Source organism: Bufo bufo, chromosome 1 (genome assembly GCF_905171765.1).
Source record: "Bufo bufo chromosome 1, aBufBuf1.1, whole genome shotgun sequence".
Lineage (NCBI taxonomy): Eukaryota > Metazoa > Chordata > Amphibia > Anura > Bufonidae > Bufo > Bufo bufo.
Window position 1 is genome coordinate 28,944,286 of NC_053389.1, and position 286,818 is coordinate 29,231,103.

Below are 286,818 nucleotides of genomic sequence, written 5' to 3' on the forward strand. Positions count from 1 at the left end.
AATCGGCTTACTCGGCAGTCCCATAGGAATGAATAGAGGGCGGCATGGGCCCTCCATCACTTTATGGGCTCTGTTCTAAAGATAGTTGTGGGTCTGTAGCACTTTACAGACATTAGCCTCAAGCTGTCCCCAACGGGGCTCACAATCCAAGTCCCCTATCAGCATGTCTTTGGAGTGTGGGAGGAAACCGGAGTACTCGGAGGAAACCCACTCAAATACAGGGAGGACATATAAACTCCATGCAGATGTTGTCATTGGTTGGATTCAAACCTAGAACCCCAGCGGCAAGGTACCAATGCTAAACCACAGAGCCACCGTGCTAAATGTAAATTATACCCTACGATGAACGCTGATTAGTTGCCACTGAAAAAAATTAATGAGGGTGGGTTCAAACTAGCGTTAGGGATTCCGTTATGGCTTTCCGTTATAACATGGTTATAACGGAAAATAACGGAATCCATAAGACGGAAGGACGGACTTTTATTATGACAGAATAATGGTCTATGGTAATCAAAACGGATCCGTCTGGGTCCCGTTATGCAAGACGGAAAACAAAGTCCTGTCGACAGGACTTTGTTTTCCATCTTGCATAACGGGAACCAGACGGATCCATTATGCTTTCCCATAGACTTCTATTAGGACTCAAAACAAACGGAATGCCTTTTAAAGGCTTCCGTTTTGTATTCTGTCTGGGCATTCCGTTATTTTCCGTTATAACCAAGTGTGAACCCACCCTAATAAGTGATCAAAAAGCGTCATTTACTCAAAAATGATACTAACGAAAACAATAAGTCGTCCCGCAAAAATCAAGCCCTCACACATCTCCACAGATAGAAAAATAAAAAAATTATGGGTCTTGGGAAGGGGCGATGCAAAAAGATTTTATTCTTTTTAAAAAAGGGGTTTTATTGGACAAAATTCGTAAACAGAAAAAAAAACTATTTGTATTTGGTATCGCTGTAATCGTACTGACTGAAATAATAAAGATATTATGTTATTTATACCGAAAAATGAACGACGTAAAGTTTATAACATAAAAACTCATGATATGATATTTCAACATGGTGGCTCACCTCCCTTCTCCACTATGTACAATGCTCAAAAAAATAAAGGGAACACAAAAATAACACATCCTAGATCTGAATTAATTGAATATTCTTCTGAAATACTTTGTTCTTTACATAGTTGAATGTGCTGACAACAAAATCACACAAAAATTTAAAAATGGAAATCAAATTTTTCAACCCATGAAGGTCTGGATTTGGAGTCACACTCAAAATTAAAGTGGAAAAACACACTACAGGCTGATCCAACTTTGATGTAATGTCCTTAAAACAAGTCAAAATGAGGCTCAGTAGTGTGTGTGGTCTCCACGTGCCTGTATGACCTCCCTACAACGCCTGTGCATGCTCCTGATGAGGTGGCGGATGGTCTCCAGAGGGATCTCCTCCCAGACCTGGACTAAAGCATCTGCCAACTCCTGGACAGTCTGTGGTGCAACGTGACGTTGGTGGATAGAGCGAGACATGATGTCCCAGATGTGCTCAATTGGATTCAGGTCTGGGGAACGGACGGGCTAGTCCATACCATCAATGCCTTCGTCTTGCAGGAACTGCTGACACACTCCAGCCACATGAGGTCTAGCATTGTCTTGCATTAGGAGGAACCCAGGGCCAATCGCACCAGCATATGGTCTCACAAGGGGTCTGAGGATCTCATCTCAGTACCTAATGGCAGTCAGGCTACCTCTGGGAGCACATGGAGGGCTGTGCGGCCCGCCAAAGAAATGCCACCCCACACCATTACTGACCCAATGCCAAACCGGTCATGCTGGAGGATGTTGCAGGCAGCAGAACAATCTCCACGGCGTCTCCAGACTCTGTCACATCTGTCACATGTGCTCAGTGTGAACCTGCTTTCATTTGTGAAGAGCACAGGGCGCCAGTGGCGAATTTGCCAATCTTGGTGTTCTCTGGCAAATGCCAAACATCCTGCACGGTGTTGGGCTTTAAGCACAACCCCCACTTGTGGACGTCGGGCCCTCATATCACCCTCGTGGAGTCTGTTTCTGACCGTTTGAGCAGACACATGCACATTTGTGGCCTGCTGGAGGTCATTTTGCAGGGCTCTGGCAGTGCTCCTCCTGTTCCTCCATGCACAAAGGCGGAGGTAGTAGTCCTGCTGCTGGGTTGTTGCCCTCCTACGGCCTCCTCCACGTCTCCTGATGTACTGGCCTGTCACCTGGTAGCGCCTCCATGCTCTGGACACTACGCTGACAGACACAGCAAACCTTCTTGCCACAGCTCGCATTGATGTGCCATCCTGGATAAGCTGCACTACCTGAGCCACTTATGTGGGTTGTAGACTCCGTCTCATGCTACCACTAGAATGAAAGCACCGCCAGCATTCAAAAGTGACCAAAACATCAGCCAGGAAGCATAGGAACTGAGAAGTGGTCTGTGGTCACCACCTGCAGAACCACTCCTTTATTGGGGGTGTCTTGCTAATTGCCTATAATTTCCACCTGTTGTATATCCCATTTGCACAACAGCATGAGAAATTGATTGTCACTCAGCTTCCTAAGTGGACAGTTTGATTTCACAGAAGTGTGATTGACTTGGAGTTACATTGTGTTGTTTAAGTCTTCCCTTTATTTTTTTGAGCAGTGTATAAGGTGCTCTGACTGTATGGTTCACCCCATTCACATAATATCAAATTGATTTATAACAGTAGACAGGCACACTTCATTTGGAGGAATACTTATGCATGTCACTCAAATATTTCATTTATTAATTAATCATATGTCTAAAATATATATAAAAAAAATATACACAGATAATATATAAAAAATAAGTTGTTGTGTAAAATATATGAATTGCAATTTATAAATTATATTATACAGAGAGAGGCTACTTATTTCTCTTCACTTTCCTCTGTATGTCAAATTGTTGAAGGGAATAACTGAAGGACATAAGTAGAAGCAACCTGGAGTATTTGTGTTCTTGTGATGGGCATATATTTTTTTTTATCAATTATTACCCATATACAGTAAAAGTTACTTTTATTCAACCAGCAAGTAATTTTTTGATGGGAAATGGGGAGACGATGTACAAGAGGCATTATTGTGGAAAAAAAAACATTTCTCGGCTTTTATTTACATTTGAGAAAAAAGTGTCCAGTCCAAAATTATTCATACCCTTCTCAATAATCAATAGAAAAGCCTTTATTGGCTATTACAGCAATCAAACGCTTCCTATAATTGCAGACCAGCTTTTTGCATGTCTCCACAGGTATTTTTGCCCATTCATCTTAAGCAATGAGCTCCAAATCTTTCAGGTTGGAGGGTCTTCTTGCCATTACCCTGATCTTTAGCTTCCTCCACAGATTTTCAATTGGATTCAAGTCTGGACTCTGGCTGGGCCACTCCAAAACGTTAATGTTGTTGTCTGCTAACCATTTCTTCACCACTTTTGCTGTGTGTTTTGGGTCATTGTCATGCTGAAATGTCCACTGGTGCCCAAGGCCAAGTTTCTCTGCAGACTGCCTGATGTCGTTGAGAATCCTCATGTATTGCTCTTTTTTACTTACTGTGATTAGGTTCCCTGGTCCATTGGCTTAAAAACACCCCCAAAGCATTAGGTTCCCACCACCATGTTTGACAGTGGGGATGGTGTTCTTTGAGTTGAAGGCTTCTCCTTTTTTACGCCAAATGAAGGAAACATCATTGTGACCAAACAATTAAATTTTTGTTTCATCTGACCATAACACAGAAGACCAGAAGTCTTCTTCTTTGTCCAGATGAGCTTTTGCAAAGGCCAAGCGAGCTTTTCTGTGCCTTATCTGGAGAAGTGGCGTCCTCCTTGGTTTGCATTGTGCAGTGTCCGTTGGATTGTCTGCCTTGAGACATTGCCACCAGCAGAGCCCAGATTCACCAGGATGGCCTTGGCGGTGATCCTTGGATTCTTTTTCACCTCTCTAACTATCCTCCTGGCCAGCACAGGTGTCACTTTTGGCTTCCGACCACGTCCTCTGAGATTTCCACAGTGCGGAACATCTTGTATTTTTTGTTAAAATGTAAATAAAAGCTGAGAAATGTTTTTTTTTCCCCACAATAATGCCTCTTGTACATCGTCTTATTATCTTTTGGGAGACACCTATGTCATTTCCCATCAAAAAATTACTTGCTGGTTGAATAAAAGTAAATTTAAGTCAAAATTTGCCTGGGGTATGAATAATTATGGGCAGCACTGTACATTCATGTATCAACCTTGTGTCTTTATATTTTGCTCCGATATATTAAGCTCCTGTATCAATTCATGATTAAGCAAACAGTTCTCTTAGGGTACTTTCACACTTGCGTTTTTCTTTTCCGGCATAGAGTTCCGTCCTAGGGGCTCAATACCGGAAAAGAACTTATCAGTTTTATCCCCATGCAATCTGAATGGAGAGCAATCAGTTCAGGATGCATCAGGATTAGAGTTGAGCGAACACCTGGATGTTTGGGTTCGAGAAGTTCGGCCGAACTTCCCGGAAATGTTCGGGTTCGGGATCCGAACTCGACCCGAACTTCGCCCCGAACCCCATTGAAGACAATGGGGACTCGAACTTTTCAGCACTAAAAAGGCTGTAAAACAGCCCAGGAAAGGGCTACAGGGCTGCAAAAGGCAGCAAAATGTAGGTAAATCCCCTGCAAACAAATGTGGATAGGGAAATTAACCACCTCCGGACCGCCTAACGCAGGATTGCGTTCCGGAGGTGGCAGCGCTGCGCAGAGTCACGCATATACGCGTCATCTCGCGAGACGCGAGATTTCGCTCAAAGCCGGCCCGCGCATGCGCATCGCGGGCCGGCAAAATTAAAAGAAGTATTTCGTCACCAGCCTGCCAGCAACGATCATTGGCTGGCAGGCTGGCGATTTTCAAAAAATCCAATCCAAAGTCATATAACAGATCATATTAGTAAATATGATCTGTTATATGGCTTGTCTGCTCCTGTGCTGGTCCTTTTCGTCGGTTGGATCCAGCACAGGAGCAGACTGAACTGTGAGTAGCACCAACACTACACCTTAGCCCCAGATCACCCACCTGCACCCCAATAAACCCTTTGATCACCCCTTTGATCGCCCCTGTCAATCACTAGTGAAAGGAAAAAAAGTGATCAGTGTAAACTGTCACTTTTTTTTTTTCACTGGTATTGGCTGTTAGGTTTTAGGGATAGTTTAGGCCCCTTGGTTAGGTAGTTAGCGTCAGTTAGCGCCCACCCCACCGCACCGTAGTCACTTTTATTCGCTGTTTAGCGTATCGCTAATCAGCATTTGTACTTTTATAGTATCTGTAAGTGATCAAAACTGATCACGGTCAGATCTATAATAGTATTAGTGTCACTTTAGTTCGCCCTCCACCCAAAACGCAGTGTTTGCCCGATCAGGCCTGATCGGTCGCCCACACGTGCGTTCACCCACGCCCGCCCCACCGCAGTGACAAAAAAAATATATTTTTTGATCACTGCACATTCATTTTACACGCACTGCGGCGATAAAAAAATCAGTTTTGATATTTTTTATCAACCGCAGCGGCCTCCGGTACTTCGCTAGCCTCCCCTTTGTAAGACAGGTTTGCTTTTTTTCTTGGGTAGTCTCAGGGAATACCCCTAAATTTAGTAGTCCAAAATGTCAAACAGGGGGTATTCTTCTGAAGAGGCCTACAGGATTCTGACCCAGTCGGATGAGGAGTGGGAACCCTCATCTGACGAATCTAGCGGGTCAGAATATGAACCTGTGGAAAGCAGTGGCTCTCTGACCCAAAGTTCGGACGAGGAGGTGGAGGTCCCTGGAAGCACCAGGCGTACCCGGCCCCATGTCACTAGACCACAGGTTACGCAGGATCCGCTTCAAGAGCAGCAGAGTGGGGCTGTCGCTGCCGGATCACGTGGTGAGGCATACACCAGCAGCGCAGCCCTTCCTGGACCTAGTACCAGCACTGCCGTACAACCTGGTGAAGTAGCGAGCACCAGAAGGGCAGTTGAAGCTGGTACGGTGGCACGTGCAATAGTTACCCCGTCGCAGCCACCGCACAGACAGGCCCGTAGAGCCCCTAGAGTCCCTGAGGTGCTGGCAAATCCTGATTGGCAGTCACCAACTTCAGCCGCACCAGTAGTTCCCCCTTTCACCGCCCAGTCTGGAGTTCGGGTTGAGACGGCTCAAATCGGTTCGGCCCTGGGATTTTTTGAGCTGTTCTTGACTGCGGAGCTCTTGGACTTAGTCGTGGCAGAGACCAACCAGTATGCCACACAATTTATAACCGCTAACCCGGGAAGCTATTATGCCCAGCCTTTCCGGTGGAAACCAGTCCAAGTTTCCGAACTTAAATTTTTTTTTGGCCTTCTCCTCAACATGGGCCTGACAAAAAAGCATGAATTGCGGTCATATTGGTCAACGCACCCAATTCATCACATGCCCATGTTCTCTGCTGCTATGTCCAGGACACGATTTGAGACCATCCTGCGTTTCCTGCACTTTAGCGACAACACCACCTCCCGTCCCAGAGGCCACCCTGCTTTTGACCGGCTCCACAAAATTCGGCCCCTCATAGACCATTTCAACCTGAAATTTGCAGATTTGTATACCCCTGAGCAAAACATCTGCGTAGACGAGTCCCTAATACATTTTACCGGGCGCCTTGGCTTCAAACAATACATCCCAAGCAAGCGTGCCCGGTATGGGGTCAAATTGTATAAGCTCTGTGAAAGGGCCACAGGCTATACCCACAAATTTCGGATCTATGAGGGAAAAGATCAGACCCTGGAGCCGGTCGGTTGCCCTGACTACCTGGGGAGCAGTGGGAAGACAGTCTGGGACTTGGTGTCACCCTTATTCGGCAAGGGGTACCATCTTTATGTGGACAATTTCTACACAAGTGTGGCCCTCTTTAGGCATTTGTTTCTAGAACGGATTTGCGCCTGTGGCACCGCGCGAACTAGTCGCGTGGGCTTCCCCCAACGGCTTGTAACCACCCGTCTTGCAAGGGGGCAGAGGGCTGCCTTGTGTAACGAAGAACTGCTCGCGGTGAAATGGAGAGACAAGCGTGACGTTTACATGCTCTCCTCCATTCACGCAGACACGACAATCCAAATTGAGCGAGCAACCCGTGTCATTGAAAAGCCCCTCTGTGTCCACGACTATAATGCGCTCATGGGAGGGGTGGACTTCAATGACCAGATGTTGTCTCCGTATTTAGTTTCCCGCAGAACCAGACGCTGGTATAAGAAGGTGTCTGTATATTTAATTCAATTGGCGCTCTACAATAGTTTTGTTCTCTACAGTAAGGCTGGGAGAACAGGATCCTTCCTCAAATTCCAGGAAGAGATCATGGAGAACCTCCTTTACCCAGGAGGTTCCGTGGCCCCATCCACCAGTGTAGTTAGCCGTCTACACGAGCGACATTTCCCCAGTGTCGTTCCTGGTACCTCAACCCAACCGTCACCCCGAAAAAGATGTCGTGTCTGTAGCAGGAGTGGAATAAGGCATGACACCCGCTATTTCTGTCCTGACTGTGCTGACCACCCTGCCCTATGCTATGGAGAGTGTTTCCGGAAGTACCACACACAGGTACACCTAGCATAGGGATCACATCTCACCAGGACAGGCACACAGGGCTATTAGGGCCCATTCACTCACAGCTGCTGCAAACCTCTCCTTTCACCTGGGATAAAGTGCATAACGTACTTCGCCACATCTTTGGGCGATTTGCGCTTTGCACATTGTCCCATGGGGAAGGAGAGGTTTGTTCTATAAAGGTAAAAAAAACTAAACAAAAAAAAAAATACCAATAAGTAAAAAAGTTAAACGTTCAGTTAAAAAAGTTTAAAAAAAGTTTCTATGTTCTGTTCAACAGTTAATAAAGTTATTGCTTTGCGGCCTGGTTTTTTCTTTTTTGTTTTGTTTTTTTTACCTTTCAGGTGGACCAACCGATCGACCAGCTGCAGCACTGATGTGCATTCGGACAGAAGCATTGCGCTGCTGTCAGATTACACGCAAGTCGGTGTATGCGGCGCTGCAAGACGAGATTTCTCCTCTGCAGTAAAAGATACGTTTGCCGAGGCATATGAGCTGAGGAGGTGGCGGTGTTCATATACTTTGGCAAACACTTTGTATATATAAAAAAAAAAATCCCGGCAATGATTTATTCATCCACATCGATTGATGTGAATGGAGAAATCTGGTTTGCCAGGGCATACGAGCTGAAGTGGGTATGGATGTTGGGCGGAGCTCCTATGTCCTGGCAGACGCCTTTCCCCTCCTTTTTCTTTTTTTGGCAGAGATTTTTTCATCCACATTGATCGATGCGAATGAAGAAATCTGTGCCGTTCATTTTTTTCTTTCAGCCCAGAGGCTGAACGGAAAAAAAAAATCTCATTACCCGTATGCTCAATATAAGGAGAATAGCAGAAACTCCTAATGCTGGGCATACATGTAATGATTGCGGAGACCCTCAAATGCCAGGGCAGTACAAACACCCCACAAATAACACCATTTTGGAAAGAAGACACCCCAAGGTATTCGCTGAGGGGCTTATTGAGTCCATGAAAGATTGAAATTTTTGTCCCAAGTTAGCGGAAAGGGAGACTTTGTGAGAAAAAAATCAAAAAAATCAATTTCCGCTAACTTGTGCCAAAAATTTTTTTTTTCAATGAACTCGCCATGCCCCTCATTGAATACCTTGGGGTGTCTTCTTTCCAAAATGGGGTCACATGTGGGGTATTTATACTGCCCTGGCATTTTAGGGGCCCCAAAGCGTGAGAAGAAGTCTGGTATCCAAATGTCTAAAAATGCCCTCCTAAAAGGAATTTGGGCACCTTTGCCCACCTAGGCTGCAAAAAAGTGTCACACATGTGGTATCTCCGTATTCAGCAGAAGTTGGGGAATATGTTTTGGGGTGTCATTTTACATATACCCATGCTGGGTGAGATAAATATCTTGGTCAAATGCCAACTTAGTATAAAAAAAATGGGAAAAGTTGTCTTTTGCCAAGATATTTCTCTCACCCAGCATGGGTATATGTAAAATGACACCCCAAAACACATTCCCCACCTTCTCCTGAGTACGGAGATACCAGATGTGTGACACTTTTTTGCAGCCTAGGTGGGCAAAGGGGCCCACATTCCAAAGAGCACCTTTCGGATTTCACAGGTCATTTACCTACTTACCAGACATTAGGGCCCCTGGAAAATGCCAGGGCAGTATAACTACCCCACAAGTGACCCCATTTTGGAAAGAAGACACCCCAAGGTATTCCGTGAGGGGCATGGCGAGTTCCTCGAATTTTTTATTTTTTGTCACAAGTTAGTGGAAAATGATGATTTTTTTTTTTTTTTTTTCATACAAAGTCTCATATTCCACTAACTTGTGACAAAAAATTAAAATTTCCATGAACTCACTATGCCCATCAGCGAATACCTTGGGGTCTCTTCTTTCCAAAATGGGGTCACTTGTGGGGTAGTTATACTGCCCTGGCATTCTAGGGGCCCAAATGTGTGGTAAGGAGTTTGAAATCAAATTCTGTAAAAAATGACCTGTGAAATCCGAAAGGTGCTCTTTGGAATATGGGCCCCTTTGCCCACCTAGGCTGCAAAAAAGTGTCACACATCTGGTATCTCCGTACTCAGGAGAAGGTGGGGAATGTGTTTTGGGGTGTCATTTTACATATACCCATGCTGGGTGAGAGAAATATCTTGGCAAAAGACAACTTTTCCAATTTTTTTATACAAAGTTGGCATTTGACCAAGATATTTCTCTCACCCAGCATGGGTATATGTAAAAAGACACCCCAAAACACATTCCTCAACTTCTCCTGAGTACGGGGATACCAGATGTGTGACACTTTTTTGCAGCCTAGGTGGGCAAAGGGGCCCACATTCCAAAGAGCACCTTTCGGATTTCACAGGTCATTTTTTACTGAATTTGATTTCAAACTCCTTACCACACATTTGGGCTCCTAGAATGCCAGGGCAGTATAACTACCCCACAAGTGACCCCATTTTGGAAAGAAGAGACCCCAAGGTATTCGCTGATGGGCATAGTGAGTTCATGGAAGTTTTTATTTTTTGTCACAAGTTAGTGGAATATGAGACTTTGTAAGAAAAAAAAAAAAAAAAATCATCATTTTCCGCTAACTTGTGACAAAAAATAAAAAGTTCTATGAACTCACTATGCCCATCAGCGAATACCTTAGGGTGTGTACTTTCCGAAATGGGGTCATTTGTGGGGTGTTTGTACTGTCTGGGCATTGTAGAACCTCAGGAAACATGACAGGTGCTCAGAAAGTCAGAGCTGCTTCAAAAAGCGGAAATTCACATTTTTGTACCATAGTTTGTAAACGCTATAACTTTTACCCAAACCATTTTTTTTTTACCCAAACATTTTTTTTTTATCAAAGACATGTAGAACAATAAATTTAGAGCAAAATTTATATATGGATGTAGTTTTTTTTGCAAAATTTGACAACTGAAAGTGAAAAATGTCATTTTTTTGCAAAAAAATCGTTAAATTTCGATTAATAACAAAAAAAGTAAAAATGTCAGCAGCAAAGAAATACCACCAAATGAAAGCTCTATTAGTGAGAAGAAAAGGAGGTAAAATTCATTTGGGTGGTAAGTTGTATGACCGAGCAATAAACGGTGAAAGTAGTGTAGTGCAGAAGTGTAAAAAGTGGCCTGGTCTTTCAGGGTGTTTAAGCTAGGGGGGCTGAAGTGGTTAATTAAAATAAAAATAAAATAAATAAAAATTAACCAATATCAATTGGAGAGAGGTCCCATAGCAGAGAATCACGCTTCATGTCATAGCAGAGAATCAGGCTTCATGTCATAGCAGAGAATCAGGCTTCACGTCACCCAACACTGGAACAGTCCATTGTCAGATATTTAGGCCCCGGCACCCAGACAGAGGAGAGAGGTCCCATAACAGAGATTCAGGCTTCATGTCATATCAGAGAATCAGGCTTCATGTCATAGCAGAGAATCAGGCTTCACGTCACCCACCACTGGAACAGGCCACTGTCAGATATTTTTAGGCCCCGGCACCCAGACAGAGGAGAGGGGTCCCATAACAGAGATTCAGGCTTCATGTCATAGCAGAGAATCAGGCTTCACGTCACCCACCACTGGAACAGGCCACTGTCAGATATTTTTAGGCCCCGACACCCAGACAGAGGAGAGGTTCATTCAACTTTGGGTTGTCCCGCAATATAATGGTAAAATGAAAATAAAAATAGGATTGAATGAGGAAGTGCCCTGGAGTACAATAATATATGGTTAAGGGGAGGTAGTTAATGTCTAAACTGCACAAGGGATGGACAGGTCCTGTGGGATCCATGCCTGGTTCATTTTTATGAACGTCAGCTTGTCCACATTGGCTGTAGACAGGCGGCTGCGTTTGTCTGTAATGACGCCCCCTGCCGTGCTGAATACACGTTCAGACAAAACGCTGGCCGCCGGGCAGGCCAGCACCTCCAAGGCATAAAAGGCTAGCTCTGGCCACGTGGACAATTTGGAGACCCAGAAGTTGAATGGGACCGAACCATCAGTCAGTACGTGGAGGGGTGTGCACACGTACTGTTCCACCATGTTAGTGAAATGCTGCCTCCTGCTAACACGTTCCGTATCAGGTGGTGGTGCAGTTAGCTGTGGCGTGGTGACAAAAATTTTCCACATCTCTGCCATGCTAACCCTGCCCTCAGATGAGCTGGCCGTGACACAGCTGCGTTGGCGACCTCTTGCTACTCCTCTGCCTTCGCCTTGGGCTTCCACTTTTTCCCCTGTGACATTTGGGAATGCTCTCAGTAGCGCGTCTACCAACGTGCGCTTGTACTCGCGCATCTTCCTATCACGCTCCAGTGCAGGAAGTAAGGTGGGCACATTGTCTTTGTACCGGGGATCCAGCAGGGTGGCAACCCAGTAGTCCGCACACGTTAAAATGTGGGCAACTCGGGGGGCGGAGCCTACACCAGAGTCGGATGGTTGTATGGAGTGCAGCTCTCCTGCTAGCTTATCCCTCACAGCTCCTTATCATCAGCGAACTGGATTGCAAGATGGTCAAAATAGGTGGCCAAAAGCCTGCTGACCAGACAGGTCACATCAGATCTCTGAGCCAAACCGATAGAGAAATTCATGAAAAAGGCGGCGGTGGCGGCTGTTAACAGAGAACCCAAGATGGCGCCCGGAACACCTCGCTCCAGCCACAAGCAAGCTGCAGCTGCAGGCTCCGATAAGGTAGGGAAAGATCCCAGTGATATAGACTGCCTACCTATCTCCAGGGCTTTTCTCAAGGAAGCCCTGGCAGACGCCCTGGGTCCCCTTAGCTTGGATCTCTCCTCAATAAAAGAGGATGTACGCCACATAGGCCGGAGGGTTGAAGTGTTAGAAGACACCCAGGCCGCAATACTCCATCATCAGAACAGGGTGTCCGCCAGCCTGTCTCTAGCCCAAAGTCACATTAACTCCTTATATACCGCTATGGAGGACCAGGAGAATAGGAGTAGGCTGTTGAGGAAGGGTTGAGACGCATGCATATATATATACATACATGCATGCAAACACGTGTGTGCATGTATGATATATATGCATGCATTAATCACGTTATAGGAGGATGTGCGCGGATGTTCCCAGCATCTGCGCACATCTGCCCTTAGTGGCCCACAGGGGCTCATGAAGGCCCCTGTGCGATATCTGTGATCCCTTTTAATATATGTAGGGGCTTGTGCCCCCTTATGATGTAGGGGCTTGTGCCCCCTTATGATGTAGGGGCTTGTGCCCCCTGATAATGTAGGGGCTTGTGATGTGCCCCTTATTATCTGTGCCCCCTTATATATATATTAATGTGGTCCCTTATATAATCCCCCTTAAAATGTATGATTAATGTATACATGTGTATGGATGTGCCCCAAGCATCAATACACATGTATATTCATATAATGCCCCTTGTCATATCCCCATACCATATAAATCCCCCCCCCCTACATGGACACAGATGCATCAATGTAAATGTGCCCCAAGCATTTACATTGATGTAATCTGGGTGAAGGCGCCAGAATGACCGGACAAGGTCCGGTCATTCTGGTGAACTCAAAAGGATTCAAATTCAATAGAATTTGAATCCTTTTGTTCTAATTATCTGCAGTCCTGCTGGAGATAATTAAGCATAATAGAGAGAGAGGAGATACCTCCGCTCACTCTATTATGCGCATTCTGGCATCGCAATTACCCTTGCGATGTCCGGAATGCTGGGAGCTACAGGCAGGAGATCAAAGGATCTCCCGCCTGTCAGCAAGTGCACGCGGCCCTGCGGCGCGCGTGCAGGGACGCGCGGGCAGGCGCGGTGACGTCATCTCATCGCGCCGGCCCACGTGTCCTGTGGTGTGTGTGTGTGTGCGCGCGCGCGCCCCCTGGTGGCGCGGGAGTGCGGGCCGCCGGGGGGATAAATATCCGGCGGCCCTGGCACTCTGAAGTTGGGAGAGGGCCCCCACCTGGAGAAGCGCATCGGCGCTTAGGACGCATCCCCCACTCCGGCTCCATGACCGGACCCAGCCGCATCTACCCCCACTGATCCCACCAACGATACCTGGAGAGGAGAGCGCACCCTGTGCTCAGGCCGTGTCCGGACCCCCCACCTCCTGAAGGACCCCAACCGGCCCCTCTGAAGAAGAGTGCAATCGGCGCTCAGGAGCGACCCCCCCTGGACGCGAGCATAAACATTAAGTATCACCGCTGATGCCCTATTCCCCTGGTTCCTATCCTCTATATACCCCCCCCCCTGCTACCCTAAGTAGCATTACCCTATATACCCCCCCTGTTACCCTAAGTATACCCCCCTGATATATATCCCCCTGCTCTTGGTCCCTGCTATACACCCCCCTGTTACTCCCCTGCCCTGGTAACCCTATAACCCTGGCAGTCTGTTCCCCTGTTGTACCCCTGATCCTGTGGACACTACTAACCCTTAAGTCCCCCTATTTGTACCCCTGATAACCCCCACTCCCTGCTGTGTCCCTGATCCCTGCTGTACCCCTGGTAAACCTCAGCACTCACTTGCAAGTAACCCTTGCAGTGCTGAATCTATAGTGTCTGTGGCCTGCACTCCCTTGCAGTGCCACCGTTAACCCCGTAGGGACAGTGAGTACAGACGGGTGGGATTGTTAATATAACTTGTATGTGTGAACTGTGTAGTAATAAATACCGTTATATTTGTACCCTTTTGTGTAGCGTGTACTTGTTAGCGGTAGCGAGTTAGTAAGGCGCATGCAGTTAGAATAGCGCCTAGTGTAAAGCATAGCGAAAGTATTGTTGTTAATATATAAAGGCATAAATAGGCGGAGTTATCACTAGACGGCTCCTCCTATTTATGAATATTAATTATCGATATTTGCAAAATATTGGTGATTAATATTCCCCCTTTACATTGGCAAGCCAGGCCCACTGCGTGGATTTTGCGTTTGTTTTTGGTCTTAAGGCTGAGGGTCGCTGGTACTGTGAATTAGCGGGCAGGAGAGACGCGGTCAGCGGAGTGTCTGAGCGTCTAGGACCCGATAATTCGTACAGGAGAAGCGATACTTCCCTTAGAGTACCAGAAATAAAACAAAATCTTTTGCAGAGAATCTAGAATCTATCTGTGTACTAATATTTTTGTATTTGCTTTACACGGTCACCCTCGCTGGGGTAAGAGAAGAAGAGACGGAAAAGTCAGCACCAACAAGAAGATGGAGGCTCAGAAAAATGTCACTGCATCGCTCAAGTGAATGCAAGGGAGAAGAAGACACGTCAGTGAAGGAGATCCATCTTCGTGGGAGCGGCGTACAAGTCAGGCTGGTCGGGAAGAGGCGATCCGGGAAAATGGACATCTTCCAAGCAGCTGCGAAGTACGGCGCCAAGGAGAAGATGGACACTCATCAAACGGTGAGTATGGACTTCCCCACACTGCAACACTTGAGCAAACACAGCACATTTAACCCCATCCTCCCCACCACATACAAGTCAGCAGAAATGCTGTGGTCCGATTTGTTGGCACAGGCTTGTAGTTATGACAAGCTGTCACGGAACCATGAACCAGACGTACAACAAAGGATAAGTGAAAATAAGAAGGCTTTATTGAAAATAAAGCTGTAAAGCAAAAGTCCAAACGGATGGCGAAACCGAAGCAGAGTCTTTGCGAAGCCAGAGGTCAGGAACCAGAAGGGTAGTCAGACGAAGCCAGGATCAGGAACCAGCAGGGTAGTCAGACGAAGCCAGGATCAGGAACCAGCAGGGTAGTCGGACGAAACCAGTATCAGGAACCAGAAGCAGCAGCAGTCTAGAAGCATGTGAACACAGGAGGACCAAGCAAGGAACTGAAGCCACAGACCTCCTATATATATGAGCTAGGCATCCAGCTCCTCCCAGTGGGAAGGAGGAGCCGCAGGGTGGGAGGCTACAAGAAACCCAGAAACCAAGATGGCCGCCAGCACATGTCAAACGAAGGAGAACAGCAAGAAGGTAAGACCATGACAGTACCTCCCCCTCAAGGGCCCCTCCTCCGCGGAGTAAAGAACGGTTTCTGAGGGAAGCGTGCGTGGAAGGCTCGGAGCAAGGCAGGAGCATGGACATCTGCGGAGGGAACCCAGGAACGCTCCTCTGGACCATAACCACGCCAATGGACCAAAAACTGCACCCGACCGCGGACCAGGCGTGAGTCCAGGATATTGCTCACCTCATACTCCTCACGATTACCCACTTGGACCGGACGAGGCCGAGGAACCGAGGAAGTGAAACGATTACACACCAGTGGCTTCAACAGGGAGACATTAAACACGTTGGAGATCCGCATGCCAGGAGGAAGCGCAAGGGCATAGGCTACCGGGTTTACCCTGCGAAGCACTCGGAAGGGACCAACAAAGCGAGGCGCCAGCTTGGGAGTGGGCACTCGAAGGTTGAGGTTGCGGGTGGACAACCATACACGGTCTCCGACCTGGTAGGAAGGAGCAGGCGCTCGTCTGCGATCAGCCTGGAATCTCTGGCGCTGCGCAGAGACCTCAAGGGACTTCTGGATCAGTACCCAAGAAGCACGTAGGACGGAAAGGTGATCCTCCACAGCCGGAATATCCTGGGGAGAGAATACCTCCGGTAACACGGCAGGTTGGAACCCATAATTGGCCATGAAGGGAGACGTCCCAGAGGAAGAGTTCACCGCCGTGTTCCTGGCAAACTCAGCCCAAGGCAGGAGGTCAACCCAATTGTCTTGGTGATCGGAGACATAGCACCGAAGGAATTGCTCCAAGGCCTGATTGGATCGTTCTGCGGCCCCATTGGACTGAGGGTGGTAGGCCGAGGAGAAGGAGAGATGAATCCCCAACTGGGAGCAAAAGGCGCGCCAGAACCTGGACACAAACTGACTCCCCCGATCCGACACAATCTCCTTGGGCAAACCGTGCAACCGGAAGACCTCCCTGGCAAAAATCGTGGCCAACTCTTGTGCAGAGGGTAACTTCTTGAGAGGAACACAGTGGCACATTTTGGAAAACCGATCCACAATCATGAGAATGACCGTATGGCCTTGGGATGCAGGGAGGTCCACAATGAAATCCATCCCCAGGTGTGACCATGGGCGCTCCCCGGTGGCTATGGGTTGCAGAAGGCCCAACGGAAGGTGCCGAGGGGACTTACTCTGGGCACAAACGGAGCATGCCGCTACATATGCGGCGATGTCGGAACGTAGGGAAGGCCACCAGAACAGACGTGAAACAGCCCAGGACAGCTGATTCTTTCCAGGATGCCCCGCGGTCTTGGAGTTATGGTAGGTTCGCAACAACCGAGTGCGCAACTCGTCAGGCACAAAACATCTGCCGTTGGGTCTCCCAGAGGGAGCACCAGATTGAGCCGCCAAAATCTGCTCACCCAGGGGAGAGGTCAGGCTGGTGCGAATGGCGGCCAAGATCTGATTCGGAGGTATGACCGAAGTCGGAATCGACTACTCCCTGGACAGCTCGGAGTACTGCCGTGATAAGGCATCCGCCCTGATGTTCTTGGAACCGGGTAGGTAGGAGACCACGTAATTAAAACGTGACAAGAACAGAGCCCATCTGGCCTGACGTGGTGACAATCTCTTGGCCTCAGAAAGGTAGGTCAGATTCTTGTGGTCCGTCAGGATGAGGACCGGAACCACCGAACCCTCGAGCAAGTGCCTCCATTCTTTAAGGGCCTGCACGATGGCCAATAACTCCCTGTCACCAATCTGATAGTTGCACTCCGCGGAAGACAGTTTCCGGGAGTAAAACCCACAAGGAAGCAGAGGACCCTCTGGTGTTCTACGCTGAGACAGAAGGGCGCCTACTCCCGTCTCAGACGCGTCCACCTCGAGGACAAAGGGCAACCCAGGGTTGGGATGCGACAGAATCGGAGCCGACACAAAGGCGGACTTTAGAGCCTCAAAAGCTCGGATGGCCTCGAGCGGCCAGACCTGGGAATTACTGCCCTTCCTGGTCAGATCCGTGAGAGGCTTGGCTAGCATGGAAAAGTCCCTGATGAACTTCCGATAATAATTGGCGAAGCCCAAAAAGCGCTGCAGGGAACGAAGACCACTGGGCTGGGGCCACTGTAAGACAGCCGAAACCTTCTCAGGATCCATGGAGAACCCCTCAGCGGAAATGATGTAACCTAAGAAGGTTACCTGGGATCGGTGAAATTCGCATTTCTCAAGCTTACCGAACAGCTTGTTCTCTCGTAACCGTTGCAACACTCGTCCGACATCCAGAATGTGGGCCTCCATGGATTCAGAATATACCAAGATGTCATCCAAATAGACCACCACACACTGCTGCAACAGGTCACGGAAAACATCGTTGATGAATTCCTGAAAGACTGCGGGCGCATTGCACAACCCAAAGGGCATAACCAAGGATTCATAATGACCGGTCCTGGTGTTAAACGCGGTCTTCCACTCATCGCCCGCCTTGATCCTTACCAGGTTATATGCCGTCCTCAGGTCGAGTTTGGTAAAGACCGTGGCCCCTTTAAGGCGATCGAACAGCTCGGAAATCAAGGGTATCGGGTAAGCGTTCTTGATCGTGATGCGATTGAGACCCCTGTAATCGATGCAAGGCCTCAACTCACCGCCCTTCTTTTTCACAAAGAAAAATCCAGCCCCTGCCGGGGACGAGGATTTGCGAATGTGTCCGCGTGAAAGCGCCTCCCTCACGTACTCCTCCATGGCCACATTCTCCGCTACCGACAGTGGATAGACTTTGCCACGAGGAGGAACGGCACCAGATTGTAACTCTATGGCACAATCGTATGGGCGGTGCGGAGGTAGGGCAACCGCGCGCACCTTATCGAATACATCCCGGTACTCCTCGTATTCAGGAGGCAACAGAGAGTCCGAGGAAGTACACAGCAACTTGACAGACCCATGGATGCAACTAGCCCCACACTGCGGTGACCACGAGAGGATCTCGGCCGATCTCCAATCGAAAGTCGGATTATGCTTCCGGAGCCAGGGGTACCCCAAGACCACCGAGTAGTGTGGAGACGAAATAACCTGGAGGCAGACCGACTCTCTGTGAACGGCACCAATGGCTATCCCCACTGGAAGGGTCTCATGAGTCACGTGTGGCGGCAGAAGGGGTCTGCCGTCTATCGCCTCAAGAGCCAGTGGGGAACCTCGAGCCTGCAGAGGAATGGAATTGGCGGCAGCGAATACATTATCAATGAACAAACCACCGGCACCAGAGTCCACCAACGCCTGGGTCGTCACCGAGCCCCCGACCCAGGAGAGGACAACAGTGATCAGTGGTTTGTCAACACGGGAAACCGGGGACGAGGAGACTCCACCCAAGATCTGCCCCCGACAGGATCTCAGGTGCGAGCGTTTCCCGGACGGTTCGGACATGCCAACCGAAAATGCCCACCGAGACCACAGTACATGCATCGGCCCTCGCGTCTCCGGAGTACCCTCTCCCCCTCGGACAGGCGAGCAAACCCCAGCTGCATGGGTTCACCCCCAGACAAGTCATCCCCAGGAGGCGTGGGAGGAGAGGGAGGCACGGGTGGGACAACAAACGTAGGCGCCAATCTGTTAGAAAACCTCCGCAGGCTCTCCTTAAAGGAAGGTCTCTCCCTGAGTCTGGTGTCAATCAAAATCAGGAAAGAAATAAGAGACTCGAGCTCCACTTAGGTCCTTAGCTGCAACCTCATCCTTCAAGGCATCCGAGAGACCATGAGAGAAAGCAGCGACCAGAGCCTCATTATTCCAGCCCACCTCTGCTGCCAGGGTACGAAACTCAATGGCGTATTCAGCTACGGATCGTAAACCCTGTCTGATGGACATAAGGAGCTTCGCAGCAGAGGCAGCACGAGCCGGCACATCGAATACCTTCCGAAGAGAAGCAACAAAACCGGAAAACTCGGCAACCACCGGATTGTTGTTCTCCCATAAAGGGCTGGCCCAGGCCAAGGCCTTGTCCGAGAGCAGCGAGATCAAGAAGCCAACCTTTGATCTCTCAGTGGGAAAGGCATGTGGCAGCAACTCGAAATAAATGCCCACCTGGTTAAGGAAACCTCGGCACTGAGTTGGCTCTCCCCCAAAGCGCTGTGGAAGAGGGGCAGAACCGGTCATACCCCGAAACACCGCAGGTGCAACAACAGGTGTCGGGGTAGACTCTGGCGCAACAACCGGAGCGGCAGTAGGAGCGGGCCCAGGAGCGACAACCGACCCATCGGCAACGGGAGCGAAATGAGCCGTGCGTTCAAGCAGGGTTTGCAACGCCACAGCGAACCGACCCAACAGGTGATCCTGCTGATCAAGTCTGGCAACCAGCGTGGGTAGCGAGGATGGCCCTGTACCGTCAGAATTCATGGCTTGGTCCTAATGTCACGGAACCATGAACCAGACGTACAACAAGGGATAAGTGAAAATAAGAAGGCTTTATTGAAAATAAAGCTGTAAAGCAAAAGTCCAAACGGATGGCGAAACCGAAGCAGAGTCTTTGCGAAGCCAGAGGTCAGGAACCAGAAGGGTAGTCAGACGAAGCCAGGATCAGGAACCAGCAGGGTAGTCAGACAAAGCCAGGATCAGGAGCCAGCAGGGTAGTCGGACGAAACCAGGATCAGGAACCAGCAGGGTAGTCGGACGAAACCAGTATCAGGAACCAGAAGCAGCAGCAGTCTAGAAGCATGTGAACACAGGAGGACCAAGCAAGGAACTGAAGCCACAGACCTCCTATATATATGAGCTAGGCATCCAGCTCCTCCCAGTGGGAAGGAGGAGCCGCAGGGTGGGAGGCTACAAGAAACCCAGAAACCAAGATTGCCGCCAGCACATGTCAAACGAAGGAGAACAGCAAGAAGGTAAGACCATGACACAAGCTTTGTGTTAACAAACGGACGGTGTTGAACAAGGCCACCAAACGGCTTCGGATGCTAGCCAAACTCGTTCATACGTTTGAGGCTAGCATCTGTAAGCCAAAGGAAGTGGCGCTGGTGTCTCAGTCAACGGAGACAATTCCTCCGGCCATTCACTGCCAGTGCTGTACCAGTAATTCGGACCAGGTTTCGGCATTGCGGGCACAGCTGGCAGAGAATGTGCAGTCTACTGTTGACCGAGATGCGCAGGTGGCTAGGATAGAGTCACAGTTAGTAGAGCTGCAGAGGCAGAAGGAGGAAATTGAGGCTAAGTTGACTCAGTCTTATACTGAGGTCAAGGCCTTCAAGGAGCGGACTGCCTCTACTGACGTGACGGTAGCCAAATTGAAGGCTGAGGTTGCTGTAAGGTCCCAGCTAATGTCTGGCATGCAACAGGTTATCACCAAAAAAAGAACTGTGGTGAAGAGTGCGTCCCTGAGGATGGAACAATTCAGGAGAAGGGAGCACGGCTGCAGTGTAGATGGACCTGGGCCATGCAAAGCAAGCATCAGATGTTTTGCATGTGGTGGCCTAGGTCACATAGCGAGACACTGCAAAACAGATAGGAACATAACACACAGGACAGGAAACCAAGTCACGTGTTTCAGGTGTGGGAACAAAGGACACATTGCAAGGAATTGCCCTTGTGTAAGTAATTGCAATGTGTCCAACAGTATCAGCCAGGTAACAAATTGTGCAGTGGGGTCTAGTCAGCCTGGCCATAATGGGGTTACCTCTCGGCAGCATCACCAGCTGCTGAGGGGTCAGAGTGGCCAAGCTAGGCTAGGCAACATTTGACACCCCTGTACTATTTGTTACACCGTTTGTTCCCTGTGTATGTCCATGTTGTGTGTTTTTGGTTATCTGTTTGTAAGTTCTTCTTGATGTTGATGGTGGTAGTCCTTGTCTACGGATGTGTTCTACCATGCTGATTTATGTAGTGTGTAAGTCCCGTCTGCTGTCTTTGTCTCATTCTGTGTCCCCTTGGAGTGGAACAGTGTTATACTGTGGATCGAGAACGTATAGGTTCGCAGATAATATCACCAGCCGCATCTACCCCCACTGATCCCACCAACGATACCTGGAGAGGAGAGCGCACCCTGCGCTCAGGCCGTGTCCGGACCCCCCACCTCCTGAAGGACCCCGACCGGCCCCTCTGAAGAAGAGTGCAATCGGCCCCCCCTGGACGCGAGCATAAACATTAAGTATCACCCCTGATGCCCTATTCCCCTGGTTCCTATCCTCTATATACCCCCCCCCCCTGCTACCCTAAGTAGCATTACCCTATATACCCCCCCTGTTACCCTAAGTGTACCCCCCTGATATATATCCCCCTGCTCTTGGTCCCTGCTATATACCCCCTTGTTACTCCCCTGCCCTGGTAACCCTATAACCCTGGCAGTCTGTTCCCCTGTTGTACCCCTGATCCTGTGGACACTACTAACCCTTAAGTCCCCCTATTTGTACCCCTGATAACCCCCACTCCCTGCTGTGTCCCTGATCCCTGCTGTACCCCTGGTAAACCTCAGCACTCACTTGCAAGTAACCCATGCAGTGCTGAATCTATAGTGTCTGTGGCCTGCACTCCCTTGCAGTGCCACCGTTAACCCCGTAGGGACAGTGAGTACAGACGGGTGGGATTGTTAATATAACTTGTATGTGTGAACTGTGTAGTAATAAATACCATTATATTTGTACCCTTTTGTGTAGCGTGTACTTGTTAGCGGTAGCGAGTTAGTAAGTCGCATGCAGTTAGAATAGCGCCTAGTGTAAAGCATAGCGAAAGTATTGTTGTTAATATATAAAGCCATAAATAGGCGGAGTTATTACTAGACGGCTCCTCCTATTTATGAATATTAATTATCGATATTTGCATAAATATTGGTGATTAATATTCCCCCTTTACATAGGCGGAACAACCTCCGCTTCAGAGGCATCCCTGAATCGATTGTGGCTGTGGATATTCCAAAAACAGTTGTCCAGATCTGCCTCAAACTGCTGGGCCCGGACTCTGTGCATGAAGTCTTAATAGAAAGGGCGCATAGAGCGCTTCGCCCTAAACCGCAGGCCAACGAATCCCCCAGAGATGTGATATGCAAATTTTTACACTTTCCGGTGAAAGAAGCCATATTGGCTAGCTCCAGGAATTCTAATGCTGTGGAATGGGAGGGCAATTCCATCACCATTTACCAGGACTTAGCCCAATCAACCCTCAGGAAAAGGAAGGCGATGAGTGGTGACATAGGTTTTCACACCTTCTTTACACTTTATTGTGCCCCTTCTCCACTCAGTATTGGAGGACGAGACAGTAGGGATTTTCTTCCCATCTGTTTGTAGGCTAAATTGGTTTTATATCTTAATAGTAGTCTATGTAATACTTATGATACTGCCCATATCCTGATTCCCTCCTCTCTACCCCCCCCCCCCCCCGTCTCATCCCTTCCCCTCTAGTCTACGCTATTACAGTTCTAAATAAGTAACTGTCCACTGATCTAATACAATCCCCAGGGCTCACTATTACTACTAACACCCTCCAGTAATATTCACTCCTTAGAGGGAGTTGCTATTCCTAGGTATTTTTACCTCTCCCCCCTCTTATGCCACCCACTCAGGGTACTACAATTATTAAGTCCCCTCATACATGGCGACTAAATATTTGCTTATTGTTATTGTTTATTGTTATGTTCTATTTGTCTTATCTTTATTGTTTTGACAGGTACTCACAATCCTCTTGGGTAACTTTCCAGAAGTTCTGGGATGGTCTGGGGAAATGGTCTATGGAATACTCTCCTCGAGGTGGCACCCTTCTTTTCCTCCTTATGCCGGTTGGTCAGTACCCTTTTAGCATGATATTTAGAGACCCTGATTCTCCCTCTCACATAACTAACTATGTCTGATCTCAAATTGGTATCTTATAATGTTAAGGGATTAAGATCCCCCTCTAAAAGATGCCAGATTTTTTCCATGTTAAATAAAGAGAAATGCTCAGTGGTTTTCCTCCAAGAAACCCACTTCAATCATGATAAATATCCTAATCTCACTCACTCTAAATTTCCCAGCTGGTATTATTGTGGAGCTGGGGGTGCTGCCTCGAGAGGCGTTAGTATAGGCTTCCACAGGAGTCTTCCCTTCCAATATATATCCCATATACAGGATCCAGATGGTAGATACCTCATTCTCAAGGGCCAAGTGGGACAATCCCTATACACATTTGTGAACGTCTATGCCCCCAACACAGACCAAGTTAACTGGCTTATTAATGTCTTTTCCCTAATTGAAACCCATAGGGAAGGTTTCCTGATCTTAGCGGGAGACTTTAACTTGGCTTTCAACCCACTTATTGACACTTCATCTAGGAAATCTCCTATATTAATGAGAGCCCTTAAATTGTTCCATACTAAGCTCTATAACCTGGGTATGGTAGACATATGGCGTTGCCTTAATCCTGAGACAATAGACTACTCCTTCTTTTCCCCAGCAAATACCTCTTATAGTAGGATAGACTATATTTTATTACCAAAAGAAAAGATACAACTCTGTTCGTCCTCCCATATAGGAGACATTACCTTATCCGATCACTCCCCCATATACTGTATCATACGCCCAGATTACAAATCTAACAGACACTCAATTTGGAGGTTTAATGAGTCTCTGCTGGGCAATGCTAAACATAAATCACAAATAGCTTCCTTTCTAGAGGAGTATTTTTCAATCAACAATACCCCTGAGATATCCCCCCAGATTCTCTGGGATGCTCATAAACCATACATTAGAGGCAGACTGATTGGTCTCTGTTCCTTCCTAAAGAAAGAATCAGAAAAAAAGCTTGCTGCATTATTAACTAAAATCCATGTGGCGGAAAGGGCCCATAAGCAGTCCTTACTCGCCCCATCAATTATTGGAACTCTCTTCTCTAAGAACTCAATTAAAAAACTTATTGAACGAGCGTTCAGCCAAGTTTTTTCTATCTGCTCAACAAAAAACCTTCGCTCATGGTAATAAAGCCTCAAAATACATGATGCGTAGGATAAAACAGAGAAGAGACTCCCGATATGTACAAAGCTTTAAATCCCCCCAGGGCACTCAACTTTTCAAAGCAGAGGAGATTGCAGAACAATTTAGGCTGTTCTATGAGTCCCTATATAACCTTCCACCCTCTGTTCTTCCAAACCCTCTCTTGGGAAGAGAAGCCAATATCAAATCCTTCTTAGACACCCTCAACCTTCCGTCCCTAACTTCATCACAACAGGAATCTTTGTCCAAACCATTTACCTCCCTAGAATTAACAACTGCCATTAAATCAACCCCTAAAGGGAAAAGCCCCGGACCTGACGGCCTTCCTTTAACTTATTATTCGGCCTTTCGGCCTTTGGAGAACTATTACTACCATTTATGCTCCCTATTTGTAATCGTGCATTAACCGGTCATTCGCTTTCCTCAGATATGACAAAAGCTACGATCACAATTATTCCTAAAGAGGGAAAAGACCTTTCATCCTGTTCCAACTACCGTCCCATATCCTTGCTCAATGTGGAGTGGACCTTAAACTTTTAGCAAAAATGTTGGCCACAAGATTGCAAAACCTACTTCCCGACTTGGTCCACCCTGATCAAGTGGGTTTTGTTAAGGGGCGTGAGGGGAAAGACAATACTACTAAGATATTGGATGCTCTATACTACGCGTCCCATAAAGCCACCCCCCTAGTCATGATTGGCACGGATGCTGAAAAAGGTTATATATTAGGCAGGTCCTCTCTAAATTCCAGCTTCCTGAACAGTTCATTAACGCAATGTTTTCTATGTATACACATTCTTCAGCATCCATGTCGGTCAATGGCCTTATGTCCTCCCACTTCCCAATAAGAAATGGTACGAGGCAAGGCTGCCCGCTATCACCCCTTATATTTGTCTTAGTGATGGAGTCCCTGTTGCAGTCTCTTAGGCAAGACAGGGAGATTGGTGGATTGATGGTCGAGGGTCATGAATTTAAACTGGCGGCTTTTGCAGACGATCTACTGATCCTGACTACCAACCCCCTTAAATCCATACCCAAAATAGTTTCAAAGCTTAATCTATTTGGTTCTCTATCCAATTTTAAAGTTAACCCTTCAAAGTCCCAAATCCTACATGTTGGTCTCTCTCCTACAAGTCTCACTTCCCTCCAAACAAACTCCCCATTTAATTGGCAAACCCAACAATTAACATACCTAGGGGTTAAGATCTCCCCTCACTTACCAGATTTATTTAGACTGAACTATAAACCCCTTCTAACATCCATACAGACCCAGTTGGACTCATTAGATTTCCCATACCTTTCCTGGTTTGGGAGAAAAAACATACTTATGTCTCTAATCCTTCCCAGACTCACTTACTTGATGCAGGTGCTCCCCATTGAAATCCCTAAATCCTACTTCATTTCCCTGAATAAACTAATATGCAAATTTATCTGGCAGGGCAAACATCCTCGCATCTCATTTAGCACTCTGGCTAGACCTAAAGCTAAATGGGGAATTGGGCTTCCTGACCCAGAGACGTATTTAAAGGCCATACAACTCTCTAGAATTGTAGACTGGATTAGGAACCCATCCCATAAATCCTGGCTTGTAATAGAAAATGCCTTTTTGCCCTCCTCTACCAGGGCCCTCCTGCTGGCTGACAGACCACCTCCTGTACCAAGCTCTACCCTTAACCCCCTCATTCGAAACACTTTAAAGGTCTGGGGGTGGTTCTCATCCAGCTCCCGGGCTCTGGCTCTGCTTTCTCCTCTACTGCGGATAAAAGATGTGATTAATTTGGCTCCCAGAGATTTGAGAGATAGTTGTCCTATCGCTTTGAGGTCCTCTGAGACCGCTATTTCGCAGATCCTAGATCAAGATGGTTGTTTACTCCCTGACATTGAAATCTGCAAAATACTTGACACACAGACTCTTAATCCTATCCTCTTGCGTTTCATTAAAACAGAATCCCTCCTTCTCATAAAGAAAACTTCTAAATGGTGTGTGCAAAACCTGTGTACTTGGATGAACACAATATGTAACCACTAAATGCAGTGGTCCATGGTCATCCCAGTATCACATATAAAAATATTTTAAGTGCACGGCGGCACTGAGTTGGTAACCAGTGTGTCCTACCGGTACCCAGGGAAGGTCGTCTGTTGCTTCACCATACGATGTTGTAGTAGTAGTTGTTCATCCTATATGGATGGTCGGATGAATCGCAGGGGGAGAAAACCAAATAGCTGACAGTCAGACACATGCGTGTAGGGTCCCTAGGGTGATCCCTATAGCTATCTAACCGTATACCCTGATACTATAAGTATGGTAGCAACCTGACCACAGGGCACTCGTCCTTAGAAGGACGACCCCGTCCGGAACCTGTCCCTGACTCTGGGATACTGTATGTCCCTAAATATGCATAGGCATAATCCCTACATGCATGTTTTGCTGCCAGGACATGGGGCAGTTCATCAGGGGAGATGATGAAAAATCAGGCAAGTCGATCCTGGATGAAGCGGTCAAGCCTGCAGACCAAAGATGACACGATCAGTCATATGGTCATGAGGTGCACGAGGATAGTCGGCCCCTACGTGGGCTACCTCATAGATAAGAGGTTAAAGGGTAATGTAGTATACAAATGAGAGTGACTGCATATGGGACGCCAACTAACCTGGTGTGCCCTCCCTGTTTAAATACACCTCGGTTCCCGCCGCTGCCGTCAGTGAAAGAGGCCAATGAGCGCGCCTGCGCGCCTGCACGTCAGCGCGGCGCATGCGCTCATCACGGAATGGGAACGAGGCCTGCAGCGCAGGGAAAGTGCCTAATACGAAACGCACTCCTGCGCATGCGCGAACTCGCATTAGATGTCGCGAGATCGCGCAGGCTGTGCAGAACAGCAAGAAAGATAAGAAGCAACTAAGGTATCGATTGCTTCATAATATTCGGCAGAGTACAAACGATCGGACATACGAGACTACAGCCGAATATGCTGAACCACGATCGGTTCTAATTTAGAGATATTTTGGCCTATTAATCCTATGTTGGATAGGTACAGCTAAAGCATAGTGAAACAATCAAGAAGGCAGGTCAAAGTAGGTGCTCATGAGAGATAATTTAATGTCTCATGTAGGGTCTTGGTCAGTGTTAATTATTGACCCAAAAACTGACAATGCAGAATTATGAAAATAATATCAAAAACATGTTCATACTACACGTAGGCGTACTTAATCAATTACTGGTATCAGAAAAGTAATGATTACTACAGAAAGGTGACAAAAGGGTATTCTACAAAAAACTGCTGTAATTCAGCTGCTCATTAAGACCATTTGGTGTAACAGTCTTCAAAAGAAATATCCACCGTGACTCGCGTTGTAAAAGGATCTTGTCCCAATCCCGCCTCTTTTGGGGGGGCTGACAGCTTCAATGCCCATGACTCTGATGACCCTGGGGTTACCTTGGTGGAGGTCACAGACATGGCGGGCCACTGGGGTATCGCGACGCTTATCAATGTCCAAGAGGTGTTCTCCTATGCGTCTTCGCAGCTCGCGCTTGGTCTTGCCAATGTATTCTTTTTGGCAAATACATGTGATTTTATATATCACCCCAACAGTTCTGCATGAAATGAAATCTTTAATATGAAAATTACGTTTTAGATTAGTGCTGTGAAAGATTTTTCCTTGGTCAATATTGCTACAGGCAACACAGTCACTACATCTGAAGCAACCCACAGGGCGACGACTCAGCCACGTACCAGGTCTGGCTGCCGGTGCAAGATGACTATGCACCAACAAGTCCTTAAGACTTTGGCCTCTTCTGAACGTCACCTGTGGGTGTTCATGCAGGACTTCTCGGACATCTGGATCCATAAGTAGGATAGGCCAGTGTCGTGCCAAAATCTCTCTAGATTATTTGGCAGAGCTGTCAAAAGTGGTGATAAATCTCACCTTCCTGTCACCCTCCTGTCTAGTTTTGGGAGTAAGTAAGGTCTCTCTAGCAGTGTTGGCTGCTCTCTGGAAGGCCCCTCTCAGTACCTTATCGGGGTAACCCCTAGCCCTAAACCTTTGTCGAAGGTCGGCTGCCTGATTTAAGAATTCTTGCTCATCCGAACAGTTCCTGCGTAAACGCAGGTACTGTCCGTAGGGTATACCTCTCTTTAGTGGCAGGGGGTGGCTACTCTGCCAATGCAGGACTGAGTTGGTGGCCGTGGTCTTACGAAAGACAGTTGTAGAGAGCTCACCTCCAGGTTTCTTGGAAATGCGGACATCTAAAAAAGGAAGGGAACTATCGTTAGCCTCATGGGTGAAACGGAGGCCAATAGTGTTTACGTTAAGAAAGTCCACAAACTTTTTGAATTCCAGAATGCCCGCATTCCAGACAATGGGGATGTCATCGATGTACCGGGCCCATAGGGTGATGGGCCCGGTCATCGGTTTGCCCTCTCCAAAAACGACGGTGGCCTCCCACCAGCCCAGGAGCAGGTTGACATAGGACGGCGCACAGGAGCAACCCATGGCCGTACCCCTGAGCTGGTGGTAGAGGCGACCGTCAAAAGTGAAAAAGTTATGCGTCAGCAAGAATCTAAGCAGCTGTAAAACAAAAGCATTGTGCGCCTTATACTGCTGCCCCCGCATGCTGAGATAGTAACTGACTGCCAACAAACCAGCCTCGTGTGGTATGGAGGAGTATAACGCCTCCACATCAACACTGGCTAGCAGGGAGTGGTCCTCGATGCATATCCCTTCCACCCTCTTTAAAAGATCCATCGTATCGCGGGTGTAAGAAGGGAGTGCTACGACAAATGGCATCATCTCCCCTGATGAACTGCCCCATGTCCTGGCAGCGAAACATGCATGTAGGGATTATGCCTATGCATATTTAGGGACATACAGTATCCCAGAGTCAGGGACAGGTTCCGGACGGGGTAGTCCTTCTAAGGACGAGTGCCCTGTGGTCAGGTTGCTACCATACTTATAGTATCAGGGTATACGGTTAGATAGCTATAGGGATCACCCTAGGGACCCTACACGCATGTGTCTGACTGTCAGCTATTTGGTTTTCTCCCCCTGCGATTCATCCGACCATCCATATAGGATGAACAACTACTACTACAACATCGTATGGTGAAGCAACAGACGACCTTCCCTGGGTACCGGTAGGACACACTGGTTACCAACTCAGTGCCACCGTGCACCTAAAATATTTTTATATGTGATACTGGGATGACCATGGACCACTGCATTTAGTGGTTACATATTGTGTTCATCCAAGTACACAGGTTTTGCACACACCATTTAGGATTTTATTAGCATAAACTATTAAATGTTATGTTTTAGGATTACTCTTTCAGAATTCTGCATATATACCAGATAATCCAGAGCGCAGACACACCCAGATCTGACTTCTCTATTTCACTTCTTGATTTTTAAAGAAAACTTCCCCTACTAATGTTACTAGCTGGTTTGAAGAGTTGTTAAGCAGCAAGAAATATCCTCATAAAACCATCTCCATAATATATAAACATCTGATAGCCCCCTCTTTAACTCTCAAACCTGCAATAATCGCTCTATGGGAAAAAGACCTCCAACGAACCCTGACACCTCTTGAAATAGCTAAAACGTTGATCTCCCCACATAAGATTTCTAGGTGTGTACGTATTCAAGAAAATAGTTACAAGGTCCTTATGAGATGGTACAGAACCCCGGATAAGACGTGTCTATACTATCCCAATGCCCTTGATACCTGCTGGAGATGTAATAAGGCCAAAGGCTCCTTCTTACACATCTGGTGGTCTTGTGAACTAATCAACCCCTGGTGGCATAACATAATCAATATGAGCAATCAGATCTGCCAGACCTCCTTCCCTTGCTCCCCTGATCTAATTTTGCTATCACTAGGCATGGGTGGAGTATCCCCCTTTAAGTCCTCGCTCTTCTCTCTCTTACTAGCAGCAGCTAGATTACTCCTTCCGACTCACTAGCTATCCCCCGAGGTCCCTAGTACTGAACACTGGATTAACAGAGTTGACCAGATATATAGAATGGAGGAGATCTCACATTGGGAGTTGCGCTCCAGATCCACTTTCCTTCAAATCTGGTCCCCCTGGAAAACTTTCAGAAACTTTTCTTAACTTCCTCCCCTCAACATCCGCTGATTAGCTCCCAGAATATAGGACTTTCCTACACTAGTTACTTTTCATCTCATGTCATAACATTCTCACTTCAGTATACCTGTCATACTGTTTACTCAATTGAGTGTTTATGTTCACTTTTTCTGGACACCTGTCTTATTGAGGCCTTGTAGGCCTTCTTTTACATTTTCAATTGCTCTTTGTACTTACGTATGTTACTCTCAGGCATTTATTGTGTAAAAGTTTATATACTATGTATCTGACAATGCTTGATCTAATGAATATGAAAAACAATAAAAATTGTCAATATAAAAATAAAAAAAAATGTGGGCAACTCTGCTGTTGTTGCGCAGGCACTGCAGCATGTAGTCGCTCATGTGTGCCAGGCTGCCCAGAGGTAAGGACAAGCTGTCCTCTGTGGGAGGCGTATCGTCCTGCGTTTCCCCCCAGCCACGCACCAGTGATGGGCCCGAGCTACGTTGGGTGCCACCCCGCTGTGAACATGCTTCATCCTCATCCTGCTCCACCTCCTCCTCATCCTCGTCCTCCTCGTCCTCCAGTAGTGGGCCCTGGCTGGCCACATTTGTACCTGGCCTCTGCTGTTGCAAAAAACCTCCCTCTGAGTCACTTCTAAGAGACTGGCCTGGAAGTGCTAAAAATGACCCCTATTCCTCCTCCTCCTGGGCCACCTCCTCTTCCATCATCGCCCTAAGTGTTTTCTCAAGGAGACATAGAAGTGGTATTGTAACGCTGATAACGGCGTCATCGCCACTGGCCATGTTGGTGGAGTACTCGAAACAGCGCAACAGGGCACACAGGTCTCGCATGGAGGCCCAGTTATTGGTGGTGAAGTGGTGCTGTTCCGCAGTGCGACTGACCCGTGCGTGCTGCAGCTGAAACTCCACTATGGCCTGCTGCTGCTCGCACAGTCTGTCCAGCATATGCAAGGTGGAGTTCCACCTGGTGGGCACGTCGCATATGAGGCGGTGAGCGGGAAGGCCGAAGTTACACTGTAGCGCAGACAGGCGAGCAGCAGCAGGATGTGAACGCCGGAAGCGCGCACAGACGGACCGCACTTTATGCAGCAGCTCTGACATGTCGGGGTAGTTGTGAATGAACCACCAAATTCAGCACATGCGACAGGCAAGGGATGTGCGTCAAACCTGCTAGTCCCAGAGCTGCAACGAGATTTTGCCCATTATCGCACACCACCAGGCCGGGCTTGATGCTCACCGGCAGCAACCACTCATCGGTCTGTTGTTCAATACCTCGCCACAACTTCTGCGCGGTGTGGGGCCTGTCCCCCAAACATATGAGTTTCAGAATGGCCTGCTGACGTTTACCCCGGACTGTGCTGAAGTTGATGGTGAAGGTGTGTGGCTGACTGGATGAGCAGGTGGAAGAAGAGGAGGAGGAAGCCGAGTAGGAGGAGGAGGCAACAGGAGGCAAAGAATGTTGCCCTGCGATCCTTGGCGGTGGAAGGACGTGCACCAAAGAGCTCTCCGCCTGGGGCCCAGCCGCCACTACATTTACCCAGTGTGCAGTTAGGGAGATATAGCGTCCCTGGCCGTGCTTACTGGTCCACGTATCTGTGGTTAGGTGGACCTTGCCACAGATGGCGTTGCGCAGTGCACACTTGATTTTATCGGATACTTGGTTGTGCAGGGAAGGCACGGCTCTCTTGGAGAAGTAGTGGCGGCTGGGAACAACAAACTGTGGGACAGCAAGCGACATGAGCTGTTTGAAGCTGTCTGTCTCCACCAGTCTGAATGACAGCATTTCATAGGCCAGTAGTTTAGAAATGCTGGCATTCAGGGCCAGGGATCGAGGGTGGCTAGGTGGGAATTTACGCTTTCTCTCAAATGTTTGTGAGATGGAGAGCTGAACGCTGCCGTGTGACATGGTTGAGATGCTTGGTGATGGAGGTGGTGGTGTTGGTGTTACAATCTCTGTTTGCTGGGCGGCAGGTGCCAACGTTCCTCCAGAGGCGGAGGAAGAGGCCGAGGCAGCTGCAGAAGAGGGAGCAGGGGGAGCCTGAGTGACTTCCTTGTTTTTAAGGTGTTTACTCCACTGCAGTTCATGCTTTGCATGTAGATGCCTGGTCATGCAGGTTGTGCTAAGGTTCAGAACGTTAATGCCTCGCTTCAGGCTCTGATGGCACAGCGTGCAAACCACTCGGGTCTTGTCGTCAGCCCATTGTTTGAAGAACTTCCATGCCAGGGAACTCCTTGAAGCTGCCTTTGGGGTGCTCGGTCCCAGATGGCGGTGGCCAGTAGCAGGCGGACTCTCTTGGCGGCGGGTGTTCTGCTTTTGCCCACTGCTCCCTCTTTTGCTACGCTGTTGGCTCGGTCTCACCACTGTAAAAAGACAGGTGTGGGGGGGCACACTACAAAAGGGAACACCAAACAACAAATTAATAGTACACTTTATTCCACTGAATTGTGGTATAATCCTAAAAACATACCCCTAAAATACAAATAAAATATAGACCATATACAAATCTATAAAAATGCACACAAGGGAATGACACGGTTAAATACCCAAATAGCAGCTAATGAACTTGAGCGGCACACCAATATTGTCCACAATCGCAGAATGTCCCATAGGTATCCAAATCTAGTGGATTAGTGTAACACAGTTCTTACTGGGTTACCCCCAATTCAAGCCTGTGGGGCCCAATAGTTTGCTGGGTATGGCCTATGATAAACGGCTCACTACCGCTGCCACATTACCTGCACGTGCTGTCTCTGCTCAGACTCAGCTCGGTCTTACCGGTCTTCACTGCTAATCCTGCAGCGGTGGTATGGAAGGCCGCACACCCGCAGCGTCCCACGAGGTGTGCTTCCGCCTGCACGTATCGTCCCACGTGACCGGGTATCCAAGGAGACCGGATGCTTTGCTGTTGTGACGTCAGTATTGTGCGACAGCTTTCACAGCGGCGCTGTTCAGTTCACTTTATCTTCTTTTCTTTGCCGGCTTTATTTTCTTTGGTATGCGGTGGATCAACGCTCACTCTAACTACCGCCAGACGCGTTTCGGGGTCCCTCGCCCCTTCCTCAGTGGCCACTGAGGAAGGGGCGAGGGACCCCGAAACGCGTCTGGCGGTAGTTAGAGTGAGCGTTGATCCACCGCATACCAAAGAAAATAAAGCCGGCAAAGAAAAGAAGATAAAGTGAACTGAACAGCGCCGCTGTGAAAGCTGTCGCACAATACTGACGTCACAACAGCAAAGCATCCGGTCTCCTTGGATACCCGGTCACGTGGGACGATACGTGCAGGCGGAAGCACACCTCGTGGGACGCTGCGGGTGTGCGGCCTTCCATACCACCGCTGCAGGATTAGCAGTGAAGACCGGTAAGACCGAGCTGAGTCTGAGCAGAGACAGCACGTGCAGGTATTGTGGCAGCGGTAGTGAGCCGTTTATCATAGGCCATACCCAGCAAACTATTGGGCCCCACAGGCTTGAATTGGGGGTAACCCAGTAAGAACTGTGTTACACTAATCCACTAGATTTGGATACCTATGGGACATTCTGCGATTGTGGACAATATTGGTGTGCCGCTCAAGTTCATTAGCTGCTATTTGGGTATTTAACCGTGTCATTCCCTTGTGTGCATTTTTATAGATTTGTATATGGTCTATATTTTATTTGTATTTTAGGGGTATGTTTTTAGGATTATACCACAATTCAGTGGAATAAAGTGTACTATTAATTTGTTGTTTGGTGTTCCCTTTTGTAGTGTGCCCCCCCACACCTGTCTTTTTACATTCAATTTCTCACTCGGTCCTGAGGGTGGGACCTGGGGGTGAGCACCTTTTCCATATACTGAGCAGGTGAGCCGCTGTACTTCTTCTATATATTTTCGGTCTCACCACTGCCTCTTCCTCCGAACTCTGAAAGTCAGTGGCACGACCTTCATTCCATGTGGGGTCTAGGACCTCATCGTCCCCTGCATCGTCTTCCACCCAGTCTTCCTCCCTGACCTCCTGTTCAGTCTGCACACTGCAGAAAGACGCAGCAGTTGGCACCTGTGTTTCATCATCAGAGACGTGCTGAGGTGGTATTCCCATGTCCTCATCATCAGGAAACATAAGTAGTTGTGCGTTAGTGCATTCTATGTCTTCCACCGCTGGGGAAGGGCTAGGTGGATGCCCTTGGGAAACCCTGCCAGCAGAGTCTTCAAACAGCATAAGAGACTGCTGCATAAGTTGAGGCTCAGACAGTTTCCCTGATATGCATGGGGGTGATGTGACAGACTGATGGGCTTGGTTTTCAGGCGCCATCTGTGCGCTTTCTGCAGAAGACTGGGTGGGAGATAATGTGAACGTGCTGGATCCACTGTGGGCCACCCAATTGACTAATGCCTGTACCTGCTCAGGCCTTACCATCCTTAGAACGGCATTGGGCCCCACCAAATATCGCTGTAAATTCTGGCGGCTACTGGGACCTGAGGTAGTTGGTTCACTAGGACGTATGGCTGTGGCAGAATGGCCACGTCCTCTCCCAGCACCAGAGGGTCCACTAACACCACCACGACCATGTCCGCATCCGCTTCCCTTACTAGATGTTTTCCTCATTGTTACCGTTCACCACGATAAGAAAAAAATTATTTGGCCCAATGTATTGAATTCAAATTCAGGCCTTTTTTACAGGCACCTAACACTATCTGGCTATCTACTTAGGTACCATATTACACTAATACAGGCACAGCAGTAACGACAGATTTAGCTGAGTATAAATTGTAGGCAGTGTCGGACTGGGGTGCCTAGGGCCCACCAGTGGAATTGATTTTGGGGGCCCACCCTAGAGCTGGAGATATAACTTGTTCATTTTTCAGTCTCGCACACATGAATGTATGCATTTTAGCACACAATACAGTAACAGTATGCTAAACAGAACAGTATTGTGCACTGCACTATATCAAATAGTTTCTCTTTAAAGGGAGTCTGTCATCACAGTTTCACCTTTTTAACCCTTCCCATAGCTTTCTAGCAGCATTACAGTTGATAAAAACGTTACCTTTATAAGCAATCGTGGACTTATAAAACTGGCAAAAATCATCTTAGTAGGATGTGCAAATGAGGGCTCGCAAGTGCCCAGGGGCCGCGTCAACCTCGTAGGTGCCCAGGCAGCTCTGCCTTATCATCGCTTCCCTCCGCCCAGTCTTTCCCTCTGCCCGCCCATCTTCTTACTTCTTCTTTCGACGAGATCCTGCGCACTGAGTCCGTTAGCCGGCGCATGCGCATTAATTACTGTGATGCCATACCAGGAATGGAATGCGCCGGCCGATGGATATCAGACCCCCACCAATCAGATACTGATGACCTATCCACAGTCATATGTGACTGATATCAGCCGCTCCTCTTATAACGCTCCAGCACTGATATAACCTCCAGAGACATTACATCACATGTGACTGATATCAGCCGCTCCTCTTATAACGCTCCAGCACTGATATAACCTCCAGAGACATTACATCACATGTGACTGATATCAGCCGCTCCTCTTATAACGCTCCAGCACTGATATAACCTCCAGAGACATTACATCATATGTGACTGATATCAGCCGCTCCTCTTATAACGTTCCAGCACTGATATAACCTCCAGAGACATTACATCACATGTGACTGATATCAGCCGCTCCTCTTATAACGCTCCAGCACTGATATAACCTCCAGAGACATTACATCACATGTGACTGATATCAGCCGCTCCTCTTATAACGCTCTAGTACTGCTATAACCTCCAGAGACATTACATCACATGTGACTGATATCAGCCGCTCCTCTTATAACGTTCCAGCACTGATATAACCTCCAGAGACATTACATCACATGTGACTGATATCAGCCGCTCCTCTTATAACGCTCTAGTACTGATATAACCTCCAGAGACAATACATCCTATGTGACTGATATCAGCCGCTCCTCTTATAACGCTCCAGCACTGATATAACCTCCAGAGACATTACATCCTATGTGACTGATATCAGCCGCTCCTCTTATAACACTCTAGTACTGATATACCGTATTTTTCGCCCTATAAGATGCACCGGGGTTTTTGGGGAGGAAAATAAGAAAAAAAAATATTTTTAACCAAAAGGTGTGCTTTTGGTGGGTTTGGAACTAATGGTGGTCTGTGGATGGCACTATTACTGGGGATCTGTGAAGGACACTGTTATGGGGGGGATCTGTGAAGGACACTGTTATGGGGGGGGATCTGGGGATGGCACTGTTATGGGGGGGGGATCTGGGGATGGCGCACTGTTATGGGGGATCTGTGGATGACGCACTGTTAGGCCTCATGCACACGACTGTTTTATTCCATGTCCGTTGTTCCGTTTTCGTGATTTTCTGCGGACCCATTGACTTTTAATGGGTTTGTTGAAAACTCGGCTAATGCACCGTTTGTCATCCGCGTCCGTGATCCCTGGTTCCAGTCCGTCAAAAAAATATAACCTGTCCTATTTTTTCCACGGAAAACGGTTTGCGGATCCATTCAAGTCAATGGGACCGTGAAAAAACGCGGAGGCACACAAGATTGTCATCCGTGTCCGCGTCAGTTTTTTCCCTATCATTTGCATGGCAAACTTGACTTAGATTTTTTTTTAACTTTCCTTCATGTCTGGTGATCCTCCAAAAATAAATGAAGACACACGGAAACAAAAACGGAAACGGATCACGGAACAATGGAACCCCATTTTGCGGAACGGAACACAACAACGGTCGTGTGCATGAGGCCTTATGGGGGATCTGTGGATGACGCACTGTTATGGGGGGGATCTGTGGATGACGCACTGTTATGGGGGGGATCTGTGGATGACGCACTGTTATGGGGGGGATCTGTGGATGACGCACTGTTATGGGGGTATCTGTGACGGACACTGTTATTGGGGGGTATCTGTGGATGGCACTGTTATGGAGGGGGATCTGTGGATGGCACTGTTATGGAGGGGGATCTGTGGATGGCACTGTTATGGAGGGGGATCTGTGGATGGCACTGTTATGGAGGGGGATCTGTGGATGGCACTGTTATGGAGGGGGATCTGTGGATGGCACTGTTATGGAGGGGGATCTGTGGATGGCACTGTTGTGGAGGGGGATCTGTGGGATGGCACTGTTGTGGAGGGGGATCTGTGGATGGCACTGTTATGGAGGGGGATCTGTGGATGGCACTGTTATGGAGGGGGATCTGTGGATGGCACTGTTATGGAGGGGGATCTGTGGGTGGCACTGTTATGGAGGGGGATCTGTGGGTGGCACTGTTATGGAGGGGGATCTGCGGGTGGCACTGTTATGGAGGGGGATCTGCGGGTGGCACTGTTATGGAGCGGGATCTGTGGGTGGCACTGTTATGGAGGGGGATCTGTGGGTGGCACTGTTATGGAGGGGGATCTGTGGATGGCACTGTTATTGAGGGGGATCTGCGGATGGCACTGTTATGGAGGGGGATCTGCGGGTGGCACTGTTATGGAGGGGGATCTGCGGGTGGCACTGTTATGGGGGGATCTGTGGATGACGCACTGTTATGGAGGGGGATCTATGACGGACACTGTTATGGAGAGGGGGATCTGTGGATGGCACTGTTATGGAGGGGATCTGCGGGTGGCACTGTTATGGAGGGGGATCTGTGGGTGGCACTGTTATGGAGGGGGATCTGCGGGTGGCACTGTTATGGAGGGGGATCTGCGGGTGGCACTGTTATGGAGGGGGATCTGCGGGTGGCACAGTTATGGAGGGGGATCTGCGGGTGGCACAGTTATGGAGGGGGACCTGTGGGTGGCACTGTTATATATGTGCCATCACAGACCCCCCACCCCATAACAGTGCCATCCACAGACCCCCCCACCCCTTAACAGTGCCACCCACAGATGTCCCTCATAAAACTGTCATCCACAGATCCCCCCCCCACCGCTCCAGTATACAAATATAAAATGTCTGATTGAATTAAAAGTTATTACACATTCCCCCTCACTCCTAATATTACTGTACACCCTAACAGCTTCTGTACAACGCAGGCAGGCCGGGCGGTCAGCGCGTCACTCACTGACGTCACGTGCCTGCGCCGCCTGCTTGATTCATAAAGTAGGCGGCGCAGGCACGTGACATCGGGGAGTTATGCTGCTGTTAGGGTGTATGGTAATATTAAAAGTGGGGGGGGGGGGCATGTTTAATCACTTTTAATTGAATGAGACATTTTATATTTGAATATTGCAGCACCGGAGCGGCGGGGCCGGAGTACAGTGACTGCACCCAGTCCCTCCCCGCTCTCGTATACATCGCAGCCTGTAAAAATGTCAGCATTCACCCCATAAGACGCAGGGGCATTTTCCCATTTTTTGGGGGAAAAAAGTGCGTTTTATAGGGCGAAAAATACGGTAACCTCCAGAGACATTACATCATATGTGACTGATATCAGCCGCTCCTCTTATAACGCTCCAACGCTGATATAACCTTCAGAGACATTACATCCTATGTGACTGATATCAGCTGCTCCTCTTATATCGCTCCAGTACTGATATAACCTCCAGAGACATTACATCCTATGTGACTGATATCAGCCGCTCCTCTTATATCGCTCCAGCACTGATATAACCTCCAGAGACATTACATCCTATGTGACTGATATCAGCCGCTCCTCTTATATCGCTCCAGCACTGAGATAACCTCCAGAGCAGGGGCGTACATACAGGGGTCGCGGCTGGGCCCGGCACTCCAGGGGGCCCGGCCGCCTGTGGACTCCTGGCCCCGCCCTGCAGTAGTGCTGTGCCTGCCTGTATAAAGGCTGTTTCACACGAGCGAGTCGATTGCGGGAATCACGCTCCGTGTGTGAGTGTGAACCTCCGCTCTGCTCATAGTGACATAAAGCGGTCAGTATGATTCTGTGGAAAAAAGGCCATGCAGAGACACATAGTATTATAAATCATGATGATGCCGTGCGCTCCTGCAATCCAGAGCGGAGGTTCACACTCACACACGGAGCGCGATTCCCGCAATGGACTCGCTCGTGTGAAACAGCCTTAATCCGGGCGGCCAACCCGGGGCCCGCCGCCCAGTGTTGCGTTTCTGCGCTGCAGTGCCAGGCCAGGCCAGCCCTACCCTCCTTGAGTGAGAGTCTCCTCCCCCTGATTCTCCTCCCCGTGCAGGTGCGGCGTGCCTAGTCATTTCCTGTTGGGCGGCCGCACCGGACACAACGTTTCCCTAGGCTGCGCAGGCGCACAACAACGCCGAGACGCAGCAGGAAGAAGGCACCGGAGAGCGTGAAGAAGCCGGTGCCGGTTCAGAAGTGAAGATAAGATTTGTAAAAAAAAAAAAAAAAAAAAGGTCTTCATAATTGCTCACCTCATTTATGGTGAGTGAGTTCAGAGTAGACTCAGAGTAGGGTCTGATGGGGTCTGGCTTTATAACTAGCTCTGCTATATTTCTGTAGCCTGCAACCTCTGACTGCCCAGTTGGGCTGAAACTACTACACCCAGCATGTTCTGGCAGTAATAGTAAATGGATATTGGTGCAATTCTGAGCTACTAGTCTATATAATATTATATAGTAGCTCAGAATTGCACCAATATCCATTTACTATTACTGCCAGAATATGCTGGGTGTAGTAGTTTCAGCCCAACTGGGCAGTCAGAGGTTGCAGGCTACAGAAATATAGCAGAGTTAGGCTACTTTCACACTGGTGTTTCTGGGTCCGCCTGTGAGATCCGTTTCAGGGCTCTCACAAGCGACCCAAAACGGATCAGTTCAGCCCCAATGCATTCTGAATGGATGCGGATCCGCTCAGAATGCATCAGTTTGCCTCCGTTCAGCCTCCATTCCGCTCTGGAGGCGGACACCAAAACGCTGCTTGCAGCCAAACGGATCTGTTCTGAACGGATACAAGCATTTGCATTATAGGTGCGGATCCGTCTGTGCAGATTTGTTTTGGTGTCCGCCTGGCGATGCGGAGCCAAACGGATCCGTCCTGACTTACAATGTAAGTCAATGAGGACGGATCCGTTTTCACTGACACAATATGGTGCAATTGAAAACGGATCCGCCTCCCATTGACTTTCAGTGTAAGTCAAAATGGATCCGTTTGCATTATCTTTTTTTTTTTGTTCATGGTAATGCAAACAGATGCCTTCTGAACGGATACAAGCATTTGCATTATCGGTGCGGATCCGTCTGTGCAGATACCAGACGGATCCGCACCTAACGCAGGTGTGAAAGTAGCCTAAGGCTGCATTCACACGTCTGTGGTGTGTTGCGGACCCGAATCCGCAACACACCAGCCCGGCGCCCCCATAGAAATGCCTATTCTTGTCCGCAAGCTGCGGACAAGAATAGGACATGCTCTATCTTCTTGTGGAGCTGCGGACCCAAAATCAGGGCCGCACTCCGCAATTGCGGCTGCAGACAGCACACTGTGTGCTGTCCGCATCCATTCCGTCCCCATAGAGAATGAATGGGTCCGCACCTATTCCGCAAAATTGCGGAAAGGATGCGGACCCATTTTGTGGACGTGTAAATGGAGCCTAACTCTGCTGCTGGTGGAGGGAGGTTGGGGGGGGGGGGGGGGGGGCGGCGACGGGAAGGGGGCCCCATGGTTCAGTTTTACACCGGGGCCCCATGGATTGTGTGCTCCAGAGACATTACATATTATGTGACATTACATATTATGTGGGGGTGAGGGGCTGGGAAAGTGTGAAATGCCACTGATGAGAGGGAAGAGGGGGACACTGGGAGACATGACTTCTTGCTCTGTATAAAGTATAGGTGAGATAGTTGGTGGGAAAGGTCTGTGAGGGGCTGGAACAACAGGGACACAAGATGTGCAGGGGCAGCAGCTTCAGGACTCTCTTCCCAGTTCCCTCCCACAGTAACTTACCCCAGTGCTGCTGTGTGGAGTAGTGGGACCAGTGAGAGAAGAGAACTTTATACTGGAGGGAGGCAGAGTGACTCAGAGAGAGCAGCGTCTCCATCTCCTGCTGCTGCCTCGGCTGTCGGCTCCTCTGGCTCCGCCCCCTCCTCACACATGATGGAATCTCACACTGCAGAGAGGAGGGGGGGCCGTCTGCTCATGTCGGGTCGGTGAAGTTTACTTTGGAGAAAGGAACAAGCGCTGCAAGGTACTGTGCTGTCCCTTTCACCAAAGTAAAATGATATGTGTGCCAGTGCTGCAGTCCAGCCCCTGATAACATAGTAACTGCCCTGCCCCTGCTGGTGGCTCTGGCTGCAGTATAAGCAGACAGGCAAGGGGCCCACCGGGCATTTCACCGGCTTCCCGGTGAGCCAGTCCGAGCCTGATTGTAGGCCTATTATTTAGGCGGTGGATGACAGGTATACGTTTACGGACAGAATTAGACTTGGAGATGCACGGTAGCGTTTGAAGATATTGAGAATGACCCTATCCGCACCTTCAATGTAATATACCCTTTTATGGATAGATTTAAACTTTGCCTGCTACAGCAGAAACCACTGATTTAGGGAATTGCTAAGTTGGGAATTGTATTTCAACCCAGAAAAAAATATATCCTTTGCCAGACAGCAGACAGTATTACAATTGGCTAGCCACAGCTGAAACACCAGATTTAGGGTACTGCTATTTTGGCAATTGTATTTCACCCCTCAATAAAATAGCAAGCACAGCCAAGCCCCTGATGTAGGATATAGCAAAAAAAAAACACACTATTGATGGTTAAATGGATTTGGTGGCAGCTTGTGCTGGCGCACCACAAGACACAAAATGGCCGCCGATCACCCCAGAAAAAAGTGACAGAAAAACGCTCTGGGCAGCCTAAAAACAGTGAGCAATTAAATAGCAGAGGTTGAATGATACACAGCTGTACATCGATCACTTCAGTAAGTGTTTTTGAAGAGTAAATCCCTGCCTAATCTCGCCCTAACGTCGCAGCTGCATCCTCTCCCTACACGGATCAGAGCAGAGTGACGTGCGGCGCTACGTGACTCCAGCTTAAATAGAGGCTGGGTCAGATGCTGCACTGGCCAATCGCAGCCATGCCAATAGTAGGCATGGCTGTGATGGCCTCTTGTGGCAAGTAGTACGACGCTTGTTGATTGGCTGCTTTGCAGCCTTTCAAAAAGCGCCAAGAAAGCGCCGAACACCGAACCCGAACTTTTACGAAAATGTTCGGGTTCGGGTCTGTGTCACGAACACCCCAAAATTCGGTACGAACCCGAACTATACAGTTCGGGTTCGCTCATCCCTAATCAGGATGTCTTCAGTTCAGTCTATTTGACTGTTAAGGACGGAGATAATACTGCAGCATGCTATGGTTTTATCTCCGTCCAGTGGCGTAACTACCAGGGAAGCAGGGGAAGCGGCTGCTTCGGGGCCCGGGCTGACAAGGGGCCCGGCCCCCGGCAGCGTGCCCTGTCTATCCCTGCAGAGCTAAACATATGGGGATCCCTCAGCTCCGCGCCCCCCCTCCCAGTATACCAGACATAGGGGCTCTGCGCCCTGCAGCTCAGTGTAGATGCCAGATCCTTCTAAGCTACAGGACCTTTGATGATGTCATGACCATGTGACCGGTCATGTGGGTGGGAGGAGCCAGGCTGTGGACTGGTAGCGCCTTTATGATCCTCATCTGCTCCTGACTTTGGCTTGAACTGTTGAACATATGAGGTTAGCACCCTAGCACTTACAATTCCGGGTACTTAGGGGTTAATGCAGGGATGATGTGTATGGCCTCATTCACACATTGCAGATTTAGTCAAATCTGCCAACAAGATGTACAGCGAGCTTGTAGCAGCATAGCTGTGTGTGTCTTCCTACCCAGAGCAGCTGTGTGTGGGGTGCATGCAGCAGAGCTGAGGGTGCTTCATGTGTATAATGCAGCAAAGATAGGTGTATAGTGTGAATCCAGAACAGTAGTGTGTGTGTGGTGTATGTAGCAGAGCTGTGTGTGTCTGCCTACCCAGAGCAGCTGTGTGTGGGGTGCATGTAGCAGAGCTGAGGGTGCTTCATGTGTATAATGCAGCAAAGATAGGTGTATAGTGTGAATCCAGCACAGTAGTGTGTGTGGTGTATGTAGCAGAGCTGTATGAGACAGAGGAATGTATAATGTGCACAGCGGAGCTGTGTATGTAAAATGTGCAACACAGTGATATATAATGTGCCACCCAGAGCTGTGTGTGTGTGCGCATGTAGCAGAGCTGTGTATGTAAAATGTGCAAAAACCCTGATGCTCTCAAAAAGAGCAAGCAATATAAAACATTGTAGTTTGATACCTTTTACCCCTTAAAGACCGCCCCCATTTTCATTTGTACATTAGCCATAACCTTTTTATTTTTCCATTCACAGTTATATGAGGGCTTATTTTGTGTGGGACAAGATGCATTTTTTAAATGCCGCCAATTAGTTTACCATGTCTTGTATCAGAAAGCAGGAAAAAAATATATTTGTGGGTTAAAAAAACAAAACAAAAAAAAAACACACACAATTCCACCAAGATTTTTGAGGTTTTCACATCACAGCGTTCACTAAAAATGCCGTCTTTATTCTGCGGCTCAATACGATACTAAACTTGTATGGTTTTTATTTGGTTTAATTACTTAAAAAAATTACTTTTCTATATTTCGGTCTATGTGAGGGCTTGTTTTTGTTTAACGATCAGTAGTTTTCTGGGGGAAGGGGGGGGCCCATACAAAAACTTGCTGTGGGGCCCAGTCACTTCTAGTTACGCCCCTGTCTCCGTCCAAAAAAACTGAACACTTGCCTGAATGACGGATCCGGCATTTTTATCCATAGGATTGTATTAGTGCCGGATTCGGCATTCAAAATACCGGAATGCCGGATCCATCCTTTCAGACCGAGAAAAAGGTTAAAAAGATAAAATCCGGATGACACCGGAACGACAGATCCGGCATTTCAATGCATTTGTAAGAAGGATCAGGATCCTATTCAGTCTTACAAATGCCATCAGTTGGCATACGTTTTGACGGATCCGGCAGGTAGATCCGGCGACGGAACTGCTTGACGGATCACTCTGCCGCAAGTGTGAAAGTAGCCTTAGTTGGTTTGTAACAGTTTGTGTCGATCTGCTTACAATATCATATTGCAATAATGACGCTCAGTAGTTTTTACTCACTGTTAGCCGATCAGTGGGCTGTCAGAAAAAAACGCATCAGAAACGCACTGAAATCGCAATGCGTTTTTTGGAAGTAAAACTGAAGCAATGCCATCTGGATAAACTATTGAGGCTGGGAACAGGATTGGAGAAAGACTATTTTTTTGAAATCTCCTTCTAAATACAGGGATTTTATATCTAACATGACGAAGTGGAGATCCAGTGTGCGTTTTGGTGGGAACTGGAAGAGTGGGTATAAAAGTGGGAAGGGTCCCAATGTATTCATGGCCACTGAGGAAGGAGTCCATAGAACTCCGAAATGCGTTTGGTACAAAAGATACATGGAACCCAGAACCCACCATAAAGAACCCACTGGATCTAAGGATGAAACTAGATCCACTTTTTTATGAAGCGCTTCATATGAGAGAACTATCCTCGGAACCCAGTATATCCCAATACACATGCTGATCGAGATTCCACTAACACGTGGAACGCTGATTCTCGCCGCAGCTTATGCAAAGACTGTTTGTTCACGGCAGCAATAACGGCAGCTGCCACTTCTGAGGGGACCGTTGCTTCTACTTATGTCCTTCAGTTATTCCCTGTAACAATTTGACATACAGTTAGGTCCATATATATTTGGACAGAGACAACATTTTTCTAATTTTTGTTCTGTACATTACCACAATGGATTTTGAACAAAACAATCAGATGAAGTTCAAACTTTCACTTTTAATTCAGTGGGTTGAACAAAATGATTGCATAAAAATGTGAGGAACTAAAGCATTTTTTAAACTCAATCCCTTCATTGCAGGGGCTCAAAAGTAATTGGACAAATTAAATAATTGTAAATAACATTTTAATTTCTAATACTTGGTTGAAAACCCATTGTTGGCAATGACTGCCTGAAGTCATGAACTCAGGGACATCACCAGACGCTGCGTTTCCTCCTTTTTATTGCTCGACCATGGCCTTTACTGCTGCGGTTTTCAGTTGCTGTTTGTTTCTGGGCCTTTCTGTCTGAAGTTTAGTCTTTAACAAGTGAAATGCTCTATTGGGTCCAGATCCGGTGACTTGGCCATTCAAGAATATTCCACTTCTTTGCTTTAATAAGCTCCTGGGTTGCTTTGGCTTTATGTTTTGGGTCATTGTCTATCTGTATTATGAAACGCCGAACAATCAGTTTGGGTGAATTTGGCTGGATTTGAGCGCACAGTATGTCTCTGAAAACCCCAGAATTCATCCAGCTGCTTCTGGCCTGTGTCACATCATCAATAAACACTAGGGACCCAGTGCCATTGGCAGCCATGCATGCCCAAGCCATCACACCACCTCCGCCATGTTTTACAGATGATGCGGTATGCTTTGGATCATGAACTGGTAGAGGTAGAGTTTGATCTTGGTTTCATCTGTCCAAAGAATGTTCTTTCAGAAGTGTGCTGGTCTTTTAAGATTTTAGTTTTTTAACAAAGTCCAATCTAGCCTTCTTATTCTTGAGGCTGATGAGTGGTTTGCACCTTGCAGTGAACCCTCTGTACTTACTTTCATGCAGTCTTCTGTTTATGGTAGATTTGGATATTGATACGCCTACATCCTGGAGAGTGTGGTTCACTTGGTTGGCTGTTGTGAAGGGGTTTCTCTTCACTATGGTAATTATTCTGCCATCATCCACCACTGTTGACTTCCGTGGGCATCCAGGTCTTTTTGCATTGCTGAGGTCACCATTGCTTTCTTTCTCAGGATGCACCAAACTGTAGATTTTGCAACTCATAATAGTGCAGCAATTTCTTGGATGGGTTTTTTCTGTTTTCGCAGATGAAGGATGGCTTGTTTCACCTGCGTGGAGAGCTCCTCTGACTGCATGTTTACTTCTCAGCAAAATCTTCAAAATGCAAGCACCACACCTCAAATCAACTCCAGGCCTTTTATGTGCTTAATTGAGAATGAAATAATGAAAGAATTGCCCACACCTGCCCATTAAACAGCCTTTGAGTCAAATGTCCAATTACTTTTGGTCCCTTTAAAAACAGGGTCCCACATGTAAAGGAGCTGAAACCCTCAAATGAAAGCTAAAAGTCTAGACTTTTATAGGTCATGTTCATTATATAACTATAACTTGAAATATGTTTTAGAAAAACAGGTATTAAAAACAAAATTTGTGTCAGTTTCCAAATATATATGGACCTAACTGTACAGAGGGAAGTGAAGAGAAATAAGTAGCCTTTCTCTGTATAATATAATTTCTGAATTGCAATTCATATATTTTACACAACTTGTTTTTTATATATTATCTGTGTATATTTTTTATATTTTTCTTTTTTCCCCCTTCTTTTATATATTTTATACATATGACTAATTAATAAATGAAATATTTGAATGACAAGGATAAGGTCTCTCTGGATTCCTGCAAATGAAGTGTGCCTATCTACAGTTATAAAAACGTAAAAACTCAGTGGCAGTATTGCTGTTTTTCTCCATCTCCCTCCCAGAAAGAGTTAATAAAACGTAATCAGAAAGTTATGTGTACCCCAAAATAGCGCCATTAAAAACTACAATTTGTCCCGCATAAAAACAAGCCCTCATAAAGCTATATAGACAGAAACATAAAGAAGTTATAGCTCTCGGAATGCGACGATGAAAGAGGAAGAAAAACTCTTGGTCAGTAAGTCCCAAAATAGGCCGGTCACTAAGGGGTTAATGGGTGGGAAAATCCTCATGGGTCCATGGCTGATTCATATTGACAAAAGTGATGTTTCTTACAATGACAGAGGATACCTTTGTCTATTTGTGTGAGACGACGCCACCTAGATGATACTGGAGGCTGGACAAGACAGCATAGCGAGGGCAAACTGGGCCAGTCCTAGCCACTGTTCCAATCTGCCTCCCCAAAAGTCCATGGGGTCAGGGAACACAGTGTGTGCCGGGGAAAGGCCATATTTAGAAAACTAGACAATTTTAAACCATTTTTTTTTATTATACAAGAAAAGGGTAGCGGGGCAGAAGTACAACTATCACACAACAAATTACATTTTGGTGAAGGTGCAGAACTGCTCCACGTTTTAATAATGACAATGACAATTTTACAGTCTGGCAAAAAGTACAACTGATGGCATAAGAAGAATTACATTTTTGAAAATAATTACATTTTGTTGAAGGTGCAGAAGTGCCCCACTATGGACACCTGGCCAAAAGTCCAATGGATGGGATATGACAAAAACTGAGGCTGAGGGCATACAGAAGAATTACATTTTTGAAAAGAATTCAGCTTTGGTGAAGCAGTGGAACTGCATCAAAACTTACACAACTAAGTGGTACAGCAACAACTGCACCACCAGCAGCTTGGCCAAGAGGCAGTTCAGCATGCTTATATGAAAGAAATTAAGCTGTTAATAAACATGAATTGTGCTAATTGTACTTCATTGTCAAGTATTCTCCCTTCTCTTGGGCTAATATAACTATGAAGAGCATGAATTTTTAAGTTGAATTAAGAAATATAGGGGGTCATTTACTTTTCTGAAATACTCCTAAATTAGACCTATCTCACCCAGCTCACTCCAGGTCTAAAATTGTGGGAGTGGCGTGGCATGGAAGGGGAAGGGCCGGTAGGCCCGTCTCATTCACCATTTTCTACACCTGTTTTAGGCATGGAAAAAGGTCATAATGTAAGACAGCTCGGAAGCTGTCTTAGATTTAGAACTGGCGCTGGATGAGCCAAAGTTATGAAGCCTCTGTAACGTGACAAATGTAAGGTTATGCACATGGGTAGTAATAATTAGAGATGTCCCGAACTATTCGCCGGCGAATAGTTCCCGGCGAACATAGCTTGTTCGCGTTCGCCGCGGCGGGCGAACATATGCAATGTTCGGTCCGCCCCCTATACGTCATCATTGAGCAAACTTTGACCCTGTACCTCACAGTCAGCAGACACATTCCAGCCAATCAGCATCATACCCTCCCTCCCACCTCCTATCAAATAGCAAGGACAGCATCCATTTTAGGGACAGCATCCATCTTAGATTCATTCTGAAGCTGCAGTGTCACAAATTTGACTAAGTTGTAATCGCAATGCGATTAATACGGGTTATATTAATCGCATTGCGAATTCAACTTAGAGCTGGGTTCCTAATGGTTGTATTGCTAGAATATAACGAAGATTGAGAATATAGTGCTATATCCGTTATATTAGTCAATTCTAGCAATACAACCATTAGGAACTCAGATCTAAGTTGTAATCGCAATGCGATTAATACAGGTTATATTTAGAGTTGAGCGAACACCTGGATGTTCAGGTTCGAGAAGTTCGGCCGAACTTCCCGGAAATGTTCGGGTTCGGGATCCGAACCCGACCCGAACTTCGTCCCGAACCCGAACCCCATTGAAGTCAATGGGGACCCGAACTTTTCGGCGCTAAAAAGGCTGTAAAACAGCCCAGGAAAGAGCTAGAGGGCTGCAAAAGGCAGCAACATGTAGGTAAATCCCATGCAAACAAATGTGGATAGGGAAATGAATTAAAATAAAAATAAAATATATAAAAATAAACCAATATCAATTGGAGAGAGGTCCCATAGCAGAGAATCTGGCTTCACGTCAGCAGAGAATCAGTCTTCATGCCATAGCAGAGAATCTGGCTTCACATCACCCACCACTGTAACAGTCCATTGTCATATATTTAGGCCCCAGCACCCAGGCAGAGGAGAGAGGTCCCGTAACAGAGAATCTGGCTTCATGTCAGCAGAGAATCAGTCTGCATGTCATAGCAGAGAATCAGGCTTTACGTCACCCACCACTGGAACAGGCCACTGTCAGATATTTAGGCCCAGGCAGAGGAGAGAGGTCCCCTAACAGAGAATCTGGCTTCATGTCAGCAGAGAATCAGTCTGCATGTCATAGCAGAGAATCCGGCTTCACGTCACCCACCACTGGAACAGGCCACTGTCACATATTTAGGCCCAGGCACCCAGGCAGAGGAGAGAGGTCCCATAACAGAGATTCAGGCTTCATGTCAGCAGAGAATCAGTCTTCATGTCATAGCAGAGAATCAGGCTTAACGTCACCCACCACTGGAACAGGCCACTGTCACATATTTAGGCCCCGGCACCCAGACAGAGGAGAGAGGTCCCGTAACAGAGAATCTGGCTTCATGTCAGCACAGAATCAGTCTTCATGTCATAGCAGAGAATCAGGCTTCACGTCACCCACCACTGGAACAGGCCACTGTCACATATTTAGGCCCTGGCACCCAGGCACAGGAGAGAGGTCCTGTAACAGAGAATCTGGCTTCATGTCAGCACAGAATCAGTCTTCATGTCATAGCAGAGAATCAGGCTTCACGTCACCCACCACTGGAACAGGCCACTGTCACATATTTAGGCCCCGGCACCCAGACAGAGGAGAGGTTCATTCAACTTTGGGTTGCCCCGCAATATAATGGTAAAATGAAAATAAAAATAGGATTGAATGAGGAAGTGCCCTGGAGTAGAATAATATATTGTTAAGGGGAGGTAGTTAATATCTAATCTGCACAAGGGATGGCCAGGTCCTGTGGGATCCATGCCTGGTTCATTTTTATGAACTTCAGCTTGTCCACATTGGCTGTAGACAGGCGGCTGCGTTTGTCTGTAATGACGCCCCCTGCCATGCTGAATACACGTTCAGACAAAACGCTGGCCGCCGGGCTGGCCAGCACCTCCAAGGCATAAAAGGCTAGCTCTGGCCACGTGGACAATTTGGAGACCCAGAAGTTGAATGGGGCCAAACCATCAGTCAGTACGTGGAGGGGTGTGCACAGGTACTGTTCCACCATGTTAGTGAAATGTTGCCTCCTGCTAACACGTTCCGTATCAGGTGGTGGTGCAGTTAGCTGTGGCGTGGTGACAAAACTTTTCCACATCTCTGCCATGCTAACCCTGCCCTCAGAGGAGCTGGCCGTGACACAGCTGCGTTGGCGACCTCTTGCTCCTCCTCTGCCTTCGCCTTGGGCTTCCACTGGTTCCCCTGTGACATTTGGGAATGCTCTCAGTAGCGCGTCTACCAACGTGCGCTTGTACTCGCGCATCTTCCTATCACGCTCCAGTGTAGGAAGTAAGGTGGGAACATTGTCTTTGTACCGGGGATCCAGCAGGGTGGCAACCCAGTAGTCCGCACACGTTAAAATGTGGGCAACTCTGCTGTCGTTGCGCAGGCACTGCAGCATGTAGTCGCTCATGTGTGCCAGGCTGCCCAGAGGTAAGGACAAGCTGTCCTCTGTGGGAGGCGTATCGTCATCGTCCTGCGTTTCCCCCCAGCCACGCACCAGTGATGGGCCCGAGCTGCTTTGGGTGCCACCCCGCTGTGAACATGCTTCATCCTCATCCTCCTCCACCTCCTCCTCATCCTCGTCCTCCTCGTCCTCCAGTAGTGGGCCCTGTCTGGCCACATTTGTACCTGGCCTCTGCTGTTGCAAAAAACCTCCCTCTGAGTCACTTCGAAGAGACTGGCCTCAAAGTGCTAAAAATGACCCCTCTTCCTCCTCTTCCTCCTGGGCCACGTCCTCTTCCATCATCGCCCTAAGTGTTTTCTCAAGGAGACATAGAAGTGGTATTGTAACGCTGATAGCGGCGTCATCGCCACTGGCCATGTTGGTGGAGTACTCGAAACAGCGCAACAGGGCACACAGGTCTCGCATTGAGGCCCAGTCATTGGTGGTGAAGTGTGTCTGAACCGCAGTGCGACTGACCCGTGCGTGCTGCAGCTGAAACTCCACTATGGCCTGCTGCTGCTCGCACAGTCTCTCCAGCATGTGCAAGGTGGAGTTCCACCTGGTCGGCACGTCGCATATGAGGCGGTGAGCAAGAAGGCCGAAGTTGGCGAGCAGTGGCAGGGTGTGAACGCCAGGAGGGGGGAACAGACGGCCCGCACTTTATGCAGCAGCTCTGACATGTCGGGGTAGTTGCGAATGAACTTCTGCACCACCAAATTCAGCACATGCGCCAGGCAAGGGATGTGCGTCAAACCGGCTAGTCCCAGAGCTGCAACGAGATTTCGCCCATTATCGCACACCACCAGGCCGGGCTTGAGGCTCACCGGCAGCAACCACTCGTCGGTCTGTTGTTCTATACCCCGCCACAACTCCTGTGCGGTGTGGGGCCTGTCCCCCAAACATATGAGTTTCAGAACGGCCTGCTGACGTTTGCCCCGGGCTGTGCTGAAGTTGGTGGTGAAGGTGTGTGGCTGACTGGATGAGCAGGTGGAAGAAGAGGAGGAGGAAGCTGAGTAGGAGGAGGAGGAGACAGGAGGCAAAGAATGTTGCCCTGCGATCCTTGGCGGCGGAAGGACGTGCGCCAAATAGCTCTCCGCCTGGGGCCCAGCCGCCACTACATTTACCCAGTTAGGGAGATATAGCGTCCCTGGCCGTGCTTACTGGTCCACGTATCTGTGGTTAGGTGGACCTTGCCACATATGGCGTTGCGCAGTGCACACTTGATTTTATCGGATACTTGGTTGTGCAGGGAAGGCACGGCTCTCTTGGAGAAGTAGTGCCGGCTGGGAACAACATACTGTGGGACAGCAAGTGACATAAGCTGTTTGAAGCTGTCTGTGTCCACCAGCCTAAATGACAGCATTTCATAGGCCAGTAGTTTAGAAATGCTGGCATTCAGGGCCATGGATCGAGGGCGGCTAGGTGGGAATTTTCGCTTTCTCTCAAATGTTTGTGAGATGGAGAGCTGAACGCTGCCGTGTGACATGGTTGAGATGCTTGGTGACGCAGGTGGTGGTGTTGGTGGTACATCCCATGTTTGCTGGGCGGCAGGTGCCAACGTTCCTCCAGAGGTGGAGGAAGAGGCCGAGGCTGCAGCAGCAGAAGAGGCCGAGGCGGCAGCAGCAGAAGAGGTAGCAGGGGGAGCCTGAGTGACTTCTTTGTTTTTAAGGTGTTTACTCCACTGCAGTTCATGCTTTGCATGCAGGTGCTTGGTCATGCAGGTTGTGCTAAGGTTCAGAACGTTAATGCCTCGCTTCAGGCTCTGATAGCACAGCGTGCAAACCACTCGGGTCTTGTCGTCAGCACATTGTTTAAAGAAGTGCCATGCCAGGGAACTCCTTGAAGCTGCCTTTGGGGTGCTCGGTCCCAGATGGCGGCGGTCAGTAGCAGGCGGAGTCTCTTGGCGGCGGGTGTTCTGATTTTGCCCACTGCTCCCTCTTTGTCTTTTGCTACGCTGTTGGCTCGGTCTCACCACTGCCTTTTCCTCCGAACTGTAAAAGTCAGTGGCACGACCTTCATTCCATGTGGGGTCTAGGACCTCATCGTCCCCTGCATCGTCTTCCACCCAGTCTTGATCCCTGACCTCCTGTTCAGTCTGCACACTGCAGAAAGACGCAGCAGTTGGCACCTGTGTTTCGTCATCATCAGAGACGTGCTGAGGTGGTATTCCCATGTCCTCATCATCAGGAAACATAAGTGGTTGTGCGTCAGTGCATGCTATGTCTTTCACCCCTGGGGAAGGGCTAAGTGGATGCCCTTGGGAAACCCTGGCAGCAGAGTCTTCAAACAGCATAAGAGACTGCTGCATAACTTGAGGCTCAGACAGTTTCCCTGATATGCATGGTGGTGATGTGACAGACTGATGGGCTTGGTTTTCATGCGCCATCTGTGCGCTTTCTGCAGAAGACTGGGTGGGAGATAATGTGAACGTGCTGGATGCACTGTCGGCCACCCAATTGACTAATGCCTGTACCTGCTCAGGCCTTACCATCCTTAGAACGGCATTGGGCCCCACCAAATATCCCTGTAAATTCTGGCGGCTACTGGGACCTGAGGTAGATGGTACACTAGGACGTGTGGCTGTGGCAGAACGGCCACGTCCTCTCCCAGCACCAGAGGGTCCACTAACACCACCACGACCATGTCCACGTCCGCGTCCCTTACTAGTTGTTTTCCTCATTGTTACCGTTCACCACAATAAGAAAAATATTATTCGGGCCAATGTATTGAATTAAAATTCAGGCCTTTTTTTACAGACACCTAACACTATCTGGCTATCTATTTAGGTACCGTATTACACTAATACAGGCACACAAGTAATGACAGATTTGGTTGAATATAAATGTGAGGCCTATTTTTTACGCGCTGTGTGACAGATATACCTTTAATCACAGAATTAGACTTGTATCTGCACGGTAGCGTGTGTGTTAAGTTTTTCAGAATGACACTATCAGCACCTTGAATCTAAGATATCCTTTTTGGGATAGATTTAAAGTAGGCCTGATATAGCAGAAACTACTTATTTATGAGAATGGCAAATTTGGGAATAGTTTTTCAACCCAGAACAAAAACTGTGCTTTTACGGTCACTAAAAATAACTTGACCAGCTAAAACTGTACTGATTTGGAGGAATAGAAATGTCAGGCCTATTTTTTAGGCGCTGGGTGACAGGCTCAACTTGCCCCTGATGTAGTATATGGCCAAAAAATAACCAGACTGTTGATGGTTAAATGCACTTGGGTGACACAGGCTCAGCCTGCACCTGATGTAGGATATAGCAAAAAATAACCAGACTGTTGATGGTTAAATGCACTTGGGTGACACAGGCTCAGCCTGCACCTGATGTAGTATATGGCCAAAAAATAACCAGACTGTTGATGGTTAAATACACTTGGTGATAGCTTGTGCTGGCGCACCACAAGCCACAAAATGGCCGCCGATCACCCCAGAAAAAAGTGATATAAAAACGCTCTGGGCAGCCTAAAAACAGTGAGCAATTCAATATCAGCACTTCAATGATCCACAGCTGGAGATCGATCACTGAATTAAGTCTTTTGGAGGAGTTAATCTGCCTAATCTCGCCCTAACGTCTCAGCAGCATCCTCTCCCTACACTTGTATCAGCAGAGTGACGTGCAGCGCTAAGTGACCCAAGCTTATATAGAGGCTGGGTCAAATGCTGCACTGGCCAATCACAGGCATGCCAATAGTAGGCATGGCTGTGATGGCCTCTTGGGGCAAGTAGTTTGATGCTTGTTGATTGGCTGCTTTGCAGCCTTTCAAAAAGCGCCAAGAAAGCGCCGAACACCGAACCCGAACCCGGACTTTTACGAAAATGTTCGGGTTCGGGTCCGTGTCACGGACACCCCAAAATTCGGTACGAACCCGAACTGTACAGTTCGGGTTCCCTCATCCCTAGTTATATTAATCGCATTGCGAATTCAACTTAGAGCTGGGTTCCTAATGGTTACAGTGGCGTTGCTATGGCTGGTGTCACCCGGTGCGGTAGAAAATGGTGTCACCCCTGCCCCCCTCCCCCCCCGAAGCCATAACAAAGAGATAAAGAGAGAAAAAAAGAAGTCACTAAGTCAGCTCCAATCAGATATCTGCATAGACCCAGAGTCTTGGTCTACGTGCAGATATCTGATTGGAGCTGACTTCTTATTTTCTCTTTTGCACATAAACGTTTAAACTATATTCCTTAGTAAAAATGACCAGTCCACATCATGTGGGTCTATATTTATGAGGGCCCCCCTGAGCAAAGATTAGTAAATGTGGCCGGTGGCCCCAGCCCACAGTTCAACCCAACCCCTTATGTCTCCTGGCCTGGGGCCGTCTCTATAATAATCTACCAGTAATTTATGAATGGGGTTAGGTTATTAACTTATTATTATTGGGGTATTATGAAAATAATTTGCTCTATAAAGTCAGAGCCGCTCTACCTACCTCCTCCTCCCGGCACCAGAGACTCCTGCAGGGCAGCTGCCGCGGCGCCCCACCGCTCACCAGGCTGCAGTGAGTCACCCCCCCCGTCCCCCTTTACCACGTGACGACGCGACCAATACAACCATTTATGAACTCAGACCTAAGTTGTAATCGCAATGCGATTAATACAGGTTATATTAATCACATTGTGAATTCAACTTAGAGCTGGGTTCCTAATGGTTGTATTGCTAGAATATAACGAAGATTGAGAATATAGTGCTATATCCGTTATATTCGTCAATTCTAGCAATACAACCATTAGGATCTCAGATCTAAGTTGTAATCGCATTGCGAATTCAACTTACCACACGCTGCGTCAACTACGTAATTTTCCATGGGAGTTTTGCCATGGATCCCCCTCCGGCATGCCACAGTCCAGGTGTTAGTCCCCTTGAAACAACTTTTCCATCACTGTTGTGGCCAGAAAGAGTCCCTGTGGGTTTTAAAATTCGCCTGTCTATTGAAGTCTATGGCGGTTCGCCCGTTCGCGAACATTTGCGGAAATTCGCGTTCGCCGTTCGCAAACGGAAAATTTTATGTTCGCGACATCTCTAGTAATAATGCAAGTCACCAGTACATACTAAATGGTAAAACACTGGGTAACACTGACATGGAAAAGGACCTAGTCATCTCTGTGCATGAAAAACATTAAACTACTTGTATTTCTTTGATTTCCTCTTTTGATTGTAAGAAGACTTACACGCATGCACAGAGTCATTTTGGAAAACCAACGCCCTGGCTTTAGAAAAAAAAAAAAAAACAGTCTTCTGCTGTAGGTCTTGCAGTTGTTCTCATATAATCCTTCTGGAATCATGGACAACACTGTGCTCCTGCTGTCCCTCATCCTGTCCAGCCTGGTAGCTACAAGTAAGTTCTTCTTTCTACAAGTTACCGTTTGAAATTTTTATATTTGTTTATCCCTAATTTAAAAAAGAAACATGGTAGTAAAAATAAAATGTGCAATCTAAATATAAATGACATTTTATTACCGATTTCATATAAATCCATTTGCTTTTAGCTTCCTGCACATGCTGTAGCGATAAAGTTGCTTTTGAGGAAAAGTTTGTTTCTAATTAACAGCTTGGAAGAAAAGCTATATGGAAAAAAACAAAGCAATATGTTTTAATTTACTTCATAAAATACTAACAACAACAAAAAAAATCTGTATTTATTTTAAAGACCCCCGATTACATTAACTTCTATGCTAGTTTTAGGCACATTTCTGAAATGTAACTGTTCTTGGATCCTTGCAGCTATAAAGTTCTGCTACCTAAGAAAAAAAGAAAGATCTCCGCTCCATTTTTGTCTATGTGTTGGCAGAAATTCTAGGAAAATCTGACACATTAGGATGCTCTCGGTTCTGCAGAGTTTCTTACTAGTTAACTCTTAGTGCTGCTCCCCCTTGTTCATGTTAAGTGGAGAGTGGAATGAATTTAGAAACCCTGGAAAGTAATTTTAGTAAGGAATGCTATCCCCGCCACTGCCAGGACCCTATTTACAGTGCAGAGCAATCCGTTACTACATGTCGTTAGAGTGTGTCTAGTGTGTGTACTTCTGTGTGTGGTGTACATACGTATGTATGTGTGTGTAATGTGTATGTATGTGTGTATGTATGTGTCGTGTAAGTATGCTCCCTAGGCCTGGTGCAGTGAAAGAAGGCTTCACCCTTTGTTCCCTCGGGCACACCCTGATGTTGGGTCTCCTGCCTGATAGTAGTCGGGGTGCCCTTGATGTTAGGTCCTTGTATGGGAGCAAAGTACAGTAGGGCGTGTAGAGTGCAATGGCCAACACATGGTGTACTGTAGGAGGCGGTAACCAGGCCAGACATAGTAAAATAAACATCTCTTTACTGAAATAAAAAATAGGAGTTGTAGTGCATCCAATGATTAGTGATGAGCGGCAGGGGCAATATTCGAATTCGTGATATTTAGCGAATATTTGGCCAAATATTCGCCATATATTTGCGAATTCGAGAATGCGTTATCTCCAGTCATTATTTTCTTGATTGCGGAAGTCGGCAATTGAAAAATTTGCGATTAAAAATTTGCATTACGAAAATTCGCAATCAACACTACTCCTAAAGTCAAACATATTGCAGCCTTCTCATTGGCCCACAAGCTAGAAGCAAATTTTTATTGCGAATATCGGCACTTCGAGAATTCACGAATATTTAGAATATAGTGATATATATTTGTAATTTCGAATATTTGAGATTTTTTTTTAATCAGTACACATGATCCCTCCGATCATGTGTACTGATTAAAAAAAAATTCGAATATTCGAAATTACGAATATATATCACTATATTCTAAATATTCCCAAATTCTCTAAATATTCCCAAGTGCCGATATTCGCGATAAAAATTTGCAATTCGAATATTCGTGATCAACACTACCAATGATAGCAAAACACAGTTTCAACTATACATAGTGCAATTTCTCCCTGATAGCGATGTATGGATTTAGGTAAGGATGGGAGTTCTGGCCCTCTTCCCTCTCTGTCCCAAGTCTCTTCCTCCAGAATTTATGGTGGGCAATACTACTTTTATAAGTGTAGCTGTAATGTCTACTGAGGCATATAGGGCTTTTTTTGATATGACTGGCCAGATCCAGGTGTGAAAGGTGTCTTAACAGTATCCCTCACAGCAGCAAAGTCTGAATGGTTGAAGTAGCAGGTTACCTTACTTTCTCCACTTTGTCTTTCTATCTCTGTCTGAAGATGATGCAGAGATCTGTGAGCCTCTGTAGTGTGAGGTCTCGTACTAAGGAGTGGAGCACAAGGACTTTGCTTCTTCTCTCCTTCACTGCTAAAACTAGACTCCTGGTTAGGGGTGGGAGCAGCCCACATAGAACCTTCTACAAGGGTTAAGCCAGGATTGTTAACTTTGGCTGTTCCATCGATACATAGCCATGATGGGTGCAAACATAGCTTACCTTGGGGAATACTATCTCTTGTTACAGAGAGAGCACCCTGAGCGGCATGAGGAGACTCATAGGACATACAGGTTCCTCTGGAATTCTGGGAAGAAAAGGATGCAAATGACCTCTTAGCAAGTCTCCCTCCAATGTCACCAGATGTAAGGTAGCTTTCATATAAGTCAATGTTCAACCCTTTAAATAGGCCTTGAGATATGACTCGAATATTAAATAAGCCAGCACCTCATCTGCAGACAGCTATTTCGGGGTGATTGCCCCTTATCAGTGCAGAGCAAATAGTACTGACTTAACTGGGTGCTGGCTTATTTATTATCCAAGACATGTCTGAAGGCCTGTTTAAGTGACTTATAGGACAGCTACGTACCTTACATCTGGTGGCGTTGGAGGCAAAGCTCTACAGAACATAACATTACATCACATAAAGAAACAATTTGCAGATACTCCCTTATTCTGGGGTACTGCAAATGCAGAGCATTGGATGTGCGCTCTATGTTTTCAATGTTTTCTGTATTGGACTAAATTTCCCCCTAGAAGCACCAAACCAAGTGCTTAAAAAACAATATACACAAACAAATAAAAATACATTGGTAATGAATGAATTTCCCAAAATTAGTTTCACGTCTAATTTGAAAATAACGAACATCAGATTCATTTGTGGTCTGAATAAATTTGACTGAATATAAAGTATCCCACTGAAAAGTCATGTATGACACACTGGGGTCTCCTAGGACTGTATCCAACCCCTGTCAAACTCCTTAAGGAAAGAGAACCATCCCTTTTTCCCTTGTCGTATTTTGACTCATAGGGAGCCACTTCCACAAAGTATTGCTAGCGAGATGGTATCTCCTAAGGAAAGAGGACCCATGGAGCATTGCCTATAAGTCTTCATAGACACCTATTTATTTTATGGAGACCTAGAACATTGTCCAAGCTGCATCCAAGGAATCCTACTCAGCACTGATGAGAGACAACACCCCAAAACATCTATGGATGCATAATTGGTTTGGCTATTTTTAATTATCGTGTCCCAAGGCTTAATGGGAGCTGCTTCCAGAAGGTGGCGCTAGTGAGATGGCTCTCTTTCCTTGGGAGATACCTCTTTGCATATTATTTTTCCATGGAACATTGAATATAAATCTTTACATACAGCTGGACTCTTTTAGGAGACCTAGCACACTGCCTAATCTCTTTAACACCAACTCAGCATTAGTAATGTCAGAGTGAGAGTAACAAACAGCCTGTTTAATAACACTGTGCCGTCTGTTTTTTTTTAATAAAAAAAATGTTCCAAAATGTATTCCTTTTTTAGATGTCTCCAGTGTCTATACAAACAGGAAACTTGTTATTGCAATGAATAGCCGTACAGGCAGCCGGCAGGCACCTGCTCAACGACAGCTGCAGCAGGCTGAGCTCAGACCGTATCCTGGTAATATACGAGCTTCGTCTTACATTCAGAAACAGGAAAACACTCCCCTATTTTGGTTTTATAGGGAGGGTCTAAAAGCATGACTATCCAGTAGTCATCACTTGATAGTAACTGTCACTGCAATGTAGGACAAGTCCCAAACTATGGGACTACACCTCGCTTGTCTGTGGGATTCAAATTGGTTAATACATTTTCCCCATGTGCCAGGGCCATGTGGTCGACCTAAGAATCAAAGACCCAGACACTTTGCTGGTTAAAGGATTCTCTGCCGGGCAACACCCGTAGAGCCAATTTTATTAGTTGTACATTGTGGGTCTAACCAACCCCCCATTAGCCATCAATTTTAATATCTCAAGTAGTTATTAAAGCAACCGATCAGAAGCATAATGGTATGGAAAAATAACTGTGCACATACAGACATCACTCGGAATACTGCAACAACAAAAAAAAGAGTCCCTGGATATATATCTCCAATATATTCGCGATTGCGCTAATCGGCAGTGATTAGAATATTTTAATCGCACTAGGTGCAACTTCACATTTTAGCAGGTCTGACTACAGATTACTGATTGGTGCACTAAGAATTTTTGTGAACTTGACTTGCTTCCTTCTCATTGGCCCACAAGCAAGAAGCAGAGAGGAAACGTGTTCAGATGGAAATAAAATGCAGAATATTCAATATAACGAATACATAGCACTATATTCTAAATATTCATGAATTCTCGAAGTGGCGACATCCGCGATAAAAATGTGCAATTGGCTATAAAAATTCGCTATCGATTGACAGGACCAGGCATCGTTGGTCTCCTCCAGCCCTGTAAATCCCGCGGCTGCGCCGTCCCGTTTAGTATTCGGCGCAGGCGCAGTGAGTGAGGGACGCTCGCTGCGCCTGCGCCGAATACGTCACAGTGCTCCCCAGAAGTGAAGACAGCTGGCAGCAGGCGAGCATCCTTCACTCACTGCACCTGCGCCGAATACTAAACGGGACTGCGCAGGCGCGGGATTTACAGGGCTGGAGGAGACCAACGATGCCTGGTCCTGTCAATCAACTTTAGCAGGGCGTGTCAAGAGGTGAGAGAACGGAGCCTCTAGGGGCAGGGGCAGGAGCAACGCCCCCCCCCCCCCCCCCCTGCTCCTAGAGGCTCGTTTGCATATTATAAAAGTACTTATTTATTAATAACTGCGCCACGCAGGGACATGTCACTAATACAGTTATGTTCAGCTGACATTAGCACATCACTAATGTCAGCAAGCTTAATAAGGATGGGGGGGGGGGGAGAAGGCTTGCTCTACACTCAGTTCTTCCATGACTACTGGAGCCACTTCTCCAGTAAAATAAGTTCCCCTACTGCCTTAAACAGTTTCTAGGACCAAACCCCACATCTACTTACTACCTCAGTCAGTATCTTCTTTTACTCTTGCTTTTACTACAGGCAAGGCATTTCCTGAAAAGAGAAAAGAACATATTCATACTGCCCTTCCTTGGGTAACCCATGTAGGCCATCTGCAGTCTCTGAAATGGGTAAGATGGCCTGGGCATATGCCTTCCTGGAACTCTCACAGTTCTCCCAACATTATTGCAGGCCCATATAATGTAATCTTAGACAACCCTGGGGTTTCCACCACATTTTCTCTAGACACATTGATCTACCCATGTGCTGAGTTCATCAACAGCCCTCGAAAAGGCACTATTTTATCTATCCTCCAGAGCTTGTCTTCACTCATTGCTTTTACTTTGGAGGTCTTCTCGCTCTGGGCTGGTTGAATCACATAAACCTTAAGTTGGCTTCAGGTAACGGCAGGAGGTCTGCAGCTCGTGCAGCTTAATCTATCCAAAGTCATCATGTCTAGGCTTCCATAATTCTCAGTTGGATCATCTGAATCATCAGACTTAGTGCTTGTAGGACGCATAGGTATATATTGCTCTCATGTAGCTTCTCCATAATTCACATTCAGTATACAGTAGTTTTGTGATGATAACATCTTCATCTTGATGGCCTTACTACCAATTTAATCCGAAATGATACTTTTAGAATTGCCACAATTATCTCAATCCTTTTATAACAATAACATCAATGACCAACCCACTATTTTATATCACTAAACCCATTAACTGCGTTTAACCAACACGGCAAAGTAGCTTAGTCGGGAGGCCATTCTTCCTTAGAATTAGCGGCTCTATAATTTTCCTTTAACCCCTTAGCATGTTCCATATCAGCAACCACCCAAACCATACCATCCTCATCAACATCCCACGGCATGTGCACCAAATATTTGGCCTTCTTTTTTTCTCTTTCCCAGCAAAATCTGTTTCGGTACCTGCTGTAATGAAACACCTTTTTGTTCTCAGACTCAAGCCCCTTGGATGATTAGCTAGAGCGCAGACTCCTGGGTGGTGAGGTGGCAGCCATCTATATGCATTTGTAAAACATACTATATACACATTATGGTGAAAGACATTTCCTGACTGTTTAACACTCCAGTTAAAGGGGTTGTCCAAGTTATATTTATTGATGACCTATCCTCAGGATAGGTCATCAATATCAGATCGGCTGGGGTCCGACACCCCGCCGATCAGCTGTTTGAAGAGAAGGCGCGCGCCGTGCCAGCGCTGCCTCCTCTTCATTGTTTACCTGATCGCCGTTGCATCTTCAGAAGTGAGCAGGTGTAATTACACCCAAGCCGCCCCATTCATTTCAATGGTACAGTTTGCTCCTATACAAGTGTATACACTTGTATAGGAGTGATCCGTACCATTGAAATGAATAGGACGGCTTGGGTGTAATTACACCTGCTCACTTCTGAAGATGCAACGGCGATCAGGTAAACAATGAAGAGGAGGCAGCGCTGGCACGGCGCGCGCCTTCTCTTCAAACAGCTGATCAGCGGGGGTGTCGGACCCCAGCCGATCTGATATTGATGACCTATCCTGAGGATAGGTCATCAATAAATATAACTTGGACAACCCCTTTAAGTAGGCTGCCACCAGTACTTCTTTCAGTATACTATAGCATAGCCAGTCAGCATTGGGTCTGTTTAAGACACTATTAATGAAATTGGGGACACAACTTACAACATAATGAACATAATGCCCAAACTCTACCCAATGATTTAATCCTGATGAAACAACATCCAAGTGGGACCAGACCACCTTTGCTGACCCTCTCATAGTGTGGATTATTTGCTAATTCTGTAATCTCCCTCATTACTCTGCAAATATCATATGTTAAAAGCATCAAATATATTATACCATCAAATCTGGGATGCAGACTTTTCCTTGTGCCTCTTAACATATGACCAATCACCATGTTTGAGGAACTAGGTACTAGACTTTGAGTCTAGATCTGGAAGGGAATCACACACATGTTTGTGTTCAATAGTCAACTAATTTGTAAGAGCTCCCACATAGGCAGTACCATGAAAATACAATAATTAGGGTTGTTGGGGAAAGTAAAGACCTGTCCTAAGAACCTGGCCAATGAGCATCTCAGAGGGTGGCAAAGAGGTGTTCTTATGATGTTTACAAACAAATTCTACCTTTCCAACACTTTAAGGATTGGGGGGTGGGGGGGAGAAGGCTTGGTCTACACTCAGTTATTCCATGACTACTGGGGCCACTTCTCCAGTGAAAGAAGTTCCCCTATTGCCTTAAACAGTTTCTAGGACCAGACCCTACATCTTCTTACTACCTCAGCCAACATCTTCTTTTACTCTTGCTTTTACTACAGGCCAGGCATTTCCTAAAAAGAGAAAATAACATATTCATACTGACCTTCCTTTGGTAACTAAATGTAGCCCATCTGCAGTATCTGAAATGGGTAAGATGGCCTGGGCATATGCCTTCCAGGAACTTTCACGGTTCTCCCAACATTATTACAGGCACATATCATGTAACCTTAGACAAACCTGGTGGCAGCGTTGTTGAACCCTGGGGTTCCCACAACATTTTCTCTAGACTCATTGATCAACCCATGGGCAGAGTGCCCTTGAAAAGGCACCATTTTTCCTACCCTCCAGAGCTTGTCTTCACGCATTGCTTTTACTTTGGAGGTCTTCTGGCTCTGGACTGGCTGAATCACATACACCTTAAGTTGGCTTCAGGTAACGTCAGGAGGTCTGCAGTTCGAGCAGCTTAATCTACCAACCTATTGCCTCTTTCCTCAGGATAGCATCAGGGTATTGAACAACTCTCACACACACTCAGCATTCATAATGGGTTTGACATGGATCCAACAAAACATCCACTCCTCCAGATTGGACCATAATGTGCACTGATATTGCTGGAGGAAGTGGTGCTTACTTGACAACATCATTTTAGGCACTGACAGCATATCCTGTCTTGTGGGCTCTGAGCTGGTGATATCTGGAACCATCTAAACCATCTATAAGAAGAAGAAAAAACTGTATATTTGATACAGTTATCAATTGAATCTAAATGTACTTGCTCCACAGTTTGTATGACTAAACAATCATGAACCTTCAAATAGTCTGGTAACCCAACCTCCTATCAAAATGCAGAAAATCTTCTGCAGACTCAAAGCAACTTTTCCTTTCTGACCAGTTCCAACTAGATGTCTTAGCATACAACGTGTAACAAATATGCACTGCAGCTCCAATAAAAACTAAAAAATATATATATGCGTCATCATTTTCCCCTTAAAAACATTCTCTAAATTTAACGGAAACGTTTCCAGCACAGAATCAAAATTGTATGCTGTCTTATGTCTTTCTTCACTCGTGAAAAACAGATAAGTCCCAGTCCCCACCAAGTTAAACATTTGGGGAAAAGTAAATTGACAAAAACATCCAGGCTTTCTTGACGTCTTTTAAGTAGAGCTATAAAACAAAACCCATAAAACCTTTAGTTTTGCAACATCTTTTACCATGTGGATTTTCTTTAACCCAATTCAAAGGATATCATTACCAACATGTGGCATGTATTAGAAAACTTTAAGTACTTAAATTCTCCTTCACAAAGGAAACATACACAGCACATATTCCATACATTCCTCGTTTACAATACACATCTATAACATCAGCATAGCAACATCAGAGCTCCTCGGACAGAACACAAACATGCTAATTTATATAATCAAAAATCTATAAACTTTACTTTATCACTGTGTGTAACTGTAAAGATTTTCTGGTAAAAAAAACTATCACTGGAGGCACTGATAAATCACCAAATGGCAGCAGTACACACTGACACATCGACTTTTGGACACTGCTACTTGAGTAGATGTCTGCAGTATGTTCTTGGTGAAGCATGTAAGCAATGAAGCATGTAGCATGATTGCTGAGAATCCAATTGTTTAGTCTCCATCCCACTCTGCTGTCATTATCATCATCATCATCAGTGTGCCTGCCATGACCGCCAAATTGGGTGCATCACATATAGGCAATAGCACACGCAATACTTATTAAACTTACTAGGTTTTACTAAAGCTGTGGCGCAACTGAAAAAAAACAAGCGGATACGCCATGTGGGATTTAAACTGGCCACAGCTTTATTGAACAATAACAACACATAACACGATATTATAAGCCAACTTCCAAGAGTATCCAACCGAGAGATGAACCCGTGGGGTACCACGTTTCAGTATTAACTCCCCAAACTCCACAAGTTCTGGCCTCACAACCCCACCAACGTCTTGAAGGTTAAACCTAACCTGAAAGACGGCCTCACGAGGCTAGAACCCAGTCAATCCCATTCTGAAAATCCATATTCCATATATCTAGGCCTATTGGGTTTAAATGGACACCATCCTGTCTTTTAAGGGAATTAACACCACTCTCAATCTCCCTATGTAACATAGTAACATAGTACATAAGGCCGAAAAAAGACATTTGTCCATCCAGTTCGGCCTGTTATCCTGCAAGTTGATCCAGAGGAAGGAAAAAAAAAACCTGTGAGGTAGAAGCCAATTTTCCCCACTTTAGGGCAATAAAAAATTCCTCCCGACTCCAATCAGGCAATCAGAATAACTCCCTGGATCATCGACCCCTCTCTAGTAGCTATAGCCTGTAATATTATTACACTCCAGAAATACATCCAGGCCCCTCTTGAATTCCTTTATTGTACTCACCATCACCACCTCCTCAGGCAGAGAGTTCCATAGTCTCACTGCTCTTACCGTAATGAATCCTTTTCTATGTTTGTGTACAAACCTTCTTTCCTCCAGACGCAGAGGATGTCCCCTCGTCACAGTCCTGGGGATAAATAGATGATGGGAGAGATCTCTGTACTGACCCCTGATATATTTATACATATTAATTAGATCTCCCCTCAGTCGTCTTTTTTCTAACGTGAATAACCCTAATTTTGATAATCTTTCAGGGTACTGTAGTTGCCCCATTCCAGTTATTACTTTAGTTGCCCTCCTCTGGACCCTCTCCAGCTCTGCTATGTCTGCCTTGTTCACTGGAGCCCAGAACTGTACACAGTACTCCATGTGTGGTCTGACTAATGATTTGTAAAGTAGTAGGAATATGTTCTCATCACGGCATCTATGCCCCTTCTGATGCAACCCATTATCTTATTGGCCTTGGCAGCAGCTGCCTGACACAGTTTTTTGCAGCTTAGTTTGCTGTTTATTAAAATTCCTAGATCCTTTTCCATGTCAGTGTTACCGAGTATTTTACCATTTAGTATGTACGGATGACTTGCATTATTCCTTCCCATGTGCATAACTTTACATTTGTCAGTGTTAAACCTCATCTGCCACTTATCTGTCCAAGCCTCCAATCTATCCAGATCCCTCTGTAGTAGTATACTACATGTCTAATGGAAAAAAATGCCTATGCGGCGGATAAATGCTGAGACTGTCATTTTTTACAGCACCTCTCAATGGTGGAATAGTAATTAGTCACAGACCAGGAAGATCTGGAAACTATTTCTGACCAAACCAGTGAAACACCGTTGACTAGGGCACAACATCTGGCTAAATCAGCTTTTTTTAGTGTGTATCATTTGGACATTCTTTTGAGAGCCCAGGTCATTCCCCAGGCATGTATAATGAGAATAATGGGATAATGGCAGAGATTCCATATGTGAGCTACTTCTAAATAAATCTGGGACCAATGAAGCCCCGTGGTGACCCTCTATCTGAACTGTACCTACGACAGAGAAAATCCTAAGTTGCAGTCGGGAGGACTCACGGTTGCTCGTTTGCTGGCCAGTACACAAAAGAATGTGTTCCTGAAATTACAAAAGGTTGGGACGAACATAGTATTTGTATCCGTTAGGTTTCCCACCACCTATATATATATTTTTTATCTCTACTTCAGACAAACTGTATAGAAAAGCCGTGGTGGCAGCTTCTATCCGAATGTGGCGGAATCGATATAACAAAAGAGTTGAGCGCACAACGTACAACAGGACAATACAGCCATTTCCCTGCTGATCCGTTTTGGATTTTGGCAGCCAAGCAAGAATGGAATCTGGAAATAGAAGGACATCATCTTTTTGTAGACCACCTTGTAAGTTGGTCTGTTGTGATATTAATTCGCTAATACAAAAAGCGCCAAAAAGTAAAAGGTAAATGCTGAACGGAAAGGGAATGTTTTGAAAGAATCAGGACACACACCTGGAAGAGCCAGTAGTAGCTGTTTCAAAATTGCAGGGGAAATTTTCTTAACCAGGAAATGGAAATGCACTCCCTCCCATTCCATTAATTGACACAGGTAAGCTAGTGCGGATAGAGTCTTAGCGGCTGCCACGCTAGAGGATCCTTGAGATGGCCTCTAATAGAGATAGAGTGGCGATGACTCTGCTATGATGATCCCCTATCCCCCATCCCTTGCTTGTGACATCGACCCATTGGAGCCAGGTGCTGTAATAGGATCAGAAGGTAGAGCTATGGATTGCTTCACCAGGTTCAACAATTCTCTGAAACAACGTCCCATTAGCAGGGTGGCACTGCAGTTACTGACTGCTCCGTTTGTGGAGCCAGACTGTGAAACTTGGTCATCTGGAAGTGGGACAGAGAGTCTGCTATATCATTGGGTACCCCGAGAACTTGTTTTGCCTTCAACCAGAGATTTAACTCTAGGCAATGAAGGACAAAATGACACCGTAGGGCGAGGACTGGGAGAGAGGATGAGGTAGACCTATTCAGGACGTATACCATGCTAATATTGTCTGTCCAGAATACGCTGCATCTATTACACATCTCCTCTCCCCAAACCTTGACTGCTCTAACTATGGGATAGAGCTCCAGACATGTCAGTTTATGGGGCAACAGTGACCCTTCCCACGACTGTGGCCATGCTGTAACGAACCATTTACCCTGAAAGTAGCACCCCATGTCCATGCTGCCCGCTGAATCTGTAAAGAGTTCAAAATGTCAGGCTTCTGCCAGCAAGAGGAGCCATTAAATTCTGACAGAAAGCCGGCGGCAAAATGCTCTGCCCATAGGAAGAACCCTGCTGGCAAATGTGAGATGCCCTAGTTGAGACTGAACCCGTCTAAGGGTAGCCATTTTGGAAGACAGGACTTGGGACAGGAGGCCTTTTAAGTTGGCCAATTTTTGCTGGGGTAACGGAATACCATCCTATCTGCAATAAATTGTGATGCCTAAAAACATAGGACAGATAGTGGACCCTCTGTTTTTTCTTCAGCAATGGGGACCCCAAAATAACTGAGAATGCGAAGGAAGGTGTTTTACAAATGTAACGTTACATCTGTACCTGCTGGGCCTATGAAATGAAAATCGTCTAAATAATGAGGTAAAGATGGGCATCCTGACTCCTCAGATACCACCCACTGTAAGAAAGAGCTAAATATTTCAAAGTAGCAAGAGGATATGGAGCACCCCATTGGTAGGCTCATATCCTAGAAGTAGTGTCCCTGGAAAAAAACAACCTAGGAGGTGTATCATTCATGGTGAACCAGCACGAGACAGAAAGCCGATTCAATGACCGATTTTGCCATCAATGCTCCTTGACCAGCTTGCCTCAATAGGAGTAGCGCCGTAGTGAAGGAAGCGTAATAAACTGTTGACTCATCTTTATCTATGCCATCATTAACTGATGTCCCTTTTGGGAAAGATAAGTGGTGTATAAGACAGAACTTTTTGGGTTCTTTTTTCAGGACAATGCCCAATGGGGGTACTCTGAGGTTATGGAAGGAGGGATCCAAAAAAGTTCCCGCCATTCTACCCTGATCAATTTCCAATAGCAATTTTTTTTTTCGACCACCTCTGGATGATCTTTGGCTGAATTCACATTGTCGGGAAAAGATCGGTCGGCGAGCTGTGTCTACCTCTGAGTCACCTCAATGTTTAAATGGTGGGACTAGAGAAGAAACATCTACATACTGTTGGGCCCAGATTTTTATGTTTTACTTTGTCAGTCAGGTGCCAGCTCAGGGGCGACACTGAACAAGCAGGGGGTCCCTGAAGTAGTGGAAGACTGGCTCCCTGTCTGCCAACTGCTCTTGCACCTGGGTAGCAAATGAAGAGTTGGAATTACCAGAAGGGGTGGTAGTTATGAATTAAGTGTGTGAGAATGTGTATAATGTTCGGTGTACTATTGGTAACAGTCCCCTCCACGCCGAGTCCCAGTTGCACTCACCTAGTGGACGCTCTGGAGTCTGGACCATAGCCTGCTGGAGGAATACCTGCTGAACTGCAGTCGGGATGTCTGTGATGTCCCTTGCCATGGCAGCGAGATTCTGGGGAAGGCTCCAGCAAATGAGCTGATAGCCGCTGTTATACGGAATGGTAAGAAAATGAAGCGTTGCTGCGGAGGCTGGACACTGGTGAGTAAAGATGAGGTTGATGTCTAGGGGAGCGGTGGGGAGAAGAGCTGCGACAGCGGGAGCCATCTGTGGTTGATCCTCTTGCTGATGATACAGGTGGAGGGATAGTGGTTTTGAAGGTGTAGCCTCAAGGCTCACAGACTCAGGGGACATACTGTTAACAGTGCTGAGATGCACATGTGATGGGCTAACATGGGGATCAGTATACAGAGGGGACTGGTGACATGTGTGACATCTGTCAGCCCCACTTCTGTCCCTTGGGGCAGGACTTCAATAGAAGAGGCTGCTGCCCCAGGTCTATTGCTGGCAGTGCTTGGGTTAATGAGGACAGGACTGTGCACGAGGGCACAGTTTGCAGGAGGTGGGGAAGCATCTGGACAGCCGTGGGCTGGCTGGTGTGCGACCCTGCACATGTGAACGCTGGCCACAAGAGGAAAGCTCTGGGCGGGGGGGGGGGGGGAGTGACCTGTGATGGAGGATGTTTGCTGTGAGGAGCAGGCTCTGTCTGCTGGGCTCTATAAGTGTGAAGAATGTCTGCAACTAGTCAAAAACTCTCACCATCCCTTGGGGACTGGTGGAGGGGGGGGGGGGGTACTAGACCTGATGTGGAAGAGAGGAGGAGAAGTTCTCTGTTGTCTCCCTTCTTGTGCTTGTCTTGAAGGTCATTTATCTCTTCTAGAAGGCTTCTTGCCTCTTGAACTCTGAGCCCTATGTACTGGGCTGGGGCTCAGGCGTTGAAGAGGATGGGAGTGCCGGGACCTTGTTGGTGACAAAGGTGGTGGGGATGATGCAGGGAGTGCCGAGGGTGTCATGTGCCATGTCTTCATAGTTCTTGTCACCTTGAAAGGCTCAAGCTGCAATGCATGTTGTGCTGAAGAAAAAAAGGGGGGCTCACCAATAAGGAGTGTGAAATAAAAACTATCTTTTGACTGGAATATGTGACCCAGACCCCTGCCTTGCTGGATGCTAGGGCTAGTCATGACCTCTGTGGCCTCCATACAGAGGCCCCAAAAGTCACTTAATGAGTCTCAGCCTCGTCCTCTAGCTGTGCCTTGCTGTGCCTCGTACAGATGCTCCTGCTTATTTATTTATTTATTAAAGCGGCATTCATTCCATAGCGCTGTACATACGAAAAGGGGTGCACATACATAATGCAGACAATTGCACTAAGCATTAGTGTTGAGCGCGAACATTCGAATTACAAATTTTAATCACGAATATCGTCACTTCGAGAATTCGCGAATATTTTGAATATAGTGCTATATATTCGTTTTTCGAATATTCGTCATTTTTTCCATCTGAACACATGATTCCTCCCTGCTTCTTGCTTGTGGGCCAATGAGTCATTGGCCCACAAGCAACTTAAGCAGGGAGGAATCATGACTTCAGATGGAAAAAAATTAAGAATATTCCAAAAAACTAATATATAGCACTATATTCCACAGTGCTATATATTCATTTTTGACCCACGCCTCTATTGATCACGATCATGATCATATTACGAGATCATTACCTTACCAATTTTCGAGTCAAAAAAAGAATGTAGAATATAACGAATATTCGAATTCGCGAATATTCGACGAATATTCTACAAAATATTCGCGAAATATCACGAATTCGAATATGACCCCTGCCGCTCATCACTACTACGCATGAACAAGACGAGTTACAAACTGGTACAGAAGGAGAGAGGGCTCTGCAAGGTGGAATTCCAGTGAATTGGAACTTTGCGGATCAAGCGGCATAAAGGCAGAACGTTCTTCTATAGCTGCAAGTCCAGGAGGACATTTGTAGCCATATACAGTACAGACCAAAAGTTTGGACACACCTTCTCATTCAAAGAGTTTTCTTTATTTTCATGACTATGAGAATTGTAGATTCACACTGAAGGCATCAAAACTATGAATTAACACATGTGGAATTATATACATAACAAACAAGTGTGAAACAACTGAAAATATGTCATATTCTAGGTTCTTCAAAGTAGCCACCTTTTGCTTTGATTACTGCTTTGTACACTCTTGGCATTCTCTTGATGAGCTTCAAGAGGTAGTCCCCTGAAATGGTTTTCACTTCACAGGTGTGCCCTGTCAGGTTTAATAAGTGGGATTTCTTGCCTTATAAATGGGGTTCGGACCATCAGTGGCGTTGAGGAGAAGTCAGGTGGATACACAGCTGATAGTCCTAGTGAATAGACTGTTAGAATTTGTATTATGGCAAGAAAAAAGCAGCTAAGTAAAGAAAAACGAGTGGCCATCATTACTTTAAGAAATGAAGGTCAGTCAGTCAGCTGAAAAATTGGGAAAACTATGAAAGTAAGGGCTATTTGACCATGAAGGAGAGTGATGGGTTGCTGCGCCAGATGACCTGGCCTCCACAGTCACCGGACCTGAACCCAATCAAGATGGTTTGGGGTGAGCTGGACCGCAGAGTGAAGGCAAAAGGGCCAACAAGTGCTAAGCATCTCTGGGAACTCCTTCAAGACTGTTGGAAGACCATTTCAGGGGACTACCTCTTGAAGCTCATCAAGAGTATGCCAAGAGTGTGCAAAGCAGTAATCAAAGCAAAAGGTGGCTACTTTGAAGAACCTAGAATATGACATATTTTCAGTTGTTTCACACTTGTTTGTTATGTATATAATTCCACGTGTTAATTCATAGTTTTGATGCCTTCATAGTCATGAAAATAAAGAAAACTCTTTGAATGAGAAGGTGTGTCCAAACTTTTGGTCTGTACTGTATATATATATGTCTGAAATGTCGAGGTACTGTCCTGGACATGGCCAGCAACTTCTGCAAGCCCCAATATGTTTTTAAAAAGAGTTAGGCCACCAAATTGAAGGCGTGCACCATGCAGGGAATATGTGTTAGATCTTCCAAATGCAGCACAGCCATGATGTTCCTGCCATTGTCAGTGACTAAGCTGCCCAGCTGCACATGGCGGGGAGACACCCAGTGGTAAATTTGATGCATATTAACGACTGATCTGCCGTGTGGCTTCTCTCATCAGTTTTAAGATGGCACGACAACACTTCAGTTTACACATATGAAAGGAGAGAGAGGAATGGCAGCAAAGTCCTCACTAGTCATCATCGTCATCATCCTCAGAACTTTCTCAGGCCGTGATATGTCTTGTCACCTCTGTATTTGCTACCACCAAGGCTACATATGTTCCTACCACCACCTCTACAAGTGCCACTACCACCACCACCATTGTAGCTATGCATTTCAGTTATCATGTCCTCCACTTCTGCCTGAAACTCTTTCTCTTGACATACCAAATGCTGACTGTTCTCATACAACTCATCATCAGGAATATTACCTTCAATATCTTTTATAACACAAAGGGTGTTATCTTTATTAGAAAAGAAGTCACTCCACTAGGAGGGGCAGAAAAAAACAGAGATGATTCAAGTGAAAGACTTCTATGGGGCTGCAAGGAGGAGGAGCAAGAGCCATGCCCTGACCTCTGGCTTGAAAGCAGGATGTCAGACTCAGAGGTGACCTCCACGTCATCCTGATGTGACTGAGAAGAGGAGTGAGCCATCTAATCCACATTCTCATCAGCTTCCGCTGATAATAATCAGCATCGGACTGGCTTACCGGAGCACCGGAGGATTTTATGGTGGGCCCTCTGACAAAATCACATGACTGCTCCCCAGTCCCAGAACTTCTTAGGTCCTTCAGAAACTCTGCCTGTCTCTCTCTGTTTGTGAGGGGCAGAGCAGAGACAAAGCTAACCTCGGAAAAAAAGGTTGTAGACCCACAGGAATAATTTTGCACACAAGCAGCCCACAATTGTGAGGGAGTCACTTTGGGTCCACTAAGAGGTGGGTCACACAGCTCTACAACTTTCAGCTGTAACTGCTTAAAGTTGTGGACTAACAGGGAAGGCATAGGTGGAATGATAATGATAGTAGGTTCCAGGCAGCAGAAGCATCAGGCCTCCTCCCTCCTTCAATGAGGTCCCCATCAGCTCGTGTGAAGCTGCAGCTGGAGCTCCGGCCCCAGTTACAGGTGGCCCTGACCCCTCAGTAAGTCTTCAGCCAGGCAGGTGATATCTATATTACGTGTATTCTGTGGTATTGTCTAGGACTGCAGGCGACATCTACTATACTATTTGTACTCAAAGAGTTATCACTATGTTATCTGTGGTGTTACACAGGACTGCAGGAAAGATCTACTACATTATTTCTACTCAGATCAGTGTGTCATTTGAGGTGTTGCACAGGACTGCAGGTGAAACCTACTACATTATTTGGACACAGATCACTGTCTGAGTTGTTTCATAGGACTGCAGGTGACATCTACTACATTATCTGTACCCAGAGAGTTATCACTGTGTTATCTGAGGTGTTACATAGGACTGCAGGTGACATCTACTACATTATCTGTACCCAGAGAGTTATCACTGTGCTATCTGAGGTGTTACATAGGACTGCAGGTGACATCTACTACATTATCCGTACCCAGAGAGTTATCACTGTGTTATCTGAGGTGTTACATAGGACTGCAGGTGAAATCTACTACATTATCTGTACCCAGAGAGTTATCACTGTGTTATCTGAGGTGTTACATAGGACTGCAGGTGACATCGACTACATTATCTGTACCCAGAGAGTTATCACTGTGTTATCTGAGGTGTTACATAGGACTGCAGGTGACATTGACTACATTATCTGTACCCAGAGAGTTATCACTGTGTTATCTGAGGTGTTACATAGGACTGCAGGTGACATCTACTACATTATCTGTACCCAGAGAGTTATCACTGTGTTATCTGAGGTGTTACATAGGACTGCAGGTAACATCTACTACATTATCTGTACCAGAGAGTTATCACTGTGTTATCTGAGGTGTTACATAGGACTGCAGGTGACATCGACTACATTATCTGTACCCAGAGAGTTATCACTGTGTTATCTGAGGTGTTACATAGGACTGCAGGTGACATCTACTACATTATCTGTACCCAGAGAGTTATCACTGTGTTATCTGAGGTGTTACATAGGACTGCAGGTGACATCTACTACATTATCTGTACCCAGAGAGTTATCACTGTGTTATCTGAGGTGTTACATAGGACTGCAGGTGACATCTACTACATTATCTGTACCCAGAGAGTTATCACTGTGTTATCTGAGGTGTTACATAGGACTGCAGGTGACATCTACTACATTATCTGTACTCAGAGAGTTATCATTGTGTTATCTGAGGTGTTACATAGGACTGCAGGTGACATCTACTACATTATCTGTACCCAGAGAGTTATCACTGTGTTATCTGAGGTGTTACATAGGACTGCAGGTGACATCTACTACATTATCTGTACCCAGAAAGTTATCACTGTTATAACTGATTTAGTGAAAAGATTATTGGAGTCCAGTACACTATACTACAACTGTGAGGCAGAAAATGGCATTAGACAATAAACTATCAGCACCGGGATCAATATTTTAAAAGATCTGTGTCTATGATTGGGAATTAAGGGATGTAGATTGGGTGGGATACAAATTGATAAAAATTGAGTTGCATAGCTTTAAATGTTGATACAGCATTCATGAGTACACTGTGACACACTACACTGACTCTTTTCCTGTCTCTATAACCTATCTCTGTCAATTAGTTAAATGTAACTTACTATTAACTAGCTGTAATTGGTGTTTACAGTTAAGATCTCTTTTCTTTCTGTCCCCCTATACCAGCAATGTACAAGCTCAGAAAAAACACACATGTCCTGGTTGAGGTCTTATATAGTGCCCCCTACACGTGTCCGTATAAATAATTGGTTGAGGTTGACTGCAAGGCATCATAGGCAAGCCCACTGGCCAGTCATGTGTTCCCACTTCTTCATCTGCCCTGCTGTCTTCTGAAGTTCTGAATGATCTGTAAAACGGTAGATGCCAATTTACAGAGTATTTGATTCGTCAAAAATAAGTCCCAAAAGTTTCATATTCGTCAAAAATAAGTCCCAAAAGTTTTTTTTAGGAAATTCAGAATGAATTTGAATAGTTTAGAATCAATTCACTCATTTCTAAAAGACATCCGTTGCATTATAAATGATGGAGGAGGGTCGAAATACAGTAGCTGCTGGGTAACAAATTCAAAACTGCCACAGGGGTGAGTAGGGCATGTTTTAAGTGAGAGTGTTCAGTCCATGTGATGGCCACATTTTCTTGTACCAACCACAGTTTGCCTGACCTTAACTCTCTGTATCATAGTGATCTACGATGCTGTGAGTTCCAACCTGACCAAAGGTCTACTTTTCCGTTCTCCCAGCATCATGTGAATACAAGACAGTAGACTCACGGTGAGGCTGAAACTCAGAAAGAGCTCAGTAAGATACAGTGAGTTCAAGTCAGCTAAGCCAAGGTCCCTCAGGGAAATGTGGCCATCACATGAACTGTGTTTAATTAACACACTCGTCTGAAATCTGCCTAAGCAGGGCCGTCTTTAATATTGATTGGACCCTGGGCAAGAATTTACTTGGGCCCCCTGGACCCCCCCCCCCCCCCCCCCACTTTGCTGTACTTGCTATACAGCAGCACTTACCTGTCACGTCCAGGGCCTCCAGGTGACGTCTACTCTCTGTCATCATCTTCTCTGTAGATCTTCTCTCTCATCATCTTCTCCACTCAGTCTGGACAACTTCTCTCAGCCGCCTCGTCTCTGCAGAGTGTGACACACAGACATCTTAGCTTCCTCACATTCTATCATTATCCCCCAACTGGAGTCCCCACAGTGTTATCCTGCTGCTTGCTGTGCCCCCCCCCCCCCCCCCCAGGGGTGTAGCTATAGGGGGTGCAGAGGTAGCAGTCGCTACCGGGCCCAGGAGCATGAAGGGGCCCAAAGACCCTTGTGCCACATAAGACACACAAAGCACTGAGGGAAGGGGGGCCCAAGCTGAACTCTTGCACCGGGGCCCATGAGCCTTTAGTTACCCCCCCCCCCCCCCCCCAATACCCCCAAATACTATTCTGAAGAAACATTACTGCCCCCCATAGTAATAGTGCTCCTCATAGTCCCACCAATAGTAATTCCCTTCTAGAATGCCCTCGTAACACTGCCCCAACCGTGATAATGCTCCTCAACAATGCCCCCATTATTAGAAGAGCGCTCCCATATTAATAATACCCTCACAGAGTCCCCAGTAGAAATAAGGCCCCCTATTGTTCCCCCAGTGGTAATAAAGCTCCCTACAGACCCCTCAGTAGTAATAAGGCCCCCATAGTGCGCTTAGTAGAAATAAGGCGGATCTATAAGACCCTCCTATAGAGCCCCCAGTAGTAATAAGACCGCCTATAATGTCCCCTGGATCTGCAGTGCCCCCTGCAGTTATAATCCTCCCTCCACCATACAGTCCCATGTAAATAACATCACCTCCTCCCCAGCCGCCTCCAACGCACAGTCCCATGTAAACATCACCCCCTAAGGTTACTTTCACACTTGCGTTCGTGCGGATCTGTCCTGTACTTGTACAGGACGGATCCGCACCGATAATACAAACTAATGCATCCGTTCAGGACCGATTTGTTTGTATTAGATTTGAATTTCTAAGTCCCAATACGGATCCGTCCTGACTTACATTGAAAGTCAATGGGGGACGGATACGTTTACAATTGCACCATTTTGTGTCAATGCAAAGGGATCCGTCCCCATTTACTTACATTGTAAGTCAGGACGGATCCGTTTGGCTCCGCAAGGCCATGCGGACACAAAAACGCTGCTTGCAGCATTTTGGGGTCCGCCTCCAAAACGGAACGGGGGGCCGTACGGAGCCGAACGAATGCATTCTGAATGGATCCACATCCATTCAGAATGCATTGGGGTTAAACTGATGCATTTGGGGCTGCTTGTGAGAGCCTTGAAACGGATCTCACAAGCGGATCCCCAAACGCAATTGTGAACGTAGCCTAAACATTAAGTCCCATGTACATAAACATCATCCCCCCCCACCATCCACTTTCAACATACAGTCCCATGTAAATAACATCAGTCCCTCCCCCAGCCACCTCAAGCACACAGTTCCATGTCAATAACATCCCTCCCTTCAGCCCTAACATGCAGCCTAGTTAAATAACTACAACCCCCAGCATTGCTCTGCCTCTCCCTTAACTTACCTCTCCTCATGTACAGACATCACCATTAGGCTCCTTCTCCTTTTCACTCCGGTCCAATCCTGCACTGGTCACATGATGGTGACATCATCCAGGTCATCCTACCACAGCCTATTTTGCTGATCACATGACCTGTGATGTCACCACAGGTCCTTCACCTCTTCCCAGTGTATTAGATTCAATTGTATTGCCGTTCTGTGTACGGCAATACAGTTGTATCTAGCAGGCAGGCAGGACATTTGGGGCCTGGGACAAAACATCAGGGGCCCAGGCCCCGAATGTTTTAACCTAGCGACGCAGTCACTAGTGAATGGGAGTCGGGAAACGGAGCTCCCTTGGGCCCCCAGGAGCAACTGGGCCCGGGGCAGCTGCCCCTTTTGCCCTGGGGCAAAGACGGCCCTGTGCCTAAGGTAAGGACTACCTCATCAGTACAAGAGGGAGATCCTGCCCACCAGCATGGGCCTTTAATAGAGCTGACTGGTTTATATAAAATGCAGTTATACAGAAGACCAGGGCTGTTGGGTGTATCTTTTGTACTGCTGCTGACCCCTCATGTTAGGCTACTTTCACACTTGCGGCAGAGAGATCCGGCAAGCTGTTCCGTCGCCGGAACTGCCTGCCGGATCAGGCAAAATGTATGCTAACTGATGGCATTAGTAAGACTGATCAGGATCCTGATCAGTCTTAAAAATGCCTGATCAGTCGAAAAAATGCATTGAAATGCCGGATCCATCTTTCCGGTGTCATCCGGCAAAAACGGATCCGGCATTTATTTTTTCACCTTTTTTTCAGTCTGCGCATGCGCATACCGGAAGGACGGATCCGGCATTCCGGTATTCTGAATGCCGGATCCGGCACTAATACATTCCTATGGGAAAAAATGCCTGATCCGGCATTCAGGCAAGTCTTCAGTTTTTTTAGCCGGAGATAAAACCGTAGCATGCTACGGTTTTCTCTTTTGCCTGATCAGTCAAAACGACTGAACTGAAGACATCCTGATGCAAACTGAACGGATTACTCTCCATTCAGAATGCATAGGGACATACCTGATCAGTTATTTTCCGGTATAGAGCCCCTGTGACGGAACTCTATGCCGGAAAAGAACAACGCAAGTGTGAAAGTAGCCTTACTAATACCTTTGGGCAGTAATTGTATAGGACAGGGCAAACTGGGCGAGCAAAGGAGGGCCTGGCCACCAGGGTAAAAGGCTGTGGGCGAATGCTTAAGCAGCATTGTTGATGGGTGGGGAGTCTCACTGGAGATGTGAGACCAAACAGGTGATCCATCAGCTCCTGGAAGGCCAGCCTGCTAGATTGCACTGTCAGCAAATTAGTTAAATGAGCACCATGTCATACCATATTTTTCCTCTAGTGGCCACTGCAGAAGAAATGTGAGCCCACTAGAAAATGTCCCCAAGTCGTAAAAGCTGAAAAATGGAGTAAGCTTCCGAATCCTATCCACCAATTGACAGTGAGTCCTTACGTAGCCCCTTACAGACACACCCTAATTTGGTACTTAATAACACAGTGGCTTTGATTCGTTTTTTTACTGTAACAACGACCTACCGTTTAAGAGCTTGTTTTTGTGGGACGAGCTGTACATTTATTGGCACTATTTTGGGCTACATATAATGCATTGTTTTGGAACAGAATTGCTGTTAGGGTTTCTTTTTATTTACAGCCTTCACCGTGTGGTATAAATGATGTTAACTTATTCTGATGGTCATTACAATTGCAGACTTACAGATGTAGTAGAGTTAACACTCATGATTCAGGCTACTTTCACACTAGCGTTGTTTTAATCCTGCCCGCCGGATCCGGAAAAACGTGTGAAAACGTATTACATTTGAATCCTGATCAGGATCGGGTTGACAGATTACTGGGAGGGGCTGGAGACGATCCAGCGGTCATGGTCCATATCGGAACCAATGACAAAGTTAGAGGTAGGTGGAGAGTCCTTAAAAATGATTTCAGGGATTTAGGTCAAAAGCTAAGGGCAAGGACCTCAAAGGTAGTATTTTCCGAAATACTGCCTGTACCACGAGCCACACAAGAAAGGCAATGGGAGATTAGGGAGATTAACAAGTGGCTCAAGAACTGGTGTAGGAAGGAGGGGTTTGGGTTCCTGGAGAACTGGGCCGACTTTTCTATCAGCTACAGGCTCTATCGTAGGGACGGGCTGCACCTCAATGGGGAAGGGGCAGCTGTGCTGGGGAGAAAGATGGCTAGAAGGTTGGAGGAGTGTTTAAACTAGGGACTGGTGGGAGGGAAATTACACTATAGGAGGGGAAGATAGTGCAGATAGAGACCGGGGGCGAGGAAGTGGGACTGGGGGAGGAATGGAAGGAGGGACTAGAATAGTTCAGAAGGAAAGGTGTAGGGTAAAAAATATACATAAACCTCTCAAATGTATGTATACTAATGCCAGAAGCCTGACTAATAAAACTGGTGAACTGGAATTAGTGATGTGTGAGGAGGACTATGACATAGTGGGAATAACTGAGACATGGCTGGATGATAGCTATGACTGGGCGGTTAATGTACAAGGTTACAGTCTGTTTAGAAAGGATCGTCAAAACTGGAGAGGGGGAGGGGTCTGCCTTTATGTAAAGTCCTGTCTAAAGCCCACACTCCGGGAAGATATAAGTGAGGGACATGAACATGTGGAGTCACTATGGGTGGAGATACATGGAGCTAAAAACAACAATAAATTACTAATAGGAGTTTATTATAAACCACCTAATATACCAGAGTCCACAGAAAATCTACTACTAAACGAGATAGACGAGGCGGCAAATCATAATGAGGTGGTTATTATGGGGGACTTCAACTACCCAGATATAGACTGGGAAACTGAAACTTGTACATCTCATAAGGGAAACAGGTTCTTGGCAATAACCAAAGACAATTACCTTTCCCAACTGGTTCAGGACCCGACTAGAGGGACGGCCATACTGGACTTAGTATTAACCAATAGGCCCAACAGAACAACAGATGTGCAGGTTGGGGGACACCTGGGAAATAGTGACCATAAAGTAATAACCTTCCAATTATCTTTTAAAAGAGCGTTTCTACAGGGAGGAACAAAAATACCAAAACTTCAAAAAAGCTAAATTTAGCCAACTAAGAGAGGCCATAGGCCTAACTAACTGGGACAAAGTCCTCACAAATACAGACACAAAATGGGATATCTTTAAAAACATCCTAAAATCTGTGGTAAATGAAACAGGCCTGCCGGCCCGCCCCTTTCCCCGCCCATGACATGCCCACTTTTGTAGACCTGGTGTGAGCAGGGAGAAGTCAGATCCTTTGCGCCGCAATCTGCGCCAGAGCTATGCCAAATTTAGGAGTATTTCTATTTAGTAATTGACCCTCATAGTTTATTTTTTGTGCCACTCTTTCCAAGGCCCATACCATTTTTCTTTTTACTGTATGTTGACGAAGGACTTTTTTTTGAGGGATGACTTTAAGTTTTCATTGATCATTTGGGATTCATAGGACTTGTTGATGACTTGTTATTCCATTTTTTTTAAGGGCGGAATGAACAAAAATAAGACATTTTTGCTTTTTTTTCATCATGTTTGATAATGAGTTCATATTCCATAGGGGACTTCAGTATTCAGTCTCCTGATCGATAGTATATTAATGCATAATGGTATATAGGACAGGGTGTAATCTTTACCAATTACCTTCACTTGTAGATCACAAATCCCCTTGCCAGTTCAAGGGCTGCAGTTTGAGAGCGCCAAGTCTTGGACATTTAAACCAGCTTTGATCTCTGAATTTCTATTGTGGTAATTGTCTTCATTTATACCTTTCAGGCTCTTCTCTAACGTGTGTGGAATGTAATGTGGAAGGTGAGAAATCTTGCCAAGGAAACAAAGTCACTTGTCCTCCTGAAGACGATGTTTGTGTTACAACCTTAGAAAGTGACACCAAAGGTGAGCCATGAAACATAAATTGGCAAGATATGATATTCAGCAGCTCAAAAAACAATATTGATATCGGCCCATGAAAGTAAAGGGGTTGTCCAGTCGGGTGGGGAAGGTTGAGAAGTCTTTAGCAATGACAATGAGTGGGATAAAAAAATAAAATACATGAAAGGAAGCGAAAACTGTACAACACGTGTTCTACCATCAGTATAGCATATAGAATACCTGATCAAGTAATCTCACATACTTAATTTTTTTAGTTTTTAGTTTTAAGTTTAAAAAACCCTACAAATTAGTGATTGATAACATAATATTAGGGCTAAATCCGTTCTATACACAGTTCCCGATATTTTTTAATTTTTTTGGGGGGGAAGGGTATTGAATTTAATTAAACCAACATATAAGTAATCAGTACACCAATACACAGGATAGTGCACTAATTTACCTGTGAATGATAATGTGATATTAAGCGTCAGGCCTCAATCGTCTGTTTCCATTTATTGTATTTCCACAGGGTTGGAACTTTATTTTTTTGAGGGGTCGTTCAATTTAATTAAACCAGCATATAGCTAACCAGTACACCAACACACAGGATACTGCACCAAATTATCGTTGAGTGATAACGAATGTGGGTTGAAATCCATTTCCCTTAATTTCTATCTTCACACGGTGTAAATTTTTTGGGGGTTGTTAAATATATTCAAACCAGCATATACATGATTACTACACAACTACATAGGGTAGCGCACAGGGCCGGCGTCATAACCCGGCAAACCCGGGCAAGTTTCGGGGCTCAATGCTCCTGGGGGGGCCCACTGAGCTGCTATGAGCACTTCCATCAATATAGATGGAAGCTCTCATTGCTGTCATTTCACTTACGCAGTACCCCTTTGGTGGGCCTTCTGAGTCACATGAGGCCGGCTGCTGCAGAGACTCAGACACGCCCCATCTACACAGGACATGCTGCCTGAGGAGAGAGACCGGCAGGGCTGGAGCGGAAGTGTGAACACAGGTTGTCAGTGAGTCTGCACTGTGACTGTCTCTTCTCTGTGGGACAGGAAGGGGGGGGGGACTCTTCGATCTGCTGCTGGATGCTGCTTCATTCTATTTAGTTGTTTTACTGTTCTATTAAGCAGTTTGCCTCCATGACACCTGCCCCTCCCCCCCATATCCTGTCCTATCTCATCCTCATGGAGCCCCTGCTGTCTACTTTCCTTCCTCATGTATCCAGAGCTCCTGTTCCACCCTCCTATCTCCTATTGCTGCCCTGCACAGACCTCCTGCCACTACTTGTTGTATGAATCCCCCTTCCACTTACTTGCTGTGTAGGGTTGCCACCTGTACGGGAATGACCCAGACAGTCTGGGTTTGTAATCCTGTGCCCCGGGTACAAGCCTTTCTCAGACCCAGGCACAAGATTCATTTCAAACTGCAGTGCAGACGGTCCTGACTGCTGGCAGTGAGTGAGCGGCGGCAAGCTGTGAGCGGCCGGCACTCCGGGATCGGCTCGAACCTTAATAGGTCGAGGCCGCCGGTCAGCATGGATTGGAAGCTGGGAGCTGCGGGTGGTCAGGAGCAGGAGCATGAAGACGCTGCTGAAGGAGAGCAGCAAACCCTCGCTCCACAGCAAGGCAGCCGCGCCGGGACTGAGCCGCTCTCACTCCCAGATCAGGCCGGATAACAATGAGATGAGCCGCGGGCCTGCGCTCCTCCCGTCCCTGGCTCTTCTGCTGCGCTCCTTTCTTATCACCTCCCCTCTCCCCCGGTCTCCGTTACCGGGCCCAGGAAAGCTGCCGGACTCTCACACAACACTCTACAGTCAGTGTGTCGGCCCCAAATGACAGTTCTCGGGGGATGAGGGCCACATTACTCTAATTGGGGGGTCACTAATAGGGGCATTATTCTTGATGGGTGGCACTAATAGGGTCATTACTCTTACTGGGGGCATTTTTCTTACTGGGGGGCACTAATAGGGGGCATTATACATTCTAGGTCACACTAATAGGGCCATTACTCTTACTGGGGCACACTAATGGGGGCATTACTATTACTGAGGGGACACTAATGGGACATTACTATTACTGGGTGCATTACTATTACTGGGGGCGCTGAAGGGGGCTTTAATACTCCTGGGGAGCCACAGTATGACAGCGACTTCACACCCGTGTTAAGCCACGACCCCACAACCACACACCCTTTGGTTGTGGCTTAACTTGCCCGGTATTTTTTGTTGGGAAAGGTGGCAACCCTATTGCTGTGTCCACCCCTCCTGTCCATCCAGGGCCCCTGTCTCACTCTTCTGCCTCTCATTATGGTGGCATCTGAACCGCATTCACCATAAGGACCTTCTAACGTCACAGGGTCATGTGACTGTGACCCCCACCCTGTTCTGTGTCTTCCACCAAGTACTGTGCCCCTCACCTCGTACTGTGCCCCTTTGTACCCTGCATTGGGCCCTCTTACCACACCCTGTACAGTGCCCCTAGTCAGTCCCTGTACTGTGCCCTCTTATACCCTTTTATCCGGTCACTGTATGGTTGTTTTATCATTGTATGGCGGTGTTATCACTGTATAGCGGTGGTATCCAATATCTGGATAGCCATAACTGTATCCCTTTCCCTGCCCACGCCACTTTTTTTAGACCTGGCATGAGCGGGAAAAGATACAGATTGCGGTGCTAAGGACCTTTGCGCCACAATCTGTGTCAGAAATACTTCTAATATAGACGTATTTCTATATAATAAATGTCCCCCTAATTGTATTAATATTGGGGGGTAGGGCTAATATCTTTATATTATATAGATTCTAGTGTATTATACTGTGCCCTGTATTTCCCAATAGATAAATGATCCTTTTGAAACACAGTCCTCACCCCTGACCACCAGGACCAGGTAGCGCTCTGTCAGTACATGGTGGCCTCCCCTCTCCGCCACGCTGCTCCGCTGTGTACTGGTGCTTATTCTAACACTAGGGCTGGGTTCATATTCTATTTGTGCCATGCATTTAATGCATACCAAAATTGTATGCGTTAACAGATGCCTCAAACTGATGCCGTACAGGGGCATCCGTTCACCATACAGTCCCATGGTAGGAAAAAACATATACGTTAACGTATGCATTTTTTACTGGACTCTGCAGGATACAAAAACCTGGAGTGCTGCACATTTGTATAAATCAAGCAGCGTTTTGGTGTCCGCCTCCAAAGCGGAATGGAGACGGAACGGAGGCAAACTGATGCATTCTGAGCGGATCCTTTTCCATTCAGAATGCATTAGGGCTAAACTGATCCGTTTTGGACCAAATGTGAGAGCCCTGAATGGATCTCCCAAACAGAAAGCCAAAACACCAGTGTGAAAGTAGCCTTATACGTGATTACTACACCAATACATGGGGTATTGCACAATATTATCCGAGAGGGTAACCCAAATATGTCTGGACTACAGAAGGGTTCCATACAAAAGACCCAGAGCTAGAATGTGAGTAGTAGCAGCACCAACTATCCAAGTAGTAGTAGTAGTAGTAGTAGTAGGCGTAGTAGTAGGCGTAGTAGTAGGCGTAGTAGTAGGCGTAGTAGTAGGCCACAGTTGTCCCTGCTAGCTTCAGAAAGAGCGCAACATTATCGTTGAGGAGAAAGAGGATGAGATTGTAGATTGGATGGCTCACTCCTCCTCTCGGTTGAAGCAGGATGACGTGGAGGTGACTTTGGAGTCACTGTGCCTTGGAGCCAGAGGTCACAGCGTTCCTGCTGCTCCACCTCCTTGCAGCCTCAGAGAAATCTTTCAGTGGAGTCCTCTCAGTCTTCACCGCCCGTTCCTAGAGGGGCACCTTTCTTTTTCCCAAGAAGTGGCAAGAAAACCCAACCAAGCCCTACGGCAAATAGGCAAGAGAGTCTCCCTGTTTACAACTTGTGTGGAAGCAGTCAGCGTTTGCCTTGAGGAGAGGGTTGATGATACAATTTCATACTGTGGAGCTGGTAGTATTTTGTGCTGCACTGTAGAGTCACCCCCCTCCCGCCACCACCACCAGCAGCAGCCATTTCAGTCACCTCAACATGATGGAGCAGTTTTTCCATGTGCCCGGGAGAGGCCGACAGCTCCCACCTCAATGTCCAGGTTCAGGCCTACCTAAACTCTAGACAGTCTCTGTCACATACCCTGTTCCCTGACCACATGGATTTCTGGGCAAGCAGACTGGAACAGTGGCCCAAACTGGCACAGCGCACGCTCTATTTCTTCTTCTCTCTTCCCCTACTATCACCACTATTAACACCTCTACTACCTCTACCCATAGACAACCTTGTATGTTTCATGCTGTGCTACTTTTGCTGTCGCTACTATTGCGGTCGCATATCACTATATCCATCCCCTTTCTGACTTAAGGTCAAGGTATGATTTTTGGACGCTTGGACAACCAAGCCACTTTTTTTTATTTTTTTATCCCATAACACAGTGTGTGTTTAAACATCACCTGTCCCAAATAAGCAATCATTTTTTAAAGCTTTGGAAGATGAAAAAGCATGAGACATGTGCCAGCGCAGGGTATTATTAAACATGCAGTATGTTTACACCGTCAAATGTGCGTTTACACATAGCTATGTATGTCACTGTCACTCAGACATCATTTACTATTGCTGTCATTGCTTTCCAGAGCTTGGGGGGGGGGGGGGATGGGAGTATAAAGGGTGTTATATACCAATTTTCAAGGCAATTGGAGCAACTTCGGTTCGGCCTGTTTCAGGTCCGAACCAAACTTTTTAAAAAATTCTGTGAACCTGAGCCGAACCGATTCTCGAGTCTACTGCTAGCTACCAATTCTTTAGCTTAATTTAGAATAGGGAAGGTATCAAAGGGGTCTTCCACTTGGGATGTCCTCTATCATGCATACTAATTTACATAAGCTCCCACACTTGAGGGTTCAATTTACAAGGTTTCCCTTTCAATTTTACAGGCATCGTGTTGTGTTTCTCATACAGCTGCAAGGAAAATATGAGACCTGACCAAAGTTCCTCCAGCAATAATTATCGTAGCCAAGAGAGCAGCTCAAATCCAGGGTCATAGGCTCATTTGGCCAATGGCTGTGGTCAACCACCAAATATATAGTCTAATGTACTGTCTACACGCTAGTATGGCTTAAAGGGATTGTCCAACCTTTTGGGCTTTCTTTAGCTTTCACTAGGAGAGTGTTATGCCTCCCTAGAGGTTTACCAGTTCCTATTCTGTAAACTTCTGTATGGGCTCAGTTGGTGAAGTATCCCCAAGAAATTTGTGACCTAGCAGTGGTCACAGCTAAGGCCAGTCCTTGGCTGCAGCGGCACATACTGTTTGAGCCTGTCCGTCCCAAAGTTTACAGTACAGAGACTAGAAGGCAACTGAACGGAGAAGATGAATATGATTTTTTTAATCAGTTACAACACACTTCTAATTGTAGTTAAAAAATTCCAAAAAGCTGGACAACCCCTTGAACAGTAAAAACAAGCATTTTACTTACCCATATAGGGCTCAAGCACAATCTGACCAGAGCCTTATGGCCATATTATAGTGTTGGTGAGATATTATGTAGCACCTAGCTACTGGACTGTCTCAGGCACCTTGGCAAAGATGTCGTAGTAACCTCGCAGCTCCTCAAGGGCTTGGCTATAGGCGGGACTGAGTCATATAAGCTTCTTTTGCTACACTACAAAGAAGATGGGGTATCTGGTAAAGATTTCATAATGGGGCCCAGGGGCATCAGGTTACACCTCTGCAATATCTGTACCTCTGCAGCATGGTTGAAGTGTTTTTTCTTCTAGGTTACATGTTCTTCTATTTGTAGATGGAAAAGAAATGGTGACGTTCAGACGGCATTGTGGGCAAAGGAGAATGTGTGGTTACTCTGACAGCCTGACCACAGCCTTCAGTAAAAAGAAGCTCAGTAGTACTTGCTGCTTCACCAGTGACTGTTCTCCTCCATCGCCAACATGTAAGTACCTCTTAAAGGAACAATACATCGAGACATCCTGAAAGGAAATCTTTTTGGAATCTTGCAAAGGGTTAATTTTAGAGGGCTCATGGTGGAGTTTCAAATAGCTTGAGTTCACACTTCAGTTATTTGGTCAGTTTTTTCCATCAGTTATTGTGAGCCAAAACCAGGTGCAGGTCAAAAACACAGAATGGGTGCAGATTACATTACACCTGATCTCTGAGTAGGCCTTACTACTGGTTTTGGCTCACTTTCACATCTGCGTTTTTCACTTAAGCTCTCACAGGATCTCAATACCATAGGAAAACGCTTCAGTTATGTCCCCATTCATCATCAATGGGGACAAAACTGAACCGAATGGAACGGAATGCTCCAGAATGCATTCCATTCCATTTGGTTGTGTTCACATCGCGGGCAGAAAATTGCTGCAAGCTGGGTTTTTCTGTCCGGCATGGGATGCGGAGCAAGGGGCATGACACACAATTAAAGTCATTGGTGCCGGATCCGTTTTCTCAGACACAAAAGAAAACTGATCGGTCCCCCATTGACTTACAATGGTTTTAGTGTCGGATCCGTCATGGCTATTTTAGAGATCATACAACCGGATCCATTCATAACGGATGCAAACGGTTGTATTATTATTTTGACGGAAGCATTTTTGCTGATCCATGACGGATCTGCAAAAAACGCTGATGTGAAAGTAGCCTTAGATGTACACTGAACAAAAATATAAACACTTTTGGTTTTGCTTCCATTTTGCAAGAGCTGAACTCAAAGATCTGAAACATTTTCTACATACACAAAAGACCCATTACTCTCAAATATTGTTCACAAATCTGTCTAAATCTGTGTTAGTGAGCACTTCTCCTTTGCCGAGATAATCCATCCCACCTCACAGGTGTGGCATATCAAGGTGCTGATTAGACAGCATGAATATTGCACAGCTGTGCCTTAGACAGCCCACAATGAAAGGCCACTCTGAAATGTGCCGTTTGATCACACAGCACAATGCCACAGATGTCGCAACGTTTGAGGGAGCGTGCAATTGGCATGCTGACTGCAGGAATGTCTACCAGAGCTGTTGTCCGTGCAATGAATGTTCATTTCTCTACCATAAGCCGTCTCCAAAGACGTTTCAGAGAATTTGGCAGTACATCCAACCGGCCTCAAAACCGCAGACCACGTGTAACCAGCCCAGGTCCTCCACGTCCAGCATGTTCACATCCATGATCGTCTGAGACCAGCCACCCGGACAGCTGCAGCAACAATCGGTTTGCACAACCAAAGAATTTCTGCACAAACTGTCAGAAACCGTCTCAGGGAAGCTCATCTGCATGCTCGTCGTCCTCATCGGGGTCTGGACCTGACTGCAGTTTGTCGTCATAACCGACTTGAGTGGGCAAATGCTCACATTTGATGGCGTCTGGCGTTCTGTTCACGGATGAGTCACGGTTTTCACTGCTCAGGGCAGATGGCAGACAGCGTGTGTGGCGACGTGTGGGTGAGCGGTTTGCTGATGTCAACGTTGTGGATTGAGTGGCTCATGGTGGCAGTGGGGTCATGGTATGGGCAGGCGTATGTTATGGACAATAAACACAGGTGCCTTTTATTGATGGCATTTTGAATGCACAGAGATACCGTGACGAGATCCTGAGGATTATTGTTGTGCCATTCGTCCACGACCATCACCTCATGTTGCAGCATGATAATGCACGGCCCCATATTGTAAGGATCTGTACAGAATTCCTGGAAGCTGAAAACATCCCAGTTCTTGCATGGCCAGCATACTCACCGGACATGTCACCCATTGAGCCTTTTTGGGATGCTCTGGATCGGCGTATACGACAGCGTGTTCCAGTTCCTGCCAATATTCTGTAACTTCGCACAGCTATTGAAGAACAGTGGACCAACATCCACAGGCCACAATCAACAACCTGATCAACTCTATGTGACGGAGAGGTGTTGCACTGCGTGAGACAAATGGTGACCACACCAGATACTGACTGGGTTTCTGAACCCCCCCAGTAAGTCAAAACGGTGCACATTTCAGAGTGGCCTTTTATAGTGGGCAGTGTAAGGCACACCTGTGCAATATTCATGCTGTCTAATCAGCACCTTGATATGCCACACCTGTGAGGTGGGATGGATTATCTCGGCAAAGGAGAAGTGCTCACTAACACAGATTTCGACAGATTTGTGAACAATATTTGAGAGTAATGGGTCTTTTGTGTATGTAGAAAATGCTTCAGATCTTTGAGTTCAGCTCAAGCAAAATGGGAACAAAACTGAAAGTGTTGCGTTTATATTTTTGTTCAGTGTATATGCACCTCCATTACATCAGTTGATATCCATGGCTATATATTATTGCCTTTGAAAGGAATGGGTGAGCAAAAAATCATATCTCCCAAATGTTCCTGTTTTTGTAGGATTGTCCCATGAACCAACCTCCAAGTGTGGGTGTTATTGAGAAGTAGTAGCATTCAAGGCTCCTGCCAATGTACAATGCATTCAGAAAGCATTCAGATTGTTTCACTCTTCATATTTTGTTATGTTGTGGCCTTGTGCTAAAATAAAATAAAAACGTTCAAATTTCTCTGGGAGGAACTGGGGGGGGGGGGGGGGGCTTGGTAAAGAATAAAAAAAACAACAACAACTCTGTAGGATACTAGTGACTTTAATCGGGGAAAGCTTGAGGGAGTGAGAGGCTGGGGCTGAGTACTTAATATTACAGCTGCAGAACCTCATTCAAGCAGTTCTCCAGGGCCAGATTGGCCACAGACCTTACAGGGAAATATCCTGGTGGGCTGAAGCCTCCTCACGGCCGGATGGTGGAAGTTTTATGGACTGTGGTATTTGGCTCTTTTGGGGTGGTATAATGTGCCACAATATTGTACTGCTGGCACCGCCTACTTGTGTTGGCCCTGCCTTCCATCAATTTGGACCTGACTAGAAAACAAGGCAACTCTTAGTATTTTTTCCAGGGCCACTTTCAGTTCCCTGTCCGCCCTTGCAGTTCTCCGTTACAAAACCAGTGACCTGTAAAAAATGTTTTTGCTTTTTTGACAGAGAGACAGCTATTTTTTCTTCAAAACCTCTAGTTTCTACTTAGACTTATTACCGGCACACCATCCCAATAGTATTCTGCTACTCAGCAATTGCACATTTTTTTTCAAACACATTTTATTTTTGTAAATGGGTTGCATTGTAACAAAACACCATTTTTATACCAGAGAAATTAAACGCAAATTACAACGCAAATTACCCCGTGAACCAAATTACACCGTAGACAGAAATCTTACCTCCTTTTCTGCATCGTTATATTGGGGGTGGGACGAAATGATCACATTAAAAGTTTGCGACTTGTAGACGCAGCCTACTGGTCAATGTCAGTAAAGCACTGACATTAAAATGCAATGCATTATAGCAGGGTTTCTCAACTCCGCTCCGGTCAAGATTTGAGAATATCCCACAGAATGAATACCTGTGGTAAGTCCTGATGCACTGACACCATCTATATCACCTGCTCAATACTAAGGAAATCCTGAAAACATGAGCAGCAGGTGGGACCTGAGGACCGGAGTTGAGAAACCCTGCACTATAGGAATAGTATTTTAAAAGCAATCGGAATATTATTTGTTATAGTCCCCTTGTAGGAATATTAAGTGGTAAAAAAAACATTTATTAATTAAATAAATTCCATTAAAAAATACGCTTTTTTTTCCATTGAAAATACATTTTTCAATGAAAAAAATTGAAAAAAACCTCCCCCATATGTTTGGTATTGTTGCGTCCATAACGACCCGGACTACATAAACATAATGTAAATTATCCCCTACGGTGAATGCTGTAAAAAAAAAAAAAAAAAAATACAGAATTGATAATTAATTCTTAGTTGCTACCAAAAAAACTCAATAACAAACCATTAAAAAAATAATTTACTCCAAAATGATACCAATGAAAACTACAAGGCGTCCCGCAAAAATCAAGCCCTCACACAATTCCATAGGAAGAAAAATAAAAAGGTTATGAGTCTTTGGAAGCGGCGATGCAAAAAGATTTTTGTTCCTTTTGAAAAAAGGGGTTTTATTGCACAAAAGTAGTAAAACGTAAAATAACTGTATGTATTTGGTATCGCTGTAATCGTACTAACCCATAGCATAAAGTTATTATGTTATTTATACTGAAAAATGAACGACGTAAAATTTATAACGTAAAAACTCTGGGACATAATTGCTGTTTTTCCCATCTCCCTCCAAGAAAATAATTAAAAAACAAAATCAGAAAGTTATGTGTACCTCAAAATGGCGCCAATAAAAACTACAACTTGTCCCGCGAAAAACAAGCCCTCATACAGCTATATAGACGGAAAAATAAAAAAAAAGTTATAGCTCTTGGAAGGCGAAGATGAAAAACGCTTCGACAGTAAAGCCCAAAACAGGCTGGTCACTAAGGGGTTAATGGGGAAATCTACTATTTTAGCGCCAGGCTGTAACATAACAAAATGTGAAAAAGCGAAAGGGTCTGAAGACTTTCCGAATGCACTGGACTTACCAATATCTACAAAGCAAATTGAAGAGCGTTTTAAACCCTGTTCCCTTCCTATTAAAAACCCCCAAAACACAGAACTGCCCCTCTTGGGGACAACGTTGCATAAACTCTGCTGGTTTGTTTCTAGTTCTCAGGACTGTGCTATAATAACAGGGCGCTAATGTCATACAAGGTCTACATTTTCAGATTTTTTTAGGTTTTTGGTGTTCTTTTCTACCATTTTGGGGTAATTAAGCCGGTGAGGGTTAACACAGGACAATGGCCGCAGGGTTGGGACTAGGGAAAAGCTTAAAGTGATGAGGAGCTTCTCGATTTTATCGGTCGGGCGCGTCAGCATGAAGCGCAGGACAGTTAATGACTTAATTCTAAATCTTATAGGGGGAGATTTATCAAACTGGTGTAAAGGAAAACTGGCTTAGTTGCCCATAGCAACCAATCAGATTCCACCTTTCATTTTTCAGAGATCTTTATCAAAATGAAAGGAGGAACCTGATTGGCTGCTATGGGAAACTAAGACAGTTCTCCTTTACACCAGTTTGATAAATGACCCCCATATTCTTCTTTAAGTCCCAGCAGGAAAAACGGACAAAAATGGAGTTTTCTGTAAATCCTGTGACACTGAGAGGAGATTGTCTTGTGAATTAAGCTCCACCATGGAATGCACCGGGAACGAGAACAAGTGTATCCTAATGACCAACGTGATGACAGAAGGTACAAATCCTCAGCACTTTGTATCAGACAAAACTAATTTCATAAACCATAAATGATTTAAATCCCGGGTCCAAGGGTCCCTGAAGGGATATTATAAAATAACACACACCTCAGCTGCTGCAGAACCTCATAACACACACATCAGCTGCTGCAGAACATCATAATACACACCTCAGCTGCTGCAGAACCCCATAATACACACCTCAGCTGCTGCAGAACCTCATAATACACACCTCAGCTGCTGCAGAACCTCATAATACACACCTCAGCTGCTGCAGAACATCATAATACACACCTCAGCTGCTGCAGAACCTCATAATACACACCTCAGCTGCTGCAGAACCTCATAATACACACCTCAGCTGCTGCAGAACATCATAATACACACCTGAGCTGCTGCAGAACCTCATAATACACACCTCAGCTGCTGCAGCACCTCCTAACACACACCTCAGCTGCTGCAGCACCTCATAATACACACCTCAGCTGCTGCAGAACCTCATAATACACACCTCAGCTGCTGCAGAACATCATTATTCACACCTCAGCTGCTGCAGAACCTCATAATACACACCTGAGCTGCTGCAGCACCTCATAATACACACCACAGCTACTGCAGAACCTCATAATACACACCACAGCTACTGCAGAACCTCATTATACACACCTCAGCTGCTGCAGCACCTCATAATACACACCTCAGCTGCTGCAGCACCTCATAATACACACCTCAGCTGCTGCAGCACCTCATAATACACACCTCAGCTGCTGCAGCACCTCATAATACACACCTCAGCTGCTGCAGAACACCATAATACACATCTCAGCTGCTGCAGAACATCATTATTCACACCTCAGCTGCTGCAGAACCTCATAATACACACCTCAGCTGCTGCAGAACCTCATAATACACACCTGAGCTGCTGCAGAACCTCATAATACACACCTGAGCTGCTGCAGAACCTCATAATACACACCTCAGCTGCTGCAGAACCTCATAATACACACCTCAGCTGCTGCAGAACCTCATAATACACACCTGAGCTGCTGCAGAACCTCCTAACACACACCTCAGCTGCTGCAGAACCTCATAATACACACCTGAGCTGCTGCAGAACCTCCTAACACACACCACAGCTACTGCAGAACCTCATTATACACACCTCAGCTGCTGCAGCACCTCATAATACACACCTCAGCTGCTGCAGAACCTCATAATACACACCTCAGCTGCTGCAGAACATCATAATACACACCTGAGCTGCTGCAGAACCTCATAATACACACCTCAGCTGCTGCAGCACCTCCTAACACACACCTCAGCTGCTGCAGCACCTCATAATACACACCTCAGCTGCTGCAGAACCTCATAATACACACCTCAGCTGCTGCAGAACATCATTATTCACACCTCAGCTGCTGCAGAACCTCATAATACACACCTGAGCTGCTGCAGCACCTCATAATACACACCACAGCTACTGCAGAACCTCATAATACACACCACAGCTACTGCAGAACCTCATTATACACACCTCAGCTGCTGCAGCACCTCATAATACACACCTCAGCTGCTGCAGCACCTCATAATACACACCTCAGCTGCTGCAGCACCTCATAATACACACCTCAGCTGCTGCAGCACCTCATAATACACACCTCAGCTGCTGCAGAACATCATTATTCACACCTCAGCTGCTGCAGAACCTCATAATACACACCTCAGCTGCTGCAGAACCTCATAATACACACCTGAGCTGCTGCAGAACCTCATAATACACACCTGAGCTGCTGCAGAACCTCATAATACACACCTCAGCTGCTGCAGAACCTCATAATACACACCTCAGCTGCTGCAGAACCTCATAATACACACCTGAGCTGCTGCAGAACCTCCTAACACACACCTCAGCTGCTGCAGAACCTCATAATACACACCTGAGCTGCTGCAGAACCTCCTAACACACACCACAGCTACTGCAGAACCTCATAATACACACCTCAGCTGCTGCAGAACATCATAATACACACCTCAGCTGCTGCAGCACCTCATAATACACACCTCAGCTGCTGCAGAACATCATAATACACACCTCAGCTGCTGCAGAACATCATAATACACACCTCAGCTGCTGCAGAACATCATAATACACACCTCAGCTGCTGCAGAACCTCATAATTCATACCTTAGTTGCTGCAGAACATCATAACACACACCTGAGCTGTTGCAGAACCTCCTAACACACACCTCAGCTGCTGCAGAACCTCATAATACACACCTCAGCTGCTGCAGCACCTCATAATAAACACCTCAGCAGCTGCAGAACCTCATAATACACACCTCAGCTGCTGCAGAACATCATAATACACACCTCAGCTGCTGCAGAACATCATAATACACACCTCAGCTGCTGCAGAACCTCATAATACACACCTCAGCTGCTGCAGAACATCATAATACACACCTCAGCTGCTGCAGAACCTCATAATACACACCTCAGCTGCTGCAGAACCTCATAATTCATACCTTAGTTGCTGCAGAACATCATAACACACACCTGAGCTGTTGCAGAACCTCCTAACACACACCTCAGCTGCTGAAGGACCTCATAATACACACCTCAGCTGCTGCAGAACCTCATTATACACACCTCAGCTGCTGCAGCACCTCATAATACACATCTCAGCTGCTGCAGCACCTCATAATACGCACCTCAGCTGCTGAAGAACCTCATAATACACACCTGAGCTGCTGCAGAACCTCATAATACACACCTGAGCTGCTGCAGAACCTCATAATACACATAAACATTCTGATGAGGAACATGAAGTCTATTAGAATATTGTGGGGGCAAGAATTTAGTTTTTCTTTCTTTCTTTCTCCACCTTCAAAGACTAATAACTTGGTTATTTTTCCATGGACACAGCCGTGTAGGACAAGTTGTGTTTTTTTAACTTAAAGGGGTTTTCCAAGTGTTTAGTACTGATGATGATGATCATAAAGTGCTGATCGTTGAGGGTCCGACTCTCGACACCCCTGCGATCTCTAAGCACCGCAACCTCTTCACAGGACACTGTTGTCTCAGTAATCAGTCAGATGAAGCGAACTGAGCTGCAATGCACAACTAGTAAGCAAAGCACAGTGCTGTGCACCGGATCCTGTTCAAACAGGTAATCGGCAGTAGCGCCAGGCGTCGGACCCCCAACGATCACATACTGATCACCTATCCTGGTTCCTGTGGATAGGTCTTCAGGATTAAACACCCAGAGAACCCCTTTAAAAGTTTATACAATGCATTAAACTGTTTATCTGGGAAATAATATTGATCACCTATAATAATAATATCAATATCACCTCGGGGAAGGGGGGGGGGTCCGATGCCTTGGACCCCAGCCAATCAGCTGTTTTGAGAAGTTGCAGAGCTCACCGAAGCTCTGGTTAGTGGGGCAGTCTCCCAGGTGCTTATGAACCCCAGCTCTGTAGTGTGCTTGGTGTTGAAGATCAGCCCTATTTAGGGGCGAATTTTTGCGGGACAATCTGTAGTTTTTATTGATACCATTTTGTGCATGACTTTTTGGGTACATGTTTTTGGGTAAGAAAAACAATGAAAAAATTGCAAATCAGCCATTTTGACCCATTTTTCCGTTACGCCATTTTCCGTATTGTAATTTATTTTGAATATTTTAATAGTATGGGCGTTTTCGGTCGCGGTGATACCTATGATGTTTATATTTATCGCTGTTTAGGTATTTATTTTTATTTTTTTTGTGATGATTTTGAAGCTTATATATGAGCCTATAAATTATGTTTCTTAATTTTTCATTACATACGATCAAGGATTTTTAAAATGGGATTTGGATTGAAATTTGCTCATTTCTTATCCTGGCCTGCCATCTGGTGGTCAAAATAAAAATTGCAGCATGAACAATAACATCCTCGTCAGTGAGGCTGATAGTGTTCAGCGCAACTACCAATGCCCCCATTGGCCGCACAGGGCATTAGTAGGAAGCCCGGAAACGCGAGCTTCCAGGTTTTTGGGCATTTAGATGGCATCTAAAGCCTTTAATTACCGAGTGCCTGCTGTCTGAAACAGCAGAGACCTGCTGGCCATGGCACCCACTGCATGTGCGAGCAGGCGGGCACTATGTCCACACATTACTCTAGCACTGTACATGTATGATGCTAGTAGCAAAAAGGTTAAAGAGGACTTTTCATGTTTTTTTTTTATTCTAGATAAATACCTTTACTTGCGGAGTACTGATGCTGCCACCCAGCCTGTTTTTTAACAATATTGCTTCTACGCTCCGCTGTGCCCCCGTATAGTTTTCCCGCTCAGTATGTTAATACTGAGTATTGGTACAGGGAGGAGGAGACGCCAGGGTTTCTCAATGGGCGTTTCCTTCTCCCTGGCTGTGCCGCGATCCTCTGTGATTGGATCGCGGCACAGCTAGAAGGAAGGAAACGCCCATTGAGAAACCCTGGTGTCTGCTCCTCCCTGTAACAGATGCTCAGTATTAACATACTGAGCAGGGGCGTGCATAGAAATCACTGGGCCCCATAGCAAGAATCTGAATTGGGCCCCCTGACCCCGCCCACTATCCACCCCTGGCCCATCCCACCTCCTGTCCTGGCTCCTCCCCTGCCCCAACCCCATTTGCCAATAAAGAAATGTATACATGACCTACTGAAACCGTTAGGGATAAATCTTTTTTTTTTTATTAATCAACTAAAGCAGTAACTAAAAAACTATTTGGACATAAAAAACTATACATATGGGGTATCATTGTAATCGTACTGACCCAGAGAATAAAGGACATGGGTCAGTTTTGCCGCAAAGGAAATGCCGTAGGAACAAAACCCGTAAAACGTTGGAAAAATTGAGGGGTTTATTTCAAACTCCACTCCATTTGGAATTTGTTTGCCCACTCCCCATTACATTGTATGCCATATTAAAGTACAACTTCTCCCGCAAAAAATAAGCCCTCATACATCTATGTGAATGGAAAAATAAAAAAGTTATGGCTGAAGTAAGATAGGGAAGAAAAAAGAAAATGCAAAAACTAAAAAAACTCCAGTATCCTAAGAGTTAAAAGGGCTATCTAACCCCTATTATTCCCCCCAAAATGCTCAGGCACCGCATATAGTGCCCAGGCATTTTGGGGGCATTATAGGGGTTGGTTGGATAACCCCTTTAACTCCTTATTGCTGCTGATACTGAGTGTGCACATAGCTCCCCCACCCACCCCCGCAAGGTGACTGATGTGCTGGGGGGGCCCTGTAGGCTAATAGAGGACTCAGGAGTACAGTGTTCTTTCCCCTCTCCCCCTGGAGGCTGGAGGGGGGGGGGGAGGAGTAGGAGGAAAGCACACTGTCGTTCTGAGTCCTCTATGAGCCTACCCCCCCAAAACCCCACTGTTTGCTCAGCTGCTGCCCTCTACTGCTGACGCTCTACTGTGGCACACTACCTGAGAAAGTGTGTTTAATCTGTCCCAGTTCGGAGCGGTCCTTCAGTCTGGGCCAGGAAGGGGGGGGGGTCTGCGCTCACTCACTATCACTGGCTGAGTGATGACTTGAGGGCCGAGGGCCCGAAGCAGATGGCGAGCAGCACACACTGAGGGCAGAGAGAGGATAACTACTGCCACGCTGGGTGCGCGCCTCTGTGTGTGCTTCACAGTGCTTGAGCCTGCGCTGCTCCTGCTGCCTGCCAGCCATACTTTGGCCAATCAGCAGCAGGATCTTTGCGCTGCTAAATGCTGATTGGCCAGTGTGAAATGCAGCAGAGAGCAGACACACTGCCTGGGAGCCCGCAGCCCGGATCATATGGAGGTCAGACAGGGGGAGGGATCGCAATCGCATGATCGCTGGGGAGGGAGAGGGGGGGCCCGCTGGGAGAAAACAAGTGGTTGGGCCACGGGCCGCCTCATACCTCAGCCAGTAAACTGTGTCTTGTGCAGAGTAGACTTAGGGGGCGGGGCCTTCCTTGTGCTCCGGGCCCCCCTGTGCCAAGGGCCCCATAGCAACAGCGTGGTCTGCCTATATTAGCAGTACGCCACTGATACTGAGCGGGAAAACTACAGGGGGGCACAGTGGGGCGTAGGAGCGATATTTAAAAAAACAGGCAGGGTGGCAGCATCAGCGGGTACCCCGCAAGAAAAGGTACAGGTATTTATCTAGAATTAAAAAAAAACATGAAAGGTCCTCTTTAATAATCATAAATCACTGACCATAACACACAACCGACAACAACACAAAACTATTCACCAATAGCTAGCAGATACAATCAGCATACCTTACTATGGCAGCTTGGTGCATAATAAGACATACAAGATCAGCTCTCTTCATTTGTTATTATAAAACTAGAAAAACTTACATTACAATCAGCAAATTAGAGAAATCAATAAGCATACTTGGCTCAAAATATATATCCTATCTATTCGATCTCAAAAATACAATCTATAATATTATTATCAAAAAGAAACTTTCTATACTATAACTAAACTAAATTGATCCACATATATATGTTCCATAGTGTGGCAGCCGTTCTTCCCATCTTCTTCCGGTCCTGCAAATAATATACGTACATTTCGCTCAAGGCCAGATTCAGAGTCCTTCTCCTCAATAAGATCTCTTCTGAAGAGCAAGATGTTGTGCACCTTCCAGATTCCATTTTTAATGCAATTGAGCATAATCCACATTATTCTCTTTTTTTCTGGCCTTACTGTATTTTCTAAGTATTACAGTACTAGTTCATGATCTAGTCTCTGAAGGTCGCACGTATGGTTCAGGATTACCCCAACTCTTCTCCATACATTTTGAGCGAAAGTACAGTTCCAAAACACAGTCATCGTGGTTTCATCACTTAAACAGTTCCTTCTGGGACACTTGGGAGTTTCACTTAATCTCCTCCGATACTGAAAGTCTCTAGTTGGAACACACTCATGCATTATCATCCATGCAAGGTCTTTCAAATTATTGGACATATAAGACATATTACACATTTTCCAGCAATCGAGGTCTTTATTTGGAGGATAATTTGCCACCGTTTCAGCTTGCTGTTCATTGTCCAGAATAGCTCTTACTTTCTTTGGATTATTACGGATATTGCTTTAATATTTTTCAAGTGAGTATAGTCTTATTATTTTCTCTATTATTACATATTGTTTTGGTGGCACTAATAACACTGGGGTTGTCAATGGTAACTGAATCCATTTCGTTTTCCGAAACAGGTGACCAGCTGCCAATGTCATAAAAAACACCACGTAGACTCCGTATGAATCACTTTTGAACATAGAGAAAAAAAATTGTAAATGCTGGAACTGTTTGAGGTTCAGTATTTCTTTACCTCCCTATTATGGATGAGCGAACCCGAACTGTATAGTTCGGGTTCGTACCGAATTTTGGGGTATCCGTGACACGGACCCGAACCCGAACATTTTTGTAAAAGTCCGGGTTCGGGTTCGGTGTTCGGCGCTTTCTTGGCGCTTTTTGAAAGGCTGCAAAGCAGCCAATCAACAAGCGTCATACTACTTGCCCCAAGAGGCCATCACAGCCTTGCCTACTATTGGCATGGCTGTGATTGGCCAGTGCACCATGTGACCCAGCCTCTATATAAGCTTGGGTCACGTAGCGCTGCACGTCACTCTGCTGATACAAGTGTAGGGAGAGGTTGCAGCTGCGACGTTAGGGCGAGATTAGGCAGATTAACTCCTCCAAAAGACTTCATTCAGTGATCGATCTCCAGCTGTGGATCATTGAAGTGCTATTATCGACTTGCTCACTTTTTTTAGGCTGCCCAGAGCGTTTTTATATCACTTTTATCCGGGGTGATCGGCGGCCATTTTGTGGCTTGTGGTGCGCCAGCACAAGCTATCACCAAGTGTATTTAACCATCAATAGTGTGGTTATTTTTTGCTATATCCTACATCAGGGGCAAGTTGAGCCTGTCACCAAGCGCCTAAAAAATAGACCTGACATTTCTATTCAACCAAATCTGTACTGTTTTAGCTGGTCAAGTTATTTGTAGTGACCGTAAAAGCACAGTTTTTGTTCTGGGTTGAAAAACTATTCCCAAATTTGCCATTCTCAAAATTGTGATGAACGGGAACAATGAGGAAAACATCTAATAAGGGACGCGGACGTGGACATGGTCGTGGTGGTGTTAGTGGACCCTCTGGTGCTGGGAGAGGACGTGGCCGTTCTGCCACAGCCACACGTCCTAGTAAACCAACTACCTCAGGTCCCAGTAGCCAGCAGAATTTACAGCGATATTTGGTGGGGCCCAATGCCGTTCTAAGGATGGTAAGGCCTGAGCAGGTGCAGGCATTAGTCAATTGGGTGGCCGACAGTGGATCCAGCACGTTCACATTATCTCCCACCCAGTCTTCTGCAGAAAGCGCACAGATGGCGCATGAAAACCAAGCCCATCGGTCTGTCACATCACCCCCATGCATATCAGGGAAACTGTCTGAGCCTCAAGTTATGCAGCAGTCTCTTATGCTGTTTGAAGACTCTGATGCCAGGGTTTCCCAAGGGCATCCACCTAGCCCTTCCCCAGGGGTGGAAGAGATAGAATGCACTAACGCACAACCACTTATGTTTACTGATGATGAGGACATGGGAATACCACCTCAGCACGTCTCTGATGATGACAAAACACAGGTGCCAACTGCTGCGTCTTTCTGCAGTGTGCAGACTGAACAGGAGGTCAGGGATCAAGACTGGGTGGAAGACGATGCAGGGGACGATGAGGTCCTAGACCCCACATGGAATGAAGGTCGTGCCACTGACTTTCAGAGTTCGGAGGAAGAGGCAGTGGTGAGACCGAGCCAACAGCGTAGCAAAAGAGGGAGCAGTGGGCAAAATCAGAACACCCGCCGCCAAGAGACTCCGCCTGCTACTGACCGCCGCCATCTGGGACCGAGCACCCCAAAGGCAGCTTCAAGGAGTTCCCTGGCATGGCACTTCTTCAAACAATGTGCTGACGACAAGACCCGAGTGGTTTGCACGCTGTGCCATCAGAGCCTGAAGCAAGGCATTAACGTTCTGAACCTTAGCACAACCTGCATGACCAGGCACCTGCATGCAAAGCATGAACTGCAGTGGAGTAAACACCTTAAAAACAAGGAAGTCACTCAGGCTCCCCCTGCTACCTCTTCTGTTGCTGCCGCCTTGGCCTCTTCTGCTGCTGCCGCCGCCTCGGCCTCTTCCTCCGCCTCTGGAGGAACGTTGGCACCTGCCGCCCAGCAAACATGGGATGTACCACCAACACCACCACCTGCGTCACCAAGCATCTCAACCATGTCACACGGCAGCGTTCAGCTCTCCATCTCACAAACATTTGAGAGAAAGCGTAAATTCCCACCTAGCCACCCTCGATCCCTGGCCCTGAATGCCAGCATTTCTAAACTACTGGCCTATGAAATGCTGTCATTTAGGCTGGTGGACACACACAGCTTCAAACAGCTCATGTCGCTTGCTGTCCCACAGTATGTTGTTCCCAGCCGGCACTACTTCTCCAAGAGAGCCGTGCCTTCCCTGCACAACCAAGTGTCCGATAAAATCAAGTGTGCACTGCGCAACGCCATCTGTGGCAAGGTCCACCTAACCACAGATACGTGGACCAGTAAGCACGGCCAGGGACGCTATATCTCCCTAACTGCACACTGGGTAAATGTAGTGGCGGCTGGGCCCCAGGCGGAGAGCTGTTTGGCGCACGTCCTTCCGCCGCCAAGGATCGCAGTGCAACATTCTTTGCCTCCTGTCTCCTCCTCCTCCTACTCAGCTTCCTCCTCCTCTTCTTCCACCTGCTCATCCAGTCAGCCACATACCTTCACCACCAACTTCAGCACAGCCCGGGGTAAACGTCAGCAGGCCGTTCTGAAACTCATATGTTTGGGGGACAGGCCCCACACCGCGCAGGAGTTGTGGCGGGGTATAGAACAACAGACCGACGAGTGGTTGCTGCCGGTGAGCCTCAAGCCCGGCCTGGTGGTGTGCGATAATGGGCGAAATCTCGTTGCAGCTCTGGGACTAGCCGATTTGACGCACATCCCTTGCCTGGCGCATGTGCTGAATTTGGTGGTGCAGAAGTTCATTCGCAACTACCCCGACATGTCAGAGCTGCTGCATAAAGTGGGGGCCGTCTGTTCGCGCTTCCGGGGTTCACACCCTGCCGCTGCTCGCCTGTCTGCGCTACAGCGTAACTTCGGCCTTCCCGCTCACCGCCTCATATGCGACGTGCCCACCAGGTGGAACTCCACCTTTCACATGCTGGACAGACTGTGCGAGCAGCAGCAGGCCATAGTGGAGTTTCAGCTGCAGCACGCACGGGTCAGTCGCACTGCGGATCAGACCCACTTCACCACCAATGACTGGGCCTCCATGCGAGACCTGTGTGCCCTGTTGCGCTGTTTCGAGTACTCCACCAACATGGCCAGTGGCGATGACGCCGTTATCAGCGTTACAATACCACTTCTATGTCTCCTTGAGAAAACACTTAGGGCGATGATGGAAGAGGAGGTGGCCCAGGAGGAAGAGGAGGAAGAGGGGTCATTTTTAGCACTTTCAGGCCAGTCTCTTCGAAGTGACTCAGAGGGAGGTTTTTTGCAACACCAGAGGCCAGGTATAAATGTGGCCAGACAGGGCCCACTACTGGAGGACGAGGAGGACGAGGATGAGGAGGAGGTGGAGGAGGATGAGGATGAAGCATGTTCACAGCGGGGTGGCACCCAAAGCAGCTCGGGCCCATCACTGGTGCGTGGCTGGGGGGAAACACAGGACGATGACGATACTCCTCCCACAGAGGACAGCTTGTCCTTACCTCTGGGCAGCCTGGCACACATGAGCGACTACATGCTGCAGTGCCTGCGCAACGACAGCAGGGTTGCCCACATTTTAACGTGTGCGGACTACTGGGTTGCCACCCTGCTGGATCCCCGGTACAAAGACAATGTGCCCACCTTACTTCCTACACTGGAGCGTGATAGGAAGATGCGCGAGTACAAGTGCACATTGGTAGACGCGCTACTGAGAGCATTCCCAAATGTCACAGGGGAACCAGTGGAAGCCCAAGGCGAAGGCAGAGGAGGAGCAAGAGGTCGCCAACGCAGCTGTGTCACGGCCAGCTCCTCTGAGGGCAGGGTTAGCATGGCAGAGATGTGGAAAAGTTTTGTCACCACGCCACAGCTAACTGCACCACCACCTGATACGGAACGTGTTAGCAGGAGGCAACATTTCACTAACATGGTGGAACAGTACCTGTGCACACTCCTCCACGTACTGACTGATGGTTCGGCCCCATTCAACTTCTGGGTCTCCAAATTGTCCACGTGGCCAGAGCTAACCTTTTATGCCTTGGAGGTGCTGGCCTGCCCGGCGGCCAGCGTTTTGTCTGAACGTATATTCAGCACGGCAGGGGGCGTCATTACAGACAAATGCAGCCGCCTGTCTACAGCCAATGTGGACAAGCTGACGTTCATAAAAATGAACCAGGCATGGATCCCACAGGACCTGTCCATCCCTTGTGCAGATTAGATATTAACTACCTCCCCTTAACAATATATTATTCTACTCCAGGGCACTTCCTCATTCAATCCTATTTTTATTTTCATTTTACCATTATATTGCGGGGCAACCCAAAGTTGAATGAACCTCTCCTCTGTCTGGGTGCCGGGGCCTAAATGTGTGACAGTGGCCTGTTCCAGTGGTGGGTGACGTGAAGCCTGATTCTCTGCTATGACATGAAGACTGATTCTGTTCTGACATAAGGCCAGATTCTCTGTTACGGGACCTCTCTCCTCTGTCTGGGTGCCGGGGCCTAAATATGTGACAGTGGCCTGTTCCAGTGGTGGGTGACGTGAAGCCTGATTCTCTGCTATGACATGAAGACTGATTCTGCGCTGACATAAGGCCAGATTCTCTGTTACGGGACCTCTCTCCTCTGCTTGGGTGCCGGGGCCTAAATGTGTGACAGTGGCCTGTTCCAGTGGTGGGTGACGTGAAGCCTGATTCTCTGCTATGACATGAAGACAGATTCTGTGCTGACATAAGGCCAGATTCTCTGTTACGGGACCTCTCTCCTCTGCCTGGGTGCCTGGGCCTAAATATGTGACAGTGGCCTGTTCCAGTGGTGGGTGACGTGAAGCCTGATTCTCTGCTATGACATGAAGACTGATTCTGCGCTGACATAAGGCCAGATTCTCTGTTACGGGACCTCTCTCCTCTGCCTGGGTGCCTGGGCCTAAATATGTGACAGTGGCCTGTTCCAGTGGTGGGTGACGTGAAGCCTGATTCTCTGCTATGACATGAAGACAGATTCTGTGCTGACATAAGGCCAGATTCTCTGTTACGGGACCTCTCTCCTCTGCCTGGGTGCCGGGGCCTAAATGTGTGACAGTGGCCTGTTCCAGTGGTGGGTGACGTGAAGCCTGATTCTCTGCTATGGCATGAAGACTGATTCTGTGCTGACATAAGGCCAGACTCTCTGTTACGGGACCTCTCTCCTCTGCCTGGGTGCCTGGGCCTAAATATGTGACAGTGGCCTGTTCCAGTGGTGGGTGACGTGAAGCCTGATTCTCTGCTATGACATGAAGACTGATTCTGCGCTGACATGAAGCCAGATTCTCTGCTATGGCATGAAGAGACTGATTCTCTGCTGACATGAAGCCAGATTCTTTGCTATGGCATGAAGAGACTGATTCTCTGCTGACGTGAATCCAGAGTCTCTGCTATGGGACCTCTGTCCAATTGATATTGGTTAATTTTTATTTTTTTAATTTTAATTTTAATTCATTTACCTATCCACATTTGTTTGCAGGGGATTTACCTACATGTTGCTGCCTTTTGCAGCCCTCTAGCTCTTTCCTGGGCTGTTTTACAGCCTTTTTAGTGCCGAAAAGTTCGGGTCCCCATTGACTTCAATGGGGTTCGGGTTCGGGACGAAGTTCGGGTCGGGTTCGGATCCCGAACCCGAACATTTCCGGGACGTTCGGCCGAACTTCTCGAACCCGAACATCCAGGTGTTTGCTCAACTCTACTCCCTATTTTTTTAACTTGTACATAACTTCCCTCTCTAATTTTTCATTCTTTGAACTCCAGATGAAATGAAAGCAGCTTCTCTGTAGTTGTTTTGTACAGTTCTCATCTGGTGGGAATACTTGTGACAGGTACAGCAATTGGTATTAGTAGTGCTTTTATTATTAGATTTTTTTCCTTTCAATTGTCAGTTGTCTTAGTCTCCAAATTTTTCCTGTATTCTCTTTTTTATAGCAACCCAGCTTTTCCTCCCCTTATTTTCTATATCAAAGTATTTTTATCTCTTCTGACCGGATCTTGATATCGTGTAAGTGTCGTCTGACCAATCTCCAATCACAAAACAGTCACACTTTTGTCTAATTAATTTGAAACCCGAAGCTTGACAAAAATAAAATCTGTAACTTGGAGGGCTCTTCTGAGTGATGGTGAATTAGTACAGAATATTGATACATCATCCATATATGCGTTGGTTTTAACAGATAGACCACTACCTCCAGGGATTGGTACCCTTCTGATGACTTTGTCTCTTCTCAGTGATGCTAATAGTGGCTCCAGTATGCAGATAAACAGTATTGGCGACAGGGGGCAACCTTGTTTCACTCCGGTTTTAAGTTACACTTTTTCTGACATAAACCCATTAATAGATACTTGGCTGTATTCCTCATTGTACAGTGCTGAAATCTGTTTCATCATATTTGTCGGGAAAGTCATATGTTCTAAGACTTTCCACAAGAACTCATGAGATATACGGTCATATGCTTTAAGGAAGTCCAGTGATAAGATCGCCAGCTCTTCTTTTCTTTCATTCTGATACCATATGCAGTCTTTAATAATATTGAGATTTTCACTTAAACTCCTTTCTGGAATTCCACATGTTTGATCTTTGTGAATTACTTTCCCGAGAACTTTATTGATTCTGTTAACCATGATTTTGGCTAAGATTTTATACTCAACATTTAGCAAAGTTATGGGTCTCCAGTTTTCTAGATTTTCTCTGTCTCCTTTTTTATTCAGCAAAGTGACTATGCCTCTCCTCCAAGATTTAGGTAAGGTATCACAGAGTAGAGCTTCTTTAAACACTTGCAAAAAAAATCTTCTTTCGTGATATTCCAGAAGATACTGTAGAACTCAATAGGTAGACCATCCAAACCTGTTGCCTTGCCTTTGCCAAAACTCTTAATTGTTTCTTGTAGCTCCTCTATCGATAGCTGTATATTGAGTTGTTCTTGGTCTTTTTGTCCAAATTTGCCTTCCAGGGCCTTTAAAGCATCCATTACAAAGGAATTTAAAAAAAAATTCTTATCGAACAGTCTTTGGTAGAACATTTGAGCCTCTTTAAGCATATCTTCTTTTTCAGTTTTGTCAGCTTTTTTTGCGATCACACTTTTCGGTTTCATTACTCTTTTAAAGACAAAAGCGTGAACACTTTTCATTCTCCTCTAATTGTTTGATTTTGCCGTTAAAACGATCTCTTTCCTTTTATTATAAATTGCCTTTTTGATGTTTTGATGTTCGCTTTTTTTTTTTTATTAATACAGATACATCCACACCGGCTTTCCCCAACTTTAGGTAAATCGGTAATTTTGTTTTTAAATCCTTAAACAATTGCTTCTTTTTCTTAGCCTTTATTATTCCAGCTTTAAAGAAGAAATCTTAGATTTTTGTTTTTACGTACTCCCACCATTTTAACATTGCAATTTTTTTTTGTAGCTGACCCACTTTTTATAATTGTAAACAAAATCATCCTTTATTTTTTGGTCTTCCAGCAAGTCCACATTTAATCTCCATGTGCCTTTGCATTTTTCGCCACCGGACACTTCTATTTGTGCTTGAATCATCTTATGATCAGAAAAGATGTTTTCCTCCAAACGCATATTTCTTGGCTTGAAGACTTTAGAAATAAAAAAAGAATCCAGCCTGGATTGTACAACAGAATTGCTCCATGTATACCCTGGGTCGACAGGGCTGCTCTTCTAGTTGCTCTCTTAAAGCTTTTGACATTAAGAGAAGACACCTTTAATATTCCCGACATCATTTATTTATTTAAGAAAAAACTGAAAAAGCAGCTCTCTCCAAGAACTCTTTGCATATTTTCTCTTTAGAGGTGACATTCTGATTCAGGTTATTTCATCACTGGATACACTTGATGACATAAATCCTACCGTAGTAGGACTCTTGAACTGTTTAATCCGGGCTGGATTTGACCAAGAGACACTAGGTCTCAGCCCACTATCTATCTTATGCAAGAAGGTCTTTTTACTCTAAGAATCTCTTCTTCCTGTTTGTCTACTTTCCTTTTTGTATCTTTTGCTTCCAGGTCCATGGCTTCTTCCCCCGCAGACTTCTCCTTTACCCCTGCTCCGGTGATAGGTTTCCCTCTTGCAGGGGCCGCTGTTCTAGGAGGAATCTTCCCAGGGTCCACCTCTTTCGGTCTTCTGGATGTACCAGGTTCAGATACGATTGCAGGTAAGCTTGTAGTCACAGGTTCTTTGCCTCCAGGCTTCCCCGAACTAGGTTCACCCACAGCAGATACTCCCGAAGCATAATCCGCTGAAGTCCCCCTTTCATCCAGTTTCTTTGTTCCCTCCGGCTTCCTTGCAGGACCCGCGGCAGCCTCCGCATATGATCTATTTGACTGCCTAGGGCACTTTTTGTAGGCATGACCTTCTGCTCTGCATAGATTGCAAACAATCACATTTGGACAGTCCACACACAATATCACCTCCTCTTTGCATTCTGTTTGTATATGTACGAAGCTTTTGCACTTTTGGCAATACTGTGGCATCCCTGGATAATATAGATATCCCCTATCTCTTCCAATGACAAAGATAGATGGGGGGCGACTCAATCGTCCAATTCCTCCTGGATCCTCTCTAAAGGTCACATGAAATTGATATTTCCCTGTCCACAAATCTGCCTCATTCATTAGCTTGTGACAAGACTTCATGGTCAGACAATACATTGATAAGAAAAACTCAGGCAACAAAAGGGGTATACATGTGTATTACTAACGGTATTTCCCCCTTTGCATAAAGTAAAATGAATTTAAGTCCTTTTAGAATTGGGTCAGCATGATGGATTTTAATTTTTTTTATCATTTATCGCCAAGATGTTTTCCTTTCTTAAGCTACTTTCACACTCACATTTGGTGCGGATCCATCATGGATGTGCACAGACGGATCCATTCAGATAATACAAACGTCTGCATCCGTTCAGAACGGATCCGTTTGTATTAACTTTAACATAGCCAAGACGGATCCGTCTTGAACACCACTGAAAGTCAATGGAGGACGGATCCGTTTTCCGTTGTGCCAGATTGTGTCATAGAAAATGGATCCATCCCCATTGACTTACATTGTGTGCCAGGACAGATCCGTTTGGCTCAGTTACGTCAGACGGACACCAAAACACTGCAAGCGGAATGGAGACGGAACGGAGGCAAACTGATGCATCTGATCCTTTTCCATTCAGAAGGCATTAGGGCATTAGCCCTGAACGGATCTCACAAACGGAAAGCCAAAATGCCAGTGTGAAAGTAGCCTTACTTGTAGGGTTTTGATAAGTATTTTGTCCACAAGATAAAGCAATTTGACTTTTTCTCTTTCTTCCTCTGATACTTCAATGGAAACAGAATTCCGGATCCAAAATTCGCTCTGGTCGGCAAATCAAACAATTTTAATGTAGATCGCAATCCCGTACTTCTGGAATCGCTCTCCGTGTCTTTGTTTAAGGCCTCTTTCACACTGACGTGTGTGATCCGTGGCCGTATTGCGGCCCGCAAACCGCATCACGGAAGCGGACCCAATCACTTCAATGGGTCTGCAAATCCGGAATCGCGGAACGGCCGCACGGGACGGGACCCCTGGAAGCACTACGGAGTGCTTCCGTGGGGTTACGTCCCGTACTTCCGTTCCGCAAAAAGATAGAACATGTCCTATCTTTTAGCGGAACGGGCGGATCGCGGACCCATTAAAGTGAATGGGTCCGCGATCCGATGCGGCTGACCTACGGCCGGCGATCGTGCATTGCGGCCCGCTATTTGCGGGCCGCAGCACAGGCACGAGTCACACACGTCAGTGTGAAAGAGGCCTTAAGCTTAGACAGCCTTTTGACTGCGTCCTGGCAGGCCAGATGTTGCAGCTGCAAGCCAAAAAGCCTGATGCATTCTGAGCGGATCCTTTTCCTGTTTAAGCTTACAAAGGACGTGGAGAGCCATTCCAGAAGTACGGGATGGTGATCTACACGAAAAATGTCTAATTTGCCGACCAGGGCGAATTAAGGATCCGGAATTCTGTTTCCATTGAAGTATTGGAGGAAAAAAGAGAAAAGGTCAAATTGCTTTATCTTGTGGATGAAATCCTTATCAAAACCCTACAAGTAAGAAAGGAAAACATCTTGGCGTTAAATGACTCCAAACAGGTACCTACATTCTTACATTTGATAATATTTCTGACTGCCATAATTTTTATGAACAATTGAAAATCCATCATGCTGACCAAATTCTAAAAGGACTTCAATTCATTTTACTTTATTCAACGGGGGAAATACCGTTAGTAATACACATGTATAACCCTTTTGTTGCCTTGGGAGACATTGAGTTTTTCTTATCAATGTATTGTCTGACCATGAAGTCTTGTCACAAGCTAATGAATGAGGCAGATTTGTGGACAGGGAAATATCAATTTCATGTGACCTTTAGAGAGGATCCAGGAGGGATTGGGGGATTGAGTCGCCCCCCATCTAACTTTGTCATTGGAAGAGATAGGGGATATCTATATTATCCAGGGATGCCACAGTATTGCTAAAAGTGCAAAAGCTTCGTACATATACAAACAGAATGCAAAGAGGAGGTGATATTCTGTGGAAGATGTAAAAAAAACAGGCCAGAACAGTGTGGATTGTCCAAATGTGATTGTTTGCAATCTATGCAGAGCAGAAGGTCATGCCTACAAAGAGTGCCCTAGGCGGTTAAATAGATCATATGCGGAGGCTGCCGCGGGTCCTACAAGGAAGTCGGAGGGAACAAAGAAACTGGATGAAAGGGGGACTTCAGCGGATTCTGCTTCGGGAGTGTCTGCTGTGGGTGAACCTAGTTCGGGGAAGCCTGGAGGCAAAGAACCTGTGACCACAAGCCTACCTGTAATCGTATCTGAACCTGGTACATCCAAAAGACTGAAAGAGGTGGACCCTGGGAAGATTCCTCCTAGAACAGCGGCCCCTGCAAGAGGGAAACCTATCACCAGAGCAGGGGTGAAGGAGAAGTCTGCGGGGGAAGAAGCCATGGACCTGGAAGAAAAAGATACAAAAAGGAAAGTAGACAAACAGAAAGAAGAGATTCTTAGAGTAAAAAGACCTTCTTGCATAAGTATGGATGAGAGCGATAGTGGGCTGAGACCTAGTGTCTCTTGGTCAAATCCAGCCCGGATTAAACAGTTCGAGAGTCCTACTACTCCGGTAGGATTTATGTCATCAAGTGTATCCAGTGATTAAATGACCTGAATCAGAATGTCACCTCTAAAGAGAAAATGCAAAGAGATCTTGGAGAGAGCTGCTTTTTCAGTTTTTTTCTTAAAGGAAACCTGTCACCGGGATTTGGGGTATAGAGCTGAGGACATGGGTTGCTAGATGGCCGCTAGCACATCCGCAATACCCAGTCCCCATAGCTCTGTGTGCTTTTATTGTGTAAAAAAACGATTTGATAGATATGCAAATTAACCTGAGATGAGTCCTGTCCCTAAGATGAGTCCAGCGTAAAGGAGCCCAGCACCACCCCGCATCCTCCGAAACCCCTCCTTTCTCCCCGACATCACAAAGCTAGGTAGCGCATGCACAGTGTCAGCATAGTGTTCGTTCCCTGTGCTGGCATCAGCCTCAGGGAACGAACTGCGCATGCGCTAGCTCACGCATCACGAGATTACGGCGCTCTATTTTTGTGACATCAGGGAGCAAGGAGGAGATTCTGAGGCTGGGTCACGTAGCGCTGCACGTCACTCTGCTATGATCAGTATAGGGAGAGGTTGCAGCTGCGACGTTAGGGCGAGATTAGGCAGATTAACTCCTCCAAAAGACTTCATTCTGTGATCGATCTGCAGCTGTGGATCATTGAAGTGCTATTATTGACTTGCTCACTTTTTTGAGGCTGCCCAGAGCGTTTTTAGATCACTTTTTTTCTGGGGTGATCGGCGGCCATTTTGTGACTTGTGGTGCGCCAGCACAAGCTATCACCAAGTGTATTTAACCATCGATAGTGTGGTTATTTTGTGCTATATACTACATCAGCTGCAGGCTGAGCCTGTGTCACCGAAGTGCATTTAACCATCAACAGTCTGGTTATTTTTTGGCCATATACTACATCAGCTGCAGGCTGAGCCTGTGTCACCGAAGTGCATTTAACCATCGACAGTCTGATTATTTTTTGGCCATATACTACATCTGGTGCAGGCTGAGCCTGTGTCACCCAAGTGCATTTAACCATCAACAGTGTGGTTATTTTTTGGCCATATATTACATCAGGGGCAAGTTGAGCCTGTCACCCAGCGCCTAAAAAATAGACCTGACATTTCTATTCAACCAAATCTGTACTGTTTTAGCTGGTCAAGTTATTTGTAGTGACCGTAAAAGCACACTTTTTTTTCTGGGTTGAAAAACCATTCCCAAATTTGCCATTCTAAAAATAACTAGTTTCTGGTATTTGAGGCCTACTTGAAATCTATCCCAAAAAGAATATCTTACATTGAAGCTAGTGATAGTGTCATTCAGAAAAACCTAAGACACACGCTAGCGTGCTGATAGAAATCTGATTCTGTGATTAAACCTATACCTGTCACACAGCGCAAAAAAAAACAGGCCTCACATCTCTATTTAACCAAATCTCTAGTGTTTTAGCTGGTCAAGTTATTTGTAGTGACCGTAAAAGCACACTTTTTTTTCTGGGTTGAAAAACCATTCCCAAATTTGCCATTCTCAAAATAACTAGTTTCTGGTATTTGAGGCCTACTTGAAATCTATCCCAAAAAGAATATCTTACATTGAAGCTAGTGATAGTGTCATTCAGAAAAACCTAAGACACACGCTAGCGTGCTGATAGAAATCTGATTCTGTGATCAAACCTATACCTGTCACACAGCGCAAAAAAAAAACAGGCCTCACATCTCTATTTAACCAAATCTCTAGTGTTTTAGCTGGTCAAGTTATTTGTAGTGACGTAAAAGCACACTTTTTTTCTGGGTTGAAAAACCATTCCCAAATTTGTCATTCTCAAAATTGTGGTGAACGGGAACAATGAGGAAAACATCTAATAAGGGACGCGGACGTGGACATGGTCGTGGTGGTGTTAGTGGACCCTCTGGTGCTGGGAGAGGACGTGGCCGTTCTGCCACAGCCACACGTCCTAGTGAACCAACTACCTCAGGTCCCAGTAGCCAGCAGAATTTACAGCGATATTTGGTGGGGCCCAATGCCGTTCTAAGGATGGTAAGGCCTGAGCAGGTGCAGGCATTAGTCAATTGGGTGGCCGACAGTGGATCCAGCACGTTCACATTATCTCCCACCCAGTCTTCTGCAGAAAGCGCACAGATGGCGCATGAAAACCAAGCCCATCGGTCTGTCACATCACCCCCATGCATATCAGGGAAACTGTCTGAGCCTCAAGTTATGCAGCAGTCTCTTATGCTGTTTGAAGACTCTGCTGCCAGGGTTTCCCAAGGGCATCCACCTAGCCCTTCCCCAGGGGTGGAAGAGATAGAATGCACTAACGCACAACCACTTATTTTTCCTGATGATGAGGACATGGGAATACCACCTCAGCACGTCTCTGATGATGACGAAACACAGGTGCCAACTGCTGCGTCTTTCTGCAGTGTGCAGACTGAACAGGAGGTCAGGGATCAAGACTGGGTGGAAGACGATGCAGGGGACGATGAGGTCCTAGACCCCACATGGAATGAAGGTCGTGCCACTGACTTTCACAGTTCGGAGGAAGAGGCAGTGGTGAGACCGAGCCAACAGCGTAGCAAAAGAGGGAGCAGTGGGCAAAATCAGAACACCCGCAGCCAAGAGACTCCGCCTGCTACTGACCGCCGCCATCTGGGACCGAGCACCCCAAAGGCAGCTTCAAGGAGTTCCCTGGCATGGCACTTCTTCAAACAATGTGCTGACGACAAGACCCGAGTGGTTTGCACGCTGTGCCATCAGAGCCTGAAGCGAGGCATTAACGTTCTGAACCTTAGCACAACCTGCATGACCAGGCACCTGCATGCAAAGCATGAACTGCAGTGGAGTAAACACCTTAAAAACAAAGAAGTCACTCAGGCTTCCCCTGCTACCTCTTCTGCTGCTGCTGCCTCGGCCTCTTCTGCTGCTGCCGCCGCCTCGGCCTCTTCCTCCGCCTCTGGAGGAACGTTGGCACCTGCCGCCCAGCAAACATGGGATGTACCACCAACACCACCACCTGCGTCACCAAGCATCTCAACCATGTCACACGGCAGCGTTCAGCTCTCCATCTCACAAACATTTGAGAGAAAGCGTAAATTCCCACCTAGCCACCCTCGATCCCTGGCCCTCAATGCCAGCATTTCTAAACTACTGGCCTATGAAATGCTGTCATTTAGGCTGGTGGACACACACAGCTTCAAACAGCTCATGTCACTTGCTGTCCCACAGTATGTTGTTCCCAGCCGCCACTACTTCTCCAAGAGAGCCGTGCCTTCCCTGCACAAACAAGTGTCCGATAAAATCAAGTGTGCACTGAGCAACGCCATCTGTGGCAAGGTCCACCTAACCACAGATACGTGGACCAGTAAGCACGGCCAGGGATGCTATATCTCCCTAACTGCACACTGGGTAAATGTAGTGGCGGCTGGGCCCCAGGCGGAGAGCTGTTTGGCGCACGTCCTTCCGCCGCCAAGGATCGCAGGGCAACATTCTTTGCCTCCTGTCTCCTCCTCCTCCTACTCACCTTCCTCCTCCTCTTCTTCCACCTGCTCATCCAGTCAGCCACACACCTTCACCACCAACTTCAGCACAGCACGGGGTAAACGTCAGCAGGCCATTCTGAAACTCATATGTTTGGGGGACAGGCCCCATACCGCACAGGAGTTGTGGCGGGGTATAGAACAACAGACCGACGAGTGGTTGCTGCCGGTGTGCCTCAAGCCCGGCCTGGTGGTATGCGATAATGGGCGAAATCTCGTTGCAGCTCTGGGACTAGCCGGTTTGACGCACATCCCTTGCCTGGCGCATGTGCTGAATTTGGTGGTGCAGAAGTTCATTCGCAACTACCCCGACATGTCAGAGCTGCTGCATAAAGTGCGGGCCGTCTGTTCACGCTTCCGGCGTTCACACCCTGTCGCGCTTGCCTGTCTGCGCTACAGCGTAACTTCGGCCTTCCCGCTCACCGCCTCATATGCAACGTACCCACCAGGTGGAACTCCACCTTGCATATGCTGGACAGACTGTGCGAGCAGCAGCAGGCCATAGTGGAGTTTCAGCTGCAGCACGCACGGGTCAGTCGCACTGCGGATCAGACCCACTTCACCACCAATGACTGGGCCTCCATGCGAGACCTGTGTGCCCTGTTGCGCTGTTTCGAGTACTCCACCAACATGGCCAGTGGCGATGACGCCGTTATCAGCGTTACAATACCACTTCTATGTCTCCTTGAGAAAACACTTAGGGCGATGATGGAAGAGGAGGTGGCCCAGGAGGAAGAGGAGGAAGAGGGGTCATTTTTAGCACTTTCAGGCCAGTCTCTTCAAAGTGACTCAGAGGGAGGTTTTTTGCAACACCAGAGGCCAGGTACAAATGTGGCCAGACAGGGCCCACTACTGGAGGACGAGGAGGACGAGGATGAGGAGGAGGTGGAGGAGGATGAGGATGAAGCATGTTCACAGCGGGGTGGCACCCAAAGCAGCTCGGGCCCATCACGTGCGTGGCTGGGGGGAAACACAGGATGATGACGATACGCCTCCCACAGAGGACAGCTTGTCCTTACCTCTGGGCAGCCTGGCACACATGAGCGACTACATGCTGCAGTGCCTGCGCAACGACAGCAGAGTTGCCTACATTTTAACGTGTGCGGAATACTGGGTTGCCACCCTGCTGGATCCCCGGTACAAAGACAATGTGCCCACCTTACTTCCTACACTGGAGCGTGATAGGAAGATGCGCGAGTACAAGCGCACGTTGGTAGACGCGCTACTGAGAGCATTCCCAAATGTCACAGGGGAACCAGTGGAAGCCCAAGGCAAAGGCAGAGGAGGAGCAAGAGGTCGCCAACGCAGCTGTGTCACGGCCAGCTCCTCTGAGGGCAGGGTTAGCATGGCAGAGATGTGGAAAAGTTTTGTCACCACGCCACAGCTAACTGCACCACCACCTGATACGGAACGTGTTAGCAGGAGGCAACATTTCACTAACATGGTGGAACAGTACCTGTGCACACTCCTCCACGTACTGACTGATGGTTCGGCCCCATTCAACTTCTGGGTCTCCAAATTGTCCACGTGGCCAGAGCTAACCTTTTATGCCTTGGAGGTGCTGGCCTGCCCGGCGGCCAGCGTTTTGTCTGAACGTGTATTCAGCACGGCAGGGGGCGTCATTACAGACAAACGCAGCCGCCTGTCTACAGCCAATGTGGACAAGCTGACGTTCATAAAAATGAACCAGGCATGGATCCCACAGGACTTGTCCATCCCTTGTGCAGATTAGATATCTCTGTTACGGGACCTCTCTCCTCTGCCTGGGTGCCTGGGCCTAAATGTGTGACAGTGGCCTGTTCCAGTGGTGGGTGACGTGAAGACTGATTCTCTGCTATGACATGAAGACAGATTCTACGCTGACATAAGGCCAGATTCTCTGTTACGGGACCGCTCTCCTCTGTCTGGGTGCCGGGGCCTAAATGTGTGACAGTGGCCTGTTCCAGTGGTGGGTGACGTGAAGCCTGATTCTCTGCTATGACATGAATACAGATTCTGCGCTGACATAAGGCCAGATTCTCTGTTACGGGACCTCTCTCCTCTGTCTGGGTGCCTGGGCCTAAATGTGTGACAGTGGCCTGTTCCAGTGGTGGGTGACGTGAAGCCTGATTCTCTGCTGTGACATGAATACAGATTCTGCGCTGACATAAGGCCAGATTCTCTGTTACGGGACCTCTCTCCTCTGCCTGGGTGCCTGGGCCTAAATGTGTGACAGTGGCCTGTTCCAGTGGTGGGTGACGTGAAGCCTGATTCTCTGCTATGACATGAAGACAGATTCTGCGCTGACATAAGGCCAGATTCTCTGTTACGGGACCGCTCTCCTCTGTCTGGGTGCCGGGGCCTAAATGTGTGACAGTGGCCTGTTCCAGTGGTGAGTGACGTGAAGCCTGATTCTCTGCTATGACATGAAGACAGTTTCTGTGCTGACATCAGGCCAGATTCTCTGTTACGGGACCTCTCTCCTCTGCCTGGGTGCCGGGGCCTAAATGTGTGACAGTGGCCTGTTCCAGTGGTGGGTGACGTTAAGCCTAATTCTCTGCTATGACATGAAGACTGATTCTGCGCTGACATGAAGCCAGAATCTCTGCTATGGCATGAAGAGACTGATTCTCTGCTAACATGAAGCCAGATTCATTGCTATGGCATGAAGAGACTGATTCTCTGCTGACGTGAAGCCAGATTCTCTGCTATGGGACCTCTGTCCAATTGATATTGGTTCATTTTTTTTTTTTTTTTTTTTATTTTAATTCATTTCCCTATCCACATTTGTTTGCAGGGGATTTACCTACATGTTGCTGCCTTTTGCAGCCCTCTAGCTCTTTCCTGGGCTGTTTTACAGCCTTTTTAGTGCCCAAAAGTTCGGGTCCCCATTGACTTCAATGGGGTTCGGGTTCGGGACGAAGTTCGGATCGGGTTCGGATCCCGAACCCGAACATTTCCGGGAAGTTTGGCCGAACTTCTCGAACCCGAACATCCAGGTGTTTGCTCAACTCTTGTCAGGAGCATTAAGGGAGCAACTAGAAGAGCAGCCCTGTTTTCATATTTAGAGACATTTGACAGTGACATTATTTTCTTACAAGAATGTGGCATAGAATATTCTCTGAATTATGCAGAATTAAGAAGAGATTGGACGCAAGGACCCTCACTGTGGTCCGGTGACAACAGGAATAAAGCCTCTGGAGTCGGGATATTATTTAAAGAAAACAATTCCCAATATATGTCATACATGCAACTTATTCCGGGAAGGGCCTTGCTGGCTAACATAAAATATAACAACAAAGAAATAAAGTTACTGAATGCATACGCCTCACCTGAGATCCACAAGAGAGCCGAATTGCTGGAGGATGTGCAACCCTTCTTAACAGGTCAGACACCTATGATCATAGGCAGAGACTTCAATTGTGCACTGAGAAAGATAGAACCGGTGAACAACCAAGACGGTTTGATAAAACAGTAAAGCAGTTGAATAATCAAATTATGCTATTGAACCTAATAGATGTCTGGTCAAATATCAATGACAAAGACCCAGGGTATACATGGAGCAATTCTGTTGTACAATCCAGGCTGGATTCTTTTTTTATTTCTAAAGTCTTCAAGCCAAGAAATATGCATTTGGAGGAAAACATCTTTTCTGATCATAAGATGATTCAAGCGCAAATAGAAGTGTCCGGTGGCGAAAAAGCCAAAGGCACATGGAGATTAAATGTGGATTTGCTAGAAGACAAAAAAAGAAAGGATAATTTTGTTCACAATTATAAAAAGTGAGTCAGCTACAAAAAAAAATTGCGACAATGTTATAATGGTGGGAGTACGTGAAAACAAAAATCAAAGATTTCTTTTTTAAAGCTGGAATAAAAAAGGCCAAGGAAAAGAAGCAATGGTTTAAGGTCTTAAACACAAAATTACAGACTTACCTGAAGCTGGGAAAAGCCGGTGTGGAGGTATCTGTATTAATCAAAAAAACTAAAGAAAACATCAAAAAGGCAATTTATAATAAAGGGAAAGAGATCATTTTAACAGCAAAATCAAACAATTAGAGGAGAATGAAAAGTGTCCACGCTTCTTCTTTAAAAAAGTAATGAAACAGAAACGTGTGATCGAAAAAATAGCTGACAAAACTGGAAAAGAAGATATGCTTAAAGAGGCTCAAATGTTCTACCAAAGACTGTTCGATAAGAAATAAATAAATAAAATCCTTTGTAATGGATGCTTTAAAGGCCCTGGAAGGCAAATTCAGACAAAAAGACCAAGAGCAACTCAATATACAGCTATCGATAGAGGAGCTACAAGAAACAATTAAGAGTTTTGGCAAAGGCAAGGCACCAGGTTCGGATGGCCTTCCTCTTGAGTTCTACAGTATTTTCTGGACTATCATGAAAGAAAATCTATTGCAAGTGTTTAAAGAAGCTCTACTCTGTGATACCTTACCCTAATCTTGGAGGAGAGGCATAGTCACTTTGCTGTATATAAAAGAAGACAGAGAAAATCTAAAAAACTGGAGACCCATAACTTTGCTAAATGTTGAGTATAAAATCTTAGCCAAAATCATGGTTAACAGAATTAATAAAGTTCTCGGGAAAGTAATTCACAAAGATCAAACATGTGGAATTCCAGAAAGGAGTTTAAGTGAAAATCTCAATATTATTAAAGACTGAATATGGTATCAGAATGAAGGAAAAGAAGAGCTGGCGATCTTATCACTGGACTTCCTTAAAGCATATGACCGTATATCTCATGAGTTCTTGTGGAAAGTCTTAGAACATATGAATTTCCCAACAAATATGATGAAACAGATTTCAGCACTGTACAATGAGGAATACAGCCAAGTATCTATTAATGGGTTTATGTCAGAAAAAGTGTACCTTAAATCCGGAGTGAAACAAGGTTGCCCCCTGTCGCCAATACTGTTTATCTGCATACTGGAGCCACTATTAGCATCACTGAGAAGAGACAAAGTCATCAGAAGGGTACCAATCCCTGGAGGTAGTGGTCTATCTGTTAAAACCAACGCATATATGGATGATGTATCAATATTCTGTACTAATTCACCATCACTCAGAAGAGCCCTCCAAGTTACAGATTTTATTTTTGTCAAGCTTCGGGTTTCAAATTAATTAGACAAAAGTGTGACTGTTTTGTGATTGGAGATTGGTCAGACGACACTTACACGATATCAAGATCCGGTCAGAAGAGATAAAAATACTTTGATATAGAAAATAAGGGGAGGAAAAGCTGGGTTGTTATAAAAAAGAGAATACAGGAAAAAATTGGAGTTTTGGAGACTAAGACAACTGACAATTGAAAGGAAAAAATCTAATAATAAAAGCACTACTAATACCAATTGCTGTACCTGTTACAAGTATTCCCACCAGATGAGAACTGTACAAAACAACTACAGAGAAGCTGCTTTCATTTAATCTGGAGTTCAAAGAATTAAAATTAGAGAGGGAAGTTATGTACAAGTTAAAAAAATATGGAGGTGAAGAAATACAAAACCTCAAACGGTTCTTGCATTGACAGTTTTTTTCTCTGTGTTCGAAAGTGATTCATACGGAGTCTATGTGGTCTTTTTTAGGACATTGGCAGCTGGTCACCTGTTTCGGAAAAGGAAATGGATTCAGTTACCATTGACAACCCCAGTGTTATTAGTGCCACCAAAACAATATGTAATATTTGAGAAAATAATAAGACTATACTTACTTGAAAAATATGAAAGCAATATCCGTAATAATCCAAAGAAAGTAAGAGCTATTCTGGACAATGAACAGCAAGCTGAAACGGTGGCAAATTATCCTCCAAATAAAGACCTCGATTGCTGGAAAATGTGTAATATGTCTTATATGTCCAATAATTTGAAAGACCTAGCATGGATGATAATGCATGAGTGTGTTCCAACTAGAGACTTTCAGTATCGGAGGAGATTAAGTGAAACTCCCAAGTGTCCCAGAAGGAACTGTTTAAAGAGGACCTTTCACCGATTCTTACCCTATGAACTAAGTATACAGATAGGTAGAGCGGCACCCGGGGATCTCTCTGCACTTACTATTATCCCCGGGCGCCGCTCCGTTCTCCTGCTATGCCCTCCGGTATCTCCGTTCCCTAAGTTATGGTAGGCGGAGTCTGCCCTAGCGCTGGCCAATCGCACTGCAGAGCTCACAGCCTGGGAGAAAATAACCTCCCAGGCTGTGAGCTCTGCGCTGCGATTGGCCAGCGCTAGGGCAGACTCCGCCTACCATAACTTAGGGACTGGTATCTCCGCCTACTATACTTAGTGAGCGGAGATACCGGAGGGCATAGCGGGAGAACGGAGCGGCGCCCGGGGATAATAGTAAGTGCAGTGAGATCCCCGGGTGCCGCTCTACCTATCTGTATAGTTAGTTCATAGGGTAAGAATCGGTGAAAGGTCCTCTTTAAGTGATGAAACCACGATGACTGTGTTTTGGAACTGTACTTTCGCTCAAAATGTATGGAGAAGAGTTGGGGTAATCCTGAACCATACGTGCGACCTTCAGAGACTAGATCATGAACTAGTACTATATGGCTTAGAAAAAAAAAGAATAATGTGGATAATGCTCAATTGTGTTAAAAATGCAATCTGGAAGGTGCACAACATCTTGTTCTTCAGAAGAGATCTTATTGAGCAAAAGGACTGCGGGAATCTGGCCTTGAGCGAAATGTACGTATATTATTTGCAGAACCGGAAGAAGATGGGAAGAACAGCTGCCACACTATGGAACATATATATGTGGATCAATTTAGTTTAGTTATAGTATAGAAAGTTTATTTTTGATAAAATAGATTGTATGTTTGAGATCGAATAGATAGGATATATATTTTGAGCCAAGTATGCTTATTGATTTCTCTAATTTGCTGATTGTAATGTAAGTTTTTCTAGTTTTATAATAACAAATGAAGAGAGCTGATCTTGTATGTCTTATTATGCATAAGGCTGTTATCGTAAGAACACCCGCAGCCAAGAGACTCCGCCTGCTACTGACCGCCGCCATCTGGGACCGAGCACCCCAAAGGCAGCTTCAAGGAGTTCCCTGGCATGGCACTTCTTCAAACAATGTGCTGACGACAAGACCCGAGTGGTTTGCACGCTGTGCCATCAGAGCCTGAAGCGAGGCATTAACGTTCTGAACCTTAGCACAACCTGCATGACCAGGCACCTGCATGCAAAGCATGAACTGCAGTGGAGTAAACACCTTAAAAACAAAGAAGTCACTCAGGCTTCCCCTGCTACCTCTTCTGCTGCTGCTGCCTCGGCCTCTTCTGCTGCTGCCGCCGCCTCGGCCTCTTCCTCCGCCTCTGGAGGAACGTTGGCACCTGCCGCCCAGCAAACATGGGATGTACCACCAACACCACCACCTGCGTCACCAAGCATCTCAACCATGTCACACGGCAGCGTTCAGCTCTCCATCTCACAAACATTTGAGAGAAAGCGTAAATTCCCACCTAGCCACCCTCGATCCCTGGCCCTCAATGCCAGCATTTCTAAACTACTGGCCTATGAAATGCTGTCATTTAGGCTGGTGGACACACACAGCTTCAAACAGCTCATGTCACTTGCTGTCCCACAGTATGTTGTTCCCAGCCGCCACTGCCTTCCCTGCACAAACAAGTGTCCGATAAAATCAAGTGTGCACTGAGCAACGCCATCTGTGGCAAGGTCCACCTAACCACAGATACGTGGACCAGTAAGCACGGCCAGGGATGCTATATCTCCCTAACTGCACACTGGGTAAATGTAGTGGCGGCTGGGCCCCAGGCGGAGAGCTGTTTGGCGCACGTCCTTCCGCCGCCAAGGATCGCAGGGCAACATTCTTTGCCTCCTGTCTCCTCCTCCTCCTACTCACCTTCCTCCTCCTCTTCTTCCACCTGCTCATCCAGTCAGCCACACACCTTCACCACCAACTTCAGCACAGCACGGGGTAAACGTCAGCAGGCCATTCTGAAACTCATATGTTTGGGGGACAGGCCCCATACCGCACAGGAGTTGTGGCGGGGTATAGAACAACAGACCGACGAGTGGTTGCTGCCGGTGTGCCTCAAGCCCGGCCTGGTGGTATGCGATAATGGGCGAAATCTCGTTGCAGCTCTGGGACTAGCCGGTTTGACGCACATCCCTTGCCTGGCGCATGTGCTGAATTTGGTGGTGCAGAAGTTCATTCGCAACTACCCCGACATGTCAGAGCTGCTGCATAAAGTGCGGGCCGTCTGTTCACGCTTCCGGCGTTCACACCCTGTCGCGCTTGCCTGTCTGCGCTACAGCGTAACTTCGGCCTTCCCGCTCACCGCCTCATATGCAACGTACCCACCAGGTGGAACTCCACCTTGCATATGCTTGACAGACTGTGCGAGCAGCAGCAGGCCATAGTGGAGTTTCAGCTGCAGCACGCACGGGTCAGTCGCACTGCGGATCAGACCCACTTCACCACCAATGACTGGGCCTCCATGCGAGACCTGTGTGCCCTGTTGCGCTGTTTCGAGTACTCCACCAACATGGCCAGTGGCGATGACGCCGTTATCAGCGTTACAATACCACTTCTATGTCTCCTTGAGAAAACACTTAGGGCGATGATGGAAGAGGAGGTGGCCCAGGAGGCAGAGGAGGAAGAGGGGTCATTTTTAGCACTTTCAGGCCAGTCTCTTCAAAGTGACTCAGAGGGAGGTTTTTTGCAACACCAGAGGCCAGGTACAAATGTGGCCAGACAGGGCCCACTACTGGAGGACGAGGAGGACGAGGATGAGGAGGAGGTGGAGGGGGATGAGGATGAAGCATGTTCACAGCGGGGTGGCACCCAAAGCAGCTCGGGCCCATCACGTGCGTGGCTGGGGGGAAACACAGGATGATGACGATACGCCTCCCACAGAGGACAGCTTGTCCTTACCTCTGGGCAGCCTGGCACACATGAGCGACTACATGCTGCAGTGCCTGCGCAACGACAGCAGAGTTGCCTACATTTTAACGTGTGCGGAATACTGGGTTGCCACCCTGCTGGATCCCCGGTACAAAGACAATGTGCCCACCTTACTTCCTACACTGGAGCGTGATAGGAAGATGCGCGAGTACAAGCGCACGTTGGTAGACGCGCTACTGAGAGCATTCCCAAATGTCACAGGGGAACCAGTGGAAGCCCAAGGCAAAGGCAGAGGAGGAGCAAGAGGTCGCCAACGCAGCTGTGTCACGGCCAGCTCTTCTGAGGGCAGGGTTAGCATGGCAGAGATGTGGAAAAGTTTTGTCACCACGCCACAGCTAACTGCACCACCACCTGATACGGAACGTGTTAGCAGGAGGCAACATTTCACTAACATGGTGGAACAGTACCTGTGCACACTCCTCCACGTACTGACTGATGGTTCGGCCCCATTCAACTTCTGGGTCTCCAAATTGTCCACGTGGCCAGAGCTAACCTTTTATGCCTTGGAGGTGCTGGCCTGCCCGGCGGCCAGCGTTTTGTCTGAACGTGTATTCAGCACGGCAGGGGGCGTCATTACAGACAAACGCAGCCGCCTGTCTACAGCCAATGTGGACAAGCTGACGTTCATAAAAATGAACCAGGCATGGATCCCACAGGACTTGTCCATCCCTTGTGCAGATTAGATATCTCTGTTACGGGACCTCTCTCCTCTGCCTGGGTGCCTGGGCCTAAATGTGTGACAGTGGCCTGTTCCAGTGGTGGGTGACGTGAAGACTGATTCTCTGCTATGACATGAAGACAGATTCTACGCTGACATAAGGCCAGATTCTCTGTTACGGGACCGCTCTCCTCTGTCTGGGTGCCGGGGCCTAAATGTGTGACAGTGGCCTGTTCCAGTGGTGGGTGACGTGAAGCCTGATTCTCTGCTATGACATGAATACAGATTCTGCGCTGACATAAGGCCAGATTCTCTGTTACGGGACCTCTCTCCTCTGTCTGGGTGCCTGGGCCTAAATGTGTGACAGTGGCCTGTTCCAGTGGTGGGTGACGTGAAGCCTGATTCTCTGCTGTGACATGAATACAGATTCTGCGCTGACATAAGGCCAGATTCTCTGTTACGGGACCTCTCTCCTCTGCCTGGGTGCCTGGGCCTAAATGTGTGACAGTGGCCTGTTCCAGTGGTGGGTGACGTGAAGCCTGATTCTCTGCTATGACATGAAGACAGATTCTGCGCTGACATAAGGCCAGATTCTCTGTTACGGGACCGCTCTCCTCTGTCTGGGTGCCGGGGCCTAAATGTGTGACAGTGGCCTGTTCCAGTGGTGAGTGACGTGAAGCCTGATTCTCTGCTATGACATGAAGACAGTTTCTGTGCTGACATCAGGCCAGATTCTCTGTTACGGGACCTCTCTCCTCTGCCTGGGTGCCGGGGCCTAAATGTGTGACAGTGGCCTGTTCCAGTGGTGGGTGACGTTAAGCCTAATTCTCTGCTATGACATGAAGACTGATTCTGCGCTGACATGAAGCCAGATTCTCTGCTATGGCATGAAGAGACTGATTCTCTGCTAACATGAAGCCAGATTCATTGCTATGGCATGAAGAGACTGATTCTCTGCTGACGTGAAGCCAGATTCTCTGCTATGGGACCTCTGTCCAATTGATATTGGTTCATTCTTATTTTTTTTATTTTTATTTTAATTCATTTCCCTATCCACATTTGTTTGCAGGGGATTTACCTACATGTTGCTGCCTTTTGCAGCCCTCTAGCTCTTTCCTGGGCTGTTTTACAGCCTTTTTAGTGCCCAAAAGTTCGGGTCCCCATTGACTTCAATGGGGTTCGGGTTCGGGACGAAGTTCGGATCGGGTTCGGATCCCGAACCCGAACATTTCCGGGAAGTTCGGCCGAACTTCTCGAACCCGAACATCCAGGTGTTCGCTCAACTCTAGTCAGGAGCATTAAGGGAGCAACTAGAAGAGCAGCCCTGTTTTCATATTTAGAGACATTTGACAGTGACATTATTTTCTTACAAGAATGTGGCATAGAATATTCTCTGAATTATGCAGAATTAAGAAGAGATTGGACGCAAGGACCCTCACTGTGGTCCGGTGACAACAGGAATAAAGCCTCTGGAGTCGGGATATTATTTAAAGAAAACAATTCCCAATATATGTCATACATGCAACTTATTCCGGGAAGGGCCTTGCTGGCTAACATAAAATATAACAACAAAGAAATAAAGTTACTGAATGCATACGCCTCACCTGAGATCCACAAGAGAGCCGAATTGCTGGAGGATGTGCAACCCTTCTTAACAGGTCAGACACCTATGATCATAGGCAGAGACTTCAATTGTGCACTGAGAAAGATAGAACCGGTGAACAACCAAGACGGTTTGATAAAACAGTAAAGCAGTTGAATAATCAAATTATGCTATTGAACCTAATAGATGTCTGGTCAAATATCAATGACAAAGACCCAGGGTATACATGGAGCAATTCTGTTGTACAATCCAGGCTGGATTCTTTTTTTATTTCTAAAGTCTTCAAGCCAAGAAATATGCATTTGGAGGAAAACATCTTTTCTGATCATAAGATGATTCAAGCGCAAATAGAAGTGTCCGGTGGCGAAAAAGCCAAAGGCACATGGAGATTAAATGTGGATTTGCTAGAAGACAAAAAAAGAAAGGATAATTTTGTTCACAATTATAAAAAGTGAGTCAGCTACAAAAAAAATTTGCGACAATGTTATAATGGTGGGAGTACGTGAAAACAAAAATCAAAGATTTCTTTTTTAAAGCTGGAATAAAAAAGGCCAAGGAAAAGAAGCAATGGTTTAAGGTCTTAAACACAAAATTACAGACTTACCTGAAGCTGGGAAAAGCCGGTGTGGAGGTATCTGTATTAATCAAAAAAACTAAAGAAAACATCAAAAAGGCAATTTATAATAAAGGGAAAGAGATCATTTTAACAGCAAAATCAAACAATTAGAGGAGAATGAAAAGTGTCCACGCTTCTTCTTTAAAAAAGTAATGAAACAGAAACGTGTGATCGAAAAAATAGCTGACAAAACTGGAAAAGAAGATATGCTTAAAGAGGCTCAAATGTTCTACCAAAGACTGTTCGATAAGAAATAAATAAATAAAATCCTTTGTAATGGATGCTTTAAAGGCCCTGGAAGGCAAATTCAGACAAAAAGACCAAGAGCAACTCAATATACAGCTATCGATAGAGGAGCTACAAGAAACAATTAAGAGTTTTGGCAAAGGCAAGGCACCAGGTTCGGATGGCCTTCCTCTTGAGTTCTACAGTATTTTCTGGACTATCATGAAAGAAAATCTATTGCAAGTGTTTAAAGAAGCTCTACTCTGTGATACCTTACCTGAATCTTGGAGGAGAGGCATAGTCACTTTGCTGTATATAAAAGAAGACAGAGAAAATCTAAAAAACTGGAGACCCATAACTTTGCTAAATGTTGAGTATAAAATCTTAGCCAAAATCATGGTTAACAGAATCAATAAAGTTCTCGGGAAAGTAATTCACAAAGATCAAACATGTGGAATTCCAGAAAGGAGTTTAAGTGAAAATCTCAATATTATTAAAGACTGAATATGGTATCAGAATGAAGGAAAAGAAGAGCTGGCGATCTTATCACTGGACTTCCTTAAAGCATATGACCGTATATCTCATGAGTTCTTGTGGAAAGTCTTAGAACATATGAATTTCCCAACAAATATGATGAAACAGATTTCAGCACTGTACAATGAGGAATACAGCCAAGTATCTATTAATGGGTTTATGTCAGAAAAAGTGTACCTTAAATCCGGAGTGAAACAAGGTTGCCCCCTGTCGCCAATACTGTTTATCTGCATACTGGAGCCACTATTAGCATCACTGAGAAGAGACAAAGTCATCAGAAGGGTACCAATCCCTGGAGGTAGTGGTCTATCTGTTAAAACCAACGCATATATGGATGATGTATCAATATTCTGTACTAATTCACCATCACTCAGAAGAGCCCTCCAAGTTACAGATTTTATTTTTGTCAAGCTTCGGGTTTCAAATTAATTAGACAAAAGTGTGACTGTTTTGTGATTGGAGATTGGTCAGACGACACTTACACGATATCAAGATCCGGTCAGAAGAGATAAAAATACTTTGATATAGAAAATAAGGGGAGGAAAAGCTGGGTTGTTATAAAAAAGAGAATACAGGAAAAAATTGGAGTTTTGGAGACTAAGACAACTGACAATTGAAAGGAAAAAATCTAATAATAAAAGCACTACTAATACCAATTGCTGTACCTGTTACAAGTATTCCCACCAGATGAGAACTGTACAAAACAACTACAGAGAAGCTGCTTTCATTTAATCTGGAGTTCAAAGAATTAAAATTAGAGAGGGAAGTTATGTACAAGTTAAAAAAATATGGAGGTGAAGAAATACAAAACCTCAAACGGTTCTTGCATTGACAGTTTTTTTCTCTGTGTTCGAAAGTGATTCATACGGAGTCTATGTGGTCTTTTTTAGGACATTGGCAGCTGGTCACCTGTTTCGGAAAAGGAAATGGATTCAGTTACCATTGACAACCCCAGTGTTATTAGTGCCACCAAAACAATATGTAATATTTGAGAAAATAATAAGACTATACTTACTTGAAAAATATGAAAGCAATATCCGTAATAATCCAAAGAAAGTAAGAGCTATTCTGGACAATGAACAGCAAGCTGAAACGGTGGCAAATTATCCTCCAAATAAAGACCTCGATTGCTGGAAAATGTGTAATATGTCTTATATGTCCAATAATTTGAAAGACCTAGCATGGATGATAATGCATGAGTGTGTTCCAACTAGAGACTTTCAGTATCGGAGGAGATTAAGTGAAACTCCCAAGTGTCCCAGAAGGAACTGTTTAAAGAGGACCTTTCACCGATTCTTACCCTATGAACTAAGTATACAGATAGGTAGAGCGGCACCCGGGGATCTCTCTGCACTTACTATTATCCCCGGGCGCCGCTCCGTTCTCCTGCTATGCCCTCCGGTATCTCCGTTCCCTAAGTTATGGTAGGCGGAGTCTGCCCTAGCGCTGGCCAATCGCACTGCAGAGCTCACAGCCTGGGAGAAAATAACCTCCCAGGCTGTGAGCTCTGCGCTGCGATTGGCCAGCGCTAGGGCAGACTCCGCCTACCATAACTTAGGGACTGGTATCTCCGCCTACTATACTTAGTGAGCGGAGATACCGGAGGGCATAGCGGGAGAACGGAGCGGCGCCCGGGGATAATAGTAAGTGCAGTGAGATCCCCGGGTGCCGCTCTACCTATCTGTATAGTTAGTTCATAGGGTAAGAATCGGTGAAAGGTCCTCTTTAAGTGATGAAACCACGATGACTGTGTTTTGGAACTGTACTTTCGCTCAAAATGTATGGAGAAGAGTTGGGGTAATCCTGAACCATACGTGCGACCTTCAGAGACTAGATCATGAACTAGTACTATATGGCTTAGAAAAAAAAAGAATAATGTGGATAATGCTCAATTGTGTTAAAAATGCAATCTGGAAGGTGCACAACATCTTGTTCTTCAGAAGAGATCTTATTGAGCAAAAGGACTGCGGGAATCTGGCCTTGAGCGAAATGTACGTATATTATTTGCAGAACCGGAAGAAGATGGGAAGAACAGCTGCCACACTATGGAACATATATATGTGGATCAATTTAGTTTAGTTATAGTATAGAAAGTTTATTTTTGATAAAATAGATTGTATGTTTGAGATCGAATAGATAGGATATATATTTTGAGCCAAGTATGCTTATTGATTTCTCTAATTTGCTGATTGTAATGTAAGTTTTTCTAGTTTTATAATAACAAATGAAGAGAGCTGATCTTGTATGTCTTATTATGCATAAGGCTGTTATCGTAAGAACACCCGCAGCCAAGAGACTCCGCCTGCTACTGACCGCCGCCATCTGGGACCGAGCACCCCAAAGGCAGCTTCAAGGAGTTCCCTGGCATGGCACTTCTTCAAACAATGTGCTGACGACAAGACCCGAGTGGTTTGCACGCTGTGCCATCAGAGCCTGAAGCGAGGCATTAACGTTCTGAACCTTAGCACAACCTGCATGACCAGGCACCTGCATGCAAAGCATGAACTGCAGTGGAGTAAACACCTTAAAAACAAAGAAGTCACTCAGGCTTCCCCTGCTACCTCTTCTGCTGCTGCTGCCTCGGCCTCTTCTGCTGCTGCCGCCGCCTCGGCCTCTTCCTCCGCCTCTGGAGGAACGTTGGCACCTGCCGCCCAGCAAACATGGGATGTACCACCAACACCACCACCTGCGTCACCAAGCATCTCAACCATGTCACACGGCAGCGTTCAGCTCTCCATCTCACAAACATTTGAGAGAAAGCGTAAATTCCCACCTAGCCACCCTCGATCCCTGGCCCTCAATGCCAGCATTTCTAAACTACTGGCCTATGAAATGCTGTCATTTAGGCTGGTGGACACACACAGCTTCAAACAGCTCATGTCACTTGCTGTCCCACAGTATGTTGTTCCCAGCCGCCACTGCCTTCCCTGCACAAACAAGTGTCCGATAAAATCAAGTGTGCACTGAGCAACGCCATCTGTGGCAAGGTCCACCTAACCACAGATACGTGGACCAGTAAGCACGGCCAGGGATGCTATATCTCCCTAACTGCACACTGGGTAAATGTAGTGGCGGCTGGGCCCCAGGCGGAGAGCTGTTTGGCGCACGTCCTTCCGCCGCCAAGGATCGCAGGGCAACATTCTTTGCCTCCTGTCTCCTCCTCCTCCTACTCACCTTCCTCCTCTCTTCTTCCACCTGCTCATCCAGTCAGCCACACACCTTCACCACCAACTTCAGCACAGCACGGGGTAAACGTCAGCAGGCCATTCTGAAACTCATATGTTTGGGGGACAGGCCCCATACCGCACAGGAGTTGTGGCGGGGTATAGAACAACAGACCGACGAGTGGTTGCTGCCGGTGTGCCTCAAGCCCGGCCTGGTGGTATGCGATAATGGGCGAAATCTCGTTGCAGCTCTGGGACTAGCCGGTTTGACGCACATCCCTTGCCTGGCGCATGTGCTGAATTTGGTGGTGCAGAAGTTCATTCGCAACTACCCCGACATGTCAGAGCTGCTGCATAAAGTGCGGGCCGTCTGTTCACGCTTCCGGCGTTCACACCCTGTCGCGCTTGCCTGTCTGCGCTACAGCGTAACTTCGGCCTTCCCGCTCACCGCCTCATATGCAACGTACCCACCAGGTGGAACTCCACCTTGCATATGCTTGACAGACTGTGCGAGCAGCAGCAGGCCATAGTGGAGTTTCAGCTGCAGCACGCACGGGTCAGTCGCACTGCGGATCAGACCCACTTCACCACCAATGACTGGGCCTCCATGCGAGACCTGTGTGCCCTGTTGCGCTGTTTCGAGTACTCCACCAACATGGCCAGTGGCGATGACGCCGTTATCAGCGTTACAATACCACTTCTATGTCTCCTTGAGAAAACACTTAGGGCGATGATGGAAGAGGAGGTGGCCCAGGAGGAAGAGGAGGAAGAGGGGTCATTTTTAGCACTTTCAGGCCAGTCTCTTCAAAGTGACTCAGAGGGAGGTTTTTTGCAACACCAGAGGCCAGGTACAAATGTGGCCAGACAGGGCCCACTACTGGAGGACGAGGAGGACGAGGATGAGGAGGAGGTGGAGGAGGATGAGGATGAAGCATGTTCACAGCGGGGTGGCACCCAAAGCAGCTCGGGCCCATCACGTGCGTGGCTGGGGGGAAACACAGGATGATGACGATACGCCTCCCACAGAGGACAGCTTGTCCTTACCTCTGGGCAGCCTGGCACACATGAGCGACTACATGCTGCAGTGCCTGCGCAACGACAGCAGAGTTGCCTACATTTTAACGTGTGCGGAATACTGGGTTGCCACCCTGCTGGATCCCCGGTACAAAGACAATGTGCCCACCTTACTTCCTACACTGGAGCGTGATAGGAAGATGCGCGAGTACAAGCGCACGTTGGTAGACGCGCTACTGAGAGCATTCCCAAATGTCACAGGGGAACCAGTGGAAGCCCAAGGCAAAGGCAGAGGAGGAGCAAGAGGTCGCCAACGCAGCTGTGTCACGGCCAGCTCCTCTGAGGGCAGGGTTAGCATGGCAGAGATGTGGAAAAGTTTTGTCACCACGCCACAGCTAACTGCACCACCACCTGATACGGAACGTGTTAGCAGGAGGCAACATTTCACTAACATGGTGGAACAGTACCTGTGCACACTCCTCCACGTACTGACTGATGGTTCGGCCCCATTCAACTTCTGGGTCTCCAAATTGTCCACGTGGCCAGAGCTAACCTTTTATGCCTTGGAGGTGCTGGCCTGCCCGGCGGCCAGCGTTTTGTCTGAACGTGTATTCAGCACGGCAGGGGGCGTCATTACAGACAAACGCAGCCGCCTGTCTACAGCCAATGTGGACAAGCTGACGTTCATAAAAATGAACCAGGCATGGATCCCACAGGACTTGTCCATCCCTTGTGCAGATTAGATATCTCTGTTACGGGACCTCTCTCCTCTGCCTGGGTGCCTGGGCCTAAATGTGTGACAGTGGCCTGTTCCAGTGGTGGGTGACGTGAAGACTGATTCTCTGCTATGACATGAAGACAGATTCTACGCTGACATAAGGCCAGATTCTCTGTTACGGGACCGCTCTCCTCTGTCTGGGTGCCGGGGCCTAAATGTGTGACAGTGGCCTGTTCCAGTGGTGGGTGACGTGAAGCCTGATTCTCTGCTATGACATGAATACAGATTCTGCGCTGACATAAGGCCAGATTCTCTGTTACGGGACCTCTCTCCTCTGTCTGGGTGCCTGGGCCTAAATGTGTGACAGTGGCCTGTTCCAGTGGTGGGTGACGTGAAGCCTGATTCTCTGCTGTGACATGAATACAGATTCTGCGCTGACATAAGGCCAGATTCTCTGTTACGGGACCTCTCTCCTCTGCCTGGGTGCCTGGGCCTAAATGTGTGACAGTGGCCTGTTCCAGTGGTGGGTGACGTGAAGCCTGATTCTCTGCTATGACATGAAGACAGATTCTGCGCTGACATAAGGCCAGATTCTCTGTTACGGGACCGCTCTCCTCTGTCTGGGTGCCGGGGCCTAAATGTGTGACAGTGGCCTGTTCCAGTGGTGAGTGACGTGAAGCCTGATTCTCTGCTATGACATGAAGACAGTTTCTGTGCTGACATCAGGCCAGATTCTCTGTTACGGGACCTCTCTCCTCTGCCTGGGTGCCGGGGCCTAAATGTGTGACAGTGGCCTGTTCCAGTGGTGGGTGACGTTAAGCCTAATTCTCTGCTATGACATGAAGACTGATTCTGCGCTGACATGAAGCCAGATTCTCTGCTATGGCATGAAGAGACTGATTCTCTGCTAACATGAAGCCAGATTCATTGCTATGGCATGAAGAGACTGATTCTCTGCTGACGTGAAGCCAGATTCTCTGCTATGGGACCTCTGTCCAATTGATATTGGTTCATTCTTATTTTTTTTATTTTTATTTTAATTCATTTCCCTATCCACATTTGTTTGCAGGGGATTTACCTACATGTTGCTGCCTTTTGCAGCCCTCTAGCTCTTTCCTGGGCTGTTTTACAGCCTTTTTAGTGCCCAAAAGTTCGGGTCCCCATTGACTTCAATGGGGTTCGGGTTCGGGACGAAGTTCGGATCGGGTTCGGATCCCGAACCCGAACATTTCCGGGAAGTTCGGCCGAACTTCTCGAACCCGAACATCCAGGTGTTCGCTCAACTCTAGTCAGAAGCATTAAGGGAGCAACTAGAAGAGCAGCCCTGTTTTCATATTTAGAGACATTTGACAGTGACATTATTTTCTTACAAGAATGTGGCATAGAATATTCTCTGAATTATGCAGAATTAAGAAGAGATTGGACGCAAGGACCCTCACTGTGGTCCGGTGACAACAGGAATAAAGCCTCTGGAGTCGGGATATTATTTAAAGAAAACAATTCCCAATATATGTCATACATGCAACTTATTCCGGGAAGGGCCTTGCTGGCTAACATAAAATATAACAACAAAGAAATAAAGTTACTGAATGCATACGCCTCACCTGAGATCCACAAGAGAGCCGAATTGCTGGAGGATGTGCAACCCTTCTTAACAGGTCAGACACCTATGATCATAGGCAGAGACTTCAATTGTGCACTGAGAAAGATAGAACCGGTGAACAACCAAGACGGTTTGATAAAACAGTAAAGCAGTTGAATAATCAAATTATGCTATTGAACCTAATAGATGTCTGGTCAAATATCAATGACAAAGACCCAGGGTATACATGGAGCAATTCTGTTGTACAATCCAGGCTGGATTCTTTTTTTATTTCTAAAGTCTTCAAGCCAAGAAATATGCATTTGGAGGAAAACATCTTTTCTGATCATAAGATGATTCAAGCGCAAATAGAAGTGTCCGGTGGCGAAAAAGCCAAAGGCACATGGAGATTAAATGTGGATTTGCTAGAAGACAAAAAAAGAAAGGATAATTTTGTTCACAATTATAAAAAGTGAGTCAGCTACAAAAAAAAATTGCGACAATGTTATAATGGTGGGAGTACGTGAAAACAAAAATCAAAGATTTCTTTTTTAAAGCTGGAATAAAAAAGGCCAAGGAAAAGAAGCAATGGTTTAAGGTCTTAAACACAAAATTACAGACTTACCTGAAGCTGGGAAAAGCCGGTGTGGAGGTATCTGTATTAATCAAAAAAACTAAAGAAAACATCAAAAAGGCAATTTATAATAAAGGGAAAGAGATCATTTTAACAGCAAAATCAAACAATTAGAGGAGAATGAAAAGTGTCCACGCTTCTTCTTTAAAAAAGTAATGAAACAGAAACGTGTGATCGAAAAAATAGCTGACAAAACTGGAAAAGAAGATATGCTTAAAGAGGCTCAAATGTTCTACCAAAGACTGTTCGATAAGAAATAAATAAATAAAATCCTTTGTAATGGATGCTTTAAAGGCCCTGGAAGGCAAATTCAGACAAAAAGACCAAGAGCAACTCAATATACAGCTATCGATAGAGGAGCTACAAGAAACAATTAAGAGTTTTGGCAAAGGCAAGGCACCAGGTTCGGATGGCCTTCCTCTTGAGTTCTACAGTATTTTCTGGACTATCATGAAAGAAAATCTATTGCAAGTGTTTAAAGAAGCTCTACTCTGTGATACCTTACCTGAATCTTGGAGGAGAGGCATAGTCACTTTGCTGTATATAAAAGAAGACAGAGAAAATCTAAAAAACTGGAGACCCATAACTTTGCTAAATGTTGAGTATAAAATCTTAGCCAAAATCATGGTTAACAGAATCAATAAAGTTCTCGGGAAAGTAATTCACAAAGATCAAACATGTGGAATTCCAGAAAGGAGTTTAAGTGAAAATCTCAATATTATTAAAGACTGAATATGGTATCAGAATGAAAGAAAAGAAGAGCTGGCGATCTTATCACTGGACTTCCTTAAAGCATATGACCGTATATCTCATGAGTTCTTGTGGAAAGTCTTAGAACATATGAATTTCCCAACAAATATGATGAAACAGATTTCAGCACTGTACAATGAGGAATACAGCCAAGTATCTATTAATGGGTTTATGTCAGAAAAAGTGTACCTTAAATCCGGAGTGAAACAAGGTTGCCCCCTGTCGCCAATACTGTTTATCTGCATACTGGAGCCACTATTAGCATCACTGAGAAGAGACAAAGTCATCAGAAGGGTGCCAATCCCTGGAGGTAGTGGTCTATCTGTTAAAACCAACGCATATATGGATGATGTATCAATATTCTGTACTAATTCACCATCACTCAGAAGAGCCCTCCAAGTTACAGATTTTATTTTTGTCAAGCTTCGGGTTTCAAATTAATTAGACAAAAGTGTGACTGTTTTGTGATTGGAGATTGGTCAGACGACACTTACACGATATTAAGATCCAGTCAGAAGAGATAAAAATACTTTGATATAGAAAATAAGGGGAGGAAAAGCTGGGTTGTTATAAAAAAGAGAATACAGGAAAAAATTTGAGTTTTGGAGACTAAGACAACTGACAATTGAAAGGAAAAAATCTAATAATAAAAGCACTACTAATACCAATTGCTGTACCTGTCACAAGTATTCCCACCAGATGAGAACTGTACAAAACAACTACAGAGAAGCTGCTTTCATTTAATCTGGAGTTCAAAGAATTAAAATTAGAGAGGGAAGTTATGTACAAGTTAAAAAAATATGGAGGTGAAGAAATACAAAACCTCAAACGGTTCTTGCATTGACAGTTTTTTTCTCTGTGTTCGAAAGTGATTCATACGGAGTCTATGTGGTCTTTTTTAGGACATTGGCAGCTGGTCACCTGTTTCGGAAAAGGAAATGGATTCAGTTACCATTGACAACCCCAGTGTTATTAGTGCCACCAAAACAATATGTAATATTTGAGAAAATAATAAGACTATACTTACTTGAAAAATATGAAAGCAATATCCGTAATAATCCAAAGAAAGTAAGAGCTATTCTGGACAATGAACAGCAAGCTGAAACGGTGGCAAATTATCCTCCAAATAAAGACCTCGATTGCTGGAAAATGTGTAATATGTCTTATATGTCCAATAATTTGAAAGACCTAGCATGGATGATAATGCATGAGTGTGTTCCAACTAGAGACTTTCAGTATCGGAGGAGATTAAGTGAAACTCCCAAGTGTCCCAGAAGGAACTGTTTAAAGAGGACCTTTCACCGATTCTTACCCTATGAACTAAGTATACAGATAGGTAGAGCGGCACCCGGGGATCTCTCTGCACTTACTATTATCCCCGGGCGCCGCTCCGTTCTCCTGCTATGCCCTCCGGTATCTCCGTTCCCTAAGTTATGGTAGGCGGAGTCTGCCCTAGCGCTGGCCAATCGCACTGCAGAGCTCACAGCCTGGGAGAAAATAACCTCCCAGGCTGTGAGCTCTGCGCTGCGATTGGCCAGCGCTAGGGCAGACTCCGCCTACCATAACTTAGGGACTGGTATCTCCGCCTACTATAACTTAGTGAGCGGAGATACCGGAGGGCATAGCGGGAGAACGGAGCGGCGCCCGGGGATAATAGTAAGTGCAGTGAGATCCCCGGGTGCCGCTCTACCTATCTGTATAGTTAGTTCATAGGGTAAGAATCGGTGAAAGGTCCTCTTTAAGTGATGAAACCACGATGACTGTGTTTTGGAACTGTACTTTCGCTCAAAATGTATGGAGAAGAGTTGGGGTAATCCTGAACCATACGTGCGACCTTCAGAGACTAGATCATGAACTAGTACTATATGGCTTAGAAAAAAAAAGAATAATGTGGATTATGCTCAATTGTGTTAAAAATGCAATCTGGAAGGTGCACAACATCTTGTTCTTCAGAAGAGATCTTATTGAGCAAAAGGACTGCGGGAATCTGGCCTTGAGCGAAATGTACGTATATTATTTGCAGAACCGGAAGAAGATGGGAAGAACAGCTGCCACACTATGGAACATATATATGTGGATCAATTTAGTTTAGTTATAGTATAGAAAGTTTATTTTTGATAAAATAGATTGTATGTTTGAGATCGAATAGATAGGATATATATTTTGAGCCAAGTATGCTTATTGATTTCTCTAATTTGCTGATTGTAATGTAAGTTTTTCTAGTTTTATAATGAAAAATGGAGAGAGCTGATCTTGTATGTCTTATTATGCATAAGGCTGTTATCGTAAGTTATGCTGATTATAACTGTTTTATGAATAGGTTGTTGGCTTGCATACCTGGCTTCTGGTTGGTTTATTCTGTATTTTAGGTAAGGATTTATGATTATTAATAGGTAGGACAGTAGCTATAGGGAGGAATAATTGATAATAGGTTGCATAACAGCTGTCATGAAAAGTTATTGATAATGGAGAAGAATATAGAAGTAAAACATGGTTAGCAAAGGAAAAGTGTATATAGAAAACATTGATTAAGATTTGTTGAAGGGTAATATAATAAACTAGTAAGGTAAGAGTAATAGTAAGGTAAGGAGAGAAAGGGGATGTTTAAATAGATTAAAGAGGACCTTTCACAACTGTACAAAATAAAAACTAACTAGATAAGTGGGCAGAGCGGCGCCCAGGGGTCCCCCTGCACTTACTAGTATGTCTTGGCGCCGCTCCGTTCGCCCGGTATAGGCTCCGGTGTCTGCGCTCCCTCTGACTGATTTCTTGTATGAGGCGTGTCTTGCTGCAGCGCTGGCCAATCGCAGTGCACAGCTCATAGCCTGGCTATGAGCTGTGCGCTGCGATTGGCCAGCGCTGCAGCAAGGGACACGCCTCATACAAGAAATCAGTCAGAGGGAGCGCAGACACCGGAGCCTATACCGGGCGAACGGAGCGGCGCCCAGACATACTAGTAAGTGCAGGGGGACCTCTGGGCGCCGCTCTGCCCACTGATCTAGTTAGTTTTTATTTTGTACAGTAGTGAAAGGTCCTCTTTAAGGTAGATAATTAGCTCAATATAGCTTAACCAAATGTATTTTAAGAAGTTTGAGCAGTGATTAATTAGGTAATTGAGCTAATTGTTACAAAGTAACTCTTTCCTTGAATTTTAGTAAACAGAGGTGTGTCTCATAAAATGACGTTATTATTTGGTACAGTAACTATTTTGCTATTTACTACTTTAACCCCTTCAGGACCCTGCCATTTTTCACCTTAAGGACCAGGCCGTTTTTTTGGAAATTTGACATTTGTCACTTTATGTGGTAATAACTTTGGAACACTTTTACTTATCCAAGCCATTCTGAGATTGTTTTCTCGTGACACATTGTACTTCTTGATAGTCGTAAACTTCAGTCAATATTTTTAATTTTTCTTTAAAAAAAATCCCAAATTTACAAAAAAATAAAAAATGTGCAACTTTCTAAATTTCTATTTCTCTGATTTTAAAACAGAAAGTGATACCTCATATAATAGTTATTACTTTACATTTCCCATATGTCTACTTTATGTTTGGACCATTTTGTGAATGCCATTTTATTTTTTAGGGACGTTAGAAGGCTTCGAAGTTTAGAATCAAATCTTAAAATTTTTCAGAAAATTTCCAAAACCCACTTTTTTAACGACCAGTTCAGGTCTGAAGTCACTTTGTGATGCTTACATAATGGAAACCCCCCATAAATGACCATATTTTAGAAACTGCACCCCTCAAGGTATTCAAAACTGATTTACAAACTTTGTTAACCCTTTAGGTGTTCCACAAGAATTAAAGGAAAATGTAGATGAAATTTCAGAATTTAACTTTTTTTGGCAGATTTTCCATTTTAATCCATTTCCAGTAACAAAGCAAGGGTTAACAGCCAAGCAAAACTCAATATTTATTACTCTGATTCTGTAGTTTACAGAAACACTTCATATGTGATCGTAATCTGCTGTATGGGCACACTGCAGGGAGCAGAAGGGAAGAAACGCCATATGGTTTTTGGAGGGCAGATTTCACTGGGATAATTTTAAGTTGTCATGTCCCATTTGAAGCCCCCCTGATGCACCCGTAGAGTAGAAACTGCAAAAAAGTGACCCCATTTTGGAAACTACGGGATAAGGTGGCAGTTTTGTTGGTACTATTTTAGGGTACATATGATTTTTGGTTGCTCTATATTACACCTTTTGTGAGGCAGGGTAACAAAAAATAGCTGTTTTGGCACCGTTTTTATTTTTTATTATTTACAATGTTTATCTGACAGGTTAGATCATCTGGTATTTTTATAGAGCAGGTTGTTACGGATGCGACAATACCAAATATGACTACTTTTTTGGTTGTTTGTTTCAGTTTTACATAATAAAGCATTTGTTGAAAAAAAAAGATTTTTAGTGTCTCCATATTCTGAAAGCCACGGTTTGATTGGTACTATTTTGGGGTGTGTATAACTTTGATCACTTGCTATTACACTTTTTGTAATGTAAGGTGACAAAAAATTGCTTTTTTGACACTGTTATTTTTTATTTTTTTACGGTGTTCAGCTGAGGGGTTAGTTCATGTGATATTTTTATACAGCAGGTTGTTATGGATGCGGCGATACCTAACATCTCTACTTTTTAATTTTTTTACTTTTAACACAATAAAAGCATTTTTGAAACAAAGAAAAAACATGTTTTAATGTCTCCATATTCTGAGAGCCATAGTTTTTTTATTTTTTTGCCCGATTGTTTTATGTAGAGTCTCATTTTTCACGATATTTTTTCTACGCCATTCAGGTGAAGGGGTGGATTATGTTATATTTATATAGAGCCGGTCATTATGGACGCGGCAATACCCAATAAGTCTGTTTTTCTTTTTTTTTCTTTTTTTTGACCATTTTCCGTGTTTTATTTTGGGAAAGGGGCTTTTTTGTACTTGAAACTTTATTTTTTGTATTATGAAAAATACTTTTTTTTTCCCCTTATTTTTTTTGTCCCACTCTGGAACTTCTGGGGTCTGATCCCCTCTGCAATGTATTACAATACAGCCTGTATTGTAATGCATGCCTGTCAGCCTTTACACTGACAGCCTGCCTGTGAGACCCAGCCTAAGGCGATTGATCTCACAGGCTTCTGTAGAAGGCAAGCCCCGATGGCAGTGCAGCGCAGGGACCCGATGGAGATGGCTTTGACGGCGGCATACAAGGGGTTAATACTCCAGCATTGGTGTTTTCACCAATGCCGGCGTATGCAGCTGTGGCCAGCGATGCAGCTCCTGCAACTGCCCCATCAGCCCACCGTACATGTACGGCGCTGGTCTTTAAGTCACATCCACCAGCGCCGTACATGTACGGTGGGGTCCTTAAGGGGTTAAAAAATGTAAACCCTCCTTTGTGTCCCATATTCTGGCACTAATAACATTATTTTCAGGGCGAGCTGTCGTTTTTATGATACCAGTTTTGCTTACATTTGAAGCCCCCCTGATGCACCCGTAGAGTAGAAACTGCAAAAAAGTGACCCCATTTTGGAAACTACGGGATAAGGTGGCAGTTTTGTTGGTACTATTTTAGGGTACATATGATTTTTGGTTGCTCTATATTACACCTTTTGTGAGGCAGGGTAACAAAAAATAGCTGTTTTGGCACCGTTTTTATTTTTTATTATTTACAATGTTTATCTGACAGGTTAGATCATCTGGTATTTTTATAGAGCAGGTTGTTACGGATGCGACAATACCAAATATGACTACTTTTTTGGTTGTTTGTTTCAGTTTTACATAATAAAGCATTTGTTGAAAAAAAAAGATTTTTAGTGTCTCCATATTCTGAAAGCCACGGTTTGATTGGTACTATTTTGGGGTGTGTATAACTTTGATCACTTGCTATTACACTTTTTGTAATGTAAGGTGACAAAAAATTGCTTTTTTGACACTGTTATTTTTTATTTTTTTACGGTGTTCAGCTGAGGGGTTAGTTCATGTGATATTTTTATACAGCAGGTTGTTATGGATGCGGCGATACCTAACATCTCTACTTTTAATTTTTTTACTTTTAACACAATAAAAGCATTTTTGAAACAAAGAAAAAACATGTTTTAATGTCTCCATATTCTGAGAGCCATAGTTTTTTTATTTTTTTGCCCGATTGTTTTATGTAGAGTCTCATTTTTCACGATATTTTTTCTACGCCATTCAGGTGAAGGGGTGGATTATGTTATATTTATATAGAGCCGGTCATTATGGACGCGGCAATACCCAATAAGTCTGTTTTTCTTTTTTTTTTCTTTTTTTTGACCATTTTCCGTGTTTTATTTTGGGAAAGGGGCTTTTTTGTACTTGAAACTTTATTTTTTGTATTATGAAAAATACTTTTTTTTTCCCCTTATTTTTTTTGTCCCACTCTGGAACTTCTGGGGTCTGATCCCCTCTGCAATGTATTACAATACAGCCTGTATTGTAATGCATGCCTGTCAGCCTTTACACTGACAGCCTGCCTGTGAGACCCAGCCTAAGGCGATTGATCTCACAGGCTTCTGTAGAAGGCAAGCCCCGATGGCAGTGCAGCGCAGGGACCCGATGGAGATGGCTTTGACGGCGGCATACAAGGGGTTAATACTCCAGCATTGGTGTTTTCACCAATGCCGGCGTATGCAGCTGTGGCCAGCGATGCAGCTCCTGCAACTGCCCCATCAGCCCACCGTACATGTACGGCGCTGGTCTTTAAGTCACATCCACCAGCGCCGTACATGTACGGTGGGGTCCTTAAGGGGTTAAAAAATGTAAACCCTCCTTTGTGTCCCATATTCTGGCACTAATAACATTATTTTCAGGGCGAGCTGTCGTTTTTATGATACCAGTTTTGCTTACATATGACCTTTTGGACATTTTTTATTCGGTTTGGAGATTAGTCCTAGGGGAGCCAAATCGGAAGATCGAGGGAACGATCGTTATTAACCATGGAATCTTAGGAGTTAAACAGCTGGGATGGTAGTTATTTCCGATCCTGGCCTGGGACATCTGGTACCTATCATGTAATGTAGAGGGCTCAGCTTGTGAACCTGCTCTGTACATTCCTAACCAAATAATTATGTACATGATCATTATGACCATTGGTCACTAAGAGGTTAAACTTTATCTATACAAAATGGAACACCCCTTTAAGTACCTGACTTGACTTCAATGTGATTTGATATTAACTTTTTTTTTTTTTAACAGGAGGAAAATCATTAACTTACTATGTAGGCGGCTGCGGTACGCCAGGATGGTGCAAACTTGAGGAACCATTCTTTTCATATCCAGGAAAGTCTTATACCTGCTCCACGGGGAATGTCGTCAAACCTACAGTGGGGGGGAATGACGTCGACCCTGCAGCCGGGGGGAGTGATGCCCGACTTCCAGGCCTGCTCCTCATGCTGCTAGCTGCTCTCTTTATCATGAAAATAATTTCTTAGAGCTGCAGATGTGTCGCTGTTGCAGCAAGTACCAAAACTCCTGTTTCATTTATAATTGTTGTCTTCTACAATTCTACAATTTTTTGTGATAGTTTTTGGCAAAGGATTCAGGAGTCATTTAAAAAAAATTTTTTTTTTACAGTTTGAGCATTACTCACCTTGCTGATCCCCACTAGTCTCTACTTCCTGATCCCGGCACAACACACAAAGGAAATGCCAGGAGATACTCCCTGAGCTGATCCCTGAGCTCAGCAGCGACCCCCTTCAGCCACTGATTGGCTATGCGGGCACTTCCTACGTGTTGTGCTGGGAACAGGAAGGAAAGACCAGCATGGACTGGGCAAGTGTAGTACTGTGGGATCAGTGAGGTGAGTATTTTTTTATTTTATTTTTTTTACTTTTTTTATTTTTTTTTATACTATGCCAAATTTTTTCCCTCGTTTGACCGGACACTTAATTCCAGTAAATTTAAAGGTGAAATTTGTCCTGTTCATCACACACTCAGCTGTACAACTCATTAAAAGACATTACAAGATACAGCTCTGATAACTGTACTGTACCGAGCCCTGCACCTATGTGCCCATCACATGAACAGGACAGGAAACTGCAAAGTAGTAAACTGTATAATTTTTCAAAAAATAAAACATTTATTTGCGATAATCAAAATAAATACATTAAAGGGGTTGGCCTATGTGGGGCATTGATCGACCAGGATAGGCCATCAATGTCATATAGAAATGGATCCCAGAGGTAGGACCTGCACCTACACTATCTCCAGAACGATTCCCCAGAAGTGAACATAGACTAGCTGCGCATGGGGAGAGACGCTGGTCCCACAATGGTGAATGGAGTGATGGCCACTCTTGTGCAGGGCATTGCTCTCCAGTCACTGCTATGAGACTTCCAAAAATAACCAATATTGCTTGCTCAGCTATTTTCAGAACTCCCATAGTGATGCGTAACGTTCTCTTCATTTCAAGGGCTCCGTTCTGTAGGATTGCCCTATGTGGGACAATGATGGCATATAGCCACCTCTGGGACAAGCTCCTATCTCCAGAATGGGGCTCCAGAAGTGAACAGAGAGCATCTGCGCATGTGCAGCCACCCTCCCTTTCACCACTATAGGAGTTCTGGACTTCCGGTCCCATAGCGGCGAATGGAACGATGGCCACGCTTGCACTCTTGTTGCACTGCTAAGTGTGTTCGCTCGGCTATTTTCAGAACTCTCGTAATGTTTCATAGAGGGACAGGAAATGCTGACATGGGGCAAGGGCTGAAAACCTCTTCTTGGGCCATAACTTTTGCAATGCACATTTAACGGGACTTTGCCAGACCGCTGTATATCCTGGTTAATCCTGGCTGATGTTAATATTTTGCTTACCGGCTTATTACAAAGGCTTTGTTCCAACTGGATTCACTACTATTATATATCATAGAACCTGGTGACTTTTATCTCTAGGACTCCATCTTTAACGCCATAGACAGTACCACATGATCCTGTTCAGCCAATTAGTGGCGCTAGGCAGAGATCATGTGATACCTGCTGTGTCCGGTCAAGAGACCACAGGTCCTTTAGCAGCCTCGGCCTACATCTCCACTAGGTTATAACTGCCCAGAAACAGGAAGGGCTTGTGTTTTTGGGAAATTCTGGGGGGTCTGTTAAGTGCAAGAATGTAGCTATGGGGTTACAGAGGAAGCAATTGCACTCAGGCCTCAGTTCGTATGGGGGCCCAAAGGCCATTCTGCCAAAAATGGCACCAGTATTATAAATGGTAGATGGGAGATTTATTATAACAGGGCCCAGAAGTTAAAGGGAACCTGTCACCTCCAAAACATATATAAAACCGACATCATTACCTTACAGTAGCCCCCAGTGTGTTCATAATCATGTGTTTCATTCCTCCATCGGTTGCTGCATACTTTATAAAAACTCTGTTTGAAACTTGAAGTCAAGGGGGCAGCGGCTTCCTTGCTTCAAGTCAAGCTAAGCCCGCCCCTTACCTGTCCTCTCTTCACTTTGAGTGACATCCTGCCGTGCGCTCCTTGTTACTGCGCGATCCCGTCTCCGGCTGCGGCAGTCAGCCGGCTGCGATCGTCTCACTGCGCATGCGCCGGCCATTTCCATCGTGCACATTTGCCCAGCAGTGTCAGCATGATCACTGGCTTCAGGCACGCGCGCATGATGGAAATGGCCGGCGCATGCGCAGTGAGACGATAGCAGCCAGCTGACTTCTGGAGATGGGATCACGCAGTAACAAGGGGCGGGCTCGGCTTGACTTGAAGCAAGGAGGCCGCTGTCCCCTTGACTTCAAGCTGGCTCTGAAAATAGCGCGAATGGAGATTAAAACTGCGTTTTTATAAAGTATGCAGCAACCGATGGAGGAATGAAACACATGATTATGAACACACTGGGGGCTACTGTAAGGTAATGATGTTGGTTTTATATGTGTTTTGGAGGTGACAGGTTCCCTTTAAGCCTCTGCTTTAGTAATTGCCGATGTTAGTATACGTTTATTAGGAGACCACTCTAATGTCCTTCTAGTAGGTCTCCCAAAAATTCCATTAGTCCCATCAAACAACCAATAAATGTTATAATGTACAGAAACAAAGAACTGAATGTCCTCAATGTCCATGTGATTTAATAAAATCTCTTTCCACCTTCTGTTCTGAAACATTATTTTGGCTACAAAGTGTCGACTCTTATGGGGTAATTTTGTGCTGCACTATGGTATTTGGTTCAGCTGGGGTGGTATATTGCTCAACACTATAGTATTGCTGGCCCTGCCAAATTATGTTGCCCTACCTTCTGTCAATTTGAACCCGCTTGCAACATGGGGCCATTTTTACCTTTTAATTCTAGGGCCACTTTTAGTTTCCAGTCCGCCCCTGGACGTATCAAACGCCACATTTTGCTTCTGAAATTTGAGCCTTACACTATTATCTAGACACTACTCTATGCCAACCCCCTAACTTAAGTGAGCTTTGGACAATTTTTTTTAAACGTTACAGTAATAAACCTGGAGTGGAACTAATTACCATAGAAAACCATTCACATATTCCAACCCAATTCAAAAATGGCAAGAGCAGCTTAAAACAACAGAAAGTCACAAATCTTGGCATACAATGGGACTTTTTCTATGCCAGAAAACGTATTGCATGAACCAATTTCCATCATGGGCGGGATGAATGAGGTCTAAATTTGAATACCATGTTTGCATAATAATAGCAACTACGGACGAGCAAATTGATTTGTACGAATTGATTCAATACTGTGAGTCAGTATGACATGCAGATGACAGGCGTCGCTCTTAGAATCACTGCACACTTCACTTATTTGGGCAGTTACGGGGCCAAAACTAACCAAATAACTCAAGTGTGAACTGCCATACAGGTCAATGTTAGCGCCAGGTATAAAGAAATGTGCAGAGGCCCAAGATCCTACTATAACGTGAAAGAGCGCACTCCTTTTACACCAATTCACTGATTCCACATAGATTTCAGTGTGGAGGAGGCAGCAGCATCAGAAGGCCACAGAGTGGCACAATGACAGAGTGTGGAAGTGGCGGTGGCAGCAACATCAGGAGGCCACAGAGTGGCACAATGACAGAGTGTGGTGGCAGCAGCATCAGATGGAGGCCACAGAGTGGCACAATGACAGTTTGGAGGTGGCAGCAGCATCAGGAGGCCACAGAGTGGCACAATGACAAAGTGTGGAGGTGGCGTCAGCAGCATAAGGAGGAGGCCACAGGGGGGCACAATGACAGTGTGGTGGTGGCAGCAGCAGCATCAGGAGGCCACACAGTGGCACAATGACATAGTGTGGAGGTGGCAGCAGCAGCATCAGGATGATGCCACAGGGTGGCACAATGACAGTGTGGATGTGGCAGCAGCATCAGGAGGCCACAGAGTGGCACAATGAGATAGTGTGGAGGTGGCAGTGGCAGCAGCATCAGCAGGCCACAGGGTGGCACAATGACAGAGTGGGGTGGCAGCAGCAGCATCATTAGGAGGCCACAGGGTGTCACAATGACAGTGTGGAGGTGGCAGCAGCATCAGTAGGCCACAGAGTGGCACAATGACAGAGTGCGGAGGTGGCAGCAGCATCAGAAGGAGGCCACAGGATGGCACAATGACAGTGTGGAGGTGGCAGCAGTATCAGGAGGCCACAGAGTGGCACAATGACAAAGCGTGGAGGTGGCGGCAGCAGCATCAGGAGGAGGCCACAAGGTGGCACAATGACAGTGTGATGGTGGCAGCAGCATCAGGAGGCCACACAGTGGCACAATGACATAGTGTGGAGGTGGCAGCAGCATCTGGAAGAGGCCACAGGGTGGAACAATGACTGTGTGGAGGTGGCAGCAGCATCAGGAGGTCACAGAGTGGCACAATGACAGAGTGTGGAGGTGGCAGCAGCAGCATCAGGAGGAGGCCACAAGGTGGCACAATGACAGTGTGGAGGTGGGGGCAGCAGCAGCATCAGGAGGAGGCCACAGGATTGCAAAATGACAGTGTGGAGGTGGCAGCAGCAGCAACAGGAGGAGGCCACAGGATGGCACAATGACAGAGTGTGGAGGTGGCAGCAGCATCATCAGGAGGCCACATAGTGGCAAGTAGACATAGTGTGGAGGTGGCAGCAGCATCAGGAGACCACAGAGTGGCAAGGTGAAATAGTGTGGAGGTGGCAGCAGCATCAGGAGACCACAGAGTGGCAAGGTGACATCGTTTGGAGGTAGCAGCAGCATCAGAAGACCACAGAGTGGCAAGTTGACATAGTGTGGAGGTGGCAGCAGCATCAGGAGATCACAGAGTGGCAAGGTGACATAGTGTGGAGGTGGCAGCAGCATCAGGAGACCACAGAGTGACCCGGTGACAGAGTGGGGAGGTGGGTGGCAATACCAGTACCAGGTGAAGATGGTGGGTGAAAGAAGGAGCACTTGGCATCAGATGTGTGGCATCAGGCGTGTGGCAGCATCAGAATAGTAGCTGAGGCAGGTAACCAGAAGAAACCAGTCTCTTTTGTCAAAGTGTTGGTGTGGCACCATGGATGATCTAGTCTGATGCATCAGGTATTGGTGTGTGGAAATGCTGGCTGATCCACGCTTGATTCACCTTGACAAAGGTCAGTTTCTCCACATTTTGGGTGGACAGGCGAGTTCTTCTTGGGGTAACTATAGCCCCCGCCGCACTAAACACCCGCTCTGATGCCACATTACTGGCCTGGCAGGACAGTTTTTCCAGGGCAAACTTTGCAGTTGCGGCCCACAAATCCAGTTTGGCTACCCAGCAGTCCAGCGGATCTTCAATGTGGGGTGGCAGGGTGATCTCCAAGTGTGCCACCACATGCTGGTTCAGGTCCTGCTCCAGGTCGAGCTGCTGCTGCTGGTGAGTAGTTTCTTCAGTAGGTGGGTAAAGAAAGCTGCTCATCAGCGACTCTAGACTCAAGTTGCTGCTGATGGAGGTGGAACTGCTCCTATTCCCCCACTCTGCCACAGCAGCCATGGCAGAGGACTGTGAGCGCAGAGGGCCTCCTGGTCAGACCTGCGAGAGGATGGACGATGGCACAGATAGTCTTTATAGTAGTTCAGTTTGTCCTCCCTCTTAGCAGGTGTTAAAAAAAGCCCCCATTTGGGTCGGTAGAGAGGGTCCAACAAGTTGGAGAGCCAGAAGTCATCCCTCTGCCGAATGCTGACATTTCGGCTGCCACTAGGCAAGCAAGTGAGCATGCATCGGGCCATTTGTGCAAGCAACTTGGAGGGACTCTCTGCTCCCTCTCCACTGCTACTGCCACGGTGTGTCTGGGTCCTCTGCCTCGTCTTCCTCATTGCCTTGTAGCTCCTCTGGCTGCTCCTGCTCCTCCTCTCCTGTCAACTGTGTAGAAAAACCACATTGCTTGTGCTCCAATTTCCTCCTCTCCAGTTCAGCCCCCACAGTGCTCATGTGGCCATGAGATCTAGGCGCCACGTCTCCAGTCCCTGACCAGCCAGATTTACCAGAATGACAATGTTCATCTGTTGTCCTGGCGATTGACAAATAATGTGGCCTCCTCAAAGGGCCTGAGCAAATGGCAGTGGCACGCATGAGTTGCCACTGGCTTACATCGAAGTTACACAGGGGAGTACTCCTGTCCGCTTGGATCATCAAGAAATAGTTTATGGCCTTTCTCTGTTGGTATAGTCGGTCCAACATAAGGAGGGTGGAATTCTAACGGGGTGGAAACGTCGCATATGAGCCTATGTTGGGGATGCCGTTCTGCCACTGCAGCTCAAGGAGGGTGTGCTTTGCGGTGGTACGAGTGGCTGAAGTGCATACAAAATTTCCTGGCCATTTTAGGATGTCTTGCAGATGGGTGGAAGACTTCAGGAACCACTTGACAACCAGATTGAACACGTGTGCCATGCAGTGCGCATGCTCAGCCTTCCTTGACGCAGCGCCATCGGTCACCATGGTTCCTATTTTGAGTTGTCGCAGAGAAAGCCAGGATTCGATTTCTTGATGAAGGATACGGAGCTATCGCTGCTGCTTCCATGAACCCCTAAACCACTACTTTTCGGGCAGGTAGGCTCCTGCAAAGCGGGGGGGTCTACCCTGGGCACATTTGGCTCCCAATCTCCCACTGCTGCCATCCTGATGACTCCCGGCCACATTAGCGACTTGCTGGCTCCACCGCTGCCTCATGGGCAAGCTGCCACCCTCTTCTCCCTATGATGATGAAGCCCATAATTTACCCGGCTCCCAAGTGCAATCAGCTACATCCAGCGGTGTATCTTGGTTTTGTGCTGCGCTAGGCGAGACTAAACTCGGGCACCCCCCTAATATAAATTTGACCCACCCCTTCTTGTCAAGGCAAAACCCCTTCCTATGTAAACCCCACCCATTCCTCTTTAGGCTCCACCCTTTCCTGTTAGAGCTTCACATCTTCCTTTCTGTAAAAGAATCATCACAAATGTATGTATGAAATAAAATAAAATGTCTATCATCTAAAAGTTATTTTAAAAAAACAAACGATGCACATTCCTAGTTTGACACAAATATTTTGTATTTTGCAGATGTATGAAAAATATATAAAAATCTGTAAAATACAAAGTATGTGTGTCAGAAGTTGCGGTTTTTTCAATTTTTAGAATAATGATACAGGCAGCCATTTTATTTAATACATTTGTGCTAATTTCTGTGTTGGTTGGAGGGGGGTGAGGGGCAGTATTATACAATCTGTATATGTATAAAAAAATATATAAAGATTGTGTAATACTGCCCCTCACCCCCCCTCCAACAGCACAGAAATTATCACAAATACATGAAATAAAATGGCTGTATCATTATTCTAAAAATTTAAAAAGCACGACTTCTAACACAAATGTATTTTACAGATTACTTTTTTTTTTTTTTTAAAACAATGTGCAGCTAGAGATATTAACCCCTCCCTAATTCTCCCCCCTCTAACTACCCAACGGGTCCCAACCCCCTTACCCCATAAAACAACAAAGTAATGGATTTTTTGTGAATTACTGTAATTTAACCACCTCCGGACCGCCTAACGCAGGATCGCGTTCCGGAGGCGGCTCACTCAGGCAGAGTCACGCATATACGCGTCATCTCGCAAAACGCAAGCGAGTGGATCTACAGCCTGCCAGCGGCGATCGTTCGCTGGCAGGCTGTAGATGTGATTTTTTTAACCCCTAACAGGTATATTAGACGCTGTTTTGATAACAGCGTCTAATATACCTGCTACCTGGTCCTCTGGTGGTCCCTTTTGCTTGGATCGACCACCAGAGGACACAGGCAGCTCTGTAATAAGTAGCACCAAGCACCACACTACACTACCCCCCCTGTCACTTATTAACCCCCTTATTAACCCCTGATCACCCCATATAGACTCCCTGATCACCCCCCCTTTCATTGATCATCCCCTGTCATGGCTGAGGATGGGGAAAACCCTCAGCCGTGCGGTATCAGGAGATGGAAAGTCGCTACTTGGCCAATAACACAGAATTATGGAGCAGGTCACCTCTAGAGCTTCCCTAATCTGACCCTGACTCCTAGCTGCATGAGCCGCCCTTGAAGGTAGGAGGGCTCATGCTCAGGAACCTTGGATCCCTTCTGACCTCCGTCGATCCCTGAACTAGGAGCTGGGTAGACAGCCCGTTCCTCCTGGACACGGAGGAACAGGAGTCTAAAGTGGCCAAGCTACAAAGGGGAACAGAAACAGCGATATGGCAATGACAGGTAAGTGAGACTAGTACCACACGTACCTGCCACAGACACACAACCTGGAACCCACGTGCAAGTGCTGCTGTCCACAAACAACATAAAGGACACCGCACACACAGACATCACACGGGAAACCCAGGGAAACCATCTTCTGCAATAAATAAAGACCACACAAACATCTTCTAAACCCCATGCATAAACCTATGACCACAAGGTCCCCACTGGCAGATGGAATACACAGGAGGCTGCTCCAGCTAACCATGGCTGAAGTACCCCTCAGACAAGTGATATTCACTGAGGCTTTATAGGCCCAAGTAGCCACACCCACACAGACACACCCAGTGTTCACTGCTGCAATAACAGATAAACCATAAACTAGCCTTCGAAAGAGGTGCAGCATGCAGCGCCATCTGCCTTTGGCCTGCATGCGCGTTCTCCGGAGGGAGAGCGTTTCGGGGATCACCGTTTACGGCGCGGTTGGTGGCATATTCCCCGCCACCTTACCTTCCGTGTCCGTGCTGGTGATCCCTCGTCCCTCTCTATGTTCCTATCTCTGGTCGTCTGCTGGCAGCATTCCTTTAGTGTTCCGGCTGTGTGCTGGGTAGGAGTGTCTGTTGGCAGTGACTGGAGTGGGGACGTTAATAGAGAGCGGACGCAGTGTCAGTGCGGTCTCCTCGGGCTGTTTCTTTGCTGGTCTCTGGTTCCTGTATGTTGTTCCAGAGGCTGGCAGTCGGATCCTGGTTCCTGTGTGTTGTTCCAGGGTCCGGCAGCAGTCCTGGGGAGACTCGCAGGTACTGACACTGACACTGTCTACCCAGCTCCTAGTTCCGGGATTGACGCAGGGTCAGAAGGGATCCAAGGTTCCTGATCATGAGCCCTCCTACCTTAAAGGGCGGCTCATGCAGCTAGGAGTCAGGGTCAGATTAGGGAAGCTGTAGGAGGTGACCTGCTCTCTAATTCTGTGTTACTGGCCAAGTAGCGACCTTCCATCTCCTGATACCGCACGGCTGAGGGTTTTCCCCATCCTCAGCGGTGACAGTATGACACTCCGTGCACACCAATAAAACGCACACCTATAAAGAGAGGTTGCCAGGGGCAACCGCATGCCTATTGCAGCAAGCTGCCTAGCACCGCTCAGGCTGCTCTGCTGCCACATACACAATGTTGCCAGCGGCAACCACAGGTGAGGCAACATACTATAGCCCTCACCTGTGATTGACAACAACACCAAGACCGCAGGCAACTGCATGTGGTTACAGGAGTCACAACCATGACCATGGCCGTGACACCCCCCTGTCATTGATCACCCCCCTGTAAGGCTCCATTCAGACGTCCAAATGTGTTTTACAGATCCCCGGATCCATGGATCGGATCTGCAAAACACATACGGACATCTGAATGGAGCCTTACAGGGGGTGATCACCCCATATAGACTCCCTGATCACCCCCCTGTCATTGATAACCCCCCTGTCATTGATCACCCCCTGTAAGGCTCCATTCAGACGTCCGTATGTGTTTTACAGATCCACGGATCCATGGATCGGATCTGCAAAACACATACGGACGTCTGAATGGAGCCTTACAGGGGGTGATCAATGACAGGGGGGTGATCACCCCACATAGACTCCCTGATCACCCCCTGTCATTGATCACCCCCCCTGTCATTGATCACCCCCCTGTAAGGCTCCATTCAGACGTCCGTATGTGTTTTACGGATCCACGGATCCATGGATCGGATCGAAAAACACATACGGATGTCTGAATGGAGCCTTACAGGGGGGTGATCAATGACAGGGGGGTGATCACCCCCATATAGACTCCCTGATCACCCCCCTGCCATTGATCACCCCCCCTGTAAGGCTGCATTCAGACGTCTATATGGTTTTACGGATCTACGGATCCATGGATCGGATCCGCAAAACACATACGGACGTCTGAATGGAGCCTTACAGTGGGGTGATCAATGACAGGGGGGTGATCACCCCATATAGAGTCTCCCTGATCACCCCCCTGTCATTGATCACCCCCTGTCATTGATCACCCCCCTGTAAGGCTGCATTCGACGTCTGTATATGTTTTTACGGATCCACAGATCCAGGATCGGATCCGCAAAACACGTACAGACGTCTGAATGGAGCCTTACAGGGGGGTGATCAATGACAGGGGGGTGATCACCCCATATAGACTCCCTGATCACCACCCTGTGATTGATCACCCCCCTGTAAGGCTCCATTCAGAGTCCATATGTATTTTGCGGATCGATCCATGGATCCGTGGATCCGTTGAAAACACATCCGGACGTCTGAATGGAGCTTACAGGGGGGTGATCAATGACAGGGGGTGATCACCCCATATAGACTCCCTGATCACCCCCCTGTGATTGATCACCCCCCTGTAAGGCTCCATTCAGACGTCCGATGTGTTTTGCGGATCCGATCCATGGATCGTGGATCCGTAAAACACATACGGACGTCTGAATGGAGCCTTACAGGGTGGTGATTACCCCATATAGACTCCCCGATCACCCCCCTGTCATTGATCACCCCCTGTAAGGCTCCATTCAGACATTTTTTTGGCACAAGTTAGTGGAAATAGATATATTTTTTTTTTTCTTACAAAGTCTCATATTACACTAACTTGTGACAAAAAATAAAATCTCACATGAACTCACCATACCCCTCACGGAATCCAAATGCATAAAAAATTTTAGACATTTATATTCCAGACTTCTTCTCCCGCTTTAGGGCCCTAAAATGCCAGGGCAGTATAAATAACCCACATGTGACCCCATTTCGGAAAGAAGACACCCCAAGGTATTCGCTGAGGGGCATATTGAGTCCATGAAAGATTGAACTTTTTTGTCCCAAGTTAGCGGAAGTGAGACTTTGTGAGAAAAAATAAATAAATCAATTTCCGCTAACTTGTGACAAAAAAAAATCTTCTATGAACTCGCCATGCCCCTCATTGAATACCTTGGGGTGTCTTCTTTCCGAAATGGGGGTCACATGTGGGGTATTTATACTGCCCTGGCATTTTAGGGGCCCTAAAGCGTGAGAAGAAGTCTGGGATCCAAATGTCTAAAAATGCCCTCCTAAAAGGAATTTGGGCCCCTATGCGCATCTAGGCTGCAAAAAGTGTCACACATGTGGTATCGCTGTACTCAGGGAGAAGTTGGGCAATGTGTTTTGGGGTGTCATTTTACATATACCCATGCTGGGTGATATAAATATCTCGGTCAAATTCCAACTTTGTATAAAAAAATGGGAAAAGTTGTATTTTAGAGAGATATTTCTCTCACCCAGCATGGGTATATGTAAAAAGACACCCCAAAACACATTGCCCACTCCTCTGAGTACGGCGATACCACATGTGTGACACTTTTTTGCAGCCTAGGTGGGCAAAGGGGCCCACATTCCAAAGAGCACCTTTAGGATTTCACAGGGCATTATTTACACATTTTGATTTCAAACTACTTCTCACGCATTAGGTCCCCTAAAATTCCAGGGCAGTATAAATACCCCACAAGTGACCCCATTTTGGAAAGAAGACACCCAAGGTATTCGTGAGTGGCATGGCGAGTTCCTAGAATTTTTTATTTTTTGTCACAAGTTAGTGGAAAATGATGATTTTTTTTCTTTTTCTCTTATTCCACTAACTTGTGACAAAAAAATACAAACTTCCATGAACTCACTATGCCCATCATGAAATACCTTGGGGTGTCTTCTTTCCAAAATGGGGTCACTTGTGGGGTAGTTATACTGCCCTGGCATTTTAGGGGCCTAATGCGTGAGAAGTAGTTTGAAATCAAAATGTGCAAAAAATGCCCTGTGAAATCCTAAAGGTGCTCTTTGGAATGTGGGCCCCTTTGCCCACTTAGGCTGCAAAAAAGTGTCACACATGTGGTATCGCCGTACTCAGGAGAAGTTGGGCAATGTGTTTTGGGATGTCTTTTTACATATACCCATGCTGGGTGAGAGAAATATCTCTCTAAAAGACAACTTTTCCCATTTTTTTATACAAAGTTAATATATTTATCTCACCCAGCATTGGCATGTGTAAAAAGACACCCCAAAACACATTGCCCAACTTCTCCTGAGTACGGCGATACCACATGTGTGAAACTTTTTTGCAGCCTAGGTGGGCAAAGGGGCCCTTATTCCAAAGAGTACCTTTAGGATTTTACAGGGCATTTTTTACACATTTTGATTTTAAACTACTTCTCACGCATTAGGGCCCCTAAAATTCCAGGGCAGTATAACTACCCCACAAGTGACCCTATTTTGGAAAGAAGACACCCCAAGGTATTTCGTGATGGCATAGTGAGTTCATGGAAGTTTTTATTTTTTTGTCCTAAGTTAGTGGAATATGAGACTTTGTAAGGAAAAAAATAAATAAAAAAAATCATCATTTTCCGCTAATTTGTGACAAAAAATAAAAAGTTCTATGAACTCACTATGCCCATCAGCGAATACCTTAGGGTGTCTACTTTCCGAAATGGGGTCATTTGTGGGGTGTTTTTACTGACTAGGCATTGTAGAACCTCAGGAAACATGACAGGTGCTCAGAAAGTCAGAACTGCTACAAAAAGCGGAAATTCACATTTTTGTACCATAGTTTGTAAACGCTATAATTTTTTACCCAAACCCTTTTTTTTTTACCAAACATTTTTTTTATCAACGGCACTGAAAGTGAAAAATTAAATTTTTTTGCAAAAATTTCGGGAAAATTTTGATTAATAAAACAAAAAAGTAAAAATGTCAGCAGCAATGAAATACCACCAAATGAAAGGTCTATTAGTGAGAAGAAAAGGAGGTAAAATTCATTTGGGTGGTAAGTTGCATGACCGAGCAATAAACCGTGAAAGTAGAGTAGTGCAGAATTGTAAAAAGTGGTCTGGTCATTAAGGGTGTTTAAGCTAGGGGAGCTGAGGTGGTTAAGTACTTACAGTTTTCGAAGACAGCCAGCTCAGGGATCAGTGCATTGGTGGCCGGGGCCTGGCCTCACGACTTGTTTATGGTGACCGTGTGCAGGATCCATTCTGCACTTGGAGGAGATAAGGCTCACCCTAGCATTGCTGGCCCATGACTCCACCTCCGTGTGACGTCACAACGGCAACGCGCGGACGCAAAAGGCAGGGGAGGTCGGGAGGAAGTCAGGAGCAGAAGGAAGTACCGTATTTTCCGGCGTATAAGACGACCGGGCGTATAAGCCGACCCCAAACTTTTCCATTTAAAATAAAGGTTTTGGGCTATTCTCGCTGTATAATACTACCCCTGAATGCCTAGCCCTCCCTGTCTTCAAGACGATCTTCTCCAGTCCAGGGAACTGACTGGGATCTGTGATGTCACTGTTATGAGGAGGGGGATCTGTGAATGGCACTGTTATGGGGAGTAGGATCTGTGGATGGCATAGTTATGGGAGCGGAATCTGTGGATGACACTGCTATGGGAGGGGGATCAGTGGATGACACTGCTATTGGGGGGAGCTATGGATGACACTATATAGCATCTTATGCTATATGTGTCATCCACAGATCACCCCATGACAGTGTCATCCACAGATCCCCCTCCCTAACAGTGCCATCCACAGATACCCCCTAAACAGTGCCATGCTGGAAGTGGTCAGGAAACTATATGTGTGTGGGCCATCCCCTACTCTCGAAGAGAGTGTTTCCTTCAACAGGCCAATCAGTATTTGATGAGCAGATCCAAGCCCTGCTCTGCCAGATCTCAGGAGCATTACTTCTCATAGCTGGCCCAAATCCAACCCAAATCGTCCTCGCTGCTTTCTAATCCATGACAGGTGTGGCTGAATAATATTCACTGACTGATCATGGAGAAGATCTCTGAGTTCCTCCAGTTCATGACCTGGTCCCCACAAGGGGGTTCTTGCTGTTTTACAAGTCCCATAGGCCTATGGAAAACCACGAAAAATGCAGTTTTCATAGCATGCTACGTTTAAAAAAACAAAATATGCCACTAACCCAATAAAAAAAAAAAAATGCCAAAACTCGACAAACCGAAATGTTCTGTTTTCATTTGCACCAAGATTTCTGCTATTTTCAAGCCTTCTAAAACTACATCATTTTAGGCAAAACATCCACTTTTTCACAATTTTTAAATTTGGAAGGGCTTAATAGTTATAACCTGCTTAGTAAAATTTTTATTCTAATTTCAACTTTTTGATTGTTTATACATTTTTGAAAGCTTGTTGGCTCCTGAGAGGTTAATTCAAAATATATAAACAAGCAAACCCTTAGCTGTGTAATGGAAACATGTCATCTCCTCGGATTACACTCCCCCCCCCCCCCCCCCATGTCATCTGCCAAGTTTTGGCAACACCCATGGATGAATTCTAACGCAACACAGGCAGCTGAGATTAAAGGTCTGTTCCTATAATGGTCCTGGAAGCTGCAATGACAATGCGCTCCTGTCTGATGGTCACCTGCCTCCTGTCTGCTATTGCAGCTAAAGGTAAGGACACTTTTTTTTCCAAAGAAATATATGTAGAGACGATGGCTGTAATATGAACACCGACCTGCTATGAGTGTATATAAATAGCAGGGGACATCGGACTGCTCATGCATGCTCATGTTTTCAAGTGTGAGGAAGTTGTAATAAAATACATAGGTTGAGTTCTAAGGCCAAAACTACATTAAACATCATCAAGATTCCATAAACCATTAGGTCACTTATAGAAAAATGACAAATTCAGCTCTGCCACATTTGTATGTTGTCCCCTGAATTTGTGGCCCCCATTATAATAATATAAATTTCTAGAGTTCTTAAAAAGTTAGATTTTTATTCTTTTTCAGAACTTTGTTAACTTTAGATAGCGTCATCATCATCACTGAAGTCCACGCTGTTCTGTTAACAATCTATAGCTCTATAAGTTTCACTGTAGTTATTATAACATACAAATCTAAATTATAAAAATAAGATATGAATAGATTGTCTATGTCAGTTCCTGCATTTCTGGAGTTGATCATGAAAATTAATGTTAGTTAGATTATTGTAAGTAAAATGTATGTTTGTTATGAAACTGAGTGGGCTGATAATGTGTCCTGAGGAGTGACATATCATGTTGATCATGAAGAGATAGACAAGTGGTGTCAGCTGTTACAAGGAAAGCATCTGTACCCCAAGCCTCATTTACTACGGAAAACAAGAAGTTACAAGACAAATGATGAATTGTTAAGTTTAAAGCTTATTTGTGGCAGTCTTGTAACACTTTTAGAAGCATAGTCAGAAACCAGCCAGCAACAAGTAGTCAGAAATGTCAAGGGTACATGAGAGAGCACGGTCTAGAATGAAGCCAAGTTTAAACATGTAGAACAACAACTATCAAATGAGAATCCAAGGGAAAACTCAAGCATAAAGTCAGTAATCAAGATAGAAGGTGCAAAATGCTAGACAACAAAGCCTGCTAAGTTTCAAATGAAGTCCAGGAGAAATGGGACTACTTAAAAGTGGCACTATTAAAGGCAACAGAAAATTGCATTAGGCTAGTAAGTTAAAGCAAAAAAAAGAAAGAGACCACTGTGGTACCCAGCAGAAGTGGCCAAAATCATTAAAAACAAAAATATAGCATTTAGTAATTATAAAAAAAAAAAAGACGAGGATGACAGGCAAATTTATAAGATTAGGCAGAGAGAGGCCAAACAAGTTATAAGAGCTTCTAAAGCACAGGCAGAAGAGAAATTAGCTCAGTCAGTGAAAAAAAGGCGATAAGACCTTCTTCAAATACATAAATGAAAAAATGAAACTAAAACAAGGAATTACCAAATTAAAAACAAAAGAAAGAAGGTATATGGAAGAAGATAAAGAACCTAACTGACTGCCTCAATGAATACTTCTGTTCAGTTTTTACAAAGGAAAATGAAGGAAAAGGACCTCAGTTAGGAAGGAAGACTAATGAATCTTTTGATGCATGTGTCTTTACAGAGGAAGAGGTTCTAAGTCAGCTGTCTAAAATTAATTCAAATAAGTCACAGGGGCCTGATGGGATACACCCAAAGCTATTAAAAGAGCTCAGCGGTGAACTAGCAAAGCCATTAACAGATTTATTTAACCAATCACTGGTAACAGGAGTCGTCCCAGAAGATTGGAAATTAGCAAATGTTGTGCCAATTCACAAGAAATGTAGTAGGGAGGAATCGGGCAACTATAGGCCAGTAAGCCTGACATCAATAGTGGGGAAATTAGTGGAAACCATACTCAAGGAGAGGATTGTGGAACATCTACAATCCCATGGATTGAAAGATGAAAAACAGCATGGGTTTACTTCAGGGAGATCATGTCAAACTAATCTTATTGATTTTTTTGATTGGGTGACTAAAATAATAGATGGCGGAGGTGCAGTAGACATCGCTTATCTAGACTTTAGTAAGGCTTTTGATACTGTCCCACATAGAAGGCTTATCAATAAATTAAAGTCTTTGGGCTTGGACTCCCATATTGTTGAATGGATTAGGCAGTGGCTGAGGGACAGGCAACAGAGGGTTGTAGTCAATGGAGTATATTTAGATCATGGTCTTGTTACCAGTGGGGTACCTCAGGGATCTATTCTGGGACCCATATTGTTTAATATCTTTATCAGCGAAATTGCAGAAGTCCTCGATGGTAAGGTGTGTCTTTTTGCTGATGACACAAAAATTTGTAACAGGGTTGATGTTCCTGGAGGGATACACCAAATGGAAAAGGATTTAGGAAAACTAGAGGAATGGTCAAAAATCTGGCAACTAAAATCTAATGTTGATAAGTGCAAGATAATGCACATGGGGGTAAAAACCCAAGAGCAGAATATAAAATCAGTGATACAGTCCTAACCTCAGTATCTGAGGATAGGCAGACAATGTCATAGAGCAGCAGGAAATGCTAGCAGAATGCTTGGGTGTATAGGGAGAGGCATTACCAGTAGACAGAGGGAGGCGCTCATGCCGCTCTACAGAGCACTAGTGAGACCTCATCTGGAGTATTGTGCTCAGTACTGGAGACCATATCTCCAGAAGGATATTGATGCTTTGGAGAGAGTTCAGAGAAGAGCTACTAATCTAGTACATGGATTGCAGGATAAAACTTACCAGGAAAGATTAAAGGACCTTAACATGTATAGCTTGGAAGAAAGACGAGACAGAGGGGATATGAGAGAAACTTTTAAATACATAAAGGGAATCAACAAGGTAAAAGAGGAGAGAATATTTAAAAGAAGAAAAACTGCTACAATAGGACATAGTTTTAAATTAGAGGGGCAAAGGTTTAAAAGTAATATCAGGAAGTATTACTTTACTGAGAGAGTAGTGGATGCATGGAATAGCCTTCCTGCAGAAGTGGTAGCTGCAAATACAGTGAAGGAGTTTAAAGGGATTCTGTCATGACATTTTAGGCGTATAACCTAAACATATGGCCAGGTCCGTCCAAATAGCATGAATCCAAAACTGTACTTATTAAATCTGCCTGAGGCTCTATTAGCACATAAAACAGGTTTTTATAACCTGTCATTCACCTACCTAAGGTGCCCAAGGGGACGTCGCTTCATACAGTGTGCCCGGCTGCAGCCATCTCCGTCTGGTGCCCAACGCCGCTTTTCCACTAGAAATCGCCACCCTCCCTGTCTATAGTGCCGCCTTCCTCCTCACCTCAGCGCCACCTCCACAATCGTCCAGTCCCTCAGGTTATACCTAGTGCGCACGCGCGGGATCTGGCAGAGGGACCGGACGATTGCGGAGGCAGCTCTGAGGTGAGGAGGAAGGCGGCACTATAGACAGGGAGGGCGTCGATTTCAAGTGGGAAGGCGACGTTGGGCACCAGATGGAGATGGCTGCAGCCGGGCACACTGTATGAAGCGACATCCCCTTGGGCACCTTAGGTAGGTGAATGACAGGTTATAAAAACCTGTTTTATGTGCTAATAGAGCCACAGGCACATTTAATATGGACAGTTTTGATTCATGCATTTGGACGACCTGGCCATATGTTTGGGTTATAGTTATAGGGCCTAAAATGTCATACAGAATCCCTTTAAGCATGCATGGGATAGCATAAGGCCATCCATCATATAAGATAGGGCCGGGGGCTATCCATAGTATTCAGTATATTGGGGCAGACTAGATGGGCCAAATGGTTCTTATCTGCCGACACATTCTATGTTCTATGTTTCTATATCACTGGGTGGCATTCAGAAGCAGTAGCGCAGTTTAGATCGCTTGTTTGGAAATTCAACCTCTGGTGCCGGTTGCCCCAGACACTCCAATACCACTAGGAGGGGAGGTGATCGCTGGTGGCTGCTCACCTACTTCCCATCGGAGTCAGGGTGATGGAACTGGAACAAGTGAGAAATATTCCCTCTCTACCAAGATACCATTGTTTTGACAGTCTTGTGATGGTCATTGTAAAACCATGTGATCTCAATGTTTTCTTCATACAGAAAGTTCATTGGCAAAGTTGAGATTAGTGAGAGACTGACATAAAACACATAGAAACAATGGGGATAGGTCGGCTAAGAGTCCACATGGTGAAAGAGGAGGTGCATAGCTCTTTTGATGATCAGTGGGGAGGGGGGGGGGCAATTTGATTTTATAAATGCGGAGCTCATTCTTCTTAGTTGACAACCCTGTGGAGAGCATTCATACACTGTACAAGCTATTGTCTCTTTTATAGGGACTATTTAAATAATAGTTATTGTAGAATGCCCAGTCTGTCTCATCTACTTAAATATCTTATACAGACCTTCAAGGAACATTCAGGTAATTCTAGCAGCTCCATATCCCCCTTCTCCCTATGGAATAAAAATACATGTTCAACCACAAGATCACTTCACAGATGTGCAGGGCAGGTAGGCCCAGGTGCTAGTTTTATATAGCCCACCGCCTCTGTATTTCTGCTCATTTCCTATTCTCTGAACTTGTAAAATTGAAGGGCATTGTACTCACACTTATCTGGAGGACTTTCTTTCCTTTCTGTGGGTGGACAGCAGCTCAAATGAGGCAATCAAGCACCTGCATCTCCCAGGATGCATTGTGTTAGTTCTTGTTAAACCCTTCCTTCCCTGCATAGAAAATAGTCCCTCAAATTCAAAATCACTGAAAAAAAATATATAAAACATCCTGCACGATATGATAATGAATGTTGCGGATGTACATGGCTAACATTTATAGCAATCACAGAAAATAAATGCACTTAATAATAGATGCAAACATAACATATGACTAAGCCCTCACTCTATTGATAAAATCTGAGACACTTGGTCAATACATTTTGATCAAAACACATCTGTGCCCACCTACCAAGCGACAAGGTGTCTCAGTTCAGCGGTCCTACACTAAACCTGCCTATGCCGTTATGCAGTTATGTTCAAGAGCGCAGACACACCGCACACATAGGATGGTTGCTCCTAGTTACCTGCTTGTGCCACAGCAACCGGTGGGAGGAGAGCACACACACCTATATGTACCACCTTAACACTGTATGGTGTGGGGTTTGCGCTCCTGAACATAAATGCATAACGCATAGGCAAGTTTAGCGTAGGACCCGCCTGAACTGAGACCCACCTTGTCGCTTGGTAGGTGGGGTAGATCTGTTTTCATTAAAAATTATTGACCAAGTGTCTCAGATTTTATCAATAGAGTGAGGGCTTATTCCCTTAAATTCAGCCTCAAATATACACATGGTATGTCATGCCTCCACAACTTCCTTCCTTCCTTCCACTGTCCTAGAGGCAGATACAGCTATATACAGTCCTGATCAAAAGTTTAAGAACCATAAAATGCAAAAAATCATATTTTACATGGCTGGATCTTAACAAGGTTCCAAGTAGAGCTTCAACATGCAACAAGAAGAAATCGGAGTGAGCCAAAACATTTTTGAGCATTCCATTTAATGAAAACAACGAAAAAAAACTCAAACAGGCTGTTTTTCAGCTGATCAAAAGTTTAGGACCACATGCCTTTAAAAGGCCAAATCTTGCAAAGATGTGGATTCATTTCATTTTTTGTCAGGTAGTCACACGTTTGTGATGCAAAGGCAAAAAACTCTCCCTTTTTGAACGTGGTCGGGTTGTTGAACTGCATAAGCAGGGGTCTCTCACAGCGCGCATCGCTGCTGAGGTGGGACGCAGTAAGACAGTCATTTGGAATTTCTTAAATGATCCTGAGGGTTATGAAACAAAAAAGTCAAGTGGAGAGACCCAAAAAAAATTCACCAGCACTGAGCCGAGATCCAATTGGCTGTCCGTCAAAACACTGGACGATCCTCGACCCAAATTAAGGCCCTTACTGGTGCTGACTGCAGCCCCATAACCATCAGACGGCATCTGAGACGGAAGGGCTTCAAAAACTTAAAACGTCTTCAAAGACCTCGTCTCCTTGAACTCCACAGAACTGCTCGTTTGGACTTTGCAAGAGAGAACCAAACATGGGACATTCAAAGGTGAAGAAAGTTGTATTCTCTGATGAGAAAAAATTTTAACCTTGATGGTCCTGATGGTTTCCAACGTTACTGGCATGACAAGCAGATCCCACCTGAGATGTTTTCTAACGCGCCACAGTGGAGGGGGGCGCCATAATGGTCTGGGGGTGCTTTTTCTTCAGTGGAACAATGGAGCTTCAGGAAGTGCAGGGGCGTCAAAACGGGCCGCTGCTATGTCAAGAGTTGCAGAGAGCATTTCCTCATGACTAAGGGCCCTCATCTGTGTAGTACGACTGGGTTTTCAACAGACAACGCTACAGCACAATGCCCGCAGGACAAGGGACTTCTTCCAGGAGAATAACATCACTCTTTTGGCCCATCCTGCGTGTTCCCCTGATTTAAATCCAATGAGAACCTTTGGGGATGGATGGCAAGTTACAAAAATGGACAACAGTTCCAGACAGTAGATGGCCTTCGTGCGGTCGTCTTCACCACTTGGAGAAATGTTCCCACTCACCTCATGGAAACGCTTGCATCAAGCATGCCGAAACAAATTTTTGAAGTGATCAACAATAACGTGGAGCTACTCATACTGAGTTCTTGTTTTGGAAGTTGGATTTCTGTTTTGGGGGGTTTATTTTATTTTTATTTTTTTTGTGGTCCTAAACTTTGATCAGCTGAAAAACAGCCTATTTTTCATTAAATTGAATGCTCAAATTTTTTTTGTCTTACTTCCCATTTCTTCTTGTTGCATGTTGAAGCGCTACTTGGAACCTTGTTAAGATCCAGCCATGCCAATATGATTTATTTCCATTTTTCAAGTGTCTTAAACTTTTGATCAGGACTGTACTTCTGTGAATTTAGAAGAAAGAATGGATGAAGAAACGTGTCTGGGCCGCTTCACTTGGGATCACTACACCAGCACTGAGGGAGGGGGCAGGGAAGCTACTGAGCATGTCTGTCCACCACTGGATGCAGGACAGAATAAACAGCAGGGGGCGCTACCAGAGAGGAAAATGTAATGAACAAAAAATTTAACAATATTTTGATTGCGTGTATATTGCAGAAATACTTCATTTGAAATGCACTATTCATTGCATAGTCATACATTTTGTGAGATAACCCCTTTATTAATAAAAACCCATTCCCAGAAATTTTACCCTTTCTTTTTGTTTCTGTTTTGAGCTGGAAACAAGATGTGAATCATTTGATAGTGCCGCTCGTCTAAGTAGGGACAGCAGAGAGACGACACAGGACCGCTGCCAGCAGAATGTTGGGTCATGGCCAACATATCAGATTTTACAGTACCCACCCAGTGTAATTCTGTTTGACATCATGTGTGTGATGTGAGATCAGTGAGTGATGCATCTCATCCATGCAAGGCAACGGTTAATTACACAACCCCCCACCCCCATTCTCATTCACTATAACCCATCCATAAAAGAAATATAAAAGATGAGATATTAGATGACTATACGCAAACAAGGTATAATACAATTCATAGATAACAAGGCTTCATCCTCTGTTCACGATGGGAGGTGTAGTGCTTGATGTATAATACATTGTATTCTGGTCATGTTCAGTGAGTGAGCCACATTAGGGGTTGTTGTGCTCTAGGTATTGACTATAATAGAATTGTATTATGTAATGCCATGATCGGGTCATGTTGGGAGGTGTGCACAATATAACAGTACTATGACCATGTCGTGAAGCACAGATCTGATCTATCTATCATTAAAGGGGTTGGATCATCTCAAACACTGATGGCATAGTGCTAGGATATATCATAAATGTTTGATAGGTGCGGGTCACACCTCTGAGACCCAATCCTATCTCCAGAAGGGGGCCTCTGAAGTGAAGGAGAGCAACGCCACACATGCACAGCGTGCTCTCCATTCATCACCATGGGATCTCCGAAAATAGCCCAGAGAGCATGCTCAGCTAATTTCAGTGGTCCCATAGCAGTGAATAGATAGAGCACCGTTCAAGTGTGTCCACCGCTATGAACTGCCAGAAATAGCCAAACCAGCTCTCATCCATTTTTGGAACTTCCATAGCGGTGACGGAGGGGCGGCCGTGCATGCGGAGCTGCTCTCTGTTCACTTTAGGGTCCCCATTCTAGAGATTGGAGCATATTCTAGAGGTGGACCCGCACCTATCTAATATTGATGGCATATCCTAGTATGTTACAAGTACAGCATCATAGCGCCGGATGTCTGCTGCTTCTTACAGCAGACACCTGCAGCAAATGTCCACGACCGGCATTACCACCAGTTGCAGACTTTTAACCCTTCAGATCCCATGGTCAAATGTGCTCTGCTCCCCATGCTCCCGGAAGTGCTCTGGCTTCCCAGCGAGGATCGGGGGTAGCCGGATGCATTGTATGGCAGCTATAGTCCTCCGGAATGAACCAAAGCTGCCGCACATTAGTCCTATGGAGCCCCTGCCTGTGAAAGGGCTCCATAGGAATACAGTGTATTTGTCATACACTCTAATGCTAATGCGAAACAAAAAATAAAAAGTCATGGCCCCAGAAAGGCAGGGAGTGAAACGAAAACAAGGCTGAACGGGTTAAATATTTAATATGTTAAAGAGACACCATCAAGTTTTTTTCCTCACATATTAACAGCCTATATGTAACTATTCTATTTACTTTTCTTTAAATAAAAACAACTAGGGAGGAGAGTTTTCCCGAATATATTTTTGAAGTTACTCCATGCATAAACTTCCTCTTGTTCGGACTTTTAAAGGATTACCCTTCATAACACATTCATATCAAAGGCAGCATTAAAGGAGTTTTCCAGGATTTAATACTGATGAAAGTATCAGGATAGTTATTAGTATCTGATTGTGGGGGCCGACACCTGGGACCCCATTAATATGCAGTTTGAGAAGGCAGCAGTGCTCCTGTGTGTGCTGCGGCCTGTCTCTCTGCTTTTCCTAGGCCATGACGTCATGTTCATCATTCACGTGCCTAGGAGCAGCTCAGCCACATTCAAGTGATGAGGCTGAGCTGTGATACCAAGTACAGCCATCTATACAATGTACGGCGCTTGCTTGGTAAGCATGGAGAAGGCCATGGTGCTCACAGGAGCACCGATGCCTTCTCAAACAACTAAATCTGTGGGGTCCCGGGTATCTGACCCCCACCGATCAGATACTGATGACCTATCCTGAGGATAGTTATCAGTTATAAAGATAAACATTAAAAAAAATGTGTTTTATTTAAATATAGAGTTGAGCGAACCTGAACTGTAAAGTTCGGTTCGTACCAAACTTTAGCTTTTCAGCACCCGGACCCGAAACATTTACGTAAAAGTCTGGGTTCGGGTTCGGTGTTCGGCGCTTTATTGGCGCTTTTTGAAAGCTGCAAAGCAGCCAATCAACAAGCTTCATACTATCTTGCCCCAAAAGGCCATCACAGCCATGACTACTATTGGCATGGCTGTGATTGGCCAACTGCAGCATGTGACCCAGCCTCTATTTAAGCTGGAGTCACTTAGCACCGCCCGTCACTCTGCTCGATTAGTGTAGGCAGAGGCTGCAGCTGCTGTGAGGGAGAGATCAGGGAGAAATCTTATGAAGAACTGGTTTATGTACTCAGCGATCTACAGCAAATGTGTTTTGTGGGTGCAGTGCACTATTGTTTTAAGCCTGCCCTGAGCCAACTACTACTGAAAACGAACTTTTTTTTTCCTTCAGTTAGTCAATATATAATCGGCAGCCTTTTATGCAACGATAGTGCACCACACAGGATATCTGCATGTCTGCAAGTCCAGAAATACAGCTTTGAGACACTGGGGTTAAAAAAAAACTTTGTTCATATAGTGCACATCTAGGATTAGACGTGCATAAGTAGTGTCACATTTAGGCCAGAAATACAGCTTTTGCTTACTGGGTGAAAAAAAAACATCTGTTTCATATAGTGCACATCTAGGATTAGACGTGCATAAGTGACTGTGAAATTTAGGCCACAAATACCGCTGTCATATAGAGTAAAAAATAAAAATTTGAGTGCAATACCCTACATCAGGGTTTTATTGGCGGTTAATTATTTTTAACCACTTTTAACTTTTCTTGGTGAATGCTAACTATGAGGCAAACATCTAATAAGGACGCGGTCATGGTCGTGGTGGTGGTGTTGGTGGAGCCTCTGGTGCAGGGAGAGGACGTGGCCATTCTGCCACAGCTACACGTCCTACTAAACCTACTACCATCAGGTCCCAGGATCGCCAAATCTACAGCGATATTTGGTTGGGCCTAATGCCGTTCTAAGGATGGTAAGGCCTGAGCAAGTACAGGGCGCTAGTCAGAGTGGGTGGCCGACAGGGATCCAGCACGTTCACATTATCTCCCACCCAGTCTTCTGCAGAAAGCGCACAGGTGGCGCCTGAAACCCATGCCTATCATCTGTCACATCACCCCCGTGCATATCGGGGAACCTGTCTGAGCCTCAAGTCATGCAGTAGTCTCTTATGCTGTTTGAAGACTCTGCTGGCAGGGTTTCCCAAGGCATCCACCTAGCCCTTCCCCAGGGGTGGAAGACATAGAATGCACTGACGCACAACCACTTATGTTTCCTGATGAGGACATGGGAATACCACCTCAGCACACGTCTCTGATGATGACGAAACACAGGTGCCAACTGCTGCGTCCTTTCTGCAGTGTGCAGACCGAAAAGGAGGTCAGGGAGGAAGACTGGGTGGAAGACGATGCAGGGGACGATGAGGTCCTAGATCCCACATGGAATGAAGGTCGTGCCACTGACTTTTCAGAGTTCGGAGGAAAAGGGCAGTGGTGAGACCGAGCCAACAGCGTAGCAAAAGAGGGAGCCGGGTGCAAAAGCAGAGCAGCCATCGCCAAAACAGTTCGCCTGCTACTGCCCAACCGTCACCAGGGACCGAGCACACCAAAGGCAGCTTCAAGGAGTTCCCTGGCATGGCACTTCTTCACACAATGTGCTGACGACACAGAACCCGAGTGGTTTGCACACTGTGCCATCAGAGCCTGAAGCGAGGCATTAACGTTCTGAACCTTAGTACAACCTGCATGACCAGGCATCTACATGCGAGACAACGGGCTGCAGTGGAGTAAGCACCTTCAAAACCAAGAAAGGGCTCAGGCCCCTCCTGCTTCCATCTTCTGCTGCTGCCTCGGCCTCTTCCTCCGCCTCTGAGGAACGTTGGCACCTGCCGCCCAGCAAACAGAGATGTGCCACCAACATTACCACCTCCATCACCAAGCATCTCCACCATGTCACATGGAAGCGTTTCAGCTCTCCATCTCACAAACCTTTGAGAGAAAGCGTAAAATCCCCACCTAGCCACCTCAATCCCTGGCACTGAATGCCAGCATTTCTAAACTACTGGCCTTTGAAATGCTGTCATTCAGGCTGGTGGAGACGGACAGCTTCAAACAGCTCATGACGCTTGCTGTCCCACATACGTCGTTTCCCAGCCGCCACTACTTCTCCAGGAGAGCCGTGCCTTCCCTGCACAACCAAGTATCGGATAAAATCAAGTGTGCACTGCGCAACGCCATCTGTGGCAAGTCCCCCTAACCACAGATACGTGGACCAGTAAGCACGGCCAGGGGACGCTATATCTCCTAACTGCACACTGGGTAAATGTAGTGGCGGCTGGGACCCAGGCGGAGAGCTGTTTGGCGCACGTCCTCTTCCGCCGCCAAGGATCGCAGGGCATCATTCTTTGCCTCCTGTTGCCTCCTCTTCCTACTCGCTTCCTCCTCCTCTTCTTCCACCTCCTCTCCGGTCAGCGACAGACCTTCACCACCAACTTCAGCACAGCCAGGGGTAAACGTCAGCAGGCCATTCTGAAACTGATGTGTTTGGGGGACAGGCCCCACACCGCGCAGGAGTTGTGGCGGGGTATAGAACAACAGACCGACGAGTGGTTGCTGCCAGTGAGCCTCAAGCCCGGCCTGGTGGTGTGCAATAATGGGCGAAATCTTGTTGCAGCTCTGGGACTAGCCGATTTGACGCACATCCCTTGCCTGACGCATGTGCTGAATTTGGTGGTGCAGAAATTCATTCATAACTACCCCAACATGTCAGAGCTGCTGCAAAAAGTGCGGTCCGTCTGTGCGCGCTTCCGGCGTTCTCATCCTGCCGCCGCTCAGCTGTCTGCTCTACAGCGTAACTTCGGCCTTACCGCTCATCGCCTCATATGCGACGTGCCCACCAGGTGGAACTCCACCTTGCACATGCTGGACAGACTGTGCGAGCAGCAGCAGGCCATAGTGGAGTTTCAGCTGCAGCACGCACGGGTCAGTCGCACTGCGGAACAGCACCACTTCACCACCAATGACTGGCCCCCAATGCGAGACCTGTGTGCCCTGTTGCACTGTTTCGAGTACTTCACCAACATGGCCAGTGGCGATGACGCCGTTATCAGCGTTACAATACCACTTCTATGTCTCCTTGAGAAAACACTTAGGGGGCGATGATGGAAGAGGAAGGTGGCCCAGGAGGAAGAGGAGGAATAGGGGGTCATCTCTAACACTTTCAGGACAGTCTTTTAGAATGGCTCAGAAAGAGGATTTTTGCAACACCAAGGGCCAGGTACAAATTTGGCCACCAGGGCCCACTACTGGAGGACGAGAGGAGGAGGATGAGAGGAGGTGGAGGAGGATGGGGATGAGCATGTTCACAGCGGGTGGCATCCAACGCAGCTCGGGCCCATCACTGGTGCGTGGCTGGGGGGATACGGAGGACGCGGACGATACGCCTCCCACAGAGGACAGCTTGTCCTCACCTCTGGGCAGCCTGGCACACATGAGCGCCTACATGCTGCAGTGCCTGCGCAACGACAGCAGAGTTGCCCACATTTTAGCGTGTGCTGACTACTGGGTGGCCACCCTGCTGGATCCACATTACAAAGACAATGTGCCGTCCTTAATTCCCTCACTGGAGCGTGATCGGAAGATGCGCGACTACAGGCGCACGCTGGTAGACTCGCTCCTGAGAACATTCCGGACTGACGCTGGGGGACAAGTGAAAGCACAAGGCGAAGGCAGGGGAGGAGGAAGAGGTCGCCAACGCAGCTGTGTCAGCGCCAGCACCTCAGAAGGCAGGGTTAGCATGGCCGACATGTGGAAAAGCTTTGTCACCTCGCCGCAACAACTGGCCCCAACTGCTGATATGGAGCGTGTTAGCAGGAGGCAGCATTTGAACAACATGGTGGAACAGTACCTGTGCACACGCCTACACGTACTGACTGATGGTTCTGCCCCATTCAACTTCTGGGTCTCCAAATTGTCCACGTGGCCAGAGCTTTCCCTGTATGCCTTGGAGGTGCTGGCCTGCCCTGCAGCCAGTGTACTCTCTGAACGTGTATTTAGCACGGCAGGAGGCGTCATTACAGACAGACGCAGACGCCTGTCCACAGCCAACGTGGACAAGCTCACGTTCATTAAAAGAACCAGGCTTGGATCCCACAAGACTTGTCTGTACCTTGTTGCAGAATAGACAGTTCTAAACAGCCTCAACCATCCATCCTTGTACTCAAGTGCACTTATTCCTTTTATTTTTTTATATGTCCCAATATTTGGGGGATCCCTCTATGTAAAAATGCAAAATAACACACATCTGTGTTGGCTACCTATTCCTCCTTCGCCGCGCGCTTCCACCTAGACCGCCATGTGAGCCTACACAGCCACATCCACCCATTCACCGCCTCCTCAACCTCTTCCTCCTACATCATTCAAATATATATATTTTTAAGGTCTTTTATGTTTTTTTAATTCATTTCCCTATCCACATTTGTTTTTTGCCATGCTCTTAAGCACATTTTGCTGCCTTTTGCAGCCCTCTAGCTCTTTCCATGGGCTATTTTAGAGCCATTTTAGTGCCAAAAGTTGGGTCCCCATTGACTTTAAGGGGGTTCAGGGTCCAAAGTTCGGGTCAAGTTCGGGTCCCGAACCCGAACTTTTTTTTCAAGTTCGGGGCCGAACCCGAACATCCAGGTGTCCGCTCAACTCTATTTAAATACAGTTAAAAATAAAGAAAAAAAAACACTTCTGATGGAAGTGTCCATTTTACTCACAGTACGAATTCCGTGATACGCTGTATAACATAAACATCTCCTGACAAAGTATGCAAGATCATGTTTTTTGGTTTTTTGTTGTTGTTTTTTTCAGCTGGTTATGCCACACACCTTCTGATATTTCTTGATATGGCAGGATGGACACATGTCCTGCTGTCCAGTTAGCATTACTTTCTTTCTTGCCTCATTTAGTTATAGCTAGAATGGTCATGTCCAATGGTCAGATGTTGTGGTTGTAGTATTCTATGTATAGACTGTAATAGTTGTAATGTTCTATATATAAATAACAATAGAATTGTATTATGGTCAAGTCCAGGGGTTGGGGTCATGTTGGGGGTTGTAGTTTTCCTGCATATAGATTGTAATAGAATTGAATTATTGTCCATGTCCAGGGTTGGAACTTGTTCTTTATGAGGATTTTTAGCTATGGTAGGACTCTTTTCCCGCCCAGCTGTCATGAAGACATTGCTTGTTTTCGGCTGCTCCACCCTCCTTGTTATGAACTTGTGCACTTGCTTGTGTTGTGGAATGCATCTTTTGACCTTTCAACAAGTAGAGAAGTTCATGTCCTCCTGCTATATTAAAAGCTTGTCCCATTTGTGTGACCTGTACATTTCTTCTGCCCTGGGCCAGGAGTCCGCTGAGACTTGGAAACGAGAGCCTGGAATTCTTCTAGAGAGCACCAGAAACACATTTCTTCTAAGAAGCTTAGACCAGGAAAATTTCAACGGGAGCTGAAAAATAATGTAAAACTGTGTGGCCTATCATAAGCTGTGATTATCCACGAAACCTCATAAACCAGGATTAGGAGAGCTCTAATAATGTTCTCTAGGGCTATAAAGCCATACCCGCAAGTATTCATTCTGCCCCTCCATTAAAGAGGTTGGTAATAAAGACGAGCCCTTTGCATGAGTCCTATTAGGTTATATGGACATCAAAGATGAGAATTCCCATGGTCATGTCCCCTGTCTATGAGCAGAGAGAAACGGGTGGTCCAGGCTACAGATATTAAAGACCTATCCTCAGGATAGGTAATCAATATCGGATCAGTGGGTGTGGACACCTTGCATCCCAATCAGCTGATTCAGACTATACAGTGTATAGAGCTGGAACCAGAAGGCTTCTTACACTGAGTAGTGGCCATGCAGGGTACTAAGCACTCAACTACAACAGTAAACAAAGCTTTCTGCAGCACTCAACTACACAGTCGACAGAGCTTTCTTCCTCAACTCTGTACACTGTGTAGTTTACGGGAACTGAGATGTCTGAAACAGACGATTGGTGAGGGTGCCAGGTGTCGATCCCCACCAATCTGATATTGATGACATCTTCTGAGGGTAGGTCATCAATATCTGTAGCCTAGAGAACTCCTTTGATTTGCTCTGATAGACCAGGCTTGTCTATATATAGTGCGAATGCTTGGCTCTTCATTTGAATGGACTGAGTGTAATGTTGCATTTCCCCTGTAGTGGCCGCCACTTCTCCCACTGAAAACAACTAATTGCTAGAGGTTTATGGAACTGGAGCTGCAACTTTACTCCATTTACTACAATGCCTTAAAAAATGTTTAATGTTGGAGTTGTCTTACTTACAGTATGAGATGTGAGACAACCAGTTCAAGACCACTTACACCCACTTCCTGGACCAGACACTTTTATTTTTTAGCACATTAGGCGTTAAAAGTCGTAACCTTTTTGATCTGTTATTTAAACGACCTTTGTGTCCTTTATTCTGTGAAACATGTGATTTTATTTTTGCCATTTTTATTATAGTATTTTGTTTCTTTTTTCATACGCAGAATATGTTTAAAAAAAAACGGGGGGGAAAAGTCTGTTATGATTCCTTTGATGCATGGGCAGCACGTGGCTCAGTGGTTAGCACCGTGAGCAGCATGGTGGTTCAGTGTTAGCACTGGTGCCTTGCATAGCTGGGGGTCCTAGGTTTGAATGGGGACCAAGGACAACGTCTGCATGGATCCTGTATGTCTCCCAATGTTGCGTGGGTTTCTTCCGTGTCTCTGGTTTCCTCCCACAGTCCAAAGACATACTGATGGGAACTTATTTGTGAGCCCCCTTGGGAACAGCTTGATACTAATGTCTCTAAAGTGTTTTAGCAAGGCAGTGGTCGTATTGGAGGTGTGTTTGGGGTTGTTATCATGTTGGAATACAGCCCTGCGGCCCAGTTTCCGAAAGAAGGGGATCATGCTCTGCTTCAGTATGTCACAGTACATGTTGGCATTCATGGTTACCCACAGCCGCAGCACTCATGCAGCCCCAAACCAGACACCCCCACCACCATGCTTGACTGTATGCAGGACACACTTGTCTTTGTACTCCTCACCTGGTTGCCACCACACACTTGTCACCATCTGAACCAAATAAGTTTATCTTGGTCTCCTCAGATCCCAGGATGGTTCCAGTAATCCATGTCCTTAGTCTGCTTGTCTTCAGCAAACTGTTTGCAGACTTTCTTGTGCATCATTTTTATGGAGAGGCTTCCTTCTGGGACACAGCCATGCAGACCAATGTGAGTAGTGTGCGGCGTATGTCTGAGCACTGACAGGAAGACCCCCACCCCTGTAACCTCTGCAGCAATGCTGGCAGCACTCATACAACCTCTGGATATGATGACAAACACTGAGTAGGAAGACCCCCCAACCCTGTAACCTCTGCAGCAATGCTGGCAGCAGTCATACAACCCTGGATATGACGCTGAGCACTGACAGGCGGACCCACCCACCCCATTAACCTCTGCAGCAATGCTGGCAGCACTCATACAACCTCTGGATATGACTCTGAGTACGTGCACTCAACTTCCTTGGTCGACCATGGAGAGTCCTGTCTGAGTGGAAACCTGTCTTGTTAAACCGCTGTATGGTCTTGGACACTGTGCTGCAGCTCATTGTCAGGGTATCGGCAATCTTCCTATAGCCTTGGCCATCTTTATGTAGAGCAACAATTCGTTTATCAGATCCTCAGAGAGTTCTTTGCCATTAGGAGCCATGTAAACTTCCAGTGACCGTATGAGAGAGTGTGAGAACGATAACAGCAAATGTAACACACCTGCTCCCGATTCACACCTGAGACCTAGTAACACTAACGAGTCACATGACACATCACACATACCCTATATCAAAATCCCATCAGGTGACATTATTGAAAAAAGTTGCAGTTTGGGCTAATTTCAAAAAAAAGTAACAAAAATGTTTCACCTTTATTTACATTTTTCTCCCGATATATAAAAAAAAAAAAGACAAAAATAAAAGCCCCATGTATCATGAACAAATTATTTACTTCATTCCTGACCAGAGCAGGAAGAGTGTTAGAGGTGAGTGATCCCTTTAACAGTGGTGTACCTCCAATGGAGGAACACCACGTATCGGCTATGGGTCCTCTAGAGGCGGAGGGTTGGGAGTGTGGACGAAAGGTCTCACTCCCCAATTGCATTCAAAACAAGCTTCAGTTCAGAGCCTATCTCATAAGTGCTGTCCGGAGGATTTGTAAACAAAAGGACCCGTGATGACGTCATCACAGGTCCTGCAACATCTAGTAAAGGAACTGCACAAAGAATTGTGTAGTTTCCCAAATACAAGGGTATATTAGATGCAGTTAGTACAGATATATAGTATATACAGCAGTATACTGATATATGAGGTACGAGGTATAATGGATGCAGTGTGTAAAGGTATATAGTATATACAGCAGTGTACTGATATGTGAGTTTAACAGTGATCTTTACAGCACCTTCCCATTAACACGGACCATAGGTTTCAGTCCCCTTAACATAGACCTCCACCATTCCCGCCCCTTAACATAGACCTCCACAGTGACTGCCCCTTTAACAGTGACTGCACTGTAACCCCGCTTTCTTAACAGTGACCTCCACAGTACCCCGCTCACTTAACAGTGGACATCACAGCACCCCACTGCCCATTTAATAGTGACTTCCACAGTCGCCACCTCCCTTAACAGTGACCTCCACAAGCCGCCCCTTTACAGTGACTTCCACAGCGGTCTTCCCCCTAAACAGTAACATCCACAGCGCTCATCCCTTTTAACAGTGACCTCCACAGTGGCCACCCCTTTATTAGTGACCTCCACAGTACCTCCCGTCTCATTAACATTGATTTCCTCACAACAATCTGACCCTTTAACACTCCACAGAAATCCGTTCCCTTAAAATGTGACTTCCACAACACCCACCCCCCCTTAATAGTGACCTCTACAGCACCCTGCCCCTCAACACTGACCTCCATAGCGGACCGTCTCCTTAACTGTGACCTCCACCGTTCCCTCCACCGTCTTTCCTTAACAGAAATCTCCACAGTCACAGTGCCGCCCCTTTAACAGTGACCTCTACAGCATCCGCCCCTTTATTAGTGATCTCCACAGTACCCCATCTCCTTAACAGTGATTTCCACAACACCCCGCCCCCTTAACAGTGGCCTCTACAGCAGCCTGCCCCTAGGGTGGCCAGAGGTCTAGTTTTAGGCTGGACAGTCCGCTTTCAGACTCTCTGTCCTCCGTCTGACAAAGGGCCTGGATGGACACTGGTATGTCCTTTTGAACAGCTCACTCTCAGACAGCAGAACTGCTGCAGGGAGAAAGTCCCCCCCCCCCACCCCTGCAGCAGACAGAAGTCGATTTTTATCATAATTTTCTCAATCCCTGAGTGCGGGAGTGCCCCCTTAACTGTGAACTCCAGAGCACTCCACTTCCTTAACGGTGTCATCCAGAGCACCCTGCCCCTTTAAAGCTGACCTACAGCAGTGAAGAAAAATGACTAGGTTGTTATGGAAACCTGGTGTAAAACTGTGGAGACTAAGGGCCTACGAGCTTCTATTGGCTGATAAGGGACATGTGACCGTGTGTATGGCAGTTGGGATATGAAGAGAAAGACCTGCAGGCTTCTATTGGCTATTGTAGGTCATAGTGATGTGCCATATTTGCATTTTTGGGGGAATATCTCAGGAACGTACGTGCTAGAGAGCTGATACCCAGTCTAAAACCTTACCGGACACACTGATGTACCTGTTGCCAAATTTCGTGATTGTAAATGTTAGGGTGCGGATTTCTTTTAGCGACATGCACACATACACTCAGCTTTATATATTAGATACAGCAGTGTACTGACATGTGAGGTAGGAGTATAATAGATGCAGTGTGTATGAATTATATGTGTTTATAGCAGGGTACTAATTAGTGATGGACGAACATCGGCAGGGACGGTTCGCGAACGCGCGTTCGCGGTGGGCCACAATGACTTTAATGGCCGGCGAACCTGAAAAACCTTCAGGTCATATTTGCAGCCACCAAATACTTACAAGAAGTGCACAAATAGTCCCACAACATGGACAGTGACATAACAGAGGCGGATCAATGGCAAAAATTCCCACAAAAAATATGTATTTTAATCAAGGGCCATTTTTATGCGTCTTAAAGTGAAACTCTCAAAAATGTGCCCTGCTGGAGACTAGAAATTTTTTATTTTAGGCCACGGGAGTAGAGGCCCCAAAAATTAGGCATTAACCTGACAGAAAAGAACTTGTGATTATGTGGCTGGAGGTATATTAGGCAGTCACTGGCTAAAATTTTTACTGTAGGCCAGTACAGGCCCCAAAAATTAGTCATTCACCTGACAGAAAAGAACTGGTGATGATGTGATTGGAGGTACATTACATGGTCACCGGATAAAAATGTAACTGTAGGCCACTGGAGTACAGGCCCCAAAAATTAGGCATTCACCTGACAGAAAAGAACTTCTGATGATGTGGCTGGAGGTACATTAGGCAGTCACTGGATAAAAATTTTACTGTAGGCCAGTACAGACCCCAAAAATTCGGCATTCACCTGACAAAAGAACTTGTGATTATGTGGCTGGAGATATATTAGGCGGTCACTGAATAACAATTTAACTGTAGGCCAGTACAGGCCCCAAAAAGTAGGCATTCACCTGACAGAAAAGAACTTGTGATTATGTGGCTGGAGGTACATTAGGCAGTCACTGGCTAAAAATTTTACTGTAGGCTATTACAGGCCCCAAAAATTAGCAGGTATATCGCAGGTATATCGCAGCCCTCAATCAGTATTTTGTGGAAGCAGAGCTCTCGCAGGCCTCAATCAATATATGGTGGAAGCAGGTATATCAATCCCCTTAATCAGTATTTTGTGGAAGCAGGTATATCGCAGCCCTCAATCAGTATTTTGTAGAAGCAGGTATATCAAATCCCTTAATCATTTTTTTGTGGAAGCAGGTATATCGCAGCCCTCAATCAATATTTGGTGGAAAAAGATATATCAAACCACGTAATCATTATCTTGTGGAAGCAGGTATATCGTAGGCCTAAATCAATATTTGGTGGAAACAGGTATATCAAACCCCTTAATCAGTATTTTGTGGAAGCAGCTATATTGCAGGCCTCAATCAATATTTGGTGGAAACAGGTATATCAATCCCGATAATCAGTATTTTATGGAAGCAGGTATATCGCAGGCCTCAATCAATATTTGGTGGAAACAGATATATAAAACACCTTAATCAGTATTTTGTGGAAGCAGGTATATCACAGGCCTCAATCAATATTTGGTGGAAACAGGTATATCGAACCCCTTAATCAGCATTTTTTGGAAGCAGGTATATCAAACCCGTTAATCAGTATTTTGTGGAAGCAGGTATATTGCAGGTCTCAGTCAATATTTGGTGGAAGCAGGTATATCAATCGCCTTAATCAGAATTTTGTGGAAGCAGGTATATTGCAGGCCTCAATCAATATTTGGTGGAAACAGGTATATTAAACCCCTTAATCAGTATTTTGTGGATGCCGGTATATTGCAGGCCTCAATCAGTATTTGGTGGAAACAGGTATATAAAACCCCTTAATCAGTATTTTGTGGAAGCAGGTATATCGCAGCCCTTAATCAGTATTTTGTGGAAGCAGGTATATCAAACCTCTTAACCAGTATTTTGTGTAAGCAGGTATATCTCAGGCCTCAATCAATATTTGGTGGAAACAGGTATATCGAACCCCTTAATTAGTATTTTGTTGAAGCAGGTATATCGCAGCCCTCAATCAGCATTTTGTGGAAGCAGGTATATTAAACCCCTTAATCAGTATTTTGTGGAAGCAGGTATATCGCAAGTCTCAATCAGTATTATATGGAAGCAGGTATATCAATCCTCTTAATCATTATTTTGTGGAAGCAGGTATATCGCAGCCCTCAATCAATATTTGGTGGAAATAGGTATAACAAACCACTTAATCAGTATTTTGTGGAAGCAGGTATCTTACAGGCCTCAATCAATATTTGGGGAAGCAGGTATATCAATCCTCTTAATCATTATTTTGTGGAAGCAGGTATATCGCAGCCCTCAATCAATATTTGGTGGAAATAGGTATATCAAACCACTTAATCAGTATTTTGTGGAAGCAGGTATCTCACAGGCCTCAATCATATTTGGTGGAAGCAGGTATTTCAAACCGCTTAATCAGTATTTTGTGGAAGCAGATATATCGTAGCCCTAAATCAGTATTTGTGGAAGCAGGTATATCAAACCCCTTAATCAGTATTTGTTAAAGCAGTTATATCACAACCCTTCAATCAGTTTTTTTTTGTGGCAACAGGTATATCACACCCGTTTCAAATAGTTGTTCCAATAGCGCTTGTCCCTCTATATAGCTGCAGTATTGCAGCAGAACCACACACAACTGCTGCACAATACAAATGCACTATAATATACTTTCTATGTTAGTTAAGTACATCACACCCCTCAGTATATCACACCTATCGATAGCACACCTATACCAGTCCTTAAAAGGACTTTTGTGGCGCTATTAGCTAGTATTTGTTTGGTGTCCCTAACGGCCTGTCCCTGCTCCACAAAGTAACCTCTCCCTACACTGGCAAAAAACAGAAAGTAAATTGGCTGCCAGATCGGGTTTTGTTATAGGTTGGGGGTGTGTCCATGTGCTGAAACGTCTCAATTGGCTGTCCTGTCCCACCTTATGGATGTGTCATGGGTCAAAGTTTGGCACAATGCAAAAAAATATGGCTCCGGCGGACAAAGCAAGACGCCGCAAAACGACCTCCAGGAGAAACGCAAGGCCATCTCTAGTACTGATATGTGAGGTACCATGTATAATTTATAATTTATACCTCCCATATAAGTACACTGCTGTATATACTACAGTATATATCTGTACAAACTGCTTCTATACTTGAATATGCAATCTTCTGATTGCTTTTGTCATAGACTGCAATGGAATAGTATTGCAGTTGATAGTATTCTGACAGGCTACCTGCTGGACCATGCCTCAGACACAGCTTAGCAGGAATTTTCCTATGGCGAGCCTGGGAACCTTCACAAGGCCCCAGACTGTTATAGCAACAGATCAAAGTCCTGCGATTTTGCTGTGGGGGCTGCAATTTGTGGACAAAGGAAACCACCTCCAACTGTCTCACCCCACAGATGGCGGGGTCGCTATTGACAGTGACAACTGAGAGTTAAAAGGCTGGGATCGGAGTCTTCTCCTTGGGGTAGGTTCACACAAAGTATTTTGGAGGAGGTTTTAAGCCAGAATTTCCTGCAGATTTTTCAGCCAAGGCCAGAAGTGGATTTAAAGGAAGGACCTATATACCGCAGTGTACTGATATGTGAGGTATAATAGATGCAGTGTGTATAGTTATTTAGTGTATACAGCAGGGTACTGATATGTGAGGTACCAAGTGTAATTTACAATTTGTACCTCCCATATCAGTACACTGCTGTATATACTATATATCTGTACACAAGGCATCTATTTTACCTTGTACCTCACATATCAGTACACTGCTGAACATACTATATATCTGTACACACTGCATCTATACTTGAATATGCAGTCTTCTGAATTCTTGTGCCATAGAATGCAATTGAATAGTATTGCAGTTGATAGTATTCTGACAAGCTACCTGCTGGACCGTGCCTCAGACACAGCTTAGCAAGCAGTTTCCTACGGCGAACCTGGGAACCTTCACAAGGCATTTTCCTGCAGGTTTTTCAGCCAAGGCCAGAAGTGGATTTGAAGGAAGGACTTATACTTCTCCTACCTGCCTCTACCTGAGCAATGCACAATGAGGAGCTGAATTTCGCTTTACTTGGTCATGCCCCTATGTAAACCATATCAATACAAGAAAGGAAATAAAGGTGGAACACAAAAATGCCTCATCACGTGGTCAGGGATATACTTTATCCCCCCCCCCCCCCCCCCCCAAAAGCTACACATACCATTATAAAGCTCAAAATTCCTCCCCAGCGGCGTCTGATACTACTATGCAGACCGAAATACTTCCGAGCAGCATCTCATACCAGTGTGCATTCCAAAATACCTCTGAGCAGCATCTGATACCAGCGTGCATCCCAAAATATGTCCGAGCACCATCTGATACTAGCATGCATTCCAACATACCTCCTTAACTTCTCCATATAAATACAGCATTGCATCACAAGATATCTCCCCAACAGCGTCAAATAAATACCACCATAAAGTACCTAATATCCAGAATTATTGTCCCTGACAACTCCTCCCCTACTGGCAGCAGCATTGTCCCCATTTAAATGTCTCTGGAGTAAGGCTGGAGTTGGAGGGAGAGAGCTTCCTCGTAGAAGATAGAATGGAGTGGGTAAAAAGAGGTGTCACAGGTCACATGGTAAGAGGTATAATAGACGCAGTGTGTACTGATATATAGTATATACAGCAGTATACTGATATATCAGATACAAGGTATAATAGATGCAGTGGTGTAGCTAGAAATGACTGGGCCCCACAGCAAATTTTTGAACGGGGCCCCCCTAGCAACTTCTTTACACCCCCCTACTCCCATGCTACCCCCACTCCTATGACTAGTCAAGATCACTCTCTCAGACCAGGTCTGGTAGCTGCTCCGTCTATTGCCTATATGTATATATTATATATAATGTCATTGCATAATACTGTTGAGGGATCCCTGACAATAAAATCTTTTAGTCCTCCTCCTGTATAGGCCCCTTCTAAGGCCCCGAAGCAGCTGCTTCACCTGCTTCCCCTATAGTTACGCCCCTGTCAAGTCCCCTAATGGGACAAAAATGAAAGTTAAAAAAATAATAAAAAAAACCTTAAAAATTCTAATCACCCTTTTTCTAAGGGTACTTTCACACTAGCGTCACTGGATTCCAGCAGGCAGTTCCATCGCCTGAACTGCCTGCCGGATCCGGCAATCTGTATGCAAACGGATACCATTTGTAGACGGATCCGGATCCGTCTCACAAATGTATTGCAATACCGGATCCGTCTCTCCGGTTGTCATCCGGAAAAACGGAAAATGAAAAAACGGATCCGGTATTTATCTTTTTCACATTGTTAAAGGTCTGCGCATGCGAAGACTGCAAAAGCGAATCAGTTTTTCCGGAACACTTAGGGCCGGATCCGGCATTAATGCATTTCAATGTATTTCAATGCATTTCAATGTAAAATAATGCCGCATGCGGCATTCCGGCAAGTGTTCCGGAATTTTGAACGGAGAAAATACCGCAGCATGCCGTACAGTGACTGAACTGAAGACATCCTGATGCATACTGAACGGATTGCTCTCCATTCAGAATGCATTAGGATAAAACTGATCAATTTATTTCCGGTATTGAGCCCCTAGGACGGAACTCAATACCGGAAAAGAAAAACGCTAGTGTGAAAGTACCCTAATTTTACATATAAAAATAATCATTAAAAAAATAAGCATAACATCACCGTATCCGAAAATGTCCAAAGTATTAGAATTATTAGAATATACCAATATTTATTGTGTGCGGTGAATGCTGTAATGGAAAAAAAGTTTTGACTGTCTGAATATGGTAATGCAAAGGACAAATTTCTTAAAGTTGTTTAATTTTTTAAGTAGCAAAACATAAATCAAAATAATATCAAATTTGGAATCATCATAATCATATTATTTTTTTATGTGTCATGTGAGCATTTGGAATTTCTTTTTTTATTTTAATTTTTTCAATTTTACCCTATAAAGAATTTGGTGGCATTAAATAATACAACTTGTCCAAAAAAAAAAATCACGGAAAAAAGATACAAAACATATATAATATGTTATGCGGATGTACTAGGCTACATTTATAAAGTCAAAGAAAATAATGCACTATAGCAATAGATGCAAACATAACATATGGACTTAGCCCTCACTCTAATGATAATATCTGAGACTCTTAGCCAATATATTTTGATTAGTGTTGATCGAGCACCAAAGTGCTCGGATGCTCGTGGGCTTAGGCCGAACCCATTGGGATGCTCGGGTGCTCTACCGAGCACCCGAGCACAATGGAAGTCAATAGGAGAACTCGAGCATTAAACCAGGCACCCCCTGCTCTGAAGAGGGGAGGGTGTCTGGTTCATATGAATAGGTCATAAATTTATGGAAACACCACTGAAATGGTTTGGGAACATCATGGGAAGGATGTCTGGATGCATCTTGGACTTCCAGGTTGCTGCTGGGAACGATGCTGCCGAGTAGTACGCCACTTTTACAGACTGACAATAATATGCACAAAACCAAAGATAAAATTGATTTTAATGGAAAGATTTTTAGGAAACATTCTATCCTGTATATTTACTTGTATATAAAGTGCTGCCAAAACTTACAAGGAACCGGCACTCCAACACACCCTTTGTTACACATAAAGGAGGGCATCATACACAGCCTTGAAAAATTATGATTGATGGCCTGCTGGTGACCCTCAAAAACATTTGGAGCAAGGGCCTGCTGATCTGATCATCTAAAACATTATAAGTGAGGGCCTGCTGCCGATTTGGTGACTCTAGATAACCTGGGGCCGATCGCACGTCCCCTTGACGGCGACGATAAATTCGGATGTTTGCCCTATCAAATTTCGATGTTATTTTCAGCGCAAACCATGGTGACCACGGGTAACGGGGAATCATGGTTCGATTTCGGAGAGGGAGCCTGCAGGTGAGCTTACCCTGTAAAAGATTTTAGGTGTGGGCCTGTAGGTGAGCTGACCCTGTAAAAGATTTTAGGTGCGCGCCTGCTGGTGAGCTGACCCTGTAAAACATTATATGCGAGAGCCTGCTGGTGAGCTGATCCTGTTAAACATTGTAGGTGAGGGCCTGCTGGTATGCTGACCCTCTAAAGAATTATATGCAAGGACCTGCAGGTGAGCTGACCCAATAAAAGATTGTAGGTGAAGGCCTGCTGGGGAGCTTAACCTTTAAAAAATTATATGCCAGTGCCTGCTGGTGAGCTAACCCTGTAAAACATTGTAGGTGAGGGTCTGCAGTTGAGCTGACCCTGTATAATATTATATGCAAAGGGCATATGCAACACCCAGGCCACAGGGGTATAACTTGTGAGCTGACAGTGGACCGAGGAATAATAAACAGTTAGTTCTTTATTCACAGTTTTGACGCTCCCTAGGCCGGGCTGCAGTGAAGGAGAGAACAGCACCAAATTCTCCGGGGCAAGCTCTATTACAGGGGACACCGGCTAGGGAGTGATCGAGGTGCCCTTGATGGTTTCATAGTGCTTGTGCAGATGGGTTCCTGAATTAGGTAATGTCGTGATGCCAGCACCTTGGTGGTGCAAAATGATTAGAGTGATCTTAGTGTGGAGATGGAAGAATGAGACAGAGTTCAAATCCAACATGGAACTTTACTGTAAGCAGGGTCTTGACAGCAATTTACATCCAGATATAAACAGTCTCTTATGAATATGGAGGTTAGATGTGGTAAATCCAGGTAACCGGCTGTATATGTGGCTATATCTCAGGCTATAGTAGGAAATTGTGTACTCACAAGTATTTAGTCCTGAATCTGGTCCTGGTCTCAGTGACGGTGGTTTTAGGATCCTAATCTTCTACTTCAGTGTTGCTACAGATGGACTTTCTGTACTTGTAATAATCAACGGTGAGGCTGCCGGAAGCAAATGGATCCTTCACCTGAATCCTAGTAAAATGGCTATTGTCCTCCCTTGTCTTTATATAGAAAATAATCTTTCACTGGCACCCCAGAAGGGTGTACCGTAGAAGCAAGGTCCCACCTTTTGCCTATTCCTTGGCTTTGATAACTGAGATAGGTCTGGGCTACTCTGGGCCGTGGAGCTCCAGAGAGCTGAGAGGAGGGGGTCCTCTCCTTCCCCCTGCTCCTCACTACTCCTTCTACTACATCTGACCAACTCCAACTACTCTAACTAGGCCTGAACTGAGGTATATACTGTGGTGCTATCCCCATCTAGTGGTGGAATAGGTGTAATGCACCTAACAGCCTGTTAACAGGGATCTTTATACAAAAGTGTAATTCAACATGGTACAACATACAATATAACAAGACTTGCAATGCCCACGTACACGAGTGGCCAATTTGGAGCTGCAGCCTATTTCGGTAGCATGTTGCAATATTGTATTTTATTTATATTTAATTTGTTTCATGAGAAACTGGAGTCCTTAACCAAATTTGTTTTAGGTATGGACAATAGCCTACTGTACTATAGGGAACTCTCCTGGGAGGTGTCTGCAACAATAAGGAGACTTTAAGCACAGCCTGAAGTCCAGAAATTGTTAAAACATTGGAAAATATTTTGGAAGGTGAAGCTACAATCTCAAACCAAGAGGAGCTCCCTTGTCCCGAGGAATTAAGGTGCAGTGTGTACCTTGGCTGGATCTAGACATTTTCTGAGGAAGGGGAATTTCTGACTTCTGTTTATGGGTGAAGGAAAGGACAAGACTGATGATGTCTTAAACAACTGACTACAATGGTCCTCACAGTCCCCTGATCGGAACATCCCCCTGAGGAAGCTGACGCTATCCTGAAGGTCATCAATAGAAGAAAGCGGTCAACCGTTTTAACTGTTCACAGTAACTTGACTAGGGGTGCTCAAACTTTTTAATGCCACTGTATAATATAAACTCGGTGGGCACCAAATCTGTCCTTCAAATAGAGTCAACCAGAGCAAATGATGCCATTCTGCAAAGCCCCAGTTCACACAGTAAAACATTTTGGGACATGACAATGCCTATGATCTTTATTGTTTATTGTTATCTTAAGTATGGGGAAGGGAGGTAATTTTAATTTGTATATATTTTAATTTTTTTTATATTTTGAAAACTTTTTTATTTTTTTTCCACTTTTTTTTAAGTTCCCCTAGGAGACCCGAACATGAAATTGTTTGATCTCTTCTCCCATAGACTGCAATGATTTAACATTGAAGACTAGGGAAGATTCTTTCTGTTTCTGTGGAGCCCTGCCATAGATCTTTTAGAGGGCCCCAGGCTGACACAGCAACCGAACAGCTCCCTCATTCTTATCACTTGCTTCTGAGGTTTCACATCTAAGATGCTGTGGTCACAATTGGCCACAGCATCTGGAGGTAAAATGTCCATGATTGGCATTATCGCCGATTATGGATATTGCCTTCTGGTGTCTGCTTTGTAAAACAGTAGGCACTCAGTGGCTACGGCTTCTGAGCAGGCACCATTTTTAAAGATCGGACTTCTGCTGTACTTTTTGGGGGGAGGTCAGGAAGGGGGTTAATCCAGGGGTGTAGCTGTTTACATCTATGGGTTTAAAATAATTGTGGGTGAACAATTTGTTTCCTCTCTTTAATATTTCAAGATCAAGAAAATGGATGTTTTTTATTTCTTTCATGGGTGAACCACAAGTTATACTCATTTAAATTCATGAATTCCAGAAACGTATTTAACCCATTTTCACCACCCAATAAGCCAAAATGTTAAAATATTTTTTAAAAAACTTTAAAAACTGGTTCCCCTCAGAAGGTGGACATTCTCTTACTCACTTATCCACGTATAGATTGGCCACTGTAGTGTATAGATAGAATAGGACGAAAGAGACTATTCTAGAAGCAAAGAGCACAAAACCATCTTCCAATCAGAGGAACGTCAAATCAAGAGAAGAAGGGTTAAACAGGACCTTGGATCTTCATGCGGCAACAATTCGGGAATGGTTTCAAAAAGTAATCACAATCATGCACCTCAAACCAGGCACCATAAACAAGGACACAGATATATGCCAAAACAAGAACGACGACGATTTTCTTCCAAAATGTATTTTCGGCCTAGAAATCCTAACTCTTCTGATTAGCATGTTACAAGAAGGGGAGGATCTGAGGAAAGAGACAGAGGAGAGATGAAAAGCCTGAGCACAAATCTCAAAAATTTTCCATATCAGAAGACTAGGGATGGGTGTTATCTGGGATGGGCACCCCTTGAAAACATCTAAAAGAAAAGTTAGACAAGATAGTAAGAAAAATTTAGTAAAATGTGACCAGCCAAAATAGCAGGACACCTAAATCATTGTAGGCAGGTAGTTTTTTTGACCACCAGTATGTGCTTACAACGCAATGTGTTTAACTATCTGCCTCTTGCTTTGTAGAAATATTTATGTCTGCCATTACAAGTCTTAGCCACCAGGCGTCCCCCTTATCTTTTAAATGCATTCTGTGGATTTTAATCTTGTCTTGAATTTTTGTTGATATTTAATCCAATGATATATTTTTATTTTATCTCTGTTTGGCATGGATGTTAAATTTGATGTCTGGTATTGCAACCAAGGGCTCATGCACTCGACCGTACTGGCTCAGTGCCCATGCTGTGGACCGCAAATAGCGGTCTGCAATTCATGGGCATCGGCCATGTACATTTTGTATTGATTTGAATAGGTCCCTGATCCGCAAGATAAAAACTTTAAAAACTGGTTCCCCTCAGAAGGTGGACATTCTCTTTCTCACTTATCCACGTATAGATTGGCCACTGTAGTATATAGATAGAATAGGACGAAAGAGACTATTCTAGAAGCAAAGAGCACAAAACCATCTTCCAATCAGAGGAACATCAAATCGCTAGAAGAAGGGTTAAACAGGACCTTGGATCTTCATGCGGCAACAATTCGGGAATGGTTTCAAATCGTAACCACAATCATGATCCTCAAACCACGCACCATAAAGAAGCACACAGATATATGCCAAAACAAGAACGACGCCGATTTCCTTCCCAAAAAATTTTTCGGCCTAGAAATCCTAACTCTTCTGATTAGCATGTTACAAGAAGGGGAGGATCTGAGGAAAGAGACAGAGGAGAGATGAAAAGCCTGAGCACAAATCTCCAAAATTTTCCATATCAGAAGACTAGGGATGGGTGTTATCTGGGATGGGCACCCCTTGAAAACATCTAAAAGAAAAGTATTGATTTGAATAGGTCCCTGATCCGCAAGATAAGGCCAAAGATAGAACTTCTATGGGCTTCTGATTTGTGCCTCCGCTCTGCAAAAGATAGGTGAAGTCCTATCTTCGGTCGTATCTTGCGGATCGCACATGCATTCAAGTTAATGGGTCCACATCCACAGCACGGAGCGCACACAGCCAGCGCCTGTATATTAGATCACCGCTGTTTACGGTCTTCAATATGGGCTCTGAGCCAGTACGGTTGTTTACATGAGCCCTAAGCCTTATTCAAGCTGTAATACCACCTATGGACAGGAGTGGTGCTGTTTCTGAAAAAACATAAAAACAATTCTTTCATTCACGGCTTATACACACGTGTGAGTGTGTGCCCCGTGCCAGTATTGCAGACCGCAAACAGCGGGTCTGCAATATATGGCCACCGGCTGTTTGCACTGCATATCACAAATGCGGACCCATTGATTTGAATAAGCGGTGTGGAACGGAGGCATGAATCAGAATCCCACAGAAGCACTATGAAGCGATTCAGTGGGAATTTGGTCTGTGCTTTCACATCGCAAAAAAATAAAACATGTTCTATTGCAACATGCCGCCCCCCGGGGGCGATCGTGTCCCAGGTCTATAGGAATGCTGAGGGTGTGGTGCAGCCTTAATAGTCTCTGTGTGTCACGGTGCTCCTACCTGGATACCGTTGCATCCCAGGGTTCGACTCCAAAGCAATAAAGGGGAGAGTAATGGTGAAGGTAGAGAATAAGTCAAGTCTAGACTTTATGACATTCAACAGCTTTACTTGAATAAACTTGCATCCAGACTCTCTCTTGGTTCCAGCAGGTTTCGACATAAACTGGCAGGCAAACTGGAGAATTCTGTTTTATCTCTCTCTCTGCTGTGCTAAACTCGACTTTAGTCTGGCAGCTGTACTTTATGACTATTCTGGTACCTCTGTAGTGGGGTGTCTTTGGCTGTTGACCCCCTCGCAATATTTTGTCTGTAAATTGATAAAGAGTCAGGCCGTGTCACGACTGTGACTGATCCAGACAGGTCTGGGAGGAGAAGGTCGCAGCGACTTGCTACTCGCGATAGCTTGTGAGTTTGCTCCGTGGTTCAGGGTATGTCATCCGGGTTTTGCCTTGTGAACCTTTTTGTCCTGACTGGGAGTTTGTAGGCATCCTTCTCAGGTATGTCCTGTCTGCCACTTCCAGCTACTATATTAGTTTCAGTTTCACTTGCAGTCATTGCCAGATATAGTCCTTACTTCCAGTGCTATTCTGACCTTTGAAGGAGATCGTTTGACGGTATTGCTGTGGAGCTCTTGTCTGGCATGGACTGTCGTGATTGGGATCGCCTTCTCTGCTCGTGACTGGATAAGTCTATCTCTGCTGTTTGATTGTTTGTTTGTTGCTGTCTTCCCCTGTTGATATCCTAGACGCGAGTGATGGTGACTAGTGCTCCCATCGGCCGTTCCCCAGTCTAGTCTTGTTAGGGTGACTGAGGGTTTAGGCATCCTGCTCGCCGCACGGGTTCACACCCCGTCTAGGGTATCAGGGCAGACAGGTGCCAGCTTAAGGTTAGTCAGGGGTGGCCATTCTATTTCCCATCCGTAGATAAGGGTCCCCCTTCACCTCCGTCTGGTGCGACACGACTGCTGCTGGGATATCGGTCGTGACAGGGGATCAACAAGGTAAAAGAGGAAAGAATATTTAAAAGAAGAAAAACTGCTACAAGAGGACATAGTTTTAAATTAGAGGGGCAAAGGTTTAAAAGTAATATCAGGAAGTATTACTTTACTGAGAGAGTAGTGGATGCATGGAATAGCCTTCCTGCAGAAGTGGCAGCTGCAAATACAGTGGAGGAGTTTAAGCATGCATGGGATAGACATAAGTCCATCCTTCATATAAGATAAAGCCAGGGGCTATCCATAGTATTTAGTATATTGGGCAGACTAGATGGGCCAAATGGTTCTTATCTGCCGACACATTCTATGTTTCTATGTTTCTATGCTTCCCTCTGGTGGGACTCCTCACTGCTACATGTTCACACATCTGCATCCAACACTAGAATGCCTGACTAGACACTTCCTGCTGCCCCTCCCTTGGTAGGAAGTGGGACTAGCCCACTTCTACCCAGCAGGTGGGAGAATGGAATAGTAAGTTCTATTCTATCTAAAGATCTGTCTGCCATATCTGCTGCCACCTGCTGGTGAAACAGGCACATGACATGTAATACAACAAATAACAATTACATAGCAATGGTTAGGAATGCACAATGTAGGAGGACCTGGAATGAATACTGTTTTTTTTTTTTGCGGTGTGGACCGTCTCTTGTGCATTGTGGACCCTTTTAAGTCAATAGTTCCACATTCACAAATGGTGTGCACACAGTGCCCATGCATTGTGGACCGCTATAAGAGGTGTGTAGGGTAGAAGCATCGGGCTCAGGTATAAAACTGTTGAGAGTATAGTAAAGAGGTATTCTGGTTTTAATTATTACAATTACTTATGTAGAGAACAGGATGTTGAACACATTTCTAATACACATTTATTTAAAATTTTGCTCACAGACCTATATTATACTACTCACATAAAGTTAGGGATATTTGGATATCGGGTGAAATTTATGGAAATGTAAAAAGTTCTGGCACCAGTTATATTATATCATGAAACAAAGACATTTAAGTAGAAGCAGAAATTGTGATTTCCTCATCTCAAACAATTTATTGAAACAAATATATGCCCCCACAAAAATGTCAGTGTCTAAATAACTTGTCATGTGGCCTTGAGCATCAATTACAGCTTGACAACGTCTCCTGCTGTTCACTCAGGTCATTGAGCTTCTGGGGTACAGAGGTATGAGCCTTTCTACATGGCGACTCAGCTGATCCCATAGGTTTTCAATGGGATTAAGGTCTGGAGTAAGTGAAGGCCACTGCATTTGAGGTACCCCAGTCTCCAGTAGCCATTCCATAATGATGCGACCTTGATAAGCTGGTATATTGTCACCATGAAGATGAAATTAGGCCTGTGTTGTTCATGTAGAGGCACAATGACTGGATTAATGCTGTTATTCAAGTAGTATGGGCTTGTCACTGGACCATTCACAAAGTGTAGGGCAGTTCTGTATTGACTAGACACACCTGCCCACCCTGTAACACCACCACCACCAAAGGCAAACAGTGGCTGATGCATAGAGCTGTCCTTGACGTCGCCAACATCGTTGGCGGACATCATTTCTGCTCAGCGTGAATCGACTTTCATTAGTGAACAACACTGAGGCCCACTGGTCCCTTCTCCAGCTTAGATGCTCCCTGGCCCATGTAAGACGATGACGCCTGTGCCCGGTGGTTTGATCAGGTACCCTTGCAGGTCGTCTAGCACACAGACCACGCTGACGTAAATGGTTTTGAATGTTCTGACATGACACTTGGGTGCCTCTCACCTCCCTTAAATGTGCCTGGAGTTGTGTGGCATTCATCATCCTGTTCCACAGGTCATTGTTCACAATGAAACGGTCATCAGTGTGAGATGTGGCCAAAGGACATCCACTTCTTCGCCTTTCTGTGACTCTTCCAGTCTCTCTGTGTCTCTGACTCTGGGACACTCTAAGCTCAGTGGCCACTTCCATCTGAGAACATCCTGCTTGAAGCCTCACAATGGCGAGGAACTGTTGATCAATTGTTAGGCGTCGTCTTGGTCTCATGATGTCAAAATGTGAACAGCATGATGAGGAGGACTGTTTAAATACCAATTCTAATTGAACCAGGAAATGTATTGGGCGATTCATGGATCAAACACCTGTTGTGAATTTTGCCATTAAGCTTCTTGTTAGAGAACAGCAAGTTGTGCAAAATGTACTTAAACACTGAACAGTTGGACATGTGCAAAGTTTAGAGAAGGTCACATTAAGTTCACCTGTAAAGGTTAGAGTGCATTTTAGGTTCACCCTGGAATTTCACTTTTTGTGAGTTGTGTATATCCACCTACGTAGCAGCCTCTCCCTAAAGAACAAATAAATCCTGCGGCCCATTTTGGTCCCGTGAAATTCATCTAGAGGAGAGCTGGATAGGCCTAAACATGGTGTCAGTCATATGACCCTCAGAAGTATCATGTGACCTGGCTTTCCGTTAACTTCTCAGGTAACCAACAGGTGAATACTTGTTACTGGGAAACAGAACATACATAGTATATAGAGTATTACTACCTTCAGGAGCACCTCATCATGCCTGTCAGTGTCTGTGTAGAGGCAGATCTCTGTGTGTTTTTTTAACATTAAACTTTGTTAACAACATGGCAACACCACCTAGAGACAGGCAGCCATTGTAAATCACTAGCAGACAAGCAGTCATACGAATACACACAGTGATGTAGTTACTGTAATAACCACAAGAAAAATCATGATTCCGCTACTTCTCCTATATACTTTTCACATGGGTGTGTCCTGTGTGTCCGGCCCTCCATATAAAATATGTCATGTAACACTGTTGCTTACTGAATGACAGGGATTGTATGATGTGTAGGGTGTCACATGACTAATGTCATGTTTCAGTTAGGCCATGGGTATATTACACAGGACTGATACATGGGCTATATCATTCTACTGCACATAGGGGTCAACTGCCTAATATGAGAAAGGTACGTATGTAGAATTTTAAATACATGCATATTAGAAAATTGTATGTTTTTCTATTAAATACAAACTAAAAACTGGAATGCCCTGTAGGAATCAGTAGCTTCTGCATGTCTCTTTTTTATCCTCCAGATTGGCCTGCAAAAACAGCTTCATTGTTTCCTCCATTGTATTCGATGGGCCTTGCAAAACCACAGCAGCTTCCACCCATGAAATAAGGGTTACCAAAAAACTGTCATGCCGTTGCCCTTAGCAACTTGTTGCCCAAATCCTCCACCAAATGTAGGGATCTGCACAGCCAGTGGGGTTGGCAATGACAGATTTTTCAAGGAAGCAACAGGTTACAAAGTCCAAACGGTACTTTATTTGGTCAGTTCAGCAATACAAGTTATCATCCCAGTTATAGTGTTACTGGGTGAGGTTCTAGCACCAGCACAACAAAGCATAAAACAAAAATGAACACCTGCCCGCCTGGGCTCTAACTAATACAACGGATGACCCCTCTCTCACCTACAACGTCCTGTTCACGTCAGGGGAGATCAGGCTTTACATCAGCTCTCCAGGCATCTTTTCCCCCATACTGATAGTCTGGGATTACTTTTATTGCCCATTAATGATCCCAGAACCCTACACCTGGGATCCCTCAGGGTATGGGGAATATCCGTAGTGGGAGGATGTGGACTGGGAGGTAACATAGTATATAAGGGTCCATTCACACGTCCGCAATTTCGTTCCGCATTTTGCGGAACGGAATTGGGGACCCAATCATTTCTATGGGGCAGCACGATGTGCTGCCCGGACACGGAATTGCAGACCCGTAATTCCGTTCCCGAAAAAAATAGAACATGTCCTATTTTTGTCCGCAATTGCGGACAAGAATAGGCATATATTCTATTAGTGCCGGCAATGATTCGTGGATCCGCAAAACACGTTGCGGACGTGTGACTGGACCCTAAGGCTGAAAAAAGACATTTGTCCATCCAGTTCGGCCTGTTATCCTGCAAGTTGATCCAGAGGAAGGCAAAAAATAACCTGTGAGGTAGAAGCCAATTTTCCCCACTTAAGGGGGAAAAAATTCCTTCCCGACTCCATTTAGGCAATCAGATAACTCCCTGGATCAACGACCCCTCTCTAGTAGCTATAGCCTGTAATATTATTACACTCCAGAAATACATCCAGGCCCCTCTTGAATTCCTTTATTGTACTCACCATCACCACCTCCTCAGGCAGAGAGTTCCATAGTCTCACTGCTCTTACCGTAAAGAATCCTCTTCTATGTTTGTGTACAAACCTTCTTTCCTCCAGACGCAGAGGATGTCCCCTCGTCACAGTCACAGTCCTGGGGATAAATAGATGATGGGAGAGATCTCTGTACTGACCCCTGATATATTTATACATAGTAATTAGATCTCCCCTCAGTCGTCTTTTTTCTAAAGTGAATAACCCTAATGTTGATAATCTTTCAGGGTACTGTATTTGCCCCATTCCAGTTATTACTTTAGTTTCCCTCTTCTGGACCCTCTCCAGCTCTGCTATGTCTGCCTTGTTCACAGGAGCCCAGAACTGTACACAGTCCTCCATGTGTGGTCTGACTAGTGATTTGTAAAGTGGTAGGACTATGTTCTCATAATGGGCATCTATGCCTCTTTAAGGGCATCCACTATCTTATTGGCCTTGGCAGCAGCTGCCTGACACTGGTTTTTGCAGCTTAGTTTGCTGTTTATTAAAATTCCTAAATCCTTTTCCATGTCAGTGTTACCGAGTGTTTTACCATTTAGTATGTACGGGTGACTTGCATTATTCCTTCCCATGTGCATAACTTTACATTTGTCAGTGTTAAACCTCATCTGACATTTCTCTGCCCAAGCCTGCAATCTATCCAGATCCCTCTGTAGTAGTATACTGTCCTCTTCAGTGTTAATTACTTTACACAGTTTAGTGTCATCTGTGAAAAATTTTATTTTACTGTGCAAGCCTTCTACAAGATCATTAATAAATATATTGAAAAGAATAGGGCCCAATCCTGACCCCTGAGGTACCGCACTAGTGACAGTGACCCAATCTGAGTGTGTACCACTAATAACCACCCTCTGTTTTCTATCCCTCAGCCAGTTACTTACCCACATACAGACGTTTTCTCCCAGTCCGAGCATTCTCATTTTATATACTAACCTTTTATGTGGTACAGTGTCAAATGTTTTGGAGAAGTCCAGATATACGACATTCATTGATTCACCACTGTCAAGTCTAGAACTTACCTCCTCATAAGTCTAGGACTTAGCTTATCAGGTCCCAATGTCAATCCTATCTCTCAGTCCAAATAAAATCCAGCCCATGAAATTCAAAAAGTTTCTGGCTAAAATGTCCTTTAACTGGCTCACAGACAAGGATTTGATGTCAAACAAGCTGTGTTGATGTCCGAGAGTGATGCCCTTCTTCCACCACTTTACCGAAAGACATAACCACAACCCCTTTTATGGATATATATATATATATATATATATATACATACACTCACCTAAAGAATTATTAGGAACACCATACTAATACAGTGTTGGACCCCCTTTTGCCTTCAGAACTGCCTTAATTCTACGTGGCATTGATTCAACAAGGTGCTGATAGCATTCTTTAGAAATGTTGGCCCATATTGATAGGATAGCATCTTGTAGTTGATGGAGATTTGAGGGATGCACATCAAGGGCACGAAGCTCCCGTTCCACCACATCCCAAAGATGCTCTATTGGGTTGAGATCTGGTGACTGTGGGGGCCATTTTAGTACAGTGAACTCATTGTCATGTTCAGGAAACCAATTTGAAATTATTCGAGCTTTGTGATGGAAGTAGCCATCAGAGGATGGATACATGTTCTCATTCTGTTTACGCCAAATTCGGACTCTACTATTTGAATGTCTCAACAGAAATCGAGACTCATCAGACCAGGCAACATTTTTCCAGTCTTCAACAGTCCAATTTTGGTGAGCTCGTGCAAATTGTAGCCTCTTTTTCCTATTTGTAGTGGAGATGAGTGGTACCCGGTGGGGTCTTCTGCTGTTGTAGCCCATCCGCCTCAAGGTTGTGCGTGTTGTGGCTTCACAAATGCTTTGCTGCATACCTCGGTTGTAACGAGTGGTTATTTCAGTCAACGTTGCTCTTCTATCAGCTTGAATCAGTCGGCCCATTCTCCTCTGACCTCTAGCATCCACAAGGCATTTTTGCCCACAGGACTGCCGTATACTGGATGTTTTTCCCTTTTCACACCATCCTTTGTAAACCCTAGAAATGGTTGTGCGTGAAAATCCCAGTAACTGAGGCAGATTGTGAAATACTCAGACCGGCCCGTCTGGCACCAACAACCATGCCACGCTCAAAATGGCTTAAATCACCTTTCTTTCCCATTCTGACATTCAGTTTGGAGTTCAGGAGATTGTCTTGACCAGGACCACCCCCCTAAATGCATTGAAGCAACTGCCATGTGATTGGTTGACTAGATAATTGCATTAATGAGAAATAGAACAGGTGTTCCTAATAATTCTTTAGGTGAGTGTATATGTATATATATGAGGCTGGACATCTTAGGAAACACATTGCAATATAATGTATGGCCAACAGGTTATCAGAATTTAACAAAGAAGCAAAATGTTTCTGGTCATGAACTATGGTTATAATGTGTCCTACAGTGTTTTGCTTGTTTTATAATGTGCCGTTATTTTCCTCTAATTGCAATGTTTTCTTTTTTTTTCTGAGATGTTTTTGAAAAATTCATAATGGATATTTGTGAGGAATATGGATTCATATTTACTGTCAGTCATGGGATGCCAGGGAGGGGGGATATACATATCTCCCCACAGAAACCACATAACGGTACTAGGTTTGGACTCTACTTGTAGTTGGAACCCATGCGGGTCCATTGGTCCCAGAACCATCTCCCTGTGACCTTCTGGTCTGGAGCTATGAACCCTAAAATGTTTTGTGGGTCATTTGCTGCCAGCCCAGAAGAGGGATGGTGGACCCCTCCCAGAGGCCGGGAGGGGAGGGGCCTGCTACAGGTTAAAAGGCTTGTGCCAGCAAGCGTGCGTGTCTTTCTCTGAAGGGAGGTCACATCGTGCCATGTGTTTAGAGGGACCTGCAACCAGCTGATATCACGGCTTCCCATGTGACCACAGCTAAGAACTCTTCTCCACCCAAAGAACTCCTATACCTGGTAAACTGACTTTTGTTCTGCTTAACCCTGTTTGTACCACGCCATCTGTATTTGTAACCTCAGACCACTGTATATATTCTTTGTGTGTATAGTGTTATTTCTAGTGAGCCCTTAAGGCGATTAAATATATAATTTAATCTTGTGCTATCTTGTATCTCGATCATGAATCCCTACGTCCGCGTTTCGGCCTAGTTATACACTACCGTGGGTTGGTTTCTTACCCTATATAATCCCATTAGCTGACCGGGCTTAGATAAAACAAGAAAATGGTGGCAGTCTTCCCGGGCTGAGAACGCGCTGCTTTCCTGGGGCAGTGAAAAGGCTCTCTCAGTTTGTTGCCTCTCTATTCCCCTGTGGAAAGGAGGAGTCTGTGAAAACTGTACCAAGACTGACCTTACCCGCTCCTCCAGGAGGGTGTAATGTCACGCCTTGGTAACCCGTGACCATATCATATCTCACTGGCTCTACGTAGTTGACGTCCGACGTCAGTCGGGGTACGGTATTCATCACAATATTCATTAATATTTTTGTCCTGCAGGTTATTCTCTGTCATGCATTGAATGTATGTCACAGGAGGGCACTATATGTAATGGAACATCGAAGGTCTGCTCGTCTGGAGATGATTCTTGTATTTCCACTTACATCCTTACATCAATGGGTAGGTACAAAACGTTACAGGGGATCCTTCTGCTCCTTCCCTCACATGCCCATTAGATGTTCCCAGCCACATCCTCGCCTCCCTCTCATCTCCTTCTTTTATATCTTATCTCTCTCACCTTTTATCCTCCATCTTCCTCAACCCGTCTCATGTTGGCCTCTCTTCTTGCTCTCTACCTGCTCTAAAAATGCTACATTGTTGAAATTTGTAAATCCTTAAAAATTAATACTAAAGACAATTTTTGTGTGCTTAAAGGGATAATCCAACCCCAATAATGACCCCTCCAATGCCTGGCCCCTCATATACATTATACTTACCTGCTCCCCACCACCTGCTTTGCTCTGGATCCCTGCACGGCCGCCGCTGTGTCACCCATGATGCTAGGGAGGCTTGTCTCCATCGTGGCCTGCTATTGACTGTTCCCCCTGTTGCAGGATGTTTTTATCCGAGTGACGGGGAGATCTGGAGAGACGTGGGTGTCGAGGAGCAGATACGTATAATGTATACAAGGGGCCTGGGCATTGGGGGGTCCTTATAGAGGTTGGATTACCCCTTTAACTATTTTCCGTTCTCCCAGCAAACTCCTTAAGCCCTTTTGTGACCACAAACACATGGTTTTATGGTGGCCACTAAGGGCTCCTAGGCAGCGGCATAGCTATAGGGGTCACAATGGTTGCACTGCCAATTACCATATTTTTTACTTTATAAGACGCAGTGTGTCTTATAAAGTGAATACTAGTGAGTGATTCCATTATGGAAGAGCTCACTAGTCTGCAGGAGGCAGGGGAGTGATGTGCTGTTTGCACTCACCTCTCCCTGCTTTATCTTCTCCGTGTCCCACACTGTACTGTCCTGACTGCGTACAGCGTCAGGACGTTATGCACGCACTATGACCTGAAGCTGCAGGCAGTCTGGGCGCGGGCCCAGAAAAAACAAGGGAGGGAAGAATGCTGGAAAGGACTTCTTGGCTAGTCAAGATCGCTCTCTCAGACCATGCCCGGCAGCCACTCATTCCCATTCCTACATGTTCATACTGTATTTCATGTCACTGTATATAGTGTCACTGTATACAGTATAATCTAACTGCATAATACTGTTGAGGGGGCCCTGAAAATAAAAAACCTTGTGAACTTCCAAATCTCTAATCTATTCCAACCCTTCCCTCTCAACCTTTCCCCTTCGCCAAAATCCTGATCCTTAACTTGCCTTCCGCCATTCCACCGATCTTATGTTCCTTTCTCCATCCTTGTCCTTACTAGAACCTCCCTTAACTCAAAGGGTCACCATTGCTTCTGAGGTTTGGAAGCCCAAACTAAATAAACATGTCCTCATTTCTAGGTGGAATGGAAATAGCCAAAATGTATATCCGGCAATGTGCACCAAACAAATTGTGCTCGAAGACTGGGAGTATCAGCCTTCCCAATGGTAGGATAAAGACCGGGACTACCTGCTGCAAGACCAATGATTGTACACCTGCCAATCCTGTCCGTAAGTTCTCCATGTGGTATAAATTTAACTAATGATTTTCTAGTCATTAAGGGATACGATCTTGGGATCATCAAAAATGCAGCGACTCTACATCAAATGTCCATGTTGTTGTGTAAAGTTCTTCACACCTAGGGGGCTCCCAAACAGCTTCTTATTCCAAGATCTAGGGGCACATTTATCAATAATGGAGTATTCACATTCTAGTCAATTGAGTATTTGAGGGGATATCTGTTCAGTGGAGTTCCAACCAGGTGGACCCCTAAAGATACCTAGAACGGGAGTTCTGATCCTGAGTACAGAGGTCCAGATGGAGCGACAAGCCAAGCATGTGCCCTGCTGCTCCACTCATTCTCCATGGGACCACCAAAAATAACTGAGTGCTGTTCTCCACTATCTCTGGCAGTCACATAGATAATTAATAGAGTGACAATGCACATGTGCAGCTCGCAGGAAAACTGGACCTCATTCTCGGGATCTTGAAACCTCATTCCCAGGAAGAGTGAGGATCCTAACCATTGTACCCCATCTGATCAGTTAGTCATCCCCTATTCTGTGGATCGGGGATGATTTGAAAACTTTGCACAACCCATTTAAACTCAATAATGAATTTGTCTGCGGCCAGCTCCCTCTAGTGGTGGCTGCAGGCAATTTTATCATGTTTTCTATAAGCAGGAGATTTGAAGCTTTGCATCAGAAAAAAACAAGCTCCGACCCCTTTAAAGCACCTGTTCATGTTTGATGAGCTGCTTTAGCTTATATTCCATGCATGAAGGAATGTGACTGCCGGCAGCCTTTAAAGGGGCATTTTAAATGGTGGTAATGTTAGATTGTGGATTTTAGTGTCAGATTGTCATATTTTATACAGTATTTTGCTCTTGCTTGATTGATTATACTTACTGATATTTCTTTGTAGTTCCTTCAGACTCGAATGAAAAAAATGGCTTGTCATGTAAAACATGTTTTACCCCAAATTCTAAGTCCTGTGACACCAACCTGCTCACCGACTGTTTAGGAAGTGAGACTACGTGCATAAATCAACTCACGACTAGAACAGGTAAAACAATGTATAATATCTAATTCATGTGTTTGGTAGAAACCAAATTCTGCGATCCTGCTGTGATCATGTGATATATCATGTGACTACATATATACAGAACCAGATCTGCTTTCTTTCAAAAATTTGGCATCATTGGAGCTGTTTATAGGGAACACTTGTTGGACTCAATGAGATCTGCTGCTATAAACACTTCCATCTCTGTTCGTGCCACTGGATAGTTATACCATGTCCATTATGGAAACTATGAAGTTGGAGTAGAGGCTTATAGGACAGTTATCCCCAATAAGTGGCAACAGAGAGACAGTTTTCCTTCTTCTAGGATAAATAATTTGCATACCTTTTTCCCAGAGAGCTTTGCATGACCTATAAATCTCCCTAAGCCAGTCTGCATAGAAACTTTATTTTCCAAGATCCACTTCAATGGCATCTCACCCAGCCTAACCAGTACACTGTTCTGAACTGATGAGGCGGAAAAAGCCAGAAACACTGTCTGTGAAAAAAGTTCTGTTTTGTCTTATAGCAAAGTCATGTTCCAAGGTCTGCTAAAATCTCAATACACATGACCCTAGACCCCCCCCCAGGGGTGCTGCAGCTTGCCCCCCTGCCCCCCCACCCCAACTTTTTTTGGGGCGCAAGGATTACTTTATTTTTTTCTGCGTACGCTGACTGTGGCCGGCACTCTTAGCATCCAGCCATCTTCGGACGGTTGATCAGCAAGTTAGAATTTTTTAGTTATTTTTTTTCAAATTTTTTTGGTCTTTTTTTAACTATTTTTTTTTGTCTGTTAGGTTTAGGGTAAGTCCGTGAACACCCGTGCCCCCACACACACGCACACCAAATAAAGGTTAACACGCACGCACATACACACACACACTCCCCTATGGCCCGCCGGATGTTCTCGGCCGAGGAGGCATACGCCCAGCTTGCCTCCGAGTCCGAGAGCCCCAGTGAGGACGAGGATGACCCCACTTTCCTTTGGTCATCCGCGTCCTCATCATCATCTAGTGATGATGAGCCCCCAAGGCGGAGCAAGGGGATTGCCATGCTAGGGACCCTGTGGCCCACACTAGTACGAGCAGCTCTGGGGCTCGTACTAGTTTTCCGGCCCACCAGTTAAGTCCACCAGATCCCCCACCGGTGAACTTGCATGGTGTACCCCAGAGCATTTTGAGCCCGCGATTCCTGATTTTGTAGGCCAACCAGGAATCCAGATTTCCACAGTAGGCTTCACTGAATATGACTACTTTATTCTTTTTTTCAGTGACCACTTTGTAAATCTGATGGTGGAGCAAACAAACCTGTACGCCCAACAGTTCGATTCTCAACACCCGGGCTTCTTTTTGGCTAGGGCCGGTGGCTGGACTCCGGTCAGTGCAGCCGAGATGAGAAAGTTTTGGGGCCTCGTGCTGCACATGGGCCTAGTCAAAAAACCTAGTGTCAGGCATTACTGGAGTGGGGATGTCCTCTAGCAGACCACACTTTATAGTATGGCCATGACACGCTCCCGGTTTGAGGCAATCTGGAAATGCCTGCATTATGCAGATAATGCAGCATGTCCCCCCCAAGGTGATCCTGCCTATGACCGCCTGTACAAAATCAGGCCGGTCATCAATCAATTTGGGGTCAAATTTGTGCAGGCCTATGTACCTGTACGAGGGGCAAGATTCCCGTAATCAACCCCCAGAATGTCCCCCCACTCTGGGTGTTAGCGAGAAACTTGTGTGGGACCTTATGCACCCACTGCTAGATAAGGGTTACCACCTGTACGTGAATAACTTTTATACTAGTATCCCCTTGTTCCAGTCCCTCGCCGCCAAATCCACGTCCACTTGTGCGACCGTGAGGAAAAATCAACGCGGCCTCCCTACCCACCCCCTCCAGTGGAAACCTGTTGCTGGTGAGATATAAGGACAAGAGGGATGTCATTGTACTGTCCACAATTCACAGTAACGGCCTCACTCCTGTCCCTGTGCGAGGTACCGCGGCAACGGTCCTCAAGCCAGATTGTATCGTCGACTACAATCGGTATATGGGAGGAGTTGATCTCTCTGATCAAGTCCTCAAGCCATATAATGCCATGCGCAAAACCCGGGCATGGTACAAAAAAGTTGCGGTCTACTTGGTACAGGTTGCCTTGTACAACTCTTTTGTGCTGTCCCGGAGCGCTGGCAACACAGGGAAATTCCTTCAGTTCTATGAGGCAGTCCTCAAGGACCTGATCTTTTCGGACCGGGAAAGAGCAGGCCGGAGTACCTCGGGAACTGGAGGCGCCTGGATCGTCCCTGGCCAACACTTTCCAGGTGTGGTCCCCCATACTGGAAAGAAGGGACGGACCCAAAAAAAGGTGCAGAGTGTGTCACAGGAAGGGGATACGGAAGGACACCACTACTCAGTGTGACACGTGCCCCAATCATCCGGGCCTCTGCATTAATGGTTGCTTCAGGGAGTACCACACTTCCATGGAGTACTAAAATTATATTCCCCTTCCCCAATTTAGCCACTGACAAAAAAATAAAATGGTTCTCAGACTTGAGACACTAAAACAACAAAAAATATATATATTTTGTAAAACTACGCCGCGTCCGTAAGAATCTGCTCTATAAAAATACCCCATGACATAACCCCTTAGATGAACACGGTAAAAAAATAAAAAGGTATTTTTTTGTCACCTTACATCACAAATAGTGTAATAGAAAGCGATCAAAAAGTCATATGCCCCCTAAAATAGTGCCAATAAAACCGTCCTCTCATCCCGCAAAAAATGAGCCCCTACCTAAGATAATCGCCTAAAAACAAAAAAAAAACTGACTCGTAGACTATGGAGATACTAAAAAGTTTTTTTTGTTTATAAAAGGATAATATAGTGTAAAACCTTAATAAATAAATAAAAAGTAGACATATTAGGTATCGCCGCGTCCATAAGAATCTACTTTATTAAAATACCCCATGACCTAACCCCTCAGATGAACACGGTCAAAAAAATGAAATAAAAACTGTGCCAAAACATTTTTTGGGCAAATTTTCAATTTTTAGCAAATTCTTAAATTTCATCTCCATTTACCAAAAACTCTTGTGGAACACCTAAAGGGTTAACGACATTTGTAAAATCAGTTTCGAATACCTTGAGGGGTGTAGTTTCTTAGATGGGGTCACTTTTATGGAGTTTCTACTCTAGGGGTTCATCAGGGGGGCTTCAAATGGGACATGGTGTAAATTAACCAGTCCAGCAAAATCTGCCTTCTAAAAACCACACAGCGCACCTTTCCCTCTACGCCCTACCATGTGGCTGTATAGTAGTTTACGGACACATATGGGGTGTTTCTGCAAACTACAGAATTGGGCAATAAATATTGAGTTTTGTTTGGCTGTTAACCCTTGCTTTGTTACTGGAAAAAATTTATTAAAATGGAAAATTAGCCCAAAAATTTAAATTCTTACATTTCATCTCCATTTGCCAATAACTCTTGTGGAACACCTAAATTGTTAACGACGTTTGTAAAATCTGTTTTGAATACCTTGAGGGGTGTAGTTTCTAGAAGGGTCATTTTTGGGTGGTTTCTATTATGTAAACCTCACAAAGTGACTTCAGACCTGATGGCCTGGTCCTTAAGGTGAAAATGACTGTTGACTGGGTGTTCACTTTCCTCATTTGTTTGTCCCTAGGACTTCCAGGGTTGTGGAACCCTTATGGGCTAACCTTTGAGGTTGGGGAGGAGGGGAATAGTGTTGATCGTGAATATTCTAATCGCAAATTTTTATCGTGAATATCGGCAATTCGAGAATTTGCAACAATATAGAATATAGTGCTATATATTCGTAATCGCGAATATTCTAGATTTTAGAAGTACCCTCACTAGGGTATTCTAGAAGTACCCTCACTGCTTCTTGCTTGTGGGCCAATGAGAAGGCTGCAATATCTTTGTCTGAGCTTAGCAACATCCCTAGCAACGAATAGGAAAGTTGCCTACCCCTTACTATATAGGAAACTCTCCAGCAGCCATTTTCTGCTGTTTTTTGCAGTTCTGAGAGAGACAGCAGTGTCATTGCTGTGCTCTGTGCTTTGCTGAGTCGTCTAGATCCTTATTCAATTACATTAGATAGTTAAATAGCTCATATATATAATACAGATAGTTAGTGGGAGATAGTCAGTTTAGGTTAGATAGTGATACAATGTAGCTGATAGGTTCCAGTGCAGGGTGTTATGGAGTGTGATAGGAATTACTGTTTCTCTGCTGTCCATACATACATGCTACAGACATAGTGCTGTGATGTCACCAATCAGTAATATCTACTCAGACCTGATAAAATGTGAAGTTGCATGCAGAGGCGGCTTTAGACTTTGTGACTTTGTGAGGCCTTAGGCGAAACTCGAACATGAGGCCCTTTGGGGGGCTCGGTCGAGCTGATGTTGTGTTTTATCCTAATGAGAAAGATGACCCCATAGTACTCCTCTACCCCCTTCCCCATAGTACCCACCTTAATGTGTCCCGGTTTAAAATGCCACTGTACAGAGCCCTCCATATAACATACCCCTTCTTTGTGGCCTCAGTAGAGGCCCCTATAGTGCCACCTAATAATGTGCCAGTAAAAAGTGTCCCCCAATGATGCCCCCTGGCCTTAATGTCACATTACTCCAACTCTATCCATGTCACATTTCTCCCCCTCCATGTCACATCACCCCCTCCTTTTTACATCACCCCCTTCAAGTCACATTTCTCCCCCCCCCCTCCATGGCAGCACTCCTCCCCCCCATGGCACATTTCTCCCCCTCTATCGGCCTGGCAGCAGCACATCTTACCCCCCCATAGCACATTTCTCCCCTTCAATGGGCCAGGCAGGCTGGCAGCGCACATCTTACCCCCCCAATGGCACATATCTCCCCCTCCATGGGCCTGGCAGACTTGCAGCGGCACATCTTACCCCCCCCCCCCCCCATGGCACATTTCTCCCCCTGCATGGGCCTGGCAGGCTGGCAGCAGCACATCTTACCCCCCCATGGCACATTTCTCCCCCTTCATGTCAAATCACCCCCTCCTTTTTACATCACCCCCTTTGTGTCACATTTCTCCCCCCCCCCCTCCATGGCAGCACTCCTCCCCCCCTATTTCACATTTTTCCCCCTCCATCGGCCGGACAGCAGCACATCTTACCCCCCTATGGTACAATTCTCCCCCTCCATGGGCCTGGCAGGCTGGCAGCGGCACATCTTACCCCCCCATGGCACATTTCTCCCCCTCCATGGGCCTAGAAGGCTGGCAGCAGCACATTTTACCCCCCCCATGGCACATTTCTCCCCCTCCATGGGCCTGGCAGACTTGCAGCGGCACATCTTACCCCCCCCATAGCACATTTCTCCCCCTGCATGGGCCTGGTAGGCTGGCAGCAGCACATCTTACACCCCCATGGCACATTTCTCCCCCTTCATGTCACATCACCCCCTCCTTTTTACATCACCCCCTTCGTGTCACATTTCTCCCCCCCCTCCATGGCAGCACTCCCCCCCCCCCCTATTTCACATTTATCCCCCTCCATCGGCCGGGCAGCAGCACATCTTACCCCCCTATGGCACAATTCTCCCCCTCCATGGGCCTGGCAGGCTGGCAGCGGCACATCTTCCCCCCCCCCCCCCCCAAATTGCACGTTTTTCCTCCTCCATGGGCACATTACTGGCACCAGTCAGTAAGTTATTATCATCAGGCCAGCCAGGGTAAGGGGGGCGCAGCGGCCAGCAGGACACACACCTGAGTCAGATGACCTGACCTTGGGCTTCTTCTTCGGGCACCAGTCCACAGTCCACTTGCTGTCTTCGGGCGCCGGCGACAGCCAGACACGGACACTGAGTGAGGTGAGGTGAAGCAGGACCCTGGCTCCTTCTCCCTGGCTGCGCTGCACTCTGAGGGCGGGGCTGGAGTTGCGTTCAGTCAGAGAAGACGTGCCTGTGGGGTGGCACGCTCCAAACCCCAGCAGCCACTGCTCTCTTAAAGAGGCAGAGAGCAGAGGGGTTCAGAGCGGCCTGGCCACGACGGCTCTTATGTTATCTTATTAGTCCACTTAGCACTCTGCGCACTGGTCTGCAGGCCACCCGTAAGCCAATAAAATTGTGGTTGCGTCGGTGTTGGGTGCGGGTGGAAGCCTGAGCGAGGCCCCCACCAGAGCGAGGCCTTAGGCAGTGGCCTAAGTGGCCTAATGGAAGAGCCGCCTCTGGTTGCATGTATTGCACAAAAAAATATGCGCATCATTAGTGCCGAGTTGCGCAATTGCAAATATATTGGAGCACTGTATCTGCATATAAAGCTATTGTTCTGCCATGCATGCGAAATGTAATCAAAAACAGTGCTATAATGTAAAATTATTTACACCGATCAGGAGTTCTTCCTCACAGTCACAAAAGTTGCTGCCAACCATTTTCTCCAGTCTCAGAAAACTTCTAGCAGCTTGAAAAATTTAGCAAAAGTGACCCACGCCTGTATTGCGCAATCAAGAAAATAATGACTGGAGATCACGAATTCTAGAATTTAAAAATGTATGGCGAATATTAAGCCAAAAATTCGTGAAATATCGTAAAACGAATATTGCCTATGCTGCTCATCACTAGAGGGGGAAGCTTGTGACCATCTGGTTCCTCACACCCCCTGCAAACCCTTTGGTGTCTCACTTGGCTCTTGGCCAACCCCTGAGGAGGCAGCTCAAGTAGAAGCCAGAACAAGACTGGCCCTATTCAGCTTCAGCTGATGACCACTAGTCCCCAACCCTTGCAGGAACCTTCTGTCCCGAGGGTTGGGAATTTGTCCATGGGGGGCCCTTCTCTTATGGAAAGGGGCTACAATAGACTGCATCCTAGTGCACCTTTTTGGGTGACATTCTACACATTTTATTTGTTGCACAGGGTCAAGAAATTCACATTCTTAAGCTTTCAATAAACAAAAATAGTAGGGGCAAAAATCCAGAAACAGTTGTCTGTGAATCTGTATTTTTTCCTTACAGAGAAAATTCTGGTTTGAGTTATAGCCCAAGTCATGTTCCAAGGTCTGCTAAAAGGTCCAACGTTGACTTACATGGTAGTTATCCCCAACAGGTGGCATCAGAGAGTCCATTTTCTTTCTTCCAGGAGAGCTAATTTTTATACTTTCTGCCCATAGCAATGTTGCATTAAACAAGACCTTACCAATTTTCTTGTATATTTCTGTTTGTTATATTTTGCATGTTTTTCCAATATAGTTTAATATTAGTATCCATATATATTGGTTTTATCACTGTTAATCATGTGCTATCATTTTCTAGGAAAGGTTCCCACCTCAACAGTCGTACGTGGCTGTTCCACCAAAGAGATGTGTGAACCTGCCCACCAGGTGTGGCACCTTGGTGAGATGACCATTCTTTTAGAAAACACTTGTACAAACCGCGGTGTCCATGTACAACCCAGTCTGCTCCTGGCGATCATCTCCCTCGGGCTCATTTGGAAGTCCTCCTGTTAATCCTTGAAACTTAGTTGTGCAAATGTAACCACAATGATAAAACCTATGTCTATTTCTTCCACTGTATATTTGGGGCTTGTATGTATGTATGTAAGGTTGCACTTGTACTACAAAACTTGAATTCAATCTCGATTTGAACGCTGAAGTTCCAATAGGTTTCAATCTTACAAATTGATAATAATTACTGTATATAAATGATTGCTATTGCATCTCTATATAAGCTACTATCTTCTAATACCTTCTAGTTATATGTATATTATGTCCAGTGCCTTGCAAAAGTATTCTCCCCCCTTGACTTTTTTTGTGTTTTGTTACATTACAGCCTTAAGTTCAATGTTTTGTTAATCTGAATTTTATGTATGGATCAGAACACAATAGTCTAAGTTTGTGAAGTGAAATGAGAAAAATATATAAATAAAACTATGATTTACAAATAGAAAGCAGAAAATTGGCATGTGCGCATGTATTCACCCCCGTTGTTCGGAAGCCCATAAAAAGCTCCGGTGCAACCAATTACCTTCAGAAGTCACATAATTAGTGAAATGATGTCCACCTGTGTGCTATCTAAGTGTCACATGATCTGTCATTACATATACACACCTTTTTTTAAAAACCCCAGAGGCTGCAACACCTAAGCAAGAGGCATCACTAACCAAACACTGCCATAAAGACCAAGGAACTCTCCAAACAAGTAAGCGACAATGTTGTTGAGAAGTACAAGTCAGGGTTAGGTTATAAAAAAATATCCAAATCTTTGATGATCGCCATGAGCACCATCAAATCTATGATAACCAAATGGAAAGAACATGGCACAACAGCAAATCTGACCAAAATGGATGGAGAAAGGTGCTCTGGTCTGATGAGACAAAAATTTAACTTTTTGGCCATCAAAGAAAACGCTATGTCTGGAGCAAACCCAACACATTACATCACCCAAAGAACACCCTCCCCACAGTGAAACATGGTGGTGGTGGCAGCATCATGCTATGGGGATGTTTTTCGGCAGCCAGGACTGGTAAACTTGTCAGAGTTGAGGGAAAGATGGATGGTGCTAAATACAGGGATATTCTTGAGCAAAACATGTACCACTCTGTGCGTGTTTTGAGGCTAGGACGGAGGTTCACCTTCCAGTAGGACAATGACCCCAAACACACAGCTAAAGCAACACTTGAGTGGTTTAAGGGGAAACATGTAAATGTGTTGGAATGGCCGAGTCACAGCCCAGATCTCAATCCTAGAAAATCTGTGGTCAGACTTAAAGATTGCTGTTCACAAGCGCAAACATCCAACCTGAAGGAGCTGGAGCAGTTTTGCAAGGAGGAATGGGCAAAAATCCCAGTGGTAAGATGTGGCAACTGCTCATAGAGACTTTTCCTAAGCGACTTGGAGCTGTGATTGCCGCAAAAGGTGGTTCTACAAAGTATTGACTTTAGGGGGGTGAATAGTTATGTACAAACCGGATTCACATCTGATTCAACATATTTTTCCCTTAAAATTGTACATTTTCTCAGTTTAAACTTTTGTTCCGTGATTTATGTTCTATTCTGAATAAAATATTAGAAGTTGGCACCTCCACATCATTGCATTCAGTTTTTATTCACGATTTGTTTAGTGTCCCAACTTTTTTGGAATCCGGTTTGTACATTGACTTTTTCTGTTATTTTGTCCTATTTGTTGTTTGCTTCACAATAAAAATTAAAAAAACATTTAAAGTTGTGGGCATGTTCTGTAAATTACATGATGCAAATCCTCAAACAATCCATGTTAATTCCAGGTTGTGAGGCACCAAAAACATGAAAAAAGTCAAGGGGGGGGGGGGGTGAATGCTTTTGCAAGGCACTGTATATGGTATATTGTGAGTCTTCTGCTTCTGCTTTTCCCTTGGGACCACTACCAAGAGCTGTATAGAGAGCTGCAACATAGTTTCATCCAAGTTGCAGTAGACCGAAGTGGCACTGTGCAAAAATTAATACAATACAAAAACTGAAGGACCTGTGTTAGTCCACATAGCACGATGGTCCCTACATGTGAGCAGTTGTTGGGAGTTGTATCCCCACTGATTAGCAAATGGAGACATATCAGGGATATAATGTCAATTTCTTAAGTGGGAACATCTTATTAACTCTTAAAGGGCACCTTACTATTTATACTTTATATGGATAATTTTATCAGACATTAGATGGTATAACATTTTAGTATTTATGGCAAAAAGCCAATAATGCTTTTTTTTACCAGCTATGACCCTGCTGTATACTGGTAGGTGAGCAACATATTACAATTGATAACTAAATGTTAAATGGGGTTCAATTTGATCCCATCGCGGTACCACAAAAATAGATTCAAATCCAATTCTGGAATAATAAAGATTTTCTATCCAAATGAATTACTGATTATGTGTGTATATTGTGTTTTTGTATATTTTTACGCCAGGTTAAATGTAGAGTGTGACATAATTGTTAGTGATCTTGAAATTTAGATGAATCTGCAAAGTAAATCAGTTACCATGTAAATCAATTTAAAGGGGTTTTCTAACTTTTTTTTTATACTGATAACCAATCCTCAGGTGAACCTTGCTGCCTTCTTACAGTTTACAAATCTCAGTTGCAGAGTGGTTGTGCTTGATATCCCATCCCACCTCCATAGACTCCAGTGTCAAAAGCAGGAAAGCGCAAAGCAGCCTGATAAAAGTAGATAGAAGCATTTTTCTTTAATAAGATATATTACAAAGTTTCTTATATTCACCTGCACTATTTATTTATACAAGGTTGCTTTATAATTGGAGGCACGCTTTGAGTGTGGTTATTGTGTGTTCATTTTGCAAAAGTAGTAATCAGTCTGGTGCCAAAGCAATAAGGCCCGTGATAGGATCCTTTACCATTGTATGTATGTAGTGCCCTTTTTTGCACTTGTACTGTTTCATACTGTTGAATTGTATTTTATAGGCTATATGCTGTTAATTTGCAGTTATTGCACTGGATTTGCACTGGATTGTGGAAAGTGTTAATGCACAGACAGTTCATACTAAGAGACTATGGGGATTTCAAGCCTGTGAACTGAGAAGTTAGTAACTTTCAACTACTCTTATAAGAGACTATGAAGAGTTGAGCTTTGGAGAGAGAAAACCACACACAGTGACCTTTTGACAGTCTGGTTTACCTTCTGATTTAACTCTGTCAGACGTTATTTATGATATAAAACTGCTTAGTCATTCCCATTGACATGTAATGAAGCCCTATACATGTTTATCACAGTCTTGAACTGCAACATTGTTTCTGTTAGGTTTTGGGTCTTTAGCTTCACCCTTCCCAATTAAAGGTTCTTTATCAATATATATAAAAAAGGATGTATGTATGTATGTGTGTAAGTTCCGCGAAAACTCAAAAACGCAACCATCCATTTCAACAAAACTTGGTATACACATCCCTTGCTACCTGGAAAGAAATCTTGCAGGGGTCTCAGCTCTCTAGGACGTACTATTCCCGAGATATTCCCAAAAAATGACCTGCATTAGCCAATAAAAGCCTGCCAGCCTTTCACTTCCGTAAATCCTAACTGCCATACACACGCTCACATGTCCCTTATCAGCCAATAGAAGCTCACAGGTCCTACTTCAGGTTGCCATAACAACTGATCACAGGTTTTAGCAGTTCGCAGGTCCTTAAATATTCAGTCATATGAACTATGACGGCACAACTACACGGCTACATGCATGGGAGGGCAGGGGCCACTATTAAACGGATGGCACCGTGGAGTTCACTGTTAAAGGGGCGGGCACCGTAGAGGTCACTGTTAAAGGGGCGGTCACTGTTAAAGGGATGGCCACTGTGAAAGTCACTGTTAAGGGGGCGGTCACTGTTAAAGGGGCAGCCACTGTTAAATTCATTGTTAAAGGGGCGGCCACTGTTAAAGGGGCAGCCACCATGAAAGTCACTGTTAAAGGGGTGGTCCCCATAGAAGCCACTGTTAAAGGGGCGGTAACTGCTAAAGGGGCGGCCACTATGAGAGTCACTGTTAAAAGGGCAGCCGCCGTATAAAAAGTCACTGTTAAAGGGGTGGTCAAGGTTAAAGGGGCGGTCACTGTATAAGTCTCTGTTAAAGGGGCAGTCACCGTTAAATGGGCAGCCACAGTGAAAGTCACTGTTAAAGGGGAGGTTACCGAAGTCACTGTTAAAGGGGCTGTCACTGTGAAAGTCACTGTTAAAGGGGCGGCCACTATGAAAGTCACTGTTAAAGGGGCGATCACCGAAGTCACTGTTGAAGGGGCTGTCACCATTAAAGGGGCGGCCACTGGGAAAGTCATCGTTAAAAGGGGCAGTCACCGTTAAAGGTGCGGCCACTATGAAAGTCACTGTTAAAGGGGCGATCACCGAAGTCACTGTTGAAGGGGCTGTCACCATTAAAGGGGCGGCCACTGGGAAAGTCATCGTTAAAAGGGGCAGTCACCGTTAAAGGTGCGGCCACAGTGAAAGTCACTGTTAAAGGGGTTGTCACCTTTAAAGGGGCGGCCACCGCAAAAGTCACTGTTAAATGGGCGGTCACCGTTAACGGGCGGCCACTAAGAAAGTCACTGTTAAACGGGCGGTCACCATTAAAGAGGTTGGCCACTGTGAAAGTGACTGTTAAAGGAGCGGTCACCGTTAAAGGGGCGGCCATTGTGAAAGTCACTGTTATTTAATATAAAATTGCAATAAATAAATACCCGAGCAACGCCGGGTCATAAGCTAGTAAGTTATAAAAGTAGAACAGTCAGAGCCCCCTGTAGTCTGCAAATAGGGACCAGTGTTCAGTAGGAGAGACTCTGGCAGACAGCAAAAGTGAACAGAAGAAGATGCTGAGACAGATATACCAGCTGTCTTGGAAAGGGAGAGACAGCAAGTTCAGGCCTTTCTTCAGCAAAAAAAAACTTCTGCTACCAGAAGCGTGACGTGAGATGCTAGCTCAATGAGTTGCCTGCATTGCTTTGCATTTGAGTTCCTCCAGTAAAGAAGTACACTGGTTTACTGCAGACTCTCTGGAATTATTTCCCATAGGGGTGCACCACAACTTACTGTCCCCTCCAGAGAGTAGCAGTATGTGGTGACACCTCAATGGTTTCTGGAAGATCCAGCGTAGTGTGGGGGCCACCTCTAACCCAACCGCTGCATGAAAGATGGACAGTGGACTACCATATTCAAGGTGCACCTTGAATATGGTAGTGTGTCATGGTCAAGGGCCACACACTAAAAACAGACCCTCTTACATGAATGTATATAAAAGAAATTCTACATTTAAAAGCTACAAGTTGTTTCACTATAAAACTATACCAGAAGGTGGTCTTGATAGAATAAATATTTTAAAGGTCCTCAATAATAAGTGGGCAACAATTAGTTTTTGGAGGAGGATTTGGATATAAGGATCATATAAACAACATATATTGTGTGTGTGTGTGGGAAGGGGGGGAGTTGCTATTTCAGCAAACTATACAGTAGATATAAGGCTCGTCCACTTTGCAGTTTCATGGCTGCTGTGCCGCAATTTAGCTGACGAAATGGGAATAGAGCTGCAGGACCTTGGCACAGCTACTACACAGTGGACAAATCTTTCTGCTTCCCACTCTGTTCACTGTATAGTTTCCAGTTCTCCAATGCAACTGAACAGTGCCAGGTGTCAGACCCCTACAGATCTGATATTGATTACTTATCCTGGGGATTGGCCATTTATAAATACTAGAAAACCCCTTTAAGGATCTTTTACACGCCCCAAATCGTGCCAGTTTTAAGAAACACTTGTTTGTTTGGTGATTCGTCATTTATACCAGCACATTGCCTTGCTTAATCACGGATTTACTGTAGACAAACAATTAATTTTTAACAAGCGGTTAATGACCCTATTTTTGAGTATCAGACCATGTAAATGGGCCCTTAGTACCGAGTGACCACTTGGTTCATTTCATCAAGTTTTAAAGAAAATTAACCTTGGAGTTGACATTAGTTTTACATCGTACATGTGTTTGCTTGCTCAGCGTAATCATATATTGTTGCCTATAGTTTTCCTAGTTTTTCAGGAGCTATCCTACTTATACAGCATAACATAGGACATAGGTGATAAAGGTTATCTGAGCAACCAGATGGTAGTTATTTTTCAATAGCATCAAAAATTAACCACCTTTGTAATATATCCTCCTTTCAATGTCATACCCGATTCCAAAACTCTGTATGTGACCACACCTCTCTGCTTCCATTTTGATGTAGATCACAAGGTATACATTAAATAAGCAAATCAAAGAAAACTCTAATCCCAGAAATGTAATCTTCTAGTGAGCACAGTATCTAAGTAGTTTCAAAGAGCGATTATCATCTCTATCGGTGAGCTGTCATGGCAACAGGGAGCCTAAAGAAGGCCCGAGCTAGATCTGCTATCTTTATACACCTACAGGGCCTAAAACAACCAGCATTAGGTTGAATAAGTATGTTACTACAAAAAAAACACGTTTTGTACTGTGCTATATGAACGATAAATAAAAAAGTTTAAAAAAAGTTCATAAATAAAAAAATAATACATATTTTTAATACAGTTTTTATCTTTAAAAAAAAGTGCAGTGACCCCCACTGCATTGACAGATGAGTAAAATATCTGGTAAATGCTAAATGGGGTCAAATCTGATCCCTTTGTGGTAATACTAAAATAGATTTAAAACAATGACCGAGTGTGGAGGTGGCAGCAGAATGAGGAAGCCACCGAGTGGCACAATGACAGAATCTGGAGGTGGCAGCAGCAGCAGCAGTAGCAGCATCAGGAGAAGGCCACCGAGTGGCACAATGACAGAGTGTGGAGGTAGCGGCAGTATGAGGAGGCCACCGAATGGCACAATGACAGAGTGTGGAGGTAGCGGCAGTATGAGGAAGCCACCGGGTGGCACAATGACAGAGTCTGGAGTTTGCAGCAGTATTAGGAGGCCACCGAGTGGCACAATGACCGAGTGTGGAAGTGGCAGCAGTATGAGGAAGCCACCGAATGGCACAATGACAGAATCTGGAGGTGGCAGTAGCAGCATCAGGAGAAGGCCACCGAGTGGCACAATGACAGAGTGTGGAGGTGGCGGCAGTATGAGGAGGCCACCGAGTGGCACAATGACAGAGTGTGGAGGTAGCAGCAGTATGAGGAAGCCACCAAGTGGCACAAAGACAGAGTCTGGAGGTGGCGGCAGCAGCAGTAGCAGCATCAGGAAAAGACCACCGAGTGGCACAATGGCAGAGTTTGGAGGTGGTGACAGTATAAGGAGGCCACCAAGTGGCACAATGACTGAGTGTGTAGGTGGCAGCAGTATGAGGAAGCCACCGAGTGGCACAATGACATAGTGTGGAGGCAGCATCAGGAGGCCACAGAGTGGCAAGGTGAAATAGTGTGGAGGTGGCAGCAGCATGAGGAGGCCACAGAGTGGCACGATGACGAGAGATTGCAGAGGTGGCAGCAGCATGCGGGGGCAGAGAGTGGCACGACGACGAGAGATCGTAGAGGTGACGGCGGCAGCAGCATCAGAAGGAGGCCACATGGTGACACAATGACTGAGTGTGGAGGTGGCAGCAGCATCAGGAGACCACAGAGTGGCAAGGTGACATAGTGTGGAGGTGGCGGCAGCATCAGGAGGCCACAGCATGAGGAGGCTACAGAGTGGCACGACGACAAGAGATTACAAAGGTGGCAGTAGCATGAGGGGGCCAGAGAGTGGCACGACGATGAGAGATTATGGAGGTGGCAGCAGCATGAGGAGGCCAAAGAGTGTCCGCTTCGTCTATTCATTTTTAGGGAATATGGAATAGAACAGAATATAAAAATTTCTCAACTTTATAAAGTATGTGCTTTTATTGTGTAAAAAAAACTATTTGATACATATGCAAATTAACCTGAGATGAGTCCTGTACGTGAGATGAGTCAGGGACAGGACTCATCTCAGGTTAATTTGCATATGTATTAAATCTTTTTTTTTTTCTTTTTTTACACAATAAAAGCACACAGAGCTATGGGGACTGGGTATTGCGGATGTGCTTGCGGCCATCTAGCAACCCATGTCCTCAGCTCTATACACAAAATCCCGGTGACAGGTTCCCTTTAATAATACACGTTCTCAAGCACAAAAGGCTTGGCAAATTGATTGTCCGTGAATTTCCCTCGAAGATTGGGATAAGATATTGGCGAATTTAAGTTTACTTTCTTATAATTTTAATCAAGTTTTGGTTCAATTTAATATTCAATATTTAATAAATGTAATAACAAAAATTACGTGTTGCCTAAGACAGGAGAGAATCCGCCAGTCTTCAGTTTATTCAAGGACGTGGTTACGATGGAGGAAGCATTCCAAAAAACAATTTCTCTCCACCTGGAGACGAATCCTGTCAAGATTGATGCAAGTGCGGCATTGGCTGCTCATTGACCAAGATACTTCTGGGTGAACCTGCCTGGCATGAACATGCCGCTAGTAGCTACAGACAATGAGAAGACAAAGCGTCAAGATAGCTTTGAGCCTTGAAGACTCGGAAAGTTCATCAAGATACGTCACTAAAGATTTTGCCGCATATAACCGCAGCGCTGACCGCTGAATAAATTTTGTTTTTCGACCGAAATACGTCAATAAAGATTTTACTGCATATAACGACAGCACTGAATGCTGAATAAAATATGTTTTTAGACCGAAATGCGTCAATAAAGATTTTACCGCATATAAATGCAGCGCTGAACGCTGAATAAAATTGGTTTGCGACCGAAATACATCCCAAAAGGTTTTACCACATATAACTTCGACCGAAATACGTCAATAAAGATTTTACCACATATAACGGACACTGAACGCTTTCACCACATATAACTGCAGAATTGAAATGCGTATATATTTTTCCTTTTTGTACTGAAATAGGCCACTAAACGCTTTCAAGACATATAACCGCCGCCGACGTGAACTGAGAATATATTTTTCTCTTTGCACTGAAATAGGCCAGTAAACGCTTTCAGCAGAAATAAATGCAACAGTGAAGTGTATATATATTTTTCTTTCTGTACTGAAATAGGCCACCTCTGGAATATGCTCCTATCTCTAGAATGGGGACCCTAAAGTGAACAGAGAGCAGCTCCGCATGCACGGCCGACCTCCAGTCACCGCTATAGAAGTTCCAAAAATGGATGAGAGCCGGTTTGGCTATTTCTGGCAGTTTCATAGCGGTGGACACACTTGAACGGTGCTCTATCCATTCACTGCTATGGGACCACTGAAAATAACTGAGCAGCTATTTTCGGAGATCCCATGGTGATGAATGGAGAGCACGCTGTGTATGTGTGGCGTGCTCTCCTTCACTTCAGAGGCCCCCTTCTGGAGATAGGAGCGGGTCTCAGAGGTGTGACCCGCACCTATCAAACATTTATGATATATCCTAGCACTATGCCATCAGGGTTTGAGATGATCCAACCCCTTTAATGATAGATAGATCACATCTGTGCTTCACGACATGGTCATAGTACTGTTATATTGTGCACACCTCCCAACATGACCCGATCACTGGCCATTACATAATACAATTCTATTATAGTCAATACCTAGAGCACAACAACCCCTAATGTGGCTCAATCACTGAACATGACCAGAATACAATGTATTATACATCAAGCACTACACCTCCCATCGTGAACAGTGGATGAAGCCTTGTTATCTATGAATTGTATTATACCTCTGTTTGCGCTATAGTCATCTAATATCTCATCTTTTATATTTCTTTTATAGATAGGTTATAGTAAATGAGAATGGGGGTGGGGGGTTGTGTAATTAACCGTTGCCTTGCATGGATGAGATGCATTCACTCACTGTCTCTAAATATACAAACACACATGATGTCAAACAGAATTACACTGGGTGCGGTTACTGTAAAATCTGATATGTCTGGCCATGACCCAACATTCTGCTGGCAGCGGTCCTGTGTCGTCTCTCTGCTGTCCCTACTATAGACGAGCGGCACTATCCAAATAGATTCCCGTCTTGTTCCAGCTCAAAAACAGAAACAAAAAGAAAGGGTAAAATTTCTGGGAATGGGTTTTTATTAATAAAGGGGTTGTCTCACAAAATGTATGACTATGCAATGAATAGTTAATTTCAAATGAAGTATTTCTGCAATATACACGCAATCAAAATATTGTTTAATTTTTTCGTTCATTACATTTTCCTCTCTGGTAGCGCCCCCTGCTGTTTATTCTTCTGGTCCACCTTGTCCTGCATCCAGTGGTGGACAGACATGCTCAGTAGCTTCCCTGCCCCCTCCCTCAGTGCTGGTGTAGTGATCCCATAGTGAAGCGGCCCAGACACCTTTTCTTCATCCATCCCTTCTTCTAAATTCATAGAAGTATATAGCTGTATCTGTCTCTAGACAGTGGAAGGAAGGAAGTTGTGGAGGCATGACATACCATGTGTATCCTTGAGGCTGAATTTGAGGGACTATTTTCTATGCAGGGAAGGAAGGGTTTAACAAGAACTAACCACAATGCATCCTGGGAGATGCAGGTGCTTAAATGCCTCATTTGAGCTGCTGCCCACCCACAGAAAGGAAAGAAAGTCCTCCAGGTAAGTGAGTACAATGCCTTTAAATTTTACAAGTTCAGAGAATAGGAAATGAACAGAAATACAGAGGCGGTGGGCTATATAACTAGCGCCAGAGCCTTACCTGCCTGCACCATCTTGTGGTTGAACATGCTTTTTTATTCCCATAGGGAGACGGGGGATATGAAGCTGCTAGAATTACCTGGATGTTCCTTATAGGTCTGAAAAAGACATTTAAGAAGATGATTGTAGAAAAAGGGGTTTCTGATCAGGCACAAAATCACAGGCTCCAATACGTCTCTTATGGATGAATCTTCTTTAGTTACATAAAAGATGAAGATGTATAGAACAACGCGTTTCGGGGCTCAAAATGTCCCCTTCATCAGGTTAACAGTAGTCACAATAAAGAATAGTGGATACAGGTATATATAGAGGAAAAAAAACGCCAAAAATCGGGTTACCTGAGAGCTGCCCATAGATGGGAGGGGCTAGCCATAGGTAAAATGTCACAAATATGAATACAGTTTTTCAACTAATGAATCTTATTATATATATTGTTAATTATTGCTGGTGGTGTATAAGTGAAAGAAGTACAGATATTGATAGGCGATTCTGTGCTGTATATTAATGAACCTAAGATCGATAAGCTGAAATCACATGACCGCTGCAGTGCGGTCATGTGATTGAGGCAGACTGGCTAATAGGTGAGCACTCGGCGCATGCGCTCTGCTTCCCTGTATTTTCTCCCTAGGCGGCTGGCCATGTGATCGCAAGACTCGCGATCACATGGCCAGTATCCATGACTACAGAGACGCTGCTCTGCAGCCAAAACGGAGCCCGGAGCATGCGCTCTGCTTCCCTGTGTTTCCTCTCTGGGCGGTTTGTCATGTGATCGCACAGCTCGCGGTCACATGGCCAGTATCCATGACTACAGAGACGCTGCTCTGCAGTTTAGACAGAGCCCAGTGTCCTTGGAATAGGCGTACTGAGCGCTATAGGGTAATGTGGACAGGATCGGCAGTGGATACCAGGGGGTACATATGTTAGGTGGATGAATATAGATATAAATATAAATCTAATTGTAGATATGCTTGTACAGGGTAAGAATAAATATGCGCATTGAAGTTAAAGGGGCTCATAAACATGGAGCACTATGTGCACCTATAGTATACAAATAAATAAATATGAGAGCATATAAACTTATAGATACATATACGGATGTACACATATCCATAAAAAAGTTAAAACGGCATATACATAAAATTATATGATATAATAACAATAACGATACTGATAATACATAATAATAGTGATATGATAATAATACATGATAATAATAATTATTATTAATAATGAATGGTGTACCACTGTCCCCAAAGGCAGCTCCAAGTGCGGACACACAAGATGTCTATGCTGCTCCAGTATATGTCAAACATCTATTTTTTACAGCCGAGTGAGAGGGGAGTCATTCCCCATTTTGAGCGGCCTAAACTGTGAATCCAGCCACGTTATATATCTCTTAGAGTGCCCGTGCCATCTACAGTACGTGGGGCGCACGATCCAAACACTGCGGAATAGACTGAATACACATAGATCAAAGATTAAGAAAAAATACTGGAAACACAGTGTATCCAGACACGCTGCGGAACATCATGAGGGTAGTTCAGCCGGATTTAAGGTGACCCCAATTGAACAAATCCCAAGTCACCTACAAAAAGACACCCAGCACATTAGACGTAGGGAAATGTACTGGATCTTCAAGTTGAATAGTTTGCATCCATACGGCCTTAATGAAGCTTTTGAGATCAACTTATAGAAAGTCCTGGACTAGCATTATATATATATATATTCTTATGCATTTTTAAACATATTTATATAAATTTGATACTTATTCTCCGCCCCCCCCCACCCCCTACATGGTTTTTAGATGAATATTATCAACCAATCATTTTTATTCATCATTTTATTCAGTATTAGTGAGGGCACATCAATTTTATAAATTTTTAAAAATTTAATAATTTAACATTTCACATCTATTATTACACCATTCATTATTAATAATAATAATAATTATTATCATGTATTATTATTATTATTATCATATCACTATTATTACCATATTTTTCACCCTATAAGACGCACCTAGGTTTTTGGGGAGGAAAATAAGAAAAAATATATTTTTAACCAAAAGGTGTGCTTTTGGTGGGTTTGGAACTAATGGTGGTTTGTGGATGGCACTATTACTGGGGATCTGTGAAGGACACTGTTATGGGGGGATCTGTGGATGACGGACACTGTTATGGGGGGATCTGTTGATCACGGACACTGTTATGGGGGGATCTGTGGATGACGGACACTGTTATGGGGGGATCTGTGGATGATGGACACTGTTATGGGGGGATCTGTGGATGACGGACACTGTTATGGGGGGGATCTGTGGATGACGGACACTGTTATGGGGGGATCTGTGGATGACGGACACTGTTATGGGGGGGATCTGTGGATGACGGACACTGTTATGGAAGGGATCTGTGGATGACGGACACTGTTATGGGGGGGATCTGTGGATGACGGACACTGTTATGGGGGGGATCTGTGGATGACGGACACTGTTATGGGGGGATCTGTGGATGATGGACACTGTTACAGGGGGGGATCTGTGGCTGGCACTGTTACAGGGGGATCTGTGGCTGGCACTGTTACAGGGGGGATCTGTGGATGGCACTGTTACAGGGGGGATCTGTGTATGGCACTGTTACAGGGGGGATCTGTGTATGGCACTGTTACAGGGGGGGATCTGTGGCTGGCACTGTTACAGGGGGGGATCTGTGGCTGGCACTGTTACAGGGGGGATCTGTGGATGGCACTGTTACAGGGGGGATCTGTGGGTGGCACTGTTACAGGGGGGATCTGTGGCTGGCACTGTTATATATGTGCCATCCACAGACCCCCCAGCCCATAACAGTGCCATCCACAGACCCCCCACCCCCACCCCTTAACTGTGCCATCCACGGATCAGCCCCCCGCCGCCGCCGCCCCCGCCCCCCCCGCATACAAATATAAGATGTCTTATTCAATTAAAATGTATTACATATGCCCCCTCACTCCTAAATTCCTAATAGTACCTTACATCCTATTCCTAATAGGTTCTGTACAATCATGCCGACAGTCAGGCCCGGGCGGCCGGCACGTCACTCACTGACGTCACTTGCCTGCGCCGCCTGCTTCATTCATAAAGTAGGCGGCGCAGGCACGTGACATCAGGGTATTACGCTGCCGCCCGCCCGGCCTGCCTGCCTTGTACAGAACCTATTAGGAATAGGATGTAAGGTACTATTAGGAATTTAGGAGTGAGGGGGCATATGTAATACATTTTAATTGAATAAGACATCTTATATTAGTATACCGGAGCGGCGGGGCTATAGTACACAGACTGCACCGCCCCGCCGCTATTCTGACCCCCAGCTCCTCCTCCCAGTCCCTCCCCCGGCCACCGCTCGCTCGTACATCGCATCCAGCGATGTTAAACTGTCAGCATTCGCCCCATAAGATGCAGGGGCATTTCCCCCCCATTTTTGGGGGGGAAAAGTGCGTCTTATGGGGTGAAAAATACAGTATGTATAATCATTAACGTTATTGTTATTATATCATATAATTTTATGTATATGCCATTTTAACTTTTTTATGGATATGTGTACATCCGTATATGTATCTATAAGTTTATATGCTTTCATATTTATTTATTTGTATACTATAGGTGCACATAGTGCTCCATGTTTATGAGCCCCTTTAACTTCAATGCGCATATTTATTCTTACCCTGTACAAGCATATCTACAATTAGATTTATATTTATATCTATATTCATCCACCTAACATATGTACCCCCTGGTATCCACTGCCGATCCTGTCCACATTACCCTATAGCGCTCAGTACGCCTATTCCAAGGACACTGGGCTCTGTCTAAACTGCAGAGCAGCGTCTCTGTAGTCATGGATACTGGCCATGTGACCGCGATCTGTGCGATCACATGACCAACCGCCCAGAGAGGAAACACAGGGAAGCAGAGCGCATGCTCTGGGCTCCGTTTTGGCTGCAGAGCAGCGTCTCTGTAGTCATGGATACTGGCCATGTGACCGCGAGTCTTGCGATCACATGGCCAGCCGCCTAGGGAGAAAATACAGGGAAGCAGAGCGCATGCGCCGAGCGCTCACCTATTAGCCAGTCTGCCTCAATCACATGACCGCACTGCAGCGGTCATGTGATTTCAGCTTATCGATCTTAGGTTCATTAATATACAGCACAGAATCGCCTATCATTATCTGTACTTCTTTCACTTATACACCACCAGCAATAATTAACAATATATATAATAAGATTCATTAGTTGAAAAACTGTATTCATATTTGTGACATTTTACCTATGGCTAGCCCCTCCCATCTATGGGCAGCTCTCAGGTAACCCGATTTTTGGCGTTTTTTTTCCTCTATATATACCTGTATCCACTATTCTTTATTGTGACTACTGTTAACCTGATGAAGGGGACATTTTGAGCCCCGAAACGCGTTGTTCTATACATCTTCATCTTTTATGTAATTAAAGAAGATTCATCCATAAGAGACGTATTGGAGCCTGTGATTTTGCTCCTGATCAGAAACCCCTTTTTCTATAAGCATCCTTTGGGGGATTGGGCATCCGATCCCAAAGATACCTCTTCTGCGGCTGCATCCACGGATCCGAAAAGTCTCTACATACCTACAATAGAGATGTGTCTATTATTGCACAACCTAAAAAGGTGAGCACCTCTACTTGCTTAACAATTAAGTTTGTACTGAACATACTACCCTATTGTGCGCCCCCCACACCTTTTCTTTTGTCTCTACGTTCCCCTCCTGACCGAGGGGAACTCTAGATTCGCCCGTGGTTACCAAGATTTAAGAAGATGAGACAGATAAGGACTGGGCATTCTACAATGACTATTATTTAAATAGTCCCTATAAAAGAGACAATAGCTTGTACAGTGTATGAATGCTCTCCACAGGGTTGTCAACTAAGAAGAATGAGCTCCGCAATCTTAAAATCAAATTCCCCCCCCACCACTGATCATCAAAAGAGCTATGCACCTCCCTCTTTCACCATGTGGACTCTTAGCCGACCTATCCCCATTGTCTCTATGTGTTTTATGTCAGTCTCTCACTAATCTCAACTTTGCCAGTGACTTTCTGTATTGAAAGAAAACATTGAGATCACATGGTTTTACAATGACCATCACAAGAGTGTCAAAATAATTGTATCTTGGTAGAGAGGGAATATTTCTCACTTGTTCCAGTTCCATCACCCTGACTCAGATGGGTAGTAGGTGAGCAGCCATCAGCGCTCACCTCCCCTCCTAGTGGTATTGGAGTGTCTGGGCAACCGGCACCAGAGGTTGACATTTCCTAACAAGCGATCTAAACTGCACTACTGCTTCTAAATGCCACCCAGTGATATAGATATTATATTGGCAGGCTTTGCTGTCTAGCATTTGTCACCTTCTATCTTGATTACTGACTTTATGCTTGAGTTTTCCCTTGGATTCTCATTTGGTAGTTGTTGTTCTACATGATTTAACCTTGGCTTCATTCTAGACCGTGCTCTCATGTACCCTTGACATTTCTGACTTCTTGTTGCTGACTCTTGGCTGGTTTTTGACTATGATATTTAATGATCTATACTGATTGAGTTTCATTTTTATTTTGGTAGCGATCCGTGTGGCAGGATCTGATTGAAGTGGTTCATAGGTCGGAGGGTCTGATAGTTGGTTTATAGCTTTCCTAATACACATGAACTTATCCATAACTACAAAGGCTCCCCCTTATCTGCGGGTTTAAATATTAGATCTTTAGGAGCCTGTAACTCAGTAATGGCCCTATGTTCTTCCGGTGTCAAATTCTTCAAATGTTTGAACTCGCCCTTCCTATGTTGTTCCGAAATCTATTGAACAGATTGTTGTGTAAATGAAAAGTAGGTGTCCACAGGGTGATAAGATTTGGGTGGCATAAAAGGGCTCTTACTCTTCAGGCCTATAGATTGAAATGAAAGAGCATTCTGTGGTGCCACTTAACCTGATGGGGTCTGGTTCTTAGGTTGAAGAAAGTGAGAATGAAGATTAATTAATAATATCTGGATCACGCTATCTTCTTATGTTGATAAATATGTACATTGATTTATGAATGAAATTGAATTAGCTATAAAACCATTTGCACTTTGAAAAGACTATAATTACTTATCATGAGCATTGATTCATCAATCAAGTAACCATTGATTGCGCAAAATCATGGACATTGATTGAAAAATGAAACTGAATCATGAAGAATTGACATTATTTACAGTTATTTGCAATTAATGAGCATTGATTTTCTTTAGGATACAAAAAGGAATGTTTTAATCAAATCAGCATCATTATTGGACGACATAGTCACATTAGGATCATTCTGAGGCTGCTTTTCACGATTTAATAGTGTTCTTTTCTTTGGATTCCATTATATTGTGCAGGATGTGTCCCTGTCTTGCTTAGTCCCATAGGTAACTGAGTATCAGCCTATATCTTGCACAGTCCTATGTGCCACTGGCAGTCAGTTTGTATCTGACTAAGTTACACAGGAGAACACTCAACTGACAGCTGATATATCAACTTGTTACTTATTCTTAATTTTATGTAAATATCTACCAATTTATTTTCTATTTTTTATATATTTTATTGTCTGCATTGATTTTATTTATAATAAAATACTAGTTTTCGGTAAAGTTCCCGGTGATTGAGTGCCTGTTAACACTTTGAAAGTGAGTCTTTAGTATTACAGTCTGGTAGGACCGTTGTAATTCCTGTTCCAAAAGATTAATCTTGACCACCGCGTCCGTTTCTGTCATATTTTGATCATGTCAGTCCTCTCACTAAAAAAAAAGGATGATAGTAGTTGTGGGATCTCTCACTATCTGAGCCAGAGAAACTCAATCCTGATGAGGTTGGATGATGGTGACTTTGCCAAGGAGTGTAAGACCCAGGAAGCTGCAGAAACATAAGTACAGACTGACACATTCACAGAAGTGGCTAAACTCCCTCACATATTCCTCTACAGTTTTGTAAGCTGCACTCTATACTACACCACACAGCAGAGCTGACAGATCCTCTATACTACACCACACAGGAGAGCTGACAGATCCTCTATACTACACCACACAGGAGAGCTGACAGATCCTCTATACTACACCACACAGCAGAGCTGACAGATCCTCTATACTACACCACACAGGAGAACTGACAGATCCTCTATACTACACCACACAGGAGAGCTGACAGATCCTCTATACTACACCACACAGGAGAACTGACAGATCCTCTATACTACACCACACAGGAGAGCAGACAGATCCTCTATACTACACCACACAGCAGAGCTGACAGATCCTCTATACTACACCACACAGGAGAACTGACAGATCCTCTATACTACACCACACAGGAGAGCTGACAGATCCTCTATACTACACCACACAAGAGAGCTGACAAATCCTCTATACTACACCACACAGGAGAGCTGACAGATCCTCTATATTACACCACACAGGAGAGCTGACAGATCCTCTATACTACACCACACAGGAGAGCTGACAGATCCTCTATACTACACTACACAGGAGAGCTGACAGATCCTCTATACTACACCGCACAGGAGAGCTGACAGATACTCTATACTACACCACACAGGAGAGCGGACAGATCCTCTATACTACACCACACAGGAGAGCTGACAGATCCTCTATACTACACCACACAGGAGAGCCGACAGATCCTCTATACTACAGCACACAGGAGAGCTGACAGATCCTCTATACTACACCACACAGGAGAGCCGACAGATCCTCTATACTACACCACACAGGAGAGCTGACAGATCCTCTATACTACACCACACAGGAGAGCCGACAGATCCTATATACTACACCACACAGGAGAGCTGACAGATCCTCTATACTACACCACACAGGAGAGCTGACAGATCCTCTATACTACACCACACAGGAGAGCTGACAGATCCTCTATACTACACCGCACAGGAGAGCCGACAGATCCTCTATACTACACCACACAGGAGAGCTGACAGATCCTCTATACTACACCACACAGGAGAGCCGACAGATCCTCTATACTACAGCACACAGGAGAGCTGACAGATCCTCTATACTACACCACACAGGAGAGCCGACAGATCCTCTATACTACACCACACAGGAGAGCTGACAGATCCTCTATACTACAGCACACAGGAGAGCTGACAGATCCTCTATACTACACCACACAGGAGAGCTGACAGATCCTCTATATTACACCACACAGGAGAGCTGACAGATCCTCTATACTACACCACACAGGAGAGCTGACAGATCCTCTATACTACACCGCACAGGAGAGCTGACAGATCCTCTATACTACACCACACAGGAGAGCTGACAGATCCTCTATACTACACCACACAGGAGAGCCGACAGATCCTCTATACTACACCACACAGGAGAGCTGACAGATCCTCTATACTACACCACACAGGAGAGCTGACAGATCCTCTATACTACAGCACACAGGAGAGCTGACAGATCCTCTATACTACACCACACAGGAGAGCTGACAGATCCTCTATACTACACCACACAGGAGAGCTGACAGATCCTCTATACTACACCACACAGGAGAGCCGACAGATCCTCTATACTACACCACACAGGAGAGCTGACAGATCCTCTATAATACACCACACAGGAGAGCTGACAGATCCTCTATACTACACCACACAGGAGAGCCGACAGATCCTCTATACTACACCACACAGGAGAGCTGACAGATCCTCTATACTACACCACACAGGAGAGCTGACAGATCCTCTATATTACACCACACAGGAGAGCTGACAGATCCTCTATATTACACCACACAGGAGAGCTGACAGATCCTCTATACTACACCACACAGGAGAGCCGACAGATCCTCTATACTACACCACACAGGAGAGCCGACAGATCCTCTATACTACACCACACAGGAGAGCCGACAGATCCTCTATACTACACCACACAGGAGAGCCGACAGATCCTCTATACTACACCACACAGGAGAGCTGACAGATCCTCTATACTACACCACACAGGAGAGCTGACAGATCCTCTATACTACACCACACAGGAGAGCTGACAGATCCTCTATACTACACCACACAGGAGAGCTGACAGATCCTCTATACTACACCACACAGGAGAGCTGACAGATCCTCTATACTACACCACACAGGAGAGCTGACAGATCCTCTATACTACACCGCACAGGAGAGCTGACAGATCCTCTATACTACACCACACAGGAGAGCTGACAGATCCTCTATACTACACCACACAGGAGAGCTGACAGATCCTCTATACTAAACCACACAGGAGAGCCGACAGATCCTCTATACTACACCACACAGGAGAGCTGACAGATCCTCTATACTACACCACACAGCAGAGCTGACAGATACTCTATACTACACCACACAGGAGAGCCGACAGATCCTCTGTACTACACCACACAGGAGAGCTGACAGATCCTCTATACTACACCACACAGGAGAGCTGACAGATCCTCTATACTACACCGCACAGGAGAGCTGACAGATCCTCTATACTACACCACACAGGAGAGCTGACAGATCCTCTATACTACACCACACAGGAGAGCTGACAGATCCTCTATACTACACCACACAGGAGAGCTGACAGATCCTCTATACTACACGACACAGGAGAGCTGACAGATCCTCTATACTACACCACACAGGAGAGCTGACAGATCCTCTATACTACACCACATAGGAGAGCTGACAGATCCTCTATACTACACCACACAGGAGAGCTGACAGATCCTCTATACTACACCGCACAGGAGAGCTGACAGATCCTCTATACTACACCACACAGGAGAGCTGACAGATCCTCTATACTACACCACACAGGAGAGCTGACAGATCCTCTATACTACACCACACAGGAGAGCTGACAGATCCTCTATACTACACCACACAGGAGAGCAGACAGATCCTCTATACTACACCGCACAGGAGAGCTGACAGACCCTCTATACTACTCCACACAGGAGAGCTGAGAGATCCTCTATACTACACCACACAGGAAAGCTGACAGATCCTCTATACTACACCACACAGGAGAGCTGACAGATCCTCTATACTACACCACACAGGAGAGCTGACAGATCCTCTATACTACACCACACAGGAGAGCCGACAGATCCTATATACTACACCACACAGGAGAGCTGACAGATCCTCTACACTACACCACACAGGAGAGCTGACAGATCCTCTACACTACACCACACAGGAGAGCCGACAGATCCTCTATACTACACCACACAGGAGAGCTGACAGATCCTCTATACTACACCACACAGGAGAGCTGACAGATCCTCTATACTACACCAAACAGGAGAGCTGACAGATCCTCTATACTACACCACACAGGAAAGCTGACAGATTCTCTATACTTCACCACACAGGAGAGCTGACAGATCCTCTATACTACACCACACAGGAGAGCTGACAGATCCTCTATACTACACCACACAGGAGGGCTGAGAGATCCTCTATACTTCACCACACAGGAGAGCTGAGAGATCCTCTATACTACACCACACAGGAGAGCTGACAGATCCTCTATACTACACCACACAGGAAAGCTGACAGATCCTCTATACTTCACCACACAGGAGAGCTGAGAGATCCTCTATACTACACCACACAGGAGAGCTGACAGATCCTCTATACTACACCACACAGCAGAGCTGACAGATCCTCTATACTACACCACACAGGAGAGCTGACAGATCCTCTATACTACACCGCACAGGAAAGCTGACAGATCCTCTATACTACACCGCACAGGAAAGCTGACAGATCCTCTATACTACACCACACAGGAGAGATGACAGATCCTCTATACTACACCACACAGGAGAGCTGACATATACTCTATACTACACCACACAGGAGAGCTGACAGATCCTCTATACTACACCACACAGGAGATCTGACAGATCCTCTATACTACACCACACAAAAGAGCTAACAGATCCTCTATACTACACCACACAGGAGAGCTGAGAGATCCTCTATACTACACCACACAAAAGAGCTAACAGATCCTCTATACTACACCACACAGGAGAGCTGACAGAACCTCTATACTACACCACACAGGAGAGCCGACAGATCCTCTATACTACACCGCACAGGAGATCTGACAGATCCTCTATACTACACCACACAGGAGAGCTGACAGATCCTCTATACTACACCACACAGGAGAGCCGACAGATCCTCTATACTACACCACACAGGAGAGCTGACAGATCCTCTATACTACACCACACAGGAGAGCTGACAGATCCTCTATACTACACCACACAGGAGAGCTGACAGATCCTCTATACTACACCACACAGGAGAGCTGACAGATCCTCTATACTACACCACACAGGAGAGCTGACAGATCCTCTATACTACACCACACAGGAGAGCTGACAGATCCTCTATACTACACCACACAGGAGAGCTGACAGATCCTCTATACTACACCACACAGGAGAGCCGACAGATCCTCTATACTACACCACACAGCAGAGCTGACAGATCCTCTATACTACACCACACAGGAGAGCTGACAGATCCTCTATACTACACCACACAGGAGAGCCGACAGATCCTGTGTACTACACCACACAGGAGAGCTGACAGATCCTCTATACTACACCACACAGGAGAGCTGACAGATCCTCTATACTACACCGCACAGGAGAGCTGACAGATCCTCTATACTACACCACACAGGAGAGCTGACAGATCCTCTATACTACACCACACAGGAGAGCTGACAGATCCTCTATACTACACCACACAGGAGAGCTGACAGATCCTCTATACTACATCACACAGGAGAGCTGACAGATCCTCTATACTACACCACACAGGAGAGCTGACAGATCCTCTATACTACACCACATAGGAGAGCTGACAGATCCTCTATACTACACCACACAGGAGAGCTGACAGATCCTCTATACTACACCGCACAGGAGAGCTGACAGATCCTCTATACTACACCACACAGGAGAGCTGACAGATCCTCTATACTACACCACACAGGAGAGCTGACAGATCCTCAATACTACACCACACAGGAGAGCTGACAGATCCTCTATACTACACCACACAGGAGAGCAGACAGATCCTCTATACTACACCGCACAGGAGAGCTGACAGATCCTCTATACTACACCACACAGGAGAGATGACAGATCATCTTTACTACACCACACAGGAAAGCTGACAGATCCTCTATACTACACCACACAGGAGAGCTGACAGATACTCTATACTACACCACACAGGAGAGCTGAAAGATCCTCTATACTACACCACACAGGAGAGCTGAAAGATCCTCTATACTACACCACACAGGAGAGCTGACAGATCCTCTATACTACACCACACAGGAGAGCTGACAGATCCTCTATACTACACCACACAGCAGAGCTGACATATCCTCTATACTATACCACACAGGAGAGCTGATAGATCCTCTATACTACACCACACAGGAGAGCCGACAGATCCTCTATACTACACCACACAGGAGAGCCGACAGATCCTCTATACTACACCTCACAGGAGAGCTGACAGATCCTCTATACTACACCACATAGGAGATCTGACAGATCCGCTATACTACACCACACAGGAGAGCCGACAGATCCTCTATACTACACCACACAGGAGAGCTGACAGATCCTCTATACTACACCACACAGGAGAGCTGACAGATCCTCTATACTACACCACACAGGAGAGCTGAGAGATCCTCTATACTACACCACACAGGAGAGCTGACAGATCCGCTATACTACACCACACAGGAGAGCAGACAGATCCTCTATACTACACCACACAGGAGAGCTGACAGATCCTCTATACTACACCGCACAGGAGAGCTGACAGATCCTCTATACTACACCACACAGGAGAGCTGACAGATCCTCTATACTACACCACACAGGAGAGCTGACAGATCCTCTATACTACACCACACAGGAGAGCTGACAGATCCTCTATACTACACCACACAGGAGAGCAGACAGATCCTCTATACTACACCACACAGGAGAGCTGACAGATCCTCTATACTACACCACACAGCAGAGCTGACAGATCCTCTATACTACACTATACAGGAGAGGTGACAGATCCTCTATACTACACACACAGGAGAGCTGACAGATCCTCTATACTACACCACACAGGAGAGCTGACAGATCCTCTATACTACACCGCACAGGAGAGCTGACAGATCCTCTATACTACACCACACAGGAGAGCCGACAGATCCTCTATACTACACCACACAGGAGATCTGACAGATCCTCTATACTACACCACACAGGAGATCTGACAGATCCCCTATACTACACCACACAGGAGAGCTGAAAGATCCTCTATACTACACCACATAGGAGAGCCGACAGTTCCTCTATACTACACCACACAGGAGATCTGACAGATCCTCTATACTACACCGCACAGGAGAGCTGACAGATCCTCTATACTACACCACATTGGAGAACTGACAGATCCTCTATACTACACCGCACAGGAGAACTGACAGATCCTCTATACTACACCACAGAGGAGAGCTGACAGATCCTCTATACTACACCTCACAGGAGAGCCGACAGATTATCTATACTACACCACACAGGAGAGCTGACAGATCCTCTATACTACACCACACAGGAGAGCTGACAGATCCTCTATACTACACCACATTGGAGAACTGACAGATCCTCTATACTACACCGCACAGGAGAACTGACAGATCCTCTATACTACACCACAGAGGAGAGCTGACAGATCCTCTATACTACACCACACAGGAGAGCCGACAGATTATCTATACTACACCACACAGGAGAGCCGACAGATCCTCTATACTACACCACACAGGAGAGCTGACAGATCCTCTATACTACACCACACAGGAGAGCTGACAGATCCTCTATACTACACCACACAGGAGAGCTGACAGATCCTCTATACTACACCACACAGGAGAGCTGACAGATCCTCTATACTACACCACACAGGAGAGCTGACAGATACTCTATACTACACCACACAGGAGAGCTGACAGATCCTCTATACTACACCACACAGGAGAGCTGACAGATCCTCTATACTACACCACACAGGAGAGCTGACAGATCCTCTATACTACACCAAACAGGAGAGCTGACAGATCCTCTATACTACACCACACAGGAAAGCTGACAGATCCTCTATACTTCACCACACAGGAGAGCTGACAGATCCTCTATACTACACCTCACAGGAGAGCTGACAGATCCTCTATACTACACCACACAGGAGGGCTGACAGATCCTCTATACTACACCACACAGGAGAGCTGACAGATCCTCTATACTACACCACACAGGAGAGCTGACAGATCCTCTATACTTCACCACACAGGAGAGCTGAGAGATCCTCTATACTACACCACACAGGAGAGCTGACAGATCCTCTATACTACACCACACAGGAAAGCTGACAGATCCTCTATACTTCACCACACAGGAGAGCTGAGAGATCCTCTATACTACACCACACAGGAGAGCTGACAGATCCTCTATACTACACCACACAGGAGAGCTGACAGATCCTCTATACTACACCACACAGCAGAGCTGACAGATCCTCTATACTACACCACACAGGAGAGCTGACAGATCCTCTATACTACACCGCACAGGAAAGCTGACAGATCCTCTATACTACACCGCACAGGAAAGCTGACAGATCCTCTATACTACACCACACAGGAGAGATGACAGATCCTCTATACTACACCACACAGGAGAGCTGACATATACTCTATACTACACCACACAGGAGAGCTGACAGATCCTCTATACTACACCACACAGGAGATCTGACAGATCCTCTATACTACACCACACAAAAGAGCTAACAGATCCTCTATACTACACCACACAGGAGAGCTGACAGATCCTCTATACTACACCACACCGGAGAGCTGACAGATCCTCTATACTACAGCACACAGGAGAGCTAACAGATCCTCTATACTACACCACACAAAAGAGCTGACAGATCCTCTATACTACACCACACAGGAGAGCCGACAGATCCTCTATACTACTGTTCTGTCCCCACATGAAGGCGAATGAAGGTGTAACTGATAATGGCTTTGTGACTGGCCTACCTTCGTATCCAAGCAGTGGAGCAGACCGGACCGGCAGATGCTCAGGTTAGATGGATCCAGACGTAGACATGAGGATGCAATCAAACGTGGGTTTATTTGATCCAGAGCAGTGACATACAGTGATGCAATACAGGAATGCAGTAGATGCTGTCATGTGAATGTCTTTCCTGAGGCTAACTGCTGAGGCAACTACTGAGGCAACTGCTGGTCAAAAACTGATGCCTTCACAAGCCGAGGTGTGTGTCTCCAGTCACAAAGGATGCAGCACTGAAAAAGGCTACAGGAAGTGACCAGGCCCAAGGCTGCTAAAACCACGCCCAGAGAAAACTTTATAGACAACGAACGAAGCGTGCAGCATACAAATTCCGGCCAGCAGATGGCAGCAGAGAACAATAGATTTAAACAACATAGGTAAAAACAAGAAATAATACAGTGCAGAAATTCAATATGAAAGGAACAGCACACTCCCCGTCTGAAATTCACTTTGGGGATTTCACTATGACGAATGTCCATAAAATATAAACAACCTGTAAAAGAAAAACATGTTAGAATGCAAAAAAGATTAGTCCTGTTTTCCAACTTGGAATGGAGAAGATCTGCGAAGCTAGATACAGTCCTGTTCACCCATCAGGGACGTTCTCGATGGGTCTCGTCCAACTGGAGAAACGTTCAAAGCGCAGACAACTGAAGCTGGCGGTTTGCTTTGTTCCAGTGACTAATGCACTAACTTCAGTGCGGATTTCTGGATCATTATCCGGATCTTGGATGCTGAAAACTTCCTGTACACATTCGTCCGCCTCTCCAAGCAGAAACTCTGGACCAAAGACTATTCCGACGTGATTTTGGTTGTTGGGTTCTGTCACCTTCAGATAGGCAACCGCTGCGATGGCCTCCGTGGAGGCGTCCGAGAACACGTGGAGTTCTTTCTTTATGCTGGAGGAAAGTGAAGTTTTAATATAGCATCTCGGGATGTGGATCTCATCCAAGGCACACAAAGATCGCTTCCAGGCTTCCCATTTTTGCTCTTTCTCGGAGGGAAGTGGGGTATCCCAATCCTTGACTGTTTCAGAAAACTGTCTCAGTAGAGATTTACCTTGTATGGTAATGGGCGCTACAAATCCCAGCGGATCGAATAGGCTGTTTACTACTGATAGGACTCCTCGCTTTGTGAATGGCTTGTCTGCACAACTTATCTGAAAACCGAAGGAGTCAGCCGAGAGATCCCATCTGAGGCCCAAGCTCCTCTGCACAGGTGGACTGTCCAGTCCCAAGTTAATGTCCTTGAATCCTGGTGCATGATCGCCTGATTCGAAGGCCCTCATAACGGCCAGGCTGTTTGAAGCAATTTTGTGTAGTCTAAGTTTAGCTTGGTACAACATACTTTGAGTCCTTTTAAGCAGATCGATAGCCGCTTCTTCAGTCGGTAGTGATTTGAGTCCATCGTCTACGTAGAAGTCCTTTTCTACAAAGTCTCTGGCGTCTTTACCGTACTCGGATTCTCCCTCTAATGCAGTGCGCCGAAGGCCGTAAGTTGCCACGGCAGGTGAAGGGCTGTTTCCAAATACGTGTACCCTCATACGATATTCTGCCATCTCTGCGTTGGTGTCATTATTCTTGTACCACAGAAACCTGAGGAAATTCCGGTGGTCCTCTCTGACTACGAAACAGTGGAACATCTGTTCAATGTCGGTGGTGATGGCAACGAGCTCTTTTCTGAACCTCATCAGCACTCCAACTAGGTTATTCGTCAGATTAGGACCTGTGAGAAGGACATCATTAAGAGATACACCTTGATGTTTGGCACTTGAGTCGAAAACGACCCTAATTTGATTAGGTTTCCGTGGGTGATACACTCCAAATGAAGGCAAGTACCAGCACTCGTCGTTCTTCCCTAGGGATGGAGCTGGTTCTGCATGGTTGTTGCGAAATATTTGGTCGATAAAGGCAACGATGTGTTCTCTCATCTCAGGCTTGCTGTTCATGGTACGCAGAAGAGAGTTAAATCTAGACAGAGCTTGTTCCCTATTGTTCGGGAGTCTCACCCTGGTAGCTCGGAAGGGTAATGGAGAAACCCAGTGATTGGTTTCGTCTTTAAGGAACTCATTGTCCATTATCTTGATAAATTCTCTGTCCTCTACTGACAAAGCTACTTTATCATCGTCCTTGCTTGTGTGAAAGACTAATCTTCCCAAGTTGTCGGCAAAGGGAGGAATGTCGTCAGGTGGTTGTATGAGGTCTGGAGGCTTCTCTTTCACCTCATAGTGATGAGGGCAAGGCTTAATGCAAGTTGTGCGTCCATCTCCACGCACGTACGTTTTGAATGAGTGGATTTTTGGCTGATCCAAACATACATTTCCTATGACTACCCATCCCAAGTCCAGTCTCTGGGCGTATGGTGCATAGTCGGGACCATTACACTGTTGACGCACCTTGTGTACCCTTAGATTGTCTCTGCCAAGCAGGAGTAGAATCTCGGCGTTGTTGTCCATAGGTGGGATAACGTTGGCTAGGTGCCTTAGGTGTGGATGGTGAAATGCAGCTTCCGGGGTAGGAATTTCATCCCTATGGTTGGGTATTTGATCGCATTCGATCAGCGTCGGTAGAGGTATTTCCGTATTTCCACTGACGGAACAAGCGATGAATCCTTGTGCCCTCCTGCCGCTAGTCTCTATGCGACCCGAGCAGGTGTTTAAGATGTAGGGTTCTGATGGTCCCTTTATTCCAAAGGCTTCAAAGAATTTAGGTCCTGCTAGGGAACGGTTGCTTTGGTCGTCAATGATGGCATACATTTTTACTGCCTTTTCTGGTAGCCCCTCCGGGTAGACCTTGATTAGGCATATGCGGGCACAACATTTCTCACTCTGGCCCTCCCCACATACGTCCAAGCATGAGCAGGAAACAGCAGTGGCTGTGTTAGCGTGGTTCTGGGGCTCCCCGCCATGACTTGGAGCAGGACTGGTGGTGACGGCGGCAGGTGAATCCCTTGTGAGTGGAGTTGGGTGCATAGCTGAGGCATGTCTATCACTATGACACTCCTCACACTTGATAATGGATTTGCAGTCCTTAGCCATGTGCTCCAATGAAGCGCAGCACTTGAAACATACCCCAAGCTCGGTCAGGACTTTCCTGCGCTCCTGTATTGTTTTGGATCTAAATCCTCTGCATTTGTTCAGTGAGTGTGGTTTTTTATGAATGGGACATTCACGATTGAAGGCCTTGTCTCCTGTTGAGGTAGTGTACTGTCTACCAGTGGGTACTGCAGATGATGGTAGGTTAGTCTTTCTAACATTCACGCTGCTCTTAAAGTCTCTGTGTTTATGTACAATACTTTCATACCTTGATGATGGTGTCACTGAGGCTGTAGTATCGAACTCCAGGAAGTCGAGGCTGGGGTCATTCCTCATCTGGGACTGTTCGTCGATGAATCTGCAGAAATGAATAAATGGGGGAAAGGTGACGTCATGCACTCTTTTGTACCTTGAGACTGATGCCGCCCACTTCTCTTGCAGGCTGTATGGTAACTTCACGACAATTGGGTTCACCCCATGGGCTGTATCCAGGTAGCACAGCCCGGACAGACGAGGGTCTCTTTTGGCGAGCTCCAGTTCCATGAGCAAATCACTTAAATCCTGAAGCTTATGGACATCCTTGAGACTGATCTTGGGGACGTTCTGCAGTCTCCTGAATAGTGCCTTCTCTATTGCTTCTGCGCTGCCAAAGGTGCGTTCGAGTCTCTGCCAGGCTGCAGCGAGACCTGCCTCTGCTTGTCCCACATAGACAGTTCTAAGGCTCTTGATGCGATTTGTGGAGCCTGGGCCCAGCCATTTGATCAAGAGGTCGAGCTCCTGCTCTGCAGTTAGGTTGAGGTTGGCGATGACGGCTTTGAAGGTTGCCTTCCAGGCTCTGTAGCTCTCCGCACGGTCATCAAATTTTGAGAGACTGGTGTTAATTAGCTCTCTGCTCACCATAAACCTGGCAAACTCAGACATATCTGATTTCTCACTGCTTGTTGCCATGACAACTTGTGATGCCCCTGGGGCGTATAGGCTGCGTGGCGTGAAAGGGTGAGATGCTTCCGGGTAGAATGATGTTGCTGCAGGGTTGAGCTGTGGTCTAGCCTCTGTAGATTCTGATGACTGCTGCTTGAGCTGTGGAGGTAGGCCAGGAAACACCTGGTAGCCATCTTGCTGTAATAACTGCCCTTGAGAGAGCGCGTCTGGGCAACTGTTATTGGATTGCTCGGGTGCTGTGGGTGTCACTGGCCCTGCAGGTAGAGCTGACTTGGAGGTTTCAGTGTTGTTGGCTTGGACAGTACTGCACACTGGGGGTGGTGCAGATAACTGTTTCAGTATGTAGTCGCTGGTGCGATCAGCTGGATCGTCTATCTCCTCTGGTGGTAAGCAGACTGAATCAAGGCCTTGGCTCAATGCTTGCTCAAGTAGTCTTACTTTTGCTAATGCAATTTCCTCTTCCCTCTCTGATTCAAGGATCTTTATTCGAGCCTCTGCTTCTGCCCTCTTGGCTTCTGCCTCCGCTTCAGCCCTCTTGGCCGCCGCCTCTGCTTCTGCCCTCTTGGCTTCTGCCTCCGCTTCAGCCCTCTTGGCTGCTGTCTGTGCTTCTGCCCTCGCAAGGACTTCTTTTTCGGTGAAGGAACGTCTCACTTTGGATTGCTCTGCATTTATGCGGGCCTCTAGTAATCTGTCGCTCAGGGTGGAGCTTCTAGAGCATGATGATCTATAGGACCGCGAGGAATGTTTTGATGAATGCGATCTGTGTGATCTGGTTTCTTGTAAATGAGAGATGCGGAGTTCCACTTTATCTTTAGCGTCCAGCACCATGGCGTCTCTTTGTCTGTCTATTGATTCTGCCTTGCACAATTCTGATGGGGCTTCTTCAATATTAGAGTCTTTTAGAAAGGTTATATACCTTGTGGACAGTCTCTTGTATCTTTCATGGGCTGCATTCAGCCGCCCGACGGCAACTTGTAAACTGGTGGTGTCGCCTGAGGAGGACTTAAGTCCTGATATGAGGGAGGAAACTCGTCCCCATAGCTCTTCCAAGTTGTCACATAGCTCATCTTTCATGGTGTGATAGTTTTCTGTGATCTTTATAGTTGGTTTGAGAGAGCGCCTTGGTCGCGTGACTTGGTCTGCTGGAAGTGTGGGTTCTACCTCCAGCTCTTCATAATGATCAGTATCAGGTTGCATTTGCTTTATTTGATCACTGGGGAACTGTACGAGGTCCTTTTCGGCCATTTTGATTTAAGGTGCGCTGTCTCTTTAAGAAAATGAACTTTTGAATTGGGGGCTGAAAATTGCAGTGCGGCTCAGATGAGGCACCCCGATGAGTTTCCCAAGGTGTTTTGAGTGAATTGCGGGGTTTTGGTATAAGGGAGGCCCCGCGTGCGTGAACAGTTCTTATATCATGCGAGCAAGGGTTAATATAGGATGTAGAAAGTGGCTTGGCGAGTAGTGGAGGACTTCCAGGCGAGAGTATATCTACTGCAGACACGCCGTGCTTCCCCTTAGGCTTATGGGACGTGCACTGTTGCTGGGCAGATTTGCTGGGAGTGGGCCTGTTGCAGGGGAGGTTCCTGAGTGTGGCCCTGGGCTCTGAGGGAACCTGTAGCCGGCATTGGACATTCAGACGGATATTGATTGGGGTATAAGGCTTTAAGGCAGTTTTTGACTGTTCTGTCCCCACATGAAGGCGAATGAAGGTGTAACTGATAATGGCTTTGTGACTGGCCTACCTTCGTATCCAAGCAGTGGAGCAGACCGGACCGGCAGATGCTCAGGTTAGATGGATCCAGACGTAGACATGAGGATGCAATCAAACGTGGGTTTATTTGATCCAGAGCAGTGACATACAGTGATGCAATACAGGAATGCAGTAGATGCTGTCATGTGAATGTCTTTCCTGAGGCTAACTGCTGAGGCAACTACTGAGGCAACTGCTGGTCAAAAACTGATGCCTTCACAAGCCGAGGTGTGTGTCTCCAGTCACAAAGGATGCAGCACTGAAAAAGGCTACAGGAAGTGACCAGGCCCAAGGCTGCTAAAACCACGCCCAGAGAAAACTTTATAGACAACGAACGAAGCGTGCAGCATACAAATTCCGGCCAGCAGATGGCAGCAGAGAACAATAGATTTAAACAACATAGGTAAAAACAAGAAATAATACAGTGCAGAAATTCAATATGAAAGGAACAGCACAACTACACCACACAGGAGAGCCGACAGATCATCTATACTACACCACACAGGAGAGCTGACAGATCCTCTATACTACACCACACAGGAGAGCTGACAGATCCTCTATACTACACCACACAGGAGAGCTGACAGATCCTCTATACTACACCACACAGGAGAGCTGACAGATCCTCTATACTACACCACACAGGAGAGCTGACAGATCCTCTATACTACCCCACACAGGAGAGCTGACAGATCCTCTATACTACACCACACAGGAGAGCTGACAGATCCTCTATACTACACCACACAGGAGAGCTGACAGATACTCTATACTACACCACACAGGAGAGCCGACAGATCCTCTATACTACACTACACAGGAGAGCTGACAGATCCTCTATACTACACCGCACAGGAGAGCTGACAGATCCTCTATACTACACCACACAGGAGAGCTGACAGATCCTCTATACTACACCACACAGGAGAGCTGACAGATCCTCTATACTACACCACACAGGAGAGCTGACAGATCCTCTATACTACATCACACAGGAGAGCTGACAGATCCTCTATACTACACCACACAGGAGAGCTGACAGATCCTCTATACTACACCACACAGGAGAGCTGACAGATCCTCTATACTACACCACACAGCAGAGCAGACAGATCCTCTATACTACACCACACAGGAGAGCTGACAGATCCTCTATACTACCCCACACAGGAGAGCTGACAGATCCTCTATACTACACCGCACAGGAGAGCTGACAGATCCTCTATACTACACCACACAGGAGAGCTGACAGATCCTCTATACTACCCCACACAGGAGAGCTGACAGATCCTCTATACTACACCGCACAGGAGAGCTGACAGATCCTCTATACTACACCACACAGGAGAGCTGACAGATCCTCTATACTACACCACACAGGAGAGCTGACAGATCCTCTATACTACACCACACAGCAGAGCTGACAGATCCTCTATATAACACCACACAGGAGAGCTGACAGATCCTCTATACTACACCACAGGAGAGCTGACCGATCCTCTATACTACCCCACACAGGAGAGCCGACAGATCCTCTATACTACACCACACAGGAGAGCTGACAGATCCTCTATACTACACCACACAGGAGAGCTGACAGATCCTCTATACTACACCACACAGGAGAGCCGACAGATCCTCTATACTACACCACACAGAAGAGCTGACAGATCCTCTATACTACACCGCACAGGAGAGCTGACAGATCCTCTATACTACACCGCACAGGAGAGCTGACAGATCCTCTATACTACCCCACACAGGAGAGCTGACAGATCCTCTATACTACACCACACAGGAGAGCTGACAGATCCTCTATTCTACACCACACAGGAGAGCTGACAGATCCTCTATACTACACCACACAGCAGAGCTGACAGATCCTCTATACTACACCACACAGGAGAGCTGACAGATCCTCTATACTACACCACACAGGAGAGATGACAGATCCTCTATACTACACCGCACAGGAGAGCTGACAGATCCTCTATACTACACCGCACAGGAGAGCTGACAGATCCTCTATTCTACACCACACAGGAGAGCTGACAGATCCTCTATACTACACCACACAGGAGAGCTGACAGATCCTCTATACTACACCACACAGGAGAGCTGACAGATCCTCTATACTACACCACACAGGAGAGCCGACAGATCCTCTATACTATACCACACAGGAGAGATGACAGATCCTCTATACTACACCACACAGCAGAGCCGACAGATCCTCTATACTACACCACACAGGAGAGCTGACAGATCCTCTATACTACACCACACAGGAGAGCTGACAGATCCTCTATACTACACCACACAGCAGAGCTGACAGATCCTCTATACTACACCACACAGGAGAGCTGACAGATCCTCTATACTACACCACACAGGAGAGATGACAGATCCTCTATACTACACCACACAGGAGAGCTGACAGATCCTCTATACTACACCACACAGGAGAGCTGACAGATCCTCTATACTACACCACACAGGAGAGCTGACAGATCCTCTATACTACACCACACAGCAGAGCTGACAGATCCTCTATACTACACCACACAGGAGAGCTGACAGATCCTCTATACTACACCACACAGGAGAGCTGACAGATCCTCTATACTACACCACACAGGAGAGCTGACAGATCCTCTATACTACACCACACAGGAGAGCCGACAGATCCTCTATACTACACCTCACAGGAGAGCTGACAGATCCTCTATACTACACCACACAGCAGAGCTGACAGATCCTCTATACTACACCACACAGGAGAGCTGACAGATCCTCTATACTACACCACACAGCAGAGCTGACAGATCCTCTATACTACACCACACAGCAGAGCTGACAGATCCTCTATACTACACCACACAGGAGATGCAACCGTAAATGGTGCCATTAGAAAGTACAACTTGTCCCGCAAAAAATAAGCCCTGATAAGGCTATGTGAATGGAAAAATAAAAAAGGACTATGGGAAGGCAGGGAGTGAAAAACGAAAACGCAAAAATGGAAAATCTCTGGGACCTTAAGGGGTTAAAATTTCACTGTATTAATAAACAGTTTACCAGAATTTACATGAAATCTCTGTAGCACATTTCGTCTCGTCAATCGATATTTTGACAGACCCACTGATAGTTTGTACTTTAGATTTATTACACATCTAGTGCTCACATCCTGTGTATTAAACAAGTGCCTCCCACATCGCCGTTCTTCTCTGAGATTCATCTAGGATTTGCATCGTCTCGTTAAAGTCATCATGTTCTTCTGCCTCCTCTTCCTAATTGTTATTTCAACATTACCGACCACCAGTAAGTGACCTTCATCATCAATGTTGCTCTTTGTGGTAGGGATTTGTCAGACATGGTTCTTGTTTCATCCTTGCCTTTTGTGTTTTTATTACCTGCTGAAAAACATCAATGGGATATTGGGTAATTGTACTGATGTTTAACTTTATGTATTCCAGATACAAAAAGTTCTAGTGAACTGGACTTAGGTCTCTATAGGGGTCCAAATGTTACTTTCTCATGAGTATTATATGCTAATGTTAAGAGGTTCTCCTTTTAGGATTTGTGTATTTTTTTTTCTTCTGTGTTCAGAGAGAAGTAAACATGAAAACTAATACATTTTCATATAAAAAAGTAGCAGCAAACTTTTTTTATTTTTTATTTTTAAGAAATGGGTTTGGCTGTGTAGTCTCTACATTATACCATATGTATCATCCGATTATTTGAGACGCTCTATGACTTTTCTACACTGTAACGTATATCACTTGGTTATATGAGCCACTCCCTGACATGTCTACAGTATCACACACAATATGTACCACACTATGACTATGTCTACATTGTAACATATGTAGCACCCAATTATTTGAGCCAACTATGACTTGTCTGTAACATATGTATCACATGGTTATTTGAGCCACACCCTGATACAGTATATCTACATTGTAACATAGTACAGTACCACCAGATTATTTGATGCTCTCTATGACATATGTATCACCCGATATCTGAGCCATACTGTCTACATTGTAATGTTACAACCACACAGAGCAGTCATGTCGCAGTTGCAGTGAACTCTAATTAAACTGATGAGACCGCACTGTTTAGTGTATTGTTAATGGCCGCGTGGTATTAAAGGTGCTGCAGGGCCATTAACCCCTTAAGGACTCAGCCCTATTTCACCTTAAAGGGGTTGGCCACTCTCCATGTATTTTCAGCAACTGTGCGGGAGGCAGGGAAAAAAGACATTTCCTAATATATGTCTTTAAGAAGATATGCCTATTTTTTTTTTTAAACAATCTGAAGCCACGCCCCCTGAGCCTCGCTCTGATGTGCAGCCGGTCCGTCCGTGGCTGCTGTGTAATCGCGCATGCCCAGTCTGCCCCTGCCACAGGCGCGCTCCCTGCTCCTGAGAGTCCCCGATCCCCCCTCCCCCCGCAGCCCCCAATGTGCCCTCTTATTTTATTCTCAGCTAAACTCCAGACACAAAACGGACTAAGGGGTTAAACTCCTATCAAGAAACAGACCTTCAGACGTCAATGAGTCACGTGACTGAATGGGCAGCGGGGAATGAAGTGTCGGAAGATGGAGAGATCAGTCACCACTGATAGAGGGGAGAGAGGGTCAGTGCTGGAGGTACATGTGCTGAGGGGAGGGGGGGTCGGGAACTGTGTGCTGAGGTCGGGGTGTCAGTGCTGGAGGTGCATGTGCTGAGGGGAGGGGGTCGGGAACTGTGTGCTGAGGTCGGGGTGTCAGTGCTGGAGGTACATGTGCTGAGGGGAGGGGGTCGGGAACTGTGTGCTGAGGTCGGGGGGTCAGTGCTGGAGGTACATGTGCTGAGGGGAGGGGGTCGGGAACTGTGTGCTGAGGTCGGGGGGTCAGTGCTGGAGGTACATGTGCTGAGGGGAGGGGGGGTCGGGAACTGTGTGCTGAGGTCGGGGGGTCAGTGCTGGAGGTACATGTGCTGAGGGGAGGGGGGTCGGGAACTGTGTGCTGAGGTGGGGGGTCAGTGCTGGAGGGACATGTGCTGAGGGGAGGGGGGGCCGGGAACTGTGTGCTGAGGTGGGGTGTCAGTGCTGGAGGTACATGTGCTGAGGGGAGGGGGGTCGGGAACTGTGTGCTGAGGTGGGGGTGTCAGTGCTGGAGGTACATGTGCTGAGGGGAGGGGGGGCCGGGAACTGTGTGCTGAGGTGGGGTGTCAGTGCTGGAGGTACATGTGCTGAGGGGAGGGGGGTCGGGAACTGTGTGCTGAGGTGGGGGTGTCAGTGCTGGAGGTGCATGTGCTGAGGGGAGGGGGGGTCGGGAACTGTGTGCTGAGGTCGGGGGGTCAGTGCTGGAGGTGCATGTGCTGAGGGGAGGGGGGTCGGGAACTGTGTGCTGAGGTGGGGGTGTCAGTGCTGGAGGTACATGTGCTGAGGGGAGGGGGGTCGGGAACTGTGTGCTGAGGTGGGGGGTCAGTGCTGGAGGTACATGTGCTGAGGGGAGGGGGGCCGGGAACTGTGTGCTGAGGTGGGGTGTCAGTGCTGGAGGTACATGTGCTGAGGGGAGGGGGGTCGGGAACTGTGTGCTGAGGTGGGGGGTCAGTGCTGGAGGTGCATGTGCTGAGGGGAGGGGGTCGGGAACTGTGTGCTGAGGTGGGGGGTCAGTGCTGGAGGTACATGTGCTGAGGGGAGGGGGGGGTCGGGAACTGTGTGCTGAGGTCGGGGGGTCAGTGCTGGAGGTACATGTGCTGAGGGGAGGGGGGTCGGGAACTGTGTGCTGAGGTGGGGGGTCAGTGCTGGAGGTACATGTGCTGAGGGGAGGGGGGTCGGGAACTGTGTGCTGAGGTGGGGGGTCAGTGCTGGAGGTACATGTGCTGAGGGGAGGGGGGGCCGGGAACTGTGTGCTGAGGTGGGGGGTCAGTGCTGGAGGTACATGTGCTGAGGGGAGGGGGGTCGGGAACTGTGTGCTGAGGTGGGGGGTCAGTGCTGGAGGTACATGTGCTGAGGGGAGGGGGGGTCGGGAACTGTGTGCTGAGGTGGGGGGTCAGTGCTGGAGGTACATGTGCTGAGGGGAGGGGGGGTCGGGAACTGTGTGCTGAGGTGGGGGGTCAGTGCTGGAGGTACATGTGCTGAGGGGAGGGGGGGCCGGGAACTGTGTGCTGAGGTGGGGGGTCAGTGCTGGAGGTACATGTGCTGAGGGGAGGGGGGTCGGGAACTGTGTGCTGAGGTGGGGGGTCAGTGCTGGAGGTGCATGTGCTGAGGGGAGGGGGGTCGGGAACTGTGTGCTGAGGTGGGGGGGTCAGAAAACCTCAGATTCCCTTACCCTGGGATTGTAATATTGTATGGGGGGGGGGGGGGGGGGACTGTGTAATATTGTGTGCAGGGGGTTGAGTAATATTGTATGGGGGGGGACTGTGTAATATTGTGTGCAGGGGGGCTGAGTAATATTGTATGGGGGGGGGGCTGAGTAATATTGTATGGGGGGGGGGACTGTGTAATATTGTGTGCAGGGGGGCTGAGTAATATTGTATGGGGGGGGGGGGGACTGTGTAATATTGTGTGCAGGGGGTTGAGTAATATTGTATGGGGGGGGACTGTGTAATATTGTGTGCAGGGGGGCTGAGTAATATTGTATGGGGGGGGGGGCTGAGTAATATTGTATGGGGGGGGGGACTGTGTAATATTGTGTGCAGGGGGGCTGAGTAATATTGTATGGGGGGGGGACTGTGTAATATTGTGTGCAGGGGGGAATAATATTTTGTGTGATTTTGTATGGGGGGGTGCAGTGTGATTTTGTATGGGGGGGGTGCAGTGTGATTTTGTATGTGGGGGGTGCAGTGTGATTTTGTATGTGGGGGGTGCAGTGTGATTTTGTATGTGGGGGGTGCAGTGTGATTTTGTATGGGGGGGGTGCAGTGTGATTTTGTATGGGGGGGGTGCAGTGTGATTTTGTATGGGGGGGTGCAGTGTGATTTTGTATGGGGGGGTGCAGTGTGATTTTTGTATGCAGAGGGGGGTGGGGTGCAGTGTGATTTTGTATGGGGGGGTGCAGTGTGATTTTGTATGGGGGGGTGCAGTGTGATTTTTGTATGCAGAGGGGGGTGGGGTGCAGTGTGATTTTGTATAGGGGGGTGCAGTGTGATTTTGTATGGGGGGGTGCAGTGTGATTTTGTATGGGGGGGTGCAGTGTGATTTTTGTATGCAGAGGGGGGTGGGGTGCAGTGTGATTTTGTATAGGGGGGTGCAGTGTGATTTTATAGGGGGGTGCAGTGTGATTTTGTATGCAGAGGGGGGGTGCAGTGTGATTTTATAGGGGGGTGCAGTGTGATTTTATAGGGGGGTGCAGTGTGATTTTATAGGGGGGTGCAGTGTGATTTTATAGGGGGGTGCAGTGTGATTTTATAGGGGGGTGCAGTGTGATTTTATAGGGGGGTGCAGTGTGATTTTATTTTCGGGCTGCTATCTGGGGAGGCCACGTTGTATGTGACATCTTTTACTGAATAGAACAGGTTTTCTGTATCTTCTCCGCACCCGATATTTATTCTTATATATTTTCTACTGTACAAGTCAAAGTGAAAGCTGCCCGTTTGACTGTTTTTAATAAAAACTTATTGTTGAAACAAAAAAAATGTATTCTATATATTTTTGTTCATTCATTTATTTTTATTTTTTTCCCAGTTCTTCTGTGTTCTCGGCGCTTGTCGCTGTGCCTAGAGACGGACGCAGGCGTCTATAATGGTCAGTGTTGAGCGAAGCTTCAGATGCTTCATCCTAAGTTTCTTCTGTACAGTGATTCGTCTCCGTACAGTATTAGAATGTATGGGCTCCGAGGAGCCAAAGTAAGTTATTCACGAAGTTGCGCGAGACTTCACTGAATAACTCAGGTAGGTGATTTTTAAAGTTGAAAAACACTTTAAAACTATAAACTGAACTCTGTTTCGGTCCCGTCTAGTATCTCTGAACCGAAGCCGAGTTTAGTTTCAAGTTTTAAAGTGTTTTTCCACTTTAAAAATCACCTACCTGAGTTATTCAATGAAGTCTCGCGCAACTTCGTGAATAACTTACTTTGGCTCCTCGGAGCCCATACATTCTAAGACTGTACGGAGACGAATCACTGTACAGTATTTCTCCTAAGTTTAGAACGAAGCGACTTCGGATGAAGCCTCCAACGCTCACTGCCCTCGACACCAAGAACGGCCTAACAGACGCGCACATTACACCGCCCCGCGGATCCGTGAGGAGCAGCGTTTACTGCTACAAGGGGACTCCCTGTACAATGTTTTAACCCCTTCCTGACCACCCAAGGTAAATATACCTTGGTGGGTGGTTATTTAAATATGGCGTGTGCTGTTTTAACCCCTTAAGGACCCATGACGTACATGTACTTCATGAGGTCTGTGGGTCTCTGGGGGAAGATCGGGGTGGTATCGCTGCACCATGGCCGCTCTTACTAGCAGGCAGCCATGCCAGGAAAGAGCAGCATGGTGCCGATCCACCCCAGTGCAGCTACAAGCGCTGCGATTGGCTGATCAATGTGTCGGTCACATCGCAGCACAGGAAGCTGTCAGCAGTTGTGGGGAGGGTCGGGTGGAGGTCAGGGGACGGTGGATGTTGCTGAACTGGTCAGCACCGGTCACATCCTAGGTGAGGCAGGGGACACCAGTGTTTTGGGTCCCCTGCCAGCGCTGCGATTGGCTGGAACAACGCTCCATCCAATGGCAGCGCTATAGCTGCACAGGAAGAGGCTGAACGTCCCTGCAAGCAGCCGTTCTAGCTGATGACTGCATGCAGAGGATCTGTTCTGCTGTGGCTTGCTGGGACTTGTGCTGTACCACCACTACAAATTTAACCGTTTTGCTGCTGAAAAGAACAACAACATCTGGAATAGCTGCAAAGATTTTTTGTCATTTGTAGCTGTTCCAGATCCCTTGTCCCTTTCCACCCCCCTCCCATCCTTTTTTTACGGACACAAATTGGTCCGTGCACTATTTTTGCTGTGACCTCCAAGTGCTTTTCAATGCGTACCTGCCTGATTAGCACCTGCGGATTATTTGTGCCGATTTCAAGTTCAGTTAGTGTCGGTTTAGATTTTTGCACGAACGCACCATCTGCGTAAGTGCAATTTGTGTCCATTACTGATCGCGTCTGCTCAGTTTGCGCAAAAAAATTTATATTCGCAGAAAACGGTTATTTTTTACAACTTTTCTTCTAAATTTTATTTAAAATTTATTATGTGTGAAAACACTACATACACATCCCTCACACTAAATAAAGGTTTACACGTTTCACACCCCAAAAAAAAATAAATGTCCCATTCATCCCAATGACTATGCTCAGCTGAAGAGGCCTACGCCATGCTAGCCTCCGATACCGAGTTTGCAGTGAGGGAGAAGAGGATGCCACTTTCCTCTACTTCTCTACCTCCTGATCATCATCATCTGCTGATGAGGGACCCGAAGGTTCCCCAGGGTAGCAGCTGATGGAGCCCACATGGACCCCACCCCCTGAGAATTATCAGCCCCAAATTCCTGAGTTTGTGGGCCACTCAGGAATTCTGGTAGATTGTGCGGGCTTCACTGAGCTAGATTTTTTCTAAATCTTCTTCTCTGAATATTTTGTAAATTTAATGGTGGCCCAAACCAATTTATACGCCGAACAATTCATTAATCAGAACCCTAGTTCGCCATACGCTAGACCCCTAGGTTGGACCCCAGTAAGTGCAGCAGAGATGAAGAAGGTTTGTGGACTCGTGCTGCATATGGGCGTAGTAAAGAAGCCAAATGTTAGACAATATTGGAGTTCGGACATTTTCTACCAGACTCCAATTTACAGTCAGACCATAAACCAGAAGAGGTTTGAATGGCAGCTAAAATCCATGTCTGCCAATTCAGGCTAGCAAAAAAACATATTTTGCACTTTGCCTCTAGAGGCCTGCTGTGCGCCCATACAGCCAGCTACGAGCACATATGGGGTGTTCGCAAAATGGGGAACATATACTGGTTGTTTTTACACATTTATTTATTTTATTGTTTTATTTACCTGAGGGGTTAGGCCATGTGATATTTTTATAGAGCAGGTAGTTACAAATGCAGCGATACCTAATATGTATACTTTAAAAATAAATAAATACAATTTATTGCACTGTCCGGAATCAGTCTGTACCATCCTGGGGGCCGACTGCCTCTCCAATCTGCATGACAGCCAGCACAAGCACATGAAGAAGGTCATCATAACAAGCCTTCTCCAGGGAAGCCCTGGAGAACTATGTACCCGTCATGTTTGAAGAGATGTATGTATATATATATATATATATATATAAATGTGTGTGTGTGTATATATATGTTTGTGTATATATATATATATATATACACAGACCTATAAGGAACCATCACGTCCGTAACTACAAGCTGTATAAAAATATAACATAACCAACTGTCTCAGGTAAACGGCAAGAAAAAAAAGGATATATATATATATAACTAATAAAAAATTAAAACATTTGTGTCACCTAACATGACGAAAAGTGTAATGCCAAGAGATCAAAAAGTAATATGTACTCCAAAATAGTACCAATAAAACCATTCTCATCCTGCAAAAAATGGGCCCCTACATAAGACAATCGCCCAAAAAATAAAAAGTCTTTCAGGAAAAGGATACACTAAAATAAGATTTTTTTTTTAAATGCTTTAATTGTGTAAAACTGATTTTTTTTAAAGGGATAATGTGACCTGGATTTTTACTATAGAGCTGCGGACATGTGCTGCTAGATAGCCGCTATAGTGCTTATATTTAGGTAAAAAATATGTAAATGAGGCAAGTAAGGAGCCCAAAGGCTGTTACTAACGTATCAGGAACCCAGCCAAACCCTCCGAATCTCCCGGAGGTCACCAAGTTAGAACGCCGTAATCTTGGGCATGCGCGAGTACGCCGCATGTCAGTGCCGGCATAGTGTTCCTTCCCTGTGCTGACATCAGCCTCAGGGAATGAACTGCGCATGCGCGAGCTACAAGATTACAGCGTTCTAACTTAGTGAAGTCCGGGAGCAAGGAGGAGATTGGAAGGATGCAGGCGGTGCTGTAATCTCGCAGCTAGCGCATGTGCGGTTAGTTCCCTGAGGCTGATGTCCACAGCTGTGCAGGCAAAATCCAGGTGACAGAATCCCTTTTAAAATAACTATACATATTAGGTATCGCTGCATTTGTAACTACCTGCTCTACAAAAATATCCCATGGTCTAACCCCTCAGGTGAATGCAGTAAAACAATAAAATAAAAACTGTGTCAAAACAACCATGAAATAGATGTTTTTTTATGAGATTGAACAAAAAAAAAATTATGATCGAATAAAACTTAAAAAAAAATAATAATAATGGGACTCAACTGTGTATAATATTTATATATTCTAGACATCCCAAAGGCTACTTTCACACTTGCGGCATAGGATTCCGGCAGGCAGTTCCGGCGACGCTGCCGGATCTGTCAAAACGCATGCAGACTGTTGGCATTTGTCAGATGGATCAGGATCCTAATCCGTATGACAAATGCATTGAAATGCCTGATCCGTTACTCAGGTGTCATCTGCAAAAAAAGGATCCGGTGTTTTTTGCGGTCAGAGCATGCGCAGACCCAAATGCCGGATCCGTCGTTGCGGTAATTTTAATGCCGGATCCGGCACTAATGCAAGTCGGATCCTGCATTCCTGCATGTCTTCCAGAATTTAGGACAGAGAGAATACCGCAGCATGCTGCGGTATTCTCTCCATCCTGATGCATCCTGTACGGATTGCTCTCCAGTCAGGATGCATGGGGATGTGACTGATCTGTTTTTTTCCAGCATAAAGCCCTGACGACGGAACTCAATGCCGGAAAAGAATAACGCTAGTGTGAAAGTAGCCTAACTTTTTGTATATATATTTAGTTTAGATTTCCTTCTTTGACAGGATTCAGCGCTGCTGGAAGGGAAGTAGGAGCGCTTCTGTTTGTATTTAGCTCAGCCTGTCACAGTTGACCCTACATAGGTGATAATTTAGTAATATGGAACTGCTAATGTGGTATTCATCTAGAAAATGTGTATGATTCTCATCATTATGCTGACTTGTCTGCGATGAAATGACATCTGAGGTGATGTTGTAACTATGGTATCACAGTTGGCCAGGGATGTCATGTGACCGCTCCTCTGAAGATACTTGCTGTGATGCATGCTGGGATTTTTACTTTCACTTTGCTGAAGCTCCACCCACACAGCCTCTTATCTATGGGAGCATGCTATGCTGAACACATTAGAAAAATTATACATACACAGTATATCTCTCATTATACTAATATCTCTTGGCTTTAGTTATTATCTGGGGCCATTTTTTTTTTTTTATGCATAAGGTGGCCAACCCCTTTAATGCTCCTAAGAGATTGTAGCGGGGAAAAAGAGCTTTGTAACACAACTCTGGGGTGTTACAGATATGCCTGGGAAAAGGGCCTATTATATCGCTATGCTGAAAAAATGGTAGCTGGGTCTATCTCGATGCACACTAAACAGCTGATAGTCCCCCCAAAATATAGGCAGGATTTACTGCGCATTGCCCATGACATACCCCTGTCAGGACATCTAGGGGTCAGCCGAACTAAACATCATCTGACCCAGAACTTTTTCTGGCCAGGTATCTCAAAGGATATCAGGCAATTTTGCCAAACCTGCAATACCTGCCAGAGAGTAGCTCCAACCCTTTCCAATCATTGAGGAACCATTTAGTCGAGTGGCCATAGACCTCATAGGCCCCCTAGCTAAACCCAGTCCCTCCAGCAAGAAGTACATCTTGACTGTAGTGGACTATGCCACCAGGTATCCAGAGGCGGTGGCGCTGACCAATGTTCATGCAGAGACCATAGCGGATGCCCTGATGCGAATCTTCTCCCGTATGGGATTTCCCCGGGAGATTATTTCGGATAGGGGCACCCAATTCACTGCAGAGGTTACCCACCAACTCTGGAAGGTATGCAGTATTAAACCCATCTTAAATTCGGCTTATCACCACCAGTCTAACGGTCTCTGCGAATGTTTCAACGGAACTCTGAAGCAGATTATCCGTACGTTTGTAGACACCAGAAAGGACTGGGAAAGGTTCTTACCTTATTTGCTCTTTGCATATAGGGAGGTTCCCCAAGAGTCTACCGGGTTCTCCCCCTTTGAACAACTGTTCGGGAGAAGGGTGAGGGGTCCCTTAGATCTCATCCGAGAACATTGGGAAGGGGAGGTGAACACTAGGGGTACCACTATCATCCCATAGGTGCTAGAGTTTCGTGAGCACCTGGAGGAATTGACTCAGACAGTGCGTACCAACCTCCAGGTAGCCCAACAACAACAGCGCAGATGGTATGACAAGGGGGCCAGAGACCACAGCTTTCAGATAGGGCAGAAGGTGCTAATCCTGAGGCCAGTCCACAATGAAAAACTGCAGGCCTCCTGGCAGGGCCCATCCAATGTGGTAGAACCGCTAGGGCGGGTGGCAGACGCATGCTCCACGTAAATAGGCTCAAGCCCTACTACGATCGCATGGAAAATGTAGCCGCCATCTGTGCCTCTGCCACAGAGGACTTTGATAAATTACCCCTCCCAGACCTCCTAGCGAGAGGAGACCATAACAAGGGCCTGGGAGTAGTACAGTTGGGGGAGTGCCTGAGCCCCCAGGAACGGGCACAAGCACAAAGGCTAATTCAGGATAAAGGGGCCACGTTCTATGATCATCCTGGGTACACACCCCTAGCTACCCATAGGGTAGAGACCCCCGGACAAACCCCGCTACGACAACCCCCGTACCGCATACCTGAGTCCGTAAAGGAGAACATGTGCAAAGAGATTGAGGAAATAATACAGTTAGGTGTTATAGAACACTCGGACAGCCCCTGGGCCTCCCCGGTAGTGCTAGTGCCGAAGCGGGATGGGACAACCCGCTTCTGCGTAGACTACAGGAGGCTCAATGACAAAACCGTATCTGACGCTTACCCTATGCCCCGGATAGACGAGCTCCTGGATAACATGGCCAGAGGCCAGTACCTCACTACAATAGATCTTTGTAAGGGGTACTGGCAGATTCCCTTAGCGAGGAAGCCATCCCCAAGTCGACGTTTGTCACCCAGTTTGGCCTGTACCAGTTTAAGGTCATGCCATTCGGGATGAAAAACGCCCCGGCTACTTTTCAGAGGATGGTGGATCGGTTATTGGACGGGTGCCAGGAGTACGCTTGCACCTATTTAGATGACATAGCCATTTTTAGTCACTCCTGGGCCGAACACCTGACCCACATAGGAGCCGTACTAGACCGGATCAGGGAGGCAGGGTTAACCCTTAAACCCAGTAAATGCCATATAGGGATGGCTGAAGTCCAATATCTAGGCCACCGAGTAGGGAGCGGCCAACAGAAACCCGAGCCCGCCAAGATAGAAGCCGTAGCCAAGTGGCCAACCCCCGTACTAAGACCCAAGTCCTAGCCTTCTTGGGTATCGCCGGGTACTACCGGAGATTTGTGCCCAATTACAGCACCCTAGCCAAGCCCCTCACGGATTTGACCCGTGAAGACCTCCCTAAGCTAGTAGTCTGGGCCCCAGAGTGTGAACAGGCATTCCAGCAACTGAAAACCGCCCTGATCAATGCACCTGTACTCACTGCTCCTGATCCCACTAAAAGATTCCTTGTCCACAAAGACGCTTCTATGCTTGGATTGGGAGCAGTGCTGAGCCAAGTCGAAGCAGATGGCGACGAACACCCAGTAGCTTACCTAAGCAGAAAACTCTTACCCAGAGAAGTAAGCTACGCCGCCATCAAAAAAGAATGTCTGGCCGTGGTGCGGGCCCTTAAAAAGCTGCAGCCCTACTTGTACGGGCAACCCTTTTCCTTACTCACAGGGTATCAGGAGACAATGCCAGGCTGCTGCGCTGGAGCTTGGCTCAGCAACCTTTTGACTTTTCTATCCACTACCGCCCTGGGAAACAAAATGGCAACGCCGACAGGCTATCCAGACAAACTGAACTTAAAAAGTGATCTGTGGGTACTCCTCCGGACATCCCCAAGCCGATCCGTTGGGATCAGACTGTGTATGCCAGCTTGTGGTTCTGGGGGAGCATTGTGGCAAACCTAGCCACTTCAGTATATCAAAGACTGGGTTTATGTGTCAATCTTATACTGACTGAGAGCATTCCTATGTTAGTTTCACGAACAGATGTGTATGCCACACATCCCCTCCCCCTCAGCTGAGGGAATAGCATAGCAGGTTAAGTTTTCCACAGATTATACACCTAAAATTTTGTTGCACAAACAACCAATGGATGCCCAATATATTCAAAAAAATAAATACTTTATTTCATAATAAACAGATCATGATTATTCAGGTATTAAAGATAACAAAAAAAGTTTGAAGAGTCAGCAAAAAACCCGGATGCCGCAGTCCCCTGGCCAGTGTCTCTGTAGCCCGCCAAAAAGATGGAACACATGTCAGGTGTGTATATATTATGCAGTGGGGTGATTCATAGGAAAGTGGTATACAATGCTAACCACTAAAATATGATGACTGTGATCATCACTCCAATGCATAGCCACTAGATGAGTCTCAGGCACTGGATCCTGATAATACGCCAATGATAACATAAACTGAGTAATATCTATGTAGAATACTCAAATAAGTAAGGCCCCGCGCACCAAACCTTCAAATGAAGGCTATAAACAGAGCTCATCTGTGGGCACCTGATGGAAAGTTACAACATACCATAAGACATGATGGAGGGCAGAAACAGCAGGCACAGGACAGGCTGAAAACCTTGACGCTCGTTTCGCCTCAGCTTCGTCAGGAGGTAAGTAAAAGTGTGGCCCTAGTCCCCTATTTATATCCCCCATGTAGCTTCAGGGCATAAGATAATTGAATATAGCAGCTGATACTCACTATCGAGAGAGATAAATATCTTGGTCAAATGCCAACTTTGTATAAAAAAATGGGAAAAGTTGTCTTTTGCCAAGATATTTCTCTCACCCAGCATGGGTATATGTAAAATGACATCCCAAAACACATTCCCCAACTTCTCCTGAGTACGGCGATACCAGATGTGTGACACTTTTTTGCAGCCTAGGTGGGCAAAGGGGCCCACATTCCAAAGAGCACCTTTCGGATTTCACAGGTCATTTTTTACAGATTTTGATTTCAAACTACTTTGCACGCATTTGGGCCCCTAGAATGCCAGGGCAGTATAACTACCCCACAAGTGACCCCATTTTGGAAAGAAGACACCCCAAGGTATTCGCTGATGGGCATAGTGAGTTCATGGAAGTTTTTATTTTTTGTCACAAGTTAGTGGAATATGAGACTTTGTAAGAAAATAAATAAATAAATCATCATTTTCCGCTAAGTTGTGACAAAAAATAAAAAGTTCTATGAACTCACTATGCCCATCAGTGAATACCTTAGGGTGTCTACTTTCCGAAATGGGGTCATTTGTGGGGCGTTTGTACTGTCTGGTCATTGTAGAACCTCAGGAAACATGACAGGTGCTCAGAAAGTCAGAGCTCCTTCAAAAAGCGGAAATTCACATTTTTGTACCATAGTTTGTAAACGCTATAACTTTTACCCAAACCATTTTTTTTTTTTACCAAAGACATGTAGAACAATAAATTTAGAGACAAATTTATATATGGATGTCGTTGTTTTTGAAAAATTTTACAACTGAAAGTGAAAAATGTCATTTTTTTGCAAAAAAATCGTTACATTTCGATTAATAACAAAAAATGTCAGCAGCAATGAAATACCACCAAATGAAAGCTCTATTAGTGAGAAGAAAAGGAGGTAAAATTCATTTGGGTGGTAAGTTGCATGACCGCGCAATAAACTGTTAAAGTAGTGTAGGTCAGAAGTGTAAAAAGTGGCCTGGTCTTTAAGGGTGTTTCAGCCCTGGGGGCTGAGGTGGTTATATACACACCTGACATGTGTTCCATCTTTTTGGCGGGCTACAGAGACACTGGCCAGGGGACTGCGGCATCCGGGTTTTTTGCTGACTCTTTTTTTGTTATCTTTAATACCTGAATAATCATGATCTGTTTATTATGAAATAAAGTATTTATTTTTTGAATATATTGGGCATCCATTGGTTGGTTGTGTAACAACATTTTAGGTGTATGTGGTTGTTTTCTTGTTTGCCCTATTCTACGGCGTTATAGTGAGGCTTCTTGTTTGGTTCTAAGTTTTCCACAGAGTCCACCAGGGGAAAACTCCTGGAATGCCATTATGGAAACCCCGTCCATGGGGACTTGTATATAATCGTTTGCATTTCAATAAAAGTGTGGTTGACTCCCAGACTGTGTGTCGGCTAGTTCTTGGGACAAAGGGATTATACTTAGGCCTCATGAACCCGGCCGGGATTCCTCTGACAGTATGAGCGCACGGCGTCATTGGTTGCTATGACGCCGTGCGCTCCCTGCTGCCGCCGCAATACAGTAATACACATGGCAACGTTTCGGCTGATACACAGCCTTTGTCAAGCCTATTCACATTGTGTTACTTACATCAATTTATTGTAAAAACCAGTGCGCCACCCCCATCCAGATTATCCAATTGCAGACAATGGTAGCGGCTGACCAATGAGAATGCGTATTTACATAGCCACTCCTTAGCCTAATTAATCTCTATGTTCACCAATCGTCCTAAAGGTCAACCCCATCATCGCTTGACGTCTGTAACTGCAGTGCACCAAATGTAGAGCCAAACTTGAATTGCCATGTTCGGCGTTCCTTAACCGCTCAGTGCGCATGTATACACAGCTGTCTAATCACTCACGTCATCACCTATGATCCCCGTAATGCGTCCGTGGGTCCGCCCCTAAGCGTCACGTTGCTCCGTCCTCCACTGCCGACGTCATCCGGTCGCGGCTAGCGCTCCCGATTTACATCATCCTGGCGTCGACGTGCAACTTACTGACCTCACAGAGGGCGTTCCAATGTAGGTAGGTTATCTCCGAAGGGGAGGGGACAAGAATAAGATTCTGAGGAAAAATGAACTCAAATGGATACACAATTTGAAGTCACTCCAACCTTATGGATTGAACATTGAGTTCAATGTTGCCAATAATAGATTAAGTTTGGGTTGTGTGATTTCTTTGTGGGTGTACAATGCTATCATTGTTTTTACATACAGTGGCCTTTTCCCCATCCAGGATTGTCTGAGGGAGAGTATATGGAATTTCTGTCTTCTGACAATGGCGGAGCAGGAGATGTTGGGGCCCGCATGTGTTGTTGGGGGGACAGAATTAAGCGATGAGGAGTGTGTATAGTGACATTAGGACATGGATTATGCCTCTGCAAATTAGAATACATATGGGTTGCCCTGATTGCATTTGTGCGTCTGACATTGCTGTAACATGCGGATCTATTAACTGGACAGACTGGGGTCACTACCCCATACTCTATAGTGTGGATTGGGGTGACTGGGGGCTCCCTCTGTGTAGGTGGTTGATCACTGTCTATAGTCATGGGACTTCTGTGGATCCCAGGATACCTTCGGTGGCGCTGTGGGTTGCCGTGGAAACATTGGAACGCCCTCTGTGAGGTCAGTAAGTTGCGCGTCGACGCCAGGATGATCCAATCGGGAGCGCTAGCCGCGACCGGATGACGTCGGCAGTGGAGGACGGAGCAACATGATGCTTAGGGGCGGACCCACGGACGCATTAAGGGGATCATAGATGATGATGACGTGAGTGATTAGACAGCTGTGTATACATGCGCACTGAGCGGTTAAGGAAGGCCGAACATGGCAATTGAAGTTTGGCTCTACATTTGGTGCACTGCAGTTACAGACGTCATGCGATGATGGGGTTGACCTTCAGGACGATTGGTGGACACTGAGGTGAGACATAGATATAAATTAGGCTAAGGAGTGGCTATGTAAATACGCATTCTCATTGGTCAGCCGGTACCATTGTCTGCAATTGGATAATCTGGATGGGGGTGGCGCACTGGTTTTTACTATAAATTGATGTAAGTAACACAATGTGAATAGGCTTGACAAAGACTGTGTATCAGCCGAAACATTGCCATGTGTATTGTTGCCTTGAAGTCCAAATAAAAGTCGATGATGTGAGATGCTGCTGATACCTTCTGCATTTATCTATATGTTCCGGCAGTTGGATCCAAGGCCATCGGTGAGGCTGTTGCATCTATTTGGATACATCAACAAGGACCGAGTGGTGCTGCTTCTACACTTTGTTTATTATTAAAGTAATAGAATGGGTCAGGATTTAGGCCACGCACACGGTTAGTGCACCAGTCACTGAGTAGAATGTCTGAGCTTGTGTCAGTGCATATTTGTGGGGCCTTCACAGTAAGCTCAATTCCACCTGTTTGTTTGCTACGTGTATACTCCGGAACATCATCTTTTTCATTCTCATGAAGTGGCTCCCCTTCTTTGCGTTCCTCTATACATTCCAACCTATCCAACTCAGCTTCTGGGGCAAAGGTGTTTCAAGCATCTTCAACAGAGCCGTTTTTTACAAAGTCATCCAAGACTTGTTCCATAATTTTGTTGTGTTGTTCGAACTTCTTTTGGTTGCTGCCATCCCACAAGCCACACCACCCAATGACTGCCTGTAAAATGGAAATTAATTTAGTCCTATAACATACAGCTTAAAAGGAACCTGTCACCAGTTTTATGGTGTCCTAACTAAGGGCAACATAAATAAGTGACCGATTCTCTTAGCACAATGCTGGGTCACTTTCTTTAATTGACCCAGTCAATCTGCCAACATCTTGTATTGAAAAGCTCCAGCTGATAATGATGAGTCCTGAATATTCATGAGCTCCTGACTCTCCCCGCCCACCTGCTGCTGAATGACAGTTTGTTTCCATATGAATCAGCAGCAGGTAGGCAGGGGAGTTGCTATATCTCTGAATTAAATGTACGCTGGACTCAATGACATCACGCCGGACTCCAATCAGCTCATTAGCATGCGGCATGCGGCATCTTTGTGTGTATATTATGAGATAACCATCTGTCACACCAGTAAGTGAATACATCTAAGGTACTTTTTAGTAGTTAATGATTGTATATAATTAGTTAGATTATAATCAAATATCCACATGACAGGTTCCCTTTAACTTTATGAGAATCTCAACGCCAATTCTACCGATCACAGACTCATCTAAGTCTCATCTTGCTGCTCCAGTAGCAGCACCGATCCTAAATGAGTGGGATGATATTTTAACATCATTCAAACCCAAACGATTCAGGCATTTTTTAAGAACAGCGCAAAATTGCAATCTGGTTAAAGGAAAACCGTTACTATGCAAAAGGAAAGGACCAGGTCTTAATGGACAATCAGCCAACCAGGCCCTAGCTATGGCCACCGGACAAAGAATTGAACCAGCCCATTCATTCAATCTTAGAAACCTACCTCTACCAAATTGGTCTGTTTTTGCACGCTTAAGAAAAATTTCAACAAAAATATCTGTAACATCCCAGAGTTATGTTACTACACTCTTTTTCCCCGCTACCACATGTTAAGTGTATTTGTACTGTCATCTTGTGTAATTTAATATCACATCTTCAATAATGTGCATATGCTAAGCCTGTTATACATATATTTGCTGTAATTTCCATGTACACCAGCAGGTGGCAGCAATGTGTCAGCAGGACCCTAGACAGTTTAGTGTTTCTAAACTGGAATAGTTTATTCCAGTTTAGCTCCCCTCTATGAGCAGAAGTGGGCTGGCCCACATCCTGTCTCATGGGGAGGAAAGGAAGTTACAGGTAGTGTGCCAGCCACCCCGGCTAGGGGAAGGCTGTGCTGGTAGGAGCTCCCAGTTCTAGGGATCCCAACCCAGGATCGAGTCTTGGCTGAGACCAAAGATCTCCATTCCCAGTCTGAGCCTTCAGCCTCAACTGGTTGACAAGCAAGCAGCACCTCCAGACCTCCAGGAAGAGCAATTCCCTGTAAGCACAACTGTGAGTAACCATCCAAAGACCAGGAGAATCCAAATTCCTCCTCAGCTAGTCAGTCCCATACACAGCAGAAGATAGACAGAGCAGAAGATATAGATTCCTGCCACATATTACAGAGCCATAAGCAGATGACTAATCCTGCAAGAGAGCTCCAGGCACATGATAGAAGCAGAAGAGATATTGATCCCTGCCATACATTGCCAAATACCTGCTGGGACCTAAAAGACTAATGCTGTAAAAGACAAGTTGAATTATATTTCAAGTCTGGATCTCATTCATTACTACCAAGTTCCTCAATTACTCCTACTAGCAACACAGTCATTTATTGCAAGTGAGCCAGGATCCAGGAGTCCAGCCGTACCAAGGTAGAAGACACCGTTGACACTATTACTACTACCACACAGAGACATTACCCAACTCTGGCATTCCTCACCTGGTACGTGAGTTGCAACACCATAAAGGGCCCTGAGACTGTAACCTGCGCACGCTGCAATTGGCGTCACGAACAAAAACTCTTAACTATCATTTACACCTGACCCAGTCATTGCATATTATTGCGCCAGTGTACATTACTCCAATCCGGCTTACTGCATATCTTTAACTGATATGTCCGAAAACTCTAACCCAGAGCAGACTGATCTATTAGCAGCTACCAACTCGCCAATTCTTAGGGCAGCAAAAAATGCAATAATAAAAGTTGTGTGAAATAATAACACTTCAATTAAATCAACACAAATTTCTGGCAGCACATTATACAGATTATACAATATTTTGATCGATATAAGCCTTCTATCATCAATATTGCAGAAAGTTTTTTGTACCATTTCAACATCTGTTTAATCTGAAAATAGGAAGATAACGGTAATATGCCATATAGCTTCTGAAAAAAGGAAACACCGAAAACAAATTTAGAAACTGCAGAAGACGACAGATTCCTTTCACATAAGCAACAAATAACAAACCTAAGCTAACATCGTCACACTTAGCATCAACCTGACACGAGTCTTTAAACAATAACCGGTCCCTCCATGCGGCTGCATATGCAGCCCATGTTCTTGGCGCCAGTGAACCTTTAATATTATCATAAATTAGTCCCAAATAAGGTCCCAAAGATGACGAGGGCAAGGAATCCCTTCTTGCTCTGCATCCGGAGCAAGTTCCGAGAAGTTTGCGAGCTGCAAAAGAGATAAAGAGTCTGCTAAGCTATTGGATGCACCTGCAACATATTTTGCCTTAATCCAAATATTACATTGTGCAGTAATTGACCTCCCAAATAGAGTGCATAGCGAGTGACAGCGACCACATCAAGATATATAGTACTTCACTCAAGCCCGTAACTGCTGCCTGATATTTTTTAATCACCTTTCAGTAATGTCCTCTCTGAGTAAGATTTTTTTGTCAAAAAAGTAAACAATAAAGTTTGAAGTTTTAACAGGACCCCTAAAAGGATTGTTTGGTCAGCTGACCGTGTTTTGATTTTTGAAAATATTACATTGAATGCAAAAAAGGACCGAATGTCATAATAATTTCGCTACTAGCTCAGATTTGGACGACAAAGTATTTATAGCAAAAAGAACCCCTTTATTGTCCGTATGGAGTAAAATCAGCACCCCAAATCACTACAGGAAAACGTTCTAAAAGCACTATATTAGTGGTAACACCAGAATGAACCCAGGATACAGGCCATTTTTCCACTGACCAACTACCATTCCAAAATGTGCCATAATCGCAGCTACCAGCTGCATCCGTAAAAAGACCCAGTGCGACGGAATCTACAAATTCCTCCTGCCAACAACTCGCACCATTAAAAAAAAAATAATAATTCATACCAAATTTATAAATCTTCTTTTAAACATTATGTGAGGCGAATATGAGAACTGGGAGATTTCAGGCCCCTGGTAGCAAAAAACTCTACCCATCGGTATTATCCTGCTGGCAAAATTAAGTGACCCCAAAACCGACTGCATTTCTTTCAACATAACATTTCTTTTTTCTTAATAACGAGACTATTAACAACCTGATTTTATCTAATTTAACTTCTGACAACCTAAATTCCATATTTTCAGAATCTATATTCCTCGAAACTGTAAACAAATACAAGGAGAAACCGTTTTATCTTCAGCAACCGGAATACCAAAACTACTACAGATATCTAAGAACCCGAACAACAACTCAGAACAAACACTAACTTCTGGAGGGCCAACAAATAAAAAAATCTTTAAGATAGTGCAGAATACCGCCAAACGGAAACAAACATAATAACCCAATGCACAAACGTCGAAAAAGCCTCAAAATAATAACAAGATGATGAAAAACCCATGGGTAGGTATTTATCAAAATACACTGTGTACAGAATTATTAGGCAAATGAGTATTTTGACCACATCATCCTCTTTATGCATGTTGTCTTACTCCAAGCTGTATAGGCTCGAAAGCCTACTACCAATTAAGCATATTAGGTGATGTGCATCTCTGTAATGAGAAGGGGTGTGGTCTAATGACATCAACACCCTATATTAGGTGTGCATAATTAGTAGGCCTTTCCTTTGGCAAAATGGGTCAAAAGAAGGACTTGACAGGCTCAGAAAAGTCAAAAATAGTGAGATATCTTGCAGAGGGATGCAGCACTCTTAAAATTGCAAAGCTTCTGAAGCGTGATCATCGAACAATCAAGCGTTTCATTCAAAATAGTCAACAGGGTCGCAAGAAGCGTGTGGAAAAACCAAGGCGCAAAATAACTGCCCATGAACTGAGAAAAGTCAAGCGTGCAGCTGCCAAGATGCCACTTGCCACCAGTTTGGCCATATTTCAGAGCTGCAACATCACTGGAGTGCCCAAAAGCACAAGGTGTTCAATACTCAGAGACATGGCCAAGGTAAGAAAGGCTGAAAGACGACCACCACTGAACAAGACACACAAGCTGAAACGTCAAGACTGGGCCAAGAAATATCTCAAGACTGATTTTTCTAAGGTTTTATGGACTGATGAAATGAGAGTGAGTCTTGATGGGCCAGATGGATGGGCCCGTGGCTGGATTGGTAAAGGGCAGAGAGCTCCAGTCCGACTCAGACGCCAGCAAGGTGGAGGTGGAGTACTGGTTTGGGCTGGTATCATCAAAGATGAGCTTGTGGGGCCTTTTCGGGTTGAGGATGGAGTCAAGCTCAACTCCCAGTCCTACTGCCAGTTTCTGGAAGACACCTTCTTCAAGCAGTGGTACAGGAAGAAGTCTGCATCCTTCAAGAAAAACATGATTTTCATGCAGGACAATGCTCCATCACATGCGTCCAAGTACTCCACAGCGTGGCTGGCAAGAAAGGGTATAAAAGAAGAAAATCTAATGACATGGCCTCCTTGTTCACCTGATCTGAACCCCATTGAGAACCTGTGGTCCATCATCAAATGTGAGATTTACAAGGAGGGAAAACAGTACACCTCTCTGAACAGTGTCTTGGAGGCTGTGGTTGCTGCTGCACGCAATGTTGATGGTGAACAGATCAAAACACTGACAGAATCCATGGATGGCAGGCTTTTGAGTGTCCTTGCAAAGAAAGGTGGCTATATTGGTCACTGATTTGTTTTTGTTTTGTTTTTGAATGTCAGAAATGTATATTTGTGAATGTTGAGATGTTATATTGGTTTCACTGGTAAAAATAAATAATTGAAATGGGTATATATTTGTTTTTTGTTAAGTTGCCTAATAATTATGCACAGTAATAGTCACCTACACACACAGATATCCCCCTAAAATAGCTAAAACTAAAAACAAACTAAAAACTACTTCCAAAAATATTCAGCTTTGATATTAATGAGTTTTTTGGGTTCATTGAGAACATGGTTGTTGTTCAATAATAAAATTAATCCTCAAAAATACAACTTGCCTAATGATTCTGCACTCCCTGTAATAAAAACCATTGAATTGAAAACCCAAAGAATTAAAGCCCGAAGGGTTAACTGGTAGCAAGCGAAAGGCTGATTTGATATCAGCCTTTGCAAGCAATGCGCTGGCTCCAAACCGTCTAAGTAAGTCCAAGGCATTATCAAAAGAGGTGTATTCAACAGTGGCACAAGACTTATCCACCATGCCGTTTAAAGAATCCTTATGGGGAAATGACAAGTGATGGATAAGCCTGAATTCACCAGCCTCTTTTTTAGCCTAGAGGGGAAAGCCTAAAATTATCAAAAGGCGGGCTGCTAAAAGGATCGGCAATCCTGCCTAAGTCCAATTCTTTCTGTAACTTAACGCTTAAAACCTCGTTATGAACAAAAACAGATTTAAGATTTTCAACCCAGCGACAACCATTACCAGTGAATTCAGGAATAAAGAAACCTTCATTAAATGCGTCAAAAATTTGCTTTCAGGCGGTCTGGGTACCGCTCTAACCAAGGGAGCACTGCCACCAGCTTCACTGGACTCAATGCTTTTAAAAACCTGCTCCCTGGCATTGAGCTGTTGCTGACCGGACTGGGAGTTCCTTTTGAAGCAACGAACCATGGGGTGACCGCCACCACAAAAGGAACACTCGTGTTTGTAACCGCAATTATTTAACCATTGACAAGTTGACTCGTGAAAAGGCAAAACAAACACCCTTCCTCATAGTAGGTTGAGAAGGATTAGATGATTTAACATTGACCGATCTTTGGGGCAACATTAAATTAACCCATAATCCAATATCTTTCATCCCCCATTTAAGGAAAGGATAAACTGCTAATTTTTTTACGAAAAGATTTGTCGTATTGAAACCACGCTAAACCACCGAAATTACGGTAAGCTTCACTGATAATGTCCAGATATTTGGAACAAACGAGAACAACATTCAGGGTGTTTCTCGCCCAATATCGCTGAATAAACACAAAAAGCTTGTAACTAGGGATGAGCGAACCCGAACTGTATAGTTCGGGTTCGTACCGAATTTTGGGGTGTCCGTGACACGGACCCGAACCCGATCATTTTCGTAAAAGTCCGGGTTCGGTGTTCGGCGCTTTCTTGGCGCTTTTTGAAAGGCTGCAAAGCAGCCAATCAACAAGCGTCATACTACTTGCCCCAAGAGGCCATCACAGCCTTGCCTACTATTGGCATGGCTGTGATTGGCCAGTGCACCATGTGACCCAGCCTCTATTTAAGCTGGAGTCACGTAGCGCCGCACGTCACTCTGCTATGATCAGTGTAGGGAGAGGTTGCAGCTGCGACGTTAGGGCGAGATTAGGCAGATTAACTCCTCCAAAAGACTTCATTCTGTGATCGATCTGCAGCTGTGGATCATTGAAGTGCTATTATTGACTTGCTCACTTTTTTGAGGCTGCCCAGAGCGTTTTTAGATCACTTTTTTTCTGGGGTGATCGGCGGCCATTTTGTGACTTGTGGTGCGCCAGCACGAGCTATCACCAAATGTATTTAACCATCGATAGTGTGGTTATTTTGTGCTATATCCTACATCAGCTGCAGGCTGAGCCTGTGTCACCGAAGTGCATTTAACCATCAACAGTCTGGTTATTTTTTGGCCATATACTACATCAGCTGCAGGCTGAGCCTGTGTCACCCAAGTGCATTTAACCATCAACAGTGTGGTTATTTTTTGGCCATATATTACATCAGGGGCAAGTTGAGCCTGTCACCCAGCGCCTAAAAAATAGACCTGACATTTCTATTCAACCAAATCTGCACAGTTATAGCTGGTCAAGTTATTTGTAGTGACCGTCAAAGCAGACTTTTTGTTCTGGGTTGAAAAAGCATTCCCAAATTTGCCATTCTGAAAATAACTAGTTTGTGGTATTTCAGGCCTACTTGAAATCTATCCCAAAAAGAAAATCTTACATTGAAGTTATTGATAGTGTCATTCAGAAAAACCTAAGACACACGCTAGCGTGCTGATAGAAGTGTCATTCTGTGATTAAACCTATAACTGTCACACAGCGCAAAAAAAAACAGGTCTCACATCTCTATTCAACCAAATCTGCACAGTTTTAGCTGGTCAAGTTATTTGTAGTGACCGTCAAAGCAGACTTTTTGTTCTGGGTTGAAAAAGCATTCCCAAATTTGCCATTCTGAAAATAACTAGTTTGTGGTATTTCAGGCCTACTTGAAATCTATCCCAAAAAGAAAATCTTACATTGAAGTTATTGATAGTATCATTCAGAAAAACCTAAGACACACGCTAGCGTGCTGATAGAAGTGTCATTCTGTGATTAAACCTATAACTGTCACACAGCGCAAAAAAAAACAGGTCTCACATCTTTATTCAACCAAATCTGCACAGTTTTAGCTGGTCAAGTTATTTGTAGTGACCGTCAAAGCAGACTTTTTGTTCTGGGTTGAAAAAGCATTCCCAAATTTGCCATTCTCAAAATTGTGGTGAACGGGAACAATGAGGAAAACATCTAATAAGGGACGCGGACGCGGACGTGGACATGGTCGTGGTGGTGTTAGTGGACCCTCTCGTGCTGGGAGAGGACGTGGCCGTTCTGCCACAGCCACACGTCTTAGTGAACCAACTACCTCAGGTCCCAGTAGCCAGCAGAATTTACAGCGATATTTGGTGGGGCCCAATGCCGTTCTAAGGATGGTAAGGCCTGAGCAGGTACAGGCATTAGTCAATTGGGTGGCCGACAGTGGATCCAGCATGTTCACATTATCTCCCACCCAGTCTTCTGCAGAAAGCGCACAGATGGCGCATGAAAACCAAGCCCATCGGTCTGTCACATCACCCCCATGCATATCAGGGAAACTGTCTGAGCCTCAAGTTATGCAGCAGTCTCTTATGCTGTTTGAAGACTCTGCTGCCAGGGTTTCCCAAGGGCATCCACCTAGCCCTTCCCTAGGGGTGGAAGAGATAGAATGCACTAACGCACAACCACTTATTTTTCCTGATGATGAGGACATGGGAATACCACCTCAGCACATCTCTGATGATGACGAAACACAGGTGCCAACTGCTGCGTCTTTCTGCAGTGTGCAGACTGAACAGGAGGTCAGGGATCAAGACTGGGTGGAAGACGATGCAGGGGACGATGAGGTCCTAGACCCCACATGGAATGAAGGTCGTGCCACTGACTTTCACAGTTCGGAGGAAGAGGCAGTGGTGAGACCGAGCCAACAGCGTAGCAAAAGAGGGAGCAGTGGGAAAAATCAGAACACCCGCCGCCAAGAGACTCCGCCTGCTACTGACCGCCACCATCTGGGACCGAGCACCCCAAAGGCAGCTTCAAGGAGTTCCCTGGCATGGCACTTCTTCAAACAATGTGCTGACGACAAGACCAGAGTGGTTTGCACGCTGTGCCATCACAGCCTGAAGCGAGGCATTAACGTTCTGAACCTTAGCACAACCTGCATGACCAGGCACCTGCATGCAAAGCATGAACTGCAGTGGAGTAAACACCTTAAAAACAAAGAAGTCACTCAGGCTCCCCCTGCTACATCTTCTGCTTCTGCCGCCTCGGCCTCTTCTGCTGCTGCTGCCGCCGCCTCGGCCTCTTCCTCCGCCTCTGGAGGAACGTTGGCACCTGCCGCCCAGCAAACATGGGATGTACCACCAACACCACCACCTGCGTCACCAAGCATCTCAACCATGTCACACGGCAGCGTTCAGCTCTCCATCTCACAAACATTTGAGAGAAAGCGTAAATTCTCACCTAGCCACCCTCGATCCCTGGCCCTGAATGCCAACATTTCTAAACTACTGGCCTATGAAATGCTGTCATTTAGGCTGGTGGACACACACAGCTTCAAACAGCTCATGTCACTTGCTGTCCCACAGTATGTTGTTCCCAGCCGCCACTACTTCTCTAAGAGAGCCGTGCCTTCTTTGCACAAACAAGTGTCCGATAAAATCAAGTGTGCACTGTGCAACGCAATCTGTGGCAAGGTCCACCTAACCACAGATACGTGGACCAGTAAGCACGGCCAGGGACGCTATATCTCCCTAACTGCACACTGGGTAAATGTAGTGGCGGCTGGGCCCCAGGCGGAGAGCTATTTGGCGCACGTCCTTCCGCCGCCAAGGATCGCAGGGCAACATTCTTTGCCTCCTGTCTCCTCCTCCTCCTACTCAGCTTCCTCCTCCTCTTCTTCCACCTGCTCATCCAGTCAGCCACAAACCTTCACCACCAACTTCAGCACAGCCCGGGGTAAACGTCAGCAGGCCATTCTGAAACTCATATGTTTGGGGGACAGGCCCCACACCGCACAGGAGTTGTGGGGGTGGTATAGAACAACAGACCGACGAGTGGTTGCTGCCGGTGAGCCTCAAGCCCGGCCTGGTGGTGTGCGATAATGGGCGAAATCTCGTTGCAGCTCTGGGACTAGCCGGTTTGACGCACATCCCTTGCCTGGCGCATGTGCTGAATTTGGTGGTGCAGAAGTTCATTCGCAACTACCCCGACATGTCAGAGCTGCTGCATAAAGTGCGGGCCGTCTGTTCGCGCTTCCGGCGTTCACACCCTGCCGCTGCTCGCCTGTCTGCGCTACAGCGTAACTTCGGCCTTCCCGCTCACCGCCTCATATGCGACGTGCCCACCAGGTGGAACTCCACCTTGCATATGCTGGACAGACTGTGCGAGCAGCAGCAGGCCATAGTGGAGTTTCAGCTGCAGCACGCACGGGTCAGTCGCACTGCGGATCAGACCCACTTCACCACCAATGACTGGGCCTCCATGCGAGACCTGTGTGCCCTGTTGCGCTGTTTCGAGTACTCCACCAACATGGCCAGTGGCGATGACGCCGTTATCAGCGTTACAATACCACTTCTATGTCTCCTTCAGAAAACACTTAGGGCGATGATGGAAGAGGAGGTGGCCCAGGAGGAAGAGGAGGAAGAAGGGTCATTTTTAGCACTTTCAGGCCAGTCTCTTCAAAGTGACTCAGAGGGAGGTTTTTTGCAACACCAGAGGCCAGGTACAAATGTGGCCAGACAGGGCCCACTACTGGAGGACGAGGAGGATGAGGAGGAGGTGGAGGAGGATGAGGATGAAGCATGTTCACAGCGGGGTGGCACCCAAAGCAGCTCGGGCCCATCACTGGTGCGTGGCTGGGGGGAAACACAGGATGATGACGATACGCCTCCCACAGAGGACAGCTTGTCCTTACCTCTGGGCAGCCTGGCACACATGAGCGACTACATGCTGCAGTGCCTGCGCAACGACAGCAGAGTTGCCCACATTTTAACGTGTGCAGACTACTGGGTTGCCACCCTGCTGGATCCCCGGTACAAAGACAATGTGCCCACCTTACTTCCTACACTGGAGCGTGATAGGAAGATGCGCGAGTACAAGCGCACGTTGGTAGACGCGCTACTGAGAGCATTCCCAAATGTCACAGGGGAACCAGTGGAAGCCCAAGGCGAAGGCAGAGGAGGAGCAAGAGGTCGCCAACGCAGCTGTGTCACGGCCAGCTCCTCTGAGGGCAGGGTTAGCATGGCAGAGATGTGGAAAAGTTTTGTCACCACGCCACAGCTACAGTGGGATGCGAAAGTTTGGGCAACCTTGTTAATTGTCATGATTTTCCTGTATAAATCATTGGTTGTTAAGATAAAGAATGTCAGTTAAATATATCGTATAGGAGACACACACAGTGATATTTGAGAAGTGAAATGAAGTTTATTGGATTTACAGAAAGTGTGCTATAATTGTTTAAACAAAATTAGGCAGGTGCATAAATTTGGGCACCACAAAAAAGAAATGAAATCAATATTTAGTAGATCCTCCTTTTGCAGAAATTACAGCCTCTAAACGCTTCCTGTAGGTTCCAATGAGAGTCTGGATTCTGGTTGAAGGTATTTTGGACCATTCCTCTTTACAAAACATCTTTAGTTCATTCAGGTTTGATGGCTTCCGAGCACGGACAGCTCTCTTTAAGTCACACCACAGATTTTCAATTATATTCAGGTCTGGGGACTGAGATGGCCATTCCAGAACGCTGTACTTGTTCCTCTGCATAAATGCCTTAGTGGATTTTGAGCAGTGTTTAGGGTCGTTGTCTTGTTGAAAGATCCAGCTCCAGCGCAGCTTCAGCTTTGTCACTGATTCCTGGACATTGGTCTCCAGAATCTGCTGATACTGAGTGGAATCCATGCGTCCCTCAACTTTGACAAGATTCCCAGTCCCTGCACTGGCCACACAGCCCCACAGCATGATGGAACCATTACCATATTTTACTGTAGGTAGCAGGTGTTTTTCTTGGAATGCTGTGTTCTTTTTCCTCCATGCATAACGCCCCTTGTTATGGCCAAATAACTCAATTTTAGTTTCATCAGTCCACATCACCTTATTCCAAAATGAAGCTGGCTTGTCCAAATGTGCTTTAGCCCACCTCTAGCGGCACTTTTTGTGCTGTGGACGGAGAAAAGGCTTCCTCTGCATCACTCTCGCATACAGCATCTCCTTGTGTAAAGTGCGCCGAATGGTTGAACGATGCGCAGTGACTCCATCTGCAGCAAGATGATGTTGTAGGTCTTTGGTGCTGGTCTGTGGGTTGACTCTGACTGTTCTCACCTTTCGTCGCTTCTGTCTATCCGACATTTTTCTTGGTCTGCCACTTCAAGCCTTAACTTGAACTGAGCCTGTGGTCTTCCATTTCCTCAATATGTTCCTAACTGTGGAAACAGACGGCTGAAATCTCTGAGACAGCTTTCTGTATCCTTCCCCTAAACCATGATGGTGAACAATCTTTGTCTTCAGGTCATTTGAGAGTTGTTTTGAGACCTCCATGTTGCTACTCTTCAGAGAAAATTTAAAGAGGAGGGAAACTTACAATTGACCCCCTTAAATACTCTTTCTCATAATTGAATTTCCCCGTGTATGTAGGTCAGGGGTCACTGAGCTTACCAAGCCAATTTGAGTTCCAATAATTAGTTCTAAAGGTTTTGGAATCAATAAAATGACAACAGTGCCCAAATTTATGCACCTGCCTAATTTTGTTTAAACAATTATAGCACACTTTCTGTAAATCCAATAAACTTCATTTCACTTCTCAAATATCACTGTGTGTGTCTCCTATATGATATATTTAACTGACATTTTTTATCGTAACAACCAACGATTTATACAGGAAAATTATGACGATTAACAAGGTTGCCCAAACTTTCGCATACCACTGTAACTGCACCACCTCCTGATACGGAATGTGTTAGCAGGAGGCAACATTTCACTAACATGGTGGAACAGTACCTGTGCACACCCCTCCACGTACTGACTGATGGTTCGGCCCCATTCAACTTCTGGGTCTCCAAATTGTCCACGTGGCCAGAGCTAGCCTTTTATGCCTTGGAGGTGCTGGCCTGCCCGGCGGCCAGCGTTTTGTCTGAACGTGTATTCAGCACGGCAGGGGGCGTCATTACAGACAAACGCAGCCGCCTGTCTACAGCCAATGTGGACAAGCTGACGTTCATAAAAATGAACCAGGCATGGATCCCACAGGACCTGTCCATCCCTTGTGCAGATTAGATATTAACTACCTCCCCTTAACAATATATTATTCTACTCCAGGGCACTTCCTCATTCAATACTATTTTTAATTTCATTTTACCATTATATTGTGGGGCAACCCAAAGTTGAATGAACCTCTCCTCTGTCTGGGTGCCGGGGCCTAAATGTGTGACAGTGGCCTGTTCCAGTGGTGGGTGACGTGAAGCCTGATTCTCTGCTATGACATGAATACAGATTCTGCGCTGACATAAGGCCAGATTCTCTGTTACGGGACCTCTCTCCTCTGCCTGGGTGCCTGGGCCTAAATGTGTGACAGTGGCCTGTTCCAGTGGTGGGTGACGTGAAGCCTGATTCTCTGCTATGACATGAATACAGATTCTGCGCTGACATAAGGCCAGATTCTCTGTTACGGGACCTCTCTCCTCTGCCTGGGTGCCTGGGCCTAAATGTGTGACAGTGGCCTGTTCCAGTGGTGGGTGACGTGAAGCCTGATTCTCTGCTATGACATGAAGACTGATTCTGCGTTGACATAAGGCCAGATTCTCTGTTACGGGACCTCTCTCCTCTGCCTGGGTGCCTGGGCCTAAATGTGTGACAGTGGCCTGTTCCAGTGGTGGCTGACGTGAAGCCTGATTCTCTGCTATGACATGAAGACTGATTCTGCGTTGACATAAGGCCAGATTCTCTGTTACGGGACCTCTCTCCTCTGCCTGGGTGCCTGGGCCTAAATGTGTGACAGTGGCCTGTTCCAGTGGTGGCTGACGTGAAGCCTGATTCTCTGCTATGACATGAAGACAGATTCTGCGCTGACATAAGGCCAGATTCTCTGTTACGGGACCTCTCTCCTCTGCCTGGGTGCCTGGGCCTAAATGTGTGACAGTGGCCTGTTCCAGTGGTGGGTGACGTGAAGCCTGATTCTCTGCTATGACATGAAGACAGATTCTGCGCTGACATAAGGCCAGATTCTCTGTTACGGGACCTCTCTCCTCTGCCTGGGTGCCTGGGCCTAAATGTGTGACAGTGGCCTGTTCCAGTGGTGGCTGACGTGAAGCCTGATTCTCTGCTATGACATGAAGACAGATTCTGCGCTGACATAAGGCCAGATTCTCTGTTACGGGACCGCTCTCCTCTGTCTGGGTGCCGGGGCCTAAATGTGTGACAGTGGCCTGTTCCAGTGGTGGGTGACGTGAAGCCTGATTCTCTGCTATGACATGAATACAGATTCTGCGCTGACATAAGGCCAGATTCTCTGTTACGGGACCTCTCTCCTCTGCCTGGGTGCCTGGGCCTAAATGTGTGACAGTGGCCTGTTCCAGTGGTGGCTGACGTGAAGCCTGATTCTCTGCTATGACATGAATACAGATTCTGCGCTGGCATAAGGCCAGATTCTCTGTTACGGAACCGCTCTCCTCTGTCTGGGTGCCTGGGCCTAAATGTGTGACAGTGGCCTGTTCCAGTGGTGGGTGACGTGAAGCCTGATTCTCTGCTATGACATGAAGACAGATTCTGCGCTGACATAAGGCCAGATTCTGTGTTATGGGACCTCTCTCCTCTGCCTGGGTGCCTGGGCCTAAATGTGTGACAGTGGCCTGTTCCAGTGGTGGGTGACGTGAAGCCTGATTCTCTGCTATGACATGAATACAGATTCTGCGCTGACATAAGGCCAGATTCTCTGTTACGGGACCTCTCTCCTCTGCCTGGGTGCCTGGGCCTAAATGTGTGACAGTGGCCTGTTCCAGTGGTGGGTGACGTGAAGCCTGATTCTCTGCTATGACATGAATACAGATTCTGCGCTGACATAAGGCCAGATTCTCTGTTACGGGACCTCTCTCCTCTGCCTGGGTGCCTGGGCCTAAATGTGTGACAGTGGCCTGTTCCAGTGGTGGGTGACGTGAAGCCTGATTCTCTGCTATGAAATGAATACAGATTCTGCGCTGACATAAGGCCAGATTCTCTGTTACGGGACCTCTCTCCTCTGCCTGGGTGCCTGGGCCTAAATGTGTGACAGTGGCCTGTTCCAGTGGTGGGTGACGTGAAGCCTGATTCTCTGCTATGACATGAATACAGATTCTGCGCTGACATAAGGCCAGATTCTCTGTTACGGGACCTCTCTCCTCTGCCTGGGTGCCTGGGTCTAAATGTGTGACAGTGGCCTGTTCCAGTGGTGGGTGACGTGAAGCCTGATTCTCTGCTATGACATGAATACAGATTCTGCGCTGACATAAGGCCAGATTCTCTGTTACGGGACCTCTCTCCTCTGCCTGGGTGCCTGGGCCTAAATGTGTGACAGTGGCCTTTTCCAGTGGTGGGTGACGTGAAGCCTGATTCTCTGCTATGACATGAATACAGATTCTGCGCTGACATAAGGCCAGATTCTCTGTTACGGGACCTTTCTCCTCTGCCTGGGTGCCTGGGCCTAAATGTGTGACAGTGGCCTGTTCCAGTGGTGGGTGACGTGAAGCCTGATTCTCTGCTATGACATGAAGACAGATTCTGCGCTGGCATAAGGCCAGATTCTCTGTTACGGGACCTCTCTCCTCTGCCTGGGTGCCTGGGCCTAAATGTGTGACAGTGGCCTGTTCCAGTGGTGGGTGACGTGAAGCCTGATTCTCTGCTATGACATGAATACAGATTCTGCGCTGACATAAGGCCAGATTCTCTGTTACGGGACCGCTCTCCTCTGTCTGGGTGCCTGGGCCTAAATATGTGACAATGGCCTGTTCCAGTGGTGGGTGACGTGAAGCCGGATTCTCTGCTATGACATGAAGACAGAATCTGCGCTGACATAAGGCCAGATTCTCTGTTACGGGACCTCTCTCCTCTGCCTGGGTGCCTGGGCCTAAATGTGTGACAGTGGCCTGTTCCAGTGGTGGCTGACGTGAAGCCTGATTCTCTGCTATGACATGAATACAGATTCTGCGCTGACATAAGGCCAGATTCTCTGTTACGGGACCGCTCTCCTCTGTCTGGGCCTAAATATGTGACAATGGCCTGTTCCAGTGGTGGGTGACGTGAAGCCGGATTCTCTGCTATGACATGAAGACAGAATCTGCGCTGACATAAGGCCAGATTCTCTGTTACGGGACCTCTCTCCTCTGCCTGGGTGCCTGGGCCTAAATGTGTGACAGTGGCCTGTTCCAGTGGTGGGTGACGTGAAGCCTGATTCTCTGCTATGACATGAATACAGATTCTGCGCTGACATAAGGCCAGATTCTCTGTTACGGGACCTCTCTCCTCTGCCTGGGTGCCTGGGCCTAAATGTGTGACAGTGGCCTGTTCCAGTGGTGGGTGACGTGAAGCCTGATTCTCTGCTATGACATGAATACAGATTCTGCGCTGACATAAGGCCAGATTCTCTGTTACGGGACCTCTCTCCTCTGCCTGCGTGCCTGGGCCTAAATGTGTGACAGTGGCCTGTTCCAGTGGTGGGTGACGTGAAGCCTGATTCTCTGCTATGACATGAAGACAGATTCTGCGCTGACATAAGGCCAGATTCTCTGTTACGGGACCTCTCTCCTCTGCCTGGGTGCCTGGGCCTAAATGTGTGACAGTGGCCTGTTCCAGTGGTGGGTGACGTGAAGCCTGATTCTCTGCTATGACATGAATACAGATTCTGCGCTGACATAAGGCCAGATTCTCTGTTACGGGACCGCTCTCCTCTGTCTGGGTGCCTGGGCCTAAATATGTGACAATGGCCTGTTCCAGTGGTGGGTGACGTGAAGCCGGATTCTCTGCTATGACATGAAGACAGAATCTGCGCTGACATAAGGCCAGATTCTCTGTTACGGGACCTCTCTCCTCTGCCTGGGTGCCTGGGCCTAAATGTGTGACAGTGGCCTGTTCCAGTGGTGGCTGACGTGAAGCCTGATTCTCTGCTATGACATGAAGACAGATTCTGCGCTGACATAAGGCCAGATTCTCTGTTACGGGACCTCTCTCCTCTGCCTGGGTGCCTGGGCCTAAATGTGTGACAGTGGCCTGTTCCAGTGGTGGGTGACGTGAAGCCTGATTCTCTGCTATGACATGAAGACAGATTCTGCGCTGACATAAGGCCAGATTCTCTGTTACGGGACCGCTCTCCTCTACCTGGGTGCCTGGGCCTAAATGTGTGACAGTGGCCTGTTCCAGTGGTGGCTGACGTGAAGCCTGATTCTCTGCTATGGCATGAAGACAGATTCTGCGCTGACATAAGGCCAGATTCTCTGTTACGGGACCTCTCTCCTCTGCCTGGGTGCCTGGGCCTAAATGTGTGACAGTGGCCTGTTCCAGTGGTGGGTGACGTGAAGCCTGATTCTCTGCTATGACATGAATACAGATTCTGCGCTGACATAAGGCCAGATTCTCTGTTACGGGACCTCTCTCCTCTGCCTGGGTGCCTGGGTCTAAATGTGTGACAGTGGCCTGTTCCAGTGGTGGGTGACGTGAAGCCTGATTCTCTGCTATGACATGAATACAGATTCTGCGCTGACATAAGGCCAGATTCTCTGTTACGGGACCTCTCTCCTCTGCCTGGGTGCCTGGGCCTAAATGTGTGACAGTGGCCTGTTCCAGTGGTGGCTGACGTGAAGCCTGATTCTCTGCTATGACATGAATACAGATTCTGCGCTGACATAAGGCCAGATTCTCTGTTACGGGACCTCTCTCCTCTGCCTGGGTGCCTGGGCCTAAATGTGTGACAGTGGCCTGTTCCAGTGGTGGGTGACGTGAAGCCTGATTCTCTGCTATGACATGAAGACAGATTCTGCGCTGACATAAGGCCAGATTCTCTGTTACGGGACCTCTCTCCTCTGCCTGGGTGCCTGGGCCTAAATGTGTGACAGTGGCCTGTTCCAGTGGTGGGTGACGTGAAGCCTGATTCTCTGCTATGACATGAATACAGATTCTGCGCTGACATAAGGCCAGATTCTCTGTTACGGGACCGCTCTCCTCTGTCTGGGTGCCTGGGCCTAAATATGTGACAATGGCCTGTTCCATTGGTGGGTGACGTGAAGCCGGATTCTCTGCTATGACATGAAGACAGAATCTGCGCTGACATAAGGCCAGATTCTCTGTTACGGGACCTCTCTCCTCTGCCTGGGTGCCTGGGCCTAAATGTGTGACAGTGGCCTGTTCCAGTGGTGGCTGACGTGAAGCCTGATTCTCTGCTATGACATGAATACAGATTCTGCGCTGACATAAGGCCAGATTCTCTGTTACGGGACCGCTCTCCTCTGTCTGGGTGCCTGGGCCTAAATATGTGACAATGGCCTGTTCCAGTGGTGGGTGACGTGAAGCCGGATTCTCTGCTATGACATGAAGACAGAATCTGCGCTGACATAAGGCCAGATTCTCTGTTACGGGACCTCTCTCCTCTGCCTGGGTGCCTGGGCCTAAATGTGTGACAGTGGCCTGTTCCAGTGGTGGGTGACGTGAAGCCTGATTCTCTGCTATGACATGAATACAGATTCTGCGCTGACATAAGGCCAGATTCTCTGTTACGGGACCTCTCTCCTCTGCCTGGGTGCCTGGGCCTAAATGTGTGACAGTGGCCTGTTCCAGTGGTGGGTGACGTGAAGCCTGATTCTCTGCTATGACATGAATACAGATTCTGCGCTGACATAAGGCCAGATTCTCTGTTACGGGACCTCTCTCCTCTGCCTGGGTGCCTGGGCCTAAATGTGTGACAGTGGCCTGTTCCAGTGGTGGGTGACGTGAAGCCTGATTCTCTGCTATGACATGAATACAGATTCTGCGCTGACATAAGGCCAGATTCTCTGTTACGGGACCGCTCTCCTCTGTCTGGGTGCCTGGGCCTAAATATGTGACAATGGCCTGTTCCAGTGGTGGGTGACGTGAAGCCGGATTCTCTGCTATGACATGAAGACAGAATCTGCGCTGACATAAGGCCAGATTCTCTGTTACGGGACCTCTCTCCTCTGCCTGGGTGCCTGGGCCTAAATGTGTGACAGTGGCCTGTTCCAGTGGTGGCTGACGTGAAGCCTGATTCTCTGCTATGACATGAAGACAGATTCTGCGCTGACATAAGGCCAGATTCTCTGTTACGGGACCTCTCTCCTCTGCCTGGGTGCCTGGGCCTAAATGTGTGACAGTGGCCTGTTCCAGTGGTGGGTGACGTGAAGCCTGATTCTCTGCTATGACATGAAGACAGATTCTGCGCTGACATAAGGCCAGATTCTCTGTTACGGGACCGCTCTCCTCTACCTGGGTGCCTGGGCCTAAATGTGTGACAGTGGCCTGTTCCAGTGGTGGCTGACGTGAAGCCTGATTCTCTGCTATGACATGAAGACAGATTCTGCGCTGACATAAGGCCAGATTCTCTGTTACGGGACCTCTCTCCTCTGCCTGGGTGCCTGGGCCTAAATGTGTGACAGTGGCCTGTTCCAGTGGTGGGTGACGTGAAGCCTGATTCTCTGCTATGACATGAAGACAGATTCTGCGCTGACATAAGGCCAGATTCTCTGTTACGGGACCTCTCTCCTCTGCCTGGGTGCCGGGGCCTAAATGTGTGACAGTGGCCTGTTCCAGTGGTGGGTGACGTGATGCCTGATTCTCTGCTATGACATGAAGACAGATTCTGCGCTGACATAAGGCCAGATTCTCTGTTACGGGACCTCTCTCCTCTGCCTGGGTGCCTGGGCCTAAATGTGTGACAGTGGCCTGTTCCAGTGGTGGGTGACGTGAAGCCTGATTCTCTGCTATGACATGAATACAGATTCTGCGCTGACATAAGGCCAGATTCTCTGTTACGGGACCTCTCTCCTCTGCCTGGGTGCCTGGGCCTAAATGTGTGACAGTGGCCTGTTCCAGTGGTGGGTGACGTGAAGCCTGATTCTCTGCTATGACATGAAGACTGATTCTGCGCTGACATGAAGCCAGATTCTCTGCTATGGCATGAAGAGACTGATTCTGCGCTGACATGAAGCCAGATTCTCTGCTATGGCATGAAGAGACTGATTCTCTGCTGACATGAAGCCAGATTCTTTGCTATGGCATGAAGAGACTGATTCTCTGCTGACGTGAAGCCAGATTCTCTGCTATGGGACCTCTGTCCAATTGATATTGGTTCATTTTTATTTTTTTAATTTTTATTTTAATTCATTTCCCTATCCACATTTGTTTGCAGGGGATTTACCTACATGTTGCTGCCTTTTGCAGCCCTCTAGCTCTTTCCTGGGCTGTTTTACAGCCTTTTTAGTGCTCAACTCTACTTGTTCGCTCAACTCTACTTGTAACCAATTATTAAATGTCCTGGGCAAAAAACGTCTCCTTTCTTCCTCCACCTTTTCATCTTTCTTGTCAGCACAAGACACCTGCTCTTTAGCTGACGGCAAAAGTGACATAATAACCACATATTCAGAGCGCCAAATCCTCTCCTTTAGGCCGAATGCACACATGTATACGAGTGTATTACTGTACAGCAGCGGCGGCATGAAGCGCACGGCGTCATAGCAACCAATGATGCCGTGCGCTCCTGCTCTTAACAGGAATCCAGCCCCGCATACCACGGACCGCTCTCGGCCTAATGCTGATATTTGAATGGAAACCTAGAGGCGAGACCTCACACACCAACGCCTCTTTCACGCAAATTTCTTCAACACCAGAACCTTTATCAAGCAAAGTTAAAGTATTAACAACCACATCAGCATTAAGAGATGTAGTGGCTTTACCAGAATTACAGCTCCAGATATCTGAAGCTGCATTAACCCTTTGCTTTACAGCTAAATCAACAATTAATTTAAAAAGACCAGAAAACAGGGGATCAGACCCCACCAGTGGCGCACCTACAGGAGGGGTCCAGCGGGTCTGGACCCCCTTCCCCACCCTAGAACAACCAGCCAAATTTTTTATTTTTTAATCCTTCAGGGCCGCACCGCCGATCACCACAGGCGGCGCGGCCCTGGATGTAATTGTGGCGGCGGCGGCGGCGGTGGTGGGGGGGGCGGGTGGGCAGTAGGAGATGAGCGCTTCCATTGTGGAAGCGCTCATCTCCATATCTAATCCATCTGTATCGCTGTCCTTAGGACAGCGATACAGATGCCTGTGCTGCGGCAGGGGAGGGAGAGGTGCGTCCCTCCCCTGCTCTTCTGATAGGCCGCAGGCACTAATGCCTGCAGCCTATCAGAGGCTGGCTCTGGCGGCGCGATGACGTGCAGCACACAGCAGGGACACGGGCCGGAAGAGGCCTGCATCGCATCGCTGCTGATGGAGGTAAGTATCAGTGTATTTTTTATTTTATTTTTTGAGGGGGGGAGCTGGCACTATGGGGGCACTAAAGGGGAGAACGGCACTATGGGGGAACTAAAGGGGAGAACGGCACTATGGGGGCACTAAAGGGGAGAACGGCACTATGGGGGGCAGTAAAGGGGAGAACGGCACTATGGGGGCACTAAAGGGGAGAACGGCACTATGGGGGCACTAAAGGGGAGAACGGCACTATGGGGGGCACTAAAGGGGAGAACGGCACTATGGGGGCACTAAAGGGGAGAACTGAACTATGGGGGCACTAAAGGGGAGAACGGCACTATGGGGGCACTAAAGGGGAGAACGGCACTATGGGGGCACTAAAGGGGAGAACGGCACTATGGGGGCACTAAAGGGGAGAACGGCACTATGGGGGGCAGTAAAGGGGAGAACGACACTATGGGGGCAGTAAAGGAGAGAACTGCATTATGGGGGGCAGAAAAGGGGAGAACGGCACTATGGGGGCACTAAAGGGGAGAACAGCACTATGGGGGGCAGTAAAGGGGAGAACGGCACTATGGGGGCACTAAAGGGGAGAACGGAACTATGGGGACACTAAAGGGGAGAACGGCACTATGGGGGGCAGTAAAGGGGAGAACGGCACTATGGGGGCACTAAAGGGGAGAACGGCACTATGGGGGCACTAAAGGGGAGAACTGAACTATGGGGGCACTAAAGGGGAGAACTGCACTATGGGGGCACTAAAGGGGAGAACGGCACTATGGGGGCACTAAAGGGGAGAACGGCACTATGGGGGCACTAAAGGGGAGAACGGCACTATGGGGGGCACTAAAAGGGAGAACGGCACTATGGGGGCACTAAAGGGGAGAACGGCACTATGGGGGGCAGTAAAGGGGAGAACGGCACTATGGGGGGCAGTAAAGGGGAGAACGACACTATGGGGGCAGTAAAGGAGAGAACTGCACTATGGGGGGCAGAAAAGGGGAGAACGGCACTATGGGGGCACTAAAGGGGAGAACGGCACTATGGGGGGCAGTAAAGGGGAGAACTGCACTATGGGGGCACTAAAGGGGAGAACGGCACTATGGGGACACTAAAGGGGAGAACGGCACTATGGGGGCACTAAAGGGGAGAACGGCACTATGGGGGCATTATTTGGGGGCACCATGGGGGAGAGGAGCACTATGGGGGGACTCTGAAGGGGCTTTTTTTTTTACACATTATGGGAGGCACTATAGGGGAGAACGGCACTAGGGGGCATCTGGTGGCACTATAGGGGCATTATTTGGGGGGCACCATGGGGGAGAGGAGCACTATGGGGGCTCTAAAGGGGCTTTTTTTTTACACATTATGGGGGGCACTATAGGGAAGAACGGCACTAGGGGGCATCTGGTGGCACTATAGGGGCATTATTTGGGGGGCACCATGGGGGAGAGGAGCACTATGGGGGCTCTAAAGGGGCTTTTTTTAACACACTATGGGGGGCACTATAGGGGAGAACGGCACTATGGGGCATCTGATGGCACTATAGGGGCATTATTTGGGGGCACTATGGGGAAGTGGGGGTTCTAAAGGGGCCTTTTTTTCTTATTGGCTCATGGGGGCATTATGGCATCTGGTGGCACTAAGGGGGCATTTTTTACTGGCACATTATGGGAGGCACTATAGGGGAGGGCGGCACTATGGAGGAGTGGAGCACTATTGGGGCATATGGTGGCACTTTGAAGCGGCATTTTTTACTGGCAAATTATGGGGCGGCACCATGGGGGAGAGGAGCACTATGGGGGCATCTGGGGGTTCTAAAGGGGCTTTTTTTTTATTGACACATTATGGGGGCACTATAGGGGAGAATGGCACTATGGGGCATCTGGTGGCACTATAGAGGCATTATTTGGGGGCACTAAGGGGAAGTGGGGGCTCTAAAGGGGCCTTTATTCTTATTGGCACATTATGGGGGCATTATGGCATCTGGTGGCACTAAGGGGGCTTTTTTTACTGGCACATTATGGTAGGCACTATGGAGGAGAGCGGCACAATGGGGGAGAGGAGCACTATTGGGGCATATAGTGGCACTTAGAAGGGGCATTTTTTACTGGCATATTATGGGCGACACTATGGGGAAGGGGAGAGGAGCTCTATGAGGGCATTTACTGGGGCACTATATAGGGGTATTTTATACTGGCATACATTATGGGGACATTAGCTCAACAGCGGGCACTAAGCGGGGGTACAATAATTTTTGGGGGACATTATCTTTATACTATTAGTGTCTGGGCGCAGTTATTTTTTTAGAGCACTGTGTGCCAATAATTGTTGAAGGGGGCACTATCTGTGTGGTAGCAGTATTTCCAGGGGGACTGTTTCTGCAGTATAGTATTGGGGGCACAGCGGGCACAGTATTGGGGAAGGCAGGAAAGGGTGTTCAGAAGATGTGAAGATGATGGAAATGTGGGAAACTAATGTCTGTTTGTTAATCTCTGCAGAGATGGGAGATGGCTGAAAAATCATCATGGCGGTCTGGTCTGAATGGAGAAGATGAGGAAAGAGAACGTCTACAACAAAGGTGACATCACTGGATGTAAGAGGTAGGGGGCGCTATGTAGGAGAGGAGATGCTCCGGCTCCCCCCCCTGCCATTTGCAGAAGGAGGATTCAGAGCTGGGTGAGGACGGTCAAGGGGGGCAGCAGGCCACGGGCGGGTGGCAGATGGTGGGGGGAACCACAGGCCTTGAGCAGGATCTGGGGAGGGAGGAGAGCGGAGGAGCTTCCTGGCTGCAGCTTGTTGTATAAGCAGGCAGTGCAGCCAGGACAGACCCCCCCCCCCCCCCCCTCTCCGTATGATGTGTAGACAGGCCGCAACTATAGAATGTCAGCTGTACAGTGTTTGTTGGGCGTGGCCTATTATATGTAGGAGGGGCTTTTAATAATGGGCCAAGTAAAAGAATCAGTGCAACACACTACACCCCGTCCCTGCAATTTTAAATATAAAGGGGGCTTTGAAAAATTGAATTAGCACAGCGCACTACACATGCCACATTTTTTTGCCTTTCGGACCCCCCCTAGACAAAATTTCTGGGTGCTCCCCTGGACCCCACATTTATCTTACCCAAATCCTGATCCTCCAGTACACCACCAGAGGTTGAGAAATGCTGGGCTGAACTTCCATGGGTGGCTCTACCACAGAACGTGAATTCTTCTTCCTGAGGACTCCGGCTGTTGTTGATAGACGCTCTATCCCTGGAGGTGTGGACACTCTGCACACTGAGCTCTCTTGCTCTGGAGAACCGCTGGCTCCTCCTGCTGGAGGAAGGAGGTATGCCGGAGTCTCTGCCTCCCAGGCTATGACCAAATGCCGGGGGAGGGGTATAGGCAGCCCTAGCTCCTCTAGCTCTTTTGCATGGGCGCAGTGACAGCCCCTGCTCCTGGCGCTGACCCTCCCCAGGAGCAGGCAAGTTTAGTTTTGGCTCTTGAATGCTGTGATCCAGGGGCAGCTCCACCGACGGCTGAGAAAAGGGCAGCGGAAGCATTATGGGCAGCGGCGGCAGAAGCGATGCTGAAGGCAGGGGCAGCGGCGATGTTGAAGGCAGCAGCATCAGAGACAGCTCAAGGCAGGCTCTCAGCCAGTCTTCTCCGCCGGCGCTTTCAGCCTTCTCAATCAGGTGACGCAGCAACCGCTTCCACCAATCAGTGCCAAGTCTTCAGCTGCTTCAAAACATCTTGCTGTAACCAGCTGTAACCGGTCCCAGGTAAATTACCTCAGGTAAATCTGAAAAATAAAAGGCGGGAAAATGAACGTGGGGGGGAGAGACACAAACAGAAAAAACCCTGCCTAACTAAAACTAATGGTGCCATTGCCCCCATGTGTCCCCCAAGCTAAACGCTCTGAGGGGCCTAAACATTCTCTGGGTGGTAAGTCAGCAAGGAGGAGAGTGGTCGTTACCGGCACATGATCAGATACAGATATAGGCCCTATATCAGCGCCTTGTACTATTTGTATGTGGCTAGTAGAGCAAAATATGTAATCCAGCCTCTGGTAAGAGTTGTGAACTAAAGAATGATACATGTAATCTTTGGTGGTCACGTGTGTCATCCTCCACACATCTATCAATTGTGCACTATGTAGTGCTTTATACGGCCTTTTAAGATTTATCTGGGACATAGCCGAGGTGCCTGTTGACATGTCTAGTGATGGATTTAGGGCAACATTTATATCCCCGCTGACAATTCTGAGCCCTTCACAAATACCTCAAACTTTTCAAAAACATTCCTGAGCCACTTTACTTGATTAGTGTTCGGGGCATATAAGTTAGCAAGTGTCACTGGCAGTAATCCAATCTTCCCCTTTACAAAAAGAAATCTACCCTCTGAGTCGGCATAGGTAACCGAATGGACAAAGGGGGTTGACTTCTTAATGGCAATGCTGACTCCCCTGGAGGCCCCAACATGGCAGCTATGAAACCACTGTCCAAAATATGTTTAAAATGCATTTCCTGAAGGAAACATATATCTGTGTGTAGGTGTTTAAGTATAGCAATTAGCTGTGATCTCTTTTGAGGAATATTGAAGCCTCATATGTTGAAGGATGTAACTTTTATAGATGCCATGTTGAGTCCCTGAGCCAATAGCGATGAAGCCACCCAAGCCGACCCTGGGAGAGACAAATACAGAACAAGTTACATATCAACAAAGAAAACCAAAAGTAAAAACCTAAAAATATACAGGATGATGACTGAGCAATGGAATGCTTATTGCTCCAAAGGTATGTTTTGGGGGGAGAGGTAGACATCTCTGGATCTAATCAGAGAGCATAGGGCCCTGAATCCAAAATGAAGACCACTATAAGTAAACGAATATTTGGTCCAGTAACTTAAAGGGGTTTTCTCAACACGCAGGTTTATACTTACCTGCTCCCAGCGCGCCGTCCACTTCCTTGTTTCGGCACTCGGCAGGGGGTGGGCTCCATCTTCATTGATGTCTTCTCCCGGCCGGGCCGTGCGCTGTACTGAATGCGCACTCCGAGTCCGCGCATGCGCCCTGGTGACTTCTTCCTGGCCAGTATTGCATACTTGCCAGGAAGAAGTCACCAGGGCGCATGCGCGGACTCGGCATGCGCGTTCACTACAGCGCGCGGCCGGCCGGGAGAAGAAAATAAGTCATCTGCGCACACGCGGCCACCGCGATTCCTGAGAAGAGCGGTGGTAGTAACCAGGGGAGACGGAAGACAACAGTCAGGTAAGTATAGGTTTATTTTTTTCTAAGGGGTGGGAATTAGTTAATTAAATATATTTAGAAAAATGATCACTGTTAAATCACTAACAGATTTAACAGTGATCATTAAGATGATAATACCCCTTTAAGTATAACAGGCAGGTTGTCGTCTCGGAGCACAGTGCTACAGTGTGTGATTTAGGCCTTAGGTGGAAGGCAAAATGCTTTCTAGTTCTTTTGAGAAATTGAAGGTTTCCTTAGAGAGTGACCTCTGGTCACCATGTTAGGCTCCACCGCTGTCTGGCCTTTCAAGCAGGAGCTTTCTTGGCTTTGGGAGGGTGGCTCTTTGCAGCTGTGGTCCATGGTTCAACCCTGGGTAGAGGTGGTGCTGCTGGTGTTGCACAGATAAGCAGCCACGATGGTATGTCTAGCGGCTAGGTGTTGAGCACCTGCCATGCCTGTGGCAGGTCAGAGGGAGTACGGATGGTACATCTCTTGCCATTGGCCGCAAATGTGACCCCGAATGGGAACAGCCATTTGTATAGGATTTTCTGATTCCTGAGTACATCAGTCGGAGGGCCCTTCTTTTAGCCAGGGTAGAGGGTGTGAAAGAAAATCGAGTGCTTAGCCCACAGATTTAGAGGGTACACGATGCCACACAGACAGTGGTTCTTTTACAACCCTTGCGTTTACTGAACAGTTATAGTGAACAAGTAGCTGAGCGTACATAAACAGAATGGTAACAGAGCATAAACACACAGTAAGGATAATACTGCCTAACACTAACCCAGTACTTGCGTAATTTTCCCCAATGTCCATAAAGAACACTGGCTGCGTCTGAATGTTCCTGAGCAAGCTTTAACATTGGGGTGCACCCTAAGTATTGCGCAATACTATTTGTAATCCAAAGAAGGTGAAGTCTGTATCCTGCAGCTTTCATATATGTCCAAAAGTGTCACTGGAACAGTGCAATGTGATGGGACACGGCGAAGCTGCACTTACAGTTCTTTGAATACTTAGGTGGACTCTTGGCGTTCTCTCCCTTAACCACTGGTTCACTCCCGAACTGGGAGAGTGTGATTCAGTAAAAGTTAATATCTTCGTGCAGTCTCAAGTCTGCAATTACAGTTCACTATCACCCTTCTGAGGGGCCTACTAAGCCCCTCAATTAACTTTATTTGAACTTTGAAAGACAAAACTGAATATAACTTTTCTCTGCTAACAGCTTCAGTGGGACTATATCCTTTGCTGCCATCTACTGACAGAAGAGAGACATTGTAGGCATAATACAAATTACACTCAACAGCATTAATGAACATTGCTCCACAACCTTTCAGGTGCAATAACCTGAAATAAAGAAATGTCAGTTTGCTCATATTGCAATGATTTGGATTCTCTAGCTGCGTTCAAGATGGCTACCATGTCTTGGTAGCTAAGTAAGCCATATATAACATCTCTTGGGGGCTCTCCAGACTTAGGCATGGGCCGGAGAGATCTGTGTATTCTTTCAATAATAATCTTAGCAGCCTTTTCTGTGCCCAATAGCTCAGCGTATATGGTGTGTTCAGCAGAGTCCAGGAGATTTGAGGTGACTGTCTCCAGTAGTCCATTAATGTGGACAATTTTCCTCCAGCTACGGTTCTCCTGAGCTATTGGGCTGATCTTCTATTAGAAGAAATGCTGAATACAAAGACTCTGTCTGAGCAGCTACCTGTTGCTGTACAGCAGCACTGTGTTGTATTATGGCGGCCTGGGCCGCTTCCGGAGCCTTTACCCTGTGACCAATATGGCATACCTCGGTTTTTATTTATGCTAGTTCCTTCATCACTGGGACCAAGCCTTGTCAAATGGTCTGTTTAAGGAAGGACCTGGAGACTTGTCCTGTCTCTTGTTCTCCATCAGTCGCCACCGAGTCAGGTACGCTCTTCATATCAGAGTCCTCCTGCGCCTCGTCCTCGTGCGCACTTGCCACAATCTTGAGGGCCGGGGGATGCCCCGGATCTCCATTTTAGGAATTTATTCATGTCTGCCTGGTGTTTCTTCACTCTCGGCGTGTCTGGTACTTGGACAGATCTTTGGCTATTTTCACCATAATGTTGCAAGTTGTGAGACGCTATAACTAGTAATTCAGGGCACCAGCAGCAGGAGCTCAGCAAGATGCAGCTGTCTCAGTGCACGGTCAGGCTCCGCCCCCTCACTGGAATGGTTTTGGAGTGATTTGTTTGAAGAGACCCTGACAGTGGAAAGCCCCAAAAAGTGACCCCATTTTGAAAATTATACCCATCAAGAAATTTTTCAAGGGGTGTACTGAACACTTAGACCCAACAGGCATTTCATAGAAATAAGGAACGGTTGTGGATAAATA

At 46.0% G+C, this 286,818-nt stretch overlaps 2 protein-coding genes and 1 long non-coding RNA gene across 3 annotated transcripts; 2 read left to right on the forward strand and 1 right to left on the reverse strand.

Moving 5' to 3' along the window:
• The first annotated feature begins 56,067 nt into the window (after positions 1–56,067).
• On the forward strand, positions 56,068–142,972 carry LOC120992551 (phospholipase A2 inhibitor and Ly6/PLAUR domain-containing protein-like). Its single transcript, XM_040421595.1, has 5 exons — positions 56,068–56,202; positions 81,394–81,513; positions 87,316–87,462; positions 92,578–92,721; positions 142,359–142,972. Exons 1-5 carry the CDS (start codon positions 56,148–56,150, stop codon positions 142,592–142,594), a joined length of 702 nt encoding a protein of 233 aa, XP_040277529.1. The 5' UTR covers positions 56,068–56,147; the 3' UTR covers positions 142,595–142,972.
• Positions 138,136–151,971, reverse strand: LOC120992554. Its single transcript, XR_005776999.1, has 3 exons — positions 151,848–151,971; positions 150,855–150,861; positions 138,136–138,146 (listed from the first exon to the last, which is right to left on the reverse strand). It is a non-coding gene; the product is annotated as an uncharacterized LOC120992554 (long non-coding RNA).
• A 5,169-nt stretch (positions 151,972–157,140) lies between these two features.
• LOC120986801 (phospholipase A2 inhibitor and Ly6/PLAUR domain-containing protein-like) lies at positions 157,141–207,369 on the forward strand. Its single transcript, XM_040415503.1, has 5 exons — positions 157,141–157,275; positions 196,860–196,979; positions 198,318–198,467; positions 199,381–199,521; positions 206,806–207,369. Exons 1-5 carry the CDS (start codon positions 157,200–157,202, stop codon positions 206,997–206,999), a joined length of 681 nt encoding a protein of 226 aa, XP_040271437.1. The 5' UTR covers positions 157,141–157,199; the 3' UTR covers positions 207,000–207,369.
• Positions 207,370–286,818: the final 79,449 nt, after the last annotated feature.

Excerpts from the sequence above, each read along its gene's own strand:
- LOC120992551 (XM_040421595.1), top strand. The coding sequence starts at position 56,148 with ATGGACAACACTGTGCTCCTGCTGTCCCTCATCCTGTCCAGCCTGGTA. Across the intron at positions 56,203-81,393 it reads GTCCAGCCTGGTAGCTACAA|GCTCTTCTCTAACGTGTGTG; the intron begins GTAAGTTCTTCT and ends TATACCTTTCAG. Across the intron at positions 81,514-87,315 it reads CTTAGAAAGTGACACCAAAG|ATGGAAAAGAAATGGTGACG; the intron begins GTGAGCCATGAA and ends TTCTATTTGTAG.
- LOC120986801 (XM_040415503.1), top strand. The coding sequence starts at position 157,200 with ATGGTCCTGGAAGCTGCAATGACAATGCGCTCCTGTCTGATGGTCACC. Across the intron at positions 157,276-196,859 it reads GTCTGCTATTGCAGCTAAAG|GTTATTCTCTGTCATGCATT; the intron begins GTAAGGACACTT and ends TTTGTCCTGCAG. Across the intron at positions 196,980-198,317 it reads TTACATCCTTACATCAATGG|GTGGAATGGAAATAGCCAAA; the intron begins GTAGGTACAAAA and ends CCTCATTTCTAG.